Source organism: Panicum virgatum, chromosome 7N (genome assembly GCF_016808335.1).
Source record: "Panicum virgatum strain AP13 chromosome 7N, P.virgatum_v5, whole genome shotgun sequence".
NCBI classification, from domain to species: Eukaryota; Viridiplantae; Streptophyta; class Magnoliopsida; order Poales; family Poaceae; genus Panicum; species Panicum virgatum.
This window is the reverse complement of record NC_053151.1, coordinates 33,078,784-33,351,663: the sequence shown is the minus strand read 5'-3', so window position 1 is coordinate 33,351,663 and position 272,880 is coordinate 33,078,784. Positions and strand designations below refer to the sequence as shown.

General features: G+C 47.3%; 35 protein-coding genes, 4 long non-coding RNA genes and 3 pseudogenes across 55 annotated transcripts; 21 read left to right on the top strand and 21 right to left on the bottom strand.

Annotated features, from left to right (window-relative positions):
• Positions 1-3,403: 3,403 nt before the first annotated feature.
• LOC120683701 (snakin-2-like) lies at positions 3,404-4,444 on the top strand. Its single transcript, XM_039965793.1, has 3 exons — positions 3,404-3,677; positions 3,763-3,838; positions 3,931-4,444. Exons 1-3 carry the CDS (start codon positions 3,603-3,605, stop codon positions 4,113-4,115), a joined length of 336 nt encoding a protein of 111 aa, XP_039821727.1. The 5' UTR covers positions 3,404-3,602; the 3' UTR covers positions 4,116-4,444.
• A 3,718-nt stretch (positions 4,445-8,162) lies between these two features.
• On the bottom strand, positions 8,163-11,992 carry LOC120681169. The gene is made up of 5 exons (XM_039962695.1): positions 11,592-11,992; positions 9,746-11,433; positions 9,416-9,663; positions 8,476-8,983; positions 8,163-8,399 (listed from the first exon to the last, which is right to left on the bottom strand). Exons 2-5 carry the CDS (start codon positions 11,429-11,431, stop codon positions 8,163-8,165), a joined length of 2,679 nt encoding a protein of 892 aa, XP_039818629.1. The 5' UTR covers positions 11,432-11,433; positions 11,592-11,992.
• Positions 11,993-14,570: 2,578 nt separating this feature from the next.
• On the top strand, positions 14,571-15,949 carry LOC120683733 (peroxidase 31-like). Its single transcript, XM_039965817.1, has one exon. It carries the CDS (start codon positions 14,738-14,740, stop codon positions 15,746-15,748), a length of 1,011 nt encoding a protein of 336 aa, XP_039821751.1. The 5' UTR covers positions 14,571-14,737; the 3' UTR covers positions 15,749-15,949.
• Positions 15,950-18,127: 2,178 nt separating this feature from the next.
• On the bottom strand, positions 18,128-19,031 carry LOC120683103. The gene has a single exon (XM_039965121.1). The coding sequence runs from the start codon at positions 18,946-18,948 to the stop codon at positions 18,292-18,294; it is 657 nt and encodes a 218-aa protein (XP_039821055.1). The 5' UTR covers positions 18,949-19,031; the 3' UTR covers positions 18,128-18,291.
• Positions 19,032-24,868: 5,837 nt separating this feature from the next.
• On the bottom strand, positions 24,869-30,544 carry LOC120681986. 2 transcript variants are annotated; one of them, XM_039963693.1, is made up of 7 exons: positions 30,291-30,544; positions 29,121-29,260; positions 28,419-28,462; positions 27,712-28,322; positions 27,023-27,103; positions 26,494-26,556; positions 24,869-25,244 (listed from the first exon to the last, which is right to left on the bottom strand). In XM_039963693.1, the coding sequence occupies exons 1-7, from the start codon at positions 30,351-30,353 to the stop codon at positions 25,185-25,187; spliced, it is 1,062 nt and encodes a 353-aa protein (XP_039819627.1). In that variant the 5' UTR covers positions 30,354-30,544; the 3' UTR covers positions 24,869-25,184. The 2 variants fall into 2 exon arrangements, with proteins under 2 accessions (XP_039819627.1, XP_039819626.1); XM_039963692.1 differs by lacking the exon at positions 30,291-30,544 and adding an exon at positions 29,793-30,214.
• A 5,282-nt stretch (positions 30,545-35,826) lies between these two features.
• On the top strand, positions 35,827-39,107 carry LOC120683335. 5 transcript variants are annotated; one of them, XM_039965409.1, is made up of 6 exons: positions 35,827-35,928; positions 36,013-36,354; positions 36,848-37,022; positions 37,112-37,168; positions 37,632-38,418; positions 38,520-39,107. In XM_039965409.1, coding segments are annotated over exons 3-6 (867 nt in total). In that variant the 5' UTR covers positions 35,827-35,928; positions 36,013-36,354; positions 36,848-37,001; the 3' UTR covers positions 38,522-39,107. The 5 variants fall into 5 exon arrangements, 4 of the variants coding, with proteins under 4 accessions (XP_039821343.1, XP_039821345.1, XP_039821344.1 ...); XR_005678772.1 differs by lacking the exon at positions 35,827-35,928 and having other exon boundaries at positions 35,940-36,354; positions 36,841-37,022; positions 37,520-38,418; XM_039965411.1 differs by lacking the exon at positions 35,827-35,928 and having other exon boundaries at positions 35,945-36,354; positions 36,841-37,013.
• A 123-nt stretch (positions 39,108-39,230) lies between these two features.
• Positions 39,231-40,167, bottom strand: LOC120683337. Its single transcript, XM_039965412.1, has 2 exons — positions 40,019-40,167; positions 39,231-39,954 (listed from the first exon to the last, which is right to left on the bottom strand). Exons 1-2 carry the CDS (start codon positions 40,161-40,163, stop codon positions 39,413-39,415), a joined length of 687 nt encoding a protein of 228 aa, XP_039821346.1. The 5' UTR covers positions 40,164-40,167; the 3' UTR covers positions 39,231-39,412.
• A 3,223-nt stretch (positions 40,168-43,390) lies between these two features.
• On the top strand, positions 43,391-49,092 carry LOC120681635 (CRM-domain containing factor CFM2, chloroplastic-like). The gene is made up of 12 exons (XM_039963221.1): positions 43,391-44,103; positions 44,562-45,354; positions 45,443-45,573; positions 45,912-46,211; positions 46,288-46,441; positions 47,154-47,446; positions 47,531-47,662; positions 47,757-47,879; positions 47,965-48,069; positions 48,137-48,335; positions 48,415-48,545; positions 48,623-49,092. Exons 1-12 carry the CDS (start codon positions 43,495-43,497, stop codon positions 48,809-48,811), a joined length of 3,159 nt encoding a protein of 1,052 aa, XP_039819155.1. The 5' UTR covers positions 43,391-43,494; the 3' UTR covers positions 48,812-49,092.
• A 2,885-nt stretch (positions 49,093-51,977) lies between these two features.
• Positions 51,978-60,020, bottom strand: LOC120681168 (annotated as a pseudogene).
• Positions 60,021-60,962: 942 nt separating this feature from the next.
• On the top strand, positions 60,963-63,486 carry LOC120680752 (probable long-chain-alcohol O-fatty-acyltransferase 5). The gene has a single exon (XM_039962275.1). It carries the CDS (start codon positions 61,354-61,356, stop codon positions 62,626-62,628), a length of 1,275 nt encoding a protein of 424 aa, XP_039818209.1. The 5' UTR covers positions 60,963-61,353; the 3' UTR covers positions 62,629-63,486.
• A 2,819-nt stretch (positions 63,487-66,305) lies between these two features.
• On the bottom strand, positions 66,306-69,911 carry LOC120682378 (plant UBX domain-containing protein 4-like). Its single transcript, XM_039964247.1, has 4 exons — positions 69,614-69,911; positions 67,920-68,232; positions 66,967-67,062; positions 66,306-66,869 (listed from the first exon to the last, which is right to left on the bottom strand). Exons 1-4 carry the CDS (start codon positions 69,784-69,786, stop codon positions 66,498-66,500), a joined length of 954 nt encoding a protein of 317 aa, XP_039820181.1. The 5' UTR covers positions 69,787-69,911; the 3' UTR covers positions 66,306-66,497.
• A 1,299-nt stretch (positions 69,912-71,210) lies between these two features.
• Positions 71,211-74,320, top strand: LOC120683374 (protein NRT1/ PTR FAMILY 6.4-like). Its single transcript, XM_039965452.1, has 3 exons — positions 71,211-71,414; positions 71,543-72,084; positions 73,224-74,320. The coding sequence occupies exons 1-3, from the start codon at positions 71,226-71,228 to the stop codon at positions 74,119-74,121; spliced, it is 1,629 nt and encodes a 542-aa protein (XP_039821386.1). The 5' UTR covers positions 71,211-71,225; the 3' UTR covers positions 74,122-74,320.
• Positions 74,321-77,673: 3,353 nt separating this feature from the next.
• LOC120681877 lies at positions 77,674-81,373 on the bottom strand. Of its 7 annotated transcripts, XR_005678121.1 has the most exons (8): positions 80,510-81,351; positions 80,291-80,417; positions 79,985-80,151; positions 79,731-79,787; positions 79,575-79,639; positions 79,269-79,435; positions 78,167-78,808; positions 77,674-78,068 (listed from the first exon to the last, which is right to left on the bottom strand). XR_005678121.1 is itself a non-coding variant. In XM_039963529.1 (3 exons), the coding sequence occupies exons 1-3, from the start codon at positions 81,199-81,201 to the stop codon at positions 80,116-80,118; spliced, it is 855 nt and encodes a 284-aa protein (XP_039819463.1). In that variant the 5' UTR covers positions 81,202-81,373; the 3' UTR covers positions 80,104-80,115. The 7 variants fall into 7 exon arrangements, 1 of the variants encoding a protein (XP_039819463.1); XR_005678123.1 differs by having other exon boundaries at positions 79,731-80,151; positions 80,291-80,355; positions 80,510-81,356; XR_005678118.1 differs by having other exon boundaries at positions 79,731-80,151; positions 80,510-81,352.
• A 1,070-nt stretch (positions 81,374-82,443) lies between these two features.
• Positions 82,444-87,548, top strand: LOC120681876 (betaine aldehyde dehydrogenase 1). Of its 2 annotated transcripts, none has more exons than XR_005678117.1 (15): positions 82,444-82,999; positions 83,118-83,260; positions 83,914-83,994; positions 84,086-84,234; positions 84,948-85,040; positions 85,117-85,240; positions 85,350-85,415; positions 85,587-85,653; positions 85,741-85,817; positions 85,903-86,016; positions 86,388-86,465; positions 86,583-86,691; positions 86,782-86,842; positions 86,959-87,065; positions 87,196-87,548. XR_005678117.1 is itself a non-coding variant. In XM_039963528.1 (15 exons), exons 1-15 carry the CDS (start codon positions 82,885-82,887, stop codon positions 87,284-87,286), a joined length of 1,518 nt encoding a protein of 505 aa, XP_039819462.1. In that variant the 5' UTR covers positions 82,459-82,884; the 3' UTR covers positions 87,287-87,548. The 2 variants fall into 2 exon arrangements, 1 of the variants encoding a protein (XP_039819462.1); XM_039963528.1 differs by having other exon boundaries at positions 82,459-82,999; positions 86,540-86,691.
• A 354-nt stretch (positions 87,549-87,902) lies between these two features.
• Positions 87,903-92,057, top strand: LOC120683623 (pentatricopeptide repeat-containing protein At4g39952, mitochondrial-like). Its single transcript, XM_039965710.1, has 2 exons — positions 87,903-91,581; positions 91,653-92,057. The coding sequence occupies exon 1, from the start codon at positions 87,934-87,936 to the stop codon at positions 90,250-90,252; it is 2,319 nt and encodes a 772-aa protein (XP_039821644.1). The 5' UTR covers positions 87,903-87,933; the 3' UTR covers positions 90,253-91,581; positions 91,653-92,057.
• A 605-nt stretch (positions 92,058-92,662) lies between these two features.
• LOC120682254 lies at positions 92,663-94,669 on the top strand. 2 transcript variants are annotated; one of them, XM_039964079.1, is made up of 4 exons: positions 92,665-92,804; positions 92,847-92,941; positions 93,090-93,162; positions 93,478-94,669. In XM_039964079.1, exons 2-4 carry the CDS (start codon positions 92,876-92,878, stop codon positions 94,407-94,409), a joined length of 1,071 nt encoding a protein of 356 aa, XP_039820013.1. In that variant the 5' UTR covers positions 92,665-92,804; positions 92,847-92,875; the 3' UTR covers positions 94,410-94,669. The 2 variants fall into 2 exon arrangements, with proteins under 2 accessions (XP_039820012.1, XP_039820013.1); XM_039964078.1 differs by having other exon boundaries at positions 92,663-92,941.
• Positions 94,670-96,832: 2,163 nt separating this feature from the next.
• On the bottom strand, positions 96,833-99,799 carry LOC120682762 (L10-interacting MYB domain-containing protein-like). The gene is made up of 4 exons (XM_039964772.1): positions 99,564-99,799; positions 97,937-98,251; positions 97,788-97,860; positions 96,833-97,663 (listed from the first exon to the last, which is right to left on the bottom strand). Exons 2-4 carry the CDS (start codon positions 98,243-98,245, stop codon positions 97,059-97,061), a joined length of 987 nt encoding a protein of 328 aa, XP_039820706.1. The 5' UTR covers positions 98,246-98,251; positions 99,564-99,799; the 3' UTR covers positions 96,833-97,058.
• Positions 99,800-100,305: 506 nt separating this feature from the next.
• On the bottom strand, positions 100,306-103,382 carry LOC120683410. Its single transcript, XM_039965487.1, has 4 exons — positions 103,002-103,382; positions 101,215-102,115; positions 100,782-101,143; positions 100,306-100,678 (listed from the first exon to the last, which is right to left on the bottom strand). The coding sequence occupies exons 1-4, from the start codon at positions 103,182-103,184 to the stop codon at positions 100,655-100,657; spliced, it is 1,470 nt and encodes a 489-aa protein (XP_039821421.1). The 5' UTR covers positions 103,185-103,382; the 3' UTR covers positions 100,306-100,654.
• Positions 103,383-115,995: 12,613 nt separating this feature from the next.
• LOC120680817 (anthranilate synthase beta subunit 1, chloroplastic-like) lies at positions 115,996-121,035 on the top strand. The gene is made up of 8 exons (XM_039962371.1): positions 115,996-116,185; positions 116,303-116,478; positions 119,319-119,389; positions 119,496-119,533; positions 119,625-119,735; positions 119,821-119,920; positions 120,395-120,530; positions 120,689-121,035. Exons 1-8 carry the CDS (start codon positions 116,074-116,076, stop codon positions 120,788-120,790), a joined length of 846 nt encoding a protein of 281 aa, XP_039818305.1. The 5' UTR covers positions 115,996-116,073; the 3' UTR covers positions 120,791-121,035.
• A 1,535-nt stretch (positions 121,036-122,570) lies between these two features.
• Positions 122,571-124,778, top strand: LOC120680818 (vacuolar iron transporter 1-like). The gene is made up of 4 exons (XM_039962372.1): positions 122,571-122,984; positions 123,683-123,768; positions 123,887-124,001; positions 124,293-124,778. Exons 1-4 carry the CDS (start codon positions 122,746-122,748, stop codon positions 124,591-124,593), a joined length of 741 nt encoding a protein of 246 aa, XP_039818306.1. The 5' UTR covers positions 122,571-122,745; the 3' UTR covers positions 124,594-124,778.
• Positions 123,466-127,906, bottom strand: LOC120680815 (putative pentatricopeptide repeat-containing protein At1g09680). The gene is made up of 4 exons (XM_039962368.1): positions 125,009-127,906; positions 124,780-124,923; positions 124,276-124,636; positions 123,466-124,146 (listed from the first exon to the last, which is right to left on the bottom strand). The coding sequence occupies exon 1, from the start codon at positions 127,281-127,283 to the stop codon at positions 125,451-125,453; it is 1,833 nt and encodes a 610-aa protein (XP_039818302.1). The 5' UTR covers positions 127,284-127,906; the 3' UTR covers positions 123,466-124,146; positions 124,276-124,636; positions 124,780-124,923; positions 125,009-125,450.
• Positions 127,907-128,071: 165 nt separating this feature from the next.
• Positions 128,072-129,361, bottom strand: LOC120680816 (protein FLOURY 1-like). Its single transcript, XM_039962369.1, has one exon. It carries the CDS (start codon positions 129,212-129,214, stop codon positions 128,318-128,320), a length of 897 nt encoding a protein of 298 aa, XP_039818303.1. The 5' UTR covers positions 129,215-129,361; the 3' UTR covers positions 128,072-128,317.
• An 8,009-nt stretch (positions 129,362-137,370) lies between these two features.
• Positions 137,371-140,010, top strand: LOC120683502 (probable inactive receptor kinase RLK902). Its single transcript, XM_039965577.1, has 2 exons — positions 137,371-138,913; positions 139,001-140,010. Exons 1-2 carry the CDS (start codon positions 137,554-137,556, stop codon positions 139,660-139,662), a joined length of 2,022 nt encoding a protein of 673 aa, XP_039821511.1. The 5' UTR covers positions 137,371-137,553; the 3' UTR covers positions 139,663-140,010.
• Positions 140,011-147,816: 7,806 nt separating this feature from the next.
• On the top strand, positions 147,817-149,029 carry LOC120682659 (prohibitin-3, mitochondrial-like). Its single transcript, XM_039964632.1, has one exon. The coding sequence runs from the start codon at positions 147,965-147,967 to the stop codon at positions 148,817-148,819; it is 855 nt and encodes a 284-aa protein (XP_039820566.1). The 5' UTR covers positions 147,817-147,964; the 3' UTR covers positions 148,820-149,029.
• Positions 149,030-155,526: 6,497 nt separating this feature from the next.
• Positions 155,527-158,689, bottom strand: LOC120681167. The gene is made up of 2 exons (XM_039962694.1): positions 158,680-158,689; positions 155,527-156,432 (listed from the first exon to the last, which is right to left on the bottom strand). The coding sequence occupies exons 1-2, from the start codon at positions 158,687-158,689 to the stop codon at positions 155,849-155,851; spliced, it is 594 nt and encodes a 197-aa protein (XP_039818628.1). The 3' UTR covers positions 155,527-155,848.
• Positions 158,690-167,803: 9,114 nt separating this feature from the next.
• On the bottom strand, positions 167,804-169,259 carry LOC120682575 (annotated as a pseudogene).
• A 201-nt stretch (positions 169,260-169,460) lies between these two features.
• Positions 169,461-173,618, bottom strand: LOC120682576. 3 transcript variants are annotated; one of them, XM_039964536.1, is made up of 4 exons: positions 173,467-173,618; positions 173,163-173,310; positions 172,305-172,434; positions 169,461-172,199 (listed from the first exon to the last, which is right to left on the bottom strand). In XM_039964536.1, the coding sequence occupies exon 4, from the start codon at positions 171,931-171,933 to the stop codon at positions 171,229-171,231; it is 705 nt and encodes a 234-aa protein (XP_039820470.1). In that variant the 5' UTR covers positions 171,934-172,199; positions 172,305-172,434; positions 173,163-173,310; positions 173,467-173,618; the 3' UTR covers positions 169,461-171,228. The 3 variants fall into 3 exon arrangements, with proteins under 3 accessions (XP_039820470.1, XP_039820471.1, XP_039820472.1); XM_039964537.1 differs by having other exon boundaries at positions 169,461-172,434; XM_039964538.1 differs by lacking the exons at positions 173,163-173,310; positions 173,467-173,618 and adding an exon at positions 172,652-172,873.
• On the bottom strand, positions 169,598-169,996 carry LOC120681166. Its single transcript, XM_039962693.1, has one exon. The coding sequence runs from the start codon at positions 169,994-169,996 to the stop codon at positions 169,598-169,600; it is 399 nt and encodes a 132-aa protein (XP_039818627.1).
• A 2,635-nt stretch (positions 173,619-176,253) lies between the features above and the next one.
• On the top strand, positions 176,254-179,881 carry LOC120682578. The gene is made up of 2 exons (XR_005678490.1): positions 176,254-176,555; positions 179,403-179,881. It is a non-coding gene; the product is annotated as an uncharacterized LOC120682578 (long non-coding RNA).
• LOC120682577 lies at positions 177,592-178,514 on the bottom strand. The gene has a single exon (XM_039964539.1). It carries the CDS (start codon positions 178,437-178,439, stop codon positions 177,735-177,737), a length of 705 nt encoding a protein of 234 aa, XP_039820473.1. The 5' UTR covers positions 178,440-178,514; the 3' UTR covers positions 177,592-177,734.
• Positions 179,882-204,675: 24,794 nt separating the features above from the next.
• On the top strand, positions 204,676-210,686 carry LOC120682537. The gene is made up of 2 exons (XR_005678485.1): positions 204,676-204,854; positions 209,714-210,686. It is a non-coding gene; the product is annotated as an uncharacterized LOC120682537 (long non-coding RNA).
• LOC120682535 (receptor-like protein 2) lies at positions 206,541-209,030 on the bottom strand. Its single transcript, XM_039964493.1, has one exon. The coding sequence runs from the start codon at positions 208,949-208,951 to the stop codon at positions 206,843-206,845; it is 2,109 nt and encodes a 702-aa protein (XP_039820427.1). The 5' UTR covers positions 208,952-209,030; the 3' UTR covers positions 206,541-206,842.
• A 1,603-nt stretch (positions 210,687-212,289) lies between the features above and the next one.
• On the top strand, positions 212,290-213,060 carry LOC120682538. Its single transcript, XR_005678486.1, has 2 exons — positions 212,290-212,571; positions 212,651-213,060. It is a non-coding gene; the product is annotated as an uncharacterized LOC120682538 (long non-coding RNA).
• A 206-nt stretch (positions 213,061-213,266) lies between these two features.
• On the bottom strand, positions 213,267-217,236 carry LOC120682536 (AUGMIN subunit 4-like). Its single transcript, XM_039964494.1, has 13 exons — positions 217,025-217,236; positions 216,896-216,943; positions 216,732-216,821; positions 216,176-216,529; positions 215,641-215,740; positions 215,426-215,471; positions 215,098-215,191; positions 214,913-214,984; positions 214,727-214,785; positions 214,501-214,569; positions 214,317-214,368; positions 213,652-213,729; positions 213,267-213,578 (listed from the first exon to the last, which is right to left on the bottom strand). Exons 1-13 carry the CDS (start codon positions 217,160-217,162, stop codon positions 213,501-213,503), a joined length of 1,278 nt encoding a protein of 425 aa, XP_039820428.1. The 5' UTR covers positions 217,163-217,236; the 3' UTR covers positions 213,267-213,500.
• Positions 217,237-224,685: 7,449 nt separating this feature from the next.
• LOC120683328 lies at positions 224,686-227,450 on the top strand. The gene is made up of 2 exons (XM_039965400.1): positions 224,686-225,404; positions 226,993-227,450. The coding sequence occupies exons 1-2, from the start codon at positions 225,018-225,020 to the stop codon at positions 227,152-227,154; spliced, it is 549 nt and encodes a 182-aa protein (XP_039821334.1). The 5' UTR covers positions 224,686-225,017; the 3' UTR covers positions 227,155-227,450.
• A 1,056-nt stretch (positions 227,451-228,506) lies between these two features.
• Positions 228,507-231,988, bottom strand: LOC120680861 (14-3-3-like protein GF14-6). Its single transcript, XM_039962443.1, has 6 exons — positions 231,846-231,988; positions 230,637-231,081; positions 230,479-230,557; positions 230,225-230,347; positions 229,013-229,129; positions 228,507-228,905 (listed from the first exon to the last, which is right to left on the bottom strand). Exons 2-6 carry the CDS (start codon positions 231,041-231,043, stop codon positions 228,846-228,848), a joined length of 786 nt encoding a protein of 261 aa, XP_039818377.1. The 5' UTR covers positions 231,044-231,081; positions 231,846-231,988; the 3' UTR covers positions 228,507-228,845.
• Positions 231,989-236,457: 4,469 nt separating this feature from the next.
• LOC120680859 (lysine histidine transporter-like 6) lies at positions 236,458-239,156 on the top strand. 2 transcript variants are annotated; one of them, XR_005677826.1, is made up of 9 exons: positions 236,458-236,690; positions 236,851-236,984; positions 237,080-237,463; positions 237,579-237,972; positions 238,106-238,211; positions 238,311-238,392; positions 238,494-238,562; positions 238,692-238,806; positions 238,886-239,156. XR_005677826.1 is itself a non-coding variant. In XM_039962441.1 (8 exons), the coding sequence occupies exons 1-8, from the start codon at positions 236,661-236,663 to the stop codon at positions 238,717-238,719; spliced, it is 1,227 nt and encodes a 408-aa protein (XP_039818375.1). In that variant the 5' UTR covers positions 236,458-236,660; the 3' UTR covers positions 238,720-239,156. The 2 variants fall into 2 exon arrangements, 1 of the variants encoding a protein (XP_039818375.1); XM_039962441.1 differs by having other exon boundaries at positions 238,692-239,156.
• A 1,074-nt stretch (positions 239,157-240,230) lies between these two features.
• LOC120680860 lies at positions 240,231-242,273 on the top strand. The gene is made up of 5 exons (XM_039962442.1): positions 240,231-240,974; positions 241,194-241,287; positions 241,380-241,417; positions 241,511-241,646; positions 241,736-242,273. Exons 1-5 carry the CDS (start codon positions 240,657-240,659, stop codon positions 242,143-242,145), a joined length of 996 nt encoding a protein of 331 aa, XP_039818376.1. The 5' UTR covers positions 240,231-240,656; the 3' UTR covers positions 242,146-242,273.
• Positions 242,274-242,526: 253 nt separating this feature from the next.
• On the bottom strand, positions 242,527-243,420 carry LOC120680862 (non-specific lipid transfer protein GPI-anchored 11-like). Its single transcript, XM_039962444.1, has 2 exons — positions 243,044-243,420; positions 242,527-242,879 (listed from the first exon to the last, which is right to left on the bottom strand). Exons 1-2 carry the CDS (start codon positions 243,378-243,380, stop codon positions 242,632-242,634), a joined length of 585 nt encoding a protein of 194 aa, XP_039818378.1. The 5' UTR covers positions 243,381-243,420; the 3' UTR covers positions 242,527-242,631.
• A 12,180-nt stretch (positions 243,421-255,600) lies between these two features.
• On the top strand, positions 255,601-259,052 carry LOC120683421 (formin-like protein 2). Its single transcript, XM_039965502.1, has 4 exons — positions 255,601-257,345; positions 257,424-257,617; positions 257,730-257,965; positions 258,071-259,052. The coding sequence occupies exons 1-4, from the start codon at positions 255,829-255,831 to the stop codon at positions 258,743-258,745; spliced, it is 2,622 nt and encodes an 873-aa protein (XP_039821436.1). The 5' UTR covers positions 255,601-255,828; the 3' UTR covers positions 258,746-259,052.
• Positions 259,053-263,964: 4,912 nt separating this feature from the next.
• LOC120683513 lies at positions 263,965-265,264 on the bottom strand. The gene is made up of 2 exons (XR_005678816.1): positions 264,977-265,264; positions 263,965-264,836 (listed from the first exon to the last, which is right to left on the bottom strand). It is a non-coding gene; the product is annotated as an uncharacterized LOC120683513 (long non-coding RNA).
• Positions 265,265-265,763: 499 nt separating this feature from the next.
• LOC120680465 lies at positions 265,764-266,391 on the top strand (annotated as a pseudogene).
• Positions 266,392-272,880: the final 6,489 nt, after the last annotated feature.

Genomic DNA, 272,880 nt, shown 5'->3' with positions numbered 1-272,880 from the left:
GAAGCGCGCGTGCAAAGATTACCGCCCGTCTTCTTGTATTCAGAACCCCAACTTGTTGAATCCAGATTCAGTTCGTGATTCGTATCTTTAGATTTTAGTGCTTGTTTACTTGTTCTTGTGAGTTTTTCAATTTGCTTGCAGGTTCAAGGTTGTTCTTGGTGCAGCAAGAACAACACAAATTGGAGGCGGTGTAACTGTCGCTAAGACGCAGCGCAGCCCTTGTGGTGTTGTAGTCGGGCAGCATAACATCGATCCTCCTCAAATCGAGTTATCCCCCACTCTCATCGAAAGATCGGGAACAAACCCCAGCGGGTTCTATCAATATTCATAGCTATTTTATGAAGTTTACATTCAAAATCTTGCAAAGACACCCTTGAAGAAAGTAAAAATTAGATCATAGTCCTTGCAAGATCATCCTCCCAGTTGTTGCCATCATCGATGGTCAGAGCAGCCGCACGACGCATCCATGTCGAACCAAAGGTTGAAGAAGAAATATGTCGAGTTTGGAGCTTGGAGCCGACCTCCTTCACAATCATGGACCATAACTTTTTGTTGGCACTTCGTGCAACATATCGAAAACATTGGCACGCCTTGCAACCGATGAATGCTCAAGCCGAATCAAATGGCCACAAGCCACCACATCACCGGAGTAAAAGGAATCTAGCGCCCCCATTGCCACCAAGATCACCAGCACACCGGGCGACGATGAAACCCGAAGGGGAATGAAACCACCAAAACAGATGGGAAACAAAACCAAACCCAATTTCTCGTTGAGTTGGTAAACATCACTACTACAATTCTGGATTTTGCGAGGCACTTAAAAAATGGCTCTGAGGCGTGCACAAAAAATGAACACCTCTGTTATTGCCCAACATTAACCGAGCCGGTCATATTTTATTAACTGAGACGGTTCCAAAAAATGCCTCAGAAAATCGATTAACAGAGGCGCTCAAACATAACACGACCGCCTCTGTTCATACTCCTATTAATAGAGGCGATCAAACATAACACGACCGCCTCTGTTAATGGACCGGCCCAATCGAAGCCCAATTGAGCCCGGTTACTGAGAGAGGTATATAAGAAACCTGAACTCCCTCAAACCCTAACCCACTCCCACTCTTTCTCTCTCTAGCGGCCGCCCTCTCCCTCTCTCTCTCTGGCTCTTCTCTCTCCCTTCTCCATCTCCTGATGCCGGCCCGCTGCGTCGTCCCCTCCCCTCCCCGGTCGTCCTCAAGGCTGCAGATCCTCAGCGGCCGTGGAGGGGCGGCCGCGCGGCTCTCCTCCGGGGCGACGGCGGCTCTCCCTCAGTGGCCGGATCCGGCGGCCGCGCGCGGACAGCGACCCTCTGCGCGAGCGTGCATCGGCCATTGTCGAGCGGCGTTGGAGCGGCGGGCGCGTTCAGGCGGCCTTGCAGGGGCAGCCGCGCGGCCAGTTCCGGCGGCGCCGGGCCCGGATCCGGCGTCCGGCTGCGCGGCGGGCGGCGGCAATAATGGCGGTGCTACAGGCTGCGGGCGGCGGCGCTGCGCGGCAGGCTGCGGGCGGTGCTACGGGCTGCGGGCGGCGGCGCTGCGCGGCAGGCTGCGGGCGTGCGGCGAGGGCGCGATAGGCGTGCGGCAGCGCTGCTCAGATGGGCTCGCCGGGCCTGTGATGGGCTCAGCGGGTTTTTTTTTATTATTATTTTATTTGATTAACGGAGGCGTGCACAAAAACACCTCTGTAAATGTTGTATTTACACTTAATATAGCTCTGAGGCGTTTCCAAAAACACCTCTAAAAATAAAAAATACACGCCTCTAAATATAAAAAATGTAGTAGTGCATATCTCCTGAAGCCATCGTTGACAGCAGCTCCAACGAAAACGAGGGAGGGAGCAAAATAAAACCAAACTAGATTTGAAACATCGGGATCTCCAAATCTAGTAGGGACACATCTCTTCATTGGCGGTGGAACACGTACCAGCAAGACGGAGAAGAAACTGAAGAAGATTATTCTATCACCGCAGTGTCACCTCCATCCTAGAAACACTGACTAGCCCTAAACTACTCAAACTTACCAAATAAAAGTATGTACAACGAGCACCTCAATCTTCGTTCCCCGTTCTCTCCAGCGCCGATCGGACTGCCGGATTGGAGGGGGGGGGGGGGGGGGGGCAAAAATCAGCACCGGACGCCGATCGCCTTCCTTCGGCCCGCTCTCACTTGATGGTGACCGGAGATGGGAAAAGCCGAGCATTTTTTCTGGTTGGGTTAGACTTGGACCAAGGATGACAATATTGGCCCATCATAATACAAGGCCGAAGCCAGGAAAAAATGAACATTCCCGGCACGTCTCTCTACGCGAGCCCGGTACAGCGCAAACGACGACAGGGGCTCCTGACAATGGGCCCGTCTTCGGCCCCTAAAGATTCCCTCTTTTTCCTCCGTCCACCAGGACCGTACTTGGCACCTGGCACGACCGCGTCCGCATGAGCTAGCTGTGACTCTGAGCAGCTATTGGGCACCCGCTGGTGCCTGCTGTGGACCTGAACCTTGCTGTGGACCTGAACCTGATCCGACAAAGCCTAGCGACGCGTGACGCCTCCCCAGCATGCGTTGTGGCCTTCTGGGGAGCTGGATGGCAGCGAGCACACCGGGCACGGGCAGGGGCAGCTCGCTCGTCCACAGGCCACTCCCCACACGACAGCGGGGGCCGGGGCAGTGCCGAGTGCATCGCACGCACGCCCTCGGTGGTGGATGGCAGCTCAGCGTCGCATGCGCAAACACCCACCCCCACGCCCCACCCTCACGTGTCACGGCCTCGCCTAGCCTTCCACGTGGGACACCGTACTGCTGGTACGGTGGCAGCATCGTGAAGAGGCAGGGGAGGCACCGCACCGGAACTCAAGAAGCGGCCGCTCGTCGGGTCTCAAGACAATCGGCACAGGCATGGGACGCAAATGGTTTCCCGAGCCATGACCCCAAGCAAGCCATGCCATGGACCATGTTCTACACGCCGCCACGCAGATGCCAAGCAACCCGAAATGCGTTGTCCGATTTTCTACATGTCGGGTTCACATTTTACTTGAGTGATTCTATCTTTTGGACGTGCTTTCTTTTTTGAAAAGTTGCGCCGTTGTCCTTTCCTCTGTGGAAAAAAATGAATAAATACGAGACTATTTTGAGCCGTTTTTCTCCGAAATCTCTAGAAAATTTCATGTTGCTGAGCAAGGGTGTGGGCCGTGTGGCGCCCCGTGCTGGGGACAAAGCCCATTTACTCGCGCCGGTAGTACGTGTCAATGCGATTGGATGAGACGTCGCAGAGGCCGTAAAAGCGAAGTGCAGGCCACCTGCGCCCTCCGCTGGGCGCGCCCCGCCCCGGCGCCAACCTGGCGCATTGACCCGGGACCGTGGTCACGGCATCATCACGAGTTCACGACATCACCTCCACACTTCCACAGCTGCGGCATGCCAGCACACTACAACACTCACATCTCCACTCCGCGTCTATTTAGCCATCAGTACTGACCAGCCCCGGCACACAGGAGGAGGCCGCAGGCTGGAAGTGAAACGGCAAGCCTCTCCACAGCTCTCCAGAAAGCTCTAGTCCAGGCTCCGGCCGGCGTCGATGGCGCCCAGCAAGCTCGCAGTGGCCGTCGCCATGGTGGCGACTCTCCTCCTGCTCAGCAACAGCAACATCAAGGTAACCAGATACATTCAGCTCGAGCATGCGTTCTTGCTCTCTTGCCTCGTTTTGCTCTGAGCTCTCCGGGGCGTATTTTGGCCAGGCTGCTCCCGGCGGCGGCGGCTACCCGGCCCCTCCCGTCGGGCCTCCGCCGCACCAGATCGTCGACCCTGCCAAAGGTACGCACGGCGGGCCTCTCTCCGCCCACGATGCTTTTTGTTCTTGGCGTCGCCTAACTCTCGCGACATCTTCTGTTTCCGCGTGCGCGCAGACTGCGGCGGCGCCTGCGACGTGCGGTGCGGCGAGCACTCGCGCAAGAACCGGTGCACCCGGGCGTGCCTCACGTGCTGCCGCACCTGCCGCTGCGTGCCGGCGGGCACGGCCGGCAACCAGGAGACCTGCGGCAAGTGCTACACGGGCTGGACCACGCACGGCAACAGGACCAAATGCCCGTGAGAGGCGGCGCGCGGCCGGCGGCTGGGGGGGGGGGGGGTGGCCGGCGGTGGCACCGTGTTCGGTGTTCCCCGGCCGAGAGCAGCCAGAGAGAGAGGCGGGCGCACTACTGGCCCGTCTTGTACTGTGATCCATCGGCTTTAGATGTAGGCTGTGTGCGCTCTGCTGTTTCTTTCTTGTGTTCTTTCTGATGTTGCGGGCTGGTTGTTTCCTGTGTAAAAAAAAAGAGGGAGATGCATTTCTCTAGCTGTAAAATCCATCTGGGTTGGTTCAATGCACTGTTTTTATATTTTGTGTGGTAGTTTAATTACCTGTCTTACATCACTTGGTTATTCTCTGCAAGTACCTAGTTCTACTTCTACAATGCCAAAACCGTTTTTATAAGATTGCCTCTGTACTGTGTAACATTTTACATTTTATAATGGTAAAATCCCAGTTGTCGTAGCGGTAAAACCCTGTTGGCTGTTGCCGGATGCTCGTGAACTCCACCGTCCTGTAGCGCAGCAGGGTAAAGTCCAGAACGATGACGATAGTTTATTGCCAGTGAGGCAGGCCTTGTTTGGATGCGCGCTAGGATTCTAGCGCTAGTGAATAGTGCCGCTTTGACTGTTAATTACAGTGTCAAATAAAGTCAGTTTACAAAACCAACTTTAGAACCCCCGCGCTAGTGACCCTGAAGAATCTAATGAGGCCTTTGACCGCGCGATTAGAGGATGATTACTGTAGCACCACTGTAGCAAATCATCGATTAATTACCGTCATTAGATTCGTCGCGAAAAGTTACACCCATCCCTAAAAAGGTTTTGCAAATAGATTTCATTTAGTGCTTCATGCATGCGAGATTCTTTTTTCGGGATTTGTGCGCGCTAGAATCCTAGCGTTGCCAAACAAGGCCGCAGTGACCAACAGCTGCAAACGCATACTACGCCAAGCTGTCAACTGAGATTACGAGAAGCTCCGCCGTGCCGTGTCTTTCTTTTTCAGAGAGAAGCAGCAAGCACGCGAGAAGGTGCAGAAAAATCATGGGTGACCAACTCCAGTAAAAGGCAGGGCCGGTCCTGAGGCAGTGCGAGTGTGCGACCGCACCGGGCCTCCAAAAATTGCTATGTTAATAGGCTCATCAAGTTTCAATTGCCAACAAATCTTAGTGCATGCAACTACATAGTGTAGGACATGCAGTTACATAGCCCAATTCATTAATGACAATGAGTTTTTTCATATTACTCCCTCCATTTAGTTACGATAATTATATTTTCACATGTCATAGTGGACAATGGCACTAAGTATGTTTATCAATCCATTAATCCCAATTCATTAATGACAATGAGTTTTTTCATATTACTCCCTCCATTTAGTTACGATAATTATATTTTCACATGTCATAGTGGACAATGGCACTAAGTATGTTTATCAATCCATTAATCACGTTAACTATTTTTTTCTTGTTTATGCAATTTCTTCTTGACGAGACTCATCATTTTCTGTGATTATTAACTGCCGCGGTCCATGTCGAAAACTAACATATCCAATTTTTCTCCTTTTCTAGGGCATGCATGTTAGCGCCGGAGTTACTGTGGGGATACCAATCGGGCTACTTGCGCACTCTCGAGGTAAAGACTTAATATAGCGATCTATTTTAAACTTTTAATATTAGAAGTATAGCTATCCTAACTGAATGGAACTGAATGGAGGAAGTATCTTGCATTTCTATGGTGAATGGGGGCCTTTATTTTTTTTCGCACCTGGCCAGCGCACAGTCAGGGCCGGCCCTGATAAAAGGCATGTGCCGAGGCGCCGACTCCGTCCGCTTTACCGTCCTCGTAGCGGTGCAGCAGCCTCCGTCGCTTGCCCCTGTCGCGTTGCTCGAGCTGCGCATATCGGAGTGGGTGTGTCCGTGGCCACGGGACACTCGTGGAGATCAGGCTGGCTGGTCACGCCTGGTTCAGCGCCAACTTTTTTTTAAAAAGAATTACAACTGTGGATGTACACAACCAATTATTATAAGGTTTACAAAGAAAGAAGAGCACAACTAATTTCCAACTCAGACAAAAAACTATTGCAAATGATAGTTTTGGTTTCACTCTCTTTTTACTAGCTCTGTAGCAATAATTTCTATGTTTCTGCTCATCTCGAAGAGTGCATTTTCAGTATGGTCGTCACGCTACAGCTGATGCACCGCCGTGCATGCGAAATGCGGCCGTGCCGCTTGGAGACCACACGAGCTGGCAATCCAGCTTAAATCCTCGGGCATTGTTCAAGCCACGACGACATGGAATAAAGATGACATCAGATTAGGTACTGTTTGTTTTAGCTTGCGCATGCCAATCGCCGGGGCATCCGAGTTGGCCGGTGTCACACACGTCCTGGACCTGAACTCCAAAGCCCACACATGTCCGATTTTTTTTTGGACTCCAAAGCCGAGTAGTTCAAGCGGGATGTCATGAGCCCACGAGCCCGCTGCCGCTCTCCGAAACGGTCCAGCAACGGGCGACCTGCCCACGTCGGGCCGCTCAAACGACACAGGACGGCCCTCCTCCTCTCCTCGTCCTCATGCGCGCCCGTGAGGACCAGGAGGAGGAGAATCTTCTTGTCTGATCCGCCCACGGGCACAGTTGGGCCCGCGTCGTCGGGGTCCGTGCCGTGGCCCGTTGATTTATCTTCGCCGCCGCGTCGCTCCAGCAAACCGCAGCCCAGCCCAGAAACACAAGCCAGTATTTTTTTGGCTAAAGTCTATCTGACCTCCTCCAACTCTCATGCTAGTCCGAATTTCCTCCCTAAACCAGAAAACCAGTTTTTTTGGCTCCCGAAACTATGCAAACCGTTTACTTTACATCCTTTCGTGGTTTTGGCAGCGGTTTTAGCTGACGTGGACCATCCGACGTGGAACTTGTCCGCGTGGGATCCTACGTGGACAAGAGAGGCGCCCCTCCCCGACAGAACACGCCCCCCTCCCCGACAGAACACGCCGCCGCCGCCGCCCGCTCTCTGTCGGCCCTCCCTCCTCCTTCTCCCCCCCCCCACGATCTCAAACCCTAGCCTCTCGCTGCCGCTATTGATGTCGTCCTCAAGCTCTAGCGTGACACGTTCCGCATGGTGGGGTGAGCCGGGGCAGCGGAAGTCGCCGATACCTTACAGGAATGGGCCATTTGAGTACTGGCCAGATGTGATGTGCCAATGTGGAAGGAAGGCGGGGCTATGGATCTCGTGGTCAGATGATAACCCCGGGCGTCGGTACATGAGTTGTTCTCGCCGAGGGGTAAGTAAAGTTGAGCATCTCGAATACCTAGAATTCCCCACTACCTTGTTCCTTATTCTTTGTTCTTGGATTGAATCGATTCGTGGCCGAATCACAGGAAGGGGGTTGTCAGTTCTTTGGGTGGTATGAAGCCCCATGCGATGTCTTTGTGCGCGGGCTTCTAGTGGATTTGCGTGATGCTGTGTGGAATTTGAAGCGTGAGAACAAGAATTTGAAGGACGCTCTTGGCGATGGTGGTATGAAGCTGGAGCAAGAGAAGAAGAAAGGTGAAGCACTAAAGATTAGGGTGGCAGAGATGCAAGCAAACGCAGAAGCCGTGGTGATTAGGATGAAGAGGTTTGAGAGGGAGAGATTTTTTCTTTCAGTTGTGTGTGTGGGGCTTCTAATTGCATTGTTTTTTTCATGAAGTAGGATGATGAATGTAATTAGCAGTGTAGGATTCTAATGGAATCTGTTAGTTTTAATGGTTGTAATGGAATCTATTAGTTGCTATCTGGTCTACTGTATCGTTGTAATGGAATCTGTTAGTTTTCTAAGTTGTTTTTCATAATCTGTTAGGTGGAATGAAGTAATCAAGTCATATTCAGGAACCAATATGGATCTTGACAATATGCTATCAGTAATCATAGACACATTTCAGAGATTATGATCATCACAGGATCAATTCGAAGCCAACATTGGAAGACAACATGTTCAATATTACATCTAAGGTTGATAGTTGCTGATAGAAAGTGTTCCATACTACATCTGACACTGATATAAAGGTTCCACAACAATATTACATGAACACACATTCAAAGCTTGGCAGAATCCCATGGAGGGAGGAAAAGAACTGGTGGTGCCTTAGGCTTCCTAGGCTTGGCTTGGCTTTTTGGTGCACTTGCAGAGACCCTGGCAGAAGCTGTCCCTGTGGAGATATTTATGGTGGCACTTGAACTTGCTTGAGGTCTTGGAACATTGGCCACCAGATTAATTGTAGCTGATCCACCAGGTCCAGTAGCCACTGTAGCACTAGCTCTTGTTTTGATGGCCTATGAACATAGTTACAGTTTGTTAGTTATGAAAAGCAGATGAATATACTAATTAGTTGAATAGAGATGGATTCACCTTAGCACTTGTAGATGGATCTGATGGAGCCTTTCTTTTCTTAGTTCCTGCTTTTGGTGGGATCCTTGTTGTACTTGTAGATGTGTAGCTTCCCTGTGTGCTTGGCATAGGTACAATGGCTTGTGGACTAACACCACCTGGGATCCCTAACTGAGTTGCAGGTGCTTGAGCAGCACCAACTGAGTGAGAGGCAGCTGCTTCAGCACCAGCTTCTGAGTGAGATGCACTGCCTTGGGCAAGAACTTGATCAGTACGACTTTGAGAGGGTGCAGCAGATCTCTTCTTACATGTTGATCGGTTGTGACCAGTCTGCTTGCATTTTGAACACCTAATGACCGTGCCCATCTTAGACATTTTTGTGCCCTTTGGACCTTCTGTAGAATCCCTTCTCCTCTCCTTCTTTGGCCTTCCTGGCATCCTAACATAACCAGGAGCCTTAAGGGGGAGCCTATCAGATGCTGGCCATCCATTCATTCCTTCTAATGGATTGAGACAATAGTCATATGTCCTGTTGAAAGCCTCAGTAGAGTAACAACTTGCAATATAATCTTCTAAACTGCTGGTCTTGAAAAAAATGCAGGAAATAGCATGGTGACAGGGTAGGCCAGATAACTGCCAATACCTACATGAGCATTGCTTCCTATCCAGATCAACTGTGAACCTATTGTCATAATAGATCACTTCAAACTTGGATTCACCATTGCAAATTGCATGACACCTTCCTGACAATGTGATATATGTATTACATTTCTTCAGTATCGCAGGACATATCTTTGTCATCCACCTCTCTGCCTTTTTCTTTTGTTCATGAATCCTAACCATCACCTTTCTTCTTATAATTTCTAACATTGTAATGATAGGAAACAGTCTGGCTTCAACTATCCACTTGTTGAATGCCTCACATAAATTATTATCAACAGAGTCACACATTGATCCTAACCTGAACCAAGCCCTACTCCAATGCTCTGGATGTGTATTCATTATAGCTTGAGCACCATCTATTGTATCTCTGGCCAACCTTGCTCGAGCTTTGTTAAACAGCAGCAGACATGGAGCCTTGGCACACCTCCAGAACAATTTCTGCCACTCCTTGACACTGAAGTGCTTTTTCCAATTGGCATAGATGTGTCTAGCACAGTTTCTATGCTCAGCAATAGGAGCCCATCTCCGCACAGCATTGAGTACGCCCTACACCATCAGACAGATAGTGTCACAACAAGCTCATAAATTAACTCATGAGAACAGTAAACAGAAGAAGCCAATGAAATACCTTTTGTTGATCTGATATAAACACCCATCCAGAACCATCACCAACTTGTATGTCTTTAAATAATAGGTCACAAAACCAATCCCATGAATCATTGTTCTCCCTTTCAACCACAGCCCATGCAATAGGGTACATTTGGTTGTTTGCATCTCTCCCTATAGCACATAGCAGCTCTCCTGTTATTGCTCCTTTGAAAAAACAACCATCTAAGCCTACAACCTTTCTGCATCCAGCAATGAAGCCTTTCTTCAATGCATCTAGGCATATGTACATCCTTTGAAAGATGGGCTCTTCAAACTCTGGATCCTTAACCACTATTACTGTACTACCTGGGTTACTCCTAAGGAGCTCGGCTTGGTAGTCATACAACCTGTTGTACTGACCTTTCATAGAGTCCAGTGCCTTCTTCATGACCAAAGCCTTAGCTCTCTTAAGTTTTGAGATGCTAACATTAGCAAACATTTCTTCTTGTACAGTCTCCTTCATACTTACAAAGTTCCAACTTGGATTAGTAATAATGAACTTCTCATATTTTTCTGCTATCCTTCTCCCTGTCACAAGCCTATTATCTCTTCTAGGGGGGCAAGTGTGATAGTCTTCAAATGTCACAATCTGCCAGCTCTCACTCCTAGAATTGTTGGACAAAAGACACACCCATGGACAATGCCTCCAGTCACACTTTGCCCTAACCCTCTTAGGGTCATCCTTAATAAAATTTATTACCTTTCTCTCAGCTAGTCCATATCTAATAATTGCCTTTTTGAATTGTTTCTTACTTCTAAACTTCATACCTAACTGAAACTGTGGCTTCCCATTCTTCTTGTATCTAATGCAGCCATCTTCCTTCCTACATAGCTCTCCATTAGGTCCAATCTCTTCTAAAGAGTCTTCATCATCACTGCTACCTGCATATGGGGTTTCATTTCCTTCATCATATCCTTCAAAGCCAACTGGAAAAGCATGTGCTGCCCCTTCCAGTACCACATCATCCAATGTAGCCCTCTGCCCAGATTTTTGTTTCTTCTTGAATTCTTTATAATTTTTCAATATCTCAGCAGCCTCTTCATCATCTTCTGATGAGCATGTATCTCCAGGCAGGTAATCACTATCAGTGCTAGAATCAGGACATGCAGCCTTTTTCTTTCCTCTCACATCCTCTTTTTTTTCCTTTCCTTTCTTGCTTGGGCTGGTGTAAAACACCTCAAGTGCCAAAAGTTGTTTCTGAATCTCCTCCCTACTGCATGACTTCCTTACCACTATTTGCCTTCTTGGTTCTTCGGCCTCTGTATCTTCTTCATCTGCCACATCCATATCCCCAAGCTCATCCTCATAATTACTTGTTCTACCACTTCCATTATCTGACTCCTGTAAAAACGTTGGACTTTCAACATATATCTCTGCAACCTCTCCTTCAGATGTGACACCTGCCATTTCAATGCACACCTTATCATCAACCAAAGCACGAAGACCACTCTTCAATTCTCGGCCAGGGAATAACCAATGAAGCAATGTGCCTTCTTCAACTGCACAATGGTCTTTTAGGTGACCAATGACTTCTGGCAGGGACACTTTGTCTCGGTCGATATATGACATTTGCTCACTTCCTCCAACATATTGTAAAATCTTGCCATCATTCACAAACTCCCCGTTGAAATGGAATCTAACTGTAAGCATTTCCAGCATGTCCATTTCTACCAAAACACACAAATGCTTCTACAATTAACACATCAACACCATCTATTCAACTAATTGGAATCAAGTAATTTAGGCATAAAGCAACACTTCAATGCATCAGATCCAAGGCAAAAAGGACGACAATAAACTAGTTCTCGGGATCCAAATCACTAACCTGCGAAACGAGCTCCGCAACTTCGTACTCGCCTTCACTTCCGGCAAAGGGACCGTCGCATTGTAGTGGGCAGCGAGAGGCTAGGGTTTGAGATCGTGGGGGGAAGAAGAAGGAGGAGGGAGGGCCGACAGAGAGCGGGCGGCGGCGGCGGCGTGTTCCGTCGGGGAGGGGGGGCTAGGGTATTGCTTCAATCGATTATTTAACGCGCGCCTCTCTTGTCCACGTAGGATCCCACGCGGACAAGTTCCACGTCGGATGGTCCACGTCAGCTAAAACCGCTGCCAAAACCACGAAAGGATGTAAAGTAAACGGTTTGCATAGTTTCGGGAGCCAAAAAAACTGGTTTTCTGGTTTAGGGAGGAAATTCGGACTAGCATGAGAGTTGGAGGAGGTCAGATAGACTTTAGCCTTTTTTTTTTCCCCTAACCCTGCGGCTCGTTAGCTTTGTCTGCCAGCCGCGCGTGATGTGCGTTGTACGCACGGGGGTCCGTCAGCTTCCGCTGGTCCCCTGACCAATTTCATTGCCTGTGGATGTGCGTGCCAGGCACCGTCTCGTCGTCGTCGCGATCCGTACCCGTATGTATCACCTGCTGGCGGCGTGAGGCGCCCCCCACCCCCCCCCCAGGCCCCAGCTGTGCAAGGATCGCGACCGATGCGCCCCCGGCCCGGCGGGCCCGGCCCCTCCGCGCATCGTCAGAACCACGCAGATCGATGACGGTAGTGGCATTACGAGTCACGACCAGGGTTTTTTATCCCGACCGGTTAACCCAAACCGCCGGCCACCGGTTCCGGTTTACCGGACCGGTTGGACCAGTAACCGGTAAAAACCGGTTGAATTCAAATCCAAATTCAAATAAATTCAAAAACTCCCGTGCAACCGGTTCCGACCGGTTTACCGGACGGTTTTACCGGTTTGAATTCGAATCCAAATTCAAAAGCTCCCGTGCAACCGGTTTACCGGCCGGTTTTACCGGTTTACCGACCGGTTTTACCGGTTTACCGGCCGGTTTGACCGGTTTGCCTGGTGGGCCTTAATGGGCCGGCCCATTTTTTTCTTTTTCTTTTTTGATTTAACTTCAACTCCCCGCAAACTATACTAAATTAACGAATTTTTGAGAAAATTTGATACCATTAGATTCGTTGCACCTTGAAGTATTTTTAGGAATTTTTTAAGATTTTTCCATTTTTTGAAATTCAAATTTAAAATTTGAATTTGGGCCGGTTTGAAACCGGCCGGAACCGGAACCGGTCCGGCCGGTTAGACCGGTAACCGCGGTAACCGGACCGGTTCCGGCCGGTTTTTTTAACCCTGGTCACGACCAACGGCCATAGTGCCCGCGAAGGGTGGCCTCCCTCTCAAGACTCCAGCACAGGCGACGTCGCTGTCCAGTCCATCTCGTCTCTTGGTTGCCATCCCTAGCGCGGCAGGGCTATGGCACCACGGAAGGCGCTAACGGTATTGGAAACCCAGCTGTACGCTAGCAGGAACGGAGTGGGACGGGCCGCTACGGTTGCGGAGACGCTTCTGGTCGTGGAGGGACGTAAACGAGCGATCCGCGGACGGGGCAGCTGCAGCGTGCAGCCGCCGGTGCCGCGTGTCTCGCCGGAAAGATGCGGCACGGCGGCCGTCCGCTGCTAGTGGGCCAGTGGCTACTGCTGAGCTCTTCTTTCTTGCCGCAAAGCGAAAAATGTGGCAAGGCGGAAGACCAGGAAATAGCGACAGGTAAGGTATCGTAACGGCGAAGTGACTGGGTGCTCGCTGACTGAGACGCGGACAAAACTCGCACGCAGAGATGGCTGCTTTGGACGGGAGCCCCCAAGATTTCCCCCTTGCCATGGTCCTTGGCCCCCGCTTTCAGTTGGTTTGGCGGGCTCTCCGCTGGGCGCATGTGCCGCGCACAGCACAGGGCCTCCCTCCCTCCCGCGCGCGCGCGCGGTGCGGATGCCTATGGCGCCCGGCCAGAAAGAAGATGCACGCGATATGTGGCGTTGTGGCCACAGGACACGGTTGGTCCGTTGGTGCGTTGGAGCCGCGCCGCTTTATTGCTGCCGCTGCCACGGTCCCCTGCTTGTTCACCACTAGTTCTAGCCGAAAGGTGAGCCCGTTGGCACGACAGGGGAATTCAGTTCCGCACTGAAGAAAAGCCTCTCACTGATGCTAACCCTGTCGCCCTTCCCGATCGATGCCGTTGAGCTGTGTCGGAAATACCTGCAGGGTAATGCGGGTAGAGTGGTAGACTTGCCAGTGCCACGGGAATTGGAGCGCCGTGCAGCTTGGCATAGCGACCTCGGGCCCTGGACGATCTGATGCTGAAATCAAATTCGATCCCGTGCCCGGATTTTTAACATGGATCCCAGTGGTCCCGTTTGGTTACTTTGATTGTTAATTAGAAGTGTTAAATAAAGGTAATTTACAAAACCAACTTCACAATTTCAATGCTAGGAATTCTGAAAAATTTATGAGACTTTTGATTTTGTGATTAGAGGATGGATACTGTCATCACTGTAGCCAATAATTAATTAACTTCCATCATTAGATTTATCGCGAAAAATTACACTCGTTTCTAAAAAGGTTTTACAAATATATTTCATTTAGTACTTCATACAGAGTGTAAAAAACGCATTCTAGAATGTTCCAACAACAATCAAACAAGGCCAGTGCCAACCAGCATTATCTAGTAATCTATTAGGATAATATTCGTTCTGTTCGGCTAGTTATGACTGGTAGCTGGTGTTGATTTGTTGTTAGAAAAAAATACTTCAGTTTAGCTGATGACTAATTCTAATTTAGTATGAGAGAAAAATACTGCTAACCTAGAGGGATTATCTACCGCCGCTGGTGAAAACAAAGCCCAAGAGTCCAAGACATCCGTCCGCGGTCCGGCCCGTTGTCCTGCTCCACCCGCCTCGGCGCCTCGAGCTTGCAAACCACCACCGCGTTCCCCTCCCCCTTAAACCCCGTCATCAATTCGCGCGCCACTACACCCCAACCCTCAGTATCTCACACTCTCCTTCTCTCTCTACCACCACCCTTTCCCCGTCCTCCCTCCCCCCGCTCTCTCTCTCTCTCTCCGAATCGAGCCAAGAGCACCGTCATCTCTCACCGCCGCCGCCTTTACTCTCTCTATCTCCCTTATCTTTCCGCCATGGGCCTGCCGCTCCGCCGCCGCCTCCTCCTGCTGCCCCTCGCGCTCCTCGCCACCGCCGCCTGCGCGGCGGCCGCGGCGCCCAGGCTGTCGCCCAACTACTACCGCCGCAGCTGCCCGCGCGTGGAGCGGATCGTGTCGGACGTCATCGCGGCCAAGCAGCGCGCCAACCCGTCCACGGCGGCGGGCACGCTGCGGCTCTTCTTCCACGACTGCTTCGTCAACGGCTGCGACGCCTCGGTGCTCGTCTCCCCGCTCTCCCTCTCCTCCGGCGCGCCCCCGGAGCGCGCCGCGGAGATCAACCTCTCCCTCCCGGGGGACGCCTTCGACGCCGTGGTCCGCGCCAAGGCGGCGCTCGAGGCCGCCTGCCCCGGCGTGGTCTCCTGCGCCGACATCCTGGCCCTCGCCGCGCGGGACCTCGTGGGCATCCTCGGCGGGCCGCGGTTCCCCGTCGCGCTCGGGCGGCGCGACTCCCGCCGCTCCGACGCCCGCGACGTCGAGGGGAACCTGGCCCGCACCAACATGTCGGCGCGCGCCATGGTGCGGCTGTTCGCGGGCAAGGGCCTCACGCCCCGGGAGATGGTGGCGCTGGCCGGCGCCCACACCGTCGGCTTCTCCCACTGCGGCGAGTTCGCGCACCGCATCTACGGCTACCGCGGCGCCGGCGGGCTGGGGCACGACCCGCGGCTCAACCCGGAGTTCGCGCGCGCGCTCCAGCGCTCCTGCGCGGGGTACCGGAGCGACCCCACCGTCTCCATCTTCAACGACATCGTGACGCCCCGGGACTTCGACGAGGCCTACTACAAGAACCTGCCCCACGGGCTGGGGCTGCTAGCCTCCGACGCCGCGCTGTGGGAGTACCCGCCCACCCGGGTGTTCGCGGAGCGCTACGCCGGCAACCGCACCGCCTTCTTCGAGGACTTCGCCTCCGCGATGCAGAGGCTCGGCGCCGTCGGCGTCAAGACCGGGCGCCAGGGCGTCGTCAGGCGCCGCTGCGACGCGCTCGACTGAGAGCTAGCGGACCTGTGGCGCATTCCGCCGGCGGGTTCGAATTCGATAGGTTAGGATTCGATCGCGGAAGGAGGAGCTGTTCGCTGAACATGAAAATTGTGATGAACATTGTGGGGCGTTCGAGTTCTTGACAGGGTGATGAACTGAACTGAAGGCAAAGCTAATTCTGAATTTCATACAGATTGTGTTCAACTTTGAGTACAGATTGGGTGTCATTTTGAGAGCGGCTTGCGATTGCAGAAATTCCCCCAATCCAGCGGTGATGTTATTCGTTTGCTGGTGCTGCACCGTTACACCGTAGGTGTTTTCAGTGCATCGTTGTCTCGTTGCATCCTGTCTGCCCCGTCGTCCATGAGCGATCTGCCAAAGGCTGTCAAAGCTGTGCAGCATTTCAAGCCATGGCCGGCGAAGGGATGGTCATGGCCGCACTGCCATGTCGAAGTTGAGCTGCTGGTAGCAGCAGATGGGGGAGTCGGCTGTCGGCACATGGAACTGAGAGTGAGAGGCGGTGTTGTCTCATTGGCTGCTACCGCCGTGCTCGTGAGCGAGCGGTTTCTGGACGACACCGTGGGGCGACGCCTCTCTTAAAGTCGGCCAACCTGGCCGGCCGGCTGCTGCTCTACCACGATCGCTGCCGACCGCCGTGAACGGGCAAGTCCGGCCGGTCCCTGCCGGGCAAAGCGTCTCACTGCGCTTCAGTGCTGGGCCCTGATGGGCACGCGACGCGACTGTATCTGCATCCGGGTCGGAGGAAATGGCGCTGGCAAATGGCAATCGGTTTGGCCGGGACAGAAAGCATTCAGGCTCTGCATCCACACTGCTACGGTTAGTGGGTAGCCCGAGCCGTTGCAAGATGATTAGCCCGAAACGAAACACAGGAGGGCCACTCACATGGGGCGAGCTAACCACCAGGTCCATCCTGATAAATACGCCCTCGTGTTACGTAGGCAAGCACGGGCATTCGTCAGTTAGGTGTGCGCAGCACAGGAGAGATGGCAAAAGGCATCAGATCCGGCGCCTTCCATAGGCATTACTAGTACAGATTACCAATTCAGAACGGATAGCTGCTTAACCGCATTTGTAACCATCGTTTACATACCACTTTACCACCTCACATCGCAATTACAGCATCAGTACTTCCAGCAGCTAAACAGTAAACTAGAAGCAGTAGTGCAGTACAGCACAGCTAGTTTTTTCGTTTTTTTTAGAAACCAGGTTTATATTTCACGTGAAAATCTTGGTGGTTACAACCCAACTAGCTAAGTCGCACAGTAATAAGAGAAAAGGGACCAATCGACAGTGAATTCCATCTTGCAGAAGACCATATCAAGTGTCCGAGAGTTTGCCGCCATGCCATGAGGTTTGAAATCCACTCCACCCCGGAAAACTCTGCGGCCTTGCCGAGCCTTGACTGAAACTCTAAGCTTTCCAAAAGATCTAACAGAAACAACGCACCGTGAAAGATTGATCTCACCGCCACTAATAGGAACATTCTCATATTCAGAATCGAGCATCACGAATTCCTCTCGTCGATATCAGTGACGGGCTGACGGCTGCGAAACGACCATGGAAACCATCTGGCCCGGCCCAGAAATGACTTGCTTTAAAGCCCAATGTGCTAAGCCTGCTAGTGTTAAGACTTCGTAAGCAAAAGCGAAATCAGTGGGCTGTGGGCGATTACTGAACTTGGCGAGACTAGCAGCTAAGCAGGCTTGATTCTTTGTCATCGGATTCTCTATGATTCTGTAGCATAGTCTTTAAAATCAAAATGGAGAATCATTTCACGAAATCAGGATGAAGAATCAATAGCATAGGCCGTATACTCATGGATCGGTTAACATGAAGCACCGGTTCCTGATGGTTATATTCTGATAAATTTTCTGACAATTAGTAACGTTCAAATGCAGCCCAAATTTGTTTTTTTTGTAACTGCTAGAGTAAGATGAATTTGACCATGAAATTTTATATGTAAATGGGGTAGACCGAGATGTACATTCATGATTTTTTTCAGAATTTTTTGAAGACCTTTTTAGTCGGATTGTACGGTGATTTCACCAGTTCCGTGATTGCACCAGATATGTCTCCCAGTGCATGTGTTGCTATGGAGAGTTTTTTTTCATGTTGAAATGGTCCAAGTGCTTGTTTCTTATGTGCTGTGCGTGTTTCATATTTCTTATAACCGTTTGAAGGTATTTTAGTCAAAGTTAAACAGAGTTGCAGGCGAGATGTAACATATGGTATTTTTCAGAGACATTAGTTTTTAGTGGTATTTTACGGAGCCGAATGCTTTCTGTGGTATTTTACTAAGGTTGTCATATTTCGATGCTACATAACAAATTTGCTCTAATCACGATCCAAAATGGGGTATAAAAACCGGATCAAAACTTTTCACATACACACTTGTTTTGGATCGCGATCCAAATTAGATGGTATATTGCAAAAATCGGATCGAATTGTTATGCATACATCCGTATTTTAGATCAAGCCTATTAATCGCGATCAAGTATTGAAAAGATCCGGATCGATATTCTACACATGTACCCCTATTTTGGATCGCGTTCAAGAAAGTCCACCACGGTGGCCGGGGCTACGACGGCCGCCGCCGCGTCGCTGGAGGCCCTGGCGAGCAGCAGGTGCGCCAGCCTCGCGGGCTCCCTGACCCGGCACCCGCCGCCTTCCCTTCGGTGGTAATAATGGCGGATCCAGGCGTCCAGCCTCCGCTTCTCCCCGTCACACTTGGGGCCGGCCACGCCGACGACCTTGGCCAGGAATCCGTCGGCGCCGCTGCAGTCGCACCCGCCCGTGCCGCCGCCAGCGTCGCAGCCGTCGTCGCCGTCCGGTGGCGGGGGCGACAGGCCTAGCAGCGCCATGAGCCGTGCAATGTCCTCCTCGACACCGTCGCCGCCACTGTCGTCGTCGTCGTCGTCTTGCTCCTGATCGGTGAGGGCGGTGAGGAAGTCCAGCGCGGGGCCGCTGCTGTCGCGGCTCGCGGCCACGCTGGGCTGTGCTGGGTCGAGAAGGAGCAGCGGGGACGCGGTCGTCAAGGTATCCGAGAACGGCGCCGGCTCGGGTTGGCATGCCGTCGCCGGCGGCGGCGGCGCCGGGTCCTGCTCCTGATGCTGCTCGGAGGTCAGTCGGTCCTCCACCCGCTGAAGCGAGGCGAAGAAGCCATCGTGCCGAGAGAAGGGCTGCCGCCGCATCGCGCCGTCGCCGGGGCCGGGAGCCGTGCGGTTGGGTTCCCCGCCGCCAGCGGTCTGGCAAGTAGGTCACGGGGACGAAAAGAATTTGGGGTGTGTTTAGATGCACCAAAAACCTCCCCAAAATCCAAATTTTCCATCACATCTCCATTACATCGAAACATTAAATATAGCAAATGATCTATGCATGGAGTACTAAATATAGGTAAATAAAAAAACTAATTGCATGGTTTTGATGTACGTTGCGAGACGAATCTTTTGAGCCTAATTAGGTCATGGTAGGACAATATTTACCACAAATAAACGAAAAGTGCTACAATGTCCGATGTGACTTTTTCTCCCACTTTTCCAGGGATCCTTGGATTGGAATGTTCGTTCCGAACCGCCGCTGGAGTGAACAAACGGTAATGCTCACGCTTCTTGAGGAAAAAAATACCCATTCTTTTCTGAAAGCCTTGATCCCTTAGGGCAGTCTCAATGCATAGTACTAGTTAAGTGGTGTGTTGAGGAGAAAAAGAAGCAATTAACACACTACCATTCCAATGCATGGTGTGTTGAACTAGTGTGTATAGAGCAGTCTCATTAATACCTAAACCCACAGTACTAGTACACTCAAACGATTAGCACACCGCGGGCGGGCGTCCAACGCTGAGCAGGAGCGGTGTGTTTCGCCTCGATCGGAGGTAGCACACGGTGTGCAACGAGGAAACGATGTGCTTTGGGAACTTCCCAAATAGTCTTTAAAACTACCATTTTGCCACTATTTATTAGCTACCACACCACCTTAGCACATGCATTGTGACTGCCCTTAACTCTTGGCTCAGGCTCAAATTCATAACTCAACTATGAAATTGGCCAATCTAGTTCTTGAACTTTCTATTTGGGCTCAATTTCATCCCTAGTCCTATATGACATGCCTAGTCAACAATAGATGATCTAAAAATGAGTCAACAGATATAAATAAACTCTTTAACATCTGATTTTACATCACATTCAATGTGCCATAAAAAATAGTTTAATAATCAATTAGAATGCACAAATAAACAAAATTGTAAACCTTCTATTCATAGACACAAGATCAATGATAATTTATTTTTGTTGTATCAGTGAATTATGGGTTAATACAACACATTTGGTAACATACCAAGAACTTTACATGCATTTTGGGATGACTTGACATGCCACATCACACTAGAGTTGAAATTAAGCTCAAATGAAAAGTTTGAGAATTAAATTGATCTTTTTGATAGTTGAAGGATGAATTTGAGCTTTTGGAGGAATTTAAGGGATGAAATTGCCTATTTTACATTTTTTGAAAAATCTAGTACCCAGCCAGCAACCTTATCCTTTAGGCAAGGTCGTCGCGCCACCGGTGGCGTACCCCCGCCCTGCCCGAGGTCGTCGTTGGCGCTACAGTCCTCCGTATTCGATGAGCTCTTCCGACGGTGAACTCCTCCACAGCCAGCCACACAAGCGGCAAGCTCTGATGGTGGCTATGAGCTCTTTCGCAGGCACAACTGGATTGTGCTGGGGGTTGAAATAATTCTCTCCTTTTGATGTTGCAGTGGTAGCTTGTCTCGCATTGCATCAATTGAGATTTCGTACAATGTTCGGGAAAGCTATATCATGCTCGAGTATTTTTACCTCTCTGGCCAAGAAGATTTAGTGCCACAACAGCACCATCTTCAACTCCGGTGAGAACTCCGGCAGATTAAGGTTGGGGGTTCGAGGTTGGGGTTGGAGGTATATGTGACCTACGGGTCTATAGGGATCCGGGGCGGCATGGTAGCGGGTGGTGGTGGCCAGAGATACGGCGGCAAAGCAGAGGTGGCGAGGGCATCACCGGAGCCGGGCGGCGGGGGAACCCCGGTTGGGCTGTGCAGGATGGGGGCGAGCATCGACAGTACCTTTGCGTGGGAGCATCGGTGCGGTTGAGACAACGGCCCGGAGGGGAGGAGGAGAAGGACGATGAAGGAGGGAGGGCGGGCAAACGACAGTGGGGGGAGGAGAAGGAGGAGGATGGAGGGAGGGCAGGCGGACGGCGCCGGCGAGGGAGTGGTGGGTGGCGGCGACACGTGGGGAGAGATGGGTGGCGGCACGACTGGAGGCGCAGGTGGGGTTGGGGAAGATGATACTTTGTTAGATCTCAACCGTTGATTTGGAGATCCAACGGTTATAGATTTAGGTGCGGAGAATAAAAAATTTATCGGATATGATGTAGACAATCCATCTATGTTGCGTGGTTTATGATGATACGAGCTCAATCCAGTGAGCTTTTAATGTTGCAATCGTTAAAGAAAAAATGTTGCATTGGATGATCTCTGGTGTCCGGGGTGTTGTTCGAGATGTTCCATCGTTGATTTCTGATGTTGTGGGGCGTGATTCGAGATGTTTCATCAATTGATTTTTGATGTCTAGTAATAGTTTATTTTCAAATGTTGTGTAGTATATATTGTGGTGGGGAGTTTTTTCAATGACTAGTGTGATTTGGTGGGATAGATAAACCGGTTGGTACCGGTTAGTAGGGCCGGTCAGCCTGCATTTACTGATTGGAAAAAGTTGAGTTTACACCCTTTAACTATCGCAAAAATATGATTTTCAACTTTAAATTACAAAACCAGATAAGATTGGTCATTCAAATCGAAACCGGACAAATTTGATCTTTATGGTGGTTTTGTGTTTTTAAGAAAAATTTAAAAATTCTAATGAAATCTATAAAATCAAAACTATCATTTTAAAATAGAAAAATATGAAACTAGTATCAAATTTTTTCTTAAAAATATAATCTCTCTATCATTGCTCTATTTGAATTTTATTTATTAAAAAATAATAGGCATACAAGCAACCAAATACTATGAGCATAAAAAGATGGATACAAATAAATGACAAGTACAGTGTCAATAGATAAGTTACATTTTAGAAAAAAATTGATACCCATTTTGTTTTTTATTTCATTTGAATATACTTATGATTTTTTAGTTTAAATTTAAATATTTTAATTTTCATAAAATAGAATACACCTTCAAAACCACCTAAATAGTCAAATTTACCTTGTTTTTTTTTAGCAAAAACCGTGGGGCAAAATCCCCCGGCAACATTAAATAAATAAATAAAAGTTTGGGAAACTTACAGAAGTGGCATAACCAGAGGTTAGCCAAAGAGAGGAGGAGAAAGGAGAGAGGAAGTACAGTAAACCAAAGCTTAAATTACAAGGCATCGAGCCAAAAGTTTATGGAATCATGGAGAGAAGACTTAATTCTGCATAAATGACCACGTACTTCCTTCTTGAAATCATTTTTCCAGGTAGCCAAATTCGGAGCCTTCCCATTGAAAGTGAGGGCATTTCTTTCTTTCCAGATACACCATGGACCTATCATGACCACTTCCATGAAGAAAGGAAAAGGGAAAGCTTGCTTAGCAGTAGAAAGCTTATCAAAGATGTTGCCCCCATCATTCCAGAAAATACCCAAGACAAGCCATCTGCAGCTTGAGGTAGAACAAGAGAAGAACAAGTGCTCAATGGTTTCCTCAACTCCATCCTGACATAGGGCACAATTATAACCTTCCTCCAGAAATTTGCGTCTTCTTCTTAACATGTTTCTGGTATTTAGCCTGTCATTCAGCACCAGCCAAGCAAAAATTTTTATTTTGGGAATACACTTGGATTTCCAGATCCAGATGACTGCTGGGTGTGGGGCCACATTAGCAAAGTGATGCTGGTAATATTTGCTAGAAGAGAATCTCTGGTTGCCCCATATGAAAGTCGACTCATCTTTAGTTCCATCATGTACCTGCTGTAGCTGTTCTAGAGTATGCTGAAGCTCTAATAATTCATTGTGTGCCTGCCTGGTCATAGGGATATTGAAACCTTCTAGTTGATCTTCCAAAGTTCTGAATTTCCAGTAGGAGATAGTTGGAGATTTGGCAAACTGAAACAGGTTTGGGAAGGAGCTGGAGTAGATTCTTCCATCAACTAAATCTTCCCAGAAGCCAATCGTGTCTCCTTTATTAGGGGTACAGAAAGCAATGCCCCTATATTTTACATGCAGCCTTAAGATGTCCTTCCACCAGAAGGAACCTTTTTCTCTAGCAAGATGAGGGACAACTTCCCTGTAATATCTTTGCCAGATAAGCTTAACCCATTGCACATTCTCTGTTTTTGTAAAATTTGTCTAATTGCTTGATCAAAAGGGCCTCATTTTGCAGGCTGAGGTTGATGACTCCAAGTCCACCTTTGGCTTTTGGTTTTTGAACTATATTCCAAGCTGCCAGATTGTAACCATTCTTCCTGAAATCACTGCCTCTCCATAAACAATTCTTTCTATGCTTATCAATGATTTCTATTACAGCAGCAGGAATTTTGAGGGAGCACATGTAGTAGGTTGGGAGGGAAGATAAGACTGAATTTACCAGCTGCAAACGTCCAACATAGGAAAGAAATTGTGAGCTAGCTGAGAGCCTTCTTTCTATTCTGTAGATGAGTGGAGCATAGTCCTTAACTTGGGGCTTGGTGAGCCCCACTGGCAATCCAAGATAAGTGAAAGGAAAAGTGCCAATTAGGCACCCAAAAGCACTTGCAAGTTGAGCAGCCTTCTCTTGACTCATGTTAATGGGCAGGAGGCATGATTTATGATAGTTAACGATTAGCCCAGTAGAGATAGCAATTGTATGAAGGATCTCTTTTAGATGCAACATTTGAGATTCACAGCCTTGCATGACTAATATGGTGTCATCTGCATATTGAATTATTGGGAAAGGGTATTCTGCACTCTGAGAAAATGGAGGGATTAGGTGTCCTTGTGCATACTCATAATTAACCACACATTGGAGCAAGTCTGCAGCAATAGCAAAGAGAAGGGGTGATAGAGGGTCACCTTGCCTGACCCCTCTTCTGCACTTAAATTCTTTTCCTGCAACACCATTAAGGAGGATGGATGTAGTTGCTGTGGAGAGAATATCTTCTATCCAGCGTATCCACTTGGAGTTAAAACCTTTGGCTTGTAGGATTTTGATAATGGCCGAGTGCTCCACAATATCAAAAGCCTTTTCAAAATCTAACTTGAGGATGATGATTTCCCTTCTTGATTGGTGACATTGGTGCAGGTATTCAAAAGCCCATCCGAGACAATCTTGGATACTTTTCCCTTTGATAAAACCATACTGGTTGGAATGGACAACTTTGCTGATGTCCCTCTGTAATCTGTTGGCAAGAAGCTTGGCTATAATTTTGAGGGGAGTATTCATAAGTGATATGGGCCTGAAATCATTCACTATTTCTGGGTTATCTTTCTTTGGAACAAGTGTGATATAGGAGGAGTTGATGCTCTTGAGGTTTGCAGAATGACTGTAAAAGTCATAGCAGAGTTTGTAAATGTCCTCTCTGATGATATGCCATGTTTTCCGATAGAACAAGCTGTTAAAGCCATCTGGACCCGGAGCTTTATCCCTAGGAAGGTCTAGAATTACTGCATCAATTTCCTCTTTACTAAACGGAAGACAGAGATTATCCAAGGAACTGCAAGGCTGCATGAGTCAGGAGATCAAACTGCATGGAAGTCTCAATAGAGATACCTAGTCTTCTCTTAAATTCTTGATAAAAAAGTCCACTCTTTTCACCATGATCCGAAACCAATCTGCCAGTGCTATCGGATATTTGACTAATGACATTCCTCCTGTATCTCTCAGTAGCCATTGCATGAAAACCAATCTGACAGCGCTATCAGATATTTGACTGATGACATTCCTCCTCTCTCAGTAGCCATTGCATGAAAATCATTACCTTGTTTTGATAATTGGATGGTCTATCTTATTCGGTTTTGTAGTTTAAAGTTGAAAATCAAACTTTTACGATAGTTTAAGGGTGTAAAACTGTAAATAAAACTTTTCCCTTGCTGATTTAGGCATTCAAATTGACATGACTAGAGATCAAAAAAAAAGTTGACATGATTGATCATTCGATATTTCGATCCTACTATGAAAGATGGCACTGTAATCATAGCCGTTCTAATATACCCCACCAAATTCCAGACTGGTAATTATCCACCTGTTTCGAGACTGCTACTCTAATAGCTGACAGACAAGACTTTACACGTGTCAACAAAGGCACGAACTTAATCGATCAGCAACTAAGACGGACACTAAAGATATACAAGATCTGCAGTAAGGCATTCTTTAGTTACACCAATAATTTGCAGTTGCCAAACAAATGTTTTCAGTTTCCAAGTTACAGATCATGCTGCTCATCTTTGCCGTTGCTTCGACCGAGGACCTAGTGCAAGGAGAATCTTCTTCCTCGGGCCCTGAGAAAAAAAAACATCCATCAAAACTGCATCCAACTAGACAAACTAGTACAAACAGCTAGTTCAGAAAAAAGAACTAATAACAACAATTCAGTAAGACTTTTCCAGACTTTTCCAGAACTAATATCTATTTAGGGTTAGGTTAAAACCAATCAACTGGAGTATTCAGAGTTGCAACCAAAATACACAAGAAAACAAAGCAGATTAGCATATAAAATTAGAAACACATAACAAAGCATCGTTTTCCATGTAGAAAACAGTGGTTTGAGTTAAACAATGTTGCAGCTGAAGATTATTGGTCCTTGTAGAACAATGTTTAGGGCTCCAAGACAAGAAAACAAGTCAAATGGAGAACTTTAGTGATTGGAAGAAAACTTCTGCTTTGCTACATTTCATTTCTGACATCCATTAGTAGATGTTCAATGTAAACAGGGAGGCCTTTTAAATTTTGGAAGATACAATGCAGGTTCAATTAATAAAAGCATGGGTAACAATTTTCAGCGAAAAACATTCGTAGAATACAGTTAGCCACTCTTCCCAGCAGTAGTTGGATAGGGGGCTAGTTAATCTTTGTAGCCAAGTTGCTGCCAAGAGCCAAGGCAACAAGGCGCAAGCAAGACACCACAAGACACTGTATCACCTTAAGAATACTGGTCGGAAACGGTGAGTATAAACTGAGGTTGGATCTTTTTCCCCTATATATATTGAGAACTGAGACATCAGCCTAGGTTGTGCCACAACTCATATTTACTGGGAAGGGACAACACGAAGCCCTCTTATTTGGGAAGGGACAAGGTGCTTGTCTTCTGCCTATGCTTTCTAGCAATTATATCCACATTATGGCCATATATGCCAAGTGTATATGCTTGGAGTGACAAAAGTATGTAATATAGCATAATATATTTAACATGAGCTCTATTTCTACCCCAAAGAAACCTAATCAGTTTACTTTGCTAATAGAAACAGTATGATTCTACTTTTTGATAGAAACAAGAACCAGATAGCCTGTTGACTTCATGATTAAGTGAACTTCACCTAAGTCTCTTATCCATAGTCTTTAATTCAATTTAACCGCTATAGCAACAGTACTGAGTAGGAAAAATAAACGTAAACTCTGAAGTTTTCATACATTGCACATATGCACACATTTTGGCAAGTCCACATCCTAAGTGTTTGCTTTTCCACAGAGATGCTAATATGTTGCAGGTTAGCATGGTAAAGACCAAAAGGCAGCACATTTCTAACCTACCATTGGTACCCCCATGTCCTTGAGGTCACTCTCTCCCATTTGCTTCAATGCAGCCATATCCACCTGCAAACAAGTAAATAGTGTGCCCAGAAAAATGTTGCAGTATCATCACAATAATCACTCCATAAGTTATACATCCTAATAATCTCATAAATTCAAGCCTATGCATCACAATAGTCACATAGAAAGGCATAAACTTAAAAAAAGGCGTACCCAGTGCCGTAGGCTTCCCGCACTTAAAAAAAAAGGTAACAAGTCTAACCCATTGGAAAACAGGTAAAAAGCATGAAGCCCTAACAATGAATAGATAACAATGCAAGACTAATGATGAGAACTTAAAAACAAAACTGCAAAATTCTACGAAGTAACAAGCTTTCTAAAACCGCAAGAGCTCTTCTAGAGAGCACAAGTTCATGATCCATGCAATGGTACAAGGACAAAATTGAAACAAAATGTGTGATATTACCCACAAAAAAATATTTAAATAGATTGAAGCAAATAATTTAGTAATCGAAGCCTCGAAGGTTACCTCCTCGGCCTGAAAGAGAACAAGATACTTCTCCAGTCCCAGAGAATTCAGCAATTCAGTAACCGTTTGCGGGACTTCTTTCTGCAAAATTTCATAGAGCAATGTCATAACAAGCACAAGCAGTAGTAAAGGATTGCATAGACTAATGAAATTCATGTGACTCCATATAATTTGTTAGTACAATTTCGATAAGGAACTTAGACTCCTAGGTAACCATGGGCAAACTGAACAAAAGTTAAAAGATCGCATTCGTTTCAAATGTGTTTTTTCTTTGATAATATAGCAAGTTTCAGTAACCTGTATCAGGAGCATCAATGAATGATCATTTTTCAATGTCGTTAACTTCAGAAGGTTGTTGGTGTTTTAAATTCTAACAAAGTTGTTGATACTAGCAACAAATAACCACAGAAATGAGCAAATATACTACCACTCCACCAGGACCAAGCCAAAGTGCAACACGGAGATTATTGGCAAAGATACATATGTCATAATTTCAATTTCTTGTTTAAATGTTAGTTTCATAATGCCTACAGCATTACAGATCAGATAGCAGATGTGCCGATGTGGTTTCAGAAACAACTTGAAAATGGTGTGCGCAAATAAATCAATGAAGTTGGCTCTAAAATTTCTTTTCTTTCCTCAGAAGCATTGATAAATTCAGGTCCATGAGAGGAAGTGCAGATACAAACCACAACAGGGGCTGTAGGCAGAGCTGCACTAGACGAAGTGATTCCATTAGCTCTCTGTATTGCATCGACAGAAATGGTGGATTTGCCAGAATATGGTTGAGCTCTTGATGTGTCATGAGCATCTCTTGTAATAAAACTCTGAGGTCTTGAGGAACCAACAGATCTAAGGGATGGCATAGACATAATCTTATCATAAGCTCTTGGTGGAGATGCATCACCCCGAATTCTTGTAAGCCTTTCAGGTGATCTGTGCCTCAAACCATCAGCTGTCCATGAGGGGTAAGGTTTTCTTGAAGACTCCATCTTCAACAAATCATCCGCACTTCTTGCAGAAGGAACTCGACTTACAACAGCAGAGGGGGGCCTTGATCCTAGGACAGCCTCCCTCGAAGAATATCTAAACCTTAACTCTGGAGGATTGTCTCTCATATCATACCTAGCCCTTGATTCTGGTGCATGGCCTCTTGCATCGTATCTCGACAAATTCTTCTGATTTCGGGAAAGCTTTTCCCTGAGATCCACTCCATTCTGTTCTGCACCACCATTGCTCCTCTGTAACAAGCCTTTCCTCATAAGTTTCAGTCTCAGATCATCCTTGCCAACCTGGCGATCTTCAAATATTTTGCAGGCCAATGCAACAACATAAGTAGTGTTGGACATCTTCAAATCCTAGTGAACGAATACTAGAAGTTAAGGTTTATTATCACCTGAACCATCATCTCCATGTGAGCTATCACTCTCTGTCTGTTGCCTGCAAAGTGAAAAAGCGACCACAGTGCTAAGAAATCAATTAAGAGCAACCACGGTACAGAAGAACATAGAGTGAGCTAAAGCTTGCAGTGACGGAATGTAACAAAAACGAACATAAACTGGACTACATGTACTATGTTCTTTCAAAAGAAAATGCTTTACAAAATATATGCTAAAGGTGGATGTTATATGCAGTGGAGGGTAGCGTAATGCATATCCAAATATATAGATATGCTAATTTGGTAAAATATGGACAAGAGCTAAATTTTGGACTTGGGCTGATAATGAGCTCAATGCCACACCTGAAGAGAGAACAGTATATGAGTATTCAGTAAATTAATAACATCTGCTTCAGATGATCATCAATAAAGTGGAAAAAATATTTGATAGTAATAACGGTAATGCAAATACATAGGCTACATGATGCACTGAAATTTACACTAATACATAAGAAGCATTTAGGCAAGTTTTTGAGTGACAAAAAGTTTCACATCGTGAAGCTAACACCATAACACAAAATTGGGGGTAAACTACCACACAGAAATGAATTCTGTCCTCATGTCATGCTGCAAAGAATCCTATGGATAGTACAACATAGCTAAGAAATTTTCAGCATTTAAAAATGATGAAAATAGCAGGTCCAAGAATCCTTTGGATACCTTTTGTTTCCATGCCAGCTTTCATAAAAATCAGAATCAGTCACATTACTTCCTAACCTCTCCCTCAAAGATCGTTTTTTCCCCGACAATGGCACTTCATCACCATTAGTAACATCAGATACAGCCCTCCTTTTGACAACCTGTGGTGAAGAAAATAAAGGTCAAGAAGCTAATATCAAAATTTTATCAAGAATTGGGAATTCTTAATATGCAAAATGCAAGTAGGAGATACAAAAGAATTGGCAACAGTTCAGCTAGCATTTCACCTCATGGAAAATGTTAAAATCTGGTCTTGAACACTTTAACAAGTCCAAGATACCTTAGAAACAATTTATTATACATAAAATAAAACATACACATGCACATACAAGATGTAGCGTAAGTGGCTTTACTGAAAAGGATTGAATGACACTAGCAGCATAAAAGATCTGGGGCACTTTAGATCCTAATACCTCATCACTAACAGCACAAAAAAATCTGAACACAGAATGTGCATGCAACAGATTGGTAATCTTCAATATAACCAACAGGTACAAATAAACACTACTGGAAAGGGCATGCCCTAAACAAAGCTTGCAAGAGAACATCCATTACACAAGCTTCTGTAATTTTCCCCAAGTCAAAATATTTTTTCTGTCATCCAAGAGCTATCAAGTATCAAGTGCTACTTACCACATATGCACATAATACCAGTCCCCTCTTATTTCTCTCCAAGCATGCTGAAGAGACAAGCAAATAATACAACTGCAGTAGATCCAGAGATCCCTCTGCTAAACTCCACATCATTAGAACGAACATATATGTACAGCTTGTGTCAGCTCACACACCCTAATAGTCAAACCTGAATCTATTAAGTTCTCAGTCACCCACAAATCAAGCCACCTTCACAAGATGACACCAGCGTCCCCTGAGCATGGCAAGTTTTTGTACCTTCGGCAGATAACAACCTAATCCAACAACATGCATGGAAAATTCGACACACCAAATCGCGTACCATCCCTCAAACTAATGCCCGACACCCCCGACGCTAGATTCGATGTTTAGCCAATAGCTACACAGACCTCCACCAGATCATTCTTCTGCCCCCCCTTTCCTCTTCTGGTCCGTTTCTAATCAACACCCTGAACGACGGCGAATCCCTAGCGGAGAATGACGACAGGGGCGGCGCACCTGACCGCTGCGGCCGAGGGTGATGGTGACCTGGTGCCTCGAGGACGCCGACGACGAGGCCATCTCCGATTCTCCGCCGCAGCCCACGCGCAGCGGGCTCCCGCCCGAAGCCTAGGATGGCGAGGGGCTCGGCCGCTCCGGGAAGGGGCCAAGTGGCGGTTAGGGTTTCGGGGGAATGGAAGATTGAGGCGTGGGAGGAGACGGAAGTTTACCGACGCGAGGGCGTGGGACGAGATGGGGAGTGGGGGAGGTGGGAGGGGCTCCCTTTGGTGGCGCTGCGCAAATAGAGTGCGTGCGGGCCTTTTGCGCTTTTCGACAGCATTTTTATTTTTTTTATTTTTACCTGATTTCTGTTGCCCTATTTTTACAGTTTTGTTTACTTCCCTCGTGACATCATTCATTCATTCTCCAGTAAACAGTTTTGTGATTTGCTCGTGGTGAACAAGGATTGCGGGCGATGGTGGATGGCCCCATTAGTGGGATTCGGGGCAGGTTGATCGTTGAATCCAAACGGTTTTTCTTTTCTTTCGTGAGAATGAGATGAGATGATTGAGATTGAGGAGTACTGTAGCTGTTTACTCTGGAGGCGTTGGTATCAGATTCAAGGTAAGCTAAAACGTGAGTCCTTTCATATCAAAATGCCAAATAAACATAAGTTTAGGAATTTATCTATTATCTATACTGATGGTTATTAGTGTCTTCATTTCTTCTAAATATGATAAAGCACTTGAAACAAGCTAACTAATCTATTTTAAAATTAGTTAGTCTAATTCTAAACACCACGTATTTGGATGTCTTTAGCGTCGTATTTTTAGAATATATATATATATATATATATATATAGTACTTTACAAAGCATAATAAGATAGTGAAATAATTAAAACTAGACAAATCTGAATGAGTTTGAGAGAAGAAATATGTGTAGTGGTATTAGAACGTGCTCACATTTGTCAAAACTAATTATGGAGTAGTTTTTATCCACGGTTCGAGTATTGTAGCACATTTTCAAGTGTAGTTTTTATAAGAGACAATATGTTCCTAGTGCTACCTTCCAAGGTTTTTTTCAGCAAATCTCAATGAGAAACATGTTTTTTATAGCTCTTTATGACAAGATGGCAGATTAACATCATTGCTACTAACGCATCTCTTCGTCTTAAGTTATGATTCATTTTAGTTCTATTTAGAATTAGACTTTTCTAAATTAAATCAAGTTTATAGGGAAAAAACATCAACATCTGCTACATCCAATTGTTATATTAAACTCACCATATAATATATCCTGATAATACATTTTTAGTATTTTCTTAATTATTTTTCTAAAAAAATTTGATTAGGACAAAAGCTAGAGTAAAATATTAGAACAAAATTGAGTAGCATTTAAGTATGACAAGATGGATAGCCAGTATGGCTTAAAACTAGAGTAGCATTTAAGTATGATAAGATGGATAGTGAGCATTGGTCTAAACTATCCATCTGAATTTGCAATTCAAAATTTCAAAACTATCACATCGAAAGATAATTTTATATGCATGGAGTATTAAATTTAGACAAAATAAAAGACGAATTACATAGTTTGTTTGTAAATTACGAGACAAATCTAATGAGTTTAATTAATTTAATACTTCAAATATGCAAAGATTCTATTTCAAAAAAAACTTTCCGGACACAAACTAAACAAGGAAAATAGGATGACAAAATGCTAAGAAAGAGGCATATAGGCTATAGCATATGTGCTAAGAAAATGCTAAGAAAGCGGCATATAGCCTACTTAATCCATAATTTGCAACAGTAATGCTATAGTAAATAATCTCTAATGATGGATTAATTATGCTCATTAGATTCGTCACGCGATTTACAACTCATCCGTGCAAAAAGTTTTATAAATAAATTTTATTTATTACTCCGAAATAGCAAGATTTCTTTTCAAAAATTTATTGACCAAAACATAAGTCGGTGACAACGAAGGATTTTGATCACTTCTTTCGTTTTGGAATCGGGTATGCACACGAGGATATACTCTTATTACTATGCACCCTAGAGAATCCGGCTTCTCAGCGCTCCACCCCCCGCGGGCGACACGTGCACGGGTGGGGCAAAACCGACGTGGGTCGTCGAATCCCAGGCCCCGCCTGCGCTGAGGTGCCGCGCCGCCTTCCCTTTCTGTGGGGCAAACCGGCCCGCTTGGCTCTCCTCCGCGGCCCGCTCCTCTATCGCAATACGGTGTTCTCCCTTTCTTTCCCGGTGTTCTGGAGGCGGCGTGGTAGGGTTTGGGGGAGCGTTGAATCCCGCCGTCCTCGGAGGGGCCATCCGCGGGGGAAGCTGTAACAATCCAAAATTTGGAATTCAAATGGAAATACGAATTCACCAAAGTTTGAATGAAGTTTAGCTAAATTCAAACCTTACACGTGGCCCCCACACGTCATTCTCTCTCTCTCTTTCTCTCTACTCTCTCATTTCTTTCTCCCTCCCCTGTTTTGGCGCTCGACGCCGAGGTCGCCGGCCGCCCCTCTCCGCGGCGCCGCCCGCTCCGGCCATCCCGCGCCCAACCAAGACCACCCCTAGGTCCCTTTCGTCCTCCTCTTGCTTTTCCCCCACCGGGCCCTTGCCGCCGTCGACCCTAGGCGCCGGAATCCGGCCACCCGCCCTCCTCTGTTTCCCAACCCCGCGAAGGACCTCCAGTGAGAAGAAATAGAAGTCCAGGGGCCTAGATGCAAGATTTCCTTTCCTTTTTCTTTTGTTTTCCAAAACAGCAAACTTTGAAAATGCCTAGAAATTCGTAGAAAAATCAGAAAAATGCAAATCCAAATGTTCTGGAATCCTTGCAACAAGATCTACAACTTTCATTACATGTACATATTTATTTTCTGTCTGTATTTTAATCTAGAAAAAAGATTAGATTACATAGGTTATAATTATTCTAGGAGTTCTACTCACTATCTATGGGTTATTTTTGGTGGGTAGCTACTTCATGACATGCTTAGATTTGTGTAAAAATTTGAGCACCATTTAATACTTTTAACTAGATGAAACCCTAGTCTTGGCTAGATCTAGTAGAATAATATATTCTTTTATTTCTGGATGTTCTGATTTAGATATACGTATGAAACTTATTCTGTGTATTTAAAATAGTAAATGAACACCACTGTCCAAATTTAGTTAATTACAGATTTGTGTAGCTATTCCTTTTATTTAATCCTTGTTTAGTAGACTTTAATTATGAGAAATAATTTGTGTTGTTTGTAAATCATGAAAATATTTCTGAGTGTTCTTTTTGAATAGCTTAGCTTGTCCATGAAGTTTGAGCACCAGTTCATGACTAGAACAGAAGTTAAAAATGAATCTTGTTAGATTGATGTCTGTTTTGTTTATTTTCTCAGAATTAATTCTGTGTATATAAAATCATGAAAAATTCACAGTAGCTAATTTATCCCTGTGTCGACCTCCTGTTAAATTTTCAGCTTCTGTTTTGCTTTGGTCTGTCCTGTATAATTCAATCTTGTTCTAGGAGTTGTCTGAATGAATGAATTGTTCGGTTTAAATGGATGCATGAAATGACATGATTTTTACCGAGTAGATTGCTCTTTGTACCTTCTGTTTAGAATAATTTTTTCTGAAATTGTTGTTGTTTATGTACTGAGTTATTTAATTATTAGCAAGCCATGACCTGCATGTTATAGGAATCAACTACTGCTTGTTTGTGCAGATAGTGAACTTCTTTTGTGCCGTTGATCATGATGCCATGGGTAGTTAGAAATGTAGTTAACTACTCTATAAACAATTACCCATGTGATATGATTGTTTGTTACTTGTTAGACTACAACTTTATCGTGAAGAAAAAATAATAACATCTATATTGTTGAGCAACTCGGAACTTTGCATTTATACATATGCATTGCTGCATTTCATTTAGGTACGATAGATGAACCACGTGAAGGATGTCACGTTGAAGCCGAGACAGAAGACGGTGAATGGTGGACACGTCTAGAAGATGGATGGATGGATCCCGATGTGCATGATCCCAAGGAAGGTACTTGCCAAACGAGTATCATCTAACTAACACTGACCTAGTGTTATTCCCAGGCAAGCCCCGGTGCACATCCTATGATTTCAATTTATGACATCTATATATGTTTCTATTATTTGTGCATTAGGTTTAGGAATTATTTGGAACTCTAGTTGCATGATCCCTAGGTTCTCTGTAGTTATACTAGTATGTATAGGACGATAGAAATGCTATGCTTAATAAGATCTCGGTAGAAGTCGAGTGATTTCTGGTCACTCGCGAGATATAGGATGTATCGTTATTTTGAGTATATGGAATAATGGAATAGGTTGGAGAAAGAAAAGAAAATGGAGACCGGACGGGGAAAGGCTAGCCCGTCTGTGTCGATTAAGGACCGTTCGTTGTCTGGCCCTGTGATCGAGTTTGAATTGTACTAACTGCATGCCGGGAGTAGGAGGTAGTCGAAACCGGTAAGCCGAGTACTGCCTTGCTTCGAAAGTACAGGAACCCGCACCCAACTCCTGGGGCGAGTCGAGTAGTCGCGGAGAATTGGGATGCATATGTTTACTTTTGGTGGTCTCACGTTGAGCTCGGCTGACCATATGTCGTTGGGCTGGTTCCTGTAGTTCGAGGCGGGGAGGGGAATGGTTGGTATGTATAGTCCGACGGGGCAAATACGTGCCGTGTTGGTTAGGTCCACTTTGTAAGGTTAAATCGGATCGATTCGCTGATAGTCGCTCTCGGATAAGAGCACCTTTATCACAGCACTGCATCGTAGTAAAGATATGGAAGAGAATAAGATGATCAGTATAGTTGTACCTAATCAATTGTTTTTCCACACTGATTGGTATAGAAATGCAAACCGTAGAAAATAGGTAACTATTCCTAATCTTGAGCTAAAATATTGAAAGTCGGGGCTCACTCTTAAATGCTTTCCGCAAAACAACCCACAGCTAGAAAGCCGTGCATGTCTAGATAGTGGGCTATGTATATCTATAGTCGGGTAAATCTTGCGGAGTATTAGTATACTCAGGGTTGTGGCTCAAACTATTTCAGGTCAGGATGAGATAGACTTCTGCCCTTGTTGTGCTAAATTCATCCAGCTTGGCGCGGATGGTTGGAGGTGGCCGGACCAGATGTTTAGTCCTTGCTAGTTACAAAATCACACACCCGTGGGCTGAGTGTGTGATTCGATACTGCGCTTCTTGTATTATAGACGTTAGATTTTCTATATCGGGCTTTGTTTAAAATAAAGTTGCCCTTGTATATTGTTTATGTAATTAAACCAGGGTTGTAGAACTTAATGTACTCTACTCGATATTGTAATCGTATTTCTATGTACTCGTCATGTTTGTACTGCCTGCGCTCACCTTCGCATGGGACTACTGGTGTTTGTTTCGATCGGAATGTCGGTTTCGAAAGGACTGTCAAATTAAATCGTTAAGCCAAATGTGCCTGATGGGTTCAAATGATGGCCATTTAGCTTAATTTGAGTTTTAATTTGGCGGTTCTGTCACAGAAGCCTTTGCCGGCGCGCCCACCGGCGGGAGCGGACGACGCCTCCGTCCTTCCGCCGCGCTCCAGCCTGAACGGTTCTGTTCCTCCTGCATTACCTCGGCTGCCTTCTGTGTTGAGGTGAGTTCCAGATCTATGCGTCTCGGATGTTCGTGCTTCCGTCGGTGACTAATGCCCCTCTTCTGCGCCTTCGGTGTTGTGGAGGCGGCCTAGGGTTTGGGGGAGCGTTGAATCTCGCCGCCCTCGGAGGGGACCGTACGTGGGGGAAGCCATCGGCGGCGCGTCGACCGGCGGGAACGGATGCCGCCTAAGTCCTTCCGCCACGCTCCGCGCTGAAAGGCTCGATTCTCCTACATTTCCTCTGTTGTCTTCTGTGTTGAGATGAGTTCCAGATCTACGCGTCTCGCTTGTTCGTGCTTCCGTCCGTGACTAATGCCTCTCTTCTGCGCCTTCTTGGGGTCTCTGAAGCTGTGTCCTCCTGTGCGCCGCTTGCGGGTACCTGCTTGCCTCTGCTTCCTGAGTCGGGGTCGTGGTGGTCTGAATCAGGTTCGTGAATCTGCTTTGACTCCTCTGTTCTTCGTTTGTGCATCTGCGTACACATGCCGTTCCTTTTCGGTTTGCTTTGTGATGCTGTTTGTGCTTAGTACTTCGCGCCTTTGGTGCGCACCCTTGCTACCAGCTTGTGGTCGGGTCATTGTCCTGAGTCTCTGTCTGTTCTTGGTAAAGTACCTGATGCGTCTGTTTATAATTTTTTGCTGAGTTCAACCTCGCCGTGGAAAGTGAATGTGAAATACGAAATATATGGTCTACAAATATCTGGCACAAATTGCTGCTGTTCCTGGTACATTTAAGAAAGAAATATCGACTATAAATACCTGATTTAGTATTTCTATGCTGTTTGTGCTAAGTAATTCTCTATGTGTTGTTTGCTTTGCTGCTAAAAAATAGTATTATGCCCATTCGGGCCGTTGGCGCTGTTTGGGGCATTCCATGGTCTGTGCCCCTTATTTGAGGTGTCCTTTCCTCTCTAAGTCTTTAGATGGATCCTCCTGCTTCGTCGCGCCGTCGTTGCAGGGAGTCTATCATTCCCGGTGGCAGAAATGTACGTCCTAGGTGTCCTGCACCTGATCTGGTAAGTTCACGGCGCCGGCGTCGAGAGGCTGCAGCTGAAGCCACTCTAGCGGCTCGTGTTGATGCTGGTTGCGGTAGGAATGGTACAACACATCTTCTCTCTTTCATGCACCCTGGGATCGGCCATGATTTCCTAACTTAGGTTTTCTGACTATACACGTCATTTCATCAGGATGCATTGGGCTGTGATGATGAAAAGGCAACTGGCATGCTCATCAGTGAAACTAAGGTAAAAAAGCACATCCTATTCTATATGTTAGATTGAAGCATTACCTACTCAGGTCAGCATTGTCTTTGCTTGTGAACATTAGGATCGTTTCAAAAAAACTACTATTTATACCTTTTGTGCCTTTTTTTCTCCTTATTCAGGAACACATGGTAGCATCACTTTACCTGCACGATTGCTTCGATTAAATCCTATTCTACATGTTTGATTGAAGCATTACCTACTCAGATCAGCATTGTCTTTGCTTGTGAACAATAGGATCGTTTTTTTTAAAAAAACTACCATTTATACCTATTAACCAGAAGACAATATGGTACTAGAATTCTTGTGGTTGTTTTTTCCTGTCTTATTCAGGAACACATGCTAGCATCGCTTTAGCTGCACGATTGCTTCAGTTAAACAAACAACAACATGTTTTTGGATTCTGCTCCCTCCAGCAAAAAAAAAACTATACAATCTAATGCAGGTACGCCGTGGTGTTTACATTCCACGCCGTTTCATCCTCAACCAAGTTATGGATGCTCTGAAACTCAAGGTGCATAGCTCAGCCTATGACTCCACCTTCGAAGCCCTCGGCATGGAAACAACATGGATGCATGTTGATCTACCTTGTGGAAACCAGCCCGGATCAGATTCGACCACTGTCATCTTTGGTACTCCACAGGCATCTCATAGTGAAGCTGATGAAAGTGCATGCCAGGCAGTGCTCAACTACTACTCCAATGCTAGAGATGTGAAGATCGACGACTACAGTCACAGTGCTCTCAAAATGAAACAAGAACAGCTGGATGCAAGCAATTTTTTCTGCAATGCCATGCAGGACAAAATGGTTCGCCTTGTGCTAGAATGTGATGCTGCTCTCAATGCTGTTCAGGACTACAAGCAGAGCAATGATATGAAAATCCATACTTTGAGTGAGACCTTAATCAAGAAGAAACAAGATGAACTCAACAATGATTTCTTCTATGAGATCCTACAAGACAAGGTTGATTTACTTCAAGACAGGAATATTCAGAAGGACCGCTACAACCTCATGGTGCATGACATTGCTTCCATCTGTGGCCAGTTCCATGACCTGCTCCCGATTAAAAAAATTCAGCCTGATCAGAATATCTCTGAGTACACCGAGACTGGATTCGTTTTTGTTGGCAACAAAAACAATCCATCTCGCATTGACCAGCTAGCTTTGGCTCTCCTGAAGATTCTACATGATGGAATCGTCAATGAGGCCAAGCACGCTGCTACTCCATTCTGTAAGTTCATGCCTTCTTACCAAAATAGCTTACTTACACGGCTATACTGCACCTAGACATTGCTCTGACTAAATCAAAGTTTGTTTTAACTGTCTATGCAGGAAGATATGAGCCTTCAGGCCACTGTATATATCAGCCTACTACTATTAGCAGTGCCTTAAAATCACGGAAGCTCTAGCAGACTCTACACCTATCAATGGATTCTTTTGCGTTGTTTACCATTGAGCGCTAGTGATTATGGTAGACCACTTACTTTTGACAGTTGCCATTGCCACATACTCTGACGGCAACACCCACAGCAGCATTCTTTTGGGTGTCCCACCGTGACACACACGCTTGCAACAATCAGCGAGAATATGCTTCAGAGGATAGCTTACACACAACGCCTTAGAAACCAGCTTGGAAATCATGAAGATACACCTGCAGTGAAGCCACTAGCTCAGCTTCTCAGTGCTAAATGGCTCACAATAGGGATCTGCACAAGCAAACTTCCTGGTTTCGACTTTGTGTGTATTTGGATGACCAGCTTTTGGGTTCCAGCTTGGCTTATGAACCTGTGTACTCTATCCTAGCCCGTGTAGTGCATCGGCTCAGGTGTACCCCTTAGTTCAGGCTACCAAGTGCTGACTTCTGTGATGCTTTTGAAGCTGCAAACTAAACCTTAGCAATCAAAAGTGCCCTTTATGCTATCTGTGTGTTTTCCAATTCCTGACAACCTACTATTCGATATGGTGTTAAATACTTGTGCATCGACTTAAATGCAATTGCGAGTCCTATAACACCATACATCAAACCAACATAAACAACAAATAAAACAAAGAGTGCTGCTTCATATAGCCACAAAGAGAGATACATTACACATGTTTCTTATATTACATTTCAGGGACAAGCAGACTTCCCTACCCATATTCAAACATACAAACCATAGCTACACCTTACACACTACCAAACACACGGCCACACAAAATCTAAACGGCGCTGCCCACAAGTTGTCTCAGTTCTCATCCATGAAGTCCCTTGATAGCTTTTCCAGTGCAGCGGTGCCATCCCAAATGTTCTCTTCAGCCCAGACGGCAGCTCCATGAGCAAGCACAGCAATAGAATTCCTGGGAGAGCCACTGACAGCATCAATGGTGATCTCTTCCAGAGTCTTCTGAAGTGTCTCAAGATCATCAAGTAACAGAGCCCATCCAGACCTAAGCAGCTGATTGATCCTATGCAGATCTTCGTTCTCCTTGCGTAGAACTTCTATAGAACTAAGGTTAAAATCCTTCACCACAACACCAAAATCCCGTTTTGCTGCAACAATCAGTGCTTTAGCTGCAGCCTCCTCTGCCCCGTCCTTAGTCATCGATGCTAACCCCGTCGCCTCAAGGAGAGTCAAATCATCAATCTGACCTGCTAACTGAATAACCACAAAACCCGTCGCCACATACGGACCATCAACCATACGCAGTGAATAAGGAGTTGATCCTCCCAAAGCTTTCACCACAGCATTCAAAATCACGTGATAGGAGACGAGCGCAACAACAACTCCTACACCGATAAACAATAAGATCACTAATCGATCAAATAGAACCACAAGATCAGAGTGTTTCACCTTCCGATTGCTGGCCCAACTGGCTGCTGCAAGCACCAGAAATCATCGCCATTGCTTCATAGCTCTGCCCTTCAGCACTATGGATTTTCACGAACAAGGACGGTGCCAGGGAGTGATGCTGCCCCAAATGAGGACCAGCCTCCATTAATATGCAGCGCCTGCCTTGCCTCCAACGAAAACAACTACAGGAACCGACCTACCTGCCTTGGCTGCAACGAAAGCTAACGCCCAGAACCGACCTCTTCCAACTAATTCAACCCATAGATACTATCGAAGCCCACAGAAGACGCTCCAGCCATGGAAAAAAATGGCTCAGCTCAGGAAAAAGGCCAGAACCAAGAGACACTCCAGCCTGCACTTTCTCATCCATTCCTCCACACGAGCGCAGCGTTAGCGCGCAATTTACCTAGTATGTAGATCTATATCGCTCGAAGATTTCGAAGCCTATGGAGGCCTTTGCATATATATATATAGCTGGAAGATTTTGAAGCCTACGGAGGCCTCTACCACTGTTCACAAAGGCATGCCCGGCACCTGTCATGTTCCGTCTCATGCGGATCTTGCGTTTCTTTCACGTGGTGTGAAACTGACGTGACGCGGTGGAAAACGGACACAACGGCAGGTGTCCTCATCCTTCACTCCCAAACAAATCGATTGCTGCTCGGTGCTCGCCCTGCCCCCGCCCTCACAACATCCGCCGCCCACCGTCAACTCCTTGCTCGCTTCTCTCGGCGGCTCTACTCCACTGCGATCACAGCCAGTTTGCCGGTCGGTGCGCCTATTCGTGCATGGGCATTGGTCATGCTGGCGTTCCGAAGCTCGCCGGTGAGGAACCAGCCATTTCCAGCGTGTTCGCGAGCCATCACCCAGCTCTAGCTGCACCCCGTCCTCTCGCTTACTAGTGCGACCGTGGGCGCCCCCCTCCTATGTGCCCGCCGGTTCCTCCTCCTTATCGACCCCCATGCTTACCAGGCCACGTACGAGGACATCTGCCGCGTTCTGGCAGATGGTCACCACGCCAGCATCCGCTAGGCCACCATCGAGGTCGCTGAGGCATTGTGCTAGCATGAAGTTGCTGGTTGCCGCTGCCATGCTTCCTGCTCCGTGCTTGCGGCCGTTGATTTGACCATTCTTGCCAGGTCCGAAGTAACCTTTCCTGCTGCTAGAGCTTGCACTTTAGCTATTTGATGAAATGCCAGTTCAAGCTAATAAATTTATTGCACCTTCTTTTTCACTGTATGTTATAAATTGCTATAGCCAATAATACTCTCCAAGGTTCAAATTGTATTTTGCTTCAGTTGAATGAATAGCAAGGGGGAATAGTAGAATTAGCTTTGCTTTTATCAGCATTCAGCCATACTGCTACCGTTGGATCAGGTAGCTTACATAAAAACACAACTCTCATTATTTCTTCATCTGTGTTATATATGATGTTCAGAACATGGATACCTCTGCTTTTTATGTTCATGACTTAATTCGCTTCAGCTTTTCAGCTGGTAAGAATTTAACATTCTGTCTATCTTTGCTAAACGCCACTGCAAAAAAGAAATGAAGAATTGTTTTAAACCCTTGCCCTCTTACAAGGTGGATTTTCTTTTCTTTCCATGAGCATTCTCTTTTGCCATTGCTGTAACTTTAGCATGATGTATGCCTGCGATGCTTTGAGGGATTGGTGAGAGAAAGGCATTATTACAAGAAGGCAAAATTCTATCCTTCCCCATGCATCGACACCACATACTGATTAAATATATGATTCTAAATAATACATGTTGATCAAGTTGAAATTTTACTGTTACCGGATTAATTTATATATTAGTTTGCCTCAACAACTGTTCTAGGTCGTATGTCAAACTTACATGTTTGGTAAAATCTGGTAATATATTAGTCTTAGAGGTACATCAACTTGAACACAAATGTAATAGAACTGTCATGCCTGTTCTTGATTCCACATCTATATGAAAGTTGTTGAGACTGTAAAGATCTATACAGTGTTGATGGTATGCCAACCCTGAACTTCTTAAGGATGCTATTCCATCCGTTTGCTTTTCCATCTCCAATGCCTGCTAATGATATATCGTGCAAATATCTACTTGCTTTGAGACTTTCTAATCCAGTGTGGTTTCGGAAGACTAGCTAATCCAGTGTGGTGCGGCCCAAGGCCAGCACAAGATAGCTCAAATGTCTAATTTTCCCCTTTGGTCTTAAAAACCAAGTATCTAACTAAAGACTATCTATCTCTACCTGCAGACATGTGGTTTTTCCTGCAACGCTAAGACCACCTGACAGGGTTATGTTTCTGTAATGAATCGAAGACTCCCACCTGACGGGGTTATGTTATTTTTGCATAACTAAGTTGAGCAAATCTTACTTATTCAAGCTATATGTAAATTAATGTGTCAAGTCTTGCTATGTAATGGAGCTTTTTTTTTTGATAACACTATGTAATGGAGCTTGCTATCCTTTCTCCATCAGACCAAGCGGGCAGCTGCATCACTGAATGTCCAAATTCAAATTTGTGCCTCGGTGCCTCACTACAATTGTCCAGCGAACACTTCTCCCATATGTAAAAATGTGTATTGCACGTGACTGGATTGGTATGACAGTACGACCCAGTTTAACGCTTCCACTGATTGCGACTTCCACTGTAGTACTATACCGCTGCCTGTTTGATTCGCTGCCCAATTGCTGGCGCAGCGTTAGCGCACCCATCATCCTAGTTAGACATATGGGTTGTGGCCAGGGTTTACAAAACCGGTGGGAACCGGTCCGGTCCGGTTTCGGTTTGGGCCGGTACCAAACCGGCCCAAATTCAAAATTCAAATTTGAATTTAAAAAATGAAAAATTTCTTAAAATACTTCAAGATGCGACGAATCTAATGGTGTCAAATTTTCTCAAAAAATCGTTCGTTTAACATATTTTTCGGGCATTTAAAGTTAAACAAAAAAAGAAAAAAAATGAGACGGCCCATTAAGGCCCACTTGGTAAACGGTCAAATCGGCCGGTAAACCGGTCAAACCGGCCGGTATACCGTTCCAAACCGGTTACACATGCGATTTTGAATTTGGATTTGAATTCAAACCGGTCAAACCGGCCGGTAAACCCGTCTAACCGGCCGGTATACCGGTACGAACCGGTTAAACTGAGTTTTTTGAATTCAAAATTTGAATTCGACCGGTACCGACCAGTTTCCGACCAAATCGGACCGGTATACCGGTACCGGACCCGGCGGTTTGGCCGATCCGGTCGGTAAATAAAACCCTGGTTGTGGCCTCGTGGTTCACAAACATTCACAACACGACTTTAAAAAAAAACATTCACAACACGCATCTCGAGGCACCGGTCATCTCCTTCCTCACTCTTTCCCCCCTCCTCCCGACGCCTTATCCTCGCTCGAGCCCGCCACGGGCCACGGCTCAGTTGAACCCGTCTTCTCCCTCCACTTCCAAGTCCCAACCCACCATTCCCACGCAAACAAATGCTCCTCTCATTCTCTCCGCACCCTTCCCCTCTCCTCTCCCTCCCCGCCACTTCCGCCTCCAAACCCTGCGCCCGCCTCCGTCCTGTCCAAGCCTGCGCCTCCGCGTCCCCCTCACCGGAGCTCCTCGGCAAGTCGGCGCTCCGCCGCATCTCCGACAAGCTCCGCAGTCTCGGCTACCTCGAGACCGGCTCCGAGACCCCCGCACCGGCCCCGGACACGAGCGGGGACGCCCCCTCCGCCGGCGAGATCTTCGTGCCCACCCGGGCCCAGCTCCCGCGCCACCGCGTCGGCTCCACCCTAGACCCGAGCTGGGCCACAGCCGACGGCGAGGCCGGCTCCGCTGCGCGGCGGCAGCGGAGGGGGCGCGGGAGGGATGCTGCTTCGGCACCGCCGTCCGCGGCGGAGCTGGCGCTGCCGCGGGACGAGCTGCGGCGGCTGCAGGGGATCGGGATCAGGGTGAGGAAGAGGCTCAAAGTCGGGAAGGCGGGCATCACGGAGGGAATCGTGAACGGGATACACGAGCGGTGGCGGAACGCGGAGGTCGTTAAGATCAGGTTCGAGGACGTCTGGGCTATGAACATGAGGCGCACGCACGAGATGCTCGAGGTGAGTGCCTCCCTGTGATGTTTGCTCTTCTGGCTGCGCATGTCCAAGTCCAACTACAAAATTGGCATCCGGAGTCATGTCATTATAATGGTGCTTAGTATAATGGTGTTGTTTGATATAATGGTGGTTGGTTATGTCAAGTGCCACTGTAAATCTCATTTCCCGACTTGATAGGACAATTGAGGTTTTAGTATATGATCACAAAATATTTGGTGTGAAGCTGTCAGTAAGAAGAAATGAGCAGAATATCTGGTTAAAATACTGGGTTGATGAGTTTGAAGTCATATGATCAGGATGTAGTGTATTAGCATTCAGAAAACTATTGCTTCGTTCAAGTAGATTTCATTTCAAGTTCCATTTGACAAATGAGACATACAGGAAAAATATTATATAGTTGGAACCAATTATCTCGGCTTGCATTTGACAGTTCAACATTCTCTGTTTCCTTTTGGTGATAGAGGAAAACTGGAGGCTTAGTCATTTGGAGGTCTGGGAGTACCATCATATTATATAGAGGAACCAACTATAAGTATCCTTACTTCCATTACAGAGAAGAAAGGATTGATGATTTTCTTGACAAAGAATCATCAGAGCAGAGCAGCTCTGGGGATGAGGATGAAGATCTTGGTATAGAATCAGTGGCGCTGAGTAGCAGTGGGGAGGAGGATGAGACTAGTTTTCAACATGATAGCAGTTTTGAAAGTAGTGAGAATCCTGTTATAGCATGTGCAGAACGGAGGAGTACAGGAGAGGGAAAGAACTATACCATAGGAGATTTGAGCCAGAGCTTAAGCAGAGGGAAAGATACAACTCATCCAATATTATCTACCAAACGGCTTGTTTTTTATACACATGAGGGAAATTTGGACATTAGAACTGCAACTCCAAATGAACAGCATGCGAGATTGCACGTAAACACTCATGCTGATCAACATGGTAAAGTTGGTCCTAGAGATCGGTCATCCTTAGTGGCTGGTGTTGGTTCTCCTAATAAGTTCCGATTACAGTTGCCTGGGGAGGTCAAACTTGCAGAGGAAGCTGATAAATTACTGGATGGGTTGGGCCCAAGGTTTTCTGGTTGGTGGGGTTATGATCCCCTTCCAGTGGATGCTGATTTATTACCAGCTATTGTGCCAGGATACCGTAGACCTTTTCGACTTCTTCCTTCTGGTGTGCCGCCTAAGCTAACAGACAGGGAAATGACTATCCTTAGGAGACTAGCTCATCCCTTGCCCTTCCACTATGCACTTGGTAATGTTTGGTACTTTGCTGTTTTCATCTGTCTTTGACAATATTGATAAGGATGGCTGGTATGAGTTTTCTTGTGTCCACTTTCCAGGAAGAAGCAGTAACCTTCAAGGATTGGCTGCATCCATGATCAAGCTATGGGAAAGATGCGAGGTAGCGAAGATTGCGATCAAGAGAGATGCAAACAAAACTGATAGTGAACTCGTCACTGAAGAATTAAAGGTAGGTAGGTACTAATCGAGTCATTGCCCCATGCCCAGTCATACAGTACATTTTTTGTGTGCTCCTGCAATGTTCTGGTAAAACTGGCATAGAGTTTGACTTGGATCACATATCATCAGATATGGAGATGTAAAGTTTTGCATATGCTTCTTACTTGCTTTTTGTGCATTTGTTCATCACCTCCACATATGATCAGAAATCAGGAAGATATATGTTAGTGTCTGGTGTTATCCTAATCTACATGAAATTTCCAGCTTTCATTGTTTTTTCAGTGTACTTACATTATCCATTCCCAAAGTTTGAATGGTAAATTCAACCTTTTTGTTTAAATGTTACAGGGATTGACAGGTGGAACCCTATTATCAAGGGATAAGGAGTCGATTGTATTCTACAGAGGGAAAGATTTCCTCCCCCCAGCTGTCTCTCTGGCAATAGAAAAACGCAGAAAGTTGGGCGGTTCTACAATCTACAAGCCCAAGCCTGACACTGAAGAAAGCACGCCTGCTCAAGATGCTTCTGTACTGAAGGTATCAAGTGATGTCCCTGTACACATTAATGAAGAGGAAATTTCTGTTCCAGAGAATAGAGTAGAATCTCTTAATACTGTGGCCCAGAGTGTGGAGACCAGATTATCTCAGGTATGCTTTCAGCTATCATATTTGTTTTCCTTTGATGTCTTCTGTCTGAGTAAACATATATACAAATATTTTTCAGGCCATAGGAGAGAAAGAGAAGGCTGAAAGACTTCTTCAAGAACTAGAAAATGCATCTCAGCCTTCAAAAGCTGAAACTAGAGAGGTTATGTCGGAAGAGGAGAGGTACATGTTGAGGAAAGTGGGATTGAAGATGAAACAATTTCTGCTGCTAGGTGGGTATTCTCCTCAAACTTGCACTGTACTGCACACTTCTGTTCTGATCACAATCATTGTTTTAGAAAATGGAAACTTGTTCCAGTCTCTACATACCAAACAATTAGATTACCCATTTCTTAGCTTTAGCTAGATTATCTGATTGAAAGGCTGATATTAAATCTTTATATCTAGAACTGTAATGAGTTTGTGGATACTAAAGAATACTCCAATCCGTTCTTATCATTTTTGAGTTCTTATATTGACAGGGTGGATGCTATGTGGTTTTCTGTTGCTTTAAGCACAAAAAATTGGAACTATTCTTTCATCTCTTGTGAATCTCCTGGGAAACTTCTATTTTCGTACAATCCTATACATCACAATGTGTCTGTTACCACTTTACCAGCAATAGCAATTAACTCCTCCTGTCCAAATGGAGCCAGAGGGAGGAGGGACACAACCTAGTGTAAGGATAATAGCATTATCCCTGTCAAGGCACCTAACAAGATGCATAACTGGTTTAGGAACATATCTTACATCCAACATCCTTGTTCCAGATAGAGATAGTTAATGTAAAGTTTGCGCATGTAATACAGAGATTATCTTTAGGGAAAGTTTATATTATATAGCTAGGGCAATGGAAAGATCTTGTAGTTTCTCCACAGAATTGTCTTCCCACATCCCAGTACCATTGCTTGGGTCTTTCAATCACCTTGTTTAATTGGTTCTCAGGGAGGAGAGGAGTTTTTGATGGAACTATTGAAAATATGCATCTTCATTGGAAATATCGAGAACTTGTCAAGATTATCTGTAAAGAACACAGCCTTAAAGATGTTGAATATGCTGCTCGAACTCTAGAGGCAGCGAGTGGTGGTATTTTGGTGGCAGTGGAAAAAGTGAGCAAAGGACATGCTATTATAGTATATCGAGGAAAGAATTACCAGAGGCCATCAACTCTCAGGCCAAAAACTTTGTTGAGTAAAAGGGAAGCTTTGAAGCGTTCTATGGAAAACCAACGTTGTAAGGTGCATCTTATATCTGTTGTATTGTAATGAATCTCTTGTGCTAACATCCTTGATATTCTGAATCATTTCTCTCGTTCATTTCAGTCCCTGAAGGTTCATGTGCTTAATCTGTCAAAGAATATTGACTACTTGAGGGACCAGATGAATTCCAGCTACTATAAAACGACCATTCATGGTCCTAGCGTCAACTCCGGAACATTACAACAGAAAAATGAAGTATAACATATTCAAACTTCAATGCAGTTCAATTGTCACTCAGTATATTCCATAAATTCCTGATTATTTGTTTATTTCCATATAAATGGTCAAGGAAGTGCCTGAAGTTGCTCCCAAGAGTTCAGAGCCGGAGGTTGAGGAGTGCACTTCAGTTATGATGGATGGAACCTTAAATTTAACAAATTCCGGAGTTCATTTGGATGACGATGATACGCAGGTCATTATGAAATCTGTACGTTGTAGTTTGGTCCTTTGCAATCAGTTTATGCGAGCTAATGTGGCTACTGCACACTGTATTACAGAGCAAAGTCTGTCTCACTAAACTTGAAGATGACTCTTTGTTGACTGCAAGTCCATGCCTGACCGGGAGATCTAGTGCAGTTTCATTCAGTGATCTGAACAGACATGTGAGTTTCTCTGCTTTCCCACCATACGTCTTTGCTCCATGCTGATGTTGATGAACTGATGTCGCAGCAAAGCCAGCACAGCTCTGCTATGACGTTCGATCCAGATAGTCATAGTGAAGGCGATTCAAAAGATGTGGATGCACCAAAATTTGATGTGGAATCTGATCCTCTCTTGCCTCTGAGAGCAACACCACTCTCAAATAAAGAAAGGCTTGTGCTAAGGAAGCAAGCGCTTAAAATGAAGAAACGCCCGGTACTTTCCATAGGTATCTTTCTTGGTCTTATCCGAGTTTTTACCTGCATTAACTTTAAGATGCTTCGCTAAGCATCTGATTTATGCCTTAGGGAGGAATAATGTCATCACGGGAGTTGCGAAGACAATAAAAACACACTTCAAGAAGCATCATCTTGCTATTGTGAACATAAAGAACAGAGCGGATGGGACTCCAATCCAGCAACTGATAGCAGAACTGGAGGTTTGTAACTTGTAATAGAGAATAATTAGATCCTGAGTACCCGAATTCATCTGATCTTTGACGTACAATGGAAACAGGAGGCCACAGGATCGGTCCTAGTGTCACAAGAAACGAACAAAGTGATTTTGTACAGAGGTTGGGGAGCAGAAGTGGCCCAGAAAAGCTCAAAGGAAAATGGTACCGATGAAGAAAAGGAGGTGATATCGCCTCAGCTCCTGGAGGCGATCAGGTTAGAGTGTGGATTGCTCCCTGGCGAGTCAGGATAGCTGGATGACAGAGTGACCTCCCCGCAGATCATGTTTTGAAAAAGGATCGTGCAATCATTGCTCGTGGATAAATGGATCATACTCGTATAGACGTAGTTGTGCTCATGCTGTCGAAGTGTAGATGCATTTGTTTGTCGCCGTCGCAACTGTTGGCGACTGCGCATCCTCCCCCTCTTTTTTCTGGTATCCATTCGAGGATTTTGTTTTTTAGGGGTATTCGAGGATTTTGTGCGTTGTCCAGATAAGAACACAGACATGGGCATGTTTAGCTGTGCTTTATACCTAGGCGCCTCAGAAACTCGTCAGCGGCTAACATCCGGCAAAAGGTAGTGCCGTCTGCTGGAATCTGGCCAAAGACCAGCAAGGGTGATGCACGCATGGGTCAGCAGTTCCGCACCGTTGCTTGCATCATCCATCCATCCATTCGCCCTGGCCTTTGCAGGCTGCAGACCCGCGGGCGGGCAAGAACAGTGGTGCTACATGACCTGTCGATTTGTTTCGGCACTGCCGACACCAGGGCCGTGTTTAGTTAAAAAATCAAAATTCCAAAAAAAATTCCGGCACCTGCATGGAGACTTAAATCTAGACGAAATAAAAAACGCATTGCGACTGCTGTCTGTAAATAGCGAGACGAATCTAATGAACCTAATTAGGCTGTAATTAGATGCTAAATTGTTACAGTAAGGCTACAGTAAATAACCTCTGATGACGGATTAATTAGGCTCATTAGATTCGTCTCACGATTTACAGGCGAGTTCTGTAATTATTTTTGTGATTAGTTTATGTTTAGTACTTCAAATGTAGAAAGATTTTTTCAAAAACTTTACAACGCGCAACTAAACACGGCCCAGCTCTCCCTCCTCCTGGCTACAGAAACAGAATTGTGTCCAACCTCTCCGTCGGCTGCCGTTGTAGACCCAAAGTGACAATTTCCCACACAATGCTGGAAATCCTGCGCCTCGTCAAGTGAAGTTACGAGAGGTTTGTTCTCGCAAGCTGCCACTGTTTGGGGTCGAGCTCGCACTACTACTACTACCGCTCGTACGCAAGAAAGAATCGGCGTCGTGAATATTCTAGGACGTGCTAGATGCGGCTGCTCTGGTGCGGTACGTCCAGTATAAAGCCGTATCTTGCTGCCCTGAAAAGAAGAGGAAAGGCGCCCATGGGTCAAGATGGCAACGGATATTATCCGCGCGGACAGTGACTCCGTAAACCCGAACCCGCGGAGCAAAAACCGTGCCCGCACCCGCGCCCGTCACCCGCAACGGGCACCACATTACACCCGCGCCCGCTACCCGCGGGTAACAAATGCCCGCGGGCATGCCCGTACCCGCCAGGCCGGCCGCTGGATCTGGGATCTGGGAGGGCGCGACGGGCCGGCGGCGGAGGCCAGGACGGTGGCGGGGACAGTGGAGGGCGGCGGCGGCCGGGACGGCGGCGGGGACAGCGGAGGGCGGCGGCGGCCGGGACGGCGGCGGGGACAGCGGAGGGCGGCGGCGGCCGGGACGGCGGCGGAGACAGCTGAGGGCTTCGGCGGCCGGGACGTCGGCAGGGACAGCGGAGGGCGGCGGCGACCGGGGACGGCGGTGGGGAAGGCGGAGGGCAGCGGCGGCGGGGACAGCGGAGGGCGGCGGCTACCGGGGACGGCGGCGGGGAAGGCGGAGGGCGGCGGGGACAGCGAACGGCGGCAGGTAAGGCGGAGGGTGGAGGGCGCGACGGCGGCGGGGACGATGTGCGGCGGCGGCAGGGGAGGCGGGGAAGGTGAGCGGCGGCGCGACCGGCGCCGGTTGCGGAGGCCTGGTCGGGGTGGGAGAGGGTGCCGAGAGCGGGAGGTGGAAGAGAGCAGCGGCCGGAGGGGGAGACACCGACGGAGGGGAGCCGGCGGCCCTGGAGGCCGAGCGCCCGAGGGTTGGGATGGGGGCGCAGGGGCGATGGGGTTTGCGGGTTGCGGCTTGGAGTCGCGGTGAGTGGCGGCTGGGAGAGTGGGAACCGCCAACCCTAGAAACTATTATATATACTCATGGTTTTGGCCCCACATGTCAGCGGCTATGCGGGTTTGCGGGTTCGGGTATCAAATTTTGAAATCCGTTAGCAAATACCCGTCGGGTTTGAAGTCGTACCCGCGCCCGCGGGTACAAACCCAGACCCGAATTCGCGCCCAACGGGTTCGGTGTCCGCGAATTTGCGGGTTTTTTCTACCCGTTGCCATCTTGACCCATGGGCACGGCTTTGGGCTCCTTTTCTCCCCTAACCTGACGCTTTGCCCCTGCAAGAGGACAAAGGGACGCCTTTTGGCTCTCGTCCTGGTCTGAACGCAAGTTGTTGTAGTACATGGATCGAGATCGCTTTTGCCTGCCTGGACATGCAGACGGCTGGGCGGCAGACCGGGGGACGCACGAAAAGAAAGGTAAAACTTGTTAAAAAGGCTGCACCCTGGGTTCAGTTGGTTCAAGGGAATCAATCAGACAATCTCAATCCACTAGTCGCGACCACGCCCAAGCCCAGCTGCATGACGTGCATGCTGGTCTTTCTACCGTGTCCGGAAACAAAGATGCTGACTACTTTTTTTTCATAGTTTCTGTGAGATTCCCAGATGATGCAAACGAGTTCGGTCAGGGTGTGTTTAGTTGATGAAAAAGTTTAGATTTTGGCACTGTGTCACATTTTGTTATTACTTGACAAATAATGTTTAATTATGAACTAGTTAGGCTTAAAAGATTCATCTCGTGATAATTAGTTACACTGTGTAATTGGTTATTTTTTCAACTGCATTTAATACTTCATGCATGTGTCCGAATATTCGATGTGACGGATACTGTGTGAACTTTTTTAGAAGGGATAAGTCTATTTTACAACCTCGAACTAGTCAAGAAGTCCGTTTTTCAACCTCCTACTACGAAACCGGGTAACCTAGGCTCTCGAACTGGCAAAACCGTCCGAATCACCCCTCGAGCACTGTAGCAAGCTGTTTTGAGGGTGGTTTTGCACACGTGTGCCGCCGGCCTCCCTCTCTTGCTCTGCCACCGCCGTCGCCCCTACCTCCTTCCTCTCCTGCTCCACCACTGTCGCCCCTACCTCCTCCCTCTCCCGCTCCACCGCCTCCGCCCCTCCCTCTCCCGCTCCACTGCCGCCCTCCCTCTCCTGCCATCACTCCTCCGATCCTCCCTCACCTTCCTCTCTTGCTCCGCCGCCGCCGCCCTTCCCTCTTGTGCCCCACCAACCGGACCGGCACCATGCCAGTGCGCAGCGCCCCAACGCGGACGCCGATGTGGGTGTCCACCACCACCCTGAACGCCTGCTGCCGCCTCCAGTACCGGTCGCGCACGCGCGCCGCGACGGCCTCGTCGACGACCACGCCCCTAGCGGTGGCCACGAACGCCACGGCGGCGACGCCCCGCGGTGCGTGGTCGAACCCGGCGACGGGCGCCCACCTGAGCGCGACGTCCCCGTCGGCGTCGGCCGTACCGGAACGCGACGCGCTCATTGGGGTTCCACGACACGGCGCGGGTGCCCACGGTGGCGTCCAGGGCGGGCGCCGCCGAGGAGTTGCCGAGGCGGAGCCGCACGGGGGCCGGCGGCTGCAGGTGGAACGACGGCGGGCGCGGGCGGTAGTAGAGGTACGCGAGGCACGCCGCGGCGAGGGCCAGGCAGAGCGCGAGGAGGGCGAACCCCGCGGCGAGGCAGCACGCGCGGCGGCACGAGCACCCGCCGCCGCCGCGGTGCTGCTGCTGGCGGTACCGCGCCAGCTTCCGCGTGCCGGCGGGGGGCGGCAGGTGCTGGTGGTGGAGGTACTGCGCGCCAGCGGGGGCTTGAGCGAGAGCACCTGCGGTTACGGTGGCGGCGCGAGAGCTGGCTTCTTGAAAGGCGGCGCGGGCCTGGTGGCGCCATTGGCTGAGGAAGGGAGGGAGGGAGGAGGTGGCAGTGGGACCCACTTGTCATTGAGAGGGAAGAAATGAGGGAGGTGCTGACGTGGACTGACTTGTGGGCCCCGCGTGCCACGTGTGCAAAACCACCTTCAAAACAGCTTGCTACAGTGCTCGAGGGGGTGATTCGGACGGTTTTGACAGTTCGAGGGCCCAAGTTACCCGGTTCCGTAGTAGGAGGTTGAAAAACAGACTTCTTGACCAGTTCGAGGTTGTAAAATAGACTTATCCTTTGAAACTAAACGGGACCTCAGTTTTTCACATAGACCAGGGCTGCTGCAACTTGCAAGGCTGGAGTCTAATCCAGATGGGTCCGTGCCAGGGCAGGCACAGCGGGAGCTACTCCCAGCAGCAGCAGCTGCGCCTGCGATTGCATCGGATGCCCGTGTGGCCACCAATCATTCCTCGCGATCTCCTCCCCCCTTGCCGGCTTATCATGCCGCTCGACACATGGGGGCATAGTAACAGCCAGCACGAGACAATCCGTCATCAGCCGGCCGGGCACATGAAAATGAATGCTTGATCTCGGACGGGGACGACATCCCCGGAATCACAGGTGACCGGCCGGCGGGGCTCCTGGGCACATGAGAATGAATGCCCATGCGCATCGCTTGCCTTCGCTTCAGGGGACACTGCTGGGCGGGCTCCTGGCTCCATGGATTTGCAGCGCCGCAGCAAGGAGCCAGGGACCGATAGATGGATCAATGCCGCTTGGTCCGGATCGGAGAAGAGAGGAGGGACTCGGACCAATCGTGCGCCACTTGTTTCTTTTCGTAAAATGGTCTGGTGGTATTATGAATTTATTCCGATACAAATCAGCACTTAGATTTTTTTTTGTAAAATTCCTGCGCCGGAAAAAAAAAACATCCTACAGTTCAGGTTGCCAGGTTGGCGCAGCTCTTTTCACAGATTAACCAAAAACACCCACACCAAATTGTAGAATGGTTACCGATTCAACCAACAGAAACCAAGAACGAAGTGCGAGTAGAATCTGTTTCTTTTTTCGGCTTTCGGAAAAGCAAATGCTGCACAACGCCGATGCGTTCACTCTCGCAGCAGTGTAGCCTAGGGTAGCTGTTTTTGATCGTAGCAGTTCGAGGTTCCAAATCTTTTTGAAGGGACGGTAGTCCTCATAGCTCGAAGATCTTGGGGAGATCTCTGCGCCGTGACGCTTGACAGATCGGTGCCGAACCATGACATTCCAGTCAGTGCACAGTGCATACCTTCTCCGTGGATGAGTCTCCTCTGCAGTAAGGAGACTCTCCCACTGGTCTGTGGCCCCTGAATCATGAAGCCCGCAGATCAGTGGCACCGAGTCCCTCTGTAGTACGGCAGAGGAACCGGTTCCCTTCCTCGTGAATCTGTGATTCGCCATCACCAAAAAAAAAAGGCGGTAGCATCCGTGGCTCCATACACAACATACAGCGCTGGCAGTACCTTCCCTTCTCTGGAAGGGGCGCATCACAGATAGCTAACCATGTCACATGTGACGCGTATTCTTTTTTTTTTTAAAAAAAATGCAGAACCTTGCGGTTCGGCGTATATTTATAGAAGAAGAGAATTGATCCAATTTATATTTAAATTAGATTTAAAAATTGTACATCAAAACTACAATACCTACAACTACACATGTAATTATGGCTGATCGGATTAGGATATCGACAAGCGCCGCACACTGGTCGGTTGGATTTGGGCAACAAAACGACCACACCACTCCGTCCAGTTAGATTAGGGCATCGACACGAGGCTCTGTGGAACTCCACACAATCAGATTAGATCATTGACACAAGTATTCTTTGCGCAGCCATCGCCTCCAGCGAAACTCAACAACTTACAGTGACGTGTATTCGGCGTGCTTTACAAGACCAACAATGCACGCAGCTGCATCTTGCTTGGAATTGAAAGAGGTTTTCTTTTGCTCTTTCTTTGAAGCACTGAGGTCAAGTTTCTGCAAGCTTATAAAGAATAACATGTCAATATATAAGGTTTAGTTTCCAGTGTAATAGAATCTAATGGTTTTCTGTAAAGAGCGAGGATTACGTACATTCAGTTTCATGCATGTCGTTGGGGAAAACCTATGCAGATGTGGAGTGATAATATACTGAAGAAACATATATACTATATACACCGTAAGCAACGTTGACTGATTAACATGTGACATATGGAAATTAGGCCCTGTTTAGTTCATAAAAAATTTCCTACAGTACCTGTCACATCGAATCTCCGAACACATGTATGGAGCATTAAATGCAGTTGAAAAAAATAACTAATTACATAGTTCAACTGCAAATGATGAGATGAATCTTTTAAGCCTAATTAGTCTATGATTGAACATTAATTGTCAAATAACAACAAAAATGCTACAGTAGCCAAACCCAAAAAATTTCGCAAACTAAACACAGCCTTAATCTAGTAGATGCATGCATATCGTCGCAGCAACGAATTCATACATGGTAGAGAAGCACTGAAGCAGGAGGCCAGGGTAGACATCTTTGAGAACCAACCCACCAACTAAACACAGAAACCCCACCTACCCCCTTCTTTCTATGCTCCCCTTGCACCACCACCAGTCTAGTTAGTTTATTCTCAAACAAAAAGCAACCTGTTAACTTTGCCTTTTTTTTCCTTTTTTCCTTTTTTACTTTTTTAAGAAAAAAGATCATGCCAGTATTTTTTAATTTGATCTCGTCGCTTCAAGCTCTTGTGGTCGGTAATTCATTAACCTCGGCAAATTGAAACATATTGAGGATCTTAGGGCTACGTCAATCCAATAATATTTCAGTACTTGATAACAAACGAAATTAGATTTTTAGTGTAAGACACATTCCTATTTTGTAGATAATGCAAGTACTATAACATTTTAAAATAACTTCAGACTACAAATCTCTCACGTGGACTTTAATCAAGATATCGAATTCATGTCGCATCTACGGACTCCAAGGATTAATAAAAATCAGGTATTCAGGTCTCATTTAAGAGTTATTTTACAATGATTGTAAAGTACCAATAGATACTTTCAGGTACTTTTACCTTAAATTTTTTTCTAGCCGTTGATCTATGAAATTTTTTTATAAAAATTAAATTAAATTAGCATTCGGTCTCACTTTTTGGTACTTGGTCCCATATTTTAGAAGTACCAGGTACTTTATCCGAGGTACTTCTAGGCACTTCTTACCTTCACCACCGTAGGATTTTATCAGATGGATGGCTCCTATTTTTTTTCAATCATTGTAAATTTTCTCCTCATTTAATGTCCCCCTGGAAAATGATGATATGGATTTTTCACACACTTAATAATGACTATATGTACGATCTGTACTGTTAATAAATTATTTTTTGCACTATATAAAAATTCAAATAACTATAATTTTTCACTACTCAAATTTTGAATTACGTCATATGCCCTTTGTTTCATTAGCATGGAGAACTGGAGTTGTGGAAATTATTACTTTTATAATTTATAGCATATATGGCTAATAATATATCCCATTTTTTAGATTTTACAGATGGTAGTAAAATAAAAGAAAAACATCCGTAGGTATCACTGATGTATTGCTTCTTCTTTTTTACTGGCTCCAAGGGAAGGCCAAAGGTTGGCCATAGAAATGCCCTAGGTAGCCTTGGAGATTGGCCAAACTCCATCATAATCCACTGCCGTCACCGTCACATTATAGGAGGAAGGGGGAAGGAACCCCTAGAAAGAAGATTAGCAAGCTAGGCAGATCGTGGAGCCCAATAAAACCAAGGGGGAGATGTGTGCCTCCGTCATGCCACACCATGTGATGCGAGGAGCCTCTGCAGCCTCTCCTCCCCCTGCTACTTCCAAGATGCAATCATGCTGCCCCCGAGCAACTCGGGCCCTCGGCCGCCATGATTGCCACACCGCACCTCAAGAGTCGCCTCCACCCACTTCCAAGAGGAAGAGGCTGGAGAGAAGCTATAGCCGATGAGAAAGGGGGAGCGGAGAGAGAAGGGCGGCGGCGGTGTGCGAGGGGGCCGGCGGAGGAGGAGAGAGGGATGGGGGAGGTGACAGAAAGCGAGAGGGAGATGCACGGTGCATGATGATGGCGTGGTTGATCGATCTGCTCTGGTACTACTCTCATGTGAGTCAAGAAGCCATCATCAGATCGGTGCAGTTCTCCTCTCCTTCACTCGTCTTCTTCCAGCAGACTAGCTCCTCTTCAGCTAGCTTCTTTTGTACACTGCTGCGCCGTGGCTTTGGGGAATCAAGCGTCTTGGTCCGAAATAATCCGTTTTCTTTCCAGCTAGGATCTACGTACTTGTGCAAGAGTATGTCATGCTATGCTCTATATGTTACTTCTACATGCAGGTTCCCGTTCGGTCTTTTATATATATATATATATATATATATATATATATATATATATATATATATATATATATATATAAGATTTGTGCAAACAAGATTCGTTTATTATATCGATTGATTTCTTTTCAGTCTTTGTTTTGGATTTGTTCTATTCATGTAATATTTCACGAGTTATGTGGATTTCTCTTTCTTTGATCTATGATTTCTAGTTAAAGAACTTCAGTGATTAGTTTGACGCCTATGCATGCATGTTGTTTCTTGATTGATCGATGATCCGAATACACATCTGTCCGTAACTATCCCTGTTGTTGTCTAGACCCTAGAGAGATATAAGATCACTCATAGTAGGAGATGACCAACATGAAATATATGTGCATCTTCTGGATTCGATCTTCTTGCTAATTCTTTAAGAACTTGTAAGTTTAGCTTTACTTTGTATAGTATCTTTTCTTTGTGAAAAGAAGCACGGTTCATTACATTAGAGCCCAACCACATGCATATTCACAATGCAAATCACGAGCATGAGTAAGAGCTAGCCCCGGCCCTGCTAGCATGCCATGATGGCGTATTGGCTGTCAATTAGCTGAGGCAGTCCTTCAATCTTCACATGCACCTCTTTCTTTTCCAATGCAATAGCAGCGCAACAACACCCAATGTGAGGATTGAAGTCTTCTAACAGAAAAGAAATGGGTTCTTCGAGAAAAAGCAGAGAAGAAATAGTCTATAACATGACAAGTAGTAGATATATGCATTGTTTCATATCGATTATTCTGTCATTGTATTATATATTATATACACTCACGTACAGCACTCTCAAATACTTGTCCAGTGTTTCCTGAAAAAAAGTTGTTGTCTTTATGGGGATTTTATAGTTTTGAATCCTTTAACTAATGGTACCTCAGAATATTAAGGAAACAATGGAAAGTGTTTTGGTCAAAAAATATATGTTATTTGGTAGCGACAAGCATGGTCTGGTTCTTTAACTTTTACCTAGATGTTTTTGCATTCTTGGTATCTGCACAAAGTTCATTTGTACAACTATATTGATATGTAGTTTAGCGAATAAATTGTGAAATACGTCAGATGAGCACCAACTTTTCATTTTTATTTCTCCATGTTAGCTACGAACCTCTAGTACAAATGTACAGTCCATACACACTCCAAAGATCCTGTCTTGTAGATATCTTGTTAATTTACGGTATTTCTAAGTTCCTTGCTAGGTCTGTGGCATGCATTGTTCTTTTGATTCAAACAATTTGGTTCATTGGTTGCACGGCATAGCAACATTGGAATTAAACTTAAGTACTGTATGTCTGTATAACCAGTTAGTAGTACAGCTCTACATGCATTATTTCCTACTGTTAGATATACAGTAACTAGTTACGTTCAGATAGTCCATATATTACGTATGTCAGTCGATGCTAGAGTTGCTTACAAATTAATTCTAGCCATATCATTTTTTAAGAGATATCACATATATTCTAATTAAGTTGAAACAACTCACTCACTGCATATATGTAATGTAACCCGCATGTGGTTCTTTTACCAGAGAGAATATAATGTTGTGTTTACAGCTGGTAATATATAGCGTATTATTGCCATGCATGCGCATATGAAAAATAAGATGCATTACATGTGTGTAAAGCTTCTTGCTCCCACTCTCCTAGATGCATATCAATCGTGCTATGAACAAAGTTGTGATAATGCTCAGACATTATTGTGAGTTCGTTTTGTTGGGAATAGCCCCACTTTGCTTGTGGAGAGTGGAGTAGCACGACACTTATAAGTGTGAGGGAGTGCTCACCCATTAGACTAGTATTTGGGAGGAGATAGTTCAAAATCATTTTGTTATTGCTCTTCATATTGGGCTGGCTATTATGAAACAGCCCAAAGATCTAGAAGCCGGTGCACTTTCAACTTGATTTATCGGTAATGTTATCCATGGAGCTGCACCTGTAACCTAGATCTGAATCGTTTAATCCACTCTCATTTTTATTTAAAAAACAATACATGCTGGTTTAGATTTCTTTAAAAAAACAATGAGCCTGATTGGATGAGGTAAAGTTGAATGCTAAACTATAGCACATATTAGCACCCACACACATGCTAAAGTTCTTGAGTGTTACTTAAGTTTTAACTCATGCTATTATTAGCACTCTCGTTTAGATTAGCTAGTGCTAAATTTAGCACTTTTACGGTTTCGCTTGGATCCAGACGAGGTCTTAGTTCCTCATGTATTATGCTGTGATGCATCGTGTTTCAACCGCGTCGGTCGATCGTTTCTACTACTCACCTGTCTTGTGCAAGCAAGACACACTTTGGCTGGTCAAAATCGGATGAGCATTTACGCCGCCGATGTGGAGACCTCTCTCGTCCCATCTAGGGATGGCAATTGGACCCGAGGGTGCGGGCACCCGCGGGTTTTGGACCCGATGGGTGCGGGTGCGCATCCCAAAATAGACCCGAGGGTGCACCCGCACCCGCACCCGCAATTTGCGGGTGTGGATCTTGATTTCCACCCGCGGGTGCACCCGCACCCGCCCGAAACTAACAAGGCCCAACCCAAATGGAGTAAGCCTAGCCCAATATGCGTGATATATATATTAGAAATCCTAGTCTATCTCTCACTCTCGGTCTCACCCCTCCCTCACTCGGCGGCCGCTCGGCTGCTTGGCGCCCATCGCCCCCATTCCCCATCCCAATTCCCTCCCCTAACCTCTCTCCCTCGGCTTCCCGCCTTGCCCCTGCGGCGCGGGATGGCCAGCGCGCGCCGCTTGCCCCTACGACGCCGGATCTCCCCACCTCAGGCGCGACCCGCGGCAGCCGGCGGCTTGCCCCTACAGCGCGCGGCGGCCGGCAGCTTGCCCCGACGGCCGGATCTCTCCACCTCCGCCAGGACCGCCACGAGCACGAAGGCGTGAGCAGTGCGGGAGTACCGGCGCATTCGCTCCTTCATGTCGCAGCCGGACTCCCAGGGGACCATGGCGGCGAAGGCGCCGGGGCCCACTGCGAGCCTCTCCTCCTTCCTCTTCCTTTGATCCTTTCCCCCTTGGCGTCCTCCTCCTCCTTGGTCTGGTGCTGGTCGGCGGCGTTGAGCTGCGGCGGCAGTCGCCCTCCTCCTTGGCTTCCCTCTCCTCTGTGGTGGAGAGATCCAGCCGCCGGGGCAAGCTGCCGGTCGGATCTCCCCAGTCCCCTCACCAGCACAGCCGACTGCGTACACAGCGCAGTGGCGGCGGCCTCCAACACGGCGAAGGCAGCGATCTGCGGGCATGTCGCGGCGGCTGCGGCCTCGAGCACGACGAAGACGGTGACCAACAGGCACGGCGCGGTGGCGAAGTCGACGAAACCCGCGGGTGCCCGAGACCCGCCCAAAACCCGGCGGGTGCGGGTCCAGAAATCCACCCGTGGGTCTTGCCGCGGACGGGTTTTCTCCTGCTCCGCGGGTGGGTTTTTGCCAAACCCGCACCCGCGGGTGCCATCCCTAGTCCCATCATGGAAGTCGCGGCGCGTGATCATGCATCCTTGATCCAAGATCACCAGGTCAAGGCCAGGTACTCATCAGCCCGGCCCCGGGTAGATCCATAAATGAAGAAAGGAATTCATCGCTTTCATTTCGAGGCGCGTTGGCCGGCCGCGCGCCGGGGGACCTTGCTGCTTCGTCCTACCGCGGCTAGCTAGCTACCAAACGCCTGGGCCACAGTAACTGTGTCAAATGACGTGGATCCTGTACGTCTGCTCTTCTAGCTCTGGGCGACGACCGGCGAGCCACCAGCCACGTTTGGCGCCGGCCGGTCGGCCGGCCGGCGGGGCAGAACCGGGCCGAAACAGACCAAACGGCCCGACACCATGTGCCTCTTAAGCTGCGGCCCATACTACCGTGGTGCATCGCGCGTGGCGGTGTCACCGGCCCTCTGCACGCGCACCGGTGCTCGCATCGCCTGCTCGGCTCGTCGGCGGCTCAGTGTTCGCATTCTCATCTACATCAGCACATCACCGCCGTTACTGCGGTTCGTCACCACCGTCCAGTTCCTGTGGCATTCAAGCCCAACAACAGAACCTTGGACGCCAATCGCACGGCACGAGGGTGGACATAGAAGAAGACACGGCGGTTTTCAGATGCATACGGAAGGGAACGCGTGGCACATGATGGATTCTTCGTTTTTTTATCGCCATTTCTGCTAGCACAATATTCCATCGCCAGTTCTATCGGCATCACGCGACTCCGCCCGGATCTCGACCGGCCGGCGGCCGCCGTGGTCAACGAACGAGGGCCAGGCGGCCAGGCAGCCATGGCGTCCGAGGTAGCCGGCCTCGCCGTGGTCTCGGCCGCGGCGGCTGGGGCCCTCTCCTACGCGCGACTCGCTACCGCGCGCTTGAGCTCCGGGATCCCCCGCCTCGCGGCGCTCCTCCCGGTGCTCCTCCTCCTCCCCGTCCTCCCCTTCGCCTTCGCCTCCATCCACCTCCGCACCATCTCCGCCTTCTTCCTCGTCTGGCTCTGCGGCTTCAAGCTCCTCCTCCTCGCCGCCGGCCACGGGCCGCTCCACCCCGCCCTCCCGCTCGGGCGCTTCGTCGCGTGCGCCGCGCTGCACGTCAAGGTCCGGCACGAGCAGCAGCAGCATCGGCCGTCCCGCGCTCTCCCTTCCGGATTCCTGATGTCCTACGCAGCCAAGGCGGCGCTCTTCGCGGCGCTCGTCTCCGCCCGGCGCTACAGGGCGCGGATGCCAGCGTACGCCGTGCCCGTGTTCGACGACGCGCACGTGTACCTGATGCTCGAGCTCTTCCTCGCGTCCGCCGCGGCGCTCGCCCGCGCGCTGCTGGGCGCCGAGCTGGAGCCGCAGTTCGACCGGCCCTACCTCGCCTCCTCCCTCGGCGACTTCTGGGGCCGCCGGTGGAACCTCATGGTCCCGGGCGTCCTCCGGCCCTGCGTGTACCGCCCCGTGCGCGCCCGCCTCGGCGCCACCGCGGGCGTGCTCGCGGCGTTCCTCGTGTCCGGGGCCATGCACGAGGTCATGTTCTACTACATCACGCTCGAGGCCGGGACCGGGGAGGTGACCGCGTTCTTCGCGCTGCACGGCGCGTGCGCGGTGGCCGAGCGGTGGTGGCAGGGCAGAGGGCGTTGGCGGCCGCTCGCGCCTCCCCATCCCCTTCCCCTCGCGGAGCATGACGGCGGCGCTGCGCGTCGCGGAGGAGGGCGGGGTGCGGCGCTGCGCGGAGCATGGCAGGGCGGACGCGCCGCGGCGAGGCAGCCGCGGTGTGGCGGGGCTGCTGCGGGCGGGCGGACGCGGCAAGGAAGGGGCAAGTGCGGCGGCCCGCACTCGACCCGCCCTGCATGCGCGGTGGCCGCCGGAGGTGGAGGATCCCCACGGCCAGGCCCCCTCCTCCCTTGCGCCTGCGCATCCTCCTCCTCGCGGCGGCGGCGGCGGACGCCTCTCCCCCCCCTCTCTCTCGGCGCGAGGCCGTTGGACGGTGCGGGGCCCGCGCCACGCTGGCCGGTAGCGCAGCTTCTGTATTGCGCTGGGCATGGCGGACGGGACTCTCGTCCGCAACGCTTGCTGATGGAATAGAGAGCCCCGCTGCAGCAAAATTTTTCTCTATCCCATACTCAAGGACGGGATACAGATCCCAGTGCGGAGAGCCTAAAGATGGCAACTGGTCGGGTTCGGATCGGATCGAGTCTCCATGCACCCAAAATCGAAACTCGAAATCAAAACCTGAACTCGAACCCGAAACCGATTCGGGTGGAAATTCATCACCAAAATCAAATCCGCGGATACCCGAAACTCAAATGGATACCCGAAACCCACGGATAAATATACACATATTCACATGTATAAATAAGAGGCAACAAATAATAAATATTTTTATGAGTCAACTTTCAATAAATTTAATAATTTAAGTAAACAAGTTATCACTAATGTATTATAAAACATGAGTTTTAATTGCAAATGATTTATTTCAGATATCTATTGGATATCCACGGGTGGAAACCAAAACCCGAAACTAAACCCAAACCCCAACCTGAAAACTGTGGGTGAAAAACCAACACCAAACCCGAAAAACCGAAACCCGTGGATACCCACACTGAACCCGATCCGCTGCCATCTCTAAAAGAGGCAGACCTGATAACGGGCCATCTGACCCGATAAATCCGATTCAACCCGTCCAGAAAAAATTCAATCCGATCCAAACAAGTGACGGGTTAAATACGGGCTGAAATATTTAACTCGCAAGTGAAAAAAGCCAATTAAACTCGAAAATTGCACACAAAATTGCGGACCAACCCGATCCAACCCGACTTGACCATGTTATGCGTTAGGTATAGGCCAACATATTTTTATTCCAAACTCGAAGTGACCGATCCGAACGTGATCCGACCCGATAGATGATAGGAAAATGATAGGATAGGGTGCGGAGAGAATGGGTTGTTTGCGTGGGTTCGGCGCAGATTCTATTCATCGCGCAAGTGGTGGCGAATAGACCCGCCTCGCAGTGCTGCTGGCCTGCTGTTTTATTTGTTTTCTTTTTCTTGGGAAGTCGTTAAGCTCTATATTTTCTACTTCCATTGTCCAATCAACTTTCAGTTGTACGTTATGTTCAATTCAAGATCTTCAAATTTATATCATATTTTCAATAGAACATTTTTATTTGTTTGAGAACATTTATTCCAGAATATTTTTTCCAAAACATTTTATTTTGTTCTCAGAATAATTTTATTAATTCAAATCAATTTTTCCTTAGAACATTTTCATTTGTTTAAGGATACATTTATGTTTTTGGATTTTATCGTTATTCTACAACTTTTTTCGGAACAAATCCTGTTCTCGAAACATATTTTCTTGTGCATAGAACAATTTAATTTAATATGATATTTTAATTTATTCTCTATTTTTATGGAATATTTTATTTATTTTAGAACAATTTCTATTTTTAAGCTGAAAGTAATGAGTTAATAGAGTTGTCATTTTTTTTCCTCCACCCCAATCAAATGTAGTAGGGTGGAGCTTTTGCTTTTCATTTATGGGCCGTACAATTTTCTAAAAAAAATTAGGGGTTATACAGTGGTGGAGGGCAAACCGGCCGCATCTGCGATAGATGCCCCCGGGGTGGGGGAGGTTTCTATTTGTTCCATGACTTCCTGCGATCCAATCGCATGTAAGTTACTTCTTCCGCCGCCGTCCGCTCCAGAGCCATCTATTTATGGCGCGCGCGACTAGAATCACGCGCGTCGCAGAAGAGGCGAAGGCGGCAAGATCCGGCGGCCGGAGGTGGAGATGGAGGCGCCCGGAGGCGGGGGAGTGGCGGCTTGTACGATGGAATCGTGGCCACCCACGCGCGCGCTGCAAATAGACGTCCCCATCTGCTCCCGTAAAGACAATTCATCACGCGTATGATTTCCAACCAACACATCGCAGAAGCAGCTCACGCGCGGCGCGTTGTCCCCTATTCATCTTCGATCTCAAGCCAGGGGAGGGAGGGGCGGTAGCCGACGAGCTAGGGGAGGGGGTGACCGGGGAGGGGTGGTAGGTGGTAAGAGCAGCCGCCAGCAAGGTCGTCGGGGGTCGGGGTGGTGGTGGAGGCAACAGAGCTTTAGGGTTCCGGGTTGCCAAGGTCCAGGGGAGCTCCATGACCGCCGGCGATAGAGGGGTCGGGGCAGCGGAGGACGAGCAGCGGCAACGGTTCGGCCTACGGAGGGCGAAGCGCCGCGGGCGGGGCAGAGTATGACACCCGGTGGGGGGTGGCCGCCGGCAGGGGCAAGGAGAGGAGGCGGTGATCGACGGGCGTCAAGTTTGGTTAGGATTTTGCTGCGGTGGAGGGCGGCAGCGAAGGTGCCGAGAGTGGCACCGGGGAGGCGGGGGAGCAGCGTGCCAAAGCTCTTCTGCGACAGGAGCGGCGAAAATCGCAGAAGCGATGAATAGACACCCTCGTCCGCTCCAACCATCGCTACCCTCTCCCCAGCTCCGGCGCCACGCTAACCTTTCTCGCCGGCACGCCGCCTTCTCCTCATGCCCATCGCAGGCCACCGCCCGGCCCCGCCCAGCTGTCACTGCCCCAGCCCCTCCCTCTAGGTCCGGTGGCCATGGAAGCCCCAGCAACCGCCACCCCTCCACCACCCCGGGCGTCAGTGACCTCGCTGGCGGCCACTCCCCGCACCACTCACCCCTCGCCGGCCACCCTCTCCCCCTCCCCTACCTCGCAACCCTCGTTCGCGGCCCTTGCTCGAGGTGGAAGATGTACAGTGCCTTGAGTGATAGCTTTGCAGTCAGTAACGCACGCGATAAATAAATGGATCGGTTTGGGAGGGGACTTGGAAGTGGAGGGAAAAGGAGAACAGACGAGTTTAATAGACGCCCTTGCTCAAGGTGGAAGATGCACGATATAGTGGCTTCTACTTTGCCTTCTGCGATAGCTTTGCATTTAGTAACGCGCGTGATAAATAGACGGATTGGTTTGGAAAGAAACTTGGAAATGGAGGGTACAGATGAATTTAACAGACGGGACTTGGCCCAGTCATCCCCTCCGCTGCTACTGCCGCCGCCGCCGCCGCCCCCGCCCACCATGGGCTAGTGCCCCTCCACCCCTTACCGTCGCAAGCCCCCCTTCGATATATTTTATAGCATGAATGTCGTCAAATGACCCGTATAGCCATAATATATGTTCGTATTGCATGATCAAGAGTGTTTTTTTTCAAAAAAGAAGAAGAAAGTAAGTGCGTATAGAAAAGAGTTCGCGTGTTTGAGGTCTTGCTGCGGGGGTTTTAAATGGAGAGATTTTGATATTTGGGTCTCAATTCAGCGGTCTTTCAAGATTTGACATCGTTATCACACTGACATGTGAGGTCAATTTGAGTCATTGACATATGGGTTAGAATGTCAAATCTTGAAAGGCACACGAGTTGGATGTCAATTTTTGAAATTTCTCATTTTTTTAAATGCCAGTTACAAAGATCAAAATTGAGACCCCTCACTGTCGCCTCGTCGGACTCGAAACTTATCTAGTATGCATATTCAGATTGATAATTTTGAGCCATGCTCGCTATCGATCTTGTCATATTTGAATTCTACTCCCTTTCGTTCTGAAGGGATATATTTTACTTTTTGTCTTATGCTCAATTCAAATGGTTAGAGAATATATTAATATTTATAATATAAAAAACATTTTCAAGACATTTTATGGTGATTTTAGTACAATTAATTGGATGCGGTTGATGCAGAAAACGTCAATAACAATCAACCAGACGGCAGACGCAGAAAAAGTCAATGTGGCACTTCAGTAGTTGCTGTAAATAGGAATGTATACATGTTCACTGACAACTTATAAACTCCGATAGGTTGTCAAAGAGGCTGACACGGCAATAGGCCAGTTACCAACCACTCTGACGATACCAAGTTTCAAAAGACGCATTATGCATCTGGGTTCCCAGCTCGCTGAAGCATTAGATCTTCTGCATGATAACAGAGTTCGCCAGACCAGCTTGCTCAACAGTCTGGGTTGGGTCGGTCAGCTGCTTGGGTGGGAAGCCAGTCTGCAGCTGATACGACCTCGCAGCTCCAGGCCGGGATGCATCAATGAAGGATCTGATGTCGCCCACAGTGTGGTGCATGTTGAACCGGGCGACCAAGCGAGTGCCATCAGCCAGCCTCAGCTGTATGGATGTAAATGGCTGGGAGTCATCTACAACGAAGCTGGTGGACCTCGAAGCAGCAGAGGCCGCTGAAGCAGGAGCAGGTGCTGAACTTTCATCTGTAGAAGAACCTCCAAGGGTTCTTCCAACACCCTGGAAAGCTGAACGAGGCCTTATCGGTTCCTACATGAGCAAGACAAGCGAGGATAAATGTACTGGACTTGAGGTATTGCGAATGCAACTAGATCAGCCATAGATGGATGAAGGGTAGAGAACTTACCCGGTAATCTTCAAGTCTTTTCATAATATTCACATGAACTGGTGTGCTTCTGTCAGCAGGCTCCAGTTCCTGGGGGCACCGGGACATCTTAAGGCTCTGAAAACCAAACAAAGGCAAGGTTGGCATGAATTCATTTAGCTATGAAGAACCACAGCAAATCTTACACCAGGAAATCTTAAGCCTCAGCAATCATGTTATTCATACTTATTCATTTACATGATATACAGAAAGATAAAAAAGGCAGCCAAACAGTCCATGATGCTCTGTTACAATACTTAACCGACAACTTAAATAGCAGCTCACCAAATCTTTATATTGAAAACAGCCCAACCTTATGCTGTACAAGACATGCATATCATGAAAAAGAAAATAACAGAGAACCAGCAATGCAGCCAAACCATTTTATGTTTTTTTTTTCTGGCACAAAACAATGGCACAGTAAGCCTGAGGTCTGTGTCAAGTTTTAATGAGTTAATTTAAGGGTGCTTTTGAGATTCCAGCTCATATTTCGAGTCAAAGACTGAGTTTCACATGTCGTGTGAACCATATATTGGGCCCAAGAAAGTGGTTGAATGACTAATGGAATTAATGGAATTTTCAACATGATAACCTGTATTAAGGCCCTGTTAGTTTCAGCTTGAAGATTGTAGCTTGCCGGATCCAACAATCTCTTAAGGCCCTGTTAGTTTCAGCTTGTAGATTGTGGCTTGCAGGACCCAACAATCTCCCTCCAATTTACTTATTGGTTTTGACATTTCTTCAGTCTATAATTCAAAAGTTTGACCATTGTTCTACTAGTGCCATTTTATGCAACAACTTTTGAACTTATTCATATGGTAGTGGTCAAAGTTTCTCAAGTTTGACGACACATTCTTATACAGTATCTACTGGAGAACAGAGGGAGTACTTGGTATAGATAAAGTTATCCAGAAATATCATGCAGAAGGAATCACCTCAATGAATTCTGCATTTGCAGGATCGTCATAGGCTCTCAGTGGACCGTCATCTACACTGAAACCATTGTTCCATAAGTGTATGACGTGGAGTATGTGAACTGGTTCCTGAGATGCAGACGCAGCCGCAGGCGCAGCAGATGGTGCTGTCTCCCCTGAAAGCAGTCGGCCAGTCCCTGTAAAGCTCCTCGAGCTGGATGACTGGCTATCAAGGAAAGGGGTTGGTGGTGCTTGGATAGCACCCGTCTGCCTCGCTTGTTCAAAGATTGCATCCACGTCATTCCTTCTAGTCGGATCTTGAACAAGCATCCCACTGCACGTATATAAAGAAAAATCACTTAAAAGAACACAAGAAAAAATAACCTCCCCCAGACCCCGCACAGTGCGGGAGCCTACGGCACTGGGTACGTCCTTTTTTTTTTGAGGTGCAAGTGCAACTATTAGAAATTCTCCTTTCTTTTGGCCTCCCACATAAAGTTCCCCCCCCCCCCAAGAGTTCCAACCAAATCAGTGCATGTTTTACAACTACCAAATTCTACATATTTAAGACTGGAAGAACCGGCCTACATACCAGGCCTGAAAGAACCGGCCACCTAAATACCAGGCACATATCGTTTTTCTTTCTTTCAAAAATCATGTTGCACATCATTGTTATACTGAAATTGAAATAATCAATCAATGTGCCCAAAGAAATTACTAGGGCATGTGTCCTCTATTGTAACTTCAAAACAACTTTTTTGCTGACTCAAATAAACTACTTAGATGTGATATCTACAATAACAATTTTTGGTACCTTAAGGCTTCAGTGGCTATGTTCAGTGTTTCTTACCCACCACCTAATGTTTATGATTCATTACATCAAATCACAATCAAAATACTCACATAACGATAAGGAATTTCAAGGCAACTTAAATAGTTAAATAAATAAAGGGTTTGCACAACAAGATTTGTATAAGAGAAATATTTTTTGCTAGCGCATCGCTACATGTGTAGAACAATTTTCCGTCATCTTTCGAGGGATGCACATTTGTGTGGGTAAGGCATGGGGCTTAAAGACAACCCTTCCCCAGACCCCGCACAGTGCGGGAAGCCTACGGCACTGGGTACGCCCTTTCGAGGGATGCACGGAATAGGTGGATATATAATTCACTACTAAATTTCGGTCAGAGAATCTAGCACAAATTTTAATATCCAACAGCTGCATTGATTTTGTTCCAAGGCGCAAAGAGCATGTTGCTTACTAGTAGTCTAAGTGTGGATGATTCGCATTTTTCACCTGGTGACTTTCCATAGACAGAAATATCGCATAATCCAAAATAAACAAGCACACGCGCACCCAAATCATGCTAAGCGCAATCCGATCATGCATAATTCCGACTAAAAAGTAGTAACTCAACTCAAATTTTTGGTTTGTTGCAACTGATAGGCTGCTACCGCTCACACAGTTGCCCAATATCTCGCAGAGCTCGCATGGGAATCAAAAGCAAATCCACGCAAAACTAACAGATGGAAACGCCGAACAAACCCAAATCCAACGAATTCACCCGGAAACCCGTTCTCACACTAACGAGAGGACCTAATAGATCAGAAACTTAAGAGGCTGCGATTCCCATACCCGCACGCACGATCGCCAGGAGACCCTACCAGTAAAGCCAATCGGTCAACATAACCCGCCGATAGAGACTGAGATATACCTCTTCTCGCCGCCGGTGTAGTACTCCTGGGGCTCGTCGGAGTCGCTGCCGCTGCCCCCGGCGCCTGGGAAGCCTGCGGGCCCGCGGTTGATGTCGGCGAGCGTGCGTATGGTGGGCCCCCCGCGGCCGCCGCCGGCCGCGGGCTTCTTCCCGCCGTTGGAGGAGGAGCTCATCGCCGGTGTGGTGGGGGATCGGGGTCGCGGCTGCTGGGGGTAGGGTTTGGCTCGCGCTTGGCTCGACGAGTCGCGTCGTGTGTACTCGGCGAGTCGAACAGCTCTGCTTCGGGTGGGTTGATAGAGGCGTGGTGGGGATTGGAATATAGGGGCCCGCGGTTGCGGAGGCATCACGCACGCGTTGCCGCAGCAGGAGAAGAAAATCGGACGGTGACGAGGACGGCGGCGGCGGTGCGATGCGACGGTGCCCCGTATCGTTAGAGGCCTGTTGGGCCGAGAAGGAACGCGCACGCACCGACGCGTCTACGCAAGAAGGCCCGATCCGAGGCTTTCGTCGTAGTCGAAGCCCATGTGTTGGATAAAGGCTAAGGGAAGTGGCGTCGTATTACAGGTGCTTGTACTCGTGTAACAACGATATCTCTCTTATCTTTGGATTGCTCATGTCCTATCCTAAGCAATCCAAGGAATATTATCTCGATGATTATTTACTTATTACGTGCCTAGAGGGACCCTTCAAAAAAGAGGTTGGTCGAAAATATTCTCAATCGATGATGTTGTAATCATACGAGGCATTAATTGTCCGGAACCGATTAGGATTCCGATTAATTTATTCAAGATCCGATTATGATTCTGATTGATTTGTCCAGGTTTCAATTAGGATTTCGATTGACGAAAGGCTAGTCCGACTTGCATATGGGATGAACAAAGTCCACATGTCAACAACACAAGACGGACCAAACCAAAAATTTAGGTGAAAACCTTACTCGCTATAGATTGAGATCAGTATTTTTCGGAGAGAGAGAGAGGCAGCATTGATCAGACAATCTGACTCGTGGCATCGTCAAACTACCAACCTGCAGTTGGATGACTCAGCGTCTCATCATATCCAGCATCGTACGGTCTCTTGGGAATATCTTATCGGATTGTGTCGATTAGAAGTTCATATGGAACAAGGTTAAGAACAGCCATGGTGTAACGGTGCTCTGCCAATCCACACCCGTCCCTCCAGAAAACAAATACCAGCCCGGCCGCCGAGAGCAGCTCCTCGTCGCCCTCTACCTCTTTCTATCCATAACCTGTTTCGCACGCGCCAGCCCTCACTTGATCGCCCTCTCCATAATTGGCATCATGGTTGGTATCTCGTTGCTGCACAACTAGCTATAGTCTCTCGATCCTGACCGATGTAACTTACTTTGCGTGCGTGCACGTTGCATGCAGGTCTCCGCCGGCGGCGGCCCCGACGACGACGGCTTGGTGGTGGATTACAAGGGCGACCCGGTGGACAAGTCCAGCACCGGCGGCTGGCTCGCCGCCGCCCTCATCACCGGTACGTGTGCTGATGCTTGCCCTGTGTTCGCTCGCTCGCGCGTGTTTCTGATGAGATCATGCTGTCCCGGCCGGTGTTCCCAGGCACGGAGCTCGCGGAGCGGGTGGGCGTGATGGGCGTCTCGACGAACATGGTGACGTACCTCGTCGGCCCCCTGCACCTCTCCAACGCCCGGTCGGCCAACATCGTCACCAACTTCATGGGCACGCTCAACCTCCTCGCCTTCCTCGGCGGCTTCGTCGCCGACGCCAAGCTCGGCCGCTACCGCACCATCGCCGCCTCCGCCACAGTCGCCACCACCGTACGTGACAACTCAAACATGTTTCGCGGCATCACGAGATCTCGTGCTGTGGTCTCTGCTGACGCTGCGTCCGTGCACGCATGATCTGTTTTTTTTTTTTGTAATAATCCGTCGCTTCATTATTGCAGGGGTTGGCCCTGCTGGCGGCGAGCACGGCGGTGCCCGGGATGCGGCCACCGCCGTGCGCCCCGGCGGACGGTGGCGGGTGCGCGGCGGCGAGCGGCAGGCAGATGGCGCTGCTGTTCCTGGCGCTGTACACGATCGCGGTGGGCGCGGGCGGGCTGAAGGCGAACGTGTCCGGGCTGGGCACGGACCAGTTCGACGGGCGCGACCCGCGGGAGGGCCGCGCCGAGGTGTTCTTCTTCAGCCGCTTCTACTTCCTGGTCAGCCTGGGCTCGCTCTTCGCCGCCACCGTGCTGGTGTACGTGCAGGACAACGTCGGCCGCGCCTGGGGGTACGGCATCTCGGCGGTCGTGATGGCGGCCGCCACGGCGGTGTTCGTGGCCGGCACGCGGAGGTACCGGTGCCGGAGGCCCCGGGGGAGCCCGCTCACGGTGATCGGCCGCGTGCTCTGGGCGGCGTGGCGGAACAGGAAGCTGCCCTGCCCCGCGGACGCCAGCGAGCTCCGCGGCTTCAGCAGGGCCAAGGTGCCGCACACCGACAGGCTCAGGTAATTAGTTTGTATGGAACGCTCGCTCGTACAGTCTTCTTACTGTACGTAGCGTTGCTTTGCATTTTCGTATATATATTTTTCACGCGAATTTACTATTTCACCAATCGATCTAGTAGTATCTTGTCTTTAACTTACTCGTGAGCAGATAACTTAATTAATTACTGGCTTCCAATTTTTTGTGATCATTAATTAATTTTGTAAATCGGCGATGCCACAGAATTAAGAAGGCGCGCCTGCGTAGTAGATCGGGTAGCAAAAGTAGTTGTCATGAAGCCAATTAGCTAGACTATTGACACAGAATCATGATGACATGACAGATGTGTATTTAAGTTGTAGTATAGGACACGAGAAGGGTGCTAATCTCGATTGCTACTACAAGTATTGGAAGAAATCAGATCACGAAAACGTGGTAATCTGGATTGTGGACTGATAAGGGTTTCATACACTGCATATAGTAAATGTGTGTATTAGTAGAAGGCTAGAAGCATAATCCTTCCTCGTTTGTAAGTAGCTAGGAGTACTGACTAAGGCGGTCGAAATAATGATGAACAAGAGAATCTGAAGAGGGAAAGTCGTGTGATCTTGCCAATACAACACGTAAGATCATGCTAGGATAAGGAAACAGCCAAGGCAAGAATTTAACCCCAAACTGAATGTACTAGGTCCACGAGCCGATCACATCGAATACGATAATGCCCACACATAGCTGCCCATCGCAGCTGGTCACTTGTACTTGGGCACTGAAGGGAGGTCACCGACATGCCAAGTTACAACATCTTCTCCTCCAAAAGAAACGTAGCACTGACGGTTCGGGAGCGAAGCTTGGGGCGTTTTTGGGAACACCATGGACGATTTTCCCAGCTCGCATAAACTTTGCCGGAACGGCCTAGAGCACATCGTCCATGGCTCCATGCTTTCAGCAGATTTTGTAGGGTAAACACACTGAATTGGGGAGCGAACGATGGCAATCAACATACTATATATCCACAAACATCAAAGTTGACAGCGAAAGATTATGTGAATCCTAATACGAACAATTTTTGTTTTATTTTATTTGTTTATTTGCTTTAATTTGCATGGGAGCTGTAGACAATTTAGCATTTTTTTCGTTTTTTTTTAATTTTTTGCAACAACAGGTTTCTGGACAAAGCTGCCATCGTGGACGCGGACCTGACGTCGGCGCACCCGGCGGTGGCAGCGGGGCCGACGCTGACGGAGGTGGAGGAGGTGAAGATGGTGGTCAAGCTGCTCCCGATCTGGTCCACCTGCATCCTCTTCTGGACGGTGTACTCCCAGATGAACACCTTCACGGTCGAGCAGGCGTCGCGGATGAACCGCCGCGTCGGCGGCGGCGGCTTCGTCGTCCCCGCGGGGTCCATGGCCGTCTTCCTGTACCTGGCCATCCTCCTCTTCACGTCGCTCAACGAGCGCTTGCTCGTCCCGCTCGCGCGGCGCGTCACGGGGCGCCGGGAGGGCCTGGCCTCGCTGCAGCGCGTGGGCGCGGGGCTGGTGCTCTCCACGATCGCCATGGTCGCCGCCGCGCTCGTCGAGAAGAAGCGCCGCGACGCGTCGGGCGGCGCCGCCATCAGCGCGTTCTGGCTGGTGCCGCAGCTCTTCCTGGTGGGCGCCAGCGAGGCGTTCGGGTACGTCGGGCAGCTGGAGTTCTTCATCCGGGAGGCCCCCGAGCGGATGAAGTCCATGAGCACGGGCCTGTTCCTCACCACCCTGTCCATGGGGTTCTACCTGAGCAGCGCGCTCGTGGCCGCCGTCGGCGCCGCCACGGGGGGCGCTTGGGTGCGGGACAACCTGGACGACGGGAGGCTGGACCTGTTCTACTGGATGCTCGCCGGGCTCGGCGTGTTCAACTTCGTGGGGTTCCTTTGCTTCGCGAGCCGGCACGAGTACAAGCGCGAGGCGCCCGCCGCGCCGGTCACGGCGACGGCGATCACGCGGGCGCGGGCCGTGGAGCTGACGAACCAGCCGGAGGAGGACGCGGTGATGGTGGCCATGGCCGTGAATATGATCGACGTCTAGGCGTGAAGAAGTGTGCGTGTTGCTGCCGCTGTGTAATCTGCGTTGTGTATATACAGCTCAAAAGTTCTCTGGAGCTGGGTTATTAACTGTGCATTGAGTAGTTTCTAATCGGACCTTGCCAGCTGCCGTGTTTTTATTTTCCTTTTCCTCAAGTTTTTGCAAAAAGGAAACCACGGGAAGTAGTAAGGTATTTTTTAGGATTTACTCCTCTTAAGGTGACTTATAGATCTTGTACTTGCGTAACTCACTAATATGGACTGTTGGATCCCGTCCAGAATCAATCTGGGTGTCTTGTTTTGTTTTGTTTTTGTTTTTATTTTTCTATTTATTATTATTATTATTTTCCTTTTGCACTTTGCATGTCTGTCAAGAATCAAATTTGTTTTTTTTCTTTTTTTTAAAAAAAAGGTTTAGTCGTAGATGCTCGTATGATCGCTCATGATTTGGAACTAGGTCGAGTATGTAGAATGGGGGGGGGGGACACTGGAGAGCGGTCATTCGCCAGGACCGGTTGCAGCGAATGGGTACGTCTTTTACTGTTCTTCTTCTTCCTCCCTCCTCCTTCCTCCTTCCTTCTTCCCCCCGTCGCCCCCGCCGCCGACCACCTCCTCCGGCTCCGCCGCCCTCCCTAACCGAGCACGCCACCGTCACGCCGTCTTCTCCCGTCGCCCCCACCGCCGGCCACAGCCCACCGGTTGTCCGGTCCCGCGCCGCCGCGCCCTCCGCCGGCCAACCCGCCTCCACCGCCGGGCCGCCGCCACCCCCGGACCCTCCTCTATGGCCGGCAGACATGGAGCCGCCCCCACCCCCAAGCAACCTGGACTCTAAGGCCGCCGCCGGCCCGCTCCGCCCACCTCCCACCCTCCCTGGCCGCCCCCTCCCCCTCCCCCAAACCCTAGCTCGTGCCGCCTCCCGCCGGAGGAGTCGCGCGCGGCTACTCGCGCGCCGCTACCCGTAGCGGCGCTCGCGTGCCAACTAAGAAATCTGGGGGAATGGGCACTATCACACATCTTTAAAACATTTTATTTTGTCCCTAGAGCTAGAGTGGTGACAGGTTGTTCCTAAGGCAAGGATCAAACGGATTGGAAATTCTAGAGTGGATAGAGCTGTATGAGCATGTATACCACTATCTGAATCCAGAAAACAAATGCTAACTCAATAACTTTCCTGGCCGCCGACATCGTAACGCTGCTAGTTTGGGACATTTTTCCAGATCAGGCCGTTGCAGTGAAAGTGATCAAATCTAGGTGGGAATCGGACTGGCGCGCGGACGCAGCGTGCTACCAATTTTTTTTCGCGACCGTGTCTGAGCACGATTTTCATTAAGAAAAAATTAGTTACAGACACAATTTTGATGCGGCCACACAAAGCTTGACCAATATAAAAGCACAAAAAACTAAAAATAGAGAAACACTGAAAAACCAAACACAAACCAAAACACATAACGACAACACAGATAGCAACAAACAATACGAGGAGGACAACACCCTCCATCAGAAAACTAAAGAAACCCACACCACAAGCATGCTACCAACGTGTTTCGGAAGATTTTCTCGAACTGGACAAACCTTTCAAACAAGCAATGAAGCAAGGACGTGAGTCCGTGACACTGGTTGTTGCTGTGTGTGTTTTTACTTTCTCTTCTATTGCATTAGTTAATATTTTGCAAACGCTCGTGGTTGCGAGGCTGCCCGCCAGCGTTCGACCCCGTGATCGCAATGCTAGTGTCACACCGGGTGCTGAGGCCTGTGTGTGGGTGTGCGTGCGTGTGTGTGAAGGTGTGCGTGCGTGTGTGTGACGCATTCCGAGACTACTCGGACAATCTCGTCTGCGTTGAGTCCGGTCAGCATGGGCGCCCAAAATTTTACATGACTCCCCAGTGCTTTTAGGTGCTTTCAAAAAAAAAAGTAGTAGTAAGGGCATAAGGCTGATTTGCGTTTCTGTTCAGGCTGAAATTCGATAATATCTACCAATGTTTAAAATCGCAGGCTATAGAATTTAGCGGAAGCTTAGCCAAAACGCTATTTTACCGCTATAACGGCGCTATTCGGCGCTATAGCGCGCTAATGAGCATCGCGACAGCTACTTCTGGCCGCTATAGCGGCACTATTTTAGCGCTATAGCATGCTATTTTTTACATTGATATGTACCAACGGTATCAGATTCATATCACAGGCTCCATGTAACTCTCCATCTTCTTAGCTTAACAGTTTATATATAAAAGCCCAGAGAACAAAGCATCATGCATGTCATGGGCGACCTACCTTTGCCCACTAGGCTTCTTTTGCTGTCAGCACAGACGTCCAGCCATCGACAGATCGCACGACGAGACCAGCCGCCTTTTTTCTGCCAAAAGTCGCGGGGAGATGTAGACGCTGGTGGCCTGGTGGGCGGTGGCGACACGGCGACACCCCACCCACACTCACAGTCTGCACGACGACACGGGTGGCGTGGCGGGTCGGGGCGCCCGCGCCCGTACACGACAACGTGTGCGTGCACCAATCTCCTCGCTGCTCTCACATAGTCACATGGCAAGCGGGCACGCCCGTCTCTCAATAATCGCGCGCTCCTAGCATTTTTTCCCGAAAAAAAAAACCTTCGCCTTTCGTCGCAACCGAGGGTCTGTTGGGAGCGCTACACAACACTAAAAACAGTTCCACTCTTAAAAAGACTAGTGGATTGCGCGCGCGTTGCGCGCGCTCATAATTTCTTTATATTAAATCAATATTCAATATGGTTAGAGAAGATATGTGGGCGTATTTATATTTACCGTGTATTTGTTTCTTTTTTTTAGAGTTTGATAAATAGCTAATGTAATTAATTAAGCTTTTGTGCTACAAAATGCATATAGGTACGAACTCACAGTAGATAACTATAATATTAATATTATACATTATTTATAGGGAATTATAATAGACAATAGATTACCTTTATGTTACAACAAAACACTTTTTTTATATGTACAACAAAACACATTTGGTGCTCTAGTAAAAGGCTAGAAACTACCAAGTACATAATCTAAATTCGAGCTGTAGTTGCAACTGTTTTGGGATGGTCTGAAAAGAGTTGCGCGCATAATTCCCTTTTAATCTTAGAGGTAATTATCATGATAGTAAAAAATATTTTCATTTGCAGGGGAATGTACATTTATGAAAATGGTATGTACATCTTTTTTTATAAGATCTAACGGGGAAAAGAGAAACAAGAAGTAAGTTAACGTTTTAGAAAATTCTATTTTTTTTCCAGGTGTAACCAAAGAAGATCTAACGGGTCTTAGTTTGTGCAAAACATCCCAGATAGCTGATGTATAGCCCAAGTATTAAGGAGTGCATGTATGATAGTGTAAGCTGCTCAGGCAGCACAAGGAGCATTTTTTGGTCGTTGAAGAGTTAGGTGATTGCCTTTTTGTTTCAGAAAGCGCGATAACTGTTTGATTAAAGATTTAGTAGAGTTATCATTGTCATAAGATGGGCAAAGTAACTAAATGGTCCATACATATTAGCATTCCAATAGTTCGAGGATACTTTTGCTGAAATAGCCCGATCAATCACATTTGGTTAAGGTAGCAAGATGCAAAATATTTGCAATGGAATTGTGCTCTCTTGTTGGCCATACAGACATGCACCATTGCTTTATTTTCAAAATGCTGCGCAAAATTAAACAAGCAATTCTAATATGGAACGAAGAACTTAAATACTTAATATGCATCAGCTAGAGGTTTAGTTCTCATAACTATTAATTCTTACTAAGGCACTCCAAGTGCTGTTGGTGATCCTTGGTCATGGCTTTGTACAGCTAGTACCGTGCTTAGGTGGTGCTGATGAGCATGTCTGATAGCAGCATTGTAGACCTTGAAAAGATGCTGCCATCATCAGGTAGTGCTCATGCAGTTGCTGGAGTACCTGAAGCAATTCCATTGCTGGTTTCTTAGATGGATTGGATTTATCCTGCAGGTAATCAGCATATGGAAGTCTTGTTATTAAAGTGGACAAATCTATGTTAAAGTATGTCAAGCTGACATAATAATTTAATTTGTGTAGCATACCATCAAAAGGAGGCCGACTGCCAATAGAAGCTAGATTACAACTTAATGGGTCATGCACCAGCTAGTAAGGTACTGCCACGAAACGATTAAATAAGCAGGATCAAATGTGAACCATGCAGCTTCGATAATGTGGGCCAATGTCAGCAGTAAAGGAGTAACCATCTAAAGTAGAAAGGTTGTGGATACACTTAACTGCAAGCTTGTTTCTTTCACCTTTTGGTAAGCAAATGATGAAGATAACTGTCCATATAAGTGTGCCTGAGCTGACACAGAGTTTTATGTTCTTGATCAGGGTTTTGCATAGCCATCTAAATGGGTGCAAGCGTGGAGGTAAACGTGAGTTTATGTAGCTGATAATAGGTCGCATCCATGCTGGTACTGGTGGCAGTTTCAGCCCACAATACACAAAGATCAGGTGTAACGGCCTTCTCCATATGACTGCTGCCACTGTGGCTACAACAATGGCTAGTATGAAATGAAGCGGCTTCTTGGGGTTAAAGCGTAGTGGAAATTGAAGCGACACGGACAGCGCAGCATCTATTAGAGGAATGGCTAGTTCAAGAGGAGGTTGGAAGTTGCTCCCTGTAGCAACTCCTATTGTTGCCTCACCTCCTGTGGCGGTTTCACTCTGCTCCTCCATTTCTGCAGAATAGAAAAAGTTCATAGTAAAAGGAAGTATGATGGTTGGCTAGTTAGAGTATTTGCAGGGACATAAATATCTGCTGCTTGTTTTCTTTTCAAAGTATTTTGTATACAAAGTCAATGCAGCTTGGCAGGTACGATAATAGCAATTAAAATATTAATGTTTCAGTTCTTTATCTAAAAGAAGGAAAGCGTTGTATTCTCACTTGATTGAGCATGGAAATTTTCTATCACAGGGTGCTCATACCAAATTAAACAGGTAACTACATGTAAAGGGAATAGCGAGTTATACTAATGCTTTGGGCAATAAGAGTTTAATAAACAGCAAATAAATGAACATGTTACCTACAATGTGGTGGGAAAATTGTTTCAGGATGTAAAAAATCATCAGTAACTATAGATGCAGATGCTGACGACGACATTTAAATTCACGGTAACTGAAATACAACTGGATTGGAACCTGTCTGTGGCTCTGAAGCAGCATGTGATGAGGATCCCATTTATGCAGTCACTAATAGCGTCGATAACTGACTGAAGCTTGATGTCTGAATACAAAGAGTATCTACAGATCCTGTTTTCAGAGTGGAAACTTCATTTGCTAGCTACGAAATGAGCAATCTGGCCGACCTGTTCAGGAGAGAATTTTTAGATCGAGAGAGAACAGCAGTACTTCTAAAGCAGAAGATGTAGTAGTATTTCCATTATGGGTCTGCAACCAAATATGAATGTGTAAATCCAAGTTTTTATGTGTGCGCAGACACTTTACCTGAGTCTCTGCAGATCCAAGCAGCTTGGTTTTTTCCTCGGCTTCCTGCTGACTGCTGCTCCTTGCTGGAAGACGAAGAGGAGGTGACTATAATAGCAATTAAAATGTTAATGTTTCAGTTCTTTATCTAAAAGAGGGAAAGCGTTGTATTCTCACTTGATTGAGCATGGAAATTTTCTATCACAGGGTGCTCATACCAAATTAAACAGGTAACTACATGTAAAGGGAATAGCGAGTTATACTAATGCTTTGGGCAATAAGAGTTTAATAAACAGCAAATGAATGAACATGTTACCTACAATGTGGTGGGAAAATTGTTTCAGGATGTAAAAAATCATCAGTAACTATAGATGCAGATGCTGACGACGACATTTAAATTCACGGTAACTGAAATACAACTGGATTGGAACCTGTCTGTGGCTCTGAAGCAGCATGTGATGGGGATCCCATTTATGCAGTCACTAATAGCGTCGATAACTGACTGAAGCTTGATGTCTGAATACAAAGAGTATCTACAGATCCTGTTTTCAGAGTGGAAACTTCATTTGCTGGCTACGAAATGAGCAATCTGGCCGACCTGTTCAGGAGAGAATTTTTAGATCGAGAGAGAACAGCAGTACTTCTAAAGCAGAAGATGTAGTAGCATTTCCATTATGGGTCTGCAACGAAATATGAATGTGTAAATCCAAGTTTTTATGTGTGCGCAGACACTTTACCTGAGTCTCTGCAGATCCAAGCAGCTTGGTTTTTTCCTCGGCTTCCTGCTGACTGCTGCTCCTTGCTGGAAGACGAAGAGGAGGTGAGCTGTAGAACTTGTACCCGTATAGTTGTGGTTTTATCTCGCTTAGCAGGGTGAATATTCGTTAGTGCAGAGTTGTATTTCAATTCTGCGTGTAATCTGATTTCTCCTTCATCTCTTCTGAGAGGAGCAGTACCTGAGATCTCGAGGTCGATAAAATAAGAGTTGAACTGGGGCACGCGTCGGGGCGCTGGAATCGGCGTTCGGTGTCGTCGTCGAATCCGTCGAGCTTCCGCAGGGCGTGGACCAGCCCCGCGCTTCAGACCGGAGTTGCTGCTGAAGTAGGCCCAGCAGTGCTCGCAGCGGGGGACGCGGTCGCCGCCGGTGAGCGGAGAGCAACGACGCCGTTACGGCCGCGGACTGGGAGCGGCGGTCGCCGCCGGGCCGACCACGAGCGAGGAACCGTGGTGCTGGGCAGGCCGCGGGGAGGCGGCTGCGGTGGCGACGGACCGACCATGGGCGGCTACGGCCGCGACGGACCGACCGCGGGCGAGGAGCGGCGAAGTCGGGCCAGCCATGTGCATTCGCTTCGGACCGGCCGTGGGCGGGCAGCGGCGAAGGCAGCGGCCTCGTGCCGCTCGGCCATACCAGCTGCGGCGCGAGGACAGGCAGTGGTCGACCGAGACGAGGGGAAGAAGAATGAGAATGTAGGCGGGGGCCTCCGCGGTGACGAGGGCGTCGCAGAGAAGGAGGCCCAGGGCGCCGCGCCCTTTGGCGGCCGGAGCGGAGGCGGCATGATGCGGAGCCCGCCCGGTCTGCTCGCCACGCCGCGCCCCTCTTCTGCCGCCGGTGCGAGTGGAGAGAGCAGGGGGGCGCCAGGAGAAGCATCGCCGCCGGCGCCGTCTCCGTATGCTCCGAGGAGGTCAAAGAAAGATCCAGAATCGAGATATTTTCGAGGTGCTACAGTTGGCACGGTGAGAACCGATCGTCACCGTCAATTACAAATCGAATGGACAGTAAAAATTTTACTGTCGTGGCCATCTCCAGAGCTCACGGAGCCGCGGGGGAATCATATATAGAAATATCCCAACCTTCACTCCATTCAAAAAAACAGCTCCACTCTATTTTTTTTCCAACTCCTCATGCTATACCAATTCTTAGAGCTAGTGGAGCTAGATAAAATTACACATCATTCCACACATTAAACAGATAACGGTTGGATCTTTCTCTTCTATCCTCCCACTGACACTCACACTCTTGTGGACGTGCGAGCCGTGCTGTGTCGCTCCCGCCGGCTATTACTGCCGCTCCCATCCTTGTTCGCCGTTAATCTGCCTCCTTCCCCTCTCTCGTCGGCGACCTCCACCCCTTCTCCTCTCTCGCTGGCGGTGGCTCCCTCCGCTGTCGCATCTATAGGCTCTCGTCGCGATGCCACGACCTTCTCCTCCCTCACCGGCCGCCTCCTTCCCCTCCCTCGCCGGCGGCCTCTAGCCCTTTTCCTCCCACGTCGACGGCCGCTGCGTCTTCTCCTCCTCTCTTGCCGACGGTGGCTCCCTTCACGCGGGCGAGATGCACTGCTCCCTCCACTGTCACACTTGTAGGCCACTAGTAGAGATGGCAGCGGATCGGGTTCGGTGCGGGTATCCGCGGGTTTCGGTTTTTCGGGTTTCGGGTTTGGTATTGGTTTTTCGCCCACGGTTTTCAGGTTCGGGTTTGGGTTTGGTTTCGGGTTCGGTTTCGGGTTTTGGTTTCCACCCATGGATATCCAATGAATATCCGAAATGAATTATTTGGAATTAAAACTCATGTTTTATAATATGTTAATGATAATTTGTTTACTTAGACTATTAAATTTATTGAAAGTTGAGTCATGAAAATATTTATTATTTGTTGCCTCTTGTTTATACATGTGAATATGTGTATATTTATCCGCGGGTTTCGGGTATCCATTCGGGTTTCGGGTATCCGCGGGTTTGGTTTTGGTGATGGATTTCCACCCGAATCGGTTTCGGGTTTGAGTTCGGGTTTCGATTTCGGGTTTCGGTTTTGGGTGCACGGAGACTCCACCCGATGCAAACCCGACCCGTTGCCATTCTTAGCCACTAGAAGCCACATCCGTCTTGAGGTAGAATCTTTCCTGACAGGTGGGGTCTATATGAAAGTGACCTGATGAAAGGTGGGTCGAGCTGGACTAATACCTTGCACGTTAGTCCTGTGGAGGTGGAGGAGCTAGGCTATTGGCTTGTGCAGTGGGTTGACTTGTATATCTGATGGACTTAAGTCATACAATAGCCAAACATTTTTGATGGAGTGGAGTTAGGAAATGGAGTAAAGTTCGTCGGAGAAGCAGCAGGGCGCTACGCTGGTCCCCCGGCGACGTGACGCGGCCAGCACTAGCGGAGTCCAGATCAAAAAGCTGGTGCGGCGCGGCGTCATACTCCAGCACCCCACGCCTCCCTCGCGCTCGTTGCTTCGCTTTTCGACCACCGAACGCTAGCCGCAGTCCGACCTAGGCGGCGGCGGCAGCAGCAGCAGGGCGCTCCCCGGCTCCGGTCCATCTATCGCGTTGTCATGGCCGCGCAACCGACGATCCCGCGCCGCGGCCTCTTCGTCGGCGGGGGCTGGAGGGAGCCGTCGCTCGGGCGCCGCCTCCCCGTCGTCAACCCGGCCACCGAGGCCACCATCGGTTCGTCCGCCCCCGCCCCCCCCCCCCCCCCCCGACCGCTTCGACAACATACCCGCTAGTGCGGTACTGAACTCGCCCTTGTTTTGTTTTGTGTGTGTGTGTGTGGTGATCGGCGAAGGCGACATCCCGGCGGCCACGGCGGAGGACGTGGAGATCGCGGTCGCGGCGGCGCGGGACGCGTTCTCGCGCGACGGCGGGAGGCACTGGTCGCACGCCCCTGGGGCCGTGCGGGCCAAGTTCCTCAGGGCGATCGCTGCCAAGGTGCGAATTATGTGTCCCCTCGGAATCTGCAGTAGCTGGTTGATTTCAAGTTTGTTGGTGCCTTGAACATCTCGTTGCTGTGTAAACGGAGTTAATTTTAGGGTGATACCCGTGATAGATGGCTTCTGGAGAACAAAAAATGACCCGTGATCGAGATGGATCTCTGCTGAACAATTGTCAGATGACTATGGCTCTTTTGTTTGGCCAGTCAACTGGCATCATTTTACTAACGTTGATTAGTTTGATTGTTGTGTATGAACTTCTGCTAATCTTCTGTATTTTTGGGGCATAGAGTTTTTAGTTTTGAGGTAATAGAAGGATGGCAACAGTGCAGGCTCCAAGCAAAGATAACCTTGTTCCTGCTATGCCGTGGCACTGACATTGGCACTTGTCTCTCAACATCACATAGCAAATCTTGTAACGTAGGCATTCTTAAGCAGTTCAGCTATTAGCCACCGGCATTGGATGCTACTGTTGTCATTTAAGATTAATCCGTGTCTGAATGTGGAAGGTTTTACTAGTTTGCTGTTTGATGCATTTTAAATGGAAAATCTAATAGCTGAACCACTGTTAGTATGGGGAAAATTTCCCATTGTCATCCATCTGTTAACTGTTAACTCACAGTAAATTTCTTTAAATGTTGTTGGGTGCAGATTAAAGATAGAAAATCTGATCTGGCTTTGCTGGAGACACTTGATTCTGGGAAGCCTCTGGATGAAACAGATGCGGATATGGTAACTTCAATTATTTGCATTCTGATCTTCAGTGTGCCTGAAGAAACAAGATGATGCATGTTTTAATCAATGTCTTTACATTTTATATTAGGAGGATGCTGCTGTATGCTTTGAGTACTATGCTGATCTGGCAGAGTCTTTAGATGAGAAGCAACGTTCACCAATCTCTCTACCTATGGAGAATTTCAAGTCCCATATACTCAAAGAACCCATTGGGGTTGTTGGACTGATCACTCCCTGGTATGACATCTGCTTTATTTCAACATGTTCTTCAAACACTTAATTGCATGTTGATCCATGAGTGTATGTGGATTCCATTGTGTATCAAATATTTTGATATTTTCATTAATCCTTTTCTTCTAAAAATCAAGTCTTTTGTGGTACCAGAATGAATATTTGTTGTGTATCTTTACATGTCAATGGTTTGATAAATAAGAAGCAAGTGGACATTCCGAAGTCCTATAAGAGGTTATCCTTTATGTTTTTATATGAGTAGCTGAATAATTGGTAATGTATTTGACAACCAAGATAATTTTGCATCGGGTTCCTTTTGTATCTCGTAGTTTAATTTCTTCGAATCTACTGGTACAAGCTGCAACCAGTTATAAATGAAATTGGTTCTGTTTTTCTCAACGAACAAATAGGTTCTGTTTGATCTTTTCTTCTTCTCAAAGTATAGCATGCCAAGACCATTTAGAAATGCGTTTTTCTTCTCCAAGTCCTTTGTGGCCATATTTCAACTTTTTAGTCGTTATTTTCATTTTCAATTGTTGAGCCCTTCAAAAAATTAGGGATATTTTGAGTGCATTTACCCCATGAACCTTGACGTGCATCCTATTCTTACAATACAACATAGTAGTTAATAAAGTGTAGCTGTTTCTGCTGGTGTTTTTGTGTAATTATTTTCAGATGACCATTCTGATTAATTTTGTGTTTTCCATGTATAAATGAAGGAACTATCCTCTGTTGATGGCTACTTGGAAGGTCGCACCTTCCTTGGCTGCTGGGTGCACAGCTGTGTTAAAGCCATCGGAGTTGGCTTCTCTGTAAGACTTGATACCTTTGAAGTCACTTAATAATACAATTGCTATATCCTAGGACTAAAATCTGGTCTAAATTCAGGACTTGCTTAGAGCTTGGTGCAATATGCATAGAGGTAGGCCTACCTCCAGGTGTGTTGAACATAATTACGGGTCTGGGCCCTGAAGCTGGCGGTCCATTATCTTCACATCCCCATGTGGATAAGGTCAAACCTCTTTCTCAATGAGTATACTCATATGCTGATGGACATCGCATTGTCTGACATGATTATCATCAGTCTGAAGTTCTCAAATTTTGTTGGCTCTGTTTTGTAGGTTGCTTTTACCGGAAGTACAGAGACTGGTAAGAGAATAATGACTGCTGCTGCTCAAATGGTTAAGGTCTGTTCTCTATGTGTTTAGTTGCTTATCCTTTGTCGGTAAATTTCCACACCCTAAATAAATTCCATCAGCTTGTGATCGTTATGCTTCTGTTGATGAAAAAAACCCTATAAATCATGCTTTCTGTATACCATATAATACTTATTCCATTGTTTATTTCTTCTTCAACAGCCTGTTTCGTTAGAACTTGGAGGCAAAAGTCCTCTTATTGTCTTTGATGACGTTGACATTGACAAAGGTCTCTTCCTCCCTCATGTTGCATTATGCCCCTAATTTTATGGCAAATTCTGTTATATGTACTAAGGTCTCACTGAATTCAAATCAGCTGTTGAATGGGCCATGTTTGGGATCTTTGCGAATGCTGGACAAGTCTGCAGTGCTACTTCTCGTCTACTTCTGCATGTATGTAGTTCTTCTAGCTGTTTAGACTAGCTGTTTAAACAGCACGTAATAATATTTCTAACACATGACATGAGAAAATTCACAGGAGAAAATAGCAAAGCAATTCTTGGATAGATTGGTCGCATGGGCAAAGAATATCAAAGTCTCCGACCCACTGGAGGAAGGCTGCAGGCTGGGGTCTGTTGTCAGTGAAGGGCAGGTAATGCTTAGGAAGTACATCACGCTTGTTGATGTTTTGTTGCAAATAGTACCTTTTATGAATCTGTAAACACTGCAATGGAGAGATTATTATGTCCAAATCAAATAACTGTTCAAAATCATGACAACAGTGATGATCTCTTGCACAAGAAACTCTTAATAGTTTTACTTCTTTGCACATTACCATGCCAAAAAATATAATTCTATGCAGTTATGTTTCAATATGAACTTAGAATAGTCTGAACTCTGGTGTCTGGACTCTACTTGCATGTGGCATTCACAACTCTGCGTGTCTTAAAACTGAAGAAGTGCACTGTTGTGTAATACAGCAATCTTATTTATACAACTGAAGAGCTCTGTTTCATATTCCAGTATGAAAAGATAAAGAAGTTCATCTCAACGGCAAGAAGCGAAGGAGCCACAATTTTATATGGTGGTGCCCGACCACAGGTAAGCATCCTTAGTTAGATTATCCCTTTTTGTCTCCATGGCTATAGATCCTACCTACATTAATCAACTTTCAGCACCTCGGAAGAGGGTTCTTTATTGAACCTACAATTATAACAGATGTTAGTACATCAATGCAAATTTGGCGAGAGGAAGTCTTTGGACCAGTCGTCTGTGTCAAAGAGTTTAGGACAGAGAGTGAAGCTGTGGAACTTGCAAATGATACTCAGTGAGTCACTATTGCATGATTTTGCATATGAAAAAAGATAACCTCTAATGCCTATATTGTTTATTCGCCTTCTCTACCAATTCTTTTCAGCTATGGTTTAGCTGGTGCAGTGATCTCTAATGATGAAGAGAGGTGTGAGCGCATTTCGAAGGTAACGTAGTACGACATGAACATTGATTTCACCTCCTTATTAGTTGCAAGGATGTTAGAATTATCATGAAATGGAAGGATTTCATCCCGTAACACATGTAAACCTGTCACCTGCAGGCCCTTCATTCTGGTATTGTTTGGATAAATTGCTCTCAACCAACCTTTGTCCAAGCTCCATGGGGAGGGAATAAGCGGAGTGGTTTTGGTCGTGAGCTCGGACAATGGTGAGTGCCAAATGCACCTTGCTTTAAGTAATGCATCAATATTAAAAGATCGCACAATTTGTTATCATCACTGTTAAACAAAAGGTTCTTCAATCCTTGCCCTCTGAATTGTGTTCGCTATTCCTTTCAGGGGCCTTGACAACTACCTGACCGTCAAGCAAGTCACCAAGTACTGCTCGGATGAGCCATGGGGATGGTACCAGCCTCCATCGAAGCTGTAAACAGGTTCACGCCAGGAGAATGGAGCGCATCATTCACGGAAGAGGCAACATCAATCCTGCGCGTGGACAGAACTTATGTACAATACGGTGCTCTTTGAATAAAAAGCCCTTACGACAAAGCGGCTTGTACTTGTGCTGTTAACGAATCCAGGACAGTGTACTTTATCATGGGCTGTTCAGTTTGCACTCTGCAGACTAGCCAAGATCGAAGTAAACAAAGATATTTGGTTAATCTTGAGACTACTGGTGTTTTTACACTTAATTACTACATGTGCGAGAAATTTTAGAATTTAACACTTAATTTGGTTAATCTTGAGACTACGGAATTTGGCACCCAATTCGCAAACCTTTCAGAATTCGACACCGTGCGAATTCTTTGAGTTTGGGTGTTTCTCATCCCTTTTCTCTAATTTCTCTCTTTTTCCTTTTCTTTTTAATCAACCAGGCCATATGAAGAGACGATAATGCCCCTACCTGATGGGTTCCTGTTTTCCCTTTTTAACACAAAGCGAGTTAAAATTTCGAGCTGACTTTGCATTCACCGCTATTTCCTTTGAATCCCTGTACGACTCGTTTCTGAATTCTGATGAACAGCAGTGCTCTAAAATCTAGCCCGCCCGATGTGACCTTTTCGAACGAGCAATTAGATGCCGCCGCCTCAAACCGCGACCCCTCTGGCCATCCTCTCCCGCTTCCTCTCGTCGCCCTCGCCCCCGACGCTGCCCGAGCTCCTCCGCGTCCACGCGCTCGCCGTCACCTCGGGCCTCTCCCCGCGCCCCGACATCGCCGCCAAGCTCGTCTCCGCCTACTCCTCCGCGGGGCGGCCCGGGCTCGCCGCGCTCGCCTTCTCGGCCTCCCCATGCCCCGACGCGTTCCTCTGGAACTCCCTCATCCGCGCCCACCACTGCGCCTCCGATTTCGCGGCCGCGCTCGCCGCGCACCGCCGTATGCTCGCGTCGGGCACGCGGCCCTCCCGCTTCACCGCGCCGCTCGCCGCCTCAGCCGCTGCCGAGTTGAGCGCGCTCGGCGTCGGCGCCTCCGTGCACGCCTACTGCGTCAGGTGCGGCCTCCTCGTCGGCGATGGCGGCTCCGTCGCCGTCGCGTCGTCGCTGGTGTACATGTATGCCAGGTGCGGCGTCGTCAGGGACGGGGTGAAGGTGTTCGAGGAAATGCCCGAGAGGGACGTGGTCGCGTGGACTGCGGTGGTATCTGGGTGCGTGCGGAATGGGCAGTGCGCGGAGGGTTTGCGCTATCTGGTGGAGATGATCAGGCTTGCAGACAACAGCGGAACGAGGCCAAACTCACGGACGATGGAGAGTGGCTTAGAGGCGTGTGGGGTGCTAGGTGAGCTGAACTCCGGTCAATGCTTGCATGGCTATGCAGTGAAGATCGGGGTTGGCAATTCCCCGTTGGTGGCTTCTGCACTTTTCTCAATGTACTCGAAGTGTCACAACACCGAGGGTGCGTCTGTTTTGTTCCCGGAGTTACCAGAGAAAGATGTGGTTTCCTGGACTAACTTGATTGGAGCTTACTGTCGGAGAGGGTTTATTAGGGAGGCCATTGAGTTGTTTCAGGAGATGGAGGAGTCCGATCTGCAGCCAGATGAGGTTCTCATTAGTTGTGTCCTTGCAGGGTTGGGTAACAGTGGAAATGTGCATGGAGGGAAGGCATTTCATGCGCTTATAACAAAGAGAAACTTTGAAGATAGTGTATTGACAGGAAATGCTTTGATATCAATGTATGGAAAATTTGAATTGGTGGACGTTGCAGGCAGAGTTTTTAGATCGTCGCATCAACAAAATGCGGACTCATGGAATTTGATGATTGTAGGATACTGCAAAGCTGGATGTGATGTCAAATGCTTGGAGCTGTACTGTGAGCTGCAGTTCAGAGACAAGGATGAATTCCTGTGCGATGCCAATAGCTTGGTTTCTGCTATCTCGTGTTGCTCACGGCTAGAAGAACTAAGACTAGGTCAATCTGCACACTGTTATTCAATCAAGCACTTGCTTGATGATAATTTGTCAGTTGCAAATGTTTTAATTGGCATGTATGGAAGGTGTGGAAAATTTGATCATGCCTGCAAAATATTTGCCCTGACCAAACTGAAGGGGGATGTTGTCACGTGGAATGCATTGATTTCCAGCTATGCTTATCTGGGGCATTCAAATTCTGCATTGTCACTGTATGATCAAATGCTTACTGAAGGTTTGAAACCCAACTCAGCAACCTTGACCACTGTCATTTCAGCTTGTGCAAACCTGGTTACATTGGAACGCGCAGAGCATATACATTCTTATGTGAAAGATATGGGGTGGGAATCTGATGTATCAATCAGTACGGCCCTTGTTGACATGTATGCTAAATGTGGGCAACTTGGAATTGCAAGAAGGATTTTTTATTCTATGCTTCAACGCGATGTTGTTTCTTGGAATGTGATGATATCAGGGTATGGGATGCATGGGGAAGCAAAACGAGCATTAGAATTATTTGATGAGATGGTGAGTGGAAGTGTCAAGCCTAATGGTGTCACCTTTCTTGCCATTTTATCTGCTTGCTGCCATTCAGGGCTTGTTGAGGAGGGCAGGAAGCTGTTCACTAGAATGGCAAAATACTCACTTGAGCCTAACCTGAAGCATTATGCCTGTATGGTGGATCTCTTAGGGAAATCTGGACATCTCCAAGAAGCAGAAGATATGGTTTTGGCCATGCCAGCAGAACCTGATGGTGGGGTATGGGGAACTTTGCTTACTGCCTGCAAAGTTCACAACAACTTTGAGATGGGGTTAAGGATTGCAAAAAAGGCGTTTGCTTCTGACCCAGAAAATGATGGATATTACATTTTAATGTCTAATTCTTATGGCAGTGTTCAAAAATGGGATGAGATAGAGAAACTAAGAAAGATGATGAAGAATCATGGAGTGGAAAAAGGTGTAGGTTGGAGTGCAGTTGATAATCGTGGGTGACTTCAATTGTAGATATGTTCTTTCATCACCCATAATTACTTTTTCTAAATTTTTTTTTCCAAAAAGATAGTGGCCTTATAGACTGATTGATGAAAGCATCGGCTCATTGACATTAGTTTAGGTAAAAACGTGGAAGATTTGTGCGTGTGGATGATTTGAATGGTACAGAAGCGATTGGAGTTGAAATTACTACACGTGTTGGAAGTAATGTGTATAAATGGTTACATCGTAAAAGTTAAGGCCATAAAAATATTGACTGTGCTTCTTTTGGAGAATACACAAATTGATCCAATGTGCTATCTGTATCATAGAAGTGGGAAGTAGGAACTGTTCCCATAAAGGTGCATAAATAGATCTGTGCACCAGGCTGGCTGTAGCATGGTAGATACAGATTGTTGGCAGTAGATTTCTGTATGATGAGACTGAAGCAGCACCACTAGTAGATATTATTTGACCATGATCATGGTGTCAGTGCCACTATTACATTTTTCTATAAAAAGTACTGAGCTAGTATCATGTCACTGCAATTTTGCCATGACCATGGTGTTAGTGTCACTATTGCAGTTTTCTGAAAGAAGTACTGATCTTGTATTATGCTGATGCAATTGTTGGTTGTGAAAGAATTGACATATCTGAAATGTACCCGGCTGCTTATAACATGGTAACTCATTCTCCCAGTTGATCTGTTTTTATTTAGCTTTTTTTTCTTCCTGTTTTTAGAATTTTTTTTCACTATGTACTATGGGGTTGTTGTGGTGGAGTGAAAAGTGAAAACTTCTCCAGGTTAGCCGCAAATGCAACTTCCCTCTGTTACTTTTCTCGTGTTACACATTGTTCGTTATGGCTGCATCTAGTTTTCTATTTACTTTTCTCCTTGTGATACATTGTCTGGTGTGGCTGCCGTTTCTTTCAACTGCTAATGAAACATTCGCTCTGTTCGTTTGGCTTGGCAGCCAACCAGCCAGCAGTATTGTTCTCTCATACTAAATCAGCACCAGCCACCAGCTACCAGCCAGTCAGCAGTACTGTTTTCTCATAACAAATCAGCACCAGCTACAGCCGAGTGAACACAGCGAATGTCTTTGCATGGTCAGTTAAATGATTACTTGCATGGTCCTCGCAAGTCTTGACAAAGCACAAAGGAGCTCATGCCGTGGCTGCATGTAAGAGCCAGGTGACACAAAAGTGCCCACGGAAAATATCACAACCTTGCCTGGTTGCTTAAGCATTCGTTTTTCGTCGGCAGGCGCGTGTGGCCAAGCCTTCTAGCGATCATGACGATCAGCTTACATGATTACATCGTGCTTGATTGGTCCCCGGTTGCTGCAGGTTTGGTTCTTCATCACTGGATAGTTGATTCTGTTCTTCATACTGACCTGTTATTCTATCTTGATTTGTAGGAGGGCAGAAACTTCCTGCAGGTACGAATCAGAATAATGAGGTAGGGTCGGAAAATGGTACCCAGTGCCACGTTGAAGCAGAGCTAAGCCGTGGTAGCGCTGACTGGAGCAAAAAGCCGGCAGCAGCATATGCAGTTGCTACATGGCATGACCTTTTTGTGTCACGTTGCTCATAAAATTCTTAGGGTCCATGTCTTCGGAGCACTAATTGTTCTGTAAATGATGCTGAGCAAGCCGGTGCCACACAGTGACACAGGGAGATGTAAACTGAAAACCTCTGACCAACTTGTCACTTCTTTTGTAGTTTTGTTGCCTGTTGACGACATATGGCTGAGCACGGCTGCGCTATCGTGCGGGCCTGAACGAATAAATGAAACCTGATGCCTCATAAATCCTGTCTCGACATTCAAATATTTTTCAAATCTTTGGTACTCCTACTTCCTTTTCTTCCACCTGGGAATTCTTGCCGACTATTTATAGTTCAAAATCCAAACAAACTCTTCCTCAAAAAAAAAATCCAAACAAACTCTGTTGTGGCTCAATCACGTGAGGAGCACGAACAGAACCTTCTAGCAGCTTCTCCTCACTTTCCTTCCTCCCCCGTTCGGGGCCGAGTCGTCGCAAAATCCTCAGCGCCGGCCATCCACCAACCGATGGACGGACGCAACGGCCCGCGACGTCGCAATCGCGCCGCACGATACCGCGCCTGTGATGAACTGCTAAAGAAAACAAAAACGCCGTTACGACCAGGAGAGTCCGGTTCACCCGGGCCAAAGAAAAGATCTTCACGAAAACGCCCCCGGGGCGAACGCGGCACCAAACCGGGCCAGCCGGCCAAATCCCCACCCCGCGCGGATCGGACGGCCCTGATCCCACGGCCCACGCAACCCCGAAACCGCCGCCCCGCCGCGGAGGGGGGCAGTCTCGTCATTTTGGCCCCGCCGTGGTGGATCAATAAACGCGAACCGAAAAGCCCAGGAGATTTCGCTTCTCTTTCCTCTCCGCCCCCCCTCTCTCTTTCATTAACTCCGCGCCCCACCGCCCCGTCTTATCTATCCATCCATCCGCCCCGAGTCTGTCCTCGCCTTCCCTCTCTCTCGCCGCTCGCCCGCCGCATCGCTTTTTAGGGTTTTCTCCGCCTCCTCGATCGCTCCCCACGCGCGCTCGTCGACGAGGCCGGCAGGTCCGCTCCGCCCCCCAGCCCACGTACCGCCCCCGGCGAGATGGGACACAGCGACGCCGCATCGCCCGCATCGGCGGCCGCCGCTCGCGACGCGAAGAAGAAGAGGGTAAGGGCGGGTCTTATCCGTTTGTCTGCGGGGGTGGGGTGATCCCCGTGATTCGATTCGGGTCCGGGAGGTTCCGGGTTGGGCTGGATTTGATTGCGCCGCGTGCTGATCTGATCTGAGTTCCTGTTTTTTCGGGTGCGCCTCGCAGGGGAACCGGACGGCGGCGAAGCTGAAGCAGAGCAAGCTCGAGACGCGCCGCGAGCAGTGGCTGTCCGGGCAAGGTCTGATCTCGTGCATGTTCTGTTCTGATGCTTTTAATCCGCAGTTTGTGATTTGGGGGATTTCTTGTTGGGGGGATTCGGCAGTGGTGTGCATGCGAGAGTTAAGATGTCCCTGCGCTGGATCAAGGCTTTATCCAACCCCTTTTGATCTCTCCTGAGTTCGGACGATGGATACATTGTCCGGGAAATTTTTATAAGGGCTGCCGTAGAATGCAATATCTCGTTTATTTGGGGTGATCTAGTTGGACGTGTAGTGTTTTCATTGATGGTTTGTTAAAAATCTGACCCCGTTTTTTGTGCTTTGGATTGGTCCAGGCAAGGATGGGAAAGAGACCAAGGTTGCGGCTTCGCCAACAGGAGCAGGATCAAATGCTGGCTCACCCATCCTCGCTTCCCCGCACCCTCCACTCCCACGTCGTCGTGCGGACACGAGGTCTAGGGGAAGTGATCCGGATGACAGGGAGGAGGCTGGCACTGCTGGACTAGAGGTAGGCAGCAGCGATCTTGACTCCCCCATGCACAGCCCTGCCTCCGAAAAGTCCCATGGCGATGGTGGCGCTCGGAGGAAAGTGTTCTCCGGCAATGGTGGTGGCCCCAGCCTCAGTAGTGGCAGCAGTGTGTGGTCCAGCTCGAGGAGTGTGAGTGATGCTGAGGAGGATGCAGGCTGCCCTGAGGATGAGAGTGAAGTCTTGGATGATTGGGAAGCGGCTGCTGATGCACTCTATGATGATGACAGTCAGTGCCACCAGAGTTCAGTTCCGACTACACCCCCACCAGCTCCTACCAATGCAGCACCTGCCAATGTAGCAAGACCAGAACCAATCCGGAGCAAGACAAGGGCTTGGGCACCTGATGATATATTTCGTCCACAGAGCTTACCCAGTATCTCCAAGCAGGCCAGCTTCCCGGCGAGCATTGGTAACTGCTGGGCAGGGATGGGGATGGGTGCTGCGCAGCAGGGTATTCTCTCATTGCCACTGTCGTGCCCGATATGCTACGAAGATCTTGACCCAACAGACTCTAGCTTCCTCCCCTGCCCTTGTGGGTTTCACCTGTGCCTCTTCTGCCACAAGAGGATCCTTGAGGCAGATGGGCGCTGCCCAGGTTGCAGGAAGCAATACAACACCGCGTCTGCAGCAGAAGGTGGTGGCGGCCCAAAAGCAACAACAGTTGGGACTGGACGAGAGATGGCAAATATAGCACCAGTGCGACTATCCCGTTCTTGTAGCATGGGTCCAACATACTAGACTTCCAGGGTTATACTAGTTCTATGTTGTAGCTCAACTCATTGCATGTTACTGTTGGATATGCTAGTTTTTTGCGTATCGTCTGCTTTTGGTATAAAGAAATGTGAATATTGGAATAGGTGCTGAATCCATATAGACTTGTCCAGAAACTATGTTTTTTAGATTGTTCCCATTGCATGTGTTGCTGGAGAACTGTTTGTTGCTTACAGTTTGTGAGATAATATATATGCTATATAAGGTGACTGTTGTGTCCTTACCTACGAGGAGATGAGCAGTAACTGTTGTTTGTTCAATAACTTCAATGTGTGAACATGAAGTTTAGCTGTTGGCAATCTTGTTACCTGTTATGGATCTATATATTCATTTTCTTTGTAGGTTTGATCTGTGAGTGTAGCTCCCAGCACTCCATAGAATTTGTCTTTGTTCGGTTTCTGTCTGCTTTTCCTGTGGGCATTTGAGCATCTAGCATTTAAGTTGATTATCATTTGGCTAGCTTTCAGATTCTGGTTCACCATTACTTGCCAGTCTTGCCATTCTTATTATTCTGCTCTTGGCACGAAGGGACATGATCTCCATCATATTGTAAGTTGGTACATTATGTCTTCTCTTGCTCTGTTGTGCAAAATTTTATATCATATGTGCACATCTCCACTTCATAACCATGTAAATAGGTATATGTAACAATACTTTATCTTCGCTTCATAACCATGTAGGTAGGTCTGTGACCACTTACCATGAACCTAATGCCTGGCAGGGTTTTATTTCCCGACCGGTAACCGGTAACCGCCGGACTCCGGTTCCGGTTTACCGGACCGGTTTGACCGGTTACCGGTCGGAACCGGTTGAATTCAAATCCAAATTCAAATAAATTCAAAAGCTCCCGTGTAACCGGTTCCGACCGGTTTACCGGCCGGTTTGACCGGTTTACCGGTAGGTTTGACCGGTTTGAATTCAAATCCAAATTCAAAAGCTCCCGTGCAACCGGTTTACCGGCCGGTTTGACCGGTTTGATTGGTGGGCCTTAATGGGCTGGCCCATTTTTTTTCTTTTTCTTTTTTGATTTAACTTTAAATCCCCGCAAACTATACTAAATGAACGAATTTTTGAGAAAATTTGATACCATTAGATTCATCGCAACTTGAAGTATTTTTAGGAATTTTTCATTTTTTGAATTTAAATTTAAATTTTGAATTTTGGCCGGTTGGGTACCGGCCGAAACCGGAACCGGTCCGGACCGGTTTGACCGGTAACCGGTCAAACCGGACCGGTTCCCACCGGTAAGGTTAACCCTGATGCCTGGTCCCTCAAATGCTGTCCTAGTTAGCTACTATAAATTTCATGAGCTTCTATTATGCATTCACTTTTAAGCTTTCTATATGCGAGCTTGACCTGGTGTGAGGAGTCCTTCAAATTCAGCATTAAATTTTGCATTGGACATCATAAGTCTTATTGAACATCATGTATGCATTATAAATTTCTGATCCTGCTTTGACCTGTTTACGATATCTTTTGTATTCACTGACTGTCAAACCTAGTGTACCTGTATGTTCAATTATGTGGAAGCCCTAGAATTTGTTCAGGAACAATTAGTTTACAGAACTTCAAAGCTAAGTTTGGTAATGTCATGAACCCTTCGTTTTACTGGAGAAGGGAGAAGAGGTTGGAGATTAAGCGGCCTTAGCTAAGTTTGTATTGACTTGAAGTGTTTGTCTTCAAAATATAGTGAATGTGTGCCGTCTTAAAGAGTGCTCGTGTGTTGCCATAGTCTAGTTCTTTCATCACCCTGAGTGTATTTTATTTGTGGGGATTGGTTGCCCTACCTGACCATTATGATCTGGTGTTTTTTTGTGAAGGTGGTCTGAACTTGATATGTATATTGGACAGAACTAGAATGTTGAAATGGCTCTGGCTCTGCAGATTTGATTATTGACTGCTGAGAATTTCTGCTTTGTTGATTTCATGCTATTTGAGGTCCCAAGGCTGGGCACAGTTATTTGAACGTGTTTTCAGCATTACCATTGTATCAGAGTGTTGGCTTGAAAGATTGACATTGTATCAGAGATTATACTGTTCTTGATGAGTTGGCTGTACACAGGAAGTGAAATATTGCCATTGCCATCAGCCTTCCAAGTGCAATCTCTAGGTTTGCCTCACTGAATTAGATTGCAGTCCATCATTAGGTTTATCACGATCTGTTATCTGGTATAATGGGCTAACCGAAACTACCAAACGAGCTCGTGCATGATGAGATTGGCCTAGTTATGGTGTCAGAGTGCTTTTCAGTTTTCACCCCTGCCAATAATCGATCATCATTCTGAGAAATAATGACACGGTCTTCTTTTCTTTTGAATATGATTGGAGAACAATCCTCATTACGTAGTCTGTCGCATTTTCAACAAAAAGATACTATGGATCCATCAATATTTTGGAAGCACTATAAGCCATAAGCACAAGCACATTACTAAGCATGAATGGCTACATTCTGGAAGCATAGTGAGACTGGGTGCATGAAACACTTCTGGAAGAGTAGTGAGACTGTACATGCAACACGTTAAAGTTTAAAGGTTTAGATAATTATCTGCATCCAGAAGTCAATTTAAAGCTGATACACAGATAACAAACTGAATGAGAACTGCAACTTCCCTCTTATCACGGGAGTAGCCTACCAACTTCCCGCTTCAGCCACGAGGTGCGCAGCCTGGGTTCATAGGAGAGAAAGATCTCCCGGTTCTCGGTGTCCTTGAAAACATCGGAGGCTAAGACCTTGACTTCATCAGACACATCCGCCATGGTGTTCATTGCTTTGATGCAGCTCGAGATTGTGAACTGATCGGCTTCCTTTGCTTTCTGTTCTTTCACGCGAGCTTGCTTCATCCTGAAATTTAGATAGGTCTCCATGATCTGCTGGATGTCTGAAACCTTTCGCTTCTTGCACCTGTCTCTCTGCGGCTCTCCGCAAGAACTTGACTGGGCCTGTTCATCAGCTCTCCTTTTCCTTCCCTCTGCGCCATGCTGTTGTCGTCCCAGTACCTCCTCAGGATGGTTATGCAAAACGTCAAGATCATCTATACCTTGTGGTCCTAATGCCGTTCGTTGAAGTAGGCTGATATTGTTCCATGTCTCGTCAAAGTTTGCATTAATCGTTCCACTAGGCCTTCCAGACATGTCTGGGGTTGTGCTCATGTTGTTGACTCCCTCATCAACATTTCCAACAATATTCTGAGGTGAAATATGTCCTCCTTCAGGAATAGGACCTATGACGGATGCATGTATATCAGAAAAGCAAAGGGCAACACTGCAATTCTTCTCATTAGTCTTTATTGTGTTGAGGTGGCGTGCATGTACGTGTGCATCCGGGGATAGGAGGGAGGTGCATACCATCAAATAACAGCTCCAGCGAATCAAGCAGTGGAAAGCTCTTAGTTTGGAACTTCCGTGCCTTGGGCATATCCTGCCAAATTAAAAAAAGAATATTAAAATTCTACCTTTGCTGCTTATATGATAGAGCAGAAGAGTTAAATCCTCACCTCAATTATCTCATCCCAGATTTCATCTGTCGCTCCAATCATGAATGCACCCTGGTCCCATGAAACACCATCACGCTGGAGGATCAATTTTATCAATTTGTAATCTCTCTTCAATTGAGTCTCATGTTCCTGGATTTGCATTTTACTAAACTTTGCTTCTGGATACCTCATGTTGAAATCCTTAACAATTTTCCTCCACCCCTCTGTTCTCCATCCATTTGGGGTATGATAATGTGAATTATTGTTCTCATGTAGTATATCAACAAGGCCCTTTTCATACTTCATCATCCATCTTGCTCGGTGTGCCATTTAACCCTGCAACAGGCCAGAAAGCATAAATTGTATTGCTCTGAAGAGGGAACCTAAAACTAAAATTTAATAATGCCTCATGTTTTGCGCTTAACCCTACTATATGATAAGTACTCTAGACCTATACTACTTGGTACATGTTCTTTACAGACTCAATAGTAAGTTACATTGCATTCTCATAGGAATAAGTAACCCAGTTCTGTAGGTACAAGGACAGCTATTCAGCTAATATCTACATGAACCTAATAGTACTCAGTAATACAGAAAGAAAAGACTGCATTTTATCTCTATTGAAGGTGAGCACGAATGAAGCATGACAGTGCCACGTCACTATGTCAGCTTCTTTTTCACACGGTGTCCATTTAGAATCGAGACCAGTGAACAACAATATATATAGCAATCAAAAGGTTTTTAAAATTATTTTCACATGTCACCCAGAACCCACTAAGTACATACACTTAGAATCATGTACATAATCCTATGGGACAGTAACCTAAACAGGACGTAAGATTTCCTTGGTTTTGTGTGCCACAACCATCCACCCAAAATGTTTTCTTTAGCAATTGGCGAACAAGCATGCCATTGATTCTACTACCATTTGGAAATCATTGAGAATGCACAAATCCATTCAGTAATCCGTAGCACAGTTTTTCCCGTACTAGTTTGCTACAGCGAATGGGATTACTGCAATTATGAACAAACTCAATCATGGTGTGCACTGATATTTCGACCCGACTATGCTCACAGTCTGTGTAGAAACAGTGCTACTAAACAAATCAAAGGAAATGCGAGAGAGCTCTCAAAACAGAAAACGATTGCATCAATGACCCAAACTATAAAAGATATAAGTATTTGCTGCTTTGTTAGAAAGATTAGCCTCACTGAGGTAGTGGCTCCCAAGACCAAATACAGTCAAGTTCAAGCAACATAGGCGAAAATGCATGTGGATAGTTGGAGACAAATACATCTTGCTCCAGCTACTACTGATCAGCAACAAACAGAAACCTACTTGCACAGACGCCCTATTCATAAGCCCGACAAGAATTTAATCGAACCCAAGTTACATAACAACGAACAGAACCACATCGAGCAACCACCGAACCGATTCGACACCATCGAGCAGCATTGAGCGAGCCGCAGCCTCGGCAGCAAACGCTATCAGCAACGCCGCGTCAAAACCAGAGACTCGCAGGATTGAGGCCGCTCGAACCCACCCCGGCGGATTCAAACCCGCTTGGAACGCTACCTAAACGGGAGGGGAGGGGCCGCAAGAGCAGGGCCAAGGCCCAAGGCAACGGTGAGGGAAGGATCTAGGTACCTCCGCGCCGAGCTCGCGGGAATCAGGAGAAGCGGCAGAGGCGCTGTGGGCGGGCCGCGAGCCGGCCGTCTCGAGCTCAACGGCGTCGAAGCCTCGCGTGCTGCGGTCCCCGATCGCTGCCCCGGGCCGCGTAGGGTTTCCCCTCCCCCCCTGTTGGGCGTGGAGGCCGGGCTGTTTGGTACCCGTGATTTGTCCCCAGCCAAACGTGGTTTTGCTACCGAAAATCCAAATTAGAGAGGAGGGGTGAAATCTGGAAGTCGTAAAAATTGCTGGAGGACTTGCGTTAATCGTGCTCCATCTAATTTAAAATACATGTCTACATATAAAATTTATAGATTTTTTTTGTGTGGGTACAAAATTGCATAGATTAACAATTTATAAGTAGGGGTGGTTCTAGGCTGACCCACTCAAAATTGAATAAGATTAGAACTCGGCATTTTTAGGATCCGATTCTTAAATTACCTAGATTAAAAATTAAGATTCTTTACCACCATAAGTGAGGTATCTGAGGAAGAGACCCTCGTGTGAGCGAGGGTACAAGAACACCACGTGGGATCAATCACGTTCACCACCATTCGAGTGGGTCTTGAACCCGCTTCGCGGCAATCCGTGTCATTTTAGTTTTAACGGTGAACCCGTCCGACCCAAGGATCACTGCACATCAGCTTGATAACGGAATGCTATTGTTAACAAGCTTCTGGAGATGAGGAGTAATCCTCATACAAACGGAACGCTTGAGATATGCACATAGAAACCACACTCATTCGTCATTTCCTAGTTCACTTCTCGAGTGAGCTCTATATTTCACAATTTCTATTTTCTTTGGACAGCGAAAGAAGAATCATTAAAACTCATAGCGACATTACACTTCTCGATAAGAGAGACACATATGCTTTGCACTTGTAATGTATGCACACAAAGAAATTTCTAGCTACATGGTGGACATATCTTGCGCTTCAAATTTCTGCATTTCCACCAGATGACCTGTCCCTACTTAACAGATCATTTGGGACATTTGGAGAAATGGCCTCCCCCCCCCCCAGGGATTGAATCCACGATTCTTGGCACCCATTCTCTGCAGCTCAATTTTCTCACTTCTCGGACAATGAAATGAGCTGCAAAACCAGAGAGAGAAGATTTTGCTTCAAAATAATGTAATGGCCTGAACTTCTACAGCAATCGCATATCAATATAGGTAAACAAAGCAAAGCCACGCACCTGACTAGCGACCTCAAGCAGACGCCTGTTACTTTGTGGTGAGTCTGTCAAGATCACTTGAGATTTGTGTTCCTCTACTGGACCCATATGATGGAGAATCTTGTCAGTGACAGAATCATCAGTACTATTCTCAATGCGCTTGCTCTTTCGCTTCCTACGGTTGAATGTGTACATGCATGCAGTTCGATTGGAACTGATAGAGGATATGGTTGCATTTTCTTCATTGGTTGAGGAGCTGACAATAGGAGCTACACCAAATTTGTCTAAATCCAAGTTGCAAATATGTTGGCTCGTATCTTCTTTCTTATCTGATGTAGTAATCTCTTGTGTTCTGCACTCTGAGAGGTCTTCTTTCATGTTAACTGTAACAAGATAATCATGTTTAAATGATGATAATATATCCGGATGAGAATTGAGTGTTTTAGAATAGTACCTTCATCTTCAGTGCTGTTTTTCATTGGTTCTTCAGTGCTGTTTTTCATTGGTTCCACGGTCTGCATAGACCTATTATCAGAATCAAACGGACCCTGCATTGGGTCAGTCAGATACTTCGTGGCTTCAGTAACATGTTGCCCAACATGATTTTCACCATGTCTATCAAATATCTTTGAAGGAGAAAGATCATGTTCAAGGGCCTGAAGTAGCAGCATACATCCATTACCATCAGAAGTGTTGGATGCTTCATTTTCTGTTTTCCTTTGCACCTTATTTGCAGTATGCTTATATATAGACCCACTTCTTTTGCTCCTCCTACGCTTGCAGTATCTTAGATTTCCAGTTTGGAGTACCTCTGCCTCCAGGCAGCAAAATTTTTTAGCAATTACTTTCTTTCCACTGATCGAAAGATTTTTCACTTGACCAGCATTCCGACCACTTCGTCCCAAGGGTGTCTCTACACTTCGAACATGCTGTTTACGTGAACTAGTATTTCTGGCACCTCTACTGCAATAGCATATGGCTTCCTTATGTGTAATTGCCCTAGACAATGCAAGATAATGATTGCAATTGTGCAGGTCCTCCATTTTCCCCACATTTTCATCCTCCTTTAAATTTCTTGGAATACAATAAATTTCAGAACTTACTGGAGATTTACTTCTATCTCTCATGCAGATCTTAGAAAGATGACTGCTCATCTCGCTATCATCAGTTTTCTCAGGGTCGGAGCATCTGATTCTGTTTTCTTTAGCTTGAATTTTTGTCTGGTTCAACTCATTTTTTGCTTTCTCCAGCTCTCCTTCAAGTGAGAGTACAGTACTTTGGGCACTATGCAGCTGCATCTCAAGTTCTTCAATCCTTTTAATGTGAGCCGAAGATTGCAATTTTGCTTCTTTGATCTGCACACACACAAACATATTTGGAAATCAGACAAAGTGAGACAGAAATCACTTTATCATATTATAATGCAATAATTTAGGAGAAGTTTATAGGGGCACAGATACAGGAAGAAAGTGCAGAATGACTGGTAGAAGTTAAGCGCTGTTATCCATTACATATTAAATATTAAGGTCCTATCAGAAAAGGTAATCATGACTTGTTTAAATTATTATAGTTAAGAGCACAGCTTGCCCATTTCACGCCAAACTCCATCATCAAAACTAACTAAGTCATCTCAAAATAACTAAATCTTAATTGCCTTGACAGAAAGTGAAAGGTGCAGTGCAAATTTCTGACAGTGCTCATTGAGTCAGTGTAACTTGATTCAAATTTGACAGCCATTTGGAAGAAATCGATTGTTAGAGACCATTGGAATCCAATGAAAAAAAATAACTACAGGTTATCACAAGTTCGTAGGCATCCCCTCTGCTCAAGGAGTCGCCAAAATCAAAGTAGACAAGCAGCAACATTATCCCCCTACGCAAGTATTCAGGAACCTGACTGACTGAAGTAGCTGCATATTTCAATATCATAGAACTGCACAACTTCTCATCTCTCAAATACGAATTGGCAAGACAATCACTCCCAATCCAAGCAAGCAAGGACGTTCCTGAACACAATCAACGCCACTGCATGCCGCGTTGCACACTGATTAATTTCAACTTCAAACTCTAAAAAAATATTTCAACTTCATCAGAAAGGCTAGCATAACATTGCAAACCGTAGAAAGGCTAGAACAACATTGCAAACCGTTTCGATCCGGAATCCAAGCAGAGAAAGAAAAGGAGACGAAGGCGGAAAGGGGGGAGGTCGGAATTAAACACGACGGTGGCAAAGAAAGGCGACCTTGGAGTCGGAGATGGCCTTAAGGCGCAGAAGTGCGGCGACGGCGTCATCCCTAGCAGCGGCCATCCCTCCCACAAGCGCGGCGGCGCGCCGCTCAGCTGCGAGGATCCGCGCCGCCGCCTCCCTGGCGGCGTTCAACATGACCTCCGCGGACGCTCTCTTCACCGCTTCAATCGTCGTCATCTCGGGCCACCCAAGAGATGAAAGCTCCGATCCTTCGCCAATGGCGGAAGATCGGGAGGCGAAAATGTGCGGGAACTTTGGTTTCCTCCTCACCTGGGATTGGGAAGCCGAGACGGCCGGAGTCTGGTGTTTCTTGGGCAGTTTTTTTTTTTTTTGATAGGGTTTCTTGGGTAGTTGGGCGGAAATGTGGTGGAGTGGAGCGGGGCAGGCTTAAAAAAACCGGCCGGAACCGGTTGGTTACCGCGGTTACCAGTGTTACCGGCCCGGACCGGTTTCGGTTTCGGTCGGTTGGAAACCGGCCCAAATTCAAATTTTAAATTTGAATTCAAAAAAATGGAAAAATCTCAAAAAATTTCTAAAAATACTTCAAGTTGCGACGAATGTAATGGTGTCAATTTTTTTGAAATATTCGTTGATTTACCATATTTTGCGGGCATTTGAATTTAAATAAAAAAAACGATCGGCCCATTAAGGCCCAACGGCCCGTAACCGACACTTAAGGCGCCCCCCCCCCCCCCCACCCACACAAGCCTCAGACCGGCGCCCCCCTCCCTATTTCCCCCTCCTCCCTCCAGCCGCCGCCAGGACGCCCAACCGGCGCTCAACGCCGGATAGCCGCTCGGATATCGTGGCTGGCCGGCCGGTAGCACCGGTTAGCCGGCCGGCGCCCGGATCTAACCGGCTGCACCGGTTAACCGGCCGGTAACGACAGTAAGCCGACCCCTAGAGGCGGTAAGCCGGACCGGCGCGTCGGTAAGCCTTCCGAAGGTTTTTTTTTCTTTTGAGTTGATTTACAATATTAGATGATTTGTTTTAGGATTTAGATGTATGATCTAGGTGTACTTAGGATTTAGATAAGATTTAAGTGTATGACGTAAGGATTTAGGTTGATTTGATTTAGGTTTATTTAGGATTTAGGTAGAATTGAATATTAAGGTGCATATATGTTTTTAGGATTTATGTGATTGATATGTCTTTGTTGTCCATTTGTGCAGATAGACAATGTCAGGTAGAGATAAAGATGTTTTATGAGAACATGATGAAAATTTTTATCCCGGATGGCGATGCAAGTATTGTAATACGCAGAAAGCAGGAGGTGGTGCGACTAGATTGAAACAACATTTGGCTCACCGCGGGGCGGAGGTGGTCCATTGCAGGGATGTGCCACCAGATGTGCGGGATTATTTTCAGCGTGACATTGAGAAGGCTAGGAAGACAACTGCTGAACGGGCTCGAGAGAGGTTGAGATGGGAGAAGGCTGCAGCGGAGGGAAACAATCCCGGTGAAGAAGAAGATGAGGAGACTCAACTGCAGCGTGCCTTGGACCTATCGAGAGCGCAAGCAGAGTACCGACGAGATTGGAACAGAGAGGAGGTGCATACGAGCATGGAGGGGGTAGTGGTTCGACGAGGGGGAATCCTTTGCAGAGGATGTTGCGTAGGGCAACTTCGCAGAGGGAGAGTCCTGCGGTGGAGGATTATAACGTGGCATCCGGTGGGAGAAGAGGAATGACCCAACAAAGAATTGATACAGGCTCCTGGATGTAGAAGGATAGGAATGCAAAGGAAGCTATTGGTAAAACTTGGTCAAAGTTTTTCCATTTTGCGGGAGTACCTGGAAGACAGGCTGACAATCCTTACTTTGTCAGCGCGGTCAGGGAGACACATAAGTGGGGTATGTTTTCTTTCATTCGTATGAGACCTATGAGCTTACATTTCTGTATCTCATGATTTTCATATATTTGCAGGTGAAGGTATCGCATCACCAACTGGACGGAATATTGATGGCAAGTACCTTGATCAGAACGAGCGAGACTTGAAGACGAGGTACGTAAATTTTCAGAAAGACTGGCGCTTATTTGGCGTCACGTTGATGTGTGATTCATGTACTGGGCCGACGAGGATGAGTGTCATCAACTTTTTGATATACTGCAATGGAGTCATGTGGTTCCACAAGTCTATTGATGCGAGTGGAAGAACTCAAGATAGCACATACACTCACCTAGGGAAGAGGAAATTCCAGAGGGGGCATACGAAGGGTGACTCGAAGCGTCAAAAACAAAAAGGAAAAGTATCAGCAAAATCAGTGAATAGCGACACGTCCACTGATAATGGCGATGGTGCGCGTAGTCCACCGTATCAGGAGACTGGGGATAGCAGCTCCGCCGGTGCTGGTGACGGTAGTGACGGTGCTGATGCTGGTGGTGGTGGTAGTGGTAGTGGTGGTGGTATTCCTATTCGTTTCACAGGTATACATTGCACATATATATGCACACCTGTTTCTGGTTATGAGTACTAATTATTATATATGGTTAATTGCAGGGGAGACTCAGTTCACACATGCTACTTAGGACCCCGATCATGGAGCACCGGAATCGCCGAGGAGAACGGTTGGACCGACGGACTACGACAGTCCACAGTATTCTTCTTCGTACTACAGCGATACCTCGCAGTCTTTTCACTATCCCATACCTGACATCAGTATGCAGACACAGACGAGATGGGTGTACGAATGGGAAGACCCTCATTTTTACACTATGTTAGTTCAAAAATGGGAGACAACATCGGCGTGGACAGGGCAATCTTGGCAAGACTACAAGGCTGAACTGCTTAGAGTGCGAGGTTTGAATGTGATGTCCATCGCCGAATACCAAATGAAGTCCAGAATGGGGTCTTCCCATTCTTACGTTAAACTATTATTAATGTGTATCAGTGACTACTGTATTTGTAGGCACGATTATGACTATGGTATTTGTATGTGTAACGAACATGGCACCATTGATGCCATTTCGAGTGATTTTGGTGATCGAATGACAACACAACACTTGGACTAATATGATTGTTAAAGATGACCATTCAGGCTTTTAGGTTCAAGTGATGACAAAGAGAAGATAGGCGTAGCTAGGCCCAAAGGGCCGCCCCCTACGGGGGTTCCGCTACCCGGTTAGCGGACGGGGGTCGAGGGGGAGCCGCCCCTCGCGGGTCTCAGGGTAGCGCCCTGAAAGCTCTTCGATTCAGGAGCACCGGAAGAACCGACGCCAGGGCATCGGAGCATCCGGTGGTAGTCGGAAGAACCGACGCCATAATACCTTGGTGCAGAAAGGAATCGAAGCCAAGTCAGCCTATAGGCACCGGTTGAACCGACGGTCCAAAATAGCGCATTGGTGCATTGGCCGTCCTTTGTACCAGAGACGATGTCAAGTGCCCAGGAGAAGTTTCTTCAGCACCGGTTCAACCGACGGTGCATCGGTGCATACCACCGGTGTAATGACGTCAGCGTCCAGGAGAAGATTCTTTCAGCACCGGATTGAACCGGTGAGGCATCGGTGCATTGCATCGGTTCAACCGGTGGTCTCTGCGTCAGCTGTCAGGACTTCAACGGCTACTTCATGTTGTGAGTGACCGGATGAACCGACACTACCCCACCAAGAGGCATCGGTTCTTCCGGTGATACGCAGATTTTCAGCTAACCGTTGGAGCAACGGCTACAAGACTTGGTGGCCTATATATATGCCTCACCCCGTCCATTTGAAGTGTGCTGGAGTTGCTGAACATCCCAAACACACCCAAGAACATCTCCAACCACCATAGAGCTTCATTGTACATTATATAGGCTTAAGCACACTTGTGAGAGTGCTTAGTGCTTGTTTAGGGATTAGTTCTTGCGAGAGCTCCCTTGAGAGAAGTCTTGCTGCGGCAAGCAACTTGTGATCCGTCGTGTGACCCTCCGTCTTGGTGTGGAGTGGCAACGACACTTTGTGCGGGGGAAGAGGAGGCCCCCTCCTTGGTGGAGAAGCTCCGTAGTGGATTTCGGCCGGGTGACCGAGAGAGACGGTGGCGGTGCACGAGACTCGGTGTCTTGTGGGCACTTGCCTTTGCTTGCCGGCATCGCCATTGGTGGCGTAGTGCAAGACGGTGATCGGAAGAGCCTCGGTGTCCCGTGGACGTAGGCGTTTATGCCGAACCACGTTACATGACCGTGTCTACTCGGGAGTTTGCATCTCTCTTGCACTTACCTCTTTACTTACCGCATTACGTTTCCGCACTTACTCTACCTTGCATTCTTTTACTTTCCTAGTTAGTTTGATTAGGATTAGCTAGGTTGCAAGTCTTTTTAGGGGTAAGTAGAGAGTAGCATAGATAAACCTTAGTCATAACTAGCATGCGTAGGACGTGTTAGGTTTATCTTATGCAAGTAGTTTGAGCCCTAGGTTAAAAAGCGATTAGCGACCCTATTCACCCCCTCCCCCTCTAGGGTCGGACACCCCGGTGATCCTTACAATTGGTATCAGAGCTTGGTCTCACACCTCTTACGAGGATTAGCCAATTCTATTGGTAAATTTGTGAGAAAGCTCGTAGGAGACCCGTCGACTTAACCGTCGAGTGAGTATCATGTCCAGGGAAGGGATGAGTACCGATAGGGCTCCGTTTTTCGATGGCACGGGTTTTCCACGGTGGAAGGTGCTTATGCAAGCATATCTTCAAGCCCGGGGGCTTGATGTTTGGCGTGTCACCGAAGAAGGCAAGAAAAATGAGAATAAGGCCGAGAGACAATATGATGCCATTGCAAAATCAATTCTTTTGTCTTGTCTATGTGATAGTGTGTTTAATCGTGTCTTTGCAAATGAAAATGCTCATAAGCTATGGAAGCAAATTGTCGAGAATCATGAAGGCACAAAGGATGTTGCCAATCAAAAATATCATATTCTCGGCGATGAGCTTAGTAGCTTTAAGCAACTTCCAAATGAAAATGCTCATGACATGTACTCACGATTAAATACTCTTGTCAATGAAATTAATGCCTTAGGTCTCAATCAAGTCAAAGATGAGGATATTAACCGCAAGATCCTCCGAAGCCTTCGCAAGCCCGACTACGACATCATCAACTCACTCTTGCAAAAAGAAGACTTGGTCAAGCTTACACCCAACCAAGTCATCAATCAAATCATTGCCCATGAGTATAGTATGGGAATGACAAAGAAGAAAGAGCAAGAGTCCACCTCTTCTTCAAGCAAAAAGAGTCTCACCGCCAAGCACTCATGCAAGCATCAACCAAGGCGACAAGACTCATCAAGCTCAAGTGAAGAAGAAGAAGAAGAGGATGAGGAAGAAAGTGATGATGAATCAAGCTCAAGTGATGAAGAATATCCAAGGGCCGTGCTATACCATCACCGCAAGATTGCCAAGCATGTACATGAGCTCTATGAGCTTGGGTACAAAACACTCATTAGAGGGAGTGCCGTTGGGATGGAGAAGATGGCAAAGAAAAAAAACAAGTCAAGAGCCCAAGCTCTCTCCGCCATCCACAAGCCCAAGAAAAGTGGTGAAAGCTCAAGTCACAAGAACAATTCCAAGAGCTCCACCACCCATCGCCCTCGGAGATTATCACCACCTCCCATGTGTCTTATGGCACTAGGTAATAACGATGTAAGTGATGACTCCTCCTCAAATGATGAATCCGATGTTGAAACCAATGAAATGTGTGAGATGATGACTCTTCTCCGTAATCAACAAGAATATCTCATTAAACAAAATGAAGAAATCAAAGCTCTCAAGGCTAACGAAAAACTTCATGCTTCATTTGTCTCAAGATATGAGAACTTGCTAAACAAATTCAATTTGTTAGACAATGAGCATAAAGAACTTAAAATGAAATATGAGAGTCTTGAGTCTAAAAGTGAATCATCATCGGATAAATCGTTTCCTTGCAATATCCCTTGTGCTATTCCCATTGACAAGGTAGATGCGTCTACCTCTTGTGATCTAACCCCTTGCAATGAGAATGTGATTGTAGAAACATGTGATGATCTCATTGCTAAGGAAAATGATGAGCTCAAACAAGAGGTAGAAAGGCTAATGGTGGACTTGAGGCGGCTCAAAGGAAAATACACTCAAGAGCAAGTCCAACCTTCTCAAGATAACACCTCCGCGGGCGTGAAGAAGCTTGAGAAGGGAGAAACCGTGACTTGCTTCAAGTGTCACAAAGAAGGCCACAAGTCCTACCAATGCAAGGAGAAAGAGGGCAAAGCAAAGGGCAAAGAAAATAGCAAGCCCAAGAACTTGAACAAGAACAAGAAGGCTAAGGAGATCAAGAAAAACACATCTCCATACTTGAAGGCTTCATACATGTACACCAAGCCCACCCACAAGAACAAGCAAAAGAGCAACCACTACATACTTAAAAAGAAGAAGAATGGTAAGGTGATGGCTCATGTCAAAGGGTGGAGAACATATGGATGGAACCGACCTATTTGGGTGCCCAAGGATATTATTCATACCATGGATGGCTCTCAAAAGGTTTGGGTTCCTAAGACTTAGGCACCAAACAAGTGCTTCGGGGAATTTGGAGGCTTGGCAAAGTTTGGGGTGTATGAGTAGGGATGCATCATGCAAAGTTAAGCTAGAGCCAAGTCATGGATTAAAATATTAGTGACCCAAGTTCCCCTCCCCTACATATAAGGTAATGGTAGCTAGAATTCAATTCAAGCATCATGTAGCGCCATTGCTTTTTGCTAGGTTGTTTGCATCGCATCACCTAGTGTTATATATGGTGGGTTGCTTGTGCCATGACTCTAACCCGTGAGCAACCTACATGGTTTGATAAGTGTGTAGAAAGCTACACAAGGTTACCTTTCATGGTACATGGACTTCATGAGGTATGTCTTTCATATGTGTACCATGAGCACAAGCTATGGGGTAAACTTCCTAATTGTGTCAAAATCAATATGTATACATTTGCTTGGTGATTCAAACACTAAATGCACACTTTTAGGGGGAGTTAACTTTATAGCTTGTGATTTTGAGACTAACATATTTTCTAGTTTATCTTTTGTAGTCTCACGTGGAGTTAACACTCTAAGAGAATGTTTCTCACGATCAATGTGAACAAATAACTCTCTAAAAGTGGTTAAATAAATTGTGCTTTCATGCATATTGAGCCATGCTCTATTGAACTTAAATGATCATATCTAAGTTCATAGGCTATGTGCTCATACATTTGCTTAACCTTGGTGTACCAAGTGCTTTTCTTCAAAAAGACTTACAAGTGGTATCTTGTGCAAATCACTTTCAATTGGTACATGCAAGGTAAACAAAAGTAAACCCCCGGAGGTATGCAAGGTTCTAAACTAATTAAATTGGTATCATTGTCATATCCTATTTACTTTAGAGCTACCTCCGTGCATGATATGATCTAAGCTTTCTAGTTATTACTTTTAGTTGTGCACTTGATTTTCACATTATCATTTTGTGCACAATACTTATGGAAAGCTTAGCTCATGTCATGCTAGTTTCGTGATTTTGTGATCCACCATAGTAAATTTTCAATTGGTATCTTTATTGATATCATACTTTTGGATCATGAGTCATGGAACTAACTCCCTAAGCTACTAATCTTCTCTTAAGCTATATTGTTTTGCAAGACCTTTGTTGGAGCAAGACCTTTTAGGTGATTTGATTCCAAAGGGGGAGAAATGTGGATCAAAGCAAGGTATCTTCTCAAAGAGGAGAAGCATATCCCAAAGGGGGAGAAATACCTAAGTGAATCAAGTCATGAGGGAGAAGTAGCAACATAGGGGGAGGTTCAAAGGGGGAATCATGGTTTTAGGGGGAGGCCAAGTCGTCATTGGATGGTGGTAAACATCCAAGCAAGCGTAAGCGGTTTTCAATTAATTTCAATTGGTATCAAGTTGTTAAATTTGTCAATTTTGTGCAAATTATGCTTGCTTTGATTGTGTTGTCATCAATCACCAAAAAGGGGGAGATTGTAACGAACATGGCACCATTGATGCCATTTCGAGTGATTTTGGTGATCGAATGACAACACAACACTTGGACTAATATGATTGTTAAAGATGACCATTCAGGCTTTTAGGTTCAAGTGATGACAAAGAGAAGATAGGCGTAGCTAGGCCCAAAGGGCCGCCCCCTACGGGGGTTCCGCTACCCGGTTAGCGGACGGGGGTCGAGGGGGAGCCGCCCCTCGCGGGTCTCAGGGTAGCGCCCTGAAAGCTCTTCGATTCAGGAGCACCGGAAGAACCGACGCCAGGGCATCGGAGCATCCGGTGGTAGTCGGAAGAACCGACGCCATAATACCTTGGTGCAGAAAGGAATCGAAGCCAAGTCAGCCTATAGGCACCGGTTGAACCGACGGTCCAAAATAGCGCATTGGTGCATTGGCCGTCCTTTGTACCAGAGACGATGTCAAGTGCCCAGGAGAAGTTTCTTCAGCACCGGTTCAACCGACGGTGCATCGGTGCATACCACCGGTGTAATGACGTCAGCGTCCAGGAGAAGATTCTTTCAGCACCGGATTGAACCGGTGAGGCATCGGTGCATTGCATCGGTTCAACCGGTGGTCTCTGCGTCAGCTGTCAGGACTTCAACGGCTACTTCATGTTGTGAGTGACCGGATGAACCGACACTACCCCACCAAGAGGCATCGGTTCTTCCGGTGATACGCAGATTTTCAGCTAACCGTTGGAGCAACGGCTACAAGACTTGGTGGCCTATATATATGCCTCACCCCGTCCATTTGAAGTGTGCTGGAGTTGCTGAACATCCCAAACACACCCAAGAACATCTCCAACCACCATAGAGCTTCATTGTACATTATATAGGCTTAAGCACACTTGTGAGAGTGCTTAGTGCTTGTTTAGGGATTAGTTCTTGCGAGAGCTCCCTTGAGAGAAGTCTTGCTGCGGCAAGCAACTTGTGATCCGTCGTGTGACTCTCCGTCTTGGTGTGGAGTGGCAACGACACTTTGTGCGGGGGAAGAGGAGGCCCCCTCCTTGGTGGAGAAGCTCCGTAGTGGATTTCGGCCGGGTGACCGAGAGAGACGGTGGCGGTGCACGAGACTCGGTGTCTTGTGGGCACTTGCATTTGCTTGCCGGCATCGCCATTGGTGGCGTAGTGCAAGACGGTGATCGGAAGAGCCTCGGTGTCCCGTGGACGTAGGCGTTTATGCCGAACCACGTTACATGACCATGTCTACTCGGGAGTTTGCATCTCTCTTGCACTTACCTCTTTACTTACCGCATTACGTTTCCGCACTTACTCTACCTTGCATTCTTTTACTTTCCTAGTTAGTTTGATTAGGATTAGCTAGGTTGCAAGTCTTTTTAGGGGTAAGTAGAGAGTAGCATAGATAAACCTTAGTCATAACTAGCATGCGTAGGACGTGTTAGATTTATCTTATGCAAGTAGTTTGAGCCCTAGGTTAAAAAGCGATTAGCGACCCTATTCACCCCCTCCCCCTCTAGGGTCGGACACCCCGGTGATCCTTACAGTATGCACGCGCATTAATATTATATATCTCTGCATAATTATAAATTGTTACTTTGGTGTGGTATTTTACATTAATATGTGCATAGTTCATACCAAAATTTCTTTTTATTTCAAACCATGGAACCAATTTAAAATTGTCGGTTTATTTTGTTCAAAGACCGGTAACCGGTGAAACCGATCCGGTTTTACCATTAAACCGGCCGGCTAACCGGTACTGGCCGTTTCAACGGGAACGTTTGAATTTAATTTTGAGTTTAACCGGTATGAACCGGTAACCGGTCCAACTGGTTCGGTTAACCGGAACCGGTGGTTCGGTTGGAAAAAAAAAACCCTTGAGCGGGGGCGGCGCGAGAAGCCGCTGGCTGCGGATGGCGCGGTTACCGGTTGGGCGGAATGGAAAGGAAAGGGGAAGTTACATATTTGCCCCTGGTTTGAACTAAGTTTTTTTTAAGAACGTTTACAACCGGATTGCACAGTATTTGTGACGTGTCTACTGAATGCGAGTTTTGCTAGGTTAAAGGCCGTCGTTGTTCCCCAGTAGTAATTGTCGCAAATCCACACAGTAGTGAGCTGAAAGCAGTGCAGAAATTTATAAAAACTATAACAATACAATATAAAATAAAGGGTCAAGGTATAAAAAACTCTTGTATATATTATAAAACATATATAAAATAGACTAAAACACACCGCGACTTTATTTGTTCATGTCCCCCTCAAAACCTTCCTTTTCCACTCTACCAGCAACTTATCCACACCACGCAAGTCCTCGTATCCACATGAACAGTGACAGATCTAAAATAATTATTAAACAATTTTAACCTCTCTTCGCGGTGTATTCATGTCAAAAAATTATAGAGGAAGCTTAGGAGGGGCATGAATCCAACGGCGGTAGGAGGGGCTCCAGCCCCTCCAAACCCAAAGTTGGTTCCGCCCTCACTAATCGCTAGGTTTGATGCCACATGCTATCTTTAACGGATGTTTGTACATCTCATTCTTATACTTTCGATTTTCTACACCAGGTGCGTCCCGTAACACCTCGTGTCGATTCATATCATGGTTCTGCAGGACCGGCTTAAGGGGGTGGGCAGGCAGGGTGACAGCCCGAGTAGGGATGACACCCGCGGATGCGAGTGCGGGTTTGGTAAAAACCCGCCCGTAGGCAAACCCGCGGGGTTGGAAAAAACCCGCCTGCAGGTAGACCCGCAGGTGCATTTCTGCACCCGCACCCGCACCTGCGGATTTCGGGCGGGTTTTGGGTGCCCGCGGGTGTGATAACAGATATAATAAAATGCACAAATTCGTCAATTTAAATAGTCAAACATCACACTTATATAAGTAATAAGGGCAAACTAACAAAAGATTCATAAGTTCAAAGTAATAAGGACAAACTAACAACAAATTCATAAGTTTTTGTGCTCATTTTATAGTTCGGATAGTTGGAATGAGCCTTACCTAAACACGTTGGGCTTGGGTTTCTTTGTTTGCAAATGGGTGCGGATCCACCCGCGGGGTGCAATATCGGACCCGCACCCGCACCCGTCGGGTTTAAAATCCGCGGATACCCGCATCCGTGGGTGCAATTGCCATCCCTAGGCCTGAGGCCCATGGAGTATGGGGATCCAAGATGTAGTAGGTAGTAATATTTGGTCTAATTTGGAGTGTACGCGCAGGTAGCTAGACACACAACCGCCCACGCGCTTCCGCCCTTTCGGACTACCACCCTTCCGTGTTGCGATTGCCCCTTCTAGACGACGAGTCGACGGCACCGACCTCGGAGATCGGAGACACTCACGCACACGCACACCGGCCACGCGCGGCGGCACCGTGGTTCGCACAAGCTTCTGCTGCCTAGGCGCTAGCACTAGCGCTCTAGCAGGTTGCAACCTTACAAGCAATGAATCTTAAGTTCAATTTTCTAATTGTTAGTGTTCTCAACTTTTTATTTGATTAATTGCTAGGATTCTCAAAAAATGCTTGTAGAAATTTTTCAAGAAGAACGAAAGAATCATTATAATAGAGTCTTTGGAGTTTGGTTCATATTTGAGGTAATCATAACTCACATCATCGTAATAATAGTTTTATATTTTTACTATTTTAATTTATAATATTGATATTATTCTTCATGAATTGTATATATTATTAGAATTTATATCTTCTTTTTAATTACCGTCTCAAATGAAAAAAATAGTTAGCCCAAAAGGGCACATAGTGTCTGGCTCGCCTAGGGCCGTTGAAAGCCATGAGCCGACCCTGTGGTTCTGCCTAGGTAAAATTGATTTTCTAAAGTTGAGGAGAGGAGATCCTACCTTAAAATCTAGATCTGAATCGTTTCATTTTATACTGTCGAAAGATGGTGGAGCATCGATGGAAAGTAGATCAGGCGAGAATGGCATCGTAGAATTGGCATTGTGTATGAGTTCTGTAAAAAAAACACTCTAACACCGCTCATAGGAGATTAGATCCGTCACATCTTAAGATTGTAATCTTTCCAAGGACACTTTGTCCATTACTAAAAAGAATCTCTACATTAGCTTTGTTATGGGACAACAATACTGTTGACTGGCTGGTAGCTGGTGGGCAGTACTGATTTAGTATGAGAGAATAGTACCGCTAGCTGGTTGGCTGACAAGCCAAGCGAACACAGCGTTGTCCTCGGTCACTTTGATCGGGCTGGGCATCATAGAATCTTCTATGTGCCTTTCGCGGTCGGTAGTGGGACATCTGAGAGCATCCTGGTAAACGGCCATACATCCTGGTGCAACATTTTCCAATATTTGGCTTTGTACGCTTGTAAGCTCGTAACAGCGTAGCATCGCAACCAGAATTCAGAATACAAGAAATTGCCCGCACGCTCAAGGAGATGGGGTTTCTTACCCATCGTCTCTGACTCTTCTCAGTGTACAATTGGCTGACGCCATTGCCCCAACTGATCGATCCATTCCTGTATCGACAGAGACAAAATTTGACCCAACAGCCTTCTGAAACTGTCCGCCACCTACCAGCGCCATCCGTATCCGTTTCCTGCAACGATGCGGCGGAGCAAGACCGGCGTCTCCACCCAAAATCCTCGGCAATGGGAGCGGGAGGAGTTCCACCATCTCTGATCGCGACCGTCCCGCCACCCGCGATCCAAAACACCGGACGCGCGAGATCCCCACGAGGACGGCCACGAGCACGAGGAAAAGGTGCCGCGCAGGCGCAGCTGACGGCGACGGAGGGGGCCGACGGCCCGACGCCGAGGCACCGGCGCCCGTAGGCTGTTGACCCGACTCGATCAGGCCGCGCCGCCGCACGCACGGGCACGGCGCCCAGCCCGGCCCGGCGGTGGCCCGGCCGCGACGAAAAGAAACGAGAGAAGCGCCGCGCCGCTCGTGGCTCAGTGCTATCGATTTGAAATTATCAATTTCTACAGGCCACGAGGAGCGGAGAATGGCCGCTGCACCAGATCAGATCAGATCCGTAAACCCACTCACTAAAAGCCCCGTTTCTATTTAACCCTTCTATTTATAAGCCGAGCCGCATCTCCCCCCGCTCCCCGACCACGTGACACCCTCGCGCGCCCACCACACCTCCGGCTGCCCCGCCCCGCCTCCCTCGCGCCGGGAATGGCCTGCTCCCGCCTCGCCGCGGCGCCATCCGCGGGGCCCGCCGCGCCCCGGGCGCGCTCGCCGGCGTCTTCGACGGCACCCGCCTTCGCGCGCGTCCCGGCGGCGCACCGTACGTGCCGCTCTTCCCGGTTTCACCCTCCGCCTCCGGGCCTCGGGGCCTCGGCCCTTCGTCGCCAGATTCGGCGCGTCGCTGACCGATTTGGTATCGCTGCTTCCCTCCCCGCAGGTTACGCGAGCGGCGGGCTGTCAGTCAGGGGCGGGAAGGCGGCGTCCCCCGTGGCCGTCGGCGCGGGGCCGGCCGCGGCGGCGCCGGTGGCGGGCCTGGACGGCCGCCCGGCCACGGCGAAGCAGCCCATCATCGTCATCGATAACTACGACAGCTTTACCTACAACCTGTGCCAGGTATACGGCGTTTTTGTGTAGTCTGGGACATGTTCCCTTCTTCCGAATTGTTTGGTTCTGTGATCTGTGTATGGGATATCCTTGCTAGTGGAGATGACTGAGTGGTGGCGATCTCGATCCATGGGCGGGCTCATACTGCACAAGTGACATGGGTATTTTCTCCAGTGGCATGTGTGCATCATTGTTCATGTGTTTTGCTCAAATGTTGATGGTTGCAGCAGATTGTTTTTTTATGCATTTCTGGATAATTATTTGAACATTTTCCCTTTGACTTTAATGATGTTGAAAAATGTTTTACTATCAGCAAGGTGAAATGTTCTGCCCTGGTGGAATAATTTCTTTGATTTTCGTTCATGATGGTAGATCTAGGATAATATCTATGTATGTTATGCCACCTTGCTGTGTCAGTGATAATGTTATCCTTTAAATTGTTTATTGGCCATTATAATAGCCAACCGGAATGTTATTTCAATTTACTTGTACTTAGATCAACTGATGGATCCATGATCACAAGATTGCTCGGAATGTATTCCATGCCGCTGTTATATAATATGAACTTTGCTATAGGATTTAACTCCGCTAAGTAGGCCTCCATATCTGGAAGGGATCGTCAATGTGCGAAAGTAAAGTCTAAACAACTGATATCGAACAAAGTCCCATAAAAAATTTGGTAGGCACATCAATAATTTACATCAACAGTGCTTGTTATAAAAAAATTGATACGGAAGTTGAAAGCCATAATCATGGTTGCATTCTTCTTACTTGGGGATGGCAATCACGTGTTTCCTGTTCCACAAAATGGTTGTATCATTCCGTCATTGCATGATCTGAACTTGAACTACGAATTCAAGGTTTATGCAGTAGTTGTTGGCTTGTCGAACTTGGTGCTCATTTCCATTGAATATCTTCGAGTTGTCACTACCTTTCTATTAATTTCTGCCTGGAATAGCTTTACACAGGCACTGAATTTGGCATCAAATTCCTTCATGGGATTAGATCTCGAAAGATGAACGCTCTAGGTGGTCAATGGAGTGTGTCCTAATGCCTAATGTTGGAGATTGCCGGAGAGACGTTGTCGACCACAGCGCCGGCGAGCTCACGATCACACACACAAACTCGCCCGAATTTGGAACATAGTGAACACAGAGACAATCTCATTTGTGCTGCGAAACTTGGCAACGTTTTTCGGACTCCTTGAATCACATATAAATGAAACGATTACAATTAAGTCGGGGTCGTGACCAGCGGTGGAGCTGGCAGATTTTCACGCCTAGGTGCACTTATCTAAGTGCTTACTAATAGTCATAATATCAATAGCTGAAAAGTATTTTAATTGCATGATTTAGACTATATCTCCAATTCCAAATAATTGTACATCAAACTCAATAAAATTTTAAATTGTAAAGAAATACCTAACAAGTGCTGAGTCGGTTCATCACGCCTACCAATTTACCATATCTATATCTTCATCCACTCTAGGATAAAGTTGATCTTATTGTCCTAGTCCTCTTCATTTAGTAATTTAGTCTACATAATGGGGCATAAATGATCTCATAAGCCAATATGTCCAATTTAGCAGAGAAAATGAATGTGCATTGCAAGATTGACCACAAGAGGATTGGTATATTGGAAGAGGGAGATGAGCAGGCGGCGCTCCAGCCTCCAGGCCACAAGATGTTTGGAAGAGGGAGACGAGGGAGGCCGCGGGCTGCAAAATAACTCGGCCCAGCTGAGGAAACTCTACACGAATCTTCGTGGGCTGTGGGAAATTAGAGAAGGTATAAAAGGTTTTTTGGGCCACGCCTAGGGTTGTGGCCCTAGTTGCCCTTGGCCCATATCCGCCCCTGGTCGTGACATCCGACATGCGCGGCACGTCCATCATCGACACATGCCATCCCAGACGCCTAGTTCGTGCCGCACGACGCGCTCCCTCGCGGACACAGTGCGAGTCAGAGCTCAACGTGCACAGCCTAACAACCATCCATGCACATGCTAACCAACCGAAAGAAAACAGCCGAGACATTATCTAAGCACAAGAATTATTCAACACCTAATAGGGATTAGGCATATCACTAGCTCTAGGTAGGAGGGTGACCCCGCAGCTCTTAGGTGGGTTAGGTAGCCTTTTAAAACCATGGTTAATATTGAAGGATGGCTTATTGGAATGTTCCTTTGTTATAAAGCTATAAAAGGTATACTTCTCAAAATATAAGTTTATTTTGGTAAAACAACTATGCATCTGAATGGTAGTGGTATATATAATAGACGGCCTTTTTTGTGTTCAAGTGAAAAAATTGGAATTGGTGCTTCTGCATTTACTGACTCTTCAACAGTGACGCCCATTAATTGAAAACACTATATGAAGACAATGCATGTGGGGGTCATTAACATCTAGGTATTGGTTAATGCCTGACTTCTGTTCGGAAGCATGTTTTATGTGACAAATCAGTGACTATTGGATTCTCTGAAAATTTTCCCTGTCATTTTATTGAATAACTTGTCAGGCTACATGCCATGATTTGAAATGTTGACTTTGATAATACTTAAAAGTTCACTTAATAAAACTACCTTGGCTTTGTAACGCTGAAATGCTTACACTGGAGGTAGGATGGTGTACTGCTTTGTGAAGGTAGATATTTCTTATGGTCACGTCGTTATTATTGACAATAGGCTAACTTAGTGTATTTCTGTTGTTCCTCATAGGCGCCATCCATTTATCCTTTTTTGAAATTCACATTTCATTTTTGCACTTTATTAAAACACAATAGAGTGAAAGAAAAGAGATACATATGCTATGAGCCAAATATTCCTTTGCTGACATTTTTTGTTTAATGATGAAGTATATGGGGGAGCTTGGATTAAACTTCGAGGTATATCGCAATGATGAACTGACCATAGAGGATGTAAAAAGGTATGTATTGTTCTCTCAGAGCAGTTTTTAATTTTGATGTAGATGCTTTTTATCCAAAAAGGAAACTCTCAGTTTGATGATCATGCTGCCTTTTCATGTATTATAGGAAGAACCCAAGAGGAATACTTATTTCTCCAGGGCCTGGTAAGTTTGTCTTGATGAATATCACAAGAGTTCAAGCTCCTGAGTATACTGTACATGAATATCACAAAATACTTTCAAATTTGTTCTCTAGGTGAACCGCAAGATTCTGGTATATCATTGCAGACTGTTCTTGAATTGGGCCCAACCATCCCAATTTTTGGAGTTTGTATGGGTCTGCAGTGCATTGGGGAGGCATTTGGAGGTAACATTTATCTTTATACCAGCTCACTAGTTTGTTCAAGACCTGATCTTTTGTCTCTCAAACCTTTATGTACATGAATATGCAGGAAAGATTATCCGTGCTCCTTCTGGAGTGATGCATGGAAAAAGCTCTCCAGTTTATTACGATGAGGAATTAGGAAAGGCCTTATTTGATGGCTTGCCAAAGTATGATTTGATTTCTAACCATTGAATCAGCCAAATTTTATGTTGATTGTGATATACCGTTTTACTGATCACATATTCACATAGCTTATTATTATAGTGGTCACACTTACTAATTCCCACTGTCACTAGTTTTCATCAAGTGCTATTTTGTTACTTAACATTTTGACATGCAACTTATGCTGCTTGTACCAAAGTTACTAGTTATAGGAAACATCTTGTCGTTCATTCTATTTTTAATTGAAAAGTCATTCTGCCATGTATGAGAAGTTCCTAAATTTTTGTTTCTTTTCTTCAAGAACGATAATCTTTTCTTACTGGAGTTGTTGAGGTGATGGTTGTATACCATTACACTTTGTATTAATAATATAACACTTTTGTCAGGAAAACATATCTGTTTGTTAATTCAGTTTGTGCTACCCCTCCCAAGCCTGGCTTCGTTTTGACTTTTGACACATCCTTTGCTTCCATGGACAGCCCTTTTACTGCCGCGAGGTACCACAGTTTGGTGATCGAGGAAGAAACCTTCCCACATGATGCTCTAGAGGCCACTGCATGGACTGAAGATGGGCTTATCATGGCCGCACGCCACAAGAAGTACAAGCACATCCAGGTATTTCTACTCCCCAGTGCTTCACGGGCACTCCAGTTGATGCTTCCGCTGGCCCTTCAAGCTGGGCTGATGATGTTCTTTATTAGAAACTTGAGCTGACGATGTTTACCTGGAGCTGTATACTTGTGGGTGCTATGTGCTAACGCTGACTATTTCAGGGCGTCCAATTCCACCCGGAGAGCATCATCACCCCCGAGGGCAAGAAAATCATCCTCAACTTCTACAAATTCATTGAGGAACTGGAGAAGCAGCGTTCGTAGGGGAGATAGGTGCCACCAGTGGCTCCATAGATCAGGCAGAAGCAGAGAAAAAGTCGCTTGAGCCGCACCGTTGCAGGATTGGCACTGAAAGTTAACTTGGAAACAGCTTTCGTCTCATCATTCGTTGCGTTCATTGTAATGTATAAGACGCATGGACCAGATTCCGAATAAAGTCCATCTGATGAAATAAGCACCGGTGCTGTGCTCTTCCGATGAATAAATCCGATTATACTCCCATTGAGATTGGTAGAAGAAATTTTCCTAACAATCACTGACATTTACATGCGTTCTCCTGCAAATCTCTGCACACCTGATGTTGCATGAGATAGTATTTTTTAAGAAACATAGTTGTTGAAAATTCACAGAAAACTATATAGGCGGGGTAGCTAATGTTTTTTCTTTACTCCTCTTTTGGTCATATTCTAACACAATACTCATATATATTTTTTCTTATCCATATTCAAATGTGATATGCTTTTTCCTACATATTATTCTATGCAATTTTTGTTTGTATTACATCCACGTGTAATTGACATACATTTACTTAAAAACTTAGCTTGAACTAAGTGTTTGCCATGGAAATATGTACCTATGGTTTGATGCGTACATGTATTCATACATTTATAACTTGATAAGTTTTTTTTCCCACGAGGGTAGCGGCCTGTAATTATTAAGGGGGTGTTTTAGTTTCCAAAAAAGTTTGTACAATATCCGTCACATCGAATTTTTGAACATATGAATGGAACATTAAATGCAATCGAAAAAAATAACTAATTACATAGTTCAACTGATTAGAACGAGATGAATCTTTTAAGCATAATTAGTCTATGATTGGACATTATTTGTCAAATAACAACGAAATGTGATACTGTGCCAAAACCTAAACTTTTTTTCACCAACTAAACACACCTTAAAGCAACACAATTACAAAGTTTCTTGCATCCCAGTACTGAACAAACAACCACAAACTAGAAAGAAGAACAAACTAGAAAGAAGAACAGAGACTGGGCCCTGGGACTCAATCCTGATTCTACACTCGACTGTGAGTTCCAAGGTCGATTCAACTCCTTCCCACTCACTCTCCCCTGCCTCTCTTTTCCCATTTTCCCTTTACTTTTCTCCTTCCTCTCCCCCTCCATTTCTCCGACAGAGGCCCGGCCGCGCTTGCCGCGGCCTCCCTCCGCCGCCGCACCTCCTGCCTCCCTCCGGCGGCACGCTGCACATTGGAGCTGCGCGGCCGGGCGGGGCTGTGGCGGCTGATCCGCGACGGCAGGTCCTCGGTGGAGCGGCATGCGGCGGGGAGGCGGTGCGGCGGGCCGGCGACGGCGGATCCGCGGCGGCGGGGCAGGGGAGCGGCGCACTGCGGGGCGGTGGGCCGGCGACGGCAGTAGCCGGTAGGATTTTTCTCTTTTTTTCTCTCTCCTTTTTCTTTTTTATTTTTTGATACAAATTTTTTTTACCTGAATGTTTTATTTTTTGGATGTAAAATTTTTCTCTTTAATTTTTTTTCAATTTATTTCATAAATTTTTCCTTTCAAATTTTCTCCCGTCATTTTTCCTTTTATCTTTTCAAATTTTTTCTTGAAATTTTTCCAACCTTTTCAATTTTTTTCTTGAAAAAAATTCTATCTCTCCAAAATTTTCTTTTTTGAAATTTTTCTAAATTTTTTATAATAAAAAGATAATAAAATTACTAGAAATAGAAAAAAATTAAGAGTCGTGGACCGTAAGAAGGGACTCCAGTCAACCGTAAACTAATCTGCCCCGGCCTTGGAGCCCACTACCCCATAGCTCCATGGACTCCTATAAAAATAGAGGCGGAGATTCTGAATTCAGAAAACAGCAGTCCCACGCAGCTTTTCACCCGAACTCGGACAGGCGTACAGACTGCAGAGCCCAGCCCGTCCACGTCGGCGTCCGCCACGCGCTTCGTCTCTACCGGAGTCCGGCGATCGATGGACGGCGACGGCGCCTCGCGGGGGCACCCGATGCTGGAGAAGCGGCTGAGCCACCGGGAGCGTCACTTCACGGCGGGGGAGGTGGTGCGCGACGTTATCATGGGGGTGTCCGACGGCCTCACTGTGCCCTTCGCCCTCGCCGCGGGGCTCTCCGGCGCCAGTGCGCCCTCCTCGCTCGTCCTCACGGCCGGCCTCGCCGAGGTCGCCGCCGGCGCCATCTCCATGGGACTCGGAGGGTAACCACCTGATCAGAATGCGTCTCTCTCTTTGCTTCCCTCCCATTCAGTCACGGATGATCTAGCCGAAGTTGCCAGCGCCTTCTGTTTTGTCTTTTCCGTTTAGTGCCAACGGGGTTTCAGTTTGTTTCTGAACTTTGATGTCAATATTGAGTTATAGGACAAACTTTTCAATTCAGGTACTTGGTTGATAGAACGCTTCTTCCTTTTGCAAAACTAAAACATTCTTAGTTAGGCGTTGTTCTTCACCATAGATAGCGTCTTGAATTCTGCGCGCGTCGTTGACTGTAGAATAATCAGGGGCGTGTTATCTTCAGACTTCCACATGAGTGTTAGAGTGCAGTAGTCATATCCGTAGCATACGAACACTGAACTGAAAAACCATGGGCATGTGAGCTTTGCTTTGTTCAGCAGATACTGACGTGCTCTAGCACCAACTCAACCTGTAAACTGCTCTCATCCAAACCAAAAAGGGGAATCGTTAGGAGAAAAGCTAGCTCGTGATCGACAAGTGTGTGGCCCCTCTTCGGCGTGAGCACGCTTTGTGTTGTCACAACTTTTAGGCCCAGCAAACTGAAGAACAATAATTTAATCATTTCTTTCTGAGGACAAGATAAACATCACGCTGTTTTCAATTCAAAAAGGTGCCACTAAGGCATGATTCTGAATTTCTGATCCGCGCCCGCGCCATGTGGTAGGTACCTTGCGGCTCAGAGCGAGGCAGATCATTACAAGCGTGAGATGAAGAGGGAGCAGGAGGAGATCATCGCAGTCCCTGACACCGGTATATGGATGTCTCATGAACAACCGTTCATGAAACATTGTTGACAGATCCCTGTCATCCTGTGTGTATATGACCGGCATCCTGACCGTTGGTTTTGAATCCTTGATTGATCATCTAGAGGCTGCTGAAATTGGAGAGATCATGTCGCAGTATGGGCTTGAGCCACACGAGTATGGCCCTGTCGTAGATGGGCTCAGGAGGAACCCTCAAGCTTGGCTAGACTTCATGATGAGGTATGATCACTGATTCCACCTTTTCAATAGACCCGCAAACTCATTTTTTGTACTTGGAAGCAAATGCCCATGAATCCTGATGACTGATGAGATTAACTTGGAATACTTTGACATAAGCTGAATGGCTTTGCGGTAGTTTATAAAGCTGTCAAGAATGAAAACATTTATATTTGAGAAATGAATGAAAAATGTTAATAGTCATCAACCACCCAATGAAAGATGGTAAGAACTTAGAAGTATCATTAACGGATGGTAAATGCTTTTCTCAACTAACCAGAGCAATGTGTTCAGGTTTGAGCTGGGATTGGAGAAATCAGATCCAAAAAGGGCACTGCAGAGTGCCTGTACAATCGCACTATCTTATGTGATCGGTGGATTGGTCCCTCTCCTGCCCTACATGTTCATCTCCACGGCTCAAAATGCTATGCTTACATCTGTTGGAGTCACACTGGTGGCGCTGCTTTTCTTTGGCTACATCAAGGGTCACTTTACTGGGAACCGCCCATTCACCAGCGCTGTCCAGACTGCTATTATTGGAGCGCTTGCTTCAGCCGCAGCATATGGGATGGCAAAGGCTGTTCAAGCTAGATAGTTGTTGGAGGCCTCAAGTATTTGGTAACCAAAGTCTCAGTAGGCTGCAATAAATTAATCAAAGTTGTAATATTTCTTCTTTGGAACGTCTCACTACATTATCTAATAGCAAATGAAGCTAATGCTAGTCTAATCTATGTTTTACTTAATTATGAATAAATATCAGGAAGATAGAAGTAAACATTACCTCTGTGCGTAACTTCAGTCAAATAAAGACTGAACATGACACTTCACTGCATATTCAATCGTGATGACAAGCAAATTGAAATTACCACAGATGCTTATATGAGCCATGAAACCAAGATGGATGATGATATCACAAGTTCAGCTCCTGAAAGAAAAGAAAAAAAGATCATAACCACAGGTAGGTTTAAACGGAGATAGGTTCTTCAATAATTACATAAGAGACACCTTACTTGCAATAATCCCCTATCTGCCCAAGCTGCAAGAATTGGCTGTGAATTGTGATTTTGACATTTGAAACTGATGCAAATCTGCTATGTTGCAATGTAGCATGACTGCAAAGTGAAAGTAGTTTGGACCCAACAGGCACAACCACAGCCATGCACCAGGCACATCAGTTGCAAAGACATATCGGATCCTGGCAAACATGCCATCAAGATGCATTGACTGAACAGAGAATCGTGAAACAATATTTAGTCCTTGATTTGCCAGAACCTCTGTTTTCCCCACCCTGACAGCAATCTTCAAAGCCGGGGTCTCTGTGCTCAACAAGGTACATTCACATTATTCATCAGTCTGAGCATGCCAATTATATTCATATTGCATTTTCAATCTTCAACATCTAAGGTTGTAACAGGTAGTGAAGTGCAAAATAACTGCATCTACCCAGCAAAACTATCTATTACCATGGTAACTCTTAGTTGGCTTCTTCTTGAGAACTTCATTGATTAGTGAAGTATAAGCCCCAAAATCTGAAACCATTCCTTTTGCACTCTTCAGTTCTTCAGCATCTCTAATTTTTCCATACTTGCAATGTCCATCCAAAAGAATGTTGTATGTTATATCATCTGGGGGCACCCCAATATTGAGCATCGCATTCAGAAGCATGTCCGCATTCTTCATCTGGCCAAGCCTGCAGAGCCCATTCATAACCACATTATATGTCACAACTCCTGGTTTTCGACCCTTATTTTGCATCTCTTTCAGCAGCTTAAAGCCTGTCTTCACATCACCATTCTTACAGAAGGCATCAATCACCATTGTGTAAGTAATGTTGTCAGGTTCCAAACCAACCTCCATCATTTCGCGTAGAACCCTTTCTGCTTCAACTGCACGCCCTGCCTTGCTCAGTCCTGAGATGAGCGCAGTGTAAGTGACCTCGTCCAATGCAACCCCTTCATCCGACATCTCCCGTTTCATCTCCACAGCCATGTCCAACTCCCCCTCCTTGCAGCAGCCATCGATGAGGGTGGTGTAAGTCACCTTATCCGGCTTGATACCAGTGTTCCTCATCTCCTCCACAATGTCATTGGCAGCCTTCAAATCTCGTGCTCGACAAAGGCCATTCACCAATGCGTTGTATACCACCAAATCCGTCTGTACACCCCTTTCTGCCATCTCCTGGTACAAGTCGAACCCAGCTCCTACATTCCCCTCCTTACAATGTGCATCTATCAATGTCGTGAACACTACAGTGTTGGGGTTCACACCTCTCTCACACATTTCCTCAAACATCTCCACGGCATCTGGTATCCTTCCCGCCCTGCACAACCCCTGCATCAAAGCACCGTAGGTGTACACATCTGGCGCGACACCTGCCTTCACCATTAGCCCTCGCAGAGCATTTGCGCCATCCAGATCGGCCGCCTTGCATATTCCCGATATCAATGTGTTGAAGCTCACTACCGTCGGCCGCACACCTCTTCTCAGCATTTCATCGAACACATTCAGCGCGCTGGCAAGCTCGCCCGATCTAATCATATCACGCATTAACACGTTGAAGAGCTTGGCCTCTGGGGGAACGCCCGCGTCGAGCAGCTGCAGGTAGAAGGCGTAGGCTTCGGGAGCAGTGGGAAGCCGGCTCATGATGCCAGACCAGGCGTGGGCTGGGACGTGGACGCCGCTGCGGAGCGCGAGGAGGACGAGGGAGCAGGCGTCAGGCAGGAGGCCCTCATCGGCATATGCTCTGGCGAGCTCCCACACGAGAGGGGCCGGGTCATCGGGGGAGACCGCGGAGAGAAGCTGCGTGAGGAGCCGCTGCGGGGAGTCGTGGCCGAGGCGGGACGCCAGCAGACGGAGGAGGGGGAGTGCAAGGTGGGGGAGCCTGTGGCTGTGGAGGTGGTGGGACATGGAGATGAAGGAGGCCGGGGTGTGGCGGAAGAGGCCCGGAGGGGAGGCGAGGAGGACGCGGAAAAGGGAGAGAAGCGGGAGCGGCGGGACGGAGAGCGGGTTGCGGTGGAGGAGGGAGAGGAAGTGCGCGGAGGTGAACGCCGGGAGGAGGCGGAGGAGCGGCGCGGGCGCGGCAGCCGGGAGCGGCGCGGGGTGGACCGGGAGGGCGAGCGCGACTTCGGACGCGGCGACGAGGAGGGGATCGTCCTCGGATGCGGGCGGGGGCGGGGGCGGGAGCGTCGACCGCGGCGCGGCGTACCATGGGGGAGAAACGGGCGGCGGGGTTTCGGCGGCCGGCGGGCGGCGCTGGATGGGGCGGGGGCGGAGGGCTCTGCGCATTGGGATCGCCTGATCGAGATGGGGGAGGGAGAGCGCCAAGTTTGAAGGTTAACTTCCAACGCTGTGCAGAAACAAATTCAAATAAAAACTGTTTTAGTTGGCATAAAATCTGCACGGCAATTCAGAACAATTAGCAACAATGGGTTGCTTTCAAAAACAGGGAACACTTGACCTTTTCTAAATCAAGCTCGCCATTCGTGCAGGCAGGAAAAGGTTTAATAAAATAAAATCATTTCAGCATTTCCTCTTTAATTCCTCTTAGAAAACGACCAAGACACAAATCGAAACGATCTGCATTGATCAATAAAGTTACTGAATACTGAAGCCTCTGAAGATCACAGGAGCAGGAGTTTTCGCTCCTCATCTGCACTTTCCACCGCAATGAGGTGCTTGAGCACTAGATGGAGGAAATTAGACTCTAGCCAATATTCAAACAGGATGGCCCCTAAGCAGGATGAAGTTTCTGCAAGTTTTCGCAGCATATTAGAAACTACAGATTGAACCAATTCCACTGCGCTGCTGTTGTTCATTATGTTTTGCTCAAACATGGTATGACAGATATATGAAAATTCTAATGCCGAAACCAAGCATACTGGGGTAATGATTTATATTATTATGGTATTCTAAAATTCAGAATCGATAGTAACAGAACTACACAAGTTTCCTAGTGTTCATTCAGCATCTTATACCAAAATCTGCTAAATACTCTTTAGAACTCTCAAGAACAATAGACAACTGACGACATAGCAATGAGCAAGCATGGTAGAACGATCTAGTACCGGTTTTGATAAGTACCTAAACAGCTTATAAAGATGGTATATATATACAGGTAGATATTACAGATTTCTCCTGAAGAGCTTGGCATACTAGAGCATCCTCTTTGAGTTACCAAAACTTGGGTATTATGCCATGTTTGGCTGCTGAAAACTGATCAGAGGACAAAAAACTCAAGCAGGCAATGACTTGTGACTTCCCCAGCACAGGGCCTTCCTCACTCTTACATCCAAGTATCCAACTACTAAGAACCCACAGAGCTAGCTATTTCCTATCCTATCTCTGTCATCCTCGCTTGTTTCTGACACAGCAGGATCAGATGCGGCTTCAGGCTCCCAGCCTTGCATTCCAGATTTCATGATCACCCATTGGAGCGACTCGATCACCTGTCGGTCATACATCTGCTTCTGCCGGGCCATATCCTGCAATTGTCTGGCCTCCCTCTCCACCAAAGCCTTCTCGCTGCGCAGGCAGGCAATCTTGGCCATGGCCTCATCGGCAGCGGTTGCGGCTGCCAGCCTCTCCTTCTCCAGTTCTTCGAGTGCAACCTCCTTCAGCAGCCTCTCCTCCTTGAGCCTCCTCCTCAGATACTGCACATTGCCTTCTTCTGAATCGCTGGTCTCGCCTGCATTATCCTCTTCGTCCTTGTCAGCCTCCTGCTCGAATTCAGCAGCCAGCGACCTCGCGATCGGCTTGTCAGGGCAGCCGCTGGAGGCGTCCGAGCGGGTGCGCTCGGCGCCACGGCGGCCTCTCTTCAGGGCCTGAATCTTCGTCCCGCACACGGCGCACACGACACCCCCCACGCGCAATGCCTGCACCGCAGAGTCCGTGCTGCCGACGAGCCCCTCCACGGCGGCGCAGCGCTTGCCGAGGCGCCAGACACTGGCGGCCAAGAAAACAAGCGAGACTGCGACGAGCAGGTGGTGGGCGCCGACAGAGCCGGCCAGCTCAGCGGCCCACCGAGCAGCCCACCGCGCCGCCGAAGCCCACGCGCCGCCGGCCTCCTCCGACTCGGACGCGTGGAGCACCGCCACGAAGCCAAGCGCGGAGCCGACCAGGAAGAGCACGGCGCCGGCGCCGGGCATACGGGCTGGGGAGACGCCGCCGAGCGGCTTCAGGAAGCCGGCGCCGGAACCTCCGTTCTTCTTGCGGCCCATTGTGGCCAAACTAGGGCAAAATCGCGCAAAATTCAGGAGAGACCGTATCCAAAGACGCGAGCTTTGAGGGCTCGTGCCGCGGTTTCGACCGATTCGGTTGGAGATGGAGGAAATCTTGGCGATTGCTGCGGGTTCGGGGGGGGGGGGGGGGGGCGTCGTGGGGGGATTGGAGACGGGCGGGCGCTTGGGTTGGGAAGCTAGGGGAGTAGCTGCCGTAGGGTTGGTTCAGTTGGGGAGCGGACAGCGGGATAAGTTGTGGGCGGTGTCGCTGCCGTGTGGGTCGGGATATCAAGTGGGCCCACCATGTCGGCGTATGGGTTTCTGTTAGCGTGGGGCCGGAGAAAAGGATCGGGCATGGGAAGTCGACAAGTCGTCTCGTCTTTTTTTTTGAGAAAAAGGGGGCGGGTACTCTGTGGCAGTGGATGACAGATGGGGTCACACCGACGTGGGTCCCCCGTGTACGTGACGTGGCGAGATTTCTATGGGAATACGTGGGCGAGCAGAAAGGCTTGGAAGATCCAAACGGCCAAAGCACTCCATGGATCTTTTTGCAAACAGAATTTGTATGGCTCGTGACTTTTGTGATGCGCGAAGAAACCAGCAAAAACGCTGCGGGATAGGAGGTGAAGGGATGATATTTTCCAAGCAGCAAGTTTCATTGGAACTTCCCTGGAACTAATCGCCTGAATTTCGACGCGATCTCTGTGATTTCAAGTTTTTGGAGGTTGCAACTTGCAAGCAAGTCCCATGAACGAAACGAGCAAGTTTCTTTTCTTGTTTGAGTATTTAAAGAACTCCTACAGATTTCAAAATGTTTCATTTCACCTTCCTAAACCTTAGAAGGATTGAGGCAATATCAAAAGAAAAGACACCAAAAATGGGAAACCTAACCACCAATGTGGGCCTTCATTTCTACAGCCCACACGGCTAAGAGTCTCGACCTGTTCTGTGCCCCAGGCGGCCAGGCCCTTAGGATCTCAGACTTTCTTGAACCCACATGACGTGTATAGGATCCAATTGCTAAAGGTCTTTTCTTTAGCCCAACAAACGTATTTGGTAATTGATCAGCACTAACTTTTTTTAGTCGAGGTGATCGTTGCTCTTCTTATTACATGAAAAAATAACTAGTTAATCAGAACACCTCATAATCAGCAATTAGCCTACCTAAGCATAAGTTATTTTCCACGAATATACTTCAACATGCGCTAAAATCTCGCATACTAATGTGGCGCGAATCAAAGCCTCGTTTTTGAGGTTTCGATGCAGGATGCATGACGCGATTGGCAAAAGGCGTAATAAGGGCCGCATCGCCGGCGCTGCGAGTTGTCGTCTACCGAGTACATACATGTCCTGTTGTTCTAGGCTGCCGCTTGCTTCTTTTTTTTTTTGAAAGGGACACATGCTGTTATTGGAGTCCCGCCATATTTTAATTTTTTGTTTCTCAATTAGGATGCCATGATAAGTAAGTGTGTTTATTTGTCAATTAGTATGCCACTATATCTCCTTGACTACTTCTGTTCATCTAGTGGATCGGTGGTGCTTACACTTCGGTTCTGTTAACCTGGCATCATCACATTTGCATCAAATTTGATCAGAAGCAAAGCAAATTGCCCACTAATAACCATGAAATTCATCTTTATTCTTACTTTAGCTTTGATCTATTTGTGCATTACTTTGTCATGTCTTCTAGAGTTAGAAATTACATGTGTAGTTCTCAAATCACAAGACGTAAGATGGACTTGAATTTTTCTCAAGCGCGTGAATTTTCTTGGTAGTTCTTAGAATTATAGAATACATGAAGTTATATAATGAAATCTAAATATATGTTTGCTATTTGGATTTCTGGACACATTTCATATTTCGCACCAGGGTTTCAAAAACTTTGGTACGGCCCTGACTGAGGGCATTATGTGCAGTAGTTAAGCTTATGAGCTCGCTCATCTCGACAAGCATGCAATGCACTTCGCTCTGTACAAGGATAGTGCGCCTTCCTTTAATCATGCCCGTTAATGAGGAGCGAAGCTAGGAATCGTGAGTTGGCTCGCTTAGGCCGGTGCCGGTTACTCATGCCCATTAATCTGATTGTTCGGATGACCCCCCTCGTTAATTTTGTAAACAACTTATTGGCTCGTGGTTTGTCTGAGCCACGAGTTTGTGAATAAAGCAGCGCGCGAGACGAGACTTGAGCAATGAAGAGCAGTGGCCAAAGCGTTCAAGGCTTGAGGGTCAAGTCCTATACCCCTTTGGGTTTAGAGAATAAGAGAAAGACGGCGGAAGGCCTGATTGGCGGTGGTCACGGGTTTGAACCACGAGACGAGTAATCACCCAGCAGATGCAGATGTCGCCGACCAGGCGGCAGGAAAAAGCTCTTGGCCGTGTGATTCGCAAAGGACGGCGAGAAGGGTGCCATCGGTGAAGTTCGCGGCAGGCAGCTTGGTGAGCGCAGGCAGTGGAATGGGAGGCGACGGTGCAGTGGACCGGGGCTTTCGGTGGCTGTGGCAGCCTGGCACCCAAACCTGAACAAGCCCTGCGGTGAAATCGTCGCGAAAGTGACCGCACGACTCACGGCAGGGTACCAACCAGCTTGGACCAGCACTGCGCGACGCCCCCGCAGCACAGTAGAAGTCCAGAGGAGAACGTGCAGTGCAGGGCTGATGATCAGTTCCTCCGCCTGCCGTCCTTCAACAGGCAGTCGGGCACGCGGCACGCCGGCGCCGCTCCAAAGCTGCTCGTTGCGCCGCAAACGACAAAACGTGAAGAATGCGAAGCCAATCAATGAACGATCCCTGTGCCGTTCGTTGCCAGCCAGGCAGCCACCCCGATGGGCCGTCGGATCTGTCTATTCATTTTGCATGTGCGAGAAATGGCATGCGGATTGTAGAAAGCCAAGCAGCCCCGCCTCCCCCACCTCCGTAGCGCCTCCACTACCACTGCCAGTGCCCTCCACCGCTGCCAATGCTAATCAAGCATGCCGCCTCGTAGTCTGTCCACCGCCGCCGTCTTCTTCTCGTCCCCGCCACCGGCCACTGCCCATCGGTATTCTACCCCGCCCCGCCACACCGCCTCTCCCTCCGTCGCCCGAACTACCACCGCCGTCGGACCCCCCCCCCACCCCCACCCCTGGGCCCATCGTTTAGGTCCGGTGGCTATTCGAACCCTAGAACCTCGAATCCTAAGATCCGCCGCTATCTTCCACCACTCTAGCCACTGGCGACCTCTCCCCCCACCCCCCACCCATCCCTCGAACCCCGCGGCAACCCTTCTTCCCTAATCCTGGCGCCAACCACCATCTCGCGGGCCTACGTGCAGTGATCAGTGCCTCCCTTCTTCGATAGGTCGAACTCCAGTATTGCGCGCTAGAAATAGCCTCCGTGCCACCGTCGCGGCCTCGCGGGTAGCCGCGCGTGCTCTTGTTTCCACGGCTGCACCAGCGACCACGGAGAACACGACAGTCGCATTCATCGTCGACGGTCGGTAGATGCTAACATGCTCAAGGTGGGTACGAAACCGTGCATACGGTACGGAGCATGCTTGGGTCACTTATAGAAAAGGCTTGCCGTAGCTCCTACTCCTAATACCCGTCGACTACCTCTTCCACTGGCAGACAACTATAGCTATGTTCGGTCGTTTTCTCAAGTACATCAACAACCATCTTTGAGATCCAAGATCCAGCATTAATTAGCATTAAAAATGTTTCGGGGGTAAATGGCCCTTTCCGAATCCGTTTAGACATACCTTTTGCCACCGCGGCTAGGATCTCATCTGCCAATCAGCGCGTCAGCCTGATGGCAGGAAATCATAGAGCAACCTACTGAAACTGAAACAGCTGATAATTTTTTTTGAACGACACTCGACGAGTGCATTTCTATTTATATAGCAGAAAAAAATACAAGGATATAGCCCTGAGAGGCCATAACCAGAAAAAAGAAAAGAATACTTGACAACAAAACCGGCGGGTTGGATTGGGACATCAACACGCGCCGAAACACAACTCCACAGGCTCGTCGGATTGGGACGTCGACGAAGCCACACAAACGTCTTCAAGAGACAACACTGTCCAGTCGGATTGGGACGTGGACACGGACGAGACCACTCTACTAAGGCCGCGGCTGACAACCTTCTCCATTTCATGTAGCCACCGTCAGATACGCCCCCCGCGCCGATAGGGAACCAAGATAACAGACCGCACCATACCGAAGAAGGCCACCACCATGTGGGACCCACCACCGTAGTGCCGCTGCAACACCACACACCATCCGACAGGGTGAAATCACCGGATCCGGATCAAACACAGGCTGTCTCGCAGTTGCCACCACGACACACAACGCGCGGGGGCCTCACCACATCCACCGTTGGACTCCACCTCACTCGTCGCCTCGCCTCACGTGGGGGCCTCGCCACGCCCGCCTTAGCACTTCGAATCGCAAATCCGTCTCCAAAGTCGCTGCCAGGATGAAGAACAGTGTTACCCTGTTTCCAAGAACCCTGTCAGAAACAGACTAGCCGCGCCCGCCGGATGACAGCATCACGTTGCACCACCCGTGCAACCCGCCACCGCCATCATGCTAGCAACCCAAGTTGTCGTCCGCACCATCTTTCGACAATGTACCATATCGGAGTCGCCGAGCGATGCAGAGCAACCCGCCACAGTCCGCTGCGGACCTAGGCTTCCCACGATGTCGTTGCTGCGAGCGCCGTCCTCCGACGTTGTCCCACACCGCACTGGCGATTGCCAAACAACGCCAGCCGCCGCGGTCCGCTGCAAGCGCCAGAAATCGACACCCGAGCGAAGACCCTTGGCTGCCGGCATAATATTGACCGCCGCCACGAGGGCTCGGCAACCCCCTTCGAGTCAACCACCTGCACCAGCCGCCTTGCCGCACCACCGGAAGAGCAACCCCTGACCACGACGACACAGGCAAAGCCACAGGCTGAGATGGGTCTCTGAAAACGACGCCTCCAAGGAGGTAACGACGCCGAAGGCGCCGCCGTCGCTTGTCCAAAGTTGGACAAGGCTTTCACCTAGAGAACCCGCGCAATGAATGGTGCTCCTTGATGATGCCCCCTACAGGGAGAACGACGCCCTCAGATGCCGTCACCATCGCCGCCAGCAAGAACGCCATCAAGACTTTCGCCCGGAGAATCACCGCACGCACTCAGCCCTGGAATCCGGAGCCGCAGCCATGGAGGCCCTCCCGAGCGCCGCGCCGCTGCAGTGCCACTTCCAGCCGCGGCCAATTCCCGGACGCAGCCACCAACCAGCCGCACCTCCCCCGCGCAGCCACGCCGCCTCCGCCGCACGTCGCACGCGACCACCGCCTCACCATCACACGCTCCGCGGGGCAGCACCTCGGGATGTCGCAGCCACCGCAGCAGTCGCGGCTTGATGGGACAGCAACAGGCCACCAACGGCCCCGCCGTCGCCGCCGCCACGCGGCCGCCGAGCCCCCGCGCACGACCACGCCACCGAAGCCACCGTCGCCCCGCCGTCCCACGACCGCAGGAGGGCCGGATCCGGTCTCCCGGACACCAGATGCACCGCCACGACCCGCCGCCGCCGTGCGCCATCGCCACCTCCGCCGCAGGCCGACGCCCTGCCGCCATGCGCGCGCTGTGGCCCCGCGGCCACCGGATCCGGCGGACACCGTGCCGGATCCGTGGCCACCCAGCATTGCAGCCCCCGGGGTGCTGCACGCGCCGACGAGGACCCCTGAAAGGGTCTGGCGCTGCCCACGGCCGCAACCGCGCGCCACCGTCCCCGGCCGCCGCACACGACCCTGCCAAACGCCGCCACCTCGCGGACCGCCAGGACCACGCGCCGTCGTCCCTGGCACCAGCAACCGGCGCTAGCACTCGCCCGCGCGTCCTCCCAGATCCGCGCAAGCCGCGCCCTCCCGCGACGAAAGAGGCCCGCCTCCGCCGTCCTAGCAGGGACGCGGGCTTCCGAAGCCCTGCTCAGGCGGCGGCGAGGCGCGGGTGAAGGTGGGGAGGGACGGCGGCGGCGGTGGCGTGGTGTCGCCCTCGGGAGGAGAGCGACGCGGGCGTTCCTCTGAAACAACTGATAATTGGACAGGCCGGCTGAGCCCATGAGAGCACTGAATGCCGATGCTGCGGCCAACCTACAGGAACAAAAGAGGACGTTCAATCATTTACAGAAAACCAGAAAACCCGGGGTTGTTTGGTTCCAGGGGCTAAACTTTAGACTATGTCACATCCAAAAAAATCTTGATATTTATTAATATTAAATAAAATTCGTTTACAAAACTAACTGCAGAGCCCTGGGGCTAAATTGCGAGACGAATCTAATGAGGTATATTAATCCGTAATCAGTGGATGGTTAATGTAGCATCACTTTAGCAAATCATTGATTAATTAGGCTCGTTAGATTCATCTCGCAAATTAGCACCCATCTGTCAGAAAGATTTTATAAATAAATTTTATTTGATACTCCTAAATAATAAGATTCCTATTGATGTGACGGGGGCTTAAAAAACAAGATGATGGACACAAACAGGGCGTGAGCTTGCGGCTCAGACACCAGAGACTGGCCAACTCAGACGTCAGAACTGAACACATCGCATGCAAGTGACAACTGACAACAATAAAAAAGAGAAATACGTCGCAAAACTGTATCACTGTAACAAAAAAGTGTAGAAGTAGTGCACACGTAGAGATTTCCTGTTAGACGATCTAGCTCTATGTCAACTGTCTGTCCGTCTCCGTCGTCAGATTAGGCTGGCGTTAGTGATCTGTTCGCTGCCCGGCTAATGCCTCAGGCGACCCCGGGCCTTTCCCTGCAAATCCCGTACGCCGAGCCTTTGCTTACCAACCGCAAACAAAAGGCCCCGCGACGCGCGAGAGTGATCCAGAGAGGGAAACGCGTACTGCGTGTGTACAGTTGGGCTGCTGACGCTCGAAACCGCGTACAGGCGACGGTGCCAGCGTCAGCAGCGTAACCGCTTTCTGTTTGGCGCAAAAAAGAAGAAATCTCAGAGCTTCGGCCGTTGGTGAGGCCGCTCGAAGGCGGGCCCCACCCACCACACCAACAGGTTCCATACGAGAAAGTCAACGTCTCCGCGGCCGTACTCGCGCAGGACCGAGAAGTCCCTCCGGGGCGGGCTCCGGCAAGCAGGCACCCAGCTCCGGGTGATCCGTGATCCTGCGCCTCCCGTGGCGTTCACAACGCGTACGTGCCGGGGGGGGGGGGGGGGGGGGGGGGGGGGGGGGGGCGCAAGGCCAGTGGCCAGCCCAGCCAAGCAGAAGTGCAGAAAGCCACCGCCCGCTTGCGCGAAAGGTGTGGCGCAAAGCCGCAAAGGGATCCGGCATCGAAGAATTGGGGTTCCCACTGGAGAGTGCAGAGTGGAGAGTGGAGTCACTTGGCCTGTCTGGGCTTTGCATCGCGCTTGGCTTAGCTGAAGACAGGCCGGCTGATGCTGACGGCACGATGCGTACAGAAGAGTGAAACCCAGCGCACGTTCCGTCCGTACGGTATCCGACCGGCCGGTGTTGGAGGTCGCTTGGCTCGCCCGTGGCACGGCGCTGCTTAACTGAATGGCGCATCAACTTCCACGGTCGGTGCTGCGGCCGCATCAATGGTGACGCGCGGTGATTTACTCGCAAGCTTTCCCGGCGATTACACGCCATGATGGTGGCATTTAGTGGCCACCAATCCGGACGCGCGGGCGCGCGGCGTCTGACGGTTACGGCTCCAGGACCCGGTCGCGCTTACCTTGTCGTCGTCGTGGTCGTGCCGGGCCAACAGAAACTCTCCGCGTCTCGCCGCGATGCGATGAACCCACTTGCGCGCCGCATCCGCACCAAGGGGATCTCGATCAGGGTCGTCTTTGTTTACGGTAGGAACGTGAGAATGTGCGGTGCATGATTTGTGCTCGTCGTGTCTCTCGCACCGGACACGCCTAGCACGACACTTGCTGATGGGTAAAACCATTCCGGAAAGCAGCAGATGCTACCAGACAACCTCACAATCAGCGTAGGAGTTCAGCATGTAACGGAATATTTACATATATAATAGCTTTTGAAGACTTGATCAGGGCCGTACAACGCTCCGCCGGGCAGCGTACAAGCCGTCCAAATCTCACCGTGCGACAGATACCGTTACGCCGTCCCCTCTCTCCCGCGGCTGCAATGCCATGCCAGCTGCCGCTAGACAACGCAGCGGTGGAAAGAAAGCTTCTTTCCAATATCCCTCCGCCTTGTTCCCATTCTCCTCTTTCCTCCCCTGCAGCCGCAGCTGCTCCCCGCATGGTGTGAATTGTGATCAGCTCGCCCCCGTGGGGAAAAAGAAAAAGAGAGGGAAGGCGCGACGCCGCCAGGTACCCATGCTCCCGCCGCGCGCCGCCGCCGTGCCGGTGGCGCCGCTGCTTCTGCTGATCCTGGCCCTGGCGGCCGGCGCGGCCCGGGCCGCCGACGACCTGGCCTCGGACGCCGCGGCGCTGAAGGCCTTCCTGGCCCCGTTCGGGTCCGCGACCGTGACGTGGGACGCGTCCCGGCCGGCCTGCTCCTGGACGGGCGTCGTCTGCACGGGCGGCCGCGTCACGGAGATCCACCTGCCCGGGGACGGGCTCCGGGGCGCGCTCCCCGTCGGCGCGCTCGGCGGGCTCACGAAGCTCGCCGTGCTGTCGCTGCGGTACAACGCGCTCTCCGGCCCGCTGCCGCCGGACATCGCCTCCTGCGTCGAGCTCCGGGTGATCAACCTGCAGTCCAACCTCCTCTCCGGCGAGCTCCCGGCGGCGGTGCTGGCGCTCCCGGCGCTCACGCAGCTCAACCTCGCCGGGAACCGCTTCTCGGGGCGGATACCGCCGAGCATTGCCAAGAACGGCCGGCTGCAGCTGCTCTACCTCGACGGTAACCGCCTCACCGGGGAGCTGCCGGACGTCAACATGCTGTCGCTCACCGTGTTAAACGTCTCCTTCAACAACCTCACCGGCGAGGTACCGAAGAGCCTCAGCGGCATGCCGGCGACGTCTTTCCTCGGCATGCCGTTGTGCGGCAAGCCCCTTCCGCCCTGCCGGGCGCCAAGTTCGTCGGAGCCACCGTCGCTGCCCCCCGCGCTCGCGCCCGAAGCACCGGCCTCTTCAGACAGCCGCGGACGGGGTAGACACCGCCTCGCCGGCGGCGCCATCGCTGGCATTGTGATTGGCTGCGCGTTCGGCTTCCTGCTCATCGCCGCCGCTCTCGTCCTCGTGTGTGGCGCGCTGCGGCGCGAGCCAAGAGCAACCTACCGCAGCCACGACGCCGTTGCGGCGGAGCTGGCGCTGCACAGTAAAGAAGCAATGAGCCCCAACGGCTACACCCCACCGGTCTCCGACGCGCGGCCGCCGCCTTCGGTGCCGCCTGCCGTGCCCGCCGCATCGGTGGGGAAGAAGAAGCTTTTTTTCTTCGGGAGGATCCCTCGCCCCTACGACCTCGAGGACCTGCTGCGCGCGTCTGCCGAGGTTCTTGGCAAGGGTACATACGGAACCACGTACAAGGCCGCGATCGAGTCCGGGCCGGTCATGGCGGTCAAGCGCCTCAAGGAGACCTCGCTGCCGGAGCGCGAGTTCCGGGACAAGGTCGCGGCGATCGGCGGGATCGACCATCCCAACGTCGTGCCCCTGCAGGCCTACTATTTCAGCAAGGACGAGAAGCTCATGGTCTACGAGTTCGTCGCCATGGGCAGCCTCTCCTCGATGCTTCACGGTACGAGCTCCCGTTCTTCTCAAGCAACCCCACTCTGTTTTGATGATCGAATTGAATGAGATTTTCTGATGGGGTTGGCAACTGCAGGGAACCGTGGCTCCGGCCGGTCGCCGCTGAACTGGGAGTCGAGGAGGCGCATCGCGCTGGCCTCGGCGCGCGGCCTCGAGTACATCCACGCCACGGGCTCCATGGTCACGCACGGCAACATCAGGTCCTCCAACATCCTCCTCAGCCGGTCGGTGGACGCGCGCGTGGCCGACCACGGCATGGCGCACCTCGTCGGCCCCGCGGGCGCGCCGGCGACCCGCGTCGCGGGGTACCGCGCGCCCGAGGTCGTGGCGGACCCGCGGCGGGTGTCGCAGAAGGCCGACGTGTACAGCTTCGGCGTGCTGCTGCTGGAGCTGCTGACGGGGAAGGCGCCGACGCACGCCGTGCTGCACGACGAGGGCGTGGACCTCCCGCGGTGGGCGCGCTCCGTGGTGAAGGAGGAGTGGACGTCCGAGGTGTTCGACACGGAGCTGCTCCGGCACCCGGGCGCCGAGGAGGAGATGGTGGAGATGCTGCGGCTGGCCATGGACTGCACCGTGCCCGCCCCGGACCAGCGGCCGGCGATGCCCGAGATCGTGGCGCGCATCCAGGAGACCGGCGCCACGGGGTCGGCGTCGACGGCGCGGTCCGGCCGGAGCGCGTCCATGGACGAGGCCGACGACCGGCCGCTGAGGCCCACCGGATCGATCCGCCAGAGCTGAGGTCCGTCCATCCGGTTACTCGTGTTCTTTTCAGGCTGCAGCGTAGCGATCATTTGGTAAACTCATGGAATGTTCTGAAGGGAAAAAAAAGGAGATCTTTTTGTTCTGTCTTCTTGCGCTTGTCGTAGAGCGTTGCCCGTGTGCTGTTTATTCTTTGATGAAGTTTCATGAATCTCTTGATACTTCTTCCTCCCGAATTCTTTCGTTTAGCAGCGTGTGTGTGTGCGCGTGTGCTGGTGGTGGTCAAGTTGGTGATAGGAGGAGCCTTGATGCTGTCACGCAATGTATAATTACTTCTAGTACCTGATTGATGTTCAATGGAAAGGTTTTAGGTTCGAACCCCGTGCAGTGTGATTACCTCAGCTGCTTTTTTTTTTTTGAAAAGATATTACCTCAGCTGATTTCATGTCCGATCGTGCGTGCCATGTCTCGCCACCTAACAACCGCACTGCGAAAGCACAGAGTTGCTTTTGTGCGAGTACCACTAGTTGCCGCATTGACTGAGCGCTCTGGATCGGCCAGTAACTGTCTGACTGAGATCAGAAGCTGGAAAACTGTTGCCCTGCAGTGAGAGACGGCGTCGTCACAGACTCACAGGTTCCGGAACTAGCGACCAAGTCGAACGAACAACGACGGCGACAACTGGACACGAACTGACTGACGCAATGCTGCTGGTTTGGCGTTTTCCCACTGCATTACTGCAAAACACAGGAGAGATTGCCCGAGCAAGCAACAGAATATGGCCGTTGGTTTTCGGCAGTTCAGACTGCCCCCAGGATACGAACTGCCTGCCCCGCAGCTCCAACGGCTGCACCGCGTCGAGGAGTGGTTTGTATCCTTCTGGGCCGTACTTGCCGACCACGAACTCCCGGCACAGCATCCATCCGTGCCTGAACCCCCGAAGGGAAAATTATACAGGAACTGGGATGCCGGGGAGCTGGATAGATCATGCCCGCCCTGTCATCTTAGTTGTCACGCAGGCTTTCCTTTAAAAAAAGAAGAAGAGCGGATGGATCGATCGAGCCGCGTCGCTTCCCCACTACGAGTCCACACCACAATCAGTGGGCGGCGATCTTCCCCGGCAATAATGCTCGCCGCCGCATTATTGCCCGCCGGCCTCGCCGGACCGACCGCCGGTGCCGCGCGTTCGCATCGCCTTTCCTTTCCGCCTTTCGGGGGAGGCGCGACTCCAACACCAACGCAGAGTGGCAAAGGCGCCGCTGATGTGATGCGTCGTGCAGGGAACAGCGCTAGCAGCGGTGTGCCTGGCTGCCGGGCACATGAAGAGGACACGACGCGTCCAAGGGGAACTGGTGTGCACGGCATGGCACCACGGCAAGGCAGGCATGCGTCGTGGGGAGCCGTAACTGATGCCCCGGGCGAGCTGGGTGCGCGCCCGCCAGCACGGCTCGGTCGGCGGATTCGATCGCCTTTTTGGGTCCCCGCGCGGCGGCCGGGGTTGGGTAGAGTTGCGACGACGACGGGCGGGTGGGTGGGCGCCGGACGGAGAGGTGGAGCCGGGAGCCCCCTCCAGCCTCAGCAGCTGCACTCTGGCAAGTGCGAGCTACCACGTGAGTCCTGACGGGGTGGCGAGGGGGGTGTCCCCTCCGGAACAGAGCCTGCGCGGCTGCGCCGCCTCCGCTATCGTGCGCCATTGCTCGTTGCAGCGCGGCGGTGCGCTGCCGGCCGGCCGGCCGGCCAGTCGGCCACCTCCTGCGTAGTGCGAGAGCGTGCGCTCCCAGCACTTGGGCGGCGGCGGGTGTTCAACACTTCTGCTGGAAGGAATGTCGCTGTTGCCTCTAGCCCATATATGGCTGCACGAGGCCCACGACCGCTCGGGAGAACTGCCGACGACTAGCCCGTGTACGAACCAATGCCTAAGGCCCATATTTGGCAGCATGACACTGGCTTTGGGCCTTTGGCATTCTCCAGGATGGAGAGAGAGGAATTTTTTCTATTTTTCTATTATTTTTTTTCCGATTTATCAAAAATATATGCTAATTTTTTTTGCAAAAATATCAACCTACCGCCGGTTCATCCGACGGTAAACGGACTTACCGCCGGTGGTACCTACCTTCCACCGGATGAACTGGCGGAAGGCGCTACCGCCGAGCTACAGCCGGCTATAGCCGCGCTGTAGGCGGGCTATAGACCCGTACTGTAGTCGGGCTGTAGACCCGTACTGTAGTATACAGTAACATAGCGCCGTTTCAAACGGCGGTAGGTCCTCCCACATTTATTATTAATTATTTTGTATGCTCTCTGGGCTGTAATTATTTATTTAATTATTTTATAGGCTCTTTGTGCTGTAATTATTTGTTTTACGCTTAGAGATATTTCAAAAAACAATAGAGATAGCAGATGTTATGGAAATACTTTTTTAAAAACTAATACAAATTAGATTTAACTATAGGACAATGTGAAAATATGTTTTCATAAGATATTGTCATGAGCTCTAATTATGATTTCGACGTCCGAACATCTTAACAGGCGGATGGTCGGATCCTATGGGAGGGACGGTCCGTCGGTGTAACTAAAAATTGTCCAGAATTTTTATTGGTTATGGTGATCGATTGTGCAGGTAGTTGACCGAATTTAATGTATTTTTCAGAGTACTAGTATGATAAATTTCCATTGCCGGACGATGTACGCTTAGATATATTTCAAGAAAATAGTAGAGCAAGCAGAGCTTATGAAAATACTTTTTGTAAACTACTACAAATTAGATTTAACTCTAAAAGAATGTGAAAATATATTTTCATGAGTTCCAATTACGATTTCGATGTACTATCACCTTGCATCAGATTCTTCTGCACCCCTACTCGTTCACTGTGTGTGGATGTGATGGTACGTCAATTGACAACTGTGCGCTTTTTAGGTTGTGTGAACCATCCCTATAGACCAAATACCTCCGTCAATAAATAGGGACATCACCCCATCTCATACGAAATCACTAGACATCCCCGCACTACCACTATGTCTTCCTCTGGTTCTACCTATATTCCGTGGAACAAGATTAGAGAACCTGTGCCTCAAGGAGTGCAAGTTCCAATGTGCTTCTGCGGTTTGTTGTGCAAGCTGATGGAGTCCAAAGTTTTGGGCGATGACTTCGGCAGGAAGTTCTTCATGTGTGACAACTACGAGTACGATCCGCCAAAGCGCTACGGCAAGGACAAACCAAAAGTATCACCTCGTACTATCTAATTTGCGCCTTCGGAGTACAGTAAGTTAAATCTAACACGGCTTGGAAATAGAGTCCACCACTTCTTTGTGATTTCATACAGTGGCTGGACATGGACAATCGACCGAAGCTAAGGAACACGTTGAGCGCGAAGCAAGGTGGGCTGCGGAAAGGTGGCAGCGAATGCTGCAAGAGGAAAAAATAGAGGAGAAGCGCAAGAAAGATAAAGAAGAGATCCAGAAGAGGTTCGCAGATGTGGAACGCCGGCAGGCGGAGGAGCGTGAAGCTGATAGGGAGAGGAAGTGAGAGGGGGCCCGCCGTTCGAAGGAGGCGGGGCTTGAGTCTATTAGGAAGGAGAAGTATCCTCGGTGCACTCAGTAGATCACTTTCATTTAATGTCCGAATTTCATATTCCTTAAGTCAAGTTAGGTCTAGATGGAACACGACGTTAGCGTGTTCCATGTACATGCCAGTGCAATTATTTTTGTAATTTCAATGTCTAATTAATCTGCATTGTATACTTTCTACTACAAATACTCGTTTCATAAAACATGAGCTACAACTAGACTTTTCAGAAGTATTGGTCTACAAGTAAACTTTTCAGACCGATGTGATGACAACTCCATGAGCGTATGTCGGCCACTACACACAATAAAAACAAACAAAACAATCACCCTTCATACATTGAACACAAATAAAGTAGTGGTCCACACAATTCAATGCACACAACACATGACATGGCATGTCAGGACCTATTGCAAGATATGGTAACGAGGTCCAAGACAAAACCTAACATGCCTTAGGTAATTCCAACAAACAACATTACATAGGCAGGCGGAAGAGGCTGCCGAAAATAAACACGCAACATATTGGCCGGGCAGCTACATTATTTATTCAGACGGAGCAGTACAACATCAATCATTCACGGGCAGTACCCTTATCAAAACTAAACCTGTCTGCTTTCGCACGCTTGCATTTACGTATATCTTCATCCACCTTCTTCAACCACTCTATATATTGCTGATCACGACGAGTGATCCACGTATCAATCCACTCTATATAGTAGTTCTTAACATTACATAATTTAACATCGGACATGATTCAATAGCGAATCACACAGATGACAATCGTCATCGATCACACAAATCCATCGTTGTTTGGACGGCGGCCACGACGACCCGTTGGCTGCGTTGCCGGATTTGAAGCAGCTTCTGATGGGCCCGCTCCATCTGTGCGGCCACCATAACTCAATGCCGTACAATTCTTGTACGTATGACCCGTCTCATGACACTTCGAGCAGAGGCGCAAGTCTCGACCAGCCTCCGATCAATACATGTTATTCCGAATGTGTTTCTTCTTGCGTCGGCCCATCCCTTGAAATATTTCTGGATCTGGATCCGGAATGTAAGTTGCAGTGTGTCTAGGATCAATTATGAAGTCTCCCAGGATGCGGAACCCATAAATCTCGTGCCTCCAAGTCATCCAAATGGTTTCCTTCATGAAGTAATTTGAGACATACATACGAGACTGTAGTCCACCAGCTTCAAAACAGGCAGCAATGACATGTGTGCATGGCAGGTGCAGCAGCTTTGGCTTATGACATGAGCAAATACAAGCATCGGGATGGAGAACACACTCATGTACATGCTTCTCACGCCGCCCCCCATTCGGGTTTTGTCCCTACACATCACCTCGTACCGACATTCCATAGAGCCAATTGGAGTCACCTGGTGTAAACGGGCCTTTTTAAAAACAGCCTCCATATACTCCGTAATCTTGTATCCGTAAACTTTGCGATTATCGACCATGTCCTTCTGTGCCACAGCGTAACGGTCTCTAAAATACTCGCAAGTGCGATACAAGAAGAACTTGACGACCCCAACAAGTGACAATGATCTTACACCACGCAGCACCCAATTGTATACCTCAGCTAGGTTCGTAGTCATTAAATCATACCTAGCACCTTCTTCATCAAATAATAAAGTCCATTTCTCTTTTTGGTTCGTGCTCAATCCACTCCGAGAATGTCTTAATTGCCCTTCTCCTTTTGCGCCTGACATTCAGACCGTCCAAGCCCACGTCTTCAAGTGAGACCTGGTCGTCCTCCTCTGTATTGACAGGTCTCTTCGCTAGCTCCGCCGTTTGCTTTTTTTGTCAGCTCATCCAATTTTTTTCATAGAAAGTTGAATTTCCTTTCCTGATTCTGGCTGCATAACCGCTTGAACAGCTTCATAAGGGTTTTGTTCTTGAATTGGCTATAAAAGTTTGCCCCCATATACCTCATGCACCACCTACTCTTTAGGTCCGGCCAAAGTACAGTCCTACGACATTCAGTAGAACCATTCTGTATGTCATCGATTGCTTGTAATATACCCTTATGCCGATCATGAATCAAACACACATTCTCTACATCTTTGACAATCATCTCCTTCACCCTCTGCAAAAACCAATACCAAGTATCCCCTGATTCTTTCTCCACGAAGGCAATTGCCAAATGCAATAATTACCTGTTGCCATCAGCTGCAACAGCTTGAGGATTGTGCCTTTATATCTTCCTGTAAAAAATGTCCCATCTATGCAAATGACTGGCCGGCAGTGCGGAAACGCCTCAATGCAAGCGCCCAAGGCCAAGAACGACCGTTGGAGTACCTGCTTTCCAGACTTCTGGGCACATGGATACGTTTTCAAGTCGTAGTAGCTACCAGAATTTCTAAGGCATATCGTGTGCAGCAGTGCTGGGATATTGTGATACGAAGCTTCATACGTCCCCCACCTCATCTCCAGCGCTTTCTGCTTCGCTCTGTAAGCTTTGTTGTAGCTAATTTTATATTTAAACTCCTCCTCAACAGCACAAATAATTGGCTTATGTTCATAATTAGGATTGTCCACGATCAAAGAGTACATGTAGTTAGCTATAAAACCTGCACTGAGGTTCCGGTGCTGTGGTTCTAGTTGCTCAAGTAGGCATGTGTGCTCCACAACTTTTCTGACCTCTCAGAAATCCTACCACTTGCCCATAAAAGCGTACACCCTGAAAGGGCCTTCGCTTCTCACACAACGCACGTTATATGTTCTCGGACTGCTCTTGACAACTTTGATCTGTCTTTGCAGAGAGAGAGTCGACCAACGTTTTATACCTTCATATTGTCACTGTTGCCATACACCGAACCGATGGATACCTCATTTTGTCTATACTCACAAGGGACCGCTTCACCTTCATTTACACTTAATTTTAAAAAATCATACCCAGACCAGTTGTGTGGGGACATGATAATCATCATCATCATCCGAGAAATCATCATTCGTTGCATTGTGCTGTTGTTCACCCTCCCTCTGAAACTCTTCAACTATCTCTGGAATGTTTTCCCCTACATCAGCCTGACCAGTTGCTTGACGAGGTTCGTGTGCAGCATGTCTATCATCTTCTACAATCTCGAGTTCAGCACCTTCTTCATGAGGTTCATGCATCGTCTCGGTATCTTCCGATACTATATCTACCTGCCTTTCATGATCCCCACCCGCTTCAGTACTAAAACTAATTTTCTCGAATGCTTAAACAAATAACACAAGCGGTAAGCCTCTGCTACTACTTATATTGACATAATTCCTCCAATTTTGCGTCCCTTCAAGCGGCAATAACTTCCAAAACACTGGTTCCCTCGACTGACCACTGCCATGACAGAGATCTCATGTTCATCTCGATTAAGGGCGAAAGCTTTAAATAGCCAATTGGATATTGAAATCCAAGGCCTCTCTCTAGCTCGGGGTATTTTTTTTGATCGAGCTAAACTCTGACAAATCTACCCCTTCAGGACTATATCTAACTTCTCCTGACCCATAGAACACTTGAAAATACAAATCATCTGGCATGCCTGCCAACATTTACGACAATAATTACTCGTCCTTAGAATTTAATCAACGCTAATAAATATTTCTGCTATTTTTACATCTATCTTAATTGTTTCTCTAGAATTTCTATTACTGACATATATTCGTAGGTTTTCAATGTAATATAATATCAATTAATAATATTTCTATTAGACTAATATGTCCATTTGAACTCATTAATATTTATATGCAAAATAATATTCATATGTAAACTAATATTTTCAATTTTATGTTCCACAATTTTATATTAAAATAAATTATATTCAAATCACTAATATTTATTAAAATTATTTCTACACCTAAAACTATATCCAAATCACTAATATTCCTAGTGCTAATCTACTAACTATTATTAATAAAACTAAATTTTAAAATTTACCTGCGACCCAAGGTGGTGAGCGCTGCCTCGATGCGGCGGCCGGGGGAGCGTCGGCGAGCCGCGGCGGCCGGCCAAACCCTGGCGTGCGGGGGCCGGGCGAACGCCGCCGCGCTGCGGCCGGGGGCGGCCCTGACGAGGCGCGACGCGGGCAGCGGCGTGGGGGAGCGAGCGGGCGGCGGCGCGGGGGAGCGAGCGCGCGGGCGGCAGCGCTCGAGGAGCCGGCCAGGGCATTAATAGGGGGTGGTTACCGCTGGTTGGTTACCTACAGCCGAATGAGCCGGCGGTAAGTAGCAGCTACCGCCGTTTCAACCGGCGGTAGGTTCCCGGCCCACCACGGCCCATCGACTCGGCCTCCTACCGCCGATTCAACCGACGATATGTTGTCAGGCCGTGGCGCACACAACCTACCGCCGGTCCATCCGGCGATATCTCGCTTCCGCCGGATGAACCGGCGGCTGGGCGACAAATTTGCAAAAAATAATTTCAGTATACATTTTTGATAAATCGAAAAAATAATATAAAAATAAAAAAAATCGAGAGAGAGAGACCGACCGCCGCCAACGAAGTCCAATCCCAGCGCGCAGAACTGATACGAAGTTTTCTTTCTTGTCTCCCAATCCAAAAAATGGCTCCGGGCCCACGTGCCATGACACAGACCGCCGCTTTCCGACCTTCTTATCTCGCAAGAAATGGGCGGACCCGACGCGCAATAAACCCCGGCAAAACCCACCGCTAAAAGCCACGCTCAGATCCGCACAGCGCCGCCGCCCCCCAAACCAATCCTCCTCCCCTCGCTAGGGTTTTTACCGCCCCCCGCGCCGCCGCAATCCCAGCCACCCCCCGAGAGAGGCGCCATGGCCGGCGGTCCCGCGGCGGTGTCGTTCCTGACCAACATCGCGAAGGCGGCGGCGGGGCTCGGCGCCGCGGCCTCCCTCCTCTCCGCGTCGCTCTACACCGTCGACGGCGGCGAGCGCGCCGTCATCTTCGACCGGTTCCGCGGGGTGCTCCCGGAGACCGTCACCGAGGGCACCCACTTCCTCGTCCCCTGGCTCCAGAAGCCCTACATCTTCGACATCCGCACGCGCCCGCACAACTTCTCCTCCAACTCGGGCACCAAGGACCTGCAGATGGTCAACCTCACGCTCCGCCTCCTCTCCCGCCCCGACGTCGACCACCTCCCCACCATCTTCACCTCCCTCGGCCTCGAGTACGACGACAAGGTGCTCCCCTCCATCGGCAACGAGGTGCTCAAGGCCGTCGTCGCCCAGTTCAACGCCGACCAGCTCCTCACCGATCGCCCCCACGTCTCGGCCCTCGTCCGCGACGCGCTCATCCGCCGCGCCCGCGAGTTCAACATCATCCTCGACGACGTCGCCATCACCCACCTCTCCTACGGTATCGAGTTCTCTCAGGCCGTCGAGAAGAAGCAGGTCGCGCAGCAGGAGGCCGAGCGCTCCAAGTTCCTCGTCGCCAAGGCGGAGCAGGAGAGGCGCGCGGCCATCGTGCGCGCCGAGGGAGAGAGTGAGTCCGCGCGCCTCATCTCCGAGGCCACGGCGATGGCTGGTACTGGGCTGATTGAGCTCAGGAGGATCGAGGCGGCCAAGGAGATTGCTGCGGAGCTGTCTCGCTCGCCAAACGTGGCATACATTCCTGCTGGTGACAACGGCAAAATGCTGCTTGGTCTTAATGCTGCCGGATTTGGCCGGTGATTCACCAGTCTGTTTTAATTAAGCCTTCTGTTGCTTGAGCATCTGCCTTCCTGTGCTATGCTATGCATGAGTAAAACTGTGAATCGAAAGACAATGATATCTGCCACTTTTGCTTAAATTTCAATTGTCTTGGATCGAAATGCTTTAGTCTTGTGCTACTAATAATATCTGGGTCTGGGGTTTGAATGCATTTGTGATTTGTCTGGTTAATGCGACGAATTGTTGACTTGTCAAGTCTGTATTCTATTTACACCTCACTATGCATTCTCCTTTCATTGCTATCTTACTTCGTGTGCATTGGAAATCTGGATATGCAGCCATCTGACAATTTTATGCATTGTGCATGACTTGTTGGTTAATTTCCTTTGTGGTTTAATCTTCAATCTATCTTCTAATTAGTAGTGTGTTGTGTTTGCGGATGTCTAGCTCTTGTGGGATGATATTTTCTTACCTTTGTTCTAAAGTGCTGTAATTAGGTCTTATAGTTGGTCTATACAGCTGATAGGTCCTCATAAGATTTAAATGCTTTGCTGATTCCTCATCACTTGATATGCTTATTTTGCTATAAGGTTTTGTGTTTCGCAGTTCATGAACAGTTCTTACTTAGTATTTTATTCCTTGAAGGACATGCATATTATCTTCCTTTTGGAGGCTGGTATCAGGTTAATCTAGTTGTGGCTTGTGTGATAGAACTTACTAGGGCCTTATTGAAATGAAACTGCATCAGGTTTATTTGGAGTGTATGCCATAAGTTCTGAGCATTCTCATGAACTTAGGTATTGTTGGATTTTAGCTTCACGCCATGTTTTCAAATCGTCTAGTCGGACCTAGTCGCCATGGGACCGATCAGACGACTAGTCGCGATTAGTCGTCGATCAGGCCGATTAGTCGAGCCTAGTCGTCTGCCTAGTCGTCCTATATGTCCCAGGACCAATATGATATAGTCGTCGATCAGGCCGATTAGTCGAGCCTAGTCGTCTGCCTAGTTGTCCTATATGTCCCAGGACCAATATGATATATGTACTGCATATTACTTACTAAAAAGCAAGCATGAAGTCAACAATGATGGTCGATTTTTCACTTGTGTGAGATGATTTGTGAACTGTCTAGAACTCTATCTCAGCCTCTATATACTAAAAACCTAATGGGCCACCTTGCCAGCCGTCACCAGCCGAGGCCCACAACTCAAACAGCCCACAAAACAATCTCAAGTCTGATCGTTTTCCAACCTGATCGACGCGACTAATCGCGACTAGTCGACGACGTCGACTAGTCGGACGACTAGAAAACTAGTCGCCCAGACCTACTCGGTGTCCCTTATCGGGGTCACTGGACCGATAAGCCCGACTAATCGTGACTAATCGCGATTAGTCGGACGACTAGATAACATGGGCTTCACAACGTATTTTTTGGATTTAGCTTCACAATTTGACATAGCGGACGGATTTGTAGGTCTTGATGAATTGAATAAATAGATGCTCACTTGCAACTGGCGTGTTTACTCTGACCTGTCGTATGGCCATAAAAAAATCTTGGGTTGATCATTAACTTTCCTGTCAACAGGTTAGGTTTGGATGTCTCTCAGTTCATGAACTGTTGATGTATTAGGTAGTACTACATTTCTCTAGGGGTCTATGTATATTTCTCTTCATTCTGGAAACTGCTACTAGGTTCATGAACTGGTTATGTGTCGGCCTGTTGGGTACCTAATTTCATTTGGGTTTATTCTCATTATTAGTGAAGCTGCTATCAGGTTATTTTTGGAGTTTATTTGTGTGTTAGAACTTACTAGGGCCTTCTTTATATGAAGCTCTCATCTGGAAAATTTGGTAGCATGTTACAAGGTCCAGCACAGGATTTGAGCACTCTAGTTTGGCCTTGTGCATTGTTTGATGTTAGCTACGCAATCTGGTATAACGGATGTGTTTAGTCCTCCTGAGTATGACAATATTGGATAAGTGACATCTTTTGATGTCTGGTAGCTTGATTATTCATGACCTTGGCCTGTAGCCTAGCTATAAACTCCGGGTTCAAGTGCATTTTTAAAGGAAACAATGACTGTTGATAGCTTTGTTTTAGCCTTTTCGGTAACTGACTTTAATTATAGGCTTTGGGTACTAACTACGGAGCAAATGAGCTGTGTATATCATTTTAATTTCCAGTTTCTAGCATAACGTGTCTTGGTTTTTATAGATGTTACTGTAGCTCCATATGTTGACCAAATGAAGTTCATCAAAAGAGAAAATGATGTCCAAATGTTAATGTTGTACCAGCCGATGGATACTCCAAACAAGTCTGTCGTCATGGTTGCAGATTTGTAGCCTATTGATACTGATTTTTTTTGTTAAACTCCTGCTGTGTGCTCCAATATCAATAACTGTGTTTTGTGAATTTCACTCCCGTTGCATGATTCTTTTGTTGCATTGGCCTCTCGCTGCAGAATTTTTTTACTGTACACAGCGAGGGAGACCCCCGCTGTGAAAACACTTTGTTAAACTAAAAATCACAGAGAAGGAATACTTACGGATATAGGTCATAGCCCATCTAAGCTAAAAAGCGAGAAGAGAAGAAACTATACAACAGAGGAACTACAAAGAACAGGGGGAAGGCTGAAAAAACTAAAGAGATCTATTGACCCAAGCTAAAAAGTTTTTTTTTGGGAAATTTTGAATCTAACTGTTTGGCTGATACATTCATCCTTGAAGCTTCTTCTCCAACTATTTATTGAGACTTGCAGGGCGGTGTTCAAAGATAAGGCCATTTCTCTGTTTCCAAATATGCCATGTCGCAATTATGAAAATTTCCATGAAGAAGTTGCTGCGCACTCCTTGTAAGGACACTGGACATTCAGCCTTCCTATTTTTTTCAAAAAGAAAAAAAAACATTCAGCCTTCCTAGCTAGGACCATCCATGGCCATAGCAGGCAGAGCAGCTGCACTGGGGTGCAAGGAATTAGGGGTCCCCAAATTTAACATGCCTTTTAATTACAAGGTTCCCCACCTTCTCACCCTTTTTTGCTGCAAGCAGCTACTCCTAGATCCTGTTTCCCAGTGAAAATAAACTCCTCTCTATTTCTTCCTTGAACTAATTGTTCTTTTTTTTCAAAAATAATAGTAAATGGATCAGTTTACTTTAGTCCCTCTGTTTTTATTTACATGTCGTATTAGATTTATCCGAAGCTAAATTTAGCAAATTTTAATCAAATTTATAGAAAGAAATAATATCATTTGCAATACCAAATTTGTTTCGTTGAATCCACCGTAAAGTATATTTTTTTTAAGGGACCGTAAAATATATGGTGATAGTGCGTATGATGGATAGTATGATTGTTGCTATATTTCCCTATAGATTTGGTCAAAATTAGTCAAGTTTGATTTATGACAAACCTAATATGACATGTAAATACGGAGGGAGTATTCCGTACGCCCCTTTTGGCTCTTTTCTTCAGTTTTATTTTTCCCCTAGTATTTATGCGTTGACTAATCAATCCTGTGGCGCTTTGTGCTACTTGCAAGAGCACTATTCTTGAAAGTCAACGATTTTGACTACTAAGTACAAACTGTGCTATTTAGCCCTCGTTTAGTTGTGTGTGTAAAGTTTTTGAAATGAAATCTTTTCACATTTTAAGTATTAAACATAGACTAATCACAAAACTCGTCTGTAAACTACGAGACGAATCTAACGAGCCTAATTAATCTATCATCAGCGCATGGTTACTGTAGCAATTTAGTGTCTAATCATAGCCTAATTAGGCTCATTAGATTCGTCTCGTAATTTACAAGCAAACTATGGAATTAGTTTTTTTTATTTCGTTTAGATTTGATACTCCATGCATGTAAGATTCCTCTTCGGTGTGATAGTTTTGAAATTTTGAATTTTGCAACTAAACAAGGGGTTATATGTAGTGATTGGCCGAAGGACTGTGAGGCTAGCAATTTTCATGGATTCATGTACTCCTGCTAATGGGCGGGGCTTGACAGTTTTTTGGGTGAGTTTTAATACGGGTACTATTGGATGGGTGGAAACGGGTGACACTATGAAACGGGTTGGGATGGGTTGGGTTGACGACACAGATGGGTTGGGACGGGTTGGGGCGGGTTGGGCCGACGGGGTGGGTCGGGGTGGGTGGTAGTTAGGGCTCTTGAAAATGGGTAGGGGCGGTTTTGGAGCGGGTTCAACCCTATTAGCAGGTGTAAATTTATGAATTGAAGTTATGAAAACGTATCGGGCGATTGCGTCCCGGCATCCGGCCGCAAGGCAACCTGCTTGAGAAGCATATTTGCCAAAGAAACAGTCTCGTGGGAGCAGTAGAGATGGAGATGGGCTGGGTCGACCCATTGGGTAGTTGGCTCGACCCATGAAAGTAAGGTCAATGGGCCATATGAGCTGGGCTCAAATCAGATAAGGGCCTACTGACCCAATGGGTAACATGTGTTGACCCAAAAACAATAGTCCCATCCCTAGTTCATCCCTAGGTATTTTGGCACCTAGCTAGCCTCGGTACTTTGGCAATAAGATTAATTTAAAACAAATCGTAGGGGTCAAGTACCCTGTTTACAAACAAATCACCAGAATAGCATGCGCAAGGATGCCTTGGACTCGTATCATTTTGGAGTTAGCGAAGGCCCATGACAAGCATGATGAGTTCCTCCCTATCATGCCCATAAGATGACAGGAATTCAGAGCCTCAAGAGTAGTGAAAAATGAATGAAATATTATTTAGGCAAAATAGGCATTTTGGTCCTTCAACTTTACTTCAAGGGTCAAGTTGATCCCTCAGTTTTTTCAAAAAGACTAATTTGATCCCTCAACTTTTATTTTTAGGTCAAATTTGTCCTTATACTGATGTAATGCTCCATAATACCATGAGACTAATGCTAAAAAGTCATCTTTACTCTTGGCTATTTTCTCTCCTTCATAATTTGTATGTTTAGCAGTGGTGCAATAAGTTAATCAAATATATTCATAATATTCTTATATGATGTAGAATAAATTAAATACGAAAGGGCATTTCAACAAACACGAGAGGCATCAAACCAGCGAACAGAATAATAGATCTATTGTGACATATTATTGATTAAGTACAACTATACAATAATGAAAATTGAGTATGAGAAGGAGCTAAGGGTAAAAATGACTTTTCGTATCTATCTCATGGTATTATGGAGCATCACAATTTTATAGGGACAAATTTGACCTAAAAACAAAAGTTTAGGGATCAAATTGGTCTTTTTGAAAGTTGAGGGACCAACTTGACATTTGAAGCAAAGTTGAAGAACCAAAGTGACCATTTTTCCCATTATTTATGTATCAATATTGCTGTAATAATGTTTGCTTATGATAATTAACAACTAAATTAAATATTATTATATGTCAGTGTTGTCTTCATTGGATGATTATTGTTGCAATATTTAACAGTGTTTGAATGTGTCAATTCATCATATTCATTGGGCCAACGAGGTCACATCCAAATGATAAATTGGATCGGTTCATGATCTCACAAATTGACCCTGAGGCTATAGGGTCAGGTTCGGCCGGCCCATTCCCATCTTTAGGGAGCAGTCCGTAAATGGAACAACGACCAGGTTGGTTGCTGTGCAAAGCACTGGCCTATGGTGTGTGTACGCTCGGCGGTTCGATCGGCTTCAGACGGTTGGGATTTAGAGTGGGGAATGTAATTCTTGTGAAGAGAACCCCGTCTCACCCCACTTGGTTCCTCCTCCGGCGGCCGTCACCTCCCGGCGCCGAGACGATGGCGGCGGCGGCTCCATTGCCTGTCACCCGTGTGTTCAGACTTCAGACCCGTAACCCTCTGCCGTTCCTGTGCGAGACGGCGGCTCGTTGCAGCTGGGGAGTCGCAGTGACAGCTCCTCGGGACTGGCGGCTTCGAGTTGGACGCATCGACCGGTGATTTGCCGGCTGCAGCCTGCAGGAGGTAAAAGTAGTGCAACAATCTAGTAAAATCTTATGCTAGTGTTGGATTATTTCAGCCAATGCGAAGTTTTGGCAGAATTTCTCATTTCGGCAGCAACCGGCCACTCCCAAACTTACTGAGCTGTTCGGCTAATCTAATGAATAGTATTCGGCTGGTAGAATAAATAGTATTATGTCAGAAGAAATAAACCGAGACAAGCCGAGAACCAATCAGCCAAAACCCGATAGAAATTGACTGTTTAGCCTTTTCCGTTGACAGAAAAAAGAGAATAAATTTCGAGTTCTATTCGGTCAGTGCAAGCCCAAATTTGAAGAATGCTTTTTTCTGTGTTTAGTGTGGCATGATTGTGAGATTAGCTTAGGTTTGAACTTCTAATTTTTTTTACCCTGTGTGGACCACTACAAATGCTTCGATATACTAGTAGCATCCTTATTGGTTGAACCTTTAGGCAAAACGAACTATTGTTAGCTCTATTTGATTGGTGTGGTAGTAGACTAGTAGCCATGGTTTCACCGTGTTCAGCCACCCAGTAATATAATTTTTTTTAGAAAAGTACACCCAGTAATATAATTACTTTTTAAAGAAAAAATATCTGATTCCCTCATAACTTTGGTGCCGCTAAAGTACGAATCGGTGCAATAGTGCTTTTCGGTTGGAATGTATAGCTATAGCATTTAGTTAAAAGGAGTATATTCTAAACTTTCTAATGAAAATTTGTAACACATTTTATTTCAAACAGTCATACATGACTAGATCCCCACTACTGAACCAGACACAAGCAGAGTGAGCTTCTTCAGTGGATAACTGGATATGTTGCTGAACCTGAATAGCAGCGGAATGTGATCAGCATCTGTTGTGAATCTATTGCACTGTATTCATTTGATAGTTCGCTATAGATAGACATGCATGCGTGTCATGTGTACAGATGAGCTGCAGTAGATTGACAGCTTGAAGTGAACCAGAACTTTGGTTTTTCATTGAGCTATTTTCTATACACTTGTTCTATACAAATGATGAATATAGAGCGATTGATGTATCCTTTAAAAGGCGGATGCCAATCGCAGGTGTCAAAAACGATATATCTCGAGGAATATCTACGAACTGAGAATATTCAGGAGTGTAACCCTGCTTTGGATTAATCTCCTGAACAGAAGTTCTGCTCCGTCCTCAAGATCTTTGATGTTGCACTCTAACACCTGCAATTGCTCCTCCTTGCAAACAACTGAAATTTTCTTCTGGAATGCCTTCAAGACAACAGATGATTTGGGCATTGCAATTTGCTTGGCCAGGAGCTGCACTGTCGACTCAAGAAGAGAGATAGTGATCTCCCTGGCCTCGCTCAACAGTCTCAGGATCCTGCAATCCTCCTTGTCAGAGGTGACCTTCTTTGCAGCCTTCTTGAAATGTTTCTTCGCCTTTTTAACCAAACGGAAGTAACACTGGATCTTGGCTTGAACTGCTGCATCATCTCCTTTTCTGAGAGACACTTGCAGATCTTGGACGATGGCCTTCGATTCAGTAAATTCCTCAGGCATGGCATTGCAGAGATCCAATAGCTCAAGAGAGGATTCCATCTCCCCATCCAGCAATTTCCATTGCTGGGAGGAGCAAACTTGGTTGCTAGGAAGGCACATGACCCTCTCAATGGAGCTGTAGATGTAACACCAAGGTGTTAATCCTCGGTAATTAAGTTAATAATGGTTATTAGTTCAACACACATGACAAATCAATAAACCCAAAAATTTTCCAGTCAGTTTGGGCCGGACCGGTCTGACCGGTCGGAGCTACCGGTCTGACCGGTTGAATTGGGTTCAACTGGTTTGGCCCACAACATTTAAATCACTCTCTCTTTTCCTCCCCACCAACTCCCTCACCCTCACCAGAGCCAGCTCGAGCCCGAGCTCCCTCTCCCTCCCCTCTCACCCAAACCCTAAGTCCCAAATCCTCCCTTTCCACTTGATTCCAAGGCCAAGGAAAGATCAAACCGGTGTGGGGGAGCTTCTTCTCCACGATTCCCTCCCTGGGGAACGGGGGATCCAAGTTCTTCGCCGGGGAAACACTCACCCAAGGTATTTTAGTTTGTGATGGTCGATCTCTAGTTCTAGATGTTTTTAGGTGGTTCCCTCTGGTCAAAAACATCCAAATATATCCCTGGACTAGTGCCTATAATGGTTTAAGAATTTGTGGGTGATTTTTGCCGCACCAAGGAATCCTAGGTTTTTTGTCTGGGTAGGACCGGTCTGACCGGTCGGAGGGACCGGTCTGATCGGTAGGAGTCCGGACAGTCCGGCCATGTGTTCGGATACTCCGGATTTGTGGTAGTCTAGACATTCCGGATTTAGGTCCGAATTCTCCAGACTTGGGAGTCCAGATACTCCAAGAATACGTCCGGATACTCCGGATTTTTGGCCTCGAGTCGCACACAGGCCAGACCGGTCTGACCGGTTTGGTATACCGGTCTGACCGGTGCTAGCAGGGCTGAGAGGGTTAAATCAAGATTTGTTAGTGAAAATAGATAGAAATTGATTTGGTTATTGATTACTTGTAATTTTTATAAATCATGCATGCATTCTCTCATGTCATATGCATATGCATACGTGTAGCAGCCGCGGCGGAGGAAATTGTGTACGAGGTGGTTGCGGAGCCACAGGAGCCACATGGACAAGCCCTGCAGCAGGAGGATCGTGAGGAGCCGGCCCAAGGCCCAATTCACCCTAGCACTGAGCAGCAGACGCAAGGCAAGCCCCGGTGCACATCCTATTATTTCAACTTATAACACATATATGTCTCTATTACTTGTGCATTAGGTTTAGGAATTGGTTGAAACCCTAGTTGCATGATCCCTAGGTTTTTCCCTGAGTTATACTAGAATGCATAGGACGATAAGAGTGCTATGCTTAATGGTTCTCGGTAGAAAAGACGAGTGATCTCTTGTCACTCGCGAGATATAGGGTGTTTAGAAGTCAAGTAATTTTCGGTTACTCGCGAGATATAAGATATATTTATATTCCAGTACATGAGTTATTAAATTTGATACAGAGATTGAGACCGGACGGGGAAATGATGAGGATGTTTAGGGATGGCAGCAGGATAGGGTTTCTGGGTGCCTTAGCCCCGTCTGTGTCGATTAAGGACCGGTCGTTGTCGGCAGTGCTGATCGGGGATTGAACTGTACTAACCGTATGCCGGGAGTAGGAGGTAGTCGAAACCGGTAAGCCTAGTACTACCTCACTATGAAAGTACAGAACTGCATCACCACCCCTTAGGGCGAGTCGAGTAGTCGCGGAGAAATGGGATGCATATGTTTACTTTTGGTGGTCTCACGTTGAGCTCGGCTGACTATATGAAGGTGGGGTGGTTCTGTAGTTCGAGGCGGGGAGGGGAAGGGTTGGTGCGTGTGGTCCGACGGGGCATCGCGTGCCGTGTTGGTTAGGTCTACCTTGCAGGGTTAAATCGAATCGATTCGCCGTGTTTCGCGGTTATGAGGGCCTTAATCTCTTTGCTGCATCATAGCAAAATGTTAGAATGTGAGCTATCTATATATAGTGTTGAACATATTGAATTATTTTGATTGTACCACCATGTTTGTTATAGTTGTTTCGTGCAAATATTAGATTAGAGTTAATTTATATATAGAATTAGGGGCTAAAATAATGAAAATAAGGAATTACTTTAGTTGATTTTCTGCAAAATAACCATCAGCCAAAAGCCTTGCATGTCTAGGTATGTGGGCTAAATTATACCCACGGGTCGGGTAAGTCTTGCTAAGTATTAGTTGCTCAGGGTTTGTTGCCACCATATTTTATTTCAGGGCACCCAGACGTCGATTTCTGCCCCTGCTGCGTCAAATTTATCCGCAGAGATGCAGAGGGGTGGGAAGTGGTGGATAGAGACCCTTAGATTAGGGATTTGGCGGGTTGCACACTTGAGGGCATGGTGTGCAGCCCTCAGTTTTGTTTCGACCGGTTTGACCGGTCAGTGGACCGGTCTGACCGGTGGTTGCTTAGGCCAGGTAGCACCGGTCTGACCGGTGAGATATACCGGTCTGACCGGTGGTGTTAGAACTGAACCAGTGAAGTAATGTAGTTGTATGTTTTCATTTCCATTTGAGCTCGGCTACGCTATGCAAAATTTGTAAGTTATGTAATTTATGTAAATTACGTGAGCTTGTGTTTTGAACTAAATTTGTAAAACTCTCTTTATCGGTTGTCATCCATGTATATTTTCAAGTATTTTATCGTGCTTGTACCATCTGCGCCCGAATTCGCGTGGGACTTCCGATATTGTTTCGATCGGGCCGTGGGTTGAGAAATGATCGCCAAATTAAGACATTAAATTAATGCGCCTGATGTGTTCAAATGACGGACATTACGCTTAATTTGGAGTTTTAATTTGGCGGTTCTGTCACAGCTGGTATCAGAGCCGAAACACACTGGAGGTGGTACGAGCATGACTGATTTTCAGATAATACAAATTAAAAATGAATTTCTAATTTAGGATAAAAGTGGTTTAGTGATATAGGTGGGAATATACGTAGTAAGCTCTATATATATAGTTTATGTTAGAGTAAGTAGATATCCAGTTTGGGTCGAGAGATTAACGCAGGACGTTCATGCATCATGTTCGTTATTTATTTTTATTTCATTTGAGGGCTTTGCATAGGAGTTTCTGCACCATGGCATGCATCATGGCATACATTAATTTCAATCGCATGTATGGAATTGGTTTAAGGGTTGTCACCCAAGTTTGAGAGTGAAGTTTAGTTTCAGGGTGGCGACTGGTCTGACCGGTTGGTCCACGTTGAGCCACACAGCGCCATGCAGACCGGTCTGACCGGTCCGTTGCACCGGTCTGACCGGTTGAGCGCAGACAGAGGCCTCTCAGTTGTGTTCAAATGATTTGTTTCCTGCGATTTCTTCCATGATTCGGATATTAGTTGCGGTCATGATTATTTTTATGTAATCAAAAAAATATAACTAATTCAATCATGGTTGAATGCAGAATGGCAGCACCCCCGAAGCCTCCTGATTTGGATCAGGCCATTGCGGCCATGCTCACAGGACGCGACGAGCAGACGGCACTCCTCCGGGAGATTGTTGAGCAAGGCAGAGCGCAACGGTATGAGCATCACCACCAACCTGCTGTCCTTGGATATGAGTAGTTTCTGAACACTCAACCGCCACTGTTCCACAAAGCAGATGAGCCACTAGAAGCAGATAGTTGGCTCCGGACCATTGAGTCCAAGTTCACTCTGCACCCGTACAATGATGGGGACAAGGCAGGGTTTGCAGCTCAGCAGCTCAGGGGTCCTGCACGTACCTGGTGGGACAATCACGTGGCCATGTTCCCTGAAGGTCCCGGTTCACCTGGGCACAGTTTAGAGAAGCATTCAAGGCGCATCACATACCAACAGGGGTGATCAGAATAAAACTCACAGAGATCTTGGTCCTGAAGCAGGGTAATAACAATGTACTACAGTACTCTCAGGCCTTCAACACTTTGTCACAGTATGCGGGGTACCACGTAGACACTGATGAGAAGAAGCAGGCGTGCTTCCAGCAGGGGCTTAGCAGCAAGCTCCAGGATTGCCTGGCCATGATCAAATTTGACACATTCAGTGAGCTAGTCAATGGGGCTATCATTCAGGAGGATGCCCACTTGGCTCATAAGGCGGAGAAGAAGAGAAAGGCGCCGGCAGTGGGATCTTCGAGCAGCGCTCCCCAGAGGTTCCGTTTGGTATAGTCGGGCCCACAGAGAGCCCCTTTTCAGCACCAGCCACAGTAGCAGTGGGGATAGAGGTCCCCTCAGTACACATCGTCACAGGGGACAGCCAGACCTCCTGTTCCTCAGCAGGGTGAGCAGAAGGTATGGATGCAGTAGCCGGAGATGCTCCCCAATTTATTCTCGTGCTACAACTGTGGGCAGCCTGGACATTTCACGCGCAACTGCCCGATGCCACCGAAGCAGGGCTAGCAGTCCGGTCAGCAGAGTCAGAAGCAGCAAGTGGCTCACTTCAAACCGGGACAAGTGCACTACACCACCCTGGAGGGTATTCCTGAGGGAGCTCCAGTGATGACGGGTATGTTTTCCATAAATGACCAACCCATTACTGTGTTGTTCGACTCGGGTGCATCTCACACCTTTATCAGTAAAGAGTGTGTTACTAGACTTGGGCTGGGTGTAGAAAACATGTCGAAGCCGTATCATATTCATTCACCCGGTGGTCAATTGATAACCAATCAGACTACCAAGCAAGTGCCTCTACGGCTTTAGGGAAATTTTTTTACGACCCATTTGATCATGTTGCCAACCCAGAAAGTGGATATCATCCTCGGTATGAATTGGATGAAATTTCATGGGATTATTCTGGACACCTCATCACGGGGGGTGCACGTAAATTCTCCCATTCATGGTTCTATGACATTGTGTCTTATGAGCCCCACACCGTTGAACCATACGGTGAATCTTGTCGAGGACAAGAAGTTAGAGGACATACCAGTGGTATGTGAATACTCGGATGTTTTTCCAGATGATTTGCCTGGGATGCCACCTGTTTGTGAGGTGGAGTTTGCCATTGAATTGCAATCGGAAACAGCACCAATTTCCCGAAGACCTTATCGGATGCCACCGAATAAGCTGGCTGAGTTAAAGAAGCAATTGCAAGAATTGCTTGATAAGGGATATATCCGTCCTAGCACTTCGCCTTGGGGCTGTCCGGCGCTCTTTGTTAAGAAGAAAGATCAAAGCCTCAGGTTGTGTGTGGACTATAGGCTTTTGAATGCTGTCACAACTAAGAACAAATATCCTCTTCCCAGAATTGATATTCTATTTGATCAGCTATTCGGGGCCAAGGTATTTTCAAAAATCGACCTCCGCTCTGGTTATCATCAGATAAAGATTAGAGCTGAGGATATTCCCAAGATGGCCTTCTCCACCAGATACGGGCTCTATGAGTATCTAGTTATGTCATTTGGGCTGACGAATGCCCCTGCTCACTTCATGTACCTCATGAATTCAGTATTCATGCCTGAACTGGATAAGTTTGTCGTGGTTTTCATTGATGACATTTTTATATATTTCAAAAATGAAGAAGAACATACTGAGCATCTTCGCATTGTTCTCCAGTGTCTCAGAGAGCATAAGTTATATGCTAAATTTAGTAAATATGATTTCTGGCTTAAGGAGGTTCAGTTCTTGGCCCATATTATCTCTGAGGCGGGTATCTCTGTGGACCCCAGCAAAATTCAAGATGTATTGAATTGGAAGACTCCATAGTCTGTTTCAGAGATTCGGAGTTTCCTTGGGCTAGCAGGCTATTATCGCTGGTTTGTACCGGAGTTCTCTAAAATTGCTAGGCTCATGACGGAATTACTTAAGAAAGGGGTAAATTTTGTTTGGGACAACAAATGTGAACATGCTTTTCAGACTTTGAGAAAGCTTCTGACGTCTGCCCCTGTCCTCGCTCAGCCAGATATTACCCGGCCTTTTGATGTGTATTGTGATGCATCAGGTACGGGCATCGGCTGTGTATTCATGAGACCAGAGGGTGATTGCTTATGTTTACAGAGCCCTCAGGCGACATGAGGAGAATTATGCCACTCATGATTTGGAACTGGCAGCAGTGGTACATGCATTGAAAATCTGGCGCCATTACCTTCTGAGCAATCTTGTTCATATATACTCAGACCACAAGAGTCTCAAGTATATTTTTACCCAGAGTGAGCTCAATTTGCGCCAGAGGCGGTGGTTAGAGTTGATTAAGGATTATGATCTGGAAATTCATTATCACCCGGGTAAGGCCAATGTTGTGGCAGATGCATTGAGCAGAAAGACAAGTTGCAACTGCATCTCAGCAACACCTATGCATGCAACTCTATGCCAAGAGATGGAGAAGTTGAATCTGTCTATGGTAGCTGAGGGTACACTTACCAACATTACCCTCATTCCAACACTGCGGGATCAAATTATTGCTGCTCAGAGAAATAATATTGGCATGGGAAAGATTAGGCAAAGGCTTGGAGAAAATGACCCTCGAGTGGCATGTTTCCATCTAGATGACGAGGGTGTTTTATGGTTTAAGAACCGACTAGTGGTACCTAAAGATCTGGAGCTTCGAAAGCAGATTCTCGATGAGGCTCATCTCTCTAGGTATTCTATCCATCCTGGCAGCAACAAAATGTATCAGGATCTGAAACAACGATTTTGGTGGACAAGGATGAAGCGGAAAATCGCTAGGTATGTGTCAGAATGTGACACCTGTCGGAGGGTTAAGGCGAGCCACTTGAGACCAGCCGGCCCTTTGCAGCCCCTGAGTATTCTCTTCTGGAAGTGGAAGGACATCAGTATGGATTTCATTGTCGGCTTACCTAAAACTTCTAAGCGGTATGATTCGATATGGGTTATTGTGGATCGTCTCACCAAGACCACTCATTTTCTGCCGGTAAAGACCACACATACAGCGAAGCAATATGCCCAGTTATATCTGAATCGTATTGTGAGTCTGCATGGAATTCCAAAGACAATCATTTCAGACCGGGGTGCTCAGTTCATTGCCCGGTTCTGGGAGCACTTTCACGCCGCCCTCGGCACTCAGCTCCTTCGCAGTTCAGCTTATCATCCTCGGACTGACGGCCAGACAGAAAGGATAAATCAAATATTGGAGGACATGCTTAGAGCATGTGTGCTCACCTATAATAAAAAATGGGATGAGTGCTTTCCATTGACTGAGTTTGCTTATAACAATAGTTATCAAGAAAGCATCAAGATGGCTCCATTTGAGGCCTTATATGGACGGAAATGCAGAACGCCATTGAATTGGTCAGAAGCTGGGGAGAGAACTTTCTTTGGGCCCGATATGGTAAATGAAGCAGAAGAGCAGGTTCGGGTTATTGAGGAAAATTTGAAGATTGCCCAATCCCGACAAAAGAGTTACGCGGACAAGAAGCGTCAATCTATCCTGTTTCAAGTGGGGGATCATGTCTATCTGCGGGTATCTCCAATGAAAGGGGTTCAATGATTCGGTGTGAAGGGAAAGCTCGCACCTCGCTATGTTGGACATTTTCTTATTAGTGAGCAATGTGGACCAGTGGCATACCGCTTAGAGCTTCCTGCTCACTTATCCGGGGTTCATAATATATTTCATGTATCTCAGCTCAGGAAATGCCTCCGTGTTCCCACCAAGATTGTTGATATAGAAGAATTACAATTGGAGCCCGATCTTGTGTATCCCGAGCACCCGGTGAAAATTGTTGATTATAAGACTCGAGTCACTCGAAATCATACTAGCAACTTCTATAAGGTGTAATGGAGTAATCACTCCGAGCGGGAAGCTACTTGGGAGACGGAGGAATTTGTTCGGACTAAATGTCCGGAATTGCTACAAGCCTATCGAGGTACACACCAATTTCTAACTTTCCCTTTAGCCATTCATTAAATCTCGGGATGAGATTTCATTTAGGGGGTAGGATTGTAACACCCAGGTATTAATCCTTGGTAATTAAGTTACCCATGGTCATTAGTTCAACTCACACGACAAATCACTAAACCCAAAATTTTTCCTGTCAGTTTGGGCCGGACCGGTCTGACCGGTCGGAGCTACCGGTCTGACCGGTTGAACTGAGTTCAACTGGTTTGGCCCACAACATTTAAATCACTCTCTCTTTTCCTCCCCACCAACTCCCTCACCCTCACCAGAGCCAGCTCGAGCCCGAACTCCCTCTCCCTCCCCTCTCACCCAAACCCTAAGTCCCAAATCCTCCCTTTCCACTTGATTCCAAGGTCAAGGAAGGATCAAACCGGCGTGGGGGAGCTTCTTCTCCACGATTCCCTCCCTGGGGAGCGGGGGATCCAAGTTCTTCGCAGGGGAAACACTCACCCAAGGTATTTTAGCTTGTGATGGTCGATCTCTAGTTCTAAATGTTTTTAGGTGGTTCCCTTTGGTCAAAAACATCTAAATGTATCCCTGGACTAGTTCCTATAAGGTTTTAAGAATTTATGGGCGATTTTTGCCGCGCCAAGGAATCCTAGGTTTTTGGTCTGGGTAGGACCGGTCTGACCGGTCGGAGGGGCCAGTCTGACCGGTAGGGGTCCGGACAGTCCGGCCATGTGTTCGGATACTCCGGATTTGTGGTTGTCTAGACATTCCGGGTTTAGGTCCGAATTCTCCAGACTTGGGAGTCCAGATACTCCGAGAATACGTCCGGATACTCCGGGTTTTTGGTCTCGAGTCGCACACAAACCAGACCGGTCTGACCGGTTTGGTATACCAGTCTGACCGGTGCTAGCAGGGCTGAGAGGGTTAAATTAAGGTTTGTTAGTGAAAATAGATAGAAATTGATTTGGTTATTGGTTACTTGTAATTTTTATAAATCATGCATGCATTCTCTCATGTCATATGCATATGCATACGTGTAGCAGCCGCGCGTGGAGGAAATTGTGTACGAGGTGGTTGCGGAGCCACAGGAGCCACAGGGGCAAGCCCTGCAGGAGGAGGATCGTGAGGAGCCGGCCCAAGGCCCAATTCACCCTAGCACTGAGCAGCAGACGCAAGGCAAGCCCCGGTGCACATCCTATTATTTCAACTTATAACACCTATATATGTCTCTATTACTTGTGCATTAGGTTTAGGAATTGTTTAAAATCATAGTTGCATGATCCCTAGGTTTTTCCCTGAGTTATACTAGAATGCATAGGACGATAAGAGTGCTATGCTTAATGGTTCTCGGTAGAAAAGATGAGTGATCTCTTGTCACTCGCGAGATATAGGGTGTTTAGAAGTCAAGGAATTTCCGGTTACTCGTGAGATATAAGATATATTTATATTCCAGTACATGAGTTATTGAATTTGATACGGAGATTGAGACCGGATGGGGAAATGATGAAGATGTTTAGGGATGGCAGCAGGACAGGGTTTCTGGGTGCCTTAGCCCCGTCTGTGTCGATTAAGGACCGGTCATTATCGGCAGTGCTGATCGGGGATTGAACTGTACTAACCGCATGCCGGGAGTAGGAGGTAGTCGAAACCGGTAAGCCTAGTACTGCCTCGATTCGAAAGTACAGAACTACATCACCACCCCTTAGGGCGAGTCGAGTAGTCGCGGAGAAACGGGATGCATATGTTTACTTTTGGTTGTCTCACGTTGAGCTCGGCTGACTATATAAAGGTGGGGTGGTTTTGTAGTTCGAGGTGGGGAAGGGAAGTGTTGGTGCGTGTGGTCCGACGGGGCATACGTGTGCCGTGTTGGTTAGGTCTACCTTGCAAGGTTAAATCGAATCGATTCGCCGTGTCTCGCGGTTATGAGAGTCTTGATCTCTTTGCTGCATCGTAGCAAAATGTTAGAATGTGAGCTATCTGTATATAGTGTTGAACATATTGAATTATTTTGATTGCACCACCATGTTTGTTATAGTTGTTTCGTGCAAATATTAGATTAGAGTTAATTTATATATAGAATTAGGGTCTAAAATAATGAAAGTAAGGAATTACTTTAGTTGCTTTTCTGCAAAATAACCACCAGCCAAAAACCTTGCATGTCTAGGTATGTGGGCTAAGTTATACCCACGGGTCGGGTAAGTCTTGCTGAGTATTAGTTGCTCAGGACTTGTTGCCATCATATTTTATTTCAGGGCACCCAGACGTCGATTTCTGCCCCTGTTGCGTCAAATTTATCCGCAGAGATGCAGAGGGGTGGGAAGTGGTGGATAGAGACCCTTAGATTAGGGATTTGGCGGGTTGCACACTTGAGGGCAGGGTGTGCAGCCCTCAGTTTTGTTTCGACCGGTTTGACTGGTCAATGGACCGGTCTGACCGGTGGTTGCTTAGGCCAGGTAGCACCGGTCTGACCGGTGAGATGTACCGGTCTGACCGGGGGTGTTAGAACTGAACCAGTGAAGTAATGTAGTTGTATGTTTTCTTTTTCATTTGAGCTCGGCTACGCTATGCAAAATTTATAAATTATGTAATTTATGTAAATTACGTGAGCTTGTGTTTTGAACTAAATTTGTAAAACTCTCGTTATCGGTTGTCATCCTTGTATATTTTCAAGTATTTTGTCGTGCTTGTACCATATGCGCCCGCCTTCGCGTGGGACTTCTGGTGTTGTTTCGATCGGGCCGTGGGTTGAGAAATGATCGTCAAATTAAGCCATTAAATTAATGCACCCGATGTATTCAAATGACAGCCATTACGCTTAATTTGGAGTTTTAATTTGGCAGTTCCGTCACAGTAGATGTCTCCAAGCCTCCTCCGCAGGTTGTTTCGATGGTCATCGAGGGTGAAGAAGTGCATGCCTCTCGGATTTGCAGCTCCTCAACTTTTGAGGCAGGCCTAGACGGAAGACTGATTGATCTATGGTGGTAAGCCATGACTTAGATGGAGCACTTCGCAGTGTGTGATTGAGGAGATGAGAAGCTGATGGCGCAGATGTTGGTTTGAATGTGCCTGACCTTCAAGGGAGGCCTATTTATCCCGGAAAAGCGTGTGTGATGGCATCATGTTGATGGTGGACAAATAGAGTTCTGCAATTTCAATTGCCCAGCATATGGAATCTGTTTCCTTCAGCTACCGTGTGTTGTTCAATTTTTTAGTGCATCATTTATTGTACCAATGAGCTATCACATTGTCATGTTCCGGCCACTGGCAGCAAGAATCAACAAGTTAGTTCACTTCACTGGTAGATTGTTACATGATTGCATACTCTAGAAATTATTTAAGTTTATTGATGACAAGCGTGTTATATATTAAGCGCAAGTCATGCTACTTACATGCTCAACCTCGTGTGTTGTAGCTGACTTGTTTTAGATTTGGGCAGCAAGATCCACCGCACGAGGATCCTTTGCTTGTTGCTGAGCCAACACATGGCATCTGCATAGCATGGTATCTAATAGTAAAGCATTTCAAAGGTCAACTTGAACAACAAATTGCTCCTTTAAACGTCAATGTTGATGGGCATCTTTTGGGTATTCTTTGGTGACAGAAATTAATACAACTGAACTGTCCAACATCACAACATAAAAACGTGATGAGAATTCATAAAATTGACAGCAGGAAGTTGACCAAAAACTGTGACTTTCAGTAATTATCTGTACATATTCTCATTTACAGGTACATTACAAAATTGTCAGATGATCAGCTGATCCTCTAAAAGGCGGATGCCAATCGCAGGGGATTAGGGTGGTTCACGATCTATCTACAAACTGAGAGTGTTTAGGAGTGAAACTCTGCTCTGGATCAATTTCCTGAACAAAGTCTCAACTCCACTCTCAAGAACAACAATGACCATCTCCATCTCCTGTAAGTGCTCCTCCTCACATGTACATGTTACTCTTGTTTTGTGGAAAACCTTGGACACAAAGGACCATTTGCTAGAGCCTTGTGTCAAAATTTGCTTCGACAGGAGATGTGGCAAGGATTCAAGCATGGAGATTCCAATCTGTCTGGCTTCAGCCAACTGCCTGACCACATTGCAGCTGTCCTGGTCAACTGTAGTAGGCTTCTTGCTGATCTTCTTGAACTGTTTCTGCACCTTCTTTGCCAAGTGGATGTAAGATTGGATCTTGGCTTGAAGAGTGGAATCATCTCTTCTCTTGATGACATGCTGCATCTCCTGGATGATTGTCTTGAACTCAGAAAAGTTATCTTGCATGGTGGTGCAGAGGTCAAGCAAGATGAGGGACTTCTCAAGCTCTTGCTCGACGGTTTTTCTCTGTTGTGGCTGGCAAAGGATAACTTGGCCATTTAGTGACGCATGAACTCCTCGATGTCGTTGTACAATCCTCCAAGTCTCGTGATACCATCGGCCACTTTCTCAGTGGTGGCAGAAGAAATGGTTGCCTTGAGGCTCTTTAGCTGCTCCTCGACGTTAATTTCTTCAGAGCGAGGGCCGGAAGGCAAACTTGTGGACCTGAGAATGGAAGCCACGGATGCAACTAGAGCTGCAATGTTTCTTCTTTTTTTCCCCCTTGTGAAATGATGGTGAAGAGAGAATGGAAAGAAGCTGAGCTGCAATGGTGTCGATGAGGCTATGGTTTGCCAGCATATATAACCAAGGAAGCTGAAGCAGTAGCATTGCAACCTTACCGACAAGAAGGATATCATTGCGCTGTGCTGTTGCGACATAGCCACAGATGTCCTTGGGAGATTGATGCTTTCTGTATGTTCACCCAGAGCAAGAGGAATCTCTGAAGCTGATCTGATGAAGATGTCATGTCCCAGTTATCATCAGCAACATGTCTGCACGAGTGCATTCTTTATGTTGAGGTCTAGATCATGAGATAGGTGACCATGGAAAACTGCACAAGTAACCTCATGCACAAGTTTTGCAATCTCAAGATGACTCATGTGCCCTCCAATTAATGCGCTAGGTTAGGTCTAACTGAATCACATTGCCATGCTACAAGTACTGGCAACAAGAATCAGCATGGCAACTTACTCCGTGTGCCTTACGGCCTACGTTTTATTCCACCATCTGACTTCTAAACAATTATCAATTGCAAGCTCAAATCTCATGGTTGGAGCTGGCATGCTCTCTTTTATATCCACTTTACAAGGATCTTGTGCCTGCTGTTGTCTGTTGAGCTACATCTCATGTGGAGTTCTTCACTGTGATCGATCGAACCACTAAAAAATCTTTTCATTACACCAAAAACGAATTTCAGCTTATTTTTGGGACAAGAAAAGGAAGATAGCAGCAAATCTGGAACATAAAGTGAACCAAAACCTATGTGTTTCTTATCGAGTATATTTATGTACATTTTCTCACATATGTACACCAAAATTTTGATGATTAGCTATCCTCTAAAAGGCGGACTCTAATCATGAGGAATATTCTGAGTTGGTTTATGATCTACAAGCTGAGAGCATTCAGAAGATAAACCCTGCTCTGGATCAGTATCCTGAACAAAGTGTCAACTCTGCGCTCAAGATCAATAATGTCCAACTGCAACTCCTGTAATTGCTCTTCATTGCACACAACTCTTCTCTTCTGGAACGTCTTGGAGACGAGAGACCACTTGCTCAAGCTTGTTATGGAAATTTGCTTCGACAAGAGTTGCAACAAAAATTCCAGCATAATGGCCGCAATTTCCCTGGCTTTAGACATTAACTTGATCAACTTGCAGCTTTCTTCATCAGCTGCAGTGGACTTCTTGCTGATGTTCTTGAATTGTTTTTGTGTCTTCTTCACCACATGGATGTAGGACTGGATCTTGCCCTGAACTGCATCATCTCCTCCCTTGAGAGCCATCTTCATGTGCAAGATGCTCTCCTTGAATTCTCCAAAGTTTCCCTTGCATTGCGTTGCAAAGGTCAAGCACGGCAAGCGAGCGCTCAAGCTCTTGCTCCACAGTCCACTGCTTTCCTCTGCCGTGTATGTAACTTGGCTGCTCGGTAGGTTTGCAGTTGTACACTTCTCCAATCTTCCTCAAAGCATCACAGATGGTTCAAATGGTTGAAGGCGACGAATAGATAGTTCTGTTCAAGCTCTGGAGCTGTTCTTCGACGTCAATTTCATTGGAACGGGGACTGGAAGGCACACTAGTTGATCTGAGGTGGCAAGCCATGGTTGTAATGGAAGCTGTAGTGCTTTTCTTTTCTCTAAAAAGTGGAATTTTCTGCAATGGACTTAATCCATCCGGCTATAGCTTGCCTCTATATATAACAGAATAAGCTGAAGAAGTGGCACCGCAGACCCTGTAGACAGCAAGAATCTCATCGATGATGAGTTGCCGTGCTGTGGCGACAAAGCCAGCACTATCTGTAGTTGAGCTAATGATCAGCATAGCATGTTTCGGTAATTGGCGGCAAAGCCATCTGCACGAGTGCTGCCTAGTTGAATGATTTATTCAGGTCATGAGAAGAGCTGCTTGCTGTTGAAAAGTTGACTTCCGCATTCATGATTCTTCATGCTGCATTGTCCTGCCTGCTGGCCCTTCCAACATTTGGAATCTGTAGTTTGCAATTTCAAGCTGATCCACATGATGCCCAAGTTTCTTAGACGTTAGATCTAACCTAACCAAATCATCATGTTCCAAGTATTGGCAGCAGGAATCTGATTATCAGCTAACTCCAGAGCTAATCAATTATCAATTGAGCTGGCATGCTATCAGTTAACCAGAGCAAGATCCACTACACAAGGATCTAGTGGCTGTTGTTGAGCCACATCACATGTGAGTATTAACAGTGTCCATCTCATCAAACTATTAATTTATTTTAAAATCCGAGAACGAAGATTTAAAGGTATTTTTTCATCTGAAGCTCCCAATTTCACGTCATCTTCCCGTGTCAAGTTTGGATAAGGAAATTGAAAGATCAGACAACTTTGACAACATGAAATGGATCAAAACTTTGCTCTTTCATGTAGTATTTTTCTATACACTTTTGTCTCATATATACATCAAAATTGTTTTGATGATCAGTCAATCCTCTAAAAGGCGGATGCTAATCACAGGGATCTGAGTTGGATGTTGTTTGATCTTTCTACAGGCTAAGAGTGTTGAGAAGCGAGACCCTGCATTGGATCAGTCTTCTGAACACAATCTGGAGTTTGCTCTCAAGATCAACAATCTCCAACTCCAGGACCTGCAATTGCTCCTCCTTGCATGCGACTCTCTTCTTCTGGAATGCCTTGGAGACAAGAGACCACTTGCTAGCACTGGGCATCATGATTTCCTTTGACAGGAGGTACAGCGTCGATTCGAGAATCGATAGAGCAATCTCTCTTGCTTCAGACAATAGCTTGACCACTCTGCAGCAGTCAGTGCCAAGAACAACCTTGCTGTTCATCTTCTTGAACTGCTTCTGCGCCTTCTTGACCGAAAGGGCATAGGACTGAGCCTTGGCCTGAACAGCCACATTGTCCCCTCTCTTGAGAGCCAATTGCATCTCCTGGATGGTCGTCCTGAGCTCTGCAAAGCTCTCTTGCATGATATTGCAGAGGTCAAGCAAGATGAGAGAGCCCTCAAGCTCCTCCTCCACTGCCTTCCTCTGGCTGCTTGGAAAGCAAATTAACTCATCGATGCAGCTGTAGATGCTCCCGAGCTTGGACAGACCATCAACTATGGTTTTGATGGTCACAGAGGGAGAAGAGACGACTGCTGTCAGGCTCTGGATCTGTTCCTCGACATTGGTTCCACTGGAGCGAGGGCTTGAGGGCACACTTGCGGATCTCAGGTGGCATGCCATGCTTGGAGTGGAAGCGAAGTTAGAAGACTCTTTTCGCAGGAAGAGAAGTCAAGCTACTGCAATGGTATCTTCCCAGCTTTGGCTTCCCTCTTTATATAGGAAAGAGGTTGACGCAGCCGCAGAGCGGAACCAGCAGACAGAAAGAATCATTCTCATGTGTGATCGTGATGAGCTGCCACAGAAGCCAATCAGATCAACCCAAAATGCATCGCTGGTTGAGCTTGATTAGGAGGCTGTCATGTCTTCATTATGGGTGGCAAATTGAACTGCACGGATGAAGGGCCATCAAGTTTAGTATCAGATTCAGATCATGATCAATTAATTAACATGCAAGTTGCCGGTGGTAGAACGAACAGCTGACTTTGCCTCACCTCCAGGTCCCAAGACATGTTTAAGCAGCTGATCACAGCATTACACGACGGATCAATGATAGTCCTAGTCCTCATGTTTCTGTTTCAAGTGTATAATATGTGCACGCTTTGCGACAGATATCCATCTCCCCTAAAAGTCATGAGAAAAAGTATGATTTTTTAGTGGGAAACAACAGAAAACAGAAGAGAAGTTGTCACTTAGTGTCGTATCAACACAGTTTGCTATTTTGTTCACACTTTGTAGTTGTTTTCTGGAGTAAAGAGACACAAGTAAATATTTTCTGAAATTACATTTGATTTCCTAAGGAATTATCCATGCAGAATATTTCGCTACTATGAAAATTTACCTTCAGTACCAAACCTCAGCTCTCCAAATAATTTTGCACAAGTATGTATAGTAGTATCACAGGCAATGTTGTAAAATAGCATGGCATGCCCACAAGGCCACAAGCAAGTGCACTTTTAGTCTTTTAACCAAGATTTCGAAGGGACCTGCATCTAAATTAAGGCCTTGTTTAGTTGCGTAAAGATTTGAGTGTAAAACACTGTAGCACTTTCGTTTGTATTTGATAATTATTGTCCCGCCATGGGTTAACTAGGCTCAAAAGATTCGTCTCGCAAATTACAATCTAACTGTGTAATTAGTTATTTTATTTAGCTACATTTAATACTTCATGCATGCGTTGAAACATTCGATGTGATGGGGAATCTTGTAAAGTTTTGGAATTTTGAAGGGAACTAAACAGGGCCTAAGGCAAGGGGGTAATTTACGTACTCACAAGACACAACCTCACATGAGTTGCTACCCAATTTGGTTGAAAGCATATGGAAAACAATCAGTTGAGCACTTCAGCCGACCTGAATTTTTCTCCGAATCCAGATCTGTCTCTTGTGTTGTGAAATGTGACGCAGGTCCCCGCAAGGGAATTCGGATCAGATTTCGTCGACCTGTCGAAGCATCCGCTTCCGGAAACATGGATGCTCTGCATCCCATGTATGTTCCGCTCTGAAACGAGGAATGACTTAGATGCGGATAATGAAAGTGGCGTGCTTTAGCCATGAAATGATCAGGAAAATATAGCTAACAACAGTAGGGAACACAAGGAAGCAAATCGATCGCGTTCATGGAATGGAAGTGGGGAGGAGACGGGCTGACGCTCACCAGTTAATCCGCTTGCGGCCGGATTCGGCAAAAGAGGGTGCTGATTCGGACGCCCACGGCCCCGCTGCCAATGCAAAATGGCGGCGGCGATATTGGAGGGCGGTCGCCTGCCGAGCCTCCACCGCCCCTCGCTGATTCGCAAGCCTAGCTCCAGCAACGTTTTACATTTGACCCCCTAATTATTTGGGTTTTTTTAGATTCCTGCCATTACAATTTTACGATTTTGGAAGAATGTCATTACTATTCACCTTATTGGAAACTTGCCATTACAATTCTTGACTTCTTTGAACCGTGTCATTTTATACAATTTTTTATGCTCCTGGACCCACTCACAGACCCGCGTATTTTCGTATGACCCAAAATACTCCTGCTACTTCTCTCCCTCCCACTCACTGGCATGTGGGATCCACACGTCAGCTTTTTCTTCAATCTCCTTCCTCCTCTTCACCATGCCCTGCCCACCTCCCCCTTCTTGCTGCCGCCGGCCGGCCGCCCCTTCTCACTGTCGTCCACCCCTAGCGCCCACCCATGTTGTCGGTGTCCCGACCCGGAGGCCTGGATCCCAACTAATAAATGCTGCGTGTTTTCTCGTCCCAGATGATGATGCAAGAGGCAACACAGTAACGCGCGGTTTATCCTGATTCCGGCCACGGGGCCGTACGTCCAGCAACCGGGGTGTGCGACGGCACTGTATTATCTTGCACCCGACGTGCTTGTAGTAGGGGGTACAAGCGAAGCGAGAGAGGGAGGAAGGCTCCCAAGTCTTAGAAGAGGGGTTGAACGGGGCGTATAGGGATGCCGGAGCGTAAGTGATGATGGATCTCGTCTGGGAGCGCCTGAGCGTCCGAGCGTCTGAGTGAGAGAGCGAGAGTCCGAGAGCGAGAGTCCGCCCAAAGGTAGCCTGCCTCCTCCTTTTATAGTCACAAGGAGGGGCAGCGCACATGAGTGGGGGCGTGGAAGTCGTCGTTTTCCCCGAATCGCTGGGTAGAGTGGTCGGATACTGTAGAAAGTATACTGTAGGACATGGCGTCATGCGTGGCAGGTGTCCTGGATATCGTCCTTGGTCCTGCGAAGATTGCGCCGGTCGTCCTGCCAGCTCCTGCAGGCAGCGTGGTCGTCGCTGGTGTATGGTCTTCTATATACGGCGCGGTGGCGTTCGGTGGGCCCTGCGGACTAGGGTCCTGCATGCACAGCGGTAGCGGGGCGCGCGACGGCCCCGGCCCCCCTGGTCGGAGTGCGGGCGTGCACACTAGGAGGTCCGGGGGACACGTGGAGGTCCCGGACTCCCCGAGGGGGAAGGTCTGGGACCCCGTCCGTGTGCGCTGAGCGCCCCTCTCTGAAGGACATGTGACGTCTCCGGACCCCTTCCCCAGCGGGAGGCGGGTCCGGTTGGTCGGTGTAGGCAGAACAGTAACGGGAGCAGTGCAGAGCATGTTTTGTCTCGCGTCGCAGGTCTAACAGTGCTGCTACAGCATCCGGGATGGCGGGCGGTGACCGGAGTTAGCGGATGGGACCCCGGTCACATCCACTGTGGGAATGGCGGCCTGACGCCGCCTGTCCTGAGTGCCGTGGTGGAGTGGCTGGCCTTTAATGCCTTCGTATGACAGGTGGGTGAGCGGCAGGGCCGTTTGTCCCTTATGCCGAGGGGTAGCCTCGAGCGAGGCGGAGACGAGGTGCCTGCTCGAGGGTAGGTTCGCTACCCTCGAGCGAGGTGGAGGTGGTTTGCCCGCTCGAGGGTAGGTGACTCACCCTCGAGCGAATCGGAGATGCGGGGCGCAGTCGAGGGGTCTCGACGGGACCCTCGAGCGAGGCGGAGATCGTCCTGCGGGTTCGAGAGGGATGTGAATGGGCCGCACGCTGGACTTTTTTGAGTCCTTTCCTTTCTTCTGGATGGGAAGCAGGCCGTGGGCCTTCGTAGGCTCAGTCGCTTAACATGTGTTTGCGTTTCAAGGCGATCTTAGTACCCCGGTTAGGGTGTCCCTAATCGTAGTACCCGACACATGTAGAGCCGGATCCGGCCACGCCTCCTCCTGCACCGCTCGCCGGCGGAGAAGAATCAGGGGAGGGTCGCCTCCCCCTTCCTGCCGCCGCCTCCGCCCCACTCCGGCCGGCCCGGGCCGCCTCCGCCCCTCTGGCTGGCCCCGCCTGACGCCGCACCGCCCGGGCCTGCAGGGGCGCTTGACGCAGCACCCGCTCGACGCCTACAAGGGGCCCACCTGACGCCTCACCGCCCGGCACACACCTGCGCCTCCAGGGGCGCCCAGCAGGGGCGGAGGTGGGCAGCGCGTGGTGGAGAAGAGGCAGTAGGTTGAAGAAGAAGCTGACGTGTGGGCCCCACACGTCAGTGAGTGGAAGGGAGAGAAGCAGCAGGGGTATTTTGGGCCATACGAAAATACGCGGGTCTGCGAGTGGATCCAAGGGCATCAAAGACGTATAAAATGGCACGGTTCAAATAAGTCAAGAATTGTAATGGTAAGTTTCCAATAACGTAAATAGTAAAGGCATTCTTCTAAAGTCACAAAATTGTAATGGAAAGAATAAAAAACCCTAATTATTTTGGTAAAGCCCCTAGGATGGATAGGTAGTTCTCCGAAAACCCCCTAAATTAGGTCGCGATCAATAATTAGGATCCAAAAAATTTCATAAAACCTCCAAATATTTATAAAAAATTTCCCAAACTGGACCGCGACCAATAATCACGACCTAATTATTTAAAAAAAACTCCCTAAATCGGATCGCAACTAATAATCGCGATCCAATTTTTTTACAGTAAATCCCTGGGTTTTGCAATCTAGTCCTCATCTGCTGTTACTCTCCTCCGGCATGTGTTCCCGTCCGCCGGCGGGCGCCGTTGCCGCCACAGGACGCCGGAGTTCTGGTGGGAGTATCGCCACTTCTCCAGATAGCACCTTCCCCTCCTCGACGGCTTCCTGATCCTTTCCTCCGCCCCTTCTCGCCTCAGCATGGGCTCTCAACGGAGACCAAGGGTGAGGTCTTCTGCGCGATCCGCCGTGCGGCGGGATCAACAACCAGAAGGGATTTGGGTGTGCCCTCCCTCTCCGGCCGCCTGGGACCTTATCCGAATGGAGGTAAAGGCTAAACGTTCGGTTGATTCTTTGCAACCGGAATCGCTTGGATTTGGGTGCATTCTGCACCTTCTGCTTGGCGCTTTCTTGCGTTTTCTGAGATGATGCTGTCTAGGATTGTTTGGGCGAAGCATTCAGTAAACAGTAAGTAAACAGTAAAATCAGTGGCCCTATAACATGTTTTGCAATGCATATAGCAAATGTTGCGATTAAAGGAGTTTCAGAGTGTGAAAGAAGAGAAGCTGCTGCAATGGGCAATGGCATCGATCCGGCTATGTCATGCTTCTATATATAACAGAACAAGCTGAAGAATTGGCATGGCTCATCTTCTAGACGGAAAGAATCTCATCAATGATGAGGTACTACACTGCAGCGACAACCGACAAGGCCAGATAGTTATCCCCATGGTTTAGAGGCATCTCTAACTATAGTTGAGCTAATGTTCAGCGTGGGGTGCTTGGATAATCAGCGGCAAATTCATCTGCACGAGTGCCTATTTAATGATAGATTGAGATCGGAAGAAGAGATGCTGCTGTTGGACAGTTGACTTAAGCATTCATGATTCTTCATGCCTCATTGTCCTTCCTGCTGGTGCCACCAGCATTTAGAATCTGAAGTTTGCAATTTCGAGATGATCCACATGATGTCCAAATTTCTTGAGCGTTGGAACTAACCGAACCACATCGTCATGTTCCAATTATTGGCAGGCAGCAAGAATATGAATAACAGCTTACTCTAGGGATAATCAGTTGCGAGCTCGTGGCTGGAGCTGGCATGCTATCAGTTAAGCAGACCAAGATCCACTTCACAAGGATCTTGTGCCTGTTGTTGAGCTACATCCCATGTGAATATTAGTAGTTTCCATCTCATAAAACACTAATTTCTTTTATATTCAGAAAATGAAGAGTTAAAGTGATTTTTTTCGATGCCAAATTTCATCTGAAGCTCCTAATTTGAAGTTATAGTTTAGAAATTTAGCTGTGTCACATTTCAAGTTTAGACAAGAAAAATAAAAATCAGACAATTTGACAACATTAAATGGATCGAAACTTCGCTCTTTCATTGACTATTTCTCTGTACACTTTGTGTCATATATACATCAAAATTGTTTCGATGATCAGCCAATCCTCTAAAAGGCGGATGCTAATCACTGGAATCTGAGTTGGATGTTGTTTGATCTTTCTACAGGCTAAGAGTGTTGAGAAGCGAGACCCTGCATTGGATCAGTCTTCTGAACACAATCTGGAGTTCGCTCTCAAGATCAACAATCTCCAACTCCAGGACCTGCAATTGCTCCTCCTTGCATGCGACTCTCTTCTTTTGGAATGCCTTGGAGACAAGAGACCACTTGCTAGCACTCGGCATCACGATCTCCTTTGACAGGAGGTGCAATGTCGATTCCATCATTGATAGAGCGATTTCTCTTGCTTCAGACAATAGCTTGATGACCCTGCAGCAATCGGTGCCAAGAACAACCTTGCTGTTCATCTTCTTGAACTGCTTCTGCATCTTCTTGACCGAACCGGCATAAGACTGAGCCCTGGCCTGAACAGCCACATTGTCTCCTCTCTTGAGAGCCAACTGCATCTCTTGGACGCTCGTCCTAAGCTCTGCAAAGCTCTCTTGCGTGATATTGCAGAGGTCAAGCAAGATGAGAGAGCACTCGAGCTCCTCCTCCACTGCCTTCCTCTGGCTGCTGGGAAAGCAAATTAACTCATCGATGCAGCTGAAGATGCTCCCGAGCTTGGACAGACCATCAACTATGGTTTTGATGGTCGCAGAGGGAGAAGAGACGACTGCTGTCAGGCTCTGGATCTGTTCCTCGACATTGGTTCTGCTGGTGCGAGGGCTTGAGGGCAAGCTCGTGGATCTCAGGTGGCAGGCCATGCTTGGAATGGTATGAAGCCTCTTTTTGCTGGAGATGGAAGAGATGCCAAGCTGCTGCTATGGTCTCTTCTCAGCTTTAGCTTGCCTCTTTATATAGCAAAAGAGGTTGAAGCAACCACACAGCTGAACCAGCAGACCGCACGAATCTCGTGTGTTAATCGTGGTGAGCTGCAACAGAAGCCAGCAGACAGCAAGAATCATTCTCATGTGTAATTGTGGTGAGCATCAACAGAAGCCACCCAAACCAAGAAGCATCACTTGTTGAGCTTGATTAGGGAGGCTGTCATGTCTGCATTATGGGTGTCAAACTGACCTGCACGGGTGATGATCCATCGAGTTTAGTATCAGATTCAGATCATCATCAGTTAATGAAATGCAAGTTGCCGGTGGAAGAATGAACAACAAGTTGACTTTGCCTCACCTCCAAGCTTCCAAGACATTTTTAACCAGCTGAGCACAGCATTATAGAACGGATCAGTGATAGCCCTTCTCTTCATATTTCTGTTCGTTCTTTGTTGCCTGCTCGTTCATAACATTGCCTCCTTGACTATTCCCACGTGTTTCTGCAATTTTCTAAAGCATTAGGTGGAACTGCTTATTATCCCTCTGTCGTGTTGCAATTAGCAATAGCAGTGAGTCCATTCAGGTGTATGATATTTGCACGCTTTGCCACATCAACAGCAACAGGTTACAGGCCTGCTAGCCCGCAGCCTGCCTGCCTTCCTGCTTTTTCTTGCTGGCATGCTGCTATTCAGCTTGCGCCATGCTCCTTTTCCCAACAACAGCAAGCTAGCGCCCAGCAACCGAGTAGCAGGTCAGCAGCTTGAACTTGTGATTGTGATCCCGGTTAAAGTTCCCTTTTTTTCCGTAGCATTTCTGTTCATATCTGTATTGAAAAGAGAAACATCAAATCTCTTATTGAGATCATTTGTACCATTAGCTCATTTCTCTCATACTGGGCAGAGTTGCAGAAGAATGGAGACAAAGAGGCGTTGGCAGAGGGAGCAGAAATTCTCAAGGCGACAGCACTACAGTTGCATCCACATCAAGCCCCTTCGGACGACACAGTACTCTTACGATTGTGCTGAACATCTGGGAGCCAAAGGAGGGGATATGGAATTGCTAAGTCATCTTGATCAATCGATGCTTTGATTTCTGTCGTGTCACTCTGTCATTGCGCCACCGGTCTGTAACTTGAAACTGGTACCTTGCTGGAGGTTTAGTTGCTTAGGCTGGGAAGTCCTGTGCGTTTTGTTAGTTGATCTAGAATTTCTGTCAGTGATGCGGTAGTAGTGTTGATACTTGATAGGCATCCCTTTGTGATGCTTGGTGACTAGTGATATTTGTGTGGCCTGTAATAACTGAACCTGGTGATCGTGGATATGCTGAATTTCGTTGCTTTTTGAGTAATGAAATTCGGTGAGGCCCATGTTGAAGAAAAATATTACCACCCAAAAAAAATGTTGAAGAAAAATATTTTGCTTATTTTTATCTGTTTTCTTATACCCGCATATCCAGCCACTGCTCTCGCTTTAATGATAAAATGTGATAACCAAAACGGGAGAGTGTGTGTTTCCGCATGTGCCACCACTAGTCCCTTTTTTCCCCGCACCTGGTTAAACTTTTCATTATAGATCCGTAGGTTATTAATCCTCTTCCTAAGGGGGGATTGAGAGAGATTTTGACCAGTAGCCTGTAGGGGATTTAATCCCTCCCAACCCCTCAAATCATCTATATTCCCCCTCAAAACTGAACAAAGCCTTAGGATTACATGGTTATTAACTACTAGGGTTAGCAATGAGTACCGCAGATTGCCTCGTTGATTAAATACTTGTATGCTTGTTTAGTCAGCGAAGTGGCTAGCTTGACTCAAAAGTTGTAAGCATTAGATCATGCAACTTTGGATTGTAAAATAAATATTTATATAAAAAAGCTTGCTAGTCACCAAAATGATCTATCTTTGAAGGACCATCAAATGTTTTAGGAGTATTATGGATTCAAACAAAAACGTTTGCAAAGTTAGTACTGACACTCGTTAGCCATCATTACGATCTACGAGCAAGTAAACATATAGGAACTGCACAATTTAATCCATCATCACGAAGAGAAAACAAGTAAACACATTTATTTGTGCCGAGGATAAACGGGATAGGGACTTTGGAAAATTGTAAAATTGGTAGCTTGATTATATGAAACTGAAATGAACAAATAGAACAAAGGATTGCGTATAGCTTAGAATTTTCTTTCAGTCAATATGAAGTATAAGTTGTGAATACGTTTAGTTGGCACTAGTAAAAAATGTTTTTAGGGGCAGATACACGGACCACCCCTATGTTTCATAGCTAAAAATAAACCATTTATAACGACGGGTGACATAGCTCCAAAAAATTATTTCTTATTTTTAGGAACGGGCTATTAAATAGTTTTCCAGTTGCAAGAGTAATGCTAGTGTAGGCGTTCCAAGAGAGATAACAATAACGACAATTTTTTAATCTCCTTTTTTTCGTTCCTGCTCCTTCCTAATTAGCATGCATAGAGGAAAAATATAAGCAAAATTCAGGCGTCAAGTAGCCTCTAATTAGTTTCAGGCAATTTATTAGGAGAGGATTACACTTAAGTTGCATTTGTATTTATAATGATTTTTTTGTGTAATTTCGAAGTCGATTTAGGCTATATCTATTACTATATATAAAGCATAAATCATGGGTTCTTTATTTCTTTAGAGAATGTTTGTTATTACTAGACAAATTTTTATACACAAACAATCACCCCCAGGTCCCAACTAACTCATGGGTGACTCCACACATCTAGACGACTGTCGGTACCTGTAACAGGGATACCAACTCCTACTACAGCAAGTCAGGACTCGCGTAGTCATCCGTAACTACGCCATAAGGGGCGGAGCTGCCGGGCCCCACGGGTCCGGCTCTTACCTCACCGGGCCAATGGCCCCGGACCCGCTCCCCGCTCTGGGACGGGTCCGGTGACGCCACGTGTCCCTGAGAAGGGGAAGCTCCGCGCCTTAACAGCCGGGGGCCCCGGACCTCCCACGGGTCCCGGACCCCCCATATACTATCCGGACCCCTCAGCGGGGAGGGAACAGACAACCCGCTTGGGGCAGGTCCGGAGCCGCCACGTGTCCGCAGGTGCAGACACACGCGCGCGGCCGCGAAGCTTCCTCGGGAAGATTCGCCTACCTACCGCGTTCAATACGGGAGACGTAAGTGCGCTCCGCCACGGCAGAGCCCGAGGCGACTTTTGCCAGGCTGCACTATTGATCACGCGTTACCAAGGCACATAGTGCAGCCGCTGGCGCCGCCCACGCCACGCATGTCAGTCTGGTACGCCAGTTGGACACGACGGCTTGCCTTCGCCCATCATGACGCCTATGCGGTAGACCCAACAGTCTACGCCGCAACCTACACTACCTCAACGGGCGCCTCGCCGATGGGACAGGTGAATCCGCTCCTCGATCAGAGAATCCACATGGCGATGAAGCGTATCCGGGGAGAGATTCTCAATCACTGTAGCACCATTAATGCCTTCTGCGCAGTATACTATACATCCGCGTTGGACCCATCTGTCGGGGTCTCAATGGCTGTGTACGCGTCCCCTTGGGCTATAAAAGGGAGACGCCCGTTAGAGAAGGGCCGGGCCGAAGAAGTCTCGGCAGAGGCCAGTACCCAGTATGGGCAGAAGATAGATTCATTCATATGCAAGAGCAATACACAGTGGATGTAGGGTATTACGCTCTGGCGGCCCGAACCACTCTAAATCCTCGAGTGTTCTTGTGTTCTTGCTCCCTAGGTAGACCTGCTGAATCGCTTAGCGCTTCCCCGAGTACTCACCCTCTGGGATTAGGTGGGTGCACTATGCCACCCGGCTGTGGGTCTCCACAAACCACTACAAAGACCACCCGCGAATGGCAATTGTTGCGGTGAAAATAAAATGCGCTTAGAAAGAGAACAAAATATGCTTAGAGAGTGTGTGTGTGGATATCGACACTTGTCTACTCAATTGTCATCGGTTGGGTTGGTCTCGGGCAGGAAGGACCACAACATACCGTGGATATCGGGAAGCAGGGAAGTCATCGGTTGGGTTGGTCTCAGGCAGGAAGGACCAAAACATACCGAAGCAGAGAAGCAGAGCAGAAGGAGAAAGGAAGAGGGAGGAGAGAGAAAAGAGAAGGAAAAAAGAAAAGCCAGATTTGATTTGGAATTTTCTCAGAATTTTATGTAGAAACTTGAAAATTGGTGAACATGAAAGTTGTAGAGAATTTAAGGATCTACAACTTTTATTTTAGACACAAGTTCATTTGAGCAGAGGTTTGAAAGTTATTTTAAATTTTCAAAAATTGTGATTTAAAAGACTTATCATTTCATGTGTAATTTTTTTAAATTTTTGAACTCAGTTTCTATGGGAATTTTGTAGAGCACTTCAAGAGGGACATGCGGTTGCATTTTTCTAGGCACGCCAAGTCGAGTAAGAAAAAAAAATTATAGAGGTACCCTGTACTAAGCATAGTTGCACACATATCATACACATACATACATGCATGCATACATACTAGAATGTATTATTTTAATTTAAACTTGGTTATTATGCATGATGCCATGTTTAAGATTGTTTGTTTAGTATTTAAACACCTGGGGTGTCACAAGAATCTTATAGAAAAATTTGGAACTATCAATAGAGAGGAGTTGTTATGCTTCATGGCAAGACAAGAATTCTCTATAATTATATATTTTGCATAGTTGGATAAGAATGAGAAATATCCTAGAGTTAGATATTTTGTAAAAAAGAGTGTGGAAGTTGCCAGAAGGCAACACCACAACTCCCATGAGCATATATAAATAGAGGTGCTCCAATTCCCTCCATCCCCTCTTCTCATATTGTAGTAGAATAGAAAATGTTAAAAAGGTTGTCGCTCCTCACTGATAATTTACATAGACCTCTTAATAGCCAAGTAAATTTATGAAGAAAAAGCACATGAGTTGTTATGCTTTATGGCAAGACAACAATTCTCCAAAATTAGATGTTTTGCATAGTTGGATAAGGACGAAAAAAATTCTAGAGTTATATATTTTGTAAAGAAGAGTGTGGAAGTTGGCACAAGGCAACACCACAACTCCCATGAGCACCTATAAATAGAGCTCTGATCCCCTCCATCCCCACTTCTAATACCGTAGTAGAATAGAAAATGTTACAAGCAACCCATCATAATGCAGATGGAGGAATATCACACGTACCTAGCTCTCCAGTTGTGCTGTCGATGTCTAAGCCAACTTCTTTCACCGGGAAACTGACAGCATCTAGACTCCCCAACACGGCCACCTGAAGCGCGCCCAGGCCCCCAAAGTTGATGTCATCGAGCCGGGACTTCTCGTCCGCGTCCTTTGTGCTCACCAACTCTACAATCCGACCACATATTGAATTGATAAACCGCGGTTAGATCAGGCAAACACAGTAGAGGACGCACATTGCCGCGCGAATCACAGAAATTAAACCCTAGCGCAAAACGCAATGCATGCGGCCGGGGGTAGCGTCCGCTGCGTCATCGAGGCAGGGCCCGACAGGGGCTCCCGATCGGCGGTAGGCTTACCTCTGGCTCGCCATCTTGGGTCTCCACCTCCGCCGGGGGGGTTTTGGGCGCCGCGGGGGTTTTGGGGCGGTTGCGGCTATCTAGGGAGCAGGGAGTGGCTATAGCTGGTTTGAGAGGAAGCAAGTAGTGGAGTTTGGTGTTTGGACTTGAGCGGGGCAAATGGGACAATGGGCACGCGCACCCACGAGTACTGTTGCGCGGCATCTAGCGACCATTTTGCTATAGCTAGTCGCATGTTTCCTGCAGGGAACAGATCTTATCTACTCTGGACCTTGCTTTGAACAAGTATTATGTTGCAATGCAGTTTGCACAATAAATTGCTTGACTGAACCTAGTTTTCAAATTGTGGGTATGATAGGCCACTATGCCGAAATAAGACTTTTTAGCACTGCATATCAAGCATACATGTGAGATCAATTCACATTGGTAACTATAAAAACTTTTATGCACTTAATTTTGAAGTTTTTGTATTCACACTATAATGTTTTATATGTATCACTTGAAAGCTATAGATGTACCGATTTTTTTTACAAATTATTGGATCTAGAATGTGAAGTATTAAAGATGCGAATACAAAGTATTAGATCTTAAAGTACAAAGATGCAAATCTTTTTGGTCTTGAAATAGAATGATGTGAAGTTAGTAATGGATGGATTCAACAAACATAACTTACTAAATGCTAGCTGAGTACAAACATAACTTACTAAATGCTAGCTGAGTAACCTATAATTTCAATTTTTGTGTATATAACAAATAGTATGCGTCTGGCTAAGTTTCTCACAATGGAATCATCTCGTCCTATTGTTAGACGGATATGGACATGGATATGGGAAGCTAGTCTGAAAATAATGCATATTATCACAATTAGCAAAAACAATAGAAATTTGTATCAGCAAAGTTAGTTTGAAAATAATGTAAAGATGAATATGGCTAGCTTACAGCTGATGGATGAACTCCTCCCGAACCAGTGTAAAGGGCAAGCTCACCAACAGGGATCCCCAACCCCTAAATGCATATTATCACAATAAGCGGAAACATTAGAAATTGTTTGTCATCATCAGTGAACAATATCAAACCACCCTCCCCTCCTTCCCTCCCTCCATCACTCCCAATGGAATAATTGCCTTTTTTGAGTCACCAATCACCATTACACTACTCTGAAATTGATTCAGTATTGTACTAAATTCCAAAAGCTCTGATCAGATAAAATACACCCTCACACGTTTCCAAGTTTATTGATTGTAGATGAACTAGGGAAAAAGGGGAAGAAGAAAATGCATATATTAGCTTAGTTTAGAAATTGCATAATATCTCACTCCATAAATAATAGGAAAGAAGAAAAAGAAAAGACACATATTAGCTTTTGCTGTGAATGGAGCAGTATAGGCTCAGCATCAACAATACCTCAAACTCTTTGGTGAGCTGCTAGCCATATGTAACTAACTTGATTAAATCTACACAAAGCATGTAGGCCCACTCTTGACTGTCAAAAACAGAATATGTGTGCAACCATGATCATAACAAAATGACATCATTGTCTTGCTTTCATTAAGTTTTTGGTTCTCGGCGCCTAGGGTTCCTAGGCGACTTGGGGTTGGTTCCTACGACTAGGGTTTTGACACCCTCCCTCCCTTCCCATCCCTGCTTCCTGATCGCGTCTCTGCCCGGGGATAAAATTGCGAGTCCACGTCCTATTCCTTCCTCTGCGTCCACGGTTAAATCTCTCCGTTAAGGAACCTAGACAAAAATTGCTAGCTGATCCTGTTCCCTGGTCGCGAGAAGGTTTTGGTGAGATGGATTTAGTGGAGGGGTTGATGGAGAGGTTGAAGTTGTCAGCGGCAGAGAGAAGGAGATCAGGATCGGAGCATCTGTATCGTCAAGGGCACGCTCAGCAGATCCGCAGGCGATCGAAAAGCTGTCGGCAGAAAAATTGGTGAATGCAGATGGACTTGCCCATGCCCTAGGGAGGATCTGGTGCCCAATCAAGGGTGTGCTCTGCAAGTACCTCGGGGAGAACCATTTCCTATTCACCTTTCTCCAGGCGTCGGGAAGAGGAGAGCACTGGAAGATGGTCCATGGATATTTGTGTAGGAATATGGAGTAGCAAAAACAAAAATTTTTCTACCGCATAAACCAGGATTACTGCAGTTATAGATCACGGGACTACCACTAGACGCGCGGATGCGGAACTTCTGTCGCGCGTCGATGTAGTCGAACAGATGGAAGCCGGCAGTGCAGTTGCGAGAACCTCCTCACGTGCGGCTCGTCCTTGTGCAGCAGATGCGGCACCTCCAAGGTATCCACACGTACGGGAAGAAGCGTCGCGATCCGGATTGCTAGATCCGCGAAGGCGACCTAGGGCTTGGGCGCGAAGGAGGGGAGGTACTGTAGCATGCCGCGGTAACTGTTCACGGAGGCGTTACTGCTCACGTGAACAGTACCGTGAATAGTGAACGATCTAGGGTTTAGGCGCCCCCCTCTCATCTGTTTATATAGCCCCTTAGGTGGGCTGCCTTGGGCCCCACCTTGGGCGCCCCCTTTTGGGCCGAAAAGGCCCATTAGTTCACCTAAGCCCAGTCTAATTCGGATCTCATCCTTATCAGGCTTCTTTCCCTTAAGTGTGTGACCCTATGGGCTCACATGCGAATAGACATGGCCCGAGTACTCTTACTCGGCCCAATAGTAGACAGTGGCCTCTAGCAAGACATGTCAACTCCTATACGCACACAAAGATCATATCAGACGAGCCGCCACAATATCATATACATGTTGTTCCTTTTGCCTCACGATATTTGGTCTAGCTCCAAGCCAACCGCTCTTTCTCGATCCTGTGATTCGGAATCCTTGGCTAACTCTTAACCCCAGTATGGCCATGCATTTCCTGATCCGAATCACTCGAGGGGCCCAGAGATATCTCTCTCTCTTGTAGAGAGGGGCAAATCCCATCTTGACCGACTATGTCTCACATCATGCTTCTTGATAGACCCGAAAGCCACCTTTATGACTACCCTGTTACGGTGCAACGTTTGATGGCTCCTAAGTAAGTCGGTTCACATCTTGAGTATATACGACGATCTCAGGTCTTAGGACACAGCGTACATATTGTGTAATGAGAAGTCATCATCTCGTGTTGGGTCAGTTCAGACTCATGTCCCACATGAGCCCACATTATTAGTTTGACATCTACATGTCCATGACTTGTGAAACATAGTCATCAACTAATACATGTGCTAGTCTAATATCCATGTGTGTCCTCACATGAACTCCGACTAGGAACAGCTTTAGAATAACCATACAAGTAAAGAGTCTCACAGACAATTCACATAATTGTCAATCAATACAAGTTGCCTTTCATGGATATTCAAGGAACACTTCATTAATCATGAATACAAGGAAATATGATCATCTCTATGATTGCCTCTAGGGCATATTTCCAACAATTTGGGAAGGATTTACAGGTCATGGTGGACTTTGATGAAACAACATCTATTGAGGAGACGGAGTTCAATGTGATCCCAATTTGGGTGTGAGTCATGAAGCTTCCTCTTGGAATGATGAGGGCGGTAGGGGAGGCAATTGGTGGAGAATTGGGGGAGTACATGGCAATGGAGGTTGATGACGATGAAACGGCGGTAGGGAGGTACCTCAGGATCAAGGCAAAACTGGATATCACAAAACCTCTCATGAGAGGCGTCATGGTGTTTGTAGGGGAGAGGGAGGATAAACCCTTGTGGTGCTTGGTGGAGTATGAGTTCCTACCAGATTTTTGCTATATCTGTGGTCTAATCGGTCATGTAGACAAAGCTTGTGGAATGCAGCTGGGGAAGGGTGAAAAACTACAGTTTAGCAAAAGCTTAAGATGTTTTCCGACTAGGAAAAGGGGAGCCGATCTGACTAGGGAGACTGGTGGAGGTGGAAGTTTCTTGCCATGGAGGATGGGAGAAAGCGGGAGCCGAAACAACATTGGTGGCTCGGGAACAAGTTCTTCAGGTAGAGATGGGAGTGACGCTCCATCTTGGCATAAACCTGAGGAGGAGAAGGTGGGGGAGGTCCAAAAGGAAAAAATACGGCTAAGGAAGAGGAAGTCACAAGCCCACTGAAAGAACCAAGCAGTACAAGGATGGGGGAGGGGGGAGGCAAAACAAATCCAGTTTGTCTCTGAAAAAACTTTGGTGCAGAGTGCTGGGAAAGAGTCTACTAATGGACTGGTGATTGATGCTGCTATGGCAATAGAAAATGAGTTAGTTGGTGGTGGGGAGAAGGGAGCAAATTGTGTGGCGGAGGCCGCTGGTTCTGCGGTGGCGGCCGCTGGCGGGGATCAGGTGGTCGTGCCAGGAACTGCGGTGATCGCAGATGGTAAGATGGTGGTCATGGGGGAGAATAACATGGCCGTGATAGAAACACCAAGAGAATTGACGGAGGGGAGGGATGGCCGACTAACCTCTGATAAAAAGAGATGTACCTACAAGTGGATGAATCGTTCAGGAAAGGAGAGTAAAGTGGGTCTGGTGGGTGAGAAAACTGCTGGGAGGAATAGAAGTTTAGAGATGACAGCTATGGAGATTGATGCAAAAAAACCAGGAAAGAACAGAGGAGGTTAGTCAGAAGGAGGAAGTTGGTGAACCAAACAAGAAAGCAAAGAAATCAGGGCAAGCGGACCAGCCCTGCGGGAATCAATGAAGAATTGAAGATTGTAGCGTGGAACTGCCGAGGTTTGGGTAACCGCTCGGCAGTTCGTGGTCTTCTGAGTCTTCAGAAGACAGAAGAGCTAGATATTCTATTCTTGTCAGAGATGAAACATGATAAGCGCATAATGGAAAGATTTCGGTGGATGCTTGGACTCACCAACATGCTAGTCCAAGATGGGGATGGAAAAAGGGGGGATTTGCAGTGTTTTGGCGGAGAAGTGTTGATGTGTCGCTTCGGAGCATTACGAAGTATCACATTGATGTGGATGTTAAGGAGGAGGATGGTTTCAGTTGGAGATTCACTGGAATGTATGGTGAACTGAATTCTGAACAGAAGCACAAGACGTGGGAGGACCGGAGGGGTATGAGGACACAACCGGCAAAACCATGGCTCTGTATGGGGGATTTCAATGAGGTGCTGTTGTCACATGAAAAAATTGGTGGGCGACCATGGAGTCAGGCTTGCATGGACAGGTTCCGGGAGGCGTTGGAATACTGTCAGCTCGAGGATTTGTTGTTCGAGGGATACATGTTTACTTGGCGCAATCATAATCACATAGCTGATGAGTACATCAAGGAGAGGTTGGACCGAGCAGTTGCTAATGACCTATGGAGAGGTCGGTTTATTCACTATAGAGTGTTCAATGGTGATCCGCGACATTCTGATCACCGGCATGTAATTGTGAATGCTGATCGCCCAGCGGGGAAGAACAATACTAGTAGAAGGACTAAACCTTTTCAGTTCGAAGCTAGCTGGCTTGGAGAGGAAAAATGTGCTTGTCAACGTAATGGGAACGAGGGTCCTGTAGGATCAAGAACACCGACTAGAGGGGGGGTGAATAGGCGGTTTAAAATCTAAAACCAATAACACTAGAGAAATTTAATTAGTAACAAAGGAAAGCCCTATGTCATGCTATTACTATCTCTAGATGGGTTTGCAACCTAAGGTGACAAGACACAAATCAAGCTCTAGTAAAGTAAATTGCTCAAAGTAAAGACAAGAATAAAAGTGAGCAAGAGAAGTAACCAAGCTTGACACAAGAATATATCCCATGGTGTCGATGACTTGCCGGTCACCCCTAATCCACGTTCAGGTGGATTCCAAGAATCAACCGCTCCTCTATCAAGAACCTCTTGATCTTGAGCCGGCTTGAATCAAGGAACCGCTCCACACCTCGATTCCACTAGAGTTGCTCTTCACCACTCCGGTGAGGTGAGCACAAAACCTCTCACAACCGAAATCGGGGCTCCTCAACAATATCCTTGGAGGAGCTCCACGAAATCCACTTCTCCAAGCCGTCTAGGGAGCGGCAACTCCCAAGAGTAACAAGTTGATGACGCTTGCTTGAAGTATCCCTAATGCCACAAAGCTCAAAACCTTGATGCAATGCACTAGAAAGCTCTCACACTCTCAAAAATGCAATCTCTAAGCAAGTGTGTGTGAGAGAGGGATGCCTTAGCTCTAATGTGTCAAGAATGCTATCCAAATGGCCAAGAGAATCACCCAATGGCCGGGCATTGGGTATATATAGACACCCCTTCAAAAACTAGCCGTTACACTCTTTTCTGCGAAGTCGCGGACCGTCCGCGGTTCAAAAACCGGACTGTCCGCCGTTATAAACCAGTGAGTCAGAGTGCATTTAATGCGTGTCAGAACTAACCGTTAAGCCCTGGCGGACCATCCGCGCCCTAGGGGCGGACCGTCCGCGGTTAAGAGTTCCAACCCACCAGAGACTAACATCGTCTCTGGAACAATTTTGAGATTAGCCTGCGGACCGTCCGCGCCTCAGGAGCGGACTGTCCGCAGTTGAACTTTTGAGCCCAAACCAGAGAAACAACCTCTCTGGTACAAACCTGAGATTAGCCGGCGGACCGTCCGCGCCCCATGGGCGGACTGTCCGCCGTTCAACTTTTAAGCCCACACTGACAGACACCCTTTCTGGTACAAGTTTGAAAAAACAGTAGCGGACCGTCCGCCCAACTGGGCCGGACTGTCCGCCAGCCCACCAGAGCCTCTGCAAGCTCTCTGGAACGGGCGCGGACTGTCCGCCCCTCAGGTGCGGACTGTCCGCCGTTACTCAGTCAGCACTCAAACTTAGTTTATTTCAAATCTTTTCAAAACGCCGTTAGCCCTCATGCATGCAACTAGACATTTTGAGCAAAATGGCACTAAAGACCCGTCAAGCATGAGTACACAACCCCTCTTGATAGTACGGCTATCTATCCAACAAATCCGGTCACTTTTCATCCATTAAACGCCTTGTGACCGGTAAAATACAAAGGCCCTATTTTATACCTTTGCCTTGAGCCGTAGCTTTGCTCATCATCTCCAAAACTCCATACGTTCACACACAAATCTCTTTCATCCATGGATCAACCTATACTCATTATCTCAAATGAAATCGTTAATCCACAAACCGTTGTCATTAATTACCAAAACTCGAAATAGGGGCCTAGATGCTTTCAATCTCCCCCTTTTTGGTAATTGATGACAACACTAAATTTTGGAGTGATAAAAGTTTTCAAGTCAACTTTATACACTAGGCATAAGGTGGACTTGGAATTGAACTTTGGAAGAACTTACTCATTTTCTTGAAAATTTCAGAATGTGGTATGAATAAATTCACCAAGTTCGATGAGTAGAGAGTACTCCCCCTTGATATGTGCATATAAATTTTCATGAATTCCAAGTACACATATATATTTGAAACTTTTGACGGAGTTTTCCCTACAAGTGGAAATCGAGGCATACAAGATACAAGATATATATGATATGAACTTTAGCATGGTTAGCACAACCTCACTACCACAAGATGAACATAAATAGATAAGAGTAGCACAAACTAACATAGTTCATCACACATTACAAACCAAGGTTCAAATCCAAACACAAGTCTCAAATAGAGTTCATGCAAGATACAAATAAACATGAGTGGCAGGCGGAAGCCAAAAACGAATGATCTGAAGTCCATGAGCTCCCCCTAGATCCAAGGCACTCCAAAGCTCCTTCTCCCCCTTTGGCATCAATTGCCAAGAAAGTCAAACGGCTGGTGGAGGAGGTGGCGGTGGGTAAAACGGCTGGTGCGGGTAGAACTCCGGAGGCAGCACTGGAGCCGGAAATACCGAGTAGAAGTGATCAGAGAATCCAGTGAAGGCTGTGCTGAAGGCATCAAAGCGCTGCTCTAGCTGCTCCTGTTTCTGCTCAAGCTGCTCAAACTGCTCAGAAAAGGGCAAATCCTCAAAATGTGAGTCAAGAGCTGCTATATCTGAGTGTAAACTCTCATGAAACCCTTGCATCTGAGCCATCATGGGCTGGAGCATCTGCTGCTGCATGTTCTGAAAGTTTAGGTTCATCTGATTCTGCATTTGACTAGCCAACCCCGCAATCTAAGAGGACATGTTCTCCTGCATTGATGCAAAGTATGGGTCAAAATAGCCAGCTGGAGGAGCCCACTGCTGCTGTGCTGGATGATGTGGTGGTGGCATGGCATGCTGAGGTGCAGCTGCTCCCATAGGAGCATCATCATCACTATCATCTTGCCCCTGTGCTTCATCATCCATATCATCTCCAGGGAAAGGAGTCAGAGGCCTCAAAAGAAAAGCATTGTCATTCTTAAATGGCCTGAAAGGAGTGTGCTTGCTTTCACATAACCCTCTGAAGCTAGTCTTAACTTTGATGATGGACATAATGTATGGAGCAAAATACAAGTTCATCTCCATGTTAAGTCTCAAATCTGCAAGCTGATCCATGATAAGAGCAATGACATTTATCCTATTTCCATTCATGACATGAGATATCACATTCCAATAGTGTCCTCTAATCTTGTCCTTGTTGCCACTCTTAGGCATGAATGTGACTCTAGCAATTTTATTGATCACTGCAGGATGATGCCTCAGACCCTGAGTGCCCCCAAAAGTTCTAGTAATTCCAAGATGTGTAGGATCATAGAACATGGGATAGTCATTCTCATCTAGAGGGTTTTCTAACACAATATTCATACTTTGCTCACTAGTGATGAAATTATAATCCAATTCATTTGCCTCAGCAAACTGTGCAAATGTAGCACCATAGGTTCTTTTCCCAGTTGTCCACCTAAAAGTTTCCTCAACCATATTGATCTCTAGGGTGGCATAGAACTGGCGTATTACAGTTTCATTCCAATCACACCTATGCTGCAGAAAATTAGCTAACCCCATTTGCTGAAATCTATCTACTAGATCAGTCATGACTTGTTGTTGTCTCATGTAGCCTATGTCAATGGTCTGATGTTTGAATACATTTTTCTTAATTAGATGACCAAAGTAAACATCTTTTTGTACCTCGGTTTTGAAGAAGAGAATGTTGGTGTCACGAGGTAAGCTGAATTGATCCACTGCTCTTGCATTGGCATAGCTCTCTGCAGTCCACTGACGGCTAGGTAGATCTAGCCCATTAAATCTGTAACATCATCATCAACCCCTTCAGTTTCTTCCTCTGAAGACTCATCACCTGCATCTCCTACTGAAGAAGCTGCAGCCATCTCACTGACATTTGGAGCATAGTCCACATCATCCGAGTCATCACTGTCTCTGTCTTTTGGAAGACATAGCCTTCTTGATTTTAGAAGCTACCTTGATGATCTTCCGGGGTGGTCTGAGATCAAGATTTAACCATAAGAACAATTACTAAAGCAATAGAATGAATCCTTAATGATATAACTCAATTCAGCACTGATCTGAAAAATCTGATACTAGCGGACCGTCCGCTCTTATGAACGCGGACCGTCTGCGGTTCAGGAACTACCACGGCGGACCGTTCGCGTCCAGTAGGCGGACTGTCCGCGACCCATCTGTTCTTCGCAGGAACACAAAATCGCCCTCATCTTTGATTCACCCACATTTTGAGTTTCGATTCAAATCCACCAACCAAAATTAAACTATAGCATCTCCTCATCACTAGGAATAAGATCCCCCAAGTATTTTCAAGAATCCATGGCCAAAAATAGATCGGAGCATCTAACCCTAACTCTTTCCAATAAAGAAAACCAAGAACAAGAGTTAGGGATTCATTGAAATACCGAGAAGACATGATGCACAATCTTGAGAAGAGTCTGGGGATGTGCTCGGACCGTCCGGGAACCACTCCAAAAAGGCTTGACCTTGTCGTCTCCCCCACGTGCTTGAGAGAGAAAGAGAGAGACCTTTTTGATGTTTGTGTGCGGTTTGGTGGAGGGGTGTGAGAGGGACATCCAATATAAGTCAAGTCTGGCCGACCCCACCTTTCTGTCCATTCGCGGACTGTCCGCGATATCCCGGCGGACCGTCCGCATTTGAAATATTTACACTGCAAACCAAATAAAACAGCCTCTGGTAAAATCTCCCCAACATGAGCGGACCGTCCGCGGTCCTTTGGCGGACCGTCCGCAGTGTATTTCTGCGGTTGAGAACTTCTCTGCAGAGCCTCTGGTGAACAAGTCCCATGAACTGCGGACTGTCCGCCCCTTACCCGCGGACCGTCCGCGCTACCAAAAATCTGACAAGTCTGAATTCTGCCAATTTTCTCAATTCCAACTCCAATTTGGGATCATTGCTCATATAAAAATCCAAAAATCTCAAATATTGCATGAAAACCTTCGAAAGACTCATATGAGCAAGTTTCAACAAGAATTCGAAAATAAATCGAGTAAAATCATGAAAACTCATAAATGGCTCAAAAAATACCTCAAAAATTCAAAAAGATGAAACAAGGAGTGCATGAAAGAACCATATGCTACATGTGCTAGTTTTCAAGCCACATTTGAGAAGTCAATGATATTTAACTCATTTCTCAACTTGCAAAACCGAGATTCATCCAAAGGCTTTGTAAATATATCGGCTAATTGATCATCCGTGCCAATACCATCAATCTTGATATCACCCTTGTTCACATGATCTCTAAGAAAATGATGGCGGATATCAATATGCTTGGTTCTTGAATGTTGAACCGGATTGGAGGCAATCTTCACGGCACTTTCATTGTCACACAACAAGAGAATTTCATCAAATTTCACACCATAATCTAGAAGAGTTTGCTTCATCCATAATAATTGTGCACAACAACTTCCGGCCGAGATATATTCCGCTTCGGCAGTTGAAAGAGCCACGGAATTTTGCTTCTTTGATGACCATGATACAAGAGATCTTCCAAGAAATTGACAACCACCGGAAGTGCTCTTCCTATCAACCTTGCACCCCGCATAATCCGAATCCGAGAATCCAACCAAATCAAAATGAGCACCCTTGGGATACCATAAGCCAATATTAGGAGAATATTTCAAGTATCTCAAGATCCTTTTGACAGCGGTCAAATGACATTATCTAGGTGCGGCTTGAAATCGTGCACACATGCAAACACTAAACATGATGTCGGGCCTAGATGCGGTCAAATAAAGCAAACTACCAATCATAGAACGGTAAAGTTTTTGGTCAACCGGGTTACCTCCCTCATCTAGGTCGAGATGCCCATTGGTGGCCATAGGAGTCTTGATTGGTTTTGCATCTTCCATACCAAATTTCTTCAAGATATCCTTCACATATTTTGATGGACACACAAAGGTGCCTTCCTTGAGTTGCTTGATTTGAAGTCCAAGAAAGAAACTCAATTCACCAATCATGGACATCTCAAATTCCCTAGACATCATTTCACCAAATTCCTCACAAAAACTTGGGTTAGTTGAACCAAAGATAATATCATCAACATAAATTTGACAAACAAACAAATCTTTACCAATATCTTTAGTGAACAAAGTAGTATCAACCTTACCAATTTTGAAGCCCTTAGAGATAAGAAAATCCCTCAATCTTTCATACCAAGCTCATGGAGCTTGCTTAAGACCATAAAGAGCTTTAGAGAGCTTGTATACATGATTTGGCTTCTTGGGATCTTCAAAACCGAGAGGTTGCTCAACAAAAATAAGTTCACTAATCTTGCCATTCAAGAAAGCACTTTTCACATCCATTTGAAAAAGTTTAATGTTGTGAGAGCAAGCATAAGCTAATAAAATTCTAATAGCTTCTAATCTAGCAACGGGAGCAAAAGTTTCACCGAAATCCAAACCTTCGACTTGAGTGAAGCCTTGAGCTACTAATCTTGCCTTGTTTCTCACAACCATTCCATCTTCATTTTGCTTGTTTCTAAAAACCCATTTAGTGCCAATAACATTATAATTCTTGGGCCTCTCAACTAAATCCCAAACTTGATTCCGGGTGAAATTATTTAATTCTTCATGCATAGCATTCACCCAATCCGGATCTCTCAATGCTTCATCTACACGGTTAGGTTCAAGAAAAGATACAAAAGAATAATGTTCACAAAATGAAGCAATGCGAGATCGAGTTTGGACACCCTTACTAATATCACCCATGATTTGATCCACCGGATGATCCTTTGTAAGAACATGATGAATTCTTTGAGGAACAATGGGTTCTTGAGTTGATGAAGAAGGTGCACTAGATGAACCAACTTGATCTTATACTTGAGAATCATCATTACTTGAATCTTGTACAATTTGTTGTGCTTGATCATTTGAGATAGAAGTTGAAGGATTAACTCTAATAGAGATAGAAGGACCATCTTCATCTTCATCTTCTTCTCTTGGTCTAACATCACCAATTGACATATTTTTCATTGCATTTCTCAAACCATCACTTCTCACATCATCAAGATTTTCTTGTTCATTATGAGAACCATTAGTTTCATCAAACTCAACATCATATGCTTCTTCAACAATGCCATGAGTTTTGTTGTAGACCCGATAAGCCTTGCTATTAGATGAATATCCAAGAAGAAAACCCTCATCACATTTGCTTTGAAACTTTGATAACCGAGTTCCCTTCTTGAGAATGTAGCATTTGCAACCAAACACTCTAAAATAAGATATATTTGGCTTCCTTCCAATGAGCAACTCATATGGGGTCTTGTTATGAAATCTATGGCAATACAATCTATTTGAGGCATGACAAGCCGTGTTGATTGCTTCGGCCCAAAAACTATCCGAAACATTGTACTCGGAGAGCATTGATCTTGCCATATCAATCAAGGTTCTATTTTTCCTCTCAACAAGACCATTTTGTTCCGGAGTGTACTTGGTTGAGAATTCATGCTTGATTCCTTTCTCATCACCCCATTCCTCAACTCTTTTGTTTCTAAACTCACTTCCATTGTCATTCCTTACTTTCTTCACCTTAAGCTCAAATTCATTTTCGGCCCTTGTAAAGAATTTCTTGAATGTGTCATATGTATCGGCCTTGTCATGAAGAAAGAAAACCCATGTATATCTTGAGTAATCATCTACTACCACAAGACAATAGCAATTTCCACCAATACTTCTATATGTTGTAGGACCAAATAAATCCATATGTAATAATTCCAATGGTCTCTCGGTTGACATGACACTCTTAGTGGGATGAGCATTTGCAACTTGCTTTCCGGCTTGACATGCACTACAAAGCTTATCTTTATCAAACTTCACATTCTTCAAGCCAACTACTAAATCATGCTTCAAAAGTCGGTTGAGTTGCTTCATGCCAACATGACCAAGCCTTCTATGCCATAACCAACCCAAGGATGATTGAGTGAATAAGCAAGTGGACAAGTTTGCCTCTTTAGTAGCAAAATCCACAAGATATACATCCTCATGTCTAAATCCCGTAAAGATGTGATCTTTTCCATCCAAGCTAGTCACTACAACATCATCTTTAGTGAAACTACACTTATATCCAAAATCACAAAGTTGAGTGACCGCTAAGAGATTAAACTTGAGAGAATCAACCAACAATACATTTGAAATAGAATGATTGCTTGAGATAGGAATTGTACCAACTCCTTTGACTTTGCCCCGGCTATTGTCACCAAAGATGATGTCACTATAGCCACCCACATTCTCATCTAGAGAGGAAAACATCATTTGATCTCCGGTCATATGTTGAGTGCATCCACTATCAAGCACCCAATGTCTTCCTCCGAACTTGTAATTCACCTACAAAGAGGAAGTAACTCTTTTAGGTACCCAAACTTTCTTGGGTCCTTGAACGTTAGTGACCACATTAGTGACCAAGACTTTTGGCACCCAAATGGCATTCTTTTTAGCACCATTTATAGGTATCCCAACAAATTTTGCACTAACATTGCCATTTGAATTTTTCATAAGCATGTAACTTGAATCAAAGTATATGACTTTCTTGTTGGTGCAATTCTTCTCAACATGGCCAACCTTCTTGCATTTTTCACAATATGGCTTGCCACTACTCTTCACAAAGATAGTTTTGGTTTGCACAAAAGCCTTCTTCCCTTTCTTAGGAATATATCCAAACCCTTGCTTGTTCAAGGTGAACTTTTGGCTTGCCCAACAATGATTAAACTTTGCTCTACTATCATAGCATTTTCTCAAATCATTAGTCAAGCAAGTAATCTCTTTCTTTAACAAATCATTTTCCATAATGAGAGATTTATTGCAAGAAGAGTTATCGATTTTGGTGCACAAAGAACTAGTAGAGCTAGAGCCACAAGATTTATCATCAATTAAATCACAACTAACACCAATGCTCAATGTTGCTTTTCTTTCATGACTAAGCAAGGTATTGTGAGTTTCCTCAAGCTTCTCATGAGTTTCTTTGAGATTCTCTTGAGAAGTCTTTAACTCCTCATAGGAATCTTGAAGAAAAGTAAACTTCAACTTCAAGTCCCTCAACTTAGCCTTTTCCTTTTTCATGAATTCATCGGCATCATTAAGCATTTCAACAAGATCATCATATGAAAGTTCATCAAGTTCACCATCTTGTTGTACCTTTGCACCACCCTTTGCCATAAAACAATGTGGTGTAGAGAAAAGTGATGGAGCCTCCTTGATGGCAATCCCGGCAACTCCCTTGGATGGCTTGTCATCATCATCATCATCATCATCGGAGCTTGCATCGGAATCCTATTCAACAAAATATGCTTGGCCATTCTTTTTCTTCTTGATGAACTTCTTCTTCTTCTTTTCATCATTTTTCTTGTCCTTTTTCTTGTTTGGATAATTTACAATGATATGACCCACTTCACCACAATTGAAGCAAGTCTTGTCCACAAAAGGAATTTTTCTTGATGATTGACCTCTCTTGCCAAAGTTCTTCTTGCTCATCATTCTATTGAATCTCTTGACAAGCCATCTCCTCATCCGATTCTTCTTCTTGGCACCCACTTTCTTCTTCATTTTTGCTATCATGAGCTTTGAATGCCACACTTTTCTTTTTCACATCAATTTCTCCACCATGAGCTTCATCTTGAGATTTCTTGAACATGTCATGGGTGAGAATTTCTCCCAATATTTGTGTGGGAGTTGCGGTCATCACATTTGACCTTACAAGTAAGGTCACAATTGTGTCATATCTTTCCGGAAGACATCTAAGAAACTTGTGGTTGAAATCCCCATCCGGTACCTCAAATCCAAGTCCCTTGAGGTCATTCACAATGTCATTTAGCCGGTTGAACATCTCGGCTATACTCTCATCCTTCTTCATGGTGAATTCACTAAAATTCCCTTTGAGCAAATATAACTTGGCCTCCTTCACAGTTGATGTGCCCTCATGAATTTCCATGAGCTTCTTCCATATGTCATTTGCATTTGTGAGCCTTTTGACTCTATTAAATTCATTTACATCAAGAGCACTAAAGAGCACATTAACCCCTTGATCATTTAGTGTCTCATTTTCCTCATCTAGGGGTGTCAAACTCTTTGGGTCCAAAATGACATATCCATCATTTACTACTCTCCATAGCTTTCTACTCATGGCTTTGAGATGAGCCGACATAAAAGTGAGCAAGAGAAGTAACCAAGCTTGACACAAGAATATATCCCGTGGTGTCGATGACTTGCCGGTCACCCCTAATCCACGTTGAGGTGGATTCCAAGAATCAACCGCTCCTCTATCAAGAACCTCTTGATCTTGAGCCGGCTTGAATCAAGGAACCGCTCCACACCTCGATTCCACTAGAGTTGCTCTTCACCACTCCGGTGAGGTGAGCACAAAACCTCTCACAACCGAAATCGGGGCTCCTCAACAATCTCCTTGGAGGAGCTCCACGAAATCCACTTCTCCAAGCCATCTAGGGAGCGGCAACTCCCAAGAGTAACAAGTTGATGACGCTTGCTTGAAGTATCCCTAATGCCACAAAGCTCAAAACCTTGATGCAATGCACTAGGAAGCTCTCACACTCTCAAAAATGCAATCTCTAAGCAAGTGTGTGTGAGAGAGGGATGCCTTAGCTCTAATGTGTCAAGAATGCTATCCAAATGGCCAAGAGAATCACCCAATGGCCGGGCATTGGGTATATATAGACACCCCTTCAAAAACTAGCCGTTACACTCTTTTCTGCGAAGTCGCGGACCGTCCGCGGTTCAAAAACCGGACTGTCCGCCGTTATAAACCAGTGAGTCAGAGTGCATTTAATGCGTGTCAGAACTAGCCGTTAAGCCCTGGCGGACCGTCCGCGCCCCAGGGGCGGACCGTCCGCGGTTAAGAGTTCCAACCCACCAGAGACTAACATCGTCTCTGGAACAATTTTGAGATTAGCCTGCGGACCGTCCGCGCCTCAGGAGCGGACTGTCCGCAGTTGAACTTTTGAGCCCAAACCAGAGAAACAACCTCTCTGGTACAAACCTGAGATTAGCCGGCTGACCGTCCGCGCCCCATGGGCGGACTGTCCGCCGTTCAACTTTGAAGCCCACACTGACAGACACCCTTTCTGGTACAAGTTTGAAAAAACAGTAGCGGACCGTCCGCCCAACTGGGCCGGACTGTCCGCCAGCCCACCAGAGCCTCTGCAAGCTCTCTGGAACGGGCGCGGACTGTCCGCCCCTCAGGTGCGGACTGTCCGCCGTTACTCAGTCAGCATTCAAACTTAGTTTATTTCAAATCTTTTCAAAACGCCGTTAGCCCTCATGCATGCAACTAGACATTTTGAGCAAAATGGCACTAAAGACCCGTCAAGCATGAGTACACAACCCCTCTTGATAGTACGGCTATCTATCCAACAAATCCGGTCACTTTTCATCCACTAAACGCCTTGTGACCGGTAAAATACAAAGGCCCTATTTTATACCTTTGAGCCCTAGCTTTGCTCATCATCTCCAAAACTCCATACGTTCACACCCAAATCTCTTTCATCCATGGATCAACCTATACTCATTATCTCAAATGAAATTATTAATCCACAAACCGTTGTCATTAATTACCAAAACTCGAAATAGGGGCCTAGATGCTTTCAGGTCCCCATGACCCCGGACTTATGCACGATTAAGGAAGAGGGGACCCACCAGCCGCGTCAGCCGGTGACGTCAGTCGAGCGCAGCTGCGGGCCCTCGCCAAGGGCATCCGCCCACGGAGGTGGGCACCCACCTGGAGCGGGTCGGGCCTTACCCAGCACGCGAAGCCCGGGAAGGACGTTTCCTTCCCCTCGAAGACACCCGCCCGGTAAAAAGATCTTTACCGCGTGATTACGGCACCTCGCCGCCGGGCTCGGTGCGGAGCCCGAGGGGGTGCGTGGCTTCCCCGTAAGAACATCATGATTACGGGGATGCCATGCGCTCAGAAGATAAGGTGATAGGTGGCGGATAGCTTATCTCTGAGCTACCCGTCCCATCACCTTGAAGGTGGACGGTGGCCGGGACCCACTGTCGTTTACTGCGCCCCTGCCGCGGTAAAACCAGAGGCACCCTGGGCAATACCTCAGGGTTGACCAAGGTCACCCTGGGCCAGGAGGGCCCGTGGTGTGACCTCGGAAACCGTCACGTGGCTGCCTCGGACCGCCCCGGACGTCCCCGGGGGACACCCCGGGGCACGAGGGCTGACCAGACAGCCCCGGATCGCCCCGGGACGCGGGGGTCCACTCGTCAGTGTCTACGGCCGCCTCGAAGCGCTTCAGGACGCCCCGAGGTCACCCCGGAGCGCCCCTGACGCTAGTGGGTCCCCCAAGACCTGCTACAGCAGGCCCGACAAGCCACCTGCCTGCCAGACAAGGGCAGGACAGCCTGGAAGATGGCGCCCACTGTGCAAAGAGGGCGTTCACACCAGTTAGAGAGAAACAGAGGAGGCAGTTGTAGTCTATAAATAGAAATATCACAGGACATGTAAAGGGACCGCTCTTTCGGTACCTGACTCATACATTCCGGGCTTGGGCTTCCCAACTCGGGATCAAGAAAGAACCAATCACAACACACAGGACGTAGGGTATTACGCCTCCGGGCGGCCTGAACCTGTCTAAAAACCACCGTCTCAACTCGCTTTCGTAAGGGAGATCCTTGCGCGGTTTACACCCCCCTGGCCGAATCTCTAAATGGGGGTTCCCTTGAATCCCTGCTAGCGGTACTCACCCACCGTCAGTTGGGATGTGGTAACAAAAGCATGGAAGCAAGCCATGGAGCAAGCAGACTGCTCGGTGATAGAGGCGGTACGAGCAGTAAGCACCAACCTGCTCGACTGAAGCTGTAATGTGCTGGGTGACCTAGAAAAACAGGCAAAGAAATTGAAGAAAGATCTTGAATCCTGCAGACGTAGAGGAGTGAGCCATGATCAGGTAGTGATGGAGGAAGTGCTACGCTATCAGCTGGAGAAAGTGGAGGAGCAAATTGACTTGTATTGGCGGCAACAAGCGCACGTTCGTTGGTTGGAGAAGGGTGATAAAACACGTCCTTCTTCCATGCAGCATGCTCAGAGAGGAGGAGGGCAAATCGAATTAGGAGGATGGAAGTTGGGTGGAGGAGGGGGAGAAGAGGAGATTTTTAACTAATTAGTTTGTTAATCTTTTCAGGGCTGGACCCAATGCCGATCCTAGTGATCTCCTGCAAGCTGTTGGCAGGAAGGTCACGAGTGATATGAACGAGATGCTCATGGCTGATTTCTCACCCAAGGAGGTCAAGGCAGCGCTCGAGTCCATTGGCGATATGAAAGCTCCCGAGCCTGATGGCATGCCGTCAGTTTTCTATAAGAGATTTTGGGATGTGGTTGGGGAAAAAGTGACAAGTGAAGTGGTTGTAGTGTTGAATGGGAGGGAGTTCCCTGCTGGCTGGAACGAAACGACGATTGTGCTAATACCAAAGGTGGAGAAACCTGAAAAATTTAAGGATTTACGACCGATCAGTCTCTGCTATGTATTGTACAAGATTGTATTAAAGGTCTTAGCAAATCGGCTCAAACAGATTTTGCCTGAGATCATCTACCAATGCAGTCTGCATTTATGTCCGGGAGGTTAATATCAGACAATATCCTGGTCGCTTATGAGTTGACCCACTATATGAGGAATAAGAAAAAAAGCAAGGAGGGATATGCAACGGTCAAGCTCGATATGACTAAAGCATATGACAGGGTGGAGTGGAGATTCGTACATGACATGATGGTGAAGTTGGGCTTCAGTGCGGGATGGATTGGTCTAATCATGAAATGCATTTCATTGGTGTCATACCAAATAAAGGTGAATGGAGAATTGTCTGAGAGCTTCAGACCTGGAAAGGGACTACGCCAGGGTGATCCTTCGTCCCCCTACCTGTTCCTGATATGTGCTGAAGGATTTTCTGCACTCCTTCAGAAGGCGGAGGAAGAAGGCCGGCTAAGTGGTGTCAAATTCTGTCACAATGCTCCGAGTGTTTCTCACTTGCTGTTTGCTGACGACTCGCTAATCTTGTTTCGAGCAAATGGGGGAGACGCACAGCAGCTATAGAGTATCCTAAATATCTACGAGGAGTGTTCGGGACAGATGATCAATAAGGAGAAGTCGACCATTATGTTCAGTGAGAACACTAGGGAAGAATGTAGACAGCATGTGCGGCAAGTACTGCAAATACATAAGGAAACAATGAATGAACGGTACTTGGGACTGCCAGTCTAGGTCGAAAACATCCGTCTTTGCTTATTTGTGAGAGAGGGTTTGGAGAAGAATCCAGGGATGGAAAGAAAAACTGCTGTCCAAAGTAGGGAAGGAAATCCTGATCAAAGCCGTAGCACAGGCAATACCGACATTCGCGATGGGATGCTTTGACATCACAAGGGAAATGTGTGATCAGATCAGCTGGCTAATCTGTCGATATTGGTGGAGCAGCTAAGATAAGGAGAGCAAAATGCATTGGTTAAGCTGGGAGAAGTTGACAGTGCCGAAGTACAAAGGAGGTTTGGTGTTTAGAGATATTCACACCTTCAATCTTGCAATGCTCGCGAAACAGGCTTGGCGGTTAGTTCAAAACCCCACGTCCTTATGCGCTCAGGTGATGCAGGCAAGATATTACCCTAATGGTGAATCATGTGTTGAATGCTGGAAGCCGTGGTGGCATGTCTCACACATGGAAGAGTATTATGCAGGGAATTAAAACACTGAAGAATGGCTTGATATGGCGTGTGGGTAACGGGAGAAATATAAACATTTGGACTGATCCATGGCTGCCACGGGATTGGACTCGCAGACCTATTACACCAAGGAGAGGTTGTCTGTTGACCCAACTACAGAGCAGTGGGATGGGGATCTAGTGAAGCAGGTATTTTTTGAGGAAGATGCAAAGTTGATCCTGGCGTTATCTGTTCACGCCCAACTAGATGATGTGGTCGCGTGGCACTATGACGGCAAAGGAATGTTCACTATGACTAGAGGGAGCATGATATGAGAACGAATCGGTATGGTGCACCGTCTTCTTATAGTAGCCAAGCCCAGGATGATGCCATGTAAAATCAAGGGCACAGTGATGATATATTTCAATATTTCAAAAGGAGCATCACCTGATCATATCATGTGCATGCAGCCTATTGATCATGTGTGGATCTGTATGTTCTACTAGTCGAATTTTGAATCGTTTGCGTAATTAAAAATTCGGGGTGGAGCCCTTAAAAAAAATACCCCCGGGGTGGAACTCTCCAAAAAAAAAATACTCGGATTCTCAGAACGTGGCCCAGCCCGCATGCAAGGCCCAGCTACCCAAAGTAAGCACACGGCCCAGTCTGAGGCCGGCATCCTCCGGCGCGCGACAGGGCTACGCCGCCGCCGCGGCGGCGGCGGCGGCGGCGGCGGCGGCGCACCTGCTCCTGACAACTCGGTTGCCGGATTCCAGGGCGGAAGTGCCAGTGACAGTTCGGCACGCTCCTAAGGTACGTCCTGCAGAAACCTTGTTGCTCGAAATTTTGGAATGCCCTACCATCTGTTTGAGAGACCGGCGTCGCTGTAGCACAGGGATTTGGGTTGCTGGCTTACTTGCATTTTCGTTTACTCGTGTACATGGAAAATTTGTCATGATTTAATTGTTTAGCGATGCTGTATTGGACAGCAGCAAAAAACAAAAAATCGAATGATGAAATTGTAGCTACACAGAAATCTAACGGCAGCGGGGCCTTATTTTCTTGATAAATTTATTAGACTGCTTCAATTCAGATCAGCCTACATGGTTGCGTTCTTTTGCATTTTGCACCAAATCATTTATTCCTCAGTCCCAAGTCCTGATCATAAACCCCATCCAGTTACAAAGCTGTCCTGCGTTAGGAATATGCCCTTCCAGGTCGTTATGAGAAAATTGCATCATGTTTAACTGCGTGGAGTTATTTCTTTCGAACTGTAACTGTGTGGAGCTATTGTAGAGCAAGAAAACAAATGATGGAGATCGTAACGTGATTGTAGGAAAATATGATGCGTATAATGTGGTCGAAGTATTGCATTGAGCCCCTTGGGCGGTATATATAGAATACAGAGACTTAGGGGGCAAGGCACCTCCCCGATACATATGGTAGTCCGGGATTACATATCCTAACCTACCAAATATACTCTAACATCCCACCGCAGTCGTAGCGGTAGCAACACGAACGGACAGATTGGAGAACAATGGAGATATCCCCCTCCAGTCGGAACGCCAGTGCGAATGCTTCGACTGGAGTGGCTCATGCAGATGATAGCCCCTTAGTGCCGAAGTAGCCGAGGTCGAGGTGGACATGGTCGAAGCCGTGGAGGAGGGCGCGGGTCCGAAGCGTCGTCGAGGCGCCCGAGTACACAAGATCAGCAGCTTCTGGCCGAGGACAGCAGCAGGACGGTGAGCGGTGGATGGCGATGGTAGACGAGGCAGCTGAAAAGTGCTCGAGCGTCTTCCTGCAGCAACATCGGCGGCGGTGTCCGTGCGAAAACGGTAGTAGGCGTGGACTTAGATCGAGTGCTAGCTTGACGAGGACCGGCAGCGGATGGCGCCACCACCTGAAAAGGCGGCGACACCGGCAATGATGGCTTGACCACGAGCGTCGATGCTGCAGCCTGTGAGGGCGCGCAACTGCAACCTCGTTCTCGGGAGCGTCGACGACGATGCGGCGACGAATGGCAGGGCGACGCAAACTGATCTTAGATCGGAAAAGAAAAACAGCAGCAGGAGGACCATGGGTACCAGGCAGGTGCGCCACCAGAGCCCGGCGACGATGACAAAGGCATCGGAGTCGAGCCGCCGCCCTGGCGAGTCCATCCGCGGCCGCAGGCGGCGCGGCTGGACCGGCGGGAGAAGGGCGGCGCGCGACCGTCGGGCGCCGTCGTTCTTGCGGCGGCGCTGGCGACGAATCCTGGCGGCGAGGTAGGTCCCCTTGCTGTGCTTGAAGACGACAAGCACGACGGATCAGAGGGATCCGCCGGGCATCCTATGAGGGCGCTGCCCCCAGCGGAGATCGATCCCCGGGGGCGGCGCGGCGGCGGCGGCGGTAGCGGAAGCCTAGTTAGGTCAAAGGATCGTGACCCTCTGACACTATGTAGGAAAGTAGGATGCGCATAATGTGGTCGATGTATTGCATGGAGCCTCTTGGGCGGTATATATAGAGTACAGAGACTTAGGGGGTAAGGCACCTCCCCGATACATATGGTAGTCCGGGATTACATATCCTAACCTACCAAATATACTCTAACAGTGATTGGTGTTTTTTCTTGGCAATTTTTGACTGCCTCAATTCAGATCAGCTTATGAAGTTTATGCATTTACACCAGATGGATGACTCAGTCCTGAGTCATGTGCCCAGAGCCCCAGACCCACAAATTCCCTCCAGTTATTCAATTTTTGTACACATAAAAAGGCACCAATTGGCACTAACATTATCATAAATCCACATGCAAACTGAAACTATCCAAAATACCTTGACAAGACTATCTGATCATATAGCACCCCTACAACAAAGAAAGCTCCAAAAGCAATCACAAAGGCACCACTTTTGATCGTTTGTTCTGTGGAGGGAACAGAGACTGGAGGTGCTTCAGCTGAGTCACAGAGTTTAGCAACCATAATTCCACACAATTTTGGGTTCCCATCAAAGCTAGAGCTTGGAAATGTACTAAGCTGTCCTACGCTCGGAATAGGCCCTTCCAGGTCATTATGAGAAACATTGAATTTAGAGAGGAAGTGCAGGTTGTTCAGAGCCAATGGGATTGCACCTGCAAGATGGTTGCTTGACAAGTCTAGCACTTGCAGATTTGTCAGGTTACCGAGCTGCTGTGGAATCTCTCCTGTTAAGGCATTGAAGCTTAAATTGAGTTTGGCAAGTAATTTCAAATGAACAAAATCCTGGGGGATCGCACCAGTTAAGTTATTGTGGCCAAGATCCAGTGTTTTTGGGAAAGTACTGATTATTCGGTACTGAAGTGAATGGCCTAGATAAACCGGTAGCTCAAAGACGGAATGGATTGCTGCAACTTCTGTTGTTAACATTGGCATCTCCATTAAGGCTACTGGTATTTCCCCTTCAAGGTTGTTATATGATAAGTCTAGATGGAAAAGTGAAGTTAAGTTTTTAATCCAGGCCGGTATTGATCCACTGAGTTGATTCCTCTGCAAAAACAACATCTCCAGATTTTTGAGCTTTGATAGCCAAAGTGGTATTTTCCCAGACAATGAGCACTCAGATATGGAAAGAGCCCTAAGATTCTGAAAACCATCAATCGTTTCATCTTCTGGCATGGCTTCACCCTTGAAGTTGGCTCCAATAAGTAGGGAGGTAAGATTCTTACAATTCTTGAGGATCTGAAGCGTATTTGTGATGTTTGTAAACTTATTATCACCAAGTGACAGGAAAACAAGAGACTTCAAATTGCCTATTCTCGGTGAAAGCTGCCCATGTAAGTTGTTGCCAGATAGCCGCAATGCAATCATGTTGCTGCATGAGTAAATGCTTTGTGGAATTGTGCCTGTGAAGTTGTTGTATAGAAGATCCAATACTTCCAGATTGAGCAGGTTGAAGAAGTTGACTTTGTGAAGCTCTCCACTGAAGTTGTTGCCCTTGAGGTCAATCATTGTGATATCTGTGCAATTACTCAAACTTGATGGCAGCTCTCCAGTCATGTTGTTGTTCCCCAAATGAAGCTCTTCTAATCTCTTGAGCTGGCCTATAGAGTGTGGAATCTTGCCATTTAGCCTATTACCTCCAAGATCAAGGTTAGTTAGATTTCTGAGCTTCATTATGTGTGCACCATCAAGTAATCCCTGCAAACCATTGTTTGGTAAAGAGAGGTACTCTAATGATGTAGCATCATAGAGTTCATCTGGGAGGGGCCCACTGAGGTTGTTGTGGCCGGCCTTGAGTACTCTAAGTGCAGAACATTTACCTAGACCTGCAGGGATGCTGCCACTGAATTGGTTGTAGGAAAGGTCAAGCACTACAAAGGATGTTGATCTCATACAGAAAGAAGATGGTATCCATCCTTGGAAACTGTTGTTGCTCGCATTGATCGCAGCCAGGTTTCTTGTATTCTCCCACATTGTCGATGGAAATTCTCCTGTAAATAGGTTGCTTGAGATATTGAGTGCTTGCAATTGCCCCCCAGGGATTGATGGAAGAGACTCTTGGAGGACCCCACTGAGACGGTTGAAGCTCACATCCAGAACTTTAATGGTTCCAGATGACATTAGTTCTGATGGCAGGGTGCCCGAGAGTGAGTTGTATGAAAGATTGAGGCGTTGCAGACCTTTGAGATTTCCAAGGGATGGTGAGATGCTTCCTTCTAAGCTTCTAGATGCCAGAAAGATCTCAATAACCACTCCACTTCGACCGCAGGTTATTCCTTCCCACTCACAGCAGTCCGTGCCATCCTGCCAGGGAATGGTAACACTATCTTCAAATGATAACCCTGCAATGAATTGGAGTAGGGAGCTCTTATCATTCTTATTGCATGATGAGGTGGCAGGAGAGACCATGGAGAGAAGTAACACAAGAGAAAGACCAAAGAAAGCCATGGCCATTGGCCAGCCTAGAATGAGGTGCTCTCCGGGTGTTTTTTCAAATGAAAAAAAACTCAGGTTTGATCTGAGTAGCAAGTGTATTTGCAAAGATGTTGAGGAGCGTGGAAAACTAGCGCTTAAATTGGTTGATGGATAGAGACCACTGCCAGACCACATGTGGTTGATTCATAATGGCATGGGGACATGGGGTGGTTATTGGTTCATTGTCACACCACTGCTTTTGAGATGTAAGGTAGATGTAGTGTTGTTGACCCCCGACAAAATATAGTTTCTAAATTGCAATAGTAACCACGTCATTAGTTAGCTAATAGAACTATTGCTAACTGCTAACATGCAGTTTCACACCAAAGTTTCCCTTGAGCTGCCTGCCCTGCATTTTGCTGTTTAATCTAAGCTAATAGACAAGATGAGGTCACCCTAGATCATTACTCTGTGAAAGTAATGTTGAAATAACGTGTTTTTATATACAAAAGTGGTATTACAATAGTTTATGTTGTATGTACCGATTCTCACCCTGTTCGCTGTGCTGGTGCTGGAGGCTGCTGCTGGAGTGGTGTGAGAGAAAAACACTGTTGACTGGCTGGAGGCTGCTGCTGGAGTGGTGTGAGAGGAAAACACTATTGGCTGGCTGGAGGAGCAGCGCAGCAAACGGGGTGTCTGTTGGATTTTTTAAAAAACAAAAAGAGGGGGGATGGATTCTCTGTATTTGTTGGACAAGGCCTGTGCATGTTTTAATGTGTCATCTGTTCATTATTTGTGTAGTTTTTGTACTGGATGCCTGGACTATTGTGTGCTGCGCAAAGAGCCACCTCCATCTGTTAAGTTTTATTGAAAAGACTGGCACTGACAATCTACATTCGTGGCCAATGAATTCAATTAATATGGAGGACAGCATGGTCTCTTTGAGAGGCAAATCAGGAAAGAAGTACTGATTGAGGGGTGGACTCAATCAATTTCTCTCTTGCCTGCAAATGGTGATGGCTACTGATATTGGTGAGCTAGGAGCCTAAGGACAAAGTTGGCGGTGACTCGGTTTTCTTTCTTCTACATGAGAGTTCTCAACACCTTCTCTCAGCACTAACTGTAGTGTGGTTCACAATATATTTCGTATGTCATCACGACACAAGCCGCCCCCATCGACCATGGCTGTCAATGGAGCTTTTGGGTCAAAATTCACTACGACCATTGCTTTTCTTCAGGCTCAATAAACCAAGTTTGCGTGTCGTGTGTATGAAGATATGTTTGCATTTGGAATAACCAAAGAAGTTAACTTTTGAGAGCTGGCTAGTCACTTTTGACATTTTGTGGATTTCTCGGCAGGTAACGTTTGTTCTATATAGATTTCTAGCAAAGGACAATTCGCCTGTCCTCTTCCATGATTCAGAAATGACGAAACAAAGAAGACCTGGGACTCCAGAAACACGGCGATTTCCACGGCATCAAACAGAATAGAATTTACAGCCAACTCTAACCTCTGTTCCACACCATCTGGGTTCACCATTTCGTGTGCTGTTGTAACTCGTTGACAAAATGCATCCCAAGTCTTAGTTTTTCAGCAACAATTGTGTTATGTGCCTATGTTTATGACTAAATAATAGGGTCAATAGTATTCTTCCTGGAGAATGGTTGTGATGATGGGAGTGAGGACATCTTCTTTGACGAGGCTGATGCAACTACCTTTCTTACTATTTCACCGGATGATTTGGTTTGCAATCTTTTTCAGTGAATTTTCTCATATGCTGCCGGAGTATATATTTTCCAATAAATCAATAACTCACCTCGCATGGTTTGAGCATTTGTCATATTGAATTCTTCGGTTTGAATTGGAACTTCGCATGATGGTTGCAGGAAAAGGTTTCTCCCTAAACCGAATTAAGCCCAAATTTGCAGCCTGCCCAGTAAGGGGCATGAGCCGAGAGCTGCTTTTCCTGCAGTCCAGCCCGCCCACATGGACGGCCCAATTCGCTAAAGCAAAACGGGCACACGTCACAAGAGGCGCAAGCAGACGCCGGGAGACAGCGACGGCGGCGGCGGAAGCTGCCGGAGCCGGAGCGTGCGGAGGACGGTCGCCGGAGCCTGGGACGGCGGGGTCCTTCGAGACGCGCTCCGGAGGTACGTCCTGCAAAGAACCTGTTGGGAAAAGCCCTATGCTTTGAGGTGCACTAACATTTGATTAGTTGCCTGCCTCGAATTTATCCCGTGTGCAGTTATTATTCTTGTGTGTTTATCATTATTCAGCAGCTCGGTGTTATTTTCAAGCACGAAAATTGAAGATGAATGCCTTGCTGCATGGAAATCTACCTATTAATCCCCTTGGGAAGGGGATTGAGGGGATTTTGACTTGAAGGGATTTAATCCCTCCCAACCACCTCCAATCCCCTTCAAACTGAACAAGGCCTAAGGGAGCCCTTTTGGTGACAAATTTATACTGCTTCAATTTGAATCAGCTACATAGTTGAATCATTGAATGCATTTCCATATTTCCCAATTGGATCACTCATTAACATAAGTCCCCTCAAATTACATCCTTACTACTTGAAAAGAAGGTAATTAATTTTGTTACTGTTGTTGTTGGTTTCCCGTTTCCATTAATTTTCATAATTGAAATTAAGTTCCTACTCGAATATGCCAGTAATGATAATGCATCTGAAAAAGAGGATACTTTGGTGGTCCGTAGAAGTAGAAATATTTATCCTCAAATGCGCAGGAGACTTGTGTATCGTTGCATCATGGAAGTAGAAACCTATACTACATAACCAAATGAACTGGTACATGAACCAGATAGCAAAAGGTCAGCCATGATAATTACTGAGATACCAGAAATTAATTAAAGTCTCTCCAGCTTGTGGTTCACCCCCAGGATTGCTTCCATCTTCGTCATCTGAATGCTGATCATCACCCATCAGCACCAGGCAGGAAGATAAGTTTGCCACGATCAGGAGGGTGATGAACCCCACATGACATCTCTCCCTCCCTGAAAAATCAGCTCGTCCTCGAGCTGAAATGAAGGGTACAAACGATGGAACTCCTCCGGATCAACCCAAGAAGCATCTGTTGGCGGCTGATTCTTCCATTGCACCAAAAGCTTGTGTCGGCCGCGTGCCAAGCGGCTCTTGTGAACCACCTCTGGCCCAGGACAGGCACGGCCATTGCAAACAGAAGGAAGAGCTGGCGGTGCCTCGTGCGGTGATAGGGTGCAAGCAAAGGGTGATTACTGCAGCCCCGCGTGCAAGGCAAGCACAACTTACATTCCTTTTTTTTCTGAGCTGTTGCAGCTTTGGTAAGCCTGTTTTTGATTGTTTTCAGTTCGTTCTTGCAATCTTGTGTTGATCAGGTCCTTCACAAGCCACATGGCCGCAATGCGGACATTGTTAAAGATCTGGTCGGCACTGATTTTAGTCAAGTATCAGTGCGGGCCAGATTCTGCTTGACATGCTTGCGAGCTTTTTCATCAGCCCACTACTTCGAGCATGCCCTTCATCCTCATGGTGGGAATGCAGAAGAAGCAGGCGTAGCCCCCAACCCCGCTCCCGTTCTGGTCGAGATCGTGGAGCGTGAATGGTGGAATCTTGTCGCGGAGGACGTCATCCGTGGCCCGCTACGCTTTCAGCAAATCAAAGGTTTGTTTGGGCTGATTACAGTTGCATTGTTCTTCACCTACTTCATGATGACACTTTGTTCCCTGACCCTGCAATTCAGAGTTTAGTTCTCAACGGTGTGCACATGGTAGCAGTCCACAACCGCCAACCGCCAGATGTGCACGGCATCCACCACTGCGCGAATGGTTTCTGCAATAAGTCTGTAGAGCAGCCAAGTCTGCGGGCTGGAATGCTGGTTCAAGTTCAACATGCAGTTTCCTTCGGGGCAAGAAGAGGAACAGGAAGTGGAAGAGGCAGAGGATGAGTAGAAGATTCCACGGAAGTCTGAAGTCCGGAGTCAAGGCTTGGAATCCTTTTGTCCATGTCTGATGTTCTACTGGGCACATTTTATGACGCCTATTCTTTACAAGTTCTGTTTATTTTCAGAAGGGTAAATGCTTCATCGACATAATAAAGAGCATATTTTGAAGATAAAATTTTAATTGGAAAAACTGGATGAGACTATACAAACGCAAAATAGCGAGCATTTTATCTTATCCGTGCATGCTAACCACTAGCTAGAATATATACGACATGATGAAGTAACCATAAACTAGTCATCCCCCTTCCTGCGCCTAGCACAAGGCATAAAGGAAGTGGGAACCGTAATTATCTGCAACTGATCATGCAATGCACTTCCAGTGTGGCAGTGTCTTGCAAAGTTAACCTCATCTGGATGATAGAATACAATCACTGATCCTGCTATTTTTCACTGTAAGCACAAACAGAAACATTCTCCATATACATTGCGTGTTCAGAGGAAACTTTACATCCGAGCTATCCAGCCTGATCGGTCTTGAGCAACAAAACAATACATTGCCAAGTCAAATCACACGATGGCTTCCACCAACTTATATCCACAGTATTCAGGTAACAAACATGATCTCCAAGAAAAATGGATTTCAGACAGTTCAGACAGCTGCGTGATCATGGTGAGGTTTCAGATCCATCTCCACTTGGTGAATTGTCCATTGCATGCCCTCCAGTTTCTGCAGCTCGGCCAGGTTAGCAGGGAACCATCGACCATATGTTAATTAAGGGCAACAAATTAAGCCAGATTACCTTTACAATCTCATGGTACTGCCTTGCAATCACATCGAAATGTGGATCTATGCCCTGATACTCACGTAACCGTGAAATCTGACACAAGACCAAATATCATTATAGCAAACAGTTAAATGATGGGTAACGAATACTGGATTAAATTATTCCTTTCAGGCAGTGAATGCTAAAAGATGGTGCCTTTCTTTCTCCATGAATAGGCAGTGAATACTGGATTTGATGATTTCTTTTCAGGCAGAATCAATGCTAAAAGATGGCATTCATTCTTTCTCCAAACATGCAGCTAAAAGTGGCAACCACAGACTACAGATGCCTGATTCTTGTTATGAAACTGCATAACTCCTGAAAGAAGAAAGACATACACCAATTGCCTCCCAAGCTGGACTTTGTTCAATCATGCATGATCAATTTATAACTGGTGCCTCTAATGTTTGTTTCTCCATAGAATCTCAAGGTATCACTTAATTCGTCAGGTGTGTTTTTACTCAAACATAGCAGCTAGTATTGACCCTAGTGAAGCTGTGGTTTTTACAGTCCTCTTTGTGAGGGAAGCCAAAGATTGTGCAAAGTGGATTGCCATGTGGTCACAATTTTGAGAACTTTTGGCTATTTAGGATTAAACATTAGAAAAATTACGAGAAACAGAGGGAAATTGTGTATCTTACCGCTTCATTATAAGAATTGGATGCTTCTTTTGTGGCCTCTACAAGATACTTCCTGCAAAGGCAGTTGATATGTTAAGGTTCTTCATTGAAACAACAATGCACTAAATAAAACAAATCCATCAAGAAAATAACACGTGCAACTTAATTGTCACATCAACTTAAAGATCAAGTGCTTTTACTTTACCTGATCCTGTGAAGTGCTGGTACTGTATCCTTGGTGTAGGTGTCACGCAACAGATGATGCTCTAGATAGCTAAAGCAAATGAAAAAAAAAAGAGTTAACTTGAAATATAAGAGGTTAAAGATGCACTTGAAATAATACAAAAATGCTGGACAAGGGAGAATCAGCTACATCTACATGAGTATAGAGCAACATCTGTTATACTACAGTCAAAGATGTGGATGCCAACCTTAATTTAGCATTCATTGTCCGACACCTTTTGATAAGCCAGGTCTTCTTCAGATCATCCTGTTACCCAATATAACAGGTTAAGCACTTAAAAAAGCAATACTGGTAATATGAAAAGATTCAAAAAAAGATTCCATTATTTTCTACAAAGAAGTTTAATAACAGAAAGAACCATGAGAAGTCTTACATATTGGTGCTGATGCTCCAATTTCTTGTCTTTAACAAACTGTATAAGCACAGCAAGAATTTGCTCCAGGACCTATTGAATTTTGAGAGCCATAAGTAATGTATTAAAAATGAGAAAGAATTTGCAGTAAGATAAAGTGGGTGCACAGTTCAATATTATCAATTGGGAAAAGCCTACACACATACATTATAGTGCTCAGCAAATTTTCTATCCATTGAAGCAAGATCCTCCAGTAAATGTGCCTCTTCCTTCTCTATCTCTTCGATGATTAACTTCACCCTGTTAAATGGGAAGAAAAAAAATGGTAAATACTTATCCCAGACGCTTGTTCATCCTATCACAGGCTCCACAGAAGTTTCAATTCAAAACAAGATGGAAATTTCACTGACACCAAGATAAATTAGCTATCTAAATGGATGGGCTTGCCCCATAGAATGGATTGTAAGATGGAATTTATACTAAAAATGTGCTCGAATCAATCTGATGGAAATGCAGGATAAGAAAGTTTTTCACCTTTCTGGAAGCCTGGCACTAGAGATTTGACTGATGGATGATGAATCTGCAACAAAGATGATAAGATGAGACAAAACGATAGCCAAAAAAGAATCCTAAGTGTTTGTTTTTCCTTAAATCGAGCTACCAAAGAATTTTGGATTAAAGAAGGAAGAGAGGGCGACAATTAATATGGAAATATAATATCTATTCATTTCCAAGTTTCAGTATCTGACCCCTTTCGTCCATAGCAAATAGATCAGCTAAAGCATCACACTTGGCTTCTAACCGGGCTTCAATCTCCCTAGCCAAAGTTCTCTGATAATCGACCATGTCCTGCAATCCAAACCAAAGCAGATGTTTTCAAAGTTGAGATGGCCAATTTATTTCACTCTTTGACAAAAAGGGTAAAACTCATCCTAGTTAATAACTAGTAAGTCATCACAAAATAGGTCCACAGTTTGCAGGGTGCATATTGGAATTACTTTAACCAAATCAAAAGGCCTACTTAGGAAAAAATTTACTCCCTCCGTTCCAAATTATAGGTCGTTTGACTTTTTTGATACCAAGTTTGACCACTCGTCTTATTCAAAAAATTTATGCAAACATATTCAAATTTAAACCATTCTTCAAGAACTTGTATTAATAAAGCAAGCCACAACAAGAGAAGTGATGTTTTGCACAAATTTTTGAATAAGACGAGTGGTCAAACTTGGGGTTGAAAAAGTCAAACGACCTACAATTTGGAACGGAGGGAGTAACTGCTCTTACCACAGACATGGCTGGCTGCTCTTGTTGCACTTGGTACAGATAATCAGATGTGATCCCAAGAAAACGATCAGGAACGCCACCAACTCCAGGTTCAACTGCCTCTGAACCACCACTACCATGAGAGGCACCAACAGTCACCGCGCTAGCAGTGCTGCTATAATTATTGTAGCTTGTCGAGATTGAACTTGAGCTGGGCGTGGCACTCGTTAGAGTACTATCAAATGAACTCCTTGACAAGGTGCTCAGCTTTTCAATCTCCTCCTCATGGACTTCCCCATCCTGCGAGAGCAGTGGGAGCCTCAACCTCTGCGCGGCCTCTGCCACGGCCAAGCGGTGCTCTAAAGACTCGTACACCTGGATCAAAAGTTAAGAACTGACAGGGTAAGCTCGGTGACTAAATATCATTTTTTGACAGATAATTTCACAGTGGCTGTGCCAAATTACAGTGCGGAACTTTCACCATCTATTAATCAGTTTCAATTGCAAGCTCTATATGCACCAGTCAATGAAAATTGAAAAATGGGGACTTGTCGGGGGGAATGAGAGAATGCGGAACCTGTGGGGAGCAGTTGAGCTTCTTGCCGGCGCCAGCACCGCCTGCCGCATGGTACTCTTCCACCATGGCCACCGCCTCCGCGTACACCGCCTACCGCATCGCGCCAGATCCGATCAGAACCCTAAAATGCAGATCCGACGAGCGGGCGGGAGGGGGTGACTCACCAGTGCCTCGAGGTAGAGCGCGCGCTCCGCAGCGACCTCCTCGCGCGCCTGCAGCGATAACAGGCCAAAGCAAATAAGCGGCGGGCAAGCGCGGTTAGGCGGAGGAGCGAGCGAGGGAGCGCATCGTACCTGCAGGAGGTCGGAGTGCGCGGAGTTGGAGAGGAGGGACGCGTCGGGGGCGAGATGGTGGCGCTGGAGCTGGTCCACCAGGTGCGCCACCTCCGGCGGCGGCGGCGGGAGGGACGCTGCCGCGGCGGCCTTCGACATCGCGGGCTGGGCGGGCGTCGCCGGCGGGAGGTGATTGCAAGGCTAGCGTTTGAATTGGGTTTTGGGGAAGAGGGTGTGGTGGCTTGGCACTTGGCAGATCGCGCCATCGCGGTCGGTTAGTGGCCGTCGGATCGGGGAATGGACGGGTGAGATCGCGGCCGGCTGTTTCGTTCATCACGACAAGCTTCAAATTGAAGCCGGCGCTCGTGTGAGACAGCCAAGGATTACTGTTTACTATAAGAGGAATGCAAAGACACGTCACAACTCACAAGTTCAAGCTTTCATGGCATGTTTCCAGAAAAAATGGATTATTGCATCTAATGGAAAACATGACCCTCAGTAAAAGGGAAATCATGACGATTGTGACTTATTTGTTGCATAGGCTCTCATCATTTGAGTTACAGTCTTAGAGCAACTCCAGCAGAACCTCTAAATAGCCTCATATCCCAAGTTTAGAGGGCTAATCCAAAAAAATGCACTCTAGCAGACCCTCTACTCCACCCTCTATTTTGGGGAGGCCTCCAAAATCCCTCATCCACCCTCCATTCCTAGGGGGTCTCTAGAGAGCCCTTTATTATATATTGGAATTGAGGGCTATTGCTGGAGTTGAAATAAATTTAGAAGCTCCTAAAAAATAGAGGCAGCCTCTATTTAACATTTAGAGGGTCTGATTTAGGTGCTATTGCTGAAGATGCTCTTAGAGAAAGTTCCCTATACAGCCATTTTAATGTTAGCTTTTTCTTTCCTCATCTATTTTTTTTTCAAAACTTCCTATATGATCTCTTAACTTCATTTTCTCGCCACGTGACCCCTATTTATATTTTGTAACTAAATTGATATTGGTACATGTTTCTAAATATTTTTAAAAAAATATTTCTGAACATAAAAGAATCCCTAAACGGTGAATAAAACGGCTTTAAACAATTTATAATAATATGTCTAATACCCAATTTGTGTACACTGTAAAAACGGAGACTGCACTATTTAAACGGTGCACACGGTTTAAATCGTGTAATCTCCATTTACCCCCTAAATTGCACAATAGGCCACCGAGTAGTGTGTACACGGCCTACATGACAGTCCATCATGTATGTTCCAGATTAGAGAGATGGAAATGGAATCACTTGAGCAGTTGGGCGGGAAGCTTCGGAGTCCGAGCGACAAGTTTTTTCTCAGTGGTAGTAGTTTGCGTGGTGAGAAAAATGATTTGTCGTGGTGGTAAGGAAATTGAGCAGATATTCGAATTTTGGTTGTCCTGCCTTCAGGGTTGGATCCAGAGTTTGGATCAAGGGGCTTATTTTCTTTTCTTCCTTCTCTCTTCTATCTTTTCTTTCTTCCTCTCTTCTCCTTCTTTCTCTTCACTATACTAAAATTTCTTGGAGAGATTTGTGAGGGCTCCAATTGACAACATGGAGGTAGGGGGCTGGAGCCCCCCTGCCCCCACCCTGACTCCGCCCCTGCCTGCGTTAAAACAATTGTTGCCCTGCCTCTGAAGAAACGATTGCAATTCAGGCCTCGATTTATCTTTTGCATTGGATCAGGCACATTGTTGAACTGTTTCCAACTATTTGTAAAGAGAAAGATCTCTAGTGCAAGCTCGACCAGCAGCTCAAATAGAGCTATACTTTTCATGTAATATACATGGAGCACTTTCCTGGCAGAGGATCGACACAACGGCTGACTTGGCATTTGGGCTTCAGAAATCCTAACCAACAAATTCTTTTACCAACGGTTTTCGTAGCATGTGGTTATTAACCAAAAAAAATCGTGCAATGGAGTCACCCTGCAAATGGGTTAGAAACCAAATTATACCCACACTAATCCATTCTTATTAGGAAAATTAATATTACCTACACCACTCCAAACCACCACCATCACAAACCAATCCAACCCAATCATTTCAGCTCATGATGTAATAAACTATTAGCCAAACTATGGTTACAACCCAATAAGAACTCATTTCTCAAAAAATAAATTATAGTGTAGATTTTGTCACACCATTTTGCACAGAGTAGCTGCCAGTTATACTGATACATCTCCAACAAATTTCAGTCAATTTCGATAAAATCTTATAGTGTGAACGCGATGTTTTATTTCTAGGGTCCGGCTCTTGATGTGGAATCCACGTGTAATTCTAGCCACACTGCTTTGCATAAAGTAGCTGCTAGTCATACTGAGCCATCTCCAACAAATTTCAGTCAATTTCAATAAAATTTTATAATATAAACGCGAGGTTTTATTTTTAAGGTCTGGCTCTTACCGGACCGACATTTATATATAATCATACTGTTTTGCATAAAGAATCCATTTCAGCCCACTCCAATCCATATTTACATAGAACCCACTCCACCCCACCCCATGAGATAATATATCTCATTTGAATCCATCCAAACACAATCTATATCAAAACACAATCTATTAAACTCATTTCAACCCAAACCATTAGCAGGGTGACCATGGAGAGAGAATCAAGCAAATTCCTGAAATTTCGTATTGCTGTTTTGGAGCTGTCCATTTTGCGTTGCTGTTTTTGGAACCGTTCTTGCCATGCTCCCGATGAATTATTGGTTCTACCGAAGATCATGCATTAGATCAGAAGCTTTCTTGTACTTTCTTTTGACTACCTACATGAACTGTGGCAGTGCGATCATAATCATTTTGAGAGATCATGGTGACAAGTCTGATAAAATATTCGCTAGGCTTTTTATTCAGGTAGTCCTGCACTAAACATGTTCCATTTCCCTTCCTGTTTGTGCACACGGTTTCACAGAACCTTCTCCAGGTCAGTGGCGGAAATGGAAAGAAATTTAAAGGAGGGACCGAGCCGAACAAACTTCGATAATATTTGTAGGTACAAAATTTTGGTAATTTGTGTTAATTTTTGTTGACCGCACTAATACACACTAGCTAGTCATGATATATATTATTTAATCATGCAATGATAATTCACAAAGGAAAATAGGAGCGGGTGTCAATAGATCCTGTTTATTTTAGTTTTGCCTGAGTTTCCTACTAAGATTATGTCTAATTTAAAAAATCTATTCTATTATGCGATAAGGAATCAATAATGTTCAAAAAGCATACCGTACCAATAATAATATGTTTATATAGGTTTAAATTGGAGAAGTATAGACAAAAAAAGATGCTCATAGGGGTAGTGACGGTGGGTGATTACCACGAACAGGGCTTCGTGGGAACCCCCGTTTAGATATTCGGCCAGGGGTATAAATCGCGCAAGGATCTCCCTTAAGGAAGCGGTGATTGGTTCTTTGACGATTCCGAGTTGGGGAGCCCAAGTCCGGAATGTCGTCTGTATGAGTTAGATACCAAAAGAGTTGCTTCCCTAACTAGTGTGAATGCCTTCTTTGCATGGTAGGCATCGTCTTCCAGGCTGCTCTGCCCTTGTCAGGCGGGCAGGCGTCTTGTCGGGCCCGCCGTGGCAGGCTTCTGGATCCCGCCAGTGTCAGAGGCGCCCCGGGTGACCTCGGGGAATCTTGGGGTGTCCGGCCGTAGACACTGATTGGTGGGTCTTCTCATCCCGGGCTGCTCCGAGGTAGTCTGGCCGGTCCTTGCGATCCCGAGGTGTCCCTTTGGGACGTCCGGGATGGCACGAGCGCGGCCACATGGTGACCTCCCGGGTCGCCCCGCGGACCCTCCTGGTCCGAGGTGACCCCGGTCAACCCCGGGGCGTCGCCCAGGGTGGCTTCTGACTTTTACCGCGATGGGGGCGCGGTAAACGACGGTGGGTCCCGGCCACCGTCCATCTTCAGGCCGATGGGACGGGTAGCTCAGGGATAAGCTATCCGCCACCTATCGTCTTATCTTCTGAGCGCATGGCATCCTCGTAATCATGATATTCTTACGGGGAAGCCGCGCACCCCCTCGGGCTCTGCATGGAGTCCGACGGCGAGGCGACGTAACCGCCTGGAAAAGATCTTCTTACCAAGCGGGTGTCTTCGATGGGAAGGAAACGTTCCCCCCAGGCTTCGCGTGCCGAGTCAGGCCCGGCCCGCTCCAGTCGGGTGCCCACCTCCGTGGGAGGATGTCCCTGATGGGGGCCCACAGCTGTGCTCGGCTGACATCGCCGGCTGATGCGGCTGGTGGGCCCCTTTTTTCCTTAATCGCGCATAAATCCGGGGTTATGGGGACCCCATCCTCATTACGCTGACAGGTAGGGTTTGCACACGTGTGTTTATAGGGGTGATTGTGCATGCGTTGTGAGTGTCTAAGTTGTATTGTGTAATCTCAAAAAAAAAAGACAGAAGCAATGGCTTTGATGGCTAATGTGATCGCATTAGTGGAGCAGGTGAGTTTGTTATTGTCGTCCATCTCGGCTGTGGTTGCTTGCCTGCTTGCCATCGTTGTCTTGCCATGCATTCGTGCGATGCAAATCTTAAGACGTAAGTCCGTTGGCGCCCTCCACTGAGACACTGATGAGTTGTGAGTTGTGACTACCAAACAGTCACACACGGAGAATGGAGAAAACTTCCGGGGCTGATTAGGGTAGACCGTGGACTTTCGAGAAAACATATTATGGGCTTTTGTTGTAGTCCGAAGTGAATTAAAATTAAGTGGTACCTAAAAACTTGAGCTAAAATTAAGCTAAGATTAAAACATACTTGAAAATTTGATCTAAGATTAAGATGAAATTAAAGGATACTTAAAACTTAAGTTAAGTTAAAAGATAAATTAAAGTGAGTATGTTGTGTGTGGGGGGTGGGGGACATGGCCCCTACCAGCCCCGTTCGTCCAAATGCGTGTTCCATTATGAATTTTGCTGCCGATGTTGGTCTATTAAATTTTTAACTTTTGAATGCAGACTAAAAGTATGCAGCAAGCTACCAACACTGCTAGAAATCACAGCCGATTAAGCTCCAAAATTAAACGAACGACCCATGACACAATTAGACGCAGAGAGAAGAAACACTAATCAAGCAACGAAATTAAACGATCAATCCAAGACACAACAGAGTATCAGATGCAGTACAGTGAAAGCACGCATCTAATTGCTAAAGCACAAACAGGGCAGCGGAGAATAAAGAATAAAACATGGTATGTACCTTATGCAATTATAACTATCCAAACAGAAGTAGAACTAGTCGGAACAGATGAAACTACTCGAGTAGTACTCGGATAAGACTCCTCAGCTAGTATTCGGCTAGGATTTCTATGTAATCATATCCCCGAAACTATATAAGGGCGGCCAGAGATCCTCTTAAATCGTACAACTTTTAAGGCAAAACAAACCAACACACAGAGTATTATACTCTTGGCAGTCCGAAAGTGTCTAACAGTTCGTGTTCTTTGCACCATCGAATTCCTGATCTCAATGATACCCTATCAACAAACAACCACTGAGAAATATCTGACAGCCTCTCCCCAAGCGAGAATGCCGCAGGTGCCACCGGCGCTCTTCCCATGATCGTGCTGGAGGTAACAATGTTCTTCATACGAGTTCTTGAGAATATCGTAGTTGCAGCCGTAGCCGACGAGCAGCATGCTATGATCAATCGCCACTCCGCATGGCCCCGAGTAGAGGTCTCCCTCATAATCAGGGGCAGATTTACGCTATGATCAATCGCCACTCCTCATGGCCCCGAGTAGAGGTCTCCCTCGTAATCAGGGGCAGATTTACAAGGGGACTAGGGGGCTCTAGCCCCCCTACTGTCCAAAAGGTTCATTAAATTTAAAATTAAAATTAAAGAAGAAAGATGAGAGGAAAATAGAAAAAAGATGAAGAAAAAGAAAAAATGAGTGGAGATAAGAAGGGGGAAGAACCAAGCCTACCCTAGCTTTTAAATCTGCATCCGCCACTCTTTGTAGTATCGGAAGGGCAAGTTGTTTTTGCCGACGGCGATCATATATAACCGCGACCTTCGGATGGTTATACTTGCCGACGGTCTGTAACCTACAGCCATCAGCATCTCGAACTCTTCGTTGCGGGGTACCATCTCGTACCTCCGGATGGTGAGGTCAATGCGCGGTTTGGCAACGGCCTGGCATATGCCTATAGGTAGCAAAGGGCTTTAAAACTTGATTTAGATAATTTGAGGATCGAGATTTAAAAGGAACGGACTCTAATTTTATATATTTTTGAGCTAAAATTTAAATATATATAAAAACTAAGTTGAACTGTAGGGCCATAATCCGCTACAGCTCTATATAAGCCAGGCCCTGGCGATGTAGTCGAGCCGCTGGCATCCTCTCGCGGAGTCTACTCGCTCTAGGCATCTCGTGTCATGCCACGGCCGCCCGTCACCACCAAGCCACGGATGAGTCTCCTCTGCAGTAACTGCAGAGAGACTCGACCACTACCGTGTGGCCCGGGTGATCACCTGGCCCGCGTGACAGCGGCTCAGTCCTGCAGTTACTGCAGAGGATTTGTTTCCCCAAGCCACATGCCACGGTCACTCCCGGAGAGCGACTCTCCTGCCAATCAGACCGTGTCAAAGTCGTGCCAAGAACTGACTTCTTGACTGTGTTCGGCTGGATCGTTCCTTCTGACCCTTTCTCCTGCTACAGTCGCTTGGGGGCGAAAAGGAGGCGACCGTCTTTTCCGGCGGCGATTTCGCCGGTTCTTTCTTTCTCCGGCCGCCGGATAGGCGCCGGAGAGGGAGGGAAGCCAGAAAATCGCCGCGCGGATGTATATAGATTAGGTAGCTTCTCACCTAGGTCTAGGTTGTGCGCGCCGGCGGGTGCCGGAGGTGCTAGGGTTTGCCGGGGGATGTCGTTCCTCCGCGGGTTGCTTGTCCGGGCGGCGATGGCGAGGCAGAGGCGTCATCGGTGCTGGGGAATAAGTTCCTTCGACCTCGTCCCTGCTGCAGCGGCGCTTTCTCCAGCGCTGGTGCGAGGTCTGTGAAGGTGGTGTCTAGGAGTTCACCGGCGGCTTGTTGGCCCGTGTGGGAGGTATGTTCGCCGGACTTTTGTTTTGCTGATGCAGAGATGGCTGTGGATTTGGTGCAAGCTTGGAGAGTGGAGCGGACTCGTTCTTCCCGCGGCGGCTTCGGTCATCGCCGACGAGTTTGGCTCCAAAGTCGTCGGAGCTTGGGGCGTGTCCCCGACCAATGGATCTACGGCATTGCCTTCATCTCGTCTAAGGCAAGTGTCTTCTGCGGTTCCTCTCAAAGCCAGGCGGCGATGGAGCTCCTTTCGACCTGGGGGTGGTGGCTACGGCGTCGGGCGGCCGGCGGCGGTGGCGGCTGTCGCCAGTTTCCGGAAGCTTCAGTGTGCGGAGGTCCTAGGGACTTGTTTGTAATTTCTTTGTTTGTCAGGGCCCTCTGGCCAAATATGGTGGTACAGTTGTCCTCTGTATCCTATCTCACTGTATCTGTATGTGTATGGTCCTTTGTACTGTATCCTTAACTCTAACACAGGTACGGTTAAGTAAAAAATAAAAGACCGTGTCAAAGCCTCAAAAGGAAATACTGTGGTGTGGTGGTGTGCGTGCGACCCCCCCCCCCCCCCCCCCCCCCCCCGAACATCGAACTGCATGCATCCATCCAACGACCCCAAAACCCAAACACAATTACACAAGCGGCTCCAAAGTCCAAACAGCAAAAAACAAGCTCGTTCGGGTGAAGCAGACCGACGCCTCGTCTCAAAAGCTGCTCCCACGAATTCCAGGAGCAGCAACCAAAACTCGCCCCGCAAAAACGGCCAAACCCCAAGGCAAAACCCAGCCGACCACCGCTCCCCCGAGACAGATCACCTCGGCATCTCCCTCCCATCTCCTCCCACGGCCCGCGGTCTCGCCGGTCACCATGCCCCGTTGCCTCCGCCGCTGCTGAGTGCTCACTGACTGTTCACTAGTGCTGGGTGAGAGAGGATCCGTCCGCACTCCGCGCGTCCGCTGACCATGGACCCGGCCTCCGAGGAGCTCGAGCGCCGCAGCCGCTACCTCAGCGCGCTCGTCCGCCGCACCAGGCTCGCCGACCCGCCCCAGCCGGAGCCGGAGCCGGAGGTAGCGGAGGAGGCCAAGGCGGATGCCGTGGAGCCGGGGCTGAAGGCGGCGGCGCGCGTCGGTGAGGGGAAGGGAGGGAAGGAGGAGGAGGGGGAGGCCAAGGCGAAGGAGAGAGCGGCCGTGAAGGCCAAGGCGAAGGGGGAGGGGAGGAAGGTGGCGGCGTGCGTGCGCGCCGCGGACATGGCGCTGCCGCTGCAGCGGCGCGCCGTCCGGATCGCCGTCGAGGCTGTCGCCGCCATGCCGCGGCTCGAGACCAAGCGCCTCGCGCTCGCGCTCAAGAAGGTATAGTGGACTGAAATATTACCGCTCTTGTTCATTTGCCATTTTTTTTTGCTGAGCTAAACAAGTTTCTCAATTGTTAAGTCAAATACCGAGCATGTTTATTTTATCCATCGCTGTGGACGGCCACAAATCAAAAAGACAAATGCATGCAGAGATTCCTGGTTAATTCGATTTGGAGTAAGATGTAGAGCTTAATTTTACCTTCCTAGTTTTTTTTAACTTGTAGAGAGTATTGGAAATACCTTGCCATGTTTGTCGGGTAGGGGGTCGAGTTTGATGCAAATGCCACTTTGGCCAAAATGAAATAGGAGGTTGAGATGGCGCCAGATCAGATGGTTCATTCAGGCTTTTCATTTATTGGAGGTGGTCCACTATGCAGCTGAAAGATAACTCGATTTATGATATATGTTGTACTCAGAGGATGGGCAATAATAGTTAGTAAGTTTGCTGCTATAGGTGGTCAGCAGTTTCATGTTGCAATCATAATTGGAGGTGAACATGGAAGACTGGCCCATCAATGAAGGGCTGATGTTTTTGTGCTACAGAGAAGCTAGAGGCAGCAGGGAGAAGAGGTGGTAGAGGATTGTAGGAGGAGAATGTGAAAATGTTAGGGTGCTTGACAGCTTGCTGATGTAATGCTACCTCGTAGTCCTTTGGCTATAGAATCACATAGCTCAGATCAACTTTGGATGGGAAGTTGTCATGGTTAAGCCGAGCTTGATCTCAGCTGTTGATTCCAGGATCTGATGGGTCCTGCACATTTTTTAGGGCTAAAAGTTACTCCATCTCCATGCTTTCTCGGTCCCTAAGTTGGCACGAGGAGATGTAAATGTGCGTGACATGGCTTTTGTTAATCTGATCAAAATGGTGATAAACTTCTTTAGTTTACCTGTCAGTTGAACCAACAAATTCTGAATTGGAGATATTATTATATAACCATGATTGAAGCATTTAGAATTACTGTGTTAGATTTGCACGGTGGTAAAGGGATTTAGCCTAGACAATCTTAAGGGTCGGACTCTAATCTTATACAATTTTGAGCTAAAAATATATAAGGGCCAAGTTGGAGCGTGGAGAGACCACTAGGACCATGATCTGTTACCACCCCTGCTGCCTTTTCACTTGGCTACTACTTGTATATGTTGGCTTGTCCTCCTTATTCCTAAGCTGCACCATTAGTGGTGTGGTTTTTGAAAGCATTACAGCTACTTACGAACTGCAATATCTGATAGTCTGATTACCCATTGATATTTTAGTGAAACTACCAGTTTTTTTATGTGGCAGAGGAACTAACAGATGGCTCCTGAGTTTAACACCTTATATATTGTAGAAATCAATTTGCTCTCTTAAATTCTTCAACTTAGGTTAGCATGCAATGCAACCTGTATTTTTATTTAGGTATCCTCATAAATATCACAGTTTTGCACAGGCTTTAGGTGCCTTGATGGATTCATGTTTTGTTTGGTTCAAGTATTGAGAATTTCATTTCATCCCTGTGTTCTTCCATTCTTTTTTTTTGAAATAAATGTGTTCTTCCATTCTTGTTCTTCATGATATCTGATGACTAATTCCTCACCTTTTTGTGAAGGACTTTGATACAACATATGGGCCTGCCTGGCACTGCATTGTCGGCACAAGCTTTGGTTCCTATGTCACTCACTCCTTGGGGGGTTTCTTGTACTTCTCAGTTGACAAGGTCCACATTCTTCTGTTCAGAACCGCCGTCGAGCCAATCGCCCAACCGCAATGAGACCTGAAATTTGTTTACTCACACATGTGTAGATGCAGCGCAAATTGTAATTTTGAAGTTATTAGATGATCCTCGACGCCTCGAGCCGAAATTGAGTAGCAGAGGTAAATTTATCCGCACACAAAGCGTAGAACAGCCAAGCCTCTGTAGCTTCTACTTTGTACCACGCGAGGGGCTGCTGTGCCCTGTGTAACCATTGTTGTATTATGTGGTCTTTACAGAGCTGTAGCCTGACTTGAAATCTCAACATCAAGGTTTACCTCAGTTTCCAATAATACTCTGTGGTTTTGACATTAGAGCTGGTGAGACTCTTGATGATATCTGAACGCAACAATCTGTTTCTTGCTTCTCAAGCCCTTGTTTAGATGCTTTCAAAATTCCAAAACTTGATAAGATTCCTCACCATATCGAATCTTTGAACGCATGCATGAAGTATTAAATGTAGCTAAATAAAATAACTAATTACACAGTTTGTTTATAATTTGCGACATGAATCTTTTGAGCCTAGTTAATTCATGACGGGACAATAATTACCAAATACAAACAAAAGTACTACAGTGTTTTCCGGCCAAAACTTTATGCATCTAAATAAGGGCCAAATGTCAAATGTTAGAGTAGTACACTTTGTACTCCAACTGAAGATTGTTAGACGCCGTGATTCCACCGACGTTGTAAACATGAACATGAAACGCATTGCAGAAATGAATCCTGTCCGGTCAATCTGTCATCCTGTGAGTACTCGTCGAGGTCCGACCGCACAATGGAGTGCCCTGTGCCCAGAAAAGAGAGGAGAGCCCGTGCGTCATAGATTGCTCGCAACTGGTAGTCGCTCACTGTGTTTTGTAGAGTCCGTGCTTCATCGATTGCTCCCACCTCGCAGAGTCGCTCATTGTGATCTGTGACGCTTTCCTTCTTCCATAACATGATGGTTGAGCTTTCCATGTAGCAGTTTTGCCAGACCTTTATCTTTTTATAAAATATATAAATTTCCTTTTTCAGAGCTAGATCTCGAATTATAACCGAAAGTGTAGGATTCATGGTTTAGTAGAGATTTACGAATCACCTTTGGAGCAGAAACAACTAGTAAATAGTTGATCAAACCACACTGTGTTCGCTTGGCTTGTCAGCCAACCAGCCAGCAGTACTATTATCTCATACTAAATCAGCACCAGCCACCAGCTACCAGCCAGTCAGCAGTACTGTTCTCTCATGACAAATCAGCAACAGCCATCAACCACAGCCAAGCGACCACAGCGATAACTTCACCTCATCTTACCCGACCAAAGCAAAAGATTCATCGCTGAGATGGGTCGGGGGGTAAAAATGCGAATACCCCAATCACCCCTGTAAAGAATCCAAAAAAGAACCGACAGCATGGACCAGCAATTAACGCAGGACCACTCACAATAAACAGCGATGAAAAGATAAAAATACAAGTGACACCAACAGTATTTGGGGCTTCCCTACCCAACCAAACCTGGCTCCAGTGTAACCCACCTGCTACAAGTGGGACGCACCGAGGCCTTGCCCGGCAACATCTCATATGGGGAGCCCCCAGATTTTGCCGACAATAATCATAGCACGGCTACAAGCGTCGCACCGAAGAAACCAGGGTCCAGATAACATTTGCATAGTGTCATTAGACAGCAGCAAACACTAGCTACTAGTTTCTAGGGCACGTAAAGCCTGCTTTACTGCCCCTCGCTTGAGTCGTGCTTCGGCGCCTCCCTGATCTCCTCAGCAGGGTCCTCCTGCAGCCAAGGACAAGGAATACGTTTGCTCGTGAATCAGTGTAATTTTTCAGGAGGATACAAGGCGTGGGCCGAGAAAAAATTAATGTTTGGGCAATGGGCCTTACCGAGATGTCGGATGTCCATAGGGTCAAGTTATCACGAAGGAGCTGCATGATCAAAGTGCTGTCCTTGTAGGACTCCTCGCTCAGGGTGTCCAGCTCCGAGATGGCCTCATCAAAAGCCTGCAGATTGCAAAGGAGGGAACATCAGCATAATGTCTGTGGCATGTCAGTGATATTTCAATAAAGAAGAAACTTACATAACCAAAATCTTTGAACTGTAGTTCAGAACACTAGACAGGATTTAAAACATTCAAGCACATGGGTTAAGCTACTTTCGACAAGGTGACATGCATTACGATTGAGTAACATCACAAGCCACAGAAAGTCTACTCTCAGAAACAAAATTGACCATGTATATACATATAAAAAGGTTGAATGCCAGCATTGCTAAATACCCATCTTTGCACTAGGGCAAAAAAAAACAACTGTGATATTTATGACCTATTGAGGGCACCTAACCTAACCCAAAACTTAGAACAGGCAATTTAAGCGACTGCAAAAGAAAAATTAATATTTGTTCTCCTAAAGTCACTTCGATGCAGATGTAAAGAATTTGTATAACAGATCAAGGACAAATTGAAATTCGTGACAGCTGATAGGCATAACAAAGTAGGGGTCAACTTAAGACAGATAATAATGAAAGGTTAGGTACACCAATAGCATCCTTTTCCTCGTGGGCACAGTCAGCACAACAGTTGACAAGCAATTAAAAGATATTGCCTCCCAACATATTAATTCCAAGAAATTTCCATTGCTATACAAGTCAATAAAAGAATACTAAGGAACCAAAACGTTCGGTTTCCTGTCCCTATCAGAAAGTGTGCACATACCCATCCTTGCATAAAAAGTGCACACATTTTTAACGGCAGGTGTGAAAACCAAAAGCAAATAGTATTATATATTAATGCAGTTTTAATATCCATTATATGCAAGGCTTCATACATAATCAACAGTAATAAAGTGACACCAAAGGAGGTGACCAGCATTCGAGTCAGGAAATGCAAAATAGGAGAAAAAGGTGACATAGTACATATGGTCCTCTAGTGTGTAATATTGGCACACTATGCCCATTTTCTCCTTACAGCACAATTAGCATGGTCTTATGGTACATCATCAGCATATCACCAAAATAGATTAGGAATTCCATACACAAGCATTTCCATATCCACAGAAATAATACACTAACAATATATCAAGTGATGCAGAAAAACTAACCTGCTTTGCAAGACTGCAGGCGCGATCAGGTGAGTTGAGAATCTCATAGTAGAACACTGAGAAGTTAAGTGCCAAGCCAAGCCTAATAGGGTGAGTTGGAGCTAGCTCAGCCAAAGCAATGTCCTGATTGAAGCACAAATCAGATGATTTCAGCACACTATGTAATAATATATAATTTATGAAGTAAAGAAAAAAATCGCAAGCATGATGCTTCATAAAAAAATGTGCACCGGTTAAGGGGGGGAAAGGTTCACCTGGGCAGCCTTGTATGCCACCATGGTATTCTCAGCAGCATCCTTTCTCTCAGCCCCAGTCTTGAACTCAGCAAGGTATCTAATCATCAAAATTGAATCAGCCAAATGAAAACACAATCCCATAAAAAATTTAAAATCTTACTGGCCATCAGCATTACCTGTAGTAATCACCCTTCATCTTGAGGTAGAATACCTTGGACTCGGGGGCAGTGGATGAGGGCACAAGGTGGGACTCGAGCAGCTTGAGGATGCCGTCACAGATCTTGGTGAGCTCAGTCTCAATCTTGCCACGGTAGTCCTTGATGAGTGTTACACGGTCCTCATTGCCTCGGCCCTCCTCCTTCTGCTCAATGGAGGAGATGATGCGCCATGAAGCACGGCGGGCTCCAATGACATTCTTGTAGGCAACAGACAGGAGGTTGCGCTCCTCGACAGTGAGCTCCTCCGAGTCAACGGTCTTGGCTACCTTCTCCATGAACTCAACCATCTCCTCGTACCTCTCAGCCTGCTCAGCGAGCTTGGCCATGTACACATTCTCCTCACGGGAAAGCTCCGCTGATGCCATCTTACAATTCAGTTTCTAATCTTTGTAGTGTGCCAAATCTGCAGAATTGTGAGAAGCAGTAAGCTAAAATGTTCCATGGAAGATTGGGATTCATGAATATACTGGTCAACACTTGATTATCTGTGGCACTGGTACCATAGTCAAATTCAGACGGGGATTGTAGAAAAAGAAATTGCAGGCAACCCCTATCAATTCCCTTATGGCTCAAAAATAGCACTTTTAATCATTACCGTATAGCACAATTCCAAGCACAGAACTATAAACAGCTATTAACTGCGCTTTAACTGTAAAAGCGAGTACTACAGCATCTACTTGGATAATTTTGCCTCCATATAAACCTCAAGTAAACTTGATGGTAGAATATTTTGAAAGCTTATGTATTCGAAACTTAGATGTCCCCAAGCTTGACACCTCGTTTAACCTACCGAAGCCCCAGATCTGAAAAACTACAATCACGAACAAGCAGGGGAAATACAAATTATCAGCCGTAAAAACTACCAATCATTCTATCAACATGCGCACACCAGAATCAGCGGATACAGGCTTCGACAGTTTCACACGGTAATCGCGTCAGATCAAGCGGCCATGGATCACTGAACTAGCCTGTTCGATCTGAAGGGAGCCAAACCAACAGTAAACGCGCCGGCAAATCCGCGCGTAAACGAGAGGTTTAGGTGAAAGAAAAATCCAGCGAAAATACGAGCAGACAACAGGGAACAAAGTGAATCGAAGCAGCAGTGATCCAACCAACGGACGATGAGAGCGGGGGTAGGGAGGAGCGGAGCGGGGGGCGGAGCCATACCTCCTCTGCGTGCGTCTTCCTCGCGCTCCGGCGTTCGAAATGGGGAAGCTCTTGCGAAGGGGCGGCCCTCCCCCGGGGCGTAGAAAAGGGCTGCCTCCGAGTCCCTCCGCCCAATGGCAGCGCACCGCGTGTCGGGCGCCACCGTGGCAGCCCTAAGCCCGGCGCGGCGCGGCCGCGGAGCCATCAGCCATCAAGGCCGTCACGACGGGTGGGGACCGGACAGTCTGGTCCTCATGTCAGGGTGGCCCGCACGCGTCGTGAGAGGGCCTCCTGCCGGCGTGGTGGTGGGCCCGGGGCGTCCTGGTGATAAGCTCGGGCCTCTTTAGCAGGCCTCCAAAACAGGCTCCAACACGGCTCCGGCCGGAGCCCCGCCAAAGGGGGCAAAATGGAGCAGCTTCAAGCCAGGAGCCGCAGCTGGAGCCCTTAGCGACTTCCACGCACGAGGCGGAGCCACGAAAACGACGTGGCTCCGTCCGGCTCCGCGCGTAGCCTCATCTCAGTTATCTTTTTTGACCCCTAGATGGCGCGAGCCCGAGGTGGAGGAGGGGCCGGCGGGCCGGCGGCCACCGGCAGGAAACCGAGGCGGAGCAGGTGGTGCAGGCCGCCGGAGATCGAAATCGAGACTGAGGCGGCGGTGCGAGCAAGCAGGAGGTCAGGATAGGGGCGGCGGCGCGACAGGGAGGTGGGCAGGCCGCCGGAGGGGAGCTCGAGGCCGTGGAGGGGGCTGCCGGCGGTGGGAGATCGAGGCCGGGGAGGGGGCCGCCAGCGGTGGGAGCTCGAGGCGGGGGACGGGGGCCGCCGGCGACGAGAGCGAGGCGGGGGGGGGAGTGGGGCTGCGGTGAGAGCGAGGCGGGCGCCGGGGGAGGGAGCCGAATGGATAAGGAGAAGGAGGGAAAAAAAGAAAAGGGAGAGGGAAAAAAGGGGGAAAAAAGAAATTAAAAGGAAAAAGGAAAAAAAGAAAAAAATAAGAAAGGGTAATTTAGACATTTTACAATCTCATTTTAACTGGTGGAGCTGTTTTGCCAAATATTTTCCAAAACTACTTTAATTTTACTTGAGAAGTCGCCGGAACTCTGCCCCTCGTCGTCGTCGGGGCCTCCGGTCCCACGCAGCGACAGCCTGGACGCTTTGGACCGGAGGGAAGGGGGCGGCGCGGGGAGAAAGGAAAAGGATTCTCTCTCTTACCGTACGAGGCGCAAGGCTCGTTGAATCGCTGGTCCGCGGGCCCGCGGGGCTCGCTGGCCACGTGACACCCGCCTCCGTGCGTCGGGTGCGGGTAAAAACTGGCGTGCAAGGTGGATTCGGACGGCGGGCGGCGGCAGAGCAGGCCGAGCGAGCGAGAGGGGAGACGTGGCGCTGAGGAGGCCGCGGGGCCCGCGAGAGCGTCACGTGACGTGGCTCGCGCGAGGTGTGAAAGCGTCGCGGCCGCCGGGGGGCTGCGGACTGCTGCGACTGCAAGAGGTTGGGCCGCCCATCTCCATCTTGTGCTGTGCGGTAGCCCGGTCACGGCCGTTCAGGTTCAGGCCTTGTTTAGATTTTTACAGGTTTTTACAAAAAAGCCGTAAACGCATTAAAGTGAAACGGAATCTTACTAATTTGAAGTACTAAATGAAGTCTATTTATAAAAATTTTTGTATGGATGGGCTGTAAATCGCGAGACGATTCTAATGAGCCTACTTAATCCATGATTTGCAACAGTGATGCTACAGTAACCCTCCGCTAATTATTGATTAAACATGGATTAATTAGCATCATTAGATTCGTCTCGCGATTTACAACCCATCTATGCAAAAAGTTTTGCAAATAGACTTCAGTTAGTACTTCAAATGCCCTCTTTACATCTTTACACAATTTTACAAAATAAACTAAACACCCCCTCATCCGTTGACGACGCTGCTCGGCTGCTGTGGTCTGCGATTTTTGGTGGACACTGCCGCCTCGGTATTCTGTGGGCGTGTCCTTCCTCCCCTCGGTTCCGCCGGCTGGTGTTTTGTTCTCCCATGCACGCACCTCGATGCTGTTTCTGCTCATCGCTTTTGTTTTTCTCTCTCTACCACGGAAGTAGTCATAAAGCGGTTAAAATTATTTGGGGTTGAAACCATTGTAGTGGTTTGGATTTTGTATCGATTCTACTTCAATTTGGTGAAAAATAGTTGCTATAGCAATCATCCAATTTGATTTGATTTGGTTTCATAAAAGAAACATTTGATTTGGTTTGTAACTAACGGCGTCGAGTGGCTGTTGTGCATATCCTCCTACTTTATTTAACTAGTCATGTTCATCGTATTAGCCATCAGTAGCGTGTAGCAATTAAAAGCACCACCACCAACACACTCCTACACTACTTGAGAGTCTCGACCTTTCTCTCCACCTTTGATAGGGTGGTGTGGTTTAATTTTCACATGTTATAGGGTGGTCTGGAGTAATTTATGTCAACATGTTTAATAAAAATAGTTTGTTGCGGATTTAGTTTGGATCTCAGACCACTGGCAGCTTGAGCCATATTGGAAGAAATTGAGAAGCAAAAGATATCTCCGTTTCTCACGTTCACAAACCTATAATCAAAGTATCAAACTGCGCACACAACCGAACATGGGAAAATGATTGTGGTATATGCAATATAGGTAAAAAATGATTCGTTTTCCCATGTACCTAGAAACACGCGAAAAATGAACCTTGATGCTTTTAGCATTCGAGAAGCTGAAGGAGAAACTCCAAGTTGGCTGGTAGAAAAAATCAGCAATCGTTAGAGGGTCCCTGTCACGGTGTCATCTTCTGATCCTCCAGGTAGCTAGATGCCCCCTTGCTCAGTCTCCGTTTCACAAAAGAACAGGAACAACCAAGTTTGAACCTAATAACCAACTTTTACTTTCCGGTCTAGTTTTACGGCTGATGATGCTACGTACGCGCATCATTTTTTTTATATAATAAGCAAGGGGCCAGGGGAGACGAACATCGAGCGTATCAGCTAGACTGCTATGCTTGAATGTCCTTGGTGTTTAATGTTACTCTCGTCTCCTTAATCCATAACGCAATTCATAAAAAAACGGGCATTGACTCATTGAGGTAGGAATTGGAAACAGCAAAGATACGTTTCCGTTGCTGCAGGCTTCAACCTTTAGTCTAGAGCCCTGGGGCCTTTCGGTGCTAGCTTGGTTGGTAGTACTTGGCTCAGACTAGTGGAGTAGAGCACGACGTCCACGGTATATCCGTGTCCGGGCTCAAACCTACGCATCCGTTTCCTTTCTAGAGTGAAAAACGGGAACCTGACAACAGTTTTAGAACAAGCAGGACGGAATAGGTTTGCAGCCCAGAAAAGTTACAAACTCACATACGGTATGATGCATGCACCAAAATCTAGCTCACATCTTGAGCCGTGGAGACAAGAGGAGCGAACCGAATTTGGAAAGTGCCAAACGCTCACGCAGTTTGCTGCTATCTCGTCCAAGTGCAAAGAGAGACGGAACCACATTTGAGGCCCGTTTATTTTCAGGCCCAGCACGTTAACAAAAAACCAAAGGAGGAGGAGGAGGAGCGCGCTCTTATGTTAGTCGCGTTTTAAAGGGCGTTGGGTTACCTTTCCCCTTTTTAAAAGGGAAAGAAAAGGTAAAGAAAATGAAAATAATTTTTTTTACTACTCATAGCAGTAGGCATTTGTCCATAGCCAAATCCCCAGCTTTTCTTGGTGATTCTTCCAGTGCTTTTGAGAATCTTCAGCGGTAAAAAGGATTACTACTCTAATCTTATTTTCTGCTAAGCACGGTGCACCCTTTGTGACCTGTCCTTTAGAAACGGTAAAGAATTCCGCCGTCCTTTTGTCTCGCTAGTTCATCCGAGAGCTGCACATGTCTCTTGCCGAGCTCAAAGCAACTTAGACTACCATCATTCTCATGGCACTAAACATCTGCCGCGCCTTTCTCACCGGCGGCTCCAAACACCATCAGTGCCCGTGTGCTTTCGAGTTTCACCTAAAACTTTGTACTTGTACACAGCAATTAGTCTGAGACCTCCTAATGAATGAATCCAATTAGTACTGCTGCCAGTCCTGCCTCCTCTCTAGGTGCTTCAACCCAAATCGTACGACCATTTCGCTTTGCTATCGCCACTGAACTCAGCTATCATCGCCAGAATTCCCGTGTATCTGGACGGGGTAAAGCTCCAGATTGTTCCCGTGCATCTGGACGGTGTAAAGCCCGTTCTGTCAGTTTTACCTTACGCCCGATTTTGAAAGCAAAATCAGATGACTTTCAGAATAAAGAATTGAGAATCCATAATCAGCTGGATTCTCGATTTTGGAAGTCATCTAATTTTTGAATTTTCCAAAACCGAATCTTCAAAATCAGCCAAAAGCTGAAACAAACGGGACCAATGTCCTCTAGAAGCTTGCTCGTTCCGTGGAGTATACTTGGCCGAAGAAAAGAATCCCAGTGGCAGTGAGACATCGACCAGATCGATCGCCCCTTCGATCGCGGATCGATTGTGCCCGAGCTTAGACGGGACAGAGATTCCCCGGGATAAACCCGGCACATTTCTTTTCCAACCGATATAAGCTTTCATAATTCGAGGATGAACCGAGGCCGCTCCTTTTGTTTCGGCACCTAATCATCCTTACCGGGAACCCTAATGATCTACGCCGGCTTTTATATGTCTGCAGTGCGGGTACCTAAATTCCGGGGCTCCTTTTTCCGGAGAAAAATGGAGCGGGAATGATGCCCATTGCCGGTCATGAGCTGCTATAAGTACGAGGCCTGCGATTGCGTACCCTGAGCTGATCAGGTGGTCAGCTGGGGTGTGCAGACCTGACGACGTCTGGCCATGGTCTCCTCTTCGTCAGTTCTTCCCAAGGTCTGGGCGTGACACCTGGTGGTGTCTTGGACACTGACTACGATTTCAGAGTGTTAACGGAGAGATGCCTCCAGTTGCCTGCTAATTGTTCATGATGAACGTCCTGGGGTGATGGTTTTGATCGGGATAATAATGTAATGTTGTTCTTCTTAATTACCAGGTGGTCGATGACGCGACAGATCAGCAGCCCACCCCTCGCCGCGGCAAGTGGTGGTACGTGACGTTCCACAACGTCACCGCCATGGTCGGCGCCGGCGTGCTCAGCCTGCCCTACGCCATGGCTCACCTAGGATGGTAATAACCGACGCGCCACGGCCCACCATGAGTCCATGACCGTCGTCGATCGTCCGGTGGCTCACTCGAGACCCTGCTTCTTGTCTCGTCTTCAGGGGCCCCGGGGCGGTGGCGATGCTGGCGTCGTGGGGGATCACGCTCTACACGCTGTGGCTGCTGATCCAGCTGCACGAGTGCGTCCCCGGCGTGCGGTTCGACCGGCTCCGCGACCTCGGCGCGCACGCGCTCGGCCCGCGCCTGGGCCCCTGGGTGGTCGTGCCGCAGCAGCTCATCGTGCAGCTCGGCTGCGACATGGTGTACATGGTCACCGGGGGCAACTGCCTCCAGAAGTTCGCCGAGTCCGTGTGCCCCACCTGCGCACCGCTGCACCAGTCCTACTGGATCTGCATCTTCGGCTCCTCCCAGTTCCTGCTCTCCCAGCTCCCGAACCTCGACGCCATCACCGCCGTCTCCTTCCTCGCCGCCGCCATGTCGCTTAGGTACGGCAAATGATCGACCAGCTAGAAGCCACGCACGCGCACACACGCACCGACGTACGGCTGGAGATGCTGATCGATCTGAACGGCGCGGCGCGCGGCGTCGCGCGTGGTGCAGCTACTCGACCATCTCGTGGGCGGCGTGCGTGGCGCGCGGGCCGGTGCGCGGGGTGAGCTACGTGTACAAGGACGGCACGGCGGCGGACTCGACGTTCCGGGTGTTCAGCGCGCTGGGGCAGGTGGCGTTCGCGTACGCGGGGCACGGCGTGGTGCTGGAGATCCAGGCCACCATCCCGTCCACGCCCACCAAGCCGTCCCGGGCGCCCATGTGGAAGGGCACCGTCGCCGCGTACCTCGTCACTGCGGCGTGCTACTTCCCCGTCGCGCTCGTCGGGTACTGGGCGTTCGGCCGCGACGTCGGCGACAACGTCCTCGTGGCGCTGCAGCGGCCGCCCTGGCTCGTCGCCGCCGCCAACATGATGGTCGTCATCCATGTCCTCGGAAGCTATCAGGTTGTCATCAAGTACTATTGATAAGTTGTTTTTTGTCCATTTGCGCATGCATGTCTGATGTCATGTCACTGACTGATGAAGACGAAACTAGTGGAGCACAGAAACTAAACCTCTGAATCCGCAACATTGACAGGTGTATGCGATGCCAATATTCGAAACCATGGAGACGATTCTGATCACGAGATTCAGGGTGCCTCAAGGATGGCTCCTCCGTCTCGTGGCTCGATCGGCTTACGTCGGTAAGAACTCAGACACTGAAACCTTGAATTTGCCTATGGTACCATCATGACATCATGCCTGTGAATCCGAATCATGGATGGCCACGGACGCCACCGCAGCATTCACGCTGTTCATCGCGGTGACATTCCCGTTCTTCGGCGACCTCCTCGGCTTCTTCGGAGGGTTCCGACATCCTACTTCGTAAGCTGCCTGCCTCCACTCCACATGCCCGAAAGACCAAAACTTCTTGGATTTGAACCAGGTTACCAGCAGTGACCAAACTTACTCCGTGACCTTCCCAGCTCCCCTGCATTCTGTGGCTCAAGATCAAGAAGCCGCCGAGGTTCAGCGCGTCCTGGCTCGTCAACTGGGTAGGCGCGCGATAACAGTTTTCCGTGCCACTCTGAATTCTGATCAGGAGACCATACAAAAAATGGGAGAGTTCAGAGTTGGAGCTGATCTCTGGATGCTCACCTGTCCGGTCTGCGTTTCTTTGGCAGGGCTGCATCGTCTTCGGAGTGCTGCTGATGCTCGCGTCCACCATCGGCGGGCTACGGAGCATCATCCAGGACGCGTCGACGTTCCAGTTCTACTCCTGAACCCTGGCGCCTGCGCGTACGTGACTGACATCACCCCCAACAGATCGTCAGTGCGCGCGGTTCTACCGTCTCACAAGTTTGGGGTGTGGCTGCAGTCTGTCGGAACCGGAAAGCAGAGCGCGATGCCACAAAGCTGAAGCTCGCCATGGCGTTACGTTTCTACAGATGATGATACCAGACAACAAGGACTCGTCTTGCTTCAACAGTCACACGGCGTGGCCGAAAAATATGGCACAAATGAATCGGCCAGTGGTTCAGTGACGGGGCTTCTTTTGTGTGCTTTGAATTTAAATAAACTGTTCCAACATCTGCAAGATGTACGAATAATCTTATTATTACTAATTAAAGACTCATTCTAAGTTTCCACATGAAGTCTCCTAGAATCCTATCTGAAGACTCCAAAAAGATAGAAAAATTCTAGAAAGTCTCACAAAAATCAGAAACATGTAGTTATCATTCTGACAACTCTAATCATAGTAGTCATTGAATCTGTTATCTTTTATTCTATTATAAAAATAGACTAAAGTAACCTCTAAGTGTATCAAATTACCCATCTCTACCATGATAAAAAATATAAAATAATCCTTGAATCTTCTTATAAATTACCTAGGTACGCTAGCATAAAAATAATGAAAATAACACTCTAAATTTGCACATGAGTTATCCATTTGTATTATTGGTGTGTAAATTACTCACCTACGCTATTATAAACATAATGCAAATAATACCCTAAATTTGCATATAAATTACCCAATTAAATTATTATAAAAGTTCAAATAATCCCTAAATCTGTATATAATTATAACATACTCCATCCGTTCTGAAATATAAGGCATTCCAACATTCTTGGAGAGTCAAAGTTTTTCAAGTTTGATCAAGTTTATACAATAAAGTAATAACATTTATGATATAAAATATATACTATTAGGTTCTCCATCAAATATATTTTTATAATATATGTGTTTGGTGCCATAATTTTTTATGATCCTCTCTAAAAATTTGGTCAAACTTTAAATTTTTTGACTCTCCAAGAATGTTGGAATGCCAAATATTTCAGAACAGAGGGAGTAATACTAAAGTGCATTAATATAAATTCTAAATTACTATTTCTATCGTTATTAACATATTATTTATGTTCTTATTTATGTAAAAATATCACCCATGATATGTGTCACCATATATTCATGTATGATGAAAGAGATAAAAATACTAGTTTTTTGAGTATACCGATTCATGTATTTCTATCCGGCTTTTTTCTGTTATACCTTTTGGTTTCTATTTTCCTTTTTTCGTTATACCCCTGTTTTGGTGATCCGATTTTTTTCAGTATACCCTCTGGTTTGGATCGGATCGCATTAATCGTGATCCGAGGATTTGCATTTAGGACCCTACTTTGGTTCTGAATATTTCCATTTAGCCCCTTAGTTTGACGGACCCTCCTGTTTCCGGCAGTCGGCTCCTCCCGCCCGCCGCCGCCGTTCTCCCCGCCGGAATCGCTAGTCTCCGTGCCACCAGTCTCCCACTCATGCCCTAGAACCAACTAGCCGCCGATTCATCTGGCTCCCGCAGCAAGGACCCGAGTACGACGCAGGCGCGCGCTCTATTGGCCGGTCGCCGCTCCGGAGAGAGGAGCAGCCGGCGATCCAGCTCACGCAGCCCGGCTGCCGGGTATGGCAGCTTGACCCGGAGGAAGGAAGCAGGGTCTCATCTGAGGTCACGAAATAGCCGGCGAATGGCGCGATCGTCAAAGGCCACGCAGCAACTTGATAGAGTTGCCTTGCTGGCCTGTCAGCTCACCAGCCACCAAGTCGCGCCCAAAAGGCGCTTATCCCTGCTCAGCCCCCGTTTGGCCTCGAGTCCGCGACCATGGCGGCGCCGCCCATCCCCGTCCTCTGCAGCGCCTCCCCCTGTCGCGTCGCCGCCCGCCTCGCCCCTCCAGCTTTGCGGACCGGTGCCGCGGCGCGGCCACCGGTCTCGTCCGGCGGCTGTCGCGGCGCACAAGGGAGCTCCGGGCTGAGGCGCTTGGTGGCTCGGCCCACCGTGCCGTTCGCGGCCAAGCGCAGCAGTGGCCGCGGCGAGGTGACCGCAGAAGATGGAGACGGCACGCGCTCGCTGCTCCAGGCGGCGCTCTGGGGCGCCGAGGCTGCCTACATACTCTGGCTCTTCCTCCTCCCTTACGCACCGGTCCGTACTGTGAGCTCGAGACGCAAATATCTTATATTTCAGTGTTTTTTAGGTTCCTAAATTGCTCTGCATTTATCTTCAGGTGTGAATTCTTGCTAGGAACAATGCAAGTATTATGATCCCAAACGCTGTGCATCTTGATTCCTGATTCAAAATGTGTCCTCTGAGATGATATCTTTTTGAAAAGAGTTGTCTGAAATTTTGATCGCCATCATGCAGGGTGACCCGGTGTGGGCGATCTCCCAGGCTACCATCAGCGACCTCATCGGCCTCTCGCTCAACTTCTTCTTCATCCTTCCTCTGCTCAACTCCGGTAAGCACAATTTCCATATGGTTGTATCAATTCAAGTTTATTTGCCAACATTGTGGGCCTAATTCCTTTGGTGACCCTGCTGGGCAGTGTAGCTGGCGTTCACCTGATGGAGTCGCCAGTGCTTCACCCTGTAAGCGGCTGATTATTCACGTTTTGTGGCGAGATGGTAATTCAGGCCGCTCACCTATTGTGTGCACTGACTAAGTTATGCCTGCTTGCCCAGATGGCAGAAGGATTGTTCAACATTGTGATCGCTTGGACGCTGCTGTTTGCTCCACTGCTCTTCACGGATTCTAGGAGGGATCGGTACAAGGGATCGCTGGACGTCTTGTGGGGCTGTCAGATGTTCCTCACAAACAGTATGCTCTCATAATCTTAGTCTTATTGGGAACGCCTTCGTGCCATTTCAGATTGTCTAACAACATTTGTTTGTAACTCTTCTCTTCAGCTTTCTTGATACCTTACATGGCAATCCGACTGAATGACCTGGGTGCCGACCAGTCCCCACCACCAAGGTCACAATTGGGTTCGGTTATGGTTAAAGGTGCACAGGTTGTGGGCGCGGTCGGCGGGGCGGTCTGCATTCTGTCCATTGTTTGGGCGCTCTTTGGCCGCGCAGATGCTGGTTTTGGAGACATCGCGGAACGGTGGGAGTATGTGCAGAATTATGTGTCCTCGGAGCGAGCCGCCTACGCTTTCCTCTGGGACATTTTGCTGTACTCAATTTTTCAGCCGTGGTTGATCGGAGACAACATTCAGAACGTGAAGGCAGATGCTACTGAGTTTGTGAATATTGTGAAATTCATCCCCGTTGTAGGCCTGGTTGCCTACCTCTTCTGCTTAGAGAAAGAGGACTAGCTGCTACCTGTGTTTTTGTAAACTTCTGCGAACATTTGGATAAGCAGTAGAGTGAACCCTGCGCTTGGTTGCGGCATTTTCTGAAATAACTTTCTTTCCGGGATGCTTTTTGACCGGGAATTCGTTCAGTAACCAAAATGCCACTGAATAGAACAACTTTTTTTTCTTTCTGATCCAACAACCTGGAGGACAAACATTACTTTCTCCTACTACACTCTCTACGAAGCGAAACATAACAAGACTACTGAGTTTTTCTAGTACGACACAATTCTAATTGCCTGACGGCAGGGGCGGAGCTAGGTACACTCCGGGGGGTGCTCGGGCACCCACGCCGAAACGAAAACTCAATGCTAATCATCAAATTTTCACCTTATAAATTAGAGAGCCAGCAGCAAAACTATAGATAGGGTACCCCCTCGATTCAGCTCTAGCTTCGCCCCTGCCTGACGGGATGCCAACCATCGCGGTAGTCAGTGGCCGAATGCTTCAGAATGCGAGGACTGAAACCAATGCCACAAAACCAAGTGCGACAGAAAAGCCATCGACTATCACCTTGGACCCGCCGCTGCTGTATCGTGGCATCTGGCTGCTCACCCACGGTGACGGTGTCATACGTGGTGTCGCCGGCGTCCTCGTCGCCGGCGTGAGGGTCGATGCAGCAGTGGAGTTCGCGCTTGGGCGTGGAACGATCGCCGCCGCCGGCGGCGTTGTTCCAGCCGGAAGAAGCCCTGCAACTGCGACAGGAGAGATCATCATCAGAGAAAACTTTTCAGTGGGTTGTCAATCCCTGAGAAGTAAGAACAAAAAACAATTTGCAAGCACGTAATAATGGAGGTCCACACTTCCGAGTAGGATGGAAAAAGGTCAGGTCCCAGGATGCAGAAACGCCAGGGCTCACCTGCGCAGGCGCCAGCGGCAGACGGGAGGTCGAGGCGGCAGAGCCGGGGCATCGCCATCACGCGCGACATGTTGACGGCGACGGGGGCCGTGCTGGGGTTGCTGAGAGCCTGGCAGAGGCACTGGGGCTCGTCGTGCACCATGCTGCCCAGGTTGGCGCAGCAGGTGTCCGCCGGCGCGGCGACGGAGCCCTCGATGTAGGGCAGGCATGGGAGGAGGCGGAAGAGGTCGGTGCTGCAGGTGGCGGTGCTGCCGCTGCCGGCCTGCGCGTGGACGCTGGCGATGGAAACCACCACCACCAGCAGCGCGACGGGGAACGCAGGAGCCGGCGGCGCCATTGGTGCTCGCTAGCTGATCCTTAATTTCTAGAAACTTGAAGCGCTGGTTTCTCGATTGGTCCTTCTTGAGGTGGTTCGTGGTTGGTTGCGGTGGGGTTTATAGCATTGGAGCGGCGCGCGATGCACGGCAATGGTGTGTTCGTGGGATGGCGATTGCTGTGAGCCGGGACCTGATGCTGGCATCTGGGAGCTGGCATATGCATGGCGGCTTGGCAGGTCGGCGTGAAGCCCTGCATGGAGGGTGGAGAGTTTCGTATGAGCAGCTGCAGCGTTAGGAGTTGGGATTCCATCGGCGGAGTAAGCAATGGGCCAACGGGCATGCATGGCACATTAGCACACAGGGATGGCGTGGCTGCTGTACGCCGCCGGGTCGTGTTCCTGTGAACTGGTGCCCGTTACCGGCAAGTGGCATGTTTAAAGATGAAACTGCTGGGTGCTGATCATTCAGTCGGTAAGCAAATTTCAGAGCCCCGGGGCAAAAAACCAGTTCGGCATGGCAATTGACATGTGAGACCAGAAATTGAATGCTCAGGTTTTATCCGAGTTACCTTCGAAAATAAAATGGTGGCGAAATTAGATAAACTTTATTTATTGCCAAATTTTTGCAAGAGTAATAGCTATATGGAAAAAAAATCCTTTTTACCTTCCTAGATTTTGGAACGAATCTATGTTTCCTCCCTAAACAACAAAACCGTCCGTCTGGATTCTTCATACTCACGATACCGGACATATCATCTCCCTGTGTGGTTTTTCTAAGTGGTTTTTCTTCTTTTCTTTTATATTTATTTTGGCTGCATCTTTAAAAAATAATAGTAAATCATATAAAAATCATAAAAAGGGAAATCCAATTTTATTAGACTTCACATGAGAAGATCTATGCAGTGGACATATTATATATTATACTCTATTACAAAGTTTTTGCTGTACCTTTAGATATATATACTTTTCAATAATTAATTCATAACTATAGTTTCTGTGGTCCAATTATTGTGAAATTTTTATGGTGGGCTAACCATTATATTCTTGAGCTGTAATAAAAATTTCATGCTCATTGGATCAATCATAACTCAGGCATGATTGATCCAATGAGTATGAAATTTTTATTACAACTCAAGAAATTGTTAGCCCACCATAAAATTTTTATAGTAATTGGACTACGGAAACTATAGCTATAAATTAATTATTGAAAATATAAATCTATAGCAAAAACTTTGTAATAAAGTATAATATATAAAAGTCCACTGCATAGATCTTCTCATGTGAAGTCCAACAAAATTGGATTTTTTCTTTTTATGATTTTTATATGATTTACTATGATTTTTAAAGATGTAGCCAAAATAAATATAAAAGAAAAGAAGGAAAACCATTCAGAGAAACCACCCAAGGAGGTGATATGTCCGATATTGTGAGTACGGAGTTCAAACAGATGGTTTTGCTGTTTAGGAGGAAATATAGATTCGTCCTAAAGTCCAGGTAGGTAAAAATATTTTTTTCATAGCTATATTGCAAAACTCTTTGCAAAGCAAACTTTTGGCATGTTGGGCTCTGATTCTCCCCTTCGCAGCGATGGCGGTTTTTTTATTTTTATATTTTTTAGTTCTGTTTTTTATAAAAATATATTTTCGATATGGAAATTTATAGAAATATACCCCGTCCCGGCCGCCCGGCAGCCGGGCGGCAGGGGTTTATCCGCAAAAAAAACACGAAAAATAATTGCAGACAGGTCTCTGGGACCGGTCGCCCGGCTGCCGGGCGGCCGGCCCCCCTGGCCGCCCGGCAGCTGGGCGGCCGGCCCCCCACCCCTATATAAGGTGTTGGCTGCCCTTCACCCCCCATTTAGCTTACTAAAAATCCAGAAAAAAAGAAAAGAGAGGGAGGGGTGAGGGAGAGGCAAAGCGGCGAAGCCCTGTCGGATTTTCAAGCCGGCGACTTTAGGTAACTAAAATTTTCTACATTTTATAAATAGATTATGTTGTAATTATTTTTTTTAACAGTAGATTAGCAATCAGTTCAATTATTGTTAGGAGTGATTAGTGGTACATTTAGGTGCAGTTACTTATAGTGATTAGCGTTGATATAGTACATTTAGTGTTAGATTTAGTATTAGAAAATACTAGAAAATTGTTAGACGAGTATTAGAAAATCAAAAAAAATGCAAGATAATATTAGAAAATTGTAGAAAATGTTAGAAAATTGTAGAAAATTATAGAAAATGTTAGAATTTTTTTTAGAAAATGTTAGAAAATAGTTTAGCAATCAGTTTAATTATTATTAGGAGTGATTAGTGGTACATTTAGGTGTAGTTACTGATAATGATTAGCGTTGATATAGTATATTAGCAATCTGATTGATCACTTGTGATTGCCAGGGCTCAACGCCATGGCATCCTCAGGATCCACGTACATTCCATGGAATAAGGTGACGGAAACAGTCCCCAAGGAGTCCAGGTGCCTATGTGTTTTTGCGGATTCTTGTGCAAACTAATGAAATCAAGGGTTTTGGGGGACGACTTTGGCAAGAGATTCTTCATGTGCGAGAAATACGAGTACGACCCGCCCAAGCATTACGGCAAGGACCGAGCAAAGGTACTACAAAACACTATCAGAGTTTGTCACTTTCAGATCTAGTAATGACTTCTAACATGATTTGGGGAAAGACTCCACCGCCTCTATGTGATTTCGTGCAGTGGTTAGACACCGAGCAATCTCAGCAGGATAAGGACCACGTAGAGCGTCAAGCAAGGTGGGCTGCACAAAGGTGGCAACGAATGCTGCATGAAGAACAGATGGAGGAGAAGCGCAAGAAAAACCAGGAAGAGATTCAGAAGAGGATTGCAGAAGTGGAACGTCAGAAGGCAGAAGAACGTGAAGCTGATAGGGAGAGGAAGCGAGAGAGGGCCCGCCGTGCTAAGGAAGCAGGGTCTGAAGCTATTACGAAGAGAAAATATCCCCGGTGCACTCAGTAAAGCATCACCATGTAATCCCGGCATTTTACATTTTCTAAGGCATGTTAGGTTTACTCACAACACGAGGTTATCGTGTGTGCACATGCCATGCTTTTAATTGTTCAAGTATCTAGTAGTACTAACGCCTTAGGCCTCTGCTTTGTAATCGTAGCATTGTTTACAAAACTGTATTGCAAACCGAAAATTTATGATGCCTCATATGTGCCAAATACATATTCATACATAACGAAATGTAATTATCACATACAGGTCGGAATACATATCCATACATCTGATTCAAATACATATGCACACATAACAAAATCTAGACGCGACGGGCTCCAAAATCCGGAGGCAATCCAACGTTGGGATTTCCAGAAGGTCCAACCTCAGCACCAGCATTATCTTCTTGCATTTTAGGGCACTTCTTGTAAGTGTGACCATCTGCTCCACACAGGTTGCATCTTTTTTTCTTCTTTCCTGCCTCAGACTCATCCATTCCGTTACGGATACGAAGTGTCCGCCGTCGACCTACCCCTCTCCTAGCATCTGGATTGGGAATGTACATTGGAGAGATATTTGGTGTAGTGAATGATCCCAGACTGCCTATGCCATATATCTCATGACCCCAAGTGTGCACAGCGGTTTCTTTTCTGTAATATTGTGAAACAAAAACCCCAGGATCCAACCCAGATTCTGAACATGCCGCAATGACATGGGAGCATGGTAAGTGAAGAAGCTGTGGCTTCTTGCATCTGCAAAAAACCTTGCCTTCCGGCGTTATCAAGCAATCCTGAACGACCCTTTGTCTGCGGACACCCTGCCCTGTCCTGTCCTTGCATGAAACCTCAAACCTTTGATCCTTTGTGCCCATGGAGACCACTCTGTGATATTGAGCCTTTTCAATCTTTTCTTTCATGTAGTTAGTGACCCTATTACAAAAAATCACACCTGGATCATTAAGTAAGACAGCAGCTGCCTGGTACCGCTCTCTGAAGTACCTTGTGCATCCGTATATGATGAATTCAACTATGCCAACAAGAGGAAATCCACGAACATGACGCATTACCATATTGTAACACTCTGTGTGGTTGGCTGTCTCGATCCCATATCGACGACCACCAGTGTCGTATAGAATTGACCACTTCTCCTTAGGTGCATCCTTAATCCACTGTGTGAAACGTCTCCGGCTGGAGGTTGAGGCCTGTTCCTTTAGCAGCTCGGCGCACATGTTATCTAGCACCTGCCACAATGCATCAAACTTCCGCTGCTGATTCTGAGTGCACAATCTCTTGAACAAATTCATAAGTTCCTTATTCTTGAAGCGCTCATAAAAGTCTGCACCCATATGCCTTATGCACCACCTACTCACAACATCTGGCCATAGAGGAGGCTGTCCTCGACTTCCTTCATGTAGTTGCCTTATTGCTGCTAGAAGACCAGCATGTCTGTCACTGATGAGGCAAATATCAGGCCTTCCAGCAACAACGTGAATCTTCACACGTTCAAGGAACAAGTACCAGCTCTCTGTGTTCTCATTCTCAACAAAAGCAAAGGCGATGGGAACCACCTGCTTGTTGCAATCAACTCCAATCGCTGTCAGTATTGTCCCCTTATATCTTCCTGTCAAGAATGTGCCGTCAATACATAGAACATGAAGACAATACATAAATGCCCTCACACATGCACCAAGGCAGAAGAAAGCACGAAGCAGAAACCCAGGTCCCCCATCTAAACTCGGTACAATGTAGATATCAGCCGCGCTTTCAGGATTTCTCTGCACAATTGCTGACAGCATGTGAGGCAAGTTATCATATGATGCCTCATATATGCCAAATCTCATCTCAAACACCTTTTGTTTTGCCCGCCAAGCCTTTGCATAGCTGATTTTGTATTGAAAACGGTCGTCTATGTCCCTAATTATTAATTTTGGCTCATAATCAATTTTGTCCAGAATCACCCCATACATCTTCTTGGCAACGAAAGTGGATGTGATGTTACGGTGAGTTTGAGCAACATCAGTTAATCTATATGTATATGGTGTAACAATTGAACACTCTCAGTATGTCTTATACTTCTTGTAGGCATGTACTCGCCATGTACAATCGCCATTGACACACTTCACCTCATATTATTTGCTGCTAGACTTCACAACTCTGAATTCCTTCCTCAACGATATAGCCCAAAACTTCACAGCATCTTTCACAGCTTCAATGCTAGGATACTTTGCCCCCTGCACAACCTTATTCTCTCTGTATTCATACTCATTACTCCTAATATCCTGTATCACTATATTTCCAAAACCCTTGCCTCTCCATTCATCTAGCAACGGGTAGTCCTCATCGTCTGATGAGTCCCACATTCTTCCATCATTCGAGCCTCTTGGTCTTCATTCCGTACAGCTTCCACAATTCCAGGTATCCGCTCATCCTCATCAGCTAAACCTTGCGGCTCAGGTTGAATGACATGCACGTTCTGATCTTCTTTTTCTCCTACCTGATCAGCTATACCTTGCGGCTCAGATTCTGTGACATGCATGTTCTGATCTTCATTTTCTTGTTCCACTGCTTGGTTCATATGAGATGATGTACTTGTTGATCCTTCAACGAATTGGGCTGCCTTCTGGTGAATCTGAATTAGCATTGCAAGAGGCCACCCGCGGTCAAGAGCTGCTTGCATGTAAGTCTGTCATTCTTCGGTGTTTGCTATAAGCATCAACTCCCAGAAATCCCCTTCAGTTCCCCTATTTGTCACAGTCTGAACGGTTAGGAAATGAGTCTTTGGATTCACATTGAATATATCATGAAGCCATTTGCGTATGGAACCAAAATTCCTCTCTAAGGGTTTATCTATTCCACACTCTCTTCATTCAAAAGCTGATAGATCTACTCCATACGCATCATGAGAAATATATCTATCACCATAATGAACTTGAAAACGAAGTTTTCTCGACATCTCTGGACACAGAATCATGATATTAAATTGATTGCTAATCTACTATTTCAACAAAAATAATTACAACAAAAATAATTGCTCGACATATCTGGACACACAATCATGCTATTTGTAAAGCGTAGACGGATTTTGGTTACGTGCAGTCGCCGGCTCGAAAATCCGGCAGGGCTTCGTGTGGCAGCCCCGCCCGACATAAACCGGCTTAAGTGCGCTAACCATCATCAAAACGACAATCGGGGTTAACACACACTTAAAACGGAGTAATCCGGCAGTGCTGTCGGGTAAAATCCCGATAAAACCACTTAAACCTGGATCGAACAAAGCAGCATAACTCACACGAAGGCGAGTCCAGAGATTACAACACCTCACAATATATTACACCACAGAGTTTAACATAAAAACAGAATTACAAACCAAGTTCCAAATTTAACAAAGTACTTTTCAAACCAAAGTAACAGAAGTTCAACAGAGTCCTTTATTTTAGCGGCAAAGTAAACATGAGAACTAACGACGATATGGGTGTCTCGAGAAAGCCCGATACAAGACATCACTCGTTCTTGTCATCATTGGCCGGGGACGCATCCAACTCCACGGACCAACTAGGTGGAAGAGTGCAAGACCAGGTCAAACTGGCAATCATATCCTCAAAGGTTTCACCTGAAACAAAATATAGCCACAAGCAAGGCTGAGTATTCTAATACTCAGCAAGGCTTACCCGACCGAGGGTATATTTAGCCCTTTATCTAGACATGCAAGGCTTTTGGCTTGAGGGGTTTGTTTTGCCGAAAAGCGATAAAGAGTGGGTCCTTAATTGCAGGTTTTAGCTTTCAGGTTCTAGTTCAATTACCCATTCTAAGTGAGCATCTATCCAACAACATACATGGTGAACAAAATTTATCTTTCATCAATCAAACATATTCATCATCGTCATCAAGTTCCACTTCTTACTCTATGTAGCAGAAGAGTTAAGCAGTCCCATTATCCGTGAGAGGCGGACGATTCGAATCGAATTTGTTAACCTTGCAAGGCAGACCTAAACACACGTCACGTGGTTACTCCCAGAGTCACATGTGCAACTTTTCCCCTTTCTTTCCGGGTTGTGGATCAGGGTCACCGTCCTCGACTACAGAGTACGACGACTCTGCACCCGCATGTGCGCGCATGAGAAACGACGTTCAAAGAAGGTGAAAGTAAAGTCCACTTGCCGGTCCAATCAGGTACTTAAGCTTACCGATTACCATATTCTCGGCATGTGTCTAGTACGTTCAAACGCTTAACCACCACTACCACACACTGCGGCCTTATCCAATTTCACTAAACAGACGGGGCATCACAAGTACCACAGCCCCGCCCGTAAGCCTTATAGTTACAGCAGGTATTAAACAATCAACTCCTATAATTCTCGCGAGTGACAGGAAATCACTCGACTTCTACCGAACAATTAGCATAGCCAACTAGCGACCTACACATACTAGTGTTCAAGCATAGGTATCTAGGATCATGCCACTAAGGTTCCAATCAACTCCTGTAACTTAGATGCACCAGTGGATAGAACAATAAAAAGTTGCATAAGTTTACAATAATAGGAAATGCTCTGGGGCTTGCCTTCCTGGGCGTAGCTGGATCTGGGCTCTTCCGAAATCGGGTTCGGGTCTTGCGCAGCTTCAGTTAGATTAACTTGAGCTTCGCGCTGCTCACTCTCAGACTCGGGCACCAGCTCGTAAGTTCCGTCAGCGAGAGTAGTAGTATCTATATGAGATGCAATGCACATGAGTAAGTCGTTGTGATGGTAGGAATTTATGAATTATTTCACAATAACGGTGTAACGCAAACAAAACCCGAAGTTAAAGAGTGAAACACTTTCATTCATATTTTACTGGGCAATCGTTTATAGAGTAGCAACTCAACCTATCTAACTACACAAGACATCATGATCAATAGCTCAAGAAAGCTATACTAATCTCCTAAACAAGTGGGAGTAACTTCCTATAGCAATTAAATCATGGTTGGTTAATAATTTAACAACTCAGCACACATATAGTAGTAAACTCAACAAAAATTACTTCAAACAGAACATAAACAGGACTAGCTATCCTACAAAACTCATCTTAAATCTTGTAGCCAATTATCCAGAACAATTTATGTAACCAGACAATTCCTAGAACAAGATTGAATTATACAGCTCAGACTAGAGTATAAAACAATTTCAAACTTTAACAGCAGGTCTAAAAAGGGATGAATTAGCTACTGTGAATTTTTCAGGATTTATTATTCACAGAAATAAATAGGAGAAAATAAACCAAACATACATTAGCTCATCAAGATTCATTTTTAGATCCTGTTCTAATCATGAACAGAGACTCAAACTCCATGGACAAGCTAAAATATGCAAAAAGAACACTCAGAAATATTTCATGATTTATTATCAACATAAACTATTTATCATAATTAATATCTACTAAACAAGCATTAACCCAAAGAAATAGATACACAAACCTAAAAATATTGAAACTTGGACAGTGGTGCTCATTTAGTATTGGAAATACACAGAAAAAGTTTCATACATATATCCAAGTCATAGCATCCAGAAATAAAAAGCAAAATATTTTACTAGATCTAGCCAAGACTAGGGTTTCATCTAGTTACAAAGGTCAACTGGTGCTCAAATTTTTACAAAACACTAAACATGGCATGTACTACCTACCAGCCAAAAATCACCTATAGATTCTAAGTAGAACTCCTAGAACAATTATAGCCTTTGAAATCTAATCTTTTTCCTAGATTAAAATACAGACAGAAAATAAACATGTGCATGTAATGAAAGTTGTAGATCTTGTTGCAAGGATTCCAAAACATTTGGATTTACATTTTTCTGATTTTTCTATGAATTTATATCGAATTTACAATTTTGCTGGTTTGGAAAACAAAAAGAAAAAGAAAGAACTTTTTGCGCAGAGGCCCCTGGAAGACTTTTTCTTCTCGCGGATAGGCCCCTGGCCGGAGTTTGAAGCAGGGGAGCGGCGGGCGGCCGGATTTCGGCGCCTGGGGCGGCCGGCGGCGAGGGGGAACATGGGGAAAAGCAAAAGGGCGGCGAGAGGAACCTATTGGTGGCCTTGGTTGGGCGCGGGGCGGCCTGAGGAGGCTCCTCCACGGAACAGGGGCGGCGGCGGCGGCGGTTGGCGGCGGCGGCGGCGGTCCGGTGGCCCGGAGCGACGTCGAGCAAGTCGGGGAGTACCAGTGGAGGGCGAGGAAGGTGGCTGCGGGGGTTGTTGGGCACAAGGAAGGGCGGAGGGGGAAGCTCGGCGGCGAGCAAGGGGGCGGCGGCGCTAATGGCGGCAGCGGCAGCTCTGGTCGCCGCGGAGGGCTCGGCTCTCGGCTCAGAGTGGAGGGAGGAAGGATGAGGACGCCTCAGGGCTCGTGAGAAGGGTCTGGGCGGTCAAGGGCGCGAGACGAGGCGAGGGGCGGTCGGCCGAGTCGTCACGGCGTCGCCGTGGCGCATCGGCGTTCATTCTCGACGTGCGCGCAAGGGGGCAGTGCCGCGTGGCGAGGTCGAACGGGTTGGAGGGGGCCGGGTTGGGCGAACCCAGTGCCGAGGAGGTGGCTTGGCCGGGCGGGCGGCACGTGGCCGGCGGCCTCGTGCACGGCCGGCGCTGGACAGGGGAGGGAGAGAGAGCAGAGAGAGAGAGAAAAAGAGATTTGATTCCAAATTTAAATTTTTCTCCAAATTTTCTTTTGAAACATAGAAAACTTTGAATATGAAAGTTGTAAAGAATTTCAAATGCTACCCTTTTTGTTTCAAGCACCCAATCGTTTGAGACTCAAATCAAAAGTTAATTTGAAAACCCGACGAATGTACGTTAAAATCCGATTCGATTTAAATTCAAATTTTCTTCGACTTTTGTATCGAAACTCGAAAATATTTGCACATGAAAGTTGTTTCACAACAAAAATGCTACAACTTTGGTTTTGGGCAAAATTTTGTTTGAGCTATGTTTTTGGAATTATTCTCTAAGAATATTTGTTTAAAACTTGAAAAGAAACAATTTAAATCTTTAAAACCTGGATTCAAATGATTCGTCATTTCATGTGCTAAACTTCACTTTCTCACTTTGATTTAAACTAGACTTTGATTTATCGTGATGTTAATGACATGCCAACTCAGATTCAAAAGCACACTAGCATTGGATTAAAAATTATTTAAGGCTTCTGAACTATGCACATAAACACAATCACCCGCATACATACACATGCATTTATTTCGACTTTTCTTGGTTAAGGTGCAGAATTTGATGCTAATGACCCTGGTTTAACTAATTAAACACCTGGGGTGTTACACTTCGCCTCCCTCCATCCCTCTCTCTTTTTTCTTGGTTTCTGGAATTGTAGTGATGCAAATGAGGCATGAGAGACCATCCAACCCTTATATAAGGGTGGGAGATCCGGCCGCCCAGCAGCCGGGCGGCCAGTGGGGGCCGGCCGCCCCGCAGCCGGGCGACCGGCCTCAGGGACATGTCTGCAATTATTTTTCGTGTTTTTTTTGCGGATAAGCCCCTGCCGCCCGGCTGCCGGGCGGCCAGGTCCCGGCCCCCCGAAGCCCCTGCCGCCTGGCTGCCGGGCGGCCAGGTCCCGGCCGCCCGGCAGCTGAGCGGCCGGGGTATATTTCTGTAAATTTTCATATCGAAAATATATTTTTGTAAAAACAGAAATAAAAAATAAAAAAATAAAAAACTGCCGCAGCGATGATCCCTGGGCTCTGCTGCTTGTTTGGGTGAAAGCCCACGAAGCACATGCTTGCTTGTTGGGCTGCCAGCAGCTCTGTTCGACTTCATAGTCACAAAGCCTGACCAATGGCCATATTTACGAGTGTCCTGTGATCGTAGGCTGGTGTGAAGCTGGAGTACGTCAGGTAAAGGCTCTCGTACTGGTCTACTCTGATTAATGCGTGATTTAATGTGCTCCCCATGCCATCATGGTCGCCAAACAGATCTGTTGCTTTCTCCCACTTTTCCAGAGGACGGTACTGCTGCCGCTTCTCACGATCAGAGGGTGGTAATCTGGTAGATCATATAGTCCACTCCTCAGAGTGACAGAGTCCCAGCATTACTGAAAGCGAGCAGATTGTACACCCGTATTTTTTTTCTTCTTTCTAGTAACCGAGGGAAAAATGCTTCGTAGCAACGCACCCACAAGCAAAGCAAGGTGGAAATGAGATCATCCCAACAAGGAAACACGTAGAGGCAGGTCGATCCGGGCAAATCAGCAGCAGTTCAGCATCACCAAGCCTTCTCCGTTTGCCATTTGGGGCTTTGCCTCAAGAGTGTGAGGGTGTATCAGCCCTCCACGCTCAGCTGCGCCAATCAAGGCGGCAGACCGCCGGGGGATCATCAAGGCCGATAGCATCCTGCCTGCAAAACGCAAGGCTTTCAGTGCCATCAATGGCGAGGGCGGGTTTGGTAACCCACCAAATCATGCAGCAAATGCTTGCTGCTGCCGCTTTTGGCGAGGGCGAGGGAGTGTTCTCAAGAACAACAGGAATCCAGATGAACACGGATGGCTTGATGCCCTTTGGCGGCACTCAATTGCAACCACACCCAGGACCCCACACGTACTGCTAGGTGCTCACCAATCCAACAACACACAGGAGGGGGGCCAGGGTATGGTACAGTTTATATAAATACAACTCCTGACATCGCCGTAAGACCAATTCAAATGCCCGAGACCAGGAGCTTTGAATCGTTGATTCATTTCCGGGGCACGGGTGATGGTCTTCGGATCAGCAGTACGGCGGGGGGTAATGCTGCTGCAGGGGACCGGCCGGTGCAGCCTTGGGGTAAAAAACAAGTCTGCAGATCACACAACAAACATACAAAGGGACAGGTGAACCAATACAACAGGAGGAGACAATATGAAATGGTGTGAAATTCCGTGCCGAATCGTCTTTTTTACTGGAGTAGTTTGAGTAGTGTAACGGATCGTGTACAGTATCGGATAAGCTGCCAATGGTGTCTATCTGATCTGATTTAGTAGTAGTACTTTTAGCACTGAACTGAACACCTGGTTAACTGAAAACTGCAGGAGCTGTAGTACGTAGCATTTTCAGGGACAGCCGAGGCATGCTCAGGTAAAAAATGGTAGACATATGCCCCAATTCTTTTCTGAACTCTGAAGTGCTGATCTGCAAATCTTGTTCTGAAACCATCAGAAAAAAGAAATCCGTGGAGTTTTCACGATGAAAGATCAGCAACTAGCTGCACGGAGATACTAGTATCCAACAAGACAGAAGCGAGGACGCGGGTGCATGGACACAGTAACGCAAAAGCGCACGGGCAGGTACATGCCGTCACTGCGCTGCCGCGCGCACCTGCCATCGGCCAGCGATTCCTTGGAGTGGCATTGACGCCTAGCTCTGCCTCTGCCGCCCGCGTACGTGCCTGGCGCCAATCCTTCTTGTGATGATTGTATCTCGCAACCTTCGCAGCTTTCTCCCAGAGCACCTCTGATCTCCCACCACCGATGACCATTCCGCCCCGGGCCCCTTGAAATGGTTTGATGCCTGCCGCCATGCCCAGTCCCTCCCGACGCCTCCTGCTCTCCCTCTTCCTGGTCGCGTGCGGCGCCGGTCTTGTCTTCTCGATCACCGGCAACGGTGGCAGCAGGACCAAGGAAGCTGGCAATGGCGAGGCCAAGGTCAGGGTGCTCCGTGGTCTTGACACTCTCGGGCTGAGGCAGAAGCAGCGTCACGCCCATGGACGTGGAGTCTCTCCGGCCCCGGCTCCGGCGCGTGCCAGCTTGCCTCTGCTCCACAAGGACGCGCGGCGGCTCCCGGTCCCCGGGAAAGTTGCCCACGATCACAAGACGGGGAACAATGCCACGGCGCCGAGCCAGAGGCAGAGCCCGCCGCACGGCGAGGGAGGCGACGGCGAGCGCGGGAGCAAGAAGAAGAAGAGCATGCAGCTGGTCGTCGCCGCCGCGGCGGCCGCGCTGTCGGGGGCGGCGCTGGTGCTCCTCGCCGTCCTGGTGGTGTTCCTGACGTGCAGGAAGTTCCAGGGGAAGCGCGGGGGCGCCGCCGACCTGAACGCCGGCACCAACAAGGTGAGCTTCGAGCCGGCGCCGGGCATGTTCTACCTGGACGCCATCAAGCCGTACCTCGACGACGCCGGGAGCGACGGTGGGGGGAAGGCGGCGCCGGAGATGGCGGGACCTAAAGACGAGGAGCTGAAGTGCGAGGAGGACGGCGGCGGAGCCTGCTCCGACGACGGCGCCGATTCGGTCCACTCCTCGTGCTGCTTCCACTCGTCCCATTTCTCCTACTCCGAGCTCACCAAGGCCGACGGCGTGTCGCCGTCGCCCTCCGTCCGGTCGAAGCGCCGCGGCTCTGCCCCGACGACGCCTTGGGACAAGAGCAAGGCTGCGAGTCCATTCTCGCCGTTGGGCCCGCGCACGCCGAGAAGCGAGGATCGGGGCCGTCGCGCGCATTCCCCGAGCTCGTCGGCGTCCGTGGTGACATCTCAGTCGCTCAACGATCACGAGCTCCGGGGAACTGCTCAGTCCGTCAGGTCCCTGAAATTTCAGAGCGGCAGCGCGTTCCGCGCAAAAGAAGAAGTAGATGTGGACACCGTGAGCTCGAACGCCGCAAGTAGCAAACCAGTGCCACCGCCGCCGCCGCCGCCACGTCTGCCACCAGTGATGGTGAAACAGCAGGAGAGCGTCCTGACAGGCCGTGGTGATCCGACCGTCCCCCCACCGCCGCCGCCACCACCTCCGCTGATGTTACCACAACGACAGAGCGTTGAGACAAGTTGCGGTGGTCCGGCCGTCCCCACGCCGCCTCCGCCGCCGCCGGCACTGCTAGTACCGCAACGACACAATGGTCAGAGGAACGGTGGCACTGGCCCCGCCCTCCCGCCGCCTCCTGCGCCGCCGGGTCTGTTCAGGCCGAGCGCACCACCTGTCGTCGGCGAGAACGGCGCGCCGCTGCCCAAGCTGAAGCCCCTGCACTGGGACAAGGTGCGCGCCGCGCCCAACCGGCGCATGGTGTGGGACAGGATCCGCTCCAGCTCGTTCGAGTAAGCTCGGATCACCTTGTCTGTCCTCTTGCCGAGCGAATTCGAAGCGGTAACCGCTGCCTGGTGTCTCCTTGGCAGGTTGGACGAGCAGATGATCGAGTCGCTGTTCCGGTACACCGCGGCGAGGTGCTCGGCGAAGCACGAGGAAGCCCAGAGCCGGAGCCCCTCGCTCGGGCACCACGTCCTGGACCCCAAGAGGCTGCAGAACATCACCATCCTGATGAAGGCCGTCAACGCCACCGCCGAGCAAATCTACGCCGCCCTGATGCACGGTGAGTGCTCCAATAAACTGCCCCTGATGAACCAACGCATCTGGACAAGCTAGCGCGGATCTTTGACTCGTATTTTTTTTTGGGCACGGTCTTCTTGGTCGTGTTGGTTCAGGGAACGGCCTGTCCGTGCAGCAGCTGGAGGCACTGATCAAGATGGCGCCGACCAAGGAAGAGGTCGACAAGCTCGAGAGCTACGACGGCGACGTCGGCAGCCTGGTCGCGGCCGAGAGGCTCCTCAAGGTGGTGCTCACGATACCGTGCGCGTTCGCGCGCGTCGAGGCCATGCTCTGCCGGGAGACCTTCGCCGACGAAGTCAGCCACATCAGGAGGTCGTTCGAGATGCTCGAGGTAAGCGAGAGACCGAGCATGCAGATGGTCTCAATTATTATCTCGTGATGATCGGATTGTACTAACATTATATCTTCAAATGATGCTGTTCTTGCTGTCTGAAAGGACGCGTGCCGGGAGCTGATGTCGAGCAAGCTGTTCCTGAAGCTGCTGGAGGCCGTGCTCAAGACCGGGAACCGGATGAACGTCGGGACGGCGCGGGGCGGCGCCATGGCGTTCAAGCTCGACACGCTGCTCAAGCTCGCCGACGTGAAGGGCGCCGACGGGAGGACGACGCTGCTGCACTTCGTGGTGCAGGAAATGATCCGGTCGTCGCAGAAGCCGGCGGCGCGCGCGGCGGAGGCGCCGCCGGACATCGTGACCGGGCTCGCCGCCGAGCTCACCAGCGTCAGGAAGACGGCGACGGTGGACCTGGACGTGCTCACCACCTCGGTGTCCGGCCTCTCGCACGGGCTGTCCCGGATCCGGGCGCTGGTGGGGGCGGACCTCGCCGGCGACGAGCGGGGCCGGTGCTTCGTGGCCCTCATGGCGCCCTTCGTGGCGCAGGCCGGGGAGGTGATCAGGGAGCTGGAGGACGGCGAGCGCCGGGTCCTGGCGCACGTCAGGGACATCACCGAGTACTACCACGGCGACGTCGGCCGGGACGAGGCCAGCCCGCTCCGGATCTTCGTCATCGTCAGGGACTTCCTGGCCATGCTGGAGCGGGTGTGCAAGGAGGTGAGGGGAGCCAGCAGGGGCTGCTGCCACGGACCGAATGGTGCCCCGAGCAACACTGTATGACAGATAGTACTCCGGAAACGGGAAGGGAACAACACTGTAATTCTTGGTTTTGCCGTTGTTCTTGATCGTTAGGAACGAGTTCGTTGTAGATCAGAAGCTTGTGTTTCTTCTTCATTTTCATGCGCATTCCATGGACACTGGAGTGGACAGTACCCATAGCAATTAGCGAGTCACTCAAATCTGATGCTGCAAGCCTTTTCTTGCATCTGATACTCGAAATAGCTTTTGGAGAATCTAGCAGCTTCAACGTGGAGATGTGTGGTTGGGTGAATTCAAACTTGGGACCGAAACGATCCCCACACCGCCACACGATCTCTGCAACACAAGTTGCCGTTTGTGTGTCTCCTCGTTTTGTCCACATTTGTCTCCGTTTGCTTACTTTTCTGCCCCTGTGGGATTTGAATTCGTATGCGTCGCCTGCGGAGTTTCAGAGCGCCACGTTCAGTTCAGAACCCCTGCTTGGTTTCTCTGCCGCTTTGTCTGCCACGTGCTCGCGGCCCGTGTGGGTGTGTGGGTGACCAGTAGCGCTGTCTGTCGCCAGCCATAACCCTTTTGGCAGGCCCAGCGAGCCGGCGAGGCCCGCCTCTCCTATCTTTCTCGCAGCCCGGGAAGTCGCGCCGCCTCGCGACGATATGTTGGGCCGCTCGTTTGGCCCAAACCCAGCAGTCAGCCTTTGGTGAGACGGCCCGATAGTTTTTGAACTATGTTGGAAGAGTTCCCGTTGCTTCACGTTAAAAAAAACTCATCCCGCTTCCTAATATAAAAAGTATTATTTTAGTAATCCCTCTTCCTAATATAAAAAGTATTATTTTAGTAACAGGGGAAGCTCCGGCAGCTCCGGCAGGTTACTAATTTCATTTGCAATATTAAAATATTTTCGGTGATTATGAAAACACACCTCCCTCCTACTCGATCTTACTCTACAGTAAGTGACTTTCTGTATCCAATTCTTTAAGTATTATTATTGATGGAGAGAGAATATATATATAATATGAGAAATGAGTAATGCGCTAGAGATGCTCTTTATCACACTTGAGCAGTTAAAGGAGCTACCAATGAATTCGATATGCAGCCGTGCAGCCAAGGTGTGGAAAGAATGCCAAACTTACATCACTGCATTTTTTCAACCCTTGCTAATAATTCCATGTCTCATCTTAGTATGAGAGTAGAATCTCAAACCTACTACTTCTTTCGTTCTAAAATATAAATTCTTTTTATTTTATTTTTTCTATATTTATAACTTTGCTAGATGCATAGTAAATATTATGGATCTAGAAAATTAAAACAACCTATATTTGGAATGGAAGGAGTAAGCGTTTTGAGAAAGCATTTTCTAAAGAAAACTATACCTGCGGGGGAGACTGCCTCGATGGCTACACTAAAAAGGAGACAGTCAGCACCGTGGGAACAGTGGTATCACTAAGCCTGGACAAAATAAGCTTAGAGGGCCCATCGGGCCGATTTGGCCTAGAAAGGGCAAAACGAGCCAAAGGCGAGGGTCACAACCAAAGGGCTTTCTTCAAGGAGGCCCGACGGCAGGGGGATGCTTGTCCACCCGTAAGGGGGAGCTCCCTTTGGAGCAAAGGAATTGACAAGTGAGGGGTTTTTTACTACACCCCCATATGATGGCGGCAGCTATATATCGTGCTGCACTGTTGTCGCGGGTGGGACCTGAGGACGACGCATCTTCCCTGTAAAAACACCATGATTTCGGGAGAGATGTGCTTACAGGCAGCGGGGTGAACGACCTGGGGGGACGCCCCTCTCGGGTCACGTCACCTCACCCGAATCGGGCGGTGGTGTGGGACCCCGCTATTACTGCCATCACATCAGGGGTAACCCCCGCTATCCCGAAAAGGGTGACCCCGAGGAGGAGTGGGTCCGAGCCCAAGACCTGCGCCTCGGCCAGAGGTGGTGTCCGCCTACAGGTCGGCGCCCTCCATCGGACGGTCACGTCACCTCACCTGAACTGGACAGTGGTGCGGTACCCACAACCATTACTGCCCGTCACATCAGGAGCAACCCTGGGGGTGGCGCCACTGTGATCTCGGGACACGGAGGAAGGAGACCCCGAGACCACGAGGACCCTGGGATAACTGCAGAGAACCCCTGGGGTCGCGAAAAGGGTGACCCAGGGAGGAGTGGGTCTGACCCGCAGACCTGCGCCCAGCTAGAGGTGGGGCCCGCTTGCGGGTCCGCGCCCTCCATCAGGTGGTCACATCACCTCATCTGAACCGGACGGTGGTGTGGGACCTACCACCATTACTGCTCGTCACATCAGGAGTAACCTCGGGGTAGCACCGCCGCTACCTCGGGACACGGAGGAAGGAGACCCCAGGAGCACGAGGACCCCGGGATAACTACATAGGACCCCCAAGGTCGCGAAAAGGGTGACCCTAGGGAGGAGTGGGTCTGACCTGCAGACCTACACCCCGGCCAGAGGTGGTAAATACCTCCCGACGGATGAAGTAGTATAAATAAGGTACACATTGAACTAGGGTGTTATGCCTCAGAGCGACTCGAGCCTGTCTAAACCACCATGTCACTCGTACCTCTTTTAAGCACGATCCCTAATGTGTGTTACACCTCTGGCCGGATCTCTAAACGAGGGATCCGTCTAGTACATAGTGGTCCGTTACCTATATTTAATCGAGGGATCCGTCTAGTACATAGTGGTCTGTTACCCATGAGAAAGGCTGGACCCCAACTATATTTGGACATGGGATAGATGAGGGCATTGGCGTATCTAGCAGGGTGGCCGGCCCACCCTAAACTTTGCATCTCTAAGGTATAAATATAAAAGTTATTCATCTAACAAATAACATATATGCAAATTTGAGGTTTTAACTGTTGGTTTTCTAATATTTGAAATTGTAAGATACCTTATTACTATATTATTAGATGTTTTTGATGAGTTTTATACTAGTATAGTATAATATATTTGCCGCCATAAAATTTTTATGTCAAGTTGGCCCACTCTAGCCTAAAATTCTAGATTCGCCACTAGGTGGGGACCTTTTTTACAACGCGCAGTTAAACTGCATCACCTTCGGCAAAGAAATCTGCTCCTCATAGGAGTCTGAACTCCCGCTGGCAGAAAGCATCTTCTGAGACTAAACAAAATAAGGTCCAAGTTTGAAAGCTGGGACAACTGGAGTAGATCGATCAAGACAAAACAATGCAAAACGGCCTTCACTTAAGGAAGGAGGCACCCCCGCCAGTGCCGTCTGGCTCTCGTCTCGTCACTCGATAGTAGACGGAGGAGGAGGAAGCAAGGCGTGGACTTTTCTGCCGGCCGGGTGACCCGGGTCGCGGAAGGCAAAGGGCACATACGACGTCGCAGCTCATAGCGGGGCGATTTTTAAAATTTTAAACTTTTCAAAAGAATATTTTAAAACTAACCTGGTTCAAAATTTAACGGCCGGGGCGGCAGAGCTGTGTGGACTCCTCGTTTGTTCGTGGTCGTCGATCGACTCTAAGGGCTAGTTTGGGATGCCGGGGATTAATCCGCAGGGCTTCGCTCCCCTAGGCCCCCCATCCCTGTGCCCGTCAGAACCCAGGGGTGCGCTCTCCCCGCAGGTGCCCATCCCGGGCAGCATTTGGCGCCTCCCCTGGTCCTGCGGGATGATTACTCCCTGCTGCTGCGCTGCTTCCGGCTGCTGCTGCCGAGCGGATTGCTGCTGCTGCTGCCGTTCTGCTGCTGCTGGCTGCCAGGGCCCTGTTTGTTTTCGTATCACAACTACGACACACGATTTCCGAGAAAAGAATCTTCAATACATGGAGTACTAAACGAAATTTATTTGCAAAACCTTTTCACGGATGTGTGTAACTTTTCGAGACGAATCTAATGACGGTAATTAATCGATGATTGGCTATAGTGATGCTACAGTACTCAACTTCTAATCGTGCGGTCAAATGCCTCATTAGGTTCGTCTCGCGAAATAGCGCAGGGCTGTGGAGTTAGTTTTACAAATTGCATTCATTTAATACCCCTAATTATTAGTCAAAATTTTTGTGCTACTTGTGCTACTCACAACCAAACAGGGCCTAGGCTGCTCGGCTGCTGCAGCTGCAGCCAAGAGCAGCCCACTCCAGCCCTCCGAACACGGCGACACGGGGACGTACACACACATTGGCATGTAACTCAAAATCCTAGCATGTGCGAAAACTCAAAATCTACGACGTACAAAATATATTCAGCAGAAGCAGAAGACGCGGTGAACAGGCTGCCAAAGGAAGAAAGAAACAATACTAGGCATCATCATCAGGAGTAAAAATATGATCAGTAGGAATTAAAATTTAATTGTTTAAGCAGCACATATGCAATACACAATGAACTAAAGATCATGAAGCTTCACTAGATATAGCTAGTAGCAACCTTTTACCATCGACTAGATCTTAAATTTCAAAAAAAAAACTAGTCTACTACAACCTAGATAAATTGCTTCAGAAACCAAGTAGCCACTAGTCTACTACTTAGCGGCTGCTCATGTCATACCATACGTTCTTGCAGTTAAACACATGAAGCTTCACACATGAAGTTCAGTGTCATACAATACTAGGACTACTACTTTCTAACTCAGCTACTGGTAAGTGTCTAAAGCAAATGAGTGGCACAACTAGAAGAAGAAGAACAAGAGGCTTACTGAATTTGGATCTGCAATAAAATAATGTTGCTGGATTCTGAATTCTGGATAAAGTAGCTTCTAATTATTATTACTAATGGCTTACTGATGGATATTTGAATTGGCCAAATGGATATCTAATTTTTTCAATGCATAGGGTATCTTGCTGGACATTGGCCAAATGGACACTTTTTGAATTATGAACAACAACACTGAATGTATCCTGTTTGGTATTTCAGTCTGAATGGTCTCTGAATTCTGAACAACAACACTGAATGCAACAGCATAGTAACAGCTCTGAATGCTTTTGACCTGTGTATAAAAATAGAAGATACTGCATGTAACCTGCCTGTCAGTGGTAGTGACAATTCTTAGATGCTTCTGAATAACCAGATGCACCATGAAGCAAACCACTGAATAACCAGATGCTTCTGAATTTAAGATGCTAGTCACAAGCACTATATTACAGATCATGACTCACGCATTCCACTGAATACCATAGCATTTAAGTTGCAGGTAACTTTCTGTACATGTGCAAGTTAAATTCAGAACTAGAGTAAAGAAACCTGGAAAAAAGACATGTGCATGTCCAAGTGAAATCAAACTGAAAACTCAGACTCCATTAAAAGGTAAAGATTCTTACAGGTTCCATTTTCTGCATAACTGTTTCATCAACTAAACTACTCTAACATAATAGAATTCATCAACTACCTCGGTTTGGTTTACATGTAGAACTCTAAGCCAGAGGGAGAGACTAAATCAAATAGAGCAAGGGCTAAGTAATTAATCATATTAAAAGATCAAGGTAGTGATCATGTAGTAGCTGTGTAGTGAATAAAATCCAATCAGAAAGAATAGGATCTTTATTGGTAACCCTATCCTTGCTTTGTTCAGCTTGGTGGCAGAAAACCTGTTCCAAAAAGATTGAATTGCATTGAAAAGGTGACTGTTATTTCCTTATTGGTCACTACTATCGGCTAATGTGGTTTTGTCGGACCATTGCATCTGCCTACATAAAGAATGAAACATTTCTTATTTAAATACACTATGACATTGCAGGTATAGAGCAATTCACAGATTGGATTCCAACAATGGAACTTAGATTAGGTCCAATACTACTTGACTATGAAATTCAGTCCAGTGCTATGCTGTATCTGAATTTCTGAACTGCATAGCTTTTTACCAGTGGAAGACAAGAGAGAGACTGATTTCTAGGACTCCCAATCAAAAACTCTAAAAATTTGTACCAAAAACTCTAAAAATTTGTACCTGGTCACGAGAATTAGCATATAGAACAGGCGCTACAGCTAACTGTTTCAGCAAGCAAAAGCTCTAAAAATCTATACCTGGTCATCGGAATTAGCATATAAAACAGACGCTACAGGTTTCAGCCGTGTGAACAAACCTCCAGTGTCTGTGGAAGGGAGGAGATGCCTTCAGCAATCGAAAGATGGTGTCGGAGGACTCTACACCGGGGAGGAGCAGGGGAAGAAATCATCAATTTCACAAGATCTATTCTAAGAAGTAAGCACACCCTAGAAAAAATAGGAAGGGGGAAGGAAGAGGAAATGGAGAAGGAAAAGGGGGTTGCAGGAAACGAGCATACAGATAGATGCTGAGCCACAGTTTGGAGGTGAGGTGCCGGTGGCCACGAAGACGGAGACGGAGACGCCGACGGCGTGGAAGTAGTGGCGGCCATGAAGGCAAAGGTGTGGAGATGTGGAAGCAACAGCTGTGGAGGAGGGGACGATGGAGGTGGGGAAGAAGGTCGGCCGTTCGCGGCGGCAGCCGTTCGTCGCATCTCGCGAGCAACACGGAGAGCTCGAGACTCGGGAGAAGACGGGGGATTGCTCCCCGACCTGTCGAGGTGGGGCGTGTTTCCCCGTGGAAAGGAGGCAGATCGGGGCGTGAGAACCCTGCCGCGTGGTGTTCCAAATGTCCGATTAAATCAACCCGTGGATTGTATTCCCGTGGTCTTCCCACCCGGGGAAAACGTAGGGATCCCTGCGGGGATTGGAGTTTCGAAACGAAGCCTAAGCGGATTACATATATCCCGGCGCCACCGTCACGGTCGACGGCAGCAGGCACAGCGACCCCGATCGACCAACACCAACACGGGCACCGCTGTGCATGCCTAGCTAGCACAGCTCAAGCTCAAACGCCGCAGCGGCCGACCGGCCGGTGGTGTTCGCCTGTTCGGCACTTCGGCCCACGCATGCATGCACGCACGCAGGCACGGACTGGCACACGGCACGGCACCTGTTGCCCGGCCGAGCCCCGGGGTTAAATACCGCGCCAGCCACCGGGCATTGATCGAGCAACGCTGCCGAGCGCGGGCGGTTCCGATCCCGTGCTTTCTCACCGAGCGCTCGCCATCAGAGCAAGGCGTCGCCATGGCCAACAGCGCTCCGCCGGTCGGCGCGTGGTCCTCCGGGCTCTGCGACTGCTTCGACGACGTCGAAGGCTGTAAGTCCTCGTCCCCTTCAACGTCAACCCAACATGGCATGCGCAATGATCAATGCATCTTCGTGCGCCTCATGCGCTGCTTGCTTGCACTGTTCACGTCTGCTCCCCGCGCGCAGGCTGCCTGACGTTCTTCTGCCCGTGCGTCACCTTCGGGCGGATCGCCGGCATCGTGGGCCAGGGGGCCACCTCCTGCTGCGCGAGCGGGGCGCTCTACTTCCTGCTGTCGGCGGCGGCGGGGCTGGGCTGCCTCTACTCCTGCTGCTACCGCTCCAGGCTGCGGGCCCCGCTACGGGCTCGCGGACAAGCCCTGCGCCGACTGCTGCGTCCACCTCTGCTGCGAGCCCTTGGCGCTCTGCCAGGAGTACCGCGAGCTCAAGTCACGCGGATTCGACATGTCCCAAGGTAAGTAGCAGTGCGTTCCTCGCTCGCAGTCGCCGCGGCTTTCCCGTCAGGGTGTTGACGATGAGCTTATCGCTGCAGGATGGGAGGGGAACGTGAAAGCAGGTGCTGCAGCAACCGCCCCGCCCCCACATGAATCCCGGGATGTCGCGCTAGCGCAGCGCGTGCGTGCAGCCGGCCAGATCCGTGCACGGTGTCAAGCTTCCGATCGACTCCAATTGTATATGCTTAATTACCTTTTTGTGGCGTACGTGTTAGTTTCGACCTATGTATTCGGTGGTGTAATGATCGTCTTCATCAGTCACTATCTGACGATCGTCTATGCTTAATTACCTCCCCCCCCCCCTTATGTGCGAGGGATAAGAAATATGTTTACATGCATGGACAATATTCCATTTCTCCATTAATACTACGGTACAATCAATTTGTGTGTAAAGATTGTGCCACTGTACATATCTATTTTTTTTGTCATTCGTGATAATGTTATATGCTAGTGCTAAATTTGTGTTTGTGAGAATGTTATACGCTAGTCCCACAAACACAAATTTATACACTAACATATAAATTTATATGTTTGCGAGAATGTTATACGCTAGTCTCACAAACTTGGCGCTAGCGATCGCCGAGTTTCCAACTAGATTCGTCTCGAAAGGAAGAGGGACCTCGAAACCAAATATCTTTGACCTTGGTTAAAATTAAAAGACTAGCGCCATGCAACTCAACCTGCTAGTGGTTTGGGCTCAAACCAGTCTTTGTGGTTTGGTTTTGCGTTTGGGCCAACATAAAAAGAAAGCATAACTGAATATATTAGCAGAATCAGGTCAGGTAGTTGCGAATATTTACCTCTGACGTGCCAATAATTGGGATAAAAGAAATCGATGGATCGCTTTGTCAAGGCAGATGTTTGAGTCATGCCATGCCTCAAGCTTTGTGTATATTGACGCCAAATCTAACCATGCGTCCATCTCTAACTTATGTAGGGATTTAACCTGTCAAGGCCAAGTAGATAATGAGCGAAAAAGAACAATGATATTTTCATTGGAGTATAATAAAGAAGAGGTTCGGTGGTAACCGGGCTGGGATAGCTAATGGGTTGGTTTGGTTTGAACTGACAATTTAGATGGATTCATCTGGTCTGGCTTGTGGATCCCCATCATCCGTCCCTGATGCCCTTATCCTCTCGTCAACAGTGGCAGCGACGGCGGCTCATCAACAGCGGCAGCGTCGGCGGCGCAGCTGCTGGCGTTCGCTCGTGGGGGCTCGACAGTCGGCGCCGGACCAGGGAGCTCGCCGTTGTCGCGCTCCCACTTATGGGTGGGCAAAATACCCGAAACCCGAAAACCGAACCCGAAAAACCCGAGCCCGAACCCGAAAAACCCGAACCCTAATTCGGGTTCCAACCCACGGTACCCGAAATTATTACGGGTAATTCTGGTATCAGGCCACGGTACCCGAACTACCCGAAATGCCCGAACAACAGTCCAGCCCAAGTGTTTTTGTTCAGCCCAGCCCACCAAGTCTCCTTTACCTTGCATTCTTTCCATTAGCAACATGACAAGGCCCACCAGCCCATAATGCTTCCCACGGCCACCACTTCCACTAACCCTATCCTGCACCCACCCGGCCACCCACGCCACAACGAATCGGGGGCGGCGTCGAGGACTGGAGGCAGCGGCGCTGAGGACGGGATGGCAGCGAGCGGCGCCGCCGAGGACGGGAGGCGGCGCGGGCGATGGCGTTGAGGACGGGGCGATGGGTAGGCGGCGCGGGGCGTCCAGGCGTTGAGGATGAGCGGGGCGTCCGCGCCGAAGGCGGCGCAGGGCATCCGGCGCTGGAGGAGGTGGTGTGGGCCACCGCTATCACCGCGGTGAGGCAGCAGAAGGGGCTCTACTCCGCCGCCGCTCTCTCGGCTCCCACGCTCTACTGCTCACTCGTTGCTTGGCAAGTTGAAATCGGGCAGTTCGGGTAAACCCGAACCCGAACCCGAATTTTCGGGTACCCGAAATGTCGGGTTTTTATTATTTCGGACAAATTTCGGGTAACAATTCTCAAAACCCGAAATTTCAAAAACCCCAAAAACCCGACCCGAAAATTTCGGGTTACCCGAATGCCCACCCGTACTCCCACCCGTCTGTCCGTGGATCCGCTAGGTACTCCTCCTCCTCTTCTCCCATGGATCGATAGGAATACTGCTAGCCCTATGGGATCTTCGAAGCTTGCTGATATGGATGCCGGAGAGGAGGTACTCGGGTGTTCGACCACCCGGTTAAGATTCGTTGCTGAGGTCGATGTTGCAGCCTGGAGGCGTCTAGACTTGCTTGGTGCGTGTAAGGGTCTGAGTGGTGTTCTTGACAGTGAGTTGAAGGATCTGTCTCTTGACCGTGAGTTGAACTAGATTCACAACATTTTATTAGCATTCTTCTAGCTTTACTTTGGTCTGAACTGTGTTTGTTCCATGTTCCATGTACTCAACAATAAAATTTCTGTGTTCAAGTCATTCTTATTTTCCACATGAGAACTAGATTCATAGCAGTTTATTAGCATTCTTCTAGTTTTATTGTGGTCTTAACTATGTTTGTGTCATGTACCAACAATTAATCAGTATCAAGTTTTTTGATAAGTTATATGTCTGCCACTTCAATATCTACTTTTTTTGACACCTAATTCAACTTTACAGTTGGTGTCAGCTAAGACATTGGAAGTTTGTTAGCTTGTTAGAACCAAGTTATTTGTGTGCTTCCTTTTTTCCATTCGAGTTCAAGATTCATAACATTTTATTATCATTCTTGGGATTTCTCATTGGTCATTGTTGGGAGTCATCTTGGATAGCTGCAGCCAAATTTCTTGCTGAACTTGTTTCATATACGGATTAGTTTCATTACCTTTTGTTTTGATGAACTTGTCACAAGCTTGAGGGTGTCTGGTGTAGGTCTTTCACACGGTGCTACTAGTAAAGGATCGCCACAGAAAGCATCAATATAATCTGAGCTTGAAGCAGACGCTTGAAAGCTCTGATGAAGCTTTATACTAACTGGAGAACTGCAAGCGCTTTTGTAGTCTGGTGATATGGTGGTTCTCGGTCTGGTGGTCGTCTTTATTAGCTCATACTGTTGTTTGCAAGTGTCTGTAAATTAAAACTTGTAAACTCCTGGGAACAACCCTTGTTGGTGGATCTCTTTGTGTCGTAGTTTGAATCAGCCGTAGGTGCATGTATCCTAGGCTCCCCTTTCTCTGTTTTTCTGGTTGTCAAACTTCTGGAATTTTCGTTTGATTCAATCGAAATGACGGGTTGGAGCTGAGCTTTGCGTCGAAAAGAGTTCACAGTATGTTTTCTCTTTTCGCGGAAAAAAATTCACACGGTACGTTTATATGTTTGCTTCTGCCATTCAAGCTTGGTTGAGTTGGGTTAAAACTGTGGATTCTGAGGTGGGTTGAAACTGTGAGTTTGGATGTGGGTTGGTCCAATTTGGTTGAGATGATGTATGCAGTTTGGTTTAATTTAATTTTGGAAGATAATGGGGTGGGGTGGTTTGGGGTGCTATAATATATATTATGAAATGGTTCGGTCCAGTAATGGTTTGGGGTGCCAAACCACTAGCAGGTTGACATGCAACATGGCGTCAAGCCAAATAGAGTATCAATAGTTCACTTGCATCCAACCACCGAGTGAATCGCTCATGTCTATGATGGATTACGAATAATACAACAAATTGAAAAGAGCACATGCAGGGAGATAAGGACTGTCTGTATATCCAAGAAGGCAAAAGTTTATGGCAAATACTCAGTGGAGGTTGCCTAAGTGGCGTGGATATTTAGAGGCATTTAAATTATAAACCCTAAACACTAGTATGTATGTGACACATGGTGTGTTCTACAACCGGTAAAGCTAGGTGGTCAATGGAGTATTTCGTAATCTACTTGGACGATAATATAAAAGACGCCTGTCCATGGACACGACGATTTTAATTTTATTGGCACTGCCTTGATTGTCATACACGTTAATGATTTAAATGTCATCTTCAGGAGGACTTATTGTACCAGGTGCTGGTCACTACTATCTAAAGAGGAAGATAGCTTAGGTTCATCTTGATGAAGGGATGCAAAAGTTTGAAGGTGACTGCAATGGAAATCTTCAATAACTCCGGCTGGAACTTCGGAAGCAGGATCAAGAACTAGTGCAGGCTGTTTTTAGTCTTTAGTTTTGATCTTTGCTGTCCTTTTTGCCTAGGACTCTAGCGTGTAAGACGTTATGTTTAAGAGTTTTGTTATAATGATTGTAAAGTATCAATGGGTACTTTCAGGTACTTTTGCCATAAATTTTTTTTCTAGTCGTTGATCAATAGAAGGTATTTATAGAAATTAAAATTAAAATAGTATTTGGTCCCATTTTTTGGTACTTGGACCCACATTTTTGTACCACTAGGTACTTTAATCTAGGTACTTCCAATCTTGTCCACCGTACGATTCTGTCAGATGGACGACTCTTATTTTCTTAAACCATTGTAAAAATTCTCTATGTTTAAAACTGCATTTTGTACTCAAATGCTACGAGCATTATTCACACTGTGAATATATGCTGAGGTCGAAATTATCCTTAATCTAAAAGAAAAATACAAGTTAATGATCTATTATCTTATTATTTGGCTAGTCTCCACGTTCGCTCTCAAAGCCTAAAAATTCCCACGTTAATCAGAGAAAATAAGAGAAATTAAAATTATCCACCACTGCCGTTATGATAAAAGTCGACCCAAAATACCCCTGTGTCCGACTAAATATAGCCCACCACGCCATAATAAAGAAATTAATCCAACCACCGCCATTACGAAAAAGTCGACCCAAAATACCCATGTGTCTAACTAAATATAGCCCACCACGCCATTATAAAGAAATTAATCCAATATTTAACAACTAGCATTGGGTAAGCTAGGATATTCTTAAAAATTACTATCATGATTTTTAATTCATTTTTTCTATGGGCATCAACATTGATAAAAAAAATTCACGACAAGTTTTAGAAAAATATTTGCACACCACAACACCAAGTAGAAAAGTTGTAGCCTCACAGTGTACTGAAATATTTTATTATTTGGTCAACAAACGGAGCCTTCACGTTCGATCTCAAGGCCTAAAAGTTTCCACGTTAATAGGAGAAAATAAGAGAAATTAAAATTACCCACCACTGTCATTACGATAAAAATCGTCCCAAAATACCACTGTGTTTGACTAAATATAGTCCACCATGCCATTATAAAGAAATTAATCCAATATGTAACATAATGATGAGACTCTAAACAACTAACGTTGGGTAAGCTAGGAGATTCTTAGAAATTACTATCATGATTTTTAATTCATTTTTCTACCGGCATAAACATTGATAAAAAAAATTTCGGACAAACTTCAGAAAAATATTTGCACACCACAAACACTACGCTAGAAAAAGTAGAAAAGTTGTAGCCTCACATTTTACTGAGAAATACTATCATTTTAGTTGAATAATTGTATCCTTATAGGAGCGATGAATATTATTTTTAGCATACAATCAAAACATGTATAGACAATGTGTTCTACTTACTAACATTTCAGTCAGAAGTCATGTTGAAACTAATAAATGGCGCTGAAAAAACTAGAAACAACATTATGTCAACCATTGTTTATCTCACTATCTTAGTCAAATCAGTTGCAACATATTTGAATTGATTAAATGAGTACCCAAGGCTAAGGGAGGAACAAAATAGATGCACTAAATCCATATTCCATTGGAAATGATAAGGGGGACGAGAAAAAAAAGGAAAAGGAAAATGAGAAAAAGGAAAGGCCGTAAGCCAGCGCGGATACGGAGTGGACGATGCGGAGGAGTGGAGTGTGGAGTATGGAGGAACTATTATCGGATTAGGGGGAACAACGAAGAAATGAATGGTTGATGGCGAATAGGATTCACACACTCTATCGATTCTACGAATTAAGCAGGGAATGAGAGAGTAAACCTCTCTTTTTTGTCTCTCCCCTCGAGCAACCAAGATAACAGCAAACAATAAGCAGCAACACCAGCAGGTGAGTACCAGGAAGACGCCAAGAAGCTGCCGCAAATCATTGACTTAGAATCCAAATTAAATAAATAAAACATTACACTACAACATTAACTGTAACACATAAACCTAAAAAATGCTCAAAAAATTTCTTATGTAAAAAATAACACTACCTCCAAATGAATAATAATCTGTTTGCATTTGACGCGATCCTCAAAATACAACTTTGAGTACTATTAAAAAATTTACACTTTAGTGAAACTAAATATTTTTTTAATCAACATATACAAATAACTAATTTAGAACTATCTCAAAATGGTATCCAATTCAAACTTAGAAGGAGTATGAAAATAAAATCAAATTATTGATCCTCAAAATAGCTTTAATAGATCTTGATTTTCGTCAACAAAAAATGCTTTATGAAAACTGATTAAAAAGATGTAATCTTAAATATACTTACACCAAGCCACACAAATAATAAATGTAAATAATTAAATAATTTAAAATATAATATTAGAGATGGTAACATCTAGCCGCGCAAATGCACGGGTGATCTTCTACTTACTAGTATTTAGGACGTCGATGCAAGCAGGAAAATGCTGACGAGTAACAGTCAAGA

What these genes read in the sequence shown, in the direction of transcription:
- LOC120680818 (XM_039962372.1), top strand. Translation starts at nt 122,746, where the DNA reads ATGGACGGCGACGGCGCCTCGCGGGGGCACCCGATGCTGGAGAAGCGG. An exon ending in ATCTCCATGGGACTCGGAGG is followed by an intron (nt 122,985 to 123,682) that starts GTAACCACCTGA and finishes GCCATGTGGTAG; the next exon opens with GTACCTTGCGGCTCAGAGCG. An exon ending in TGGCTAGACTTCATGATGAG is followed by an intron (nt 124,002 to 124,292) that starts GTATGATCACTG and finishes CAATGTGTTCAG; the next exon opens with GTTTGAGCTGGGATTGGAGA.
- LOC120680861 (XM_039962443.1), bottom strand. Translation starts at nt 231,043, where the DNA reads ATGGCATCAGCGGAGCTTTCCCGTGAGGAGAATGTGTACATGGCCAAG. An exon ending in ATGAAGGGTGATTACTACAG is followed by an intron (nt 230,558 to 230,636) that starts GTAATGCTGATG and finishes TTTGATGATTAG; the next exon opens with ATACCTTGCTGAGTTCAAGA. An exon ending in TGGCATACAAGGCTGCCCAG is followed by an intron (nt 230,348 to 230,478) that starts GTGAACCTTTCC and finishes TGCTTCAATCAG; the next exon opens with GACATTGCTTTGGCTGAGCT.
- LOC120682762 (XM_039964772.1), bottom strand. Translation starts at nt 98,245, where the DNA reads ATGGCACACCGAGCAAGATGGATGATGAAGTATGAAAAGGGCCTTGTT. An exon ending in TCTGGGATGAGATAATTGAG is followed by an intron (nt 97,861 to 97,936) that starts GTGAGGATTTAA and finishes TTAATTTGGCAG; the next exon opens with GATATGCCCAAGGCACGGAA. An exon ending in GCTGGAGCTGTTATTTGATG is followed by an intron (nt 97,664 to 97,787) that starts GTATGCACCTCC and finishes CATCCGTCATAG; the next exon opens with GTCCTATTCCTGAAGGAGGA.
- LOC120683421 (XM_039965502.1), top strand. Translation starts at nt 255,829, where the DNA reads ATGCCTGCCGCCATGCCCAGTCCCTCCCGACGCCTCCTGCTCTCCCTC. An exon ending in ATCCGCTCCAGCTCGTTCGA is followed by an intron (nt 257,346 to 257,423) that starts GTAAGCTCGGAT and finishes TCTCCTTGGCAG; the next exon opens with GTTGGACGAGCAGATGATCG. An exon ending in GGTCGTTCGAGATGCTCGAG is followed by an intron (nt 257,966 to 258,070) that starts GTAAGCGAGAGA and finishes GCTGTCTGAAAG; the next exon opens with GACGCGTGCCGGGAGCTGAT.
- LOC120683335 (XM_039965409.1), top strand. Translation starts at nt 37,002, where the DNA reads ATGCTGGTTGCGGTAGGAATG. An exon ending in TGCTGGTTGCGGTAGGAATG is followed by an intron (nt 37,023 to 37,111) that starts GTACAACACATC and finishes TCATTTCATCAG; the next exon opens with GATGCATTGGGCTGTGATGA. An exon ending in TGCTCATCAGTGAAACTAAG is followed by an intron (nt 37,169 to 37,631) that starts GTAAAAAAGCAC and finishes AATCTAATGCAG; the next exon opens with GTACGCCGTGGTGTTTACAT.
- LOC120680859 (XM_039962441.1), top strand. Translation starts at nt 236,661, where the DNA reads ATGGTCTCCTCTTCGTCAGTTCTTCCCAAG. An exon ending in GCCATGGCTCACCTAGGATG is followed by an intron (nt 236,985 to 237,079) that starts GTAATAACCGAC and finishes TCTCGTCTTCAG; the next exon opens with GGGCCCCGGGGCGGTGGCGA. An exon ending in GGCTCGATCGGCTTACGTCG is followed by an intron (nt 238,212 to 238,310) that starts GTAAGAACTCAG and finishes ACGCCACCGCAG; the next exon opens with CATTCACGCTGTTCATCGCG.
- LOC120682536 (XM_039964494.1), bottom strand. Translation starts at nt 217,162, where the DNA reads ATGTCGAAGGCCGCCGCGGCAGCGTCCCTCCCGCCGCCGCCGCCGGAG. An exon ending in AGCAGCCAGCCATGTCTGTG is followed by an intron (nt 215,741 to 216,175) that starts GTAAGAGCAGTT and finishes TTTGGATTGCAG; the next exon opens with GACATGGTCGATTATCAGAG. An exon ending in ACAATGAATGCTAAATTAAG is followed by an intron (nt 214,570 to 214,726) that starts GTTGGCATCCAC and finishes CATTTGCTTTAG; the next exon opens with CTATCTAGAGCATCATCTGT.
- LOC120681986 (XM_039963692.1), bottom strand. Translation starts at nt 29,918, where the DNA reads ATGTTCGTTCTAATGATGTGGAGTTTAGCAGAGGGATCTCTGGATCTA. An exon ending in TGGTATTATGTGCATATGTG is followed by an intron (nt 29,261 to 29,792) that starts GTAAGTAGCACT and finishes TCTTCACCACAG; the next exon opens with GTTGTCAAAAGGAGGGCTGT. An exon ending in AGGACATGGGGGTACCAATG is followed by an intron (nt 25,245 to 26,493) that starts GTAGGTTAGAAA and finishes TTTTTTTCTCAG; the next exon opens with GGCCCGAGGAAGAAGATTCT.
- LOC120680860 (XM_039962442.1), top strand. Translation starts at nt 240,657, where the DNA reads ATGGCGGCGCCGCCCATCCCCGTCCTCTGCAGCGCCTCCCCCTGTCGC. An exon ending in CCTTCCTCTGCTCAACTCCG is followed by an intron (nt 241,288 to 241,379) that starts GTAAGCACAATT and finishes TGGGCAGTGTAG; the next exon opens with CTGGCGTTCACCTGATGGAG. An exon ending in TCAGATGTTCCTCACAAACA is followed by an intron (nt 241,647 to 241,735) that starts GTATGCTCTCAT and finishes TCTTCTCTTCAG; the next exon opens with CTTTCTTGATACCTTACATG.
- LOC120683502 (XM_039965577.1), top strand. Translation starts at nt 137,554, where the DNA reads ATGCTCCCGCCGCGCGCCGCCGCCGTGCCGGTGGCGCCGCTGCTTCTG. An exon ending in CCTCTCCTCGATGCTTCACG is followed by an intron (nt 138,914 to 139,000) that starts GTACGAGCTCCC and finishes TGGCAACTGCAG; the next exon opens with GGAACCGTGGCTCCGGCCGG.
- LOC120681166 (XM_039962693.1), bottom strand. Translation starts at nt 169,996, where the DNA reads ATGGCTCTCAAGGGAGGAGATGATGCAGTTCAGGGCAAGATCCAGTCC.
- LOC120683701 (XM_039965793.1), top strand. Translation starts at nt 3,603, where the DNA reads ATGGCGCCCAGCAAGCTCGCAGTGGCCGTCGCCATGGTGGCGACTCTC. An exon ending in TCAGCAACAGCAACATCAAG is followed by an intron (nt 3,678 to 3,762) that starts GTAACCAGATAC and finishes TATTTTGGCCAG; the next exon opens with GCTGCTCCCGGCGGCGGCGG. An exon ending in GATCGTCGACCCTGCCAAAG is followed by an intron (nt 3,839 to 3,930) that starts GTACGCACGGCG and finishes GCGTGCGCGCAG; the next exon opens with ACTGCGGCGGCGCCTGCGAC.
- LOC120681877 (XM_039963529.1), bottom strand. Translation starts at nt 81,201, where the DNA reads ATGCTTCTCCTGGCGCCCCCCTGCTCTCTCCACTCGCACCGGCGGCAG. An exon ending in TATCGACCTCGAGATCTCAG is followed by an intron (nt 80,418 to 80,509) that starts GTACTGCTCCTC and finishes CACCCTGCTAAG; the next exon opens with CGAGATAAAACCACAACTAT. An exon ending in TTGGATCTGCAGAGACTCAG is followed by an intron (nt 80,152 to 80,290) that starts GTAAAGTGTCTG and finishes TCTCCTGAACAG; the next exon opens with GTCGGCCAGATTGCTCATTT.
- LOC120682577 (XM_039964539.1), bottom strand. Translation starts at nt 178,439, where the DNA reads ATGGCCTGCCACCTGAGATCCACGAGCTTGCCCTCAAGCCCTCGCACC.
- LOC120683374 (XM_039965452.1), top strand. Translation starts at nt 71,226, where the DNA reads ATGGGCGTCTCGACGAACATGGTGACGTACCTCGTCGGCCCCCTGCAC. An exon ending in CCGCCACAGTCGCCACCACC is followed by an intron (nt 71,415 to 71,542) that starts GTACGTGACAAC and finishes TCATTATTGCAG; the next exon opens with GGGTTGGCCCTGCTGGCGGC. An exon ending in CCGCACACCGACAGGCTCAG is followed by an intron (nt 72,085 to 73,223) that starts GTAATTAGTTTG and finishes TTGCAACAACAG; the next exon opens with GTTTCTGGACAAAGCTGCCA.
- LOC120682659 (XM_039964632.1), top strand. Translation starts at nt 147,965, where the DNA reads ATGGCCGGCGGTCCCGCGGCGGTGTCGTTCCTGACCAACATCGCGAAG.
- LOC120681635 (XM_039963221.1), top strand. Translation starts at nt 43,495, where the DNA reads ATGCTCCTCTCATTCTCTCCGCACCCTTCCCCTCTCCTCTCCCTCCCC. An exon ending in GCACGCACGAGATGCTCGAG is followed by an intron (nt 44,104 to 44,561) that starts GTGAGTGCCTCC and finishes TTTTGGTGATAG; the next exon opens with AGGAAAACTGGAGGCTTAGT. An exon ending in TGGAGACCAGATTATCTCAG is followed by an intron (nt 46,212 to 46,287) that starts GTATGCTTTCAG and finishes AATATTTTTCAG; the next exon opens with GCCATAGGAGAGAAAGAGAA.
- LOC120681876 (XM_039963528.1), top strand. Translation starts at nt 82,885, where the DNA reads ATGGCCGCGCAACCGACGATCCCGCGCCGCGGCCTCTTCGTCGGCGGG. An exon ending in TCAGGGCGATCGCTGCCAAG is followed by an intron (nt 83,261 to 83,913) that starts GTGCGAATTATG and finishes TGTTGGGTGCAG; the next exon opens with ATTAAAGATAGAAAATCTGA. An exon ending in CACATCCCCATGTGGATAAG is followed by an intron (nt 85,241 to 85,349) that starts GTCAAACCTCTT and finishes TCTGTTTTGTAG; the next exon opens with GTTGCTTTTACCGGAAGTAC.
- LOC120680815 (XM_039962368.1), bottom strand. Translation starts at nt 127,283, where the DNA reads ATGCGCAGAGCCCTCCGCCCCCGCCCCATCCAGCGCCGCCCGCCGGCC.
- LOC120682254 (XM_039964078.1), top strand. Translation starts at nt 92,876, where the DNA reads ATGGGACACAGCGACGCCGCATCGCCCGCATCGGCGGCCGCCGCTCGC. An exon ending in GCGACGCGAAGAAGAAGAGG is followed by an intron (nt 92,942 to 93,089) that starts GTAAGGGCGGGT and finishes TGCGCCTCGCAG; the next exon opens with GGGAACCGGACGGCGGCGAA. An exon ending in GCAGTGGCTGTCCGGGCAAG is followed by an intron (nt 93,163 to 93,477) that starts GTCTGATCTCGT and finishes GGATTGGTCCAG; the next exon opens with GCAAGGATGGGAAAGAGACC.
- LOC120683623 (XM_039965710.1), top strand. Translation starts at nt 87,934, where the DNA reads ATGCCGCCGCCTCAAACCGCGACCCCTCTGGCCATCCTCTCCCGCTTC.
- LOC120683733 (XM_039965817.1), top strand. Translation starts at nt 14,738, where the DNA reads ATGGGCCTGCCGCTCCGCCGCCGCCTCCTCCTGCTGCCCCTCGCGCTC.
- LOC120681169 (XM_039962695.1), bottom strand. Translation starts at nt 11,431, where the DNA reads ATGGACATGCTGGAAATGCTTACAGTTAGATTCCATTTCAACGGGGAG. An exon ending in TTATATCAGATCAACAAAAG is followed by an intron (nt 9,664 to 9,745) that starts GTATTTCATTGG and finishes CTGATGGTGTAG; the next exon opens with GGCGTACTCAATGCTGTGCG. An exon ending in TGGAGTAGGGCTTGGTTCAG is followed by an intron (nt 8,984 to 9,415) that starts GTTAGGATCAAT and finishes GGCTTTCAACAG; the next exon opens with GACATATGACTATTGTCTCA.
- LOC120683337 (XM_039965412.1), bottom strand. Translation starts at nt 40,163, where the DNA reads ATGGAGGCTGGTCCTCATTTGGGGCAGCATCACTCCCTGGCACCGTCC. An exon ending in GTTGGGCCAGCAATCGGAAG is followed by an intron (nt 39,955 to 40,018) that starts GTGAAACACTCT and finishes TTATCGGTGTAG; the next exon opens with GAGTTGTTGTTGCGCTCGTC.
- LOC120682378 (XM_039964247.1), bottom strand. Translation starts at nt 69,786, where the DNA reads ATGAGCTCCTCCTCCAACGGCGGGAAGAAGCCCGCGGCCGGCGGCGGC. An exon ending in TACACCGGCGGCGAGAAGAG is followed by an intron (nt 68,233 to 69,613) that starts GTATATCTCAGT and finishes ATATACGTGCAG; the next exon opens with TGGGATGCTTGTTCAAGATC. An exon ending in AAAGACTTGAAGATTACCGG is followed by an intron (nt 66,870 to 66,966) that starts GTAAGTTCTCTA and finishes TTGCTCATGTAG; the next exon opens with GAACCGATAAGGCCTCGTTC.
- LOC120680816 (XM_039962369.1), bottom strand. Translation starts at nt 129,214, where the DNA reads ATGGGCCGCAAGAAGAACGGAGGTTCCGGCGCCGGCTTCCTGAAGCCG.
- LOC120683328 (XM_039965400.1), top strand. Translation starts at nt 225,018, where the DNA reads ATGGACCCGGCCTCCGAGGAGCTCGAGCGCCGCAGCCGCTACCTCAGC. An exon ending in TCGCGCTCGCGCTCAAGAAG is followed by an intron (nt 225,405 to 226,992) that starts GTATAGTGGACT and finishes CTTTTTGTGAAG; the next exon opens with GACTTTGATACAACATATGG.
- LOC120683410 (XM_039965487.1), bottom strand. Translation starts at nt 103,184, where the DNA reads ATGACGACGATTGAAGCGGTGAAGAGAGCGTCCGCGGAGGTCATGTTG. An exon ending in AGGCCATCTCCGACTCCAAG is followed by an intron (nt 102,116 to 103,001) that starts GTCGCCTTTCTT and finishes GTGTGTGTGCAG; the next exon opens with ATCAAAGAAGCAAAATTGCA. An exon ending in AAACAGCACTGAAGATGAAG is followed by an intron (nt 101,144 to 101,214) that starts GTACTATTCTAA and finishes ATCTTGTTACAG; the next exon opens with TTAACATGAAAGAAGACCTC.
- LOC120680817 (XM_039962371.1), top strand. Translation starts at nt 116,074, where the DNA reads ATGGCCTGCTCCCGCCTCGCCGCGGCGCCATCCGCGGGGCCCGCCGCG. An exon ending in GCGCGTCCCGGCGGCGCACC is followed by an intron (nt 116,186 to 116,302) that starts GTACGTGCCGCT and finishes CCCTCCCCGCAG; the next exon opens with GTTACGCGAGCGGCGGGCTG. An exon ending in AGAAGTACAAGCACATCCAG is followed by an intron (nt 120,531 to 120,688) that starts GTATTTCTACTC and finishes TGACTATTTCAG; the next exon opens with GGCGTCCAATTCCACCCGGA.
- LOC120683103 (XM_039965121.1), bottom strand. Translation starts at nt 18,948, where the DNA reads ATGCGGCGGCAGCCCTTCTCTCGGCACGATGGCTTCTTCGCCTCGCTT.
- LOC120682576 (XM_039964537.1), bottom strand. Translation starts at nt 171,933, where the DNA reads ATGGCATGCCACCTGAGATCCGCAAGTGTGCCCTCAAGCCCTCGCTCC.
- LOC120680862 (XM_039962444.1), bottom strand. Translation starts at nt 243,380, where the DNA reads ATGGCGCCGCCGGCTCCTGCGTTCCCCGTCGCGCTGCTGGTGGTGGTG. An exon ending in TGCCGCTGGCGCCTGCGCAG is followed by an intron (nt 242,880 to 243,043) that starts GTGAGCCCTGGC and finishes CTCCTGTCGCAG; the next exon opens with TTGCAGGGCTTCTTCCGGCT.
- LOC120680752 (XM_039962275.1), top strand. Translation starts at nt 61,354, where the DNA reads ATGGCGTCCGAGGTAGCCGGCCTCGCCGTGGTCTCGGCCGCGGCGGCT.
- LOC120682535 (XM_039964493.1), bottom strand. Translation starts at nt 208,951, where the DNA reads ATGGCCATGGCTTTCTTTGGTCTTTCTCTTGTGTTACTTCTCTCCATG.